This window comes from Leiobunum rupestre, chromosome 8 (genome assembly GCF_980474605.1).
Source record: "Leiobunum rupestre chromosome 8, qqLeiRupe1.1.hap1, whole genome shotgun sequence".
NCBI lineage: Eukaryota > Metazoa > Arthropoda > Arachnida > Opiliones > Sclerosomatidae > Leiobunum > Leiobunum rupestre.
Genome location: NC_143391.1, coordinates 53468577 through 53756934, shown reverse-complemented (window position 1 = coordinate 53756934; position 288358 = coordinate 53468577). Strand labels below are relative to the sequence as shown.

The 288358-nt window shown below is 35.2% G+C and overlaps 6 protein-coding genes across 7 annotated transcripts; all 6 read right to left on the bottom strand.

Moving 5' to 3' along the window:
* Positions 1–264: 264 nt before the first annotated feature.
* Positions 265–32497, bottom strand: LOC149933704 (alpha-1,4-N-acetylglucosaminyltransferase-like). Its single transcript, XM_090157390.1, has 6 exons — positions 32410–32497; positions 15221–15306; positions 7940–8020; positions 6315–6753; positions 4238–4502; positions 265–483 (listed from the first exon to the last, which is right to left on the bottom strand). Coding segments are annotated over exons 2-6 (1005 nt in total). The 5' UTR covers positions 15222–15306; positions 32410–32497.
* On the bottom strand, positions 19141–23413 carry LOC149933705 (uncharacterized). Its single transcript, XM_090157389.1, has 6 exons — positions 22597–23413; positions 21585–22486; positions 20928–21529; positions 20654–20879; positions 20111–20536; positions 19141–20013 (listed from the first exon to the last, which is right to left on the bottom strand). The coding sequence occupies exons 1-6, from the start codon at positions 23411–23413 to the stop codon at positions 19141–19143; spliced, it is 3846 nt and encodes a 1281-aa protein (XP_090013515.1).
* A 69500-nt stretch (positions 32498–101997) lies between the features above and the next one.
* LOC149933703 (uncharacterized) lies at positions 101998–222560 on the bottom strand. Of its 2 annotated transcripts, XM_090155865.1 has the most exons (6): positions 222511–222560; positions 111129–111206; positions 109022–109101; positions 106189–106308; positions 104806–104916; positions 101998–102086 (listed from the first exon to the last, which is right to left on the bottom strand). In XM_090155865.1, the coding sequence occupies exons 1-6, from the start codon at positions 222539–222541 to the stop codon at positions 102057–102059; spliced, it is 450 nt and encodes a 149-aa protein (XP_090011991.1). In that variant the 5' UTR covers positions 222542–222560; the 3' UTR covers positions 101998–102056. The 2 variants fall into 2 exon arrangements, with proteins under 2 accessions (XP_090011991.1, XP_090011990.1); XM_090155864.1 differs by lacking the exon at positions 222511–222560 and having other exon boundaries at positions 111129–111251.
* Positions 222561–222572: 12 nt separating this feature from the next.
* On the bottom strand, positions 222573–223893 carry LOC149933702 (uncharacterized). Its single transcript, XM_090155863.1, has 3 exons — positions 223763–223893; positions 223404–223684; positions 222573–222808 (listed from the first exon to the last, which is right to left on the bottom strand). The coding sequence occupies exons 1-3, from the start codon at positions 223841–223843 to the stop codon at positions 222643–222645; spliced, it is 528 nt and encodes a 175-aa protein (XP_090011989.1). The 5' UTR covers positions 223844–223893; the 3' UTR covers positions 222573–222642.
* A 23514-nt stretch (positions 223894–247407) lies between these two features.
* On the bottom strand, positions 247408–248460 carry LOC149933701 (uncharacterized). The gene has a single exon (XM_090157388.1). The coding sequence runs from the start codon at positions 248458–248460 to the stop codon at positions 247408–247410; it is 1053 nt and encodes a 350-aa protein (XP_090013514.1).
* Positions 248461–280921: 32461 nt separating this feature from the next.
* LOC149933700 (galactoside 2-alpha-L-fucosyltransferase SEC1-like) lies at positions 280922–281996 on the bottom strand. Its single transcript, XM_090157387.1, has 3 exons — positions 281870–281996; positions 281473–281770; positions 280922–281402 (listed from the first exon to the last, which is right to left on the bottom strand). The coding sequence occupies exons 1-3, from the start codon at positions 281994–281996 to the stop codon at positions 280922–280924; spliced, it is 906 nt and encodes a 301-aa protein (XP_090013513.1).
* Between the last annotated feature and the right edge of the window lie 6362 nt (positions 281997–288358).

Below are 288358 nucleotides of genomic sequence, written 5' to 3'. Positions count from 1 at the left end.
AGTTCAAAATTACCTTCAATATGAATAATTTTAACAATATTTAGATTGGAATCTGGCCAATAACATTATTATTTTAATACGGTAGTCTTTGTCTTAGCGTATTAGTGATTAAAAATTTTATATAAATAAAACTGAACATTAAAGTCAACGTTAGCGGCATAAATTAATTTTGAAAGAGGAAGTAGAGTCTAGTTTAATAACAAAAATATATAGTTAAGTTAATATTTTTATATTACTAGTTAACTAATAATAAACTTTATGACATTAAACAAATTGAATTTTTCTTTTTAAAATTTCCGAATATATTATGGGACAATTTTCTTTCATTAGTTTATCGACTAAAGAATTACCCCCAACTTTCGAATTCTTGATATTATAAGTTATGAAATTCCACAAATGGACGACTTGGGAAGAATTAATCCTCGCCAATGATGATTCATCGTAAGGAGGTTTAAATAGAGCGTCCACTTCGGTGTAAAATAACTAAAAAGAAATTGTCATCGAATAAAAATTCAATTAAAAAATACTTCTTAGTGTGTAGTTGTTTCTATGAACAGGCAAAAAACTGAAATAACTATATTCTATATACCTAACACATGGTTTCCTTTAAATATAATGGTTTCATAAATTCCGAAGGCCACACGAGCCCTTTATTCTTTATCAAATACATAGAAAGGAATTTGCCTTTGAGTACGTTCAAATGTAATTTGGGATTGAAACTTAAAATCTCCTCAGGATACAAATGTATTTTGTGGTCTTAAATTCTTAAGAATTTACATCGCAGCGCTATTTATTTCGTTGTGAATAGTAAGCTTAAAATGTGTTGTAGCTTTCCCTAGCGCCAGCAAATATAGAAGGATTCTCGTTTTCAAAGAAGGGAGGTGCATACAGTGGCCTCAAAGTGTTTTTGTATATGGCCTTTAAGTCAAAGGCATGATTTATAATTAATTACATTGCAATTGTCGGGTGTCCAAGTAAAATATATTTGTAACACTAAAACATACAAACATAAAATACTCAATACTGTTAACGTTCAAACAATACAAAACACGATAAACACGCAATACGCTACTAATATGTAAAATTCAATAATAAAGGATTATCATCCACAATTTCTTATTGACTAACACTCATACTAAATAGTAATAATCAATGGGGAAGGACGTGAACTTAAACTCTCTCTCTCTCTCTCATAAGAGTACTACTATAGTGGTTTAGTTTAGCCAATCTGGCTTTTAGCTCACAGAAGAAGTCTTTCGATGGAGTCTTGATGAATAGCTACGATAGCCATCGTCTACGCTGTTAGTGCTGGCTGCGGTTGAATTCTTTCCATGATATTTTTGGTCCCAAATCGTAACACCAACCCGGACTATGTCTCCAATATTTTCTAGTCCTACCGGACTCTATCTCTCTACCAGAGGAGATACTTCTTCTTTCTCCAACCAGAGATCTCTTACGAATTTGGCGCAACAGTCTAGTTTTGTTCATATGATTTTTAATTGGGAAAAGGCTGAACTCAAAAGCGATGGCTATTGATTGGTTCAGTTCAAAGGTTAAAGATATACTTCAAGAGGCGGAGCAGGGTAGAGCTTTTGGCTGTAGAATAATTGTAGAAACGAAACCGAAGAGATGAGATTTGGAATACGGTAAGAATACCAGGTAGTTGCAACTGGTTCCCGCGTAGTGACCAGGCTTTGGGCCAGATACCTTTAACGAAGCGACGAGAGGAGCGTCTTCCAATGATCTTTGTCAGTTTAACACAAAAGGAATTGACATATGCGCTATTGGCGATCGAGGGAGATGCATATATATTTCAAGCGGTAATGGGAAACACATTTCTACTCGCGCGAAACATAATCTTACAACCAAAATGAATACACTATTGTGCTTGGGCTCCCGATGCGAATTAAGAAAATGCGAATGGGTGTATAAATAACCTATAACAAAGGAACGAGAATGCTTTCCGTATTTCGCTGGCATTTGGCTACCTTTCAGTTGAGCTCAAAGTAAGGCCGAAGGGAAACAAAGAATACTGAGTTATATTTAAATATACAGGGTGTTTTTATGGGGCGAAAAAGTGTTTTTTTTCCTCCAAAAACTATGTTTTCTAGAAAGTTGAAATTTGTAGTGTACATTATACGTGCCGGGGGACACTTTCTACCAAAATTGCATCTAAGTCGAAAAATATTTTCACGTTTTTTGAAAATTTAATTTTTAACCGCTAGGTGCTATGAGAAAATTGTAGAGCGTCACCGAAAACGTACAAATAGCATGGGCGCGAAAACAATAGACGTATTTTTCACTGACAAAATACGACTTGAAAAAGTTCTAAGTTGGGCAAGCTAAAATAACTTTTTTTGAATTCCATTGAGGGAGTAGTGTAACTTTATGAAAGTCAGAAATTTGTTAATCTGGTGTTTAATGCAATAAACACCCCTGAAAAATCGAGGAGACAATGGCGAAGAAATTAAATTAATTAATTAATTAAATTATTAATGGCGATTTAAAGTACGTAAGATCTGGCGACCGTACTGGCCAATGTGCCGAACCGTTTCACCCTATTCTTCGTTTTGAAATACAGTATTTCACATTTCGGGGGTCATCAGGCGTGGCACTCTTTTTGAAACCACAATCTGGCTCATTAAGCTTTTAGTTTTTTTAATCTAATAGGCCTGTGTTTGTATCTAGTCGTTTTCGAAACCTATTTTAACCCTGATAGGCGAGAGGAAAAATAGACCATAGGTTTAAAGGTCAGTAAAAACCTTAAATTCATTTAGTATTTAAATAACTGTAACACAAACTGAGTAACATAATTGTCGTAATTAATCTTAACAATCATGTATCAATATTCCAGAGCTGAACGTACGGAACTAGTGGCTATTTACTATTCGGAAGGAGGAAGAAATCGACGACGAGTGAGTGAGATCTTTGAGCAACGACATCCAGATAGTAGACCATCCATAACTACTGTAAAGCGACCTGTAAATGACTTTCACCAGTATGGTAACGTACAACCTCGATTTTGTGGGCCTTGTCAGCGGGATTCGGACTTTGAAAACACCGTTTTAGCCTATTTGGCCGCATACCCACGTAGTAGTTGTGCCGCGGCGAGTAAGGATTTGGCTTGCAGTAAAACTCACATTTGGGAAATTTTACATAGGCATAAGTACCATCCTTACAGAGCAACGCTTCACCACGGTTTACGAGATGAAGACGCTCAACAACGGCTGGATTTTTGCAACTGGCTGCTTATTTCCGTGCACGACGACCCACAATTCCTCCGCAACATGCTATTCTCGGATGAATCCTCGTTTGCAAGAGACGGCCCTTAGAATCACCAAAATAATCAGGTTTGGGAAGACATAAATCCACACTGGGGATATGAACACCGTCACCAATATCAATTTCGGGTGCTTGAATGTTTGGATTGGTCTTGTAGGAAACTGGTTAATTGGTCCAGTATTCTTACCGCAAAATCTAAATGGCCAAAGTTATTTAGATTTCTTGAGAAATGGGCTCAAGGACAAGGTGTACGCCACTCCGGTTGAGACCCTTGAAGAGCTGCGTCAACGAATTGTAAGCGCTTGCCGCCGAATGTGGTATTTTCGAAACGTACTTATATTTTGTTTGTAAGTAGATAAATAAAATGTCTCTTTGTTTTTTCCAAAAATTCGCATTTTTCATCCTACGAAATTAAATTGTGTAATACCTTCTTCGCCATTGTCTCCTCGATTTTTCAGCGGTGTTTATTGCATTAAACACCAGATTAACAAATTTCTGACTTTCATAAAGTTACACTACTCTTCCAATGGAATTCAAAAAAGTTATTTTAGCTTGCCCAACTTGTCACTTTTACTCGCGCCTATGCTATTTGTACGTTTTCGGTGACGCTCTACAATTTTCTCATTGACAAGTTTGGTATAGCACCTAGCGGTTAAAATTTAAATTTTCAAAAAACGTGAAAATATTTTACGATTAAGATGCCATTTTGGTAGAAAGTGTCCCCCGGCACGTATAATCTACAGTACAACTTTCTAGAAAACATAGTTTTTGAAAAAAAATCACTTTTTCGAGCTAAATAAACACCCTGTATGCGAGAAAGATGGTTCTATAGAAAAATAATAATGGTTTGTGCGACTATATCCTAGAAAATTTATATCTATATATTTTTTTAAAAAATTAAATACTTTCAATAAAAATTAGCGTCACACTATTTAACCTTTGTACAGGAAATTACCTCAAAGGCGTATTTTCTTGGAAGACACGTTATTCCACAATTAGCGGAGACTAGTTTTGACAAATTCTGTTGGTGGCAAAGGTTTCTGGCGTTTCGGGTGAGCAACGCTGGTCCATTGGCTGCGAACAAACTTGGATTGTAGTTAGCGGAGAAATCCTTTAAACACGCTTCTAGAAATGGGTGGTGTTTTTTAAAACCGAAAATTCCATTTGCCAATGATTCAGCGTGCTCCATAACCGTAAAATTATTTTGTCCTACAAAGGATCTGCAAAAACAAATCATTTAATTGTTGCTTCCAGTCCATTCCTGTACAACAGTATGGTTATCTCACCGGAGTAAATAATTTATATAGTTTAAATATTTTACAATCTGCATTTATGCTATGATATTATCAGATCAATTGATACCAATCAAAATGCCAACCAGATAAATGAGACCCCAAACTTATCTAAATCATTGTAAACCGACAGAATGTAAGTTTTTAAATTTCTTCAAATTGGTTTGGAGTTTATCCCTTTTTGTAATGGACTAATCTACTTATTCGCTAATTTTTTCATCCTTTGCAATGCAGTCCATAGCCGTGCATGGTTCCTTTTAACTTAACACTTCGTATATACTATTCTCCACCAGTCTGCCCCTTCCTATACCTCTTTCCGTTGGTACGTATCACGTTTTGAAATTTTTAATGGTAAGGCTTAGTTCCTCTTTTCGGTGTAATAGTCGCAAGCCAGATTTCCCGTACGTTACTGATGAGTCCCAAATAGGACGAAAGCGGTCTACCGTTGAAATTTCTGGCTATTTTATTTAATTTAATTTAGTTTTTTCACTCGAAGATCTATTTGGTCCGAGTTTCGCGTCTTTTGGTTCGCTCGAAGACCCATCGGTACGAGCTAGTAGTAAGTTTTTAAATTTTTTCAAATTTGTTTAGAATTTAGCTTTTTTATCCCTTTTGATAAAGGACTTATCTACTTCTTCGCTAATTTTATCGACAGAATGTAAGTAGATACCTTAAAGATTTTAATCTTACATATCTCTCGATTAAATTGGTTTCAAAATTTAAATAAATTTGATTATACGAAAACTTCACGTTTAGGTATAGCCAGATAGCAAACTGGTTAGATTAATTGTAGAATTATAGCAGATTAGTTTAGATCCAGTACTTAGAATAATGAATCAGATAACTGTTGCCATCAGATTGCAAAGTGAGGGAAACTTAACCTGGTCCGAGCCGACCTGGTCTGATCTCGTCTTCAGATATCTTAGATATCGAACTCAATAGCCTCAACAGTTGTTTCAACAAACAATATTTTGGACAAATGGTTCTTCGGATAACTTCATTGGGTCTGAATTCTCCGGAGTAGGTCTTTTTCCCATAAATTGATTTGAACAAATTTAAGTGCTTTTAAATACGCGATTAACATTGATATCCAATTTATCCAAACTGCACATTTCTTCAATGATCTTTTTGGCTATGGCCAAGGAATATATTGAATTTCAGCTACATAACTCGTATTATAATGTCGCTAGTCACTTTTACATTGTTTGCAAGTTTTAGTTTTCATGGGTTAAGAGTTTTTCACAGAATATTTAAGATATTTAATTTAAAACAAGGGTTATTTTGATAGTATAGGGAGCTGTTGCATCGCGTGGCATGAAGGGCTTGCCACCACCCTCCTACGCATTGTAAAGAGGCCACTTGTTTAAAAGCATTTGCTTTATTATTAGCCAGAGATTTCAATAGACCGCTTCCCCCTTTTGGGGTTCATCAGTTCCGTGTACGATCTCTGGCTTTTCTCGGAAATCTGATGATATCAGCAAAACAAATATACATACAGGGTTACGAAGTCATCAAACGACTTTAAAAGCCATTAATTCAGGTGGCCGGGTTATAAAGCGTAGGAGGTATGTCGTAAGCCCTGCATGCCATGCGAGCCAACAGCTCCCAACACTAGCTATCTCAGTTAACCTCTACAAGTTTTTATGGAAAGAGAAAACCGACGAACTCGTGGAAAAACCTCTTTAACCAGTGCCGAGTGGTCATTTTTAAGTAAAAAAGAGTTAGATAATATTTGTGAACCTGAGAACGAAGCAGTCCAAATCTAAGTAGATTCCTCCATGAGACCAAATCAGTAGCAATCGCAACAAATCGCTTAAGTGATAAACCTTGTACGGACTTTTACTAAATTTTCCTTTTAAGAACAGGTGTTCGACCGGAGTTCCACGAGCCATTTCCGTGACGACCACAGGAACAATATTGATTTTATAAACGCTCTTCAGGACGTTCACAAAGGAATTATTATCAGAAGCGGTTCTAGAAACATTCATAAAGAGATGAACGGTGAAATTATCAGCGTTGTATTTGGCTGCCGTTTCCACCGAACAGGCCTGACGATGATTCAGGTCCAGGGCGCCGGACGTTTCCAGGAAAAAGATATTTCGACGCTGTTCCACTGAAGCAGTTCTCGAGTTATCCCCTTCGTTGGGGTTATGCCAGAATTCCGTAAAGAAAAATCCATCTATTTGAAAAGATAACGTGAAAACTCGAAATGATTTTGGGATTTGAAATTTTTTTTAATATGGGGCGATCACTAGATTACTGACCATGAAATCGAAACTATAATTCTCAACACGATACTACCTTTAAGAGATTGTTCTAAAATTCATCGATATACGTTCTAAGGCAAACACAGATTTTACGCCAATGTTTGATATTCCAATTTTACTTCATTCAATCCTTAATTGAACCGTCTTTAACTTTAGACTGTTTCACATCAAAACCTAACCAGTCTTTTTGAGCAAACCACAAACGGAAACTTTGAATGTGTTAAATCAAAGTTTAAAAATAATAATAATGAAATAATAATCAAGTTATCGATATTTTTAGTTAATTGATTTTTAAATTAGTAGGTATTAGTTACAAAGTTCAATGATCAGAATATCTTTTCAGATTGAACAGTAAATCAGCTAATTAGAAACGGAACCGTCAAGTTAAAACCATAAATTATGTTGAAATTAAACAGAAAACCGGTCAGGTATGATAATAAATCTTTTGTTAAACATAATATCGAATAAACATAGAATATGAACATTTTAGAACAGAAAGTTTGATAAAATTTTGCGGAAAATTGCCCAACATTAACTAAAAAATGTTTAAGCTTCAGCAGAAAGAATAATAAAACTGATTCTAAATATAAGAAATTATTCAAAAATTAAATCGCTTAAAACCCTTCAGCATTCTTTTGAGCTATGTGTTAAAATTGTTTTAAGTTTCTTTGTTAAAAATCCGTACATCATCGCAGCTTTCATATGCTCTGTTTAACTTCAATGAGTAGGGTTCACTAGTATTTATCGCCATCTACATGTAACTAGTAGTTATTGCGCCAGCAAAAAGGGATGCCACATAATGTCCAGTCTACGTATAAGAGGCTTCAAGCTCCTTCAACAGCGTCTGCTCAAAATGATTGCGCAAATGTGGAAATATTATAGGATGAAGCCTGTCCTATTCGAAATTTTATTACTATTCGGAGAACATACATGTATTTTAATGATATAGCAGCAAATAAAATTAATTTTAATAATTTCTAGAAACTCAATCATATATAGTTCTGAAATGTAGCCTTGTTGCACTTTCGATTTTAAAACAATCATTTTAAAGGAAGTGAATCGAAAAGCACGTTATGATAAAATTAAAATGGTACTAACGTAGTAGAAGTGATACGATCAATAAAGATGTTATCCACAATACGAATTTTGGACGACGAGCTCTATCACAATTGAATACCACTAAAATGTAATAAATAAGATTAATTTAAGAAATGAAAGGTAGCTTTTCCAATAGAATTATAACAAAATTGTTAGACTATTAAAAACTTCATTGGGTAGAAAGGGTGTTTCAGAGTTTGAGGACGACAAAAACCGAGCCCCAAAACAACGAAATAGCCAGTAATGTGAAGTTCAGTATTCTGTCTGGAACCCAATTATTTATATTTATTATTAATTTGTTTTTTTAACGTTGAGCGATAAACACAATAGAAAATGCCAAAAGTTCATTATTAAACAAGCAGAAGTGTGCTAAATCGTACAATGATTCAAATATTTAAAGAATCGAGTTTAATGGTCACCTTTAAACAAAGTCATGAATTTGGAAAAAAGCAACTTGTACGAGGCAAATGCCAATTCAAAGTATTTTCATCGATGGCTGATGGGATAGTGCTTCTTATTTTGGAAAACGTGCAAGGACGAAATACGAGTGTGAAGGTAACGGAATGGTACTTTTACTGTTGAAGACAAGGAATGGTACTTACAATTCTTACAATTGCTTCCAGTTAGTAATAATTGGTTTTTAATGGTTAAATTAAATAATGAACATAACTGATGTCATTAATACACTTGATAATTAAGTGTCATTAGTCCTACAATTGATTTAGTAGCACTTAGATAGTTTATTTGCTATTGGTTCAATATCAAAATCGACAATTAAATAATTTTTTCGCTATAAAAAATGTTCGCTCACACTCTATTACAAAGGTTTATTTATTACTAGTTGTACTGATAATAAGTTAACTTTTTTGGCTATTACGTATCAAATTAAAGAAGCTTTTTGAAAATTCTGTACAACTTTATTTACGTGGCAGAGCTAGCTTCCGTTTTAGAATAGCAAAAAAACAGCCGCCGGCAATAGGTAGTACACCATCAGATTAGTCAATTTGGACGTTTTCATTTTCTAAGGTACATTCAAACTCTCTGCACAGACGAAATAAGAGAGGAAAAATTCATTTTCGGCCTTGTTCAGGGTATTTCTTAAAAACGTGCAAATGCCACCGCAAAATTTTATCAAAAATTCCAAAACACTACCTCTAATTTTAAATCCATTTACTAAAATTTGTTGATCTCAAAAAGATTATTTGAAATTTAAAATGAATTAGTAAAAAATAACTCAAAGCCACACTTATTTGGCTAGAAAAGGTAGAAGAGAAATGTATATTTTAATTATATTTAATGGCAGTACTTTATTATTTATAAACATCATTCTTATAGAATCAAATTTTAATTTCACATACTGTTACAACAAATATCTGGAGATAATATTATTTTTTTTTAGTTCCGAATGAACTTCTTATCTTAAATTATTTAATATGGAGTTTTTTCCGTAGGGTACTATGGTTTTTGTCTGTCATCTTGAAGCGCATTATTTAAATCCGTTGGTGATTGGTTTTTACACTTTACGATGGTGATCAGTGACTTCGGCTGGATTTCTGTAACTGGCTTTGTACTGTGGCCGACGGAAACGAAGATTTCCTCCGTTTGATTTTTGTGTCCGACGAGTGCTCCTTTGGGAGAGACGGCCCGTTTAACAGCCAAAATAATCACATGTGGAGTGATGAAAATCCGCACTGGGGATTTCCTCACCACAATCAGGTACAATTCCGTTTAAACGTCTGGGCTGGTCTTTCGGGAGATCGCGTAATCGGGCCATTTTTTCTTCCGCGTCGACTTAATGGGCAGAACTACCTGGCCTTTCTACAAAATGAAGTCGCAGACGAGTTGGAAGATGTGCCATTAGTTGACGTCCCACGCCTTTGGTTCCAGTATGACGGTGCACCTGCCCACCAAGAAAGTCACTTCGTGCAGTACCTTAACGATGAGTTCCCTGGGCGATGGATAGGCAAGAACGGTCCAGTACGATGGCCTCCGAGGTCCAGATTTCGCACCGCCGGACTTTTTCCTGTAGGGATTCGTCAAGGAGGAAGTGTACAAAACGCCTGTCACCAACGAAGAAGATCTACGTCAGAGAATCATCGCAGCGTCCCAACTCGTAACTCCCGAGATGGTCCGTGCTAGTTTCAAAATATGCTTTATGGCGCACGGATTTGTATTGCAGAGGACCTCATTTAAAATAAGACGCGTGAATTCTGGAATTCTACTATGTGAATTGTATTTTCTCTAAAAAATTATTTAAAATGATTTGGCCCAAAAAAGTCCTTTTTTATCATTACAAACATACCAGGCGCGTCATTCTTCGTATCCCCAAGGGGGCCCTGAACATGGCTTTTTTCGCTCTGTCCTTTGTCATAAACAAGGTAGTCCGTCATAATTCTTTGGAGTCCTGGCAGGACTTATTCCGTTTCGCGACGGCTTGCCTCCAAGTCCCCTTTATGCCTGAGGGGAAGCCGTTTTCTCTCACTACCTCCGTCAAAGACAACATCAGGAAATTCCAGGAAGGTAAGCTCCTCCCGTCCAAAGCTCGTAAACCCACCAAAACAAAGTGCCAAGCATCAGAGCATCGGGAAAATTATTGAAGCTAAGATCGCCGATGCCAACATCACCAATGCCGTGCGCGTCGTTTTCTCCGAGGACTCTTTCGCGCCCAACGACGCTGCTACTTTATAGAATTACTCAAAAGCAAACCTCCCTCTGGTGACAATCACCGCATTTATTCTTACGAGCCCGAGGACCGGTCTACTCTAACTCGTCTTAACGTTTTGGAATCCAATGTCCGCGCCGCCATGATATCGTTCCCTTCTGGCTCGGTCAGCGGCTTGAACTGTTTGAGGCCACAGCACCTCAAGGACTTGATTGGATCAGGCGCAGGTGCTGCTGGGGATTGTCTGGTCAAATCTCTCACCAACCTTTGTAACCATATGCTCGCGGGTCATGTTCCTTCCGCTATCTGCGCTGTTTTATATGGCGCTTCCCTGTGCGCCCTCAGGAAGAAAGACGGTGGCGTTCGGCCAATAGCCGTGGGAAGTACCATTCGTCGTCTTGTTGCCAAACTCGCTTGCTCACACATTATGCCAACCCTTGGACCCCTTCTTCGTCCAACGCAGTTGGGTTTCGGCACACGCGGTGGGGCAGAAGCCGCAGCTCACGCTGCTCGGCTCTATGTCGCTCATCCACATCAAGATCTCAAGGTCATGCTCAAAATAGATTTCCTTAATGCCTTTAACATGATCCGGCGCGACCGTCTCCTTGAAAGCGTTTACAAGGAACTTCCTGATCTGTACCTGTTCTTGCGACAATGCTACAAGGAGCCGTCTCATCTCGTCTATGGGGAATCCCTTATATCCTCTGAGCGCGGCGTTCAACAGGGGGACCCATTAGACCCAGCTCTCTTCTGTCTCATTGTTCAAAAGGTGGCATCCCGGATGGTGTCAGAACTCAATATTTGGACGACAAGCCTTAGGTTGTCCTTCAAGATCTACTCCTCCTGCAGGAACTCTCCGCAGAAATCGGCCTAGAACTCAATCCAGCAAAGTGCGAGCTCCTCATTCTAAATCCGGGAGATTTCGATGACAGCTATTTCAAATCTATGTTCGACGTAGCATCCCTTGGGATCAAAATTGTTGAAAGATCTAACTACGTTGCGGCCCGGTATGGCGTGACGAAGAGGTCCTTACCTCATTTGATGATACTCTACGTGGGTCGTTTCAAGATGTAACCAACACGCTAATGGACGAGGGTCCATGGGTACAATCATCACTTCCCGTGGCCAAGGGTGGTCTCGGAGTCCGCCATGCCTCCAAACTGGCTCTTACGGCTTTTCAATCGTCGGTTTCTAGCGTAGCTAGCCTGGTCGGCGATATTCTACCCGACTACATACCCGTCTCCGAAGATCCGGTATTTCGAGAAGTCTCACATCAATGGGAGCTTCGCACGGAAGCGCCCCTACCGTCCCCGGACCATTGGAAACCTAGCACACGTGGGACGCCCCGATCATCGACAAATCTTTATTGCTTTTGTCAGTAGGCGCTACCAGCGATCGCGAAAAAGCCCGGCTTATATCCGTAATTACCAAAGAGTCTGGTGTATGGCTAGACGCCCTTCCATCGCCGTCCTTGGGCACCCATTTAGACGATGACTCTTTTCGTATTGCCATCGGCCTTCGGTTAGGCGCCCGCATCTGTGTTCCACACACTTGCAACTGCGGAATCATGGTGGATTCCTTAGGCACCCACGGCCTGAGTTGCGAGAAAAGCTCCGGCTGGCTCTCCCGACACGGTGCCGTCAACGACATCCTGCGACGCGCCTTAGTATCTGCAGGTGTACCTTCCGTTCTTGAGTTGTCCCGCGATGATGGAAAACGCCCAGACGGAATGTCCCTTGTCCCATGGTCCGGCGGAAAATCGTTGGTGTGGGATTTCACCTGCACAGACCCTCTAGCGCCTTCGTATATGTCCTCATCTTTATCATCCCCTCTCTGGGCCACTACCCAGGCTGAAAGGAAGAAGCGCGAAAAGAACTCAGGCCTAGAGAATCGTTTCGTGTTTAAGGCTGTAGCCATTGAGACTCTCGGGTCATTCGGGCGCGAATGTTTGTCCTTGGTCCATGCCATAGGCCGAAGGATTCGGGATGTAACGGGAGAACCGCGTTCGCCAGAATATCTGCTGCAACGCATCGCGATCGCGGTCCAACGAGGGAATGCAGCTTCGGTGCTGAACACTTTTCCACCAGGTTCTTCCTTAGAGGAATGCCTATTCTTCTCAAAAATAGTTGTAAATATTTGTTCATAGTTGTATATTCTTTTTGTAAATAAAACAAATAGATTAACATACGATCATTTCAAATTAGATATAATTCACTTTATTTTTCATGAGACGTAAACCTTTTTGGGTAGTACCCATTTTTTTGTCATGACGAATTATTTCAATGAAAAATTGTCCGTTTTTAACCAAACCAATTTCATTTAAGGTTTTCGAGTACGTTCTACAACTTGTTGATTGAAAATTTTCGTCTACCACCAATCGTTCAAAAAATAAAAATTTCAAAACGGTAAAAATTTCACGGTTTTTCTGAAAATTCCAAAAGAAAAGGGTCCTCCCCGAGAGAGTATATCCTGATAATTTCACATTTCTAGCAACTTTAGTTTTTGAGAAAAACGCCTGGGCCGATCAAATTAAGACACCCTGTATATCCCTTGTATCTTCAAAGGATACTGTGCAATCTCGATAGAGGTTTTTTTATCGTAATAACGAATAAAATAATTTATTGCTATGTAATAGGGAAGTATCAATTTTTCTTCCCCAGTTTCAAAAACAAAATTTAATAAAAAGAGTCCGGTATTTTCCACGGTAATCTTAAAAACCAGCGCCAGATAAGCCAACTAACGATTCTATAGTACCCACTAAAACCGTAAATTGAATATCAAAGTTGCGGAAAGAAGTAATTTAGTACTTGACATTTATTTTCTATTATTTTGCTATTACCTATGTCATCAAGGGAATTTTGAAGCCATTAATTCCGGTGGCCGGGATAAAATGGCCCTTCATGCCACGCGAGCCAACAGCTCCCTACACTAACTTTTACCGTTAACCTCAATGCCTTTTTTTCCTAAATATTTGTAGACTACGACTTATTTTGGTCCGGAATATAAACAAACGTAAAGACTTTAAGACTATGAATGTTTAGTACTGTAAAAACCTGCTAAATGGTGATAGCCTTTTTAACTAGAAAATAATTTTCCCTTAGCTTCACGCTGTACAGACTTTTCTGTGCCAATTTATAATTTTTCAATCCGAAGTTATTAATATCTTGAACAATACTAAACAGCATATCTACTTATTTCATATCTCTACCACAAGTAAATCCAATAAGTATTCAAAGCTCGAAGGGAGTGTAAGAACATAATTTTCAAAAGCGATATAAACATCGGGGAAACTGATTTTAATCCCCGATATAAATAAATTTTTCGAAAATAATTTAAAGTCTAAATTTAAAAAATAAACTTTGAACAGATTTTGATTTAAGGGCTATTTTACAAAAAAAACCTCGAAATTCTCATTTAAAATTGATTTAAAAATAGACCGAAAAAAAGTTTTTTGCTTGTTTGGAAAGTTAAAGATTTAAGAAAAAATATATCCAACTGTAAATCAAAAATTTACCCTGAACAGATTTGAGAATATAAATCATTATTTAAGTTAGAAATTAAAACTTTCCTTTCTCAACGCAAACGGCCGAAAAACTGATCCGATGATGAGAAAAAGCGTCACATTCGTAGCGTTTCCCCTTAATGTAGGATTGAAAGGAGCGATTATATACTCAAGGAAGTGATCGGAAACTTTCTTTCACGATAAGCTAATACCTAAGGCGACTTGCGAAGCCAATTATCAGTGGCCGGGTTAATTTGGGTAGCTCCCTTTGCTTTCTATCACCGTGAATTACCTCCTTCACCAGTGTGGAGAGAATTCGCAAACTCAACGCGGTACGAGTTGCTCCGAGAATTCCCCCTATGCCAAAGGCTGGGATTGAACCTGACTCGTTTGGCTGCTAACCACTTGGCCACCGCATATTAACTTGACAAGCATATTATAAGAACCTAAGATTAATTTCTACCCAAAATGAATATTCTGTCAAAAATCAATAAACAACATATTCATTGACTAAAGAGTCATTATTATAGCTACTTTAAAGAAATATGTTTCTCATAAACAGGTCCATTGCTAAATTGTACCAAATGTAACCCCTCAAGGAAGCTATCATTTTACAAACATTAGGCTCATATTGAGTAGCGGGGTTTAATCCTTTAAACGTCCAACAAATGTAGAATTTTTTTCGTCGGTTTAAAGACACATTTAACATTGTTATTACTAAAAGCGTTTCTAATAAGAACGCTAGTTTCACTAGAGAAGTGCAGGACAACAAAATTTCATTTTCTAGTGGCAAATTCAAAATTGGGGTTAGGTTTAATTTTATCTTGGTTTGTTATTACGATCAAAGCCTCTATTTGATGGCGCAATGGGAAACTCCCTGTCCTCCGCTATAGCTCTGATCTTGGTAATTTCTTTGTTGAGACTGAACAAATATTGATATCTCTGGTCATAAAAGTATAAAGCGCTGTTAGTTTTTGTTTAAGTGGATGGCACGATTTCCAGTGTGGAGAGAGGGAGACTGCAAAATACTTACTATTCACGAGTGTTAATTCGAATGCTATTTTGAATTTCAAATGTGAATTATATACTTAAAAACCATTTTGAAAAGGTAACTGACTTTGAAACAGCCACCAAAGATCGATGTCAGAGCTTTCTTTTTCGTCTGCTTGTAGTGAAATCCAAAGACGCTCCCAATAGTAAGGACTGCAAAAAATATAAAAAATATTTGGTCATTGGAATATTTTTCAAGACACACAAAGACGGACATTTAACGTGTATTTTTCTAGGCAAGACCTCTTTATTATTATTATTATTAAGATTAAGAAATACAAAGTGGAAATGTTTTAATATAATCAAATTCCATGTAATAAAAAGAAATTTGGAGAAACTATCATTAAATAGATTCGTATTTTATTCAAGTAAATCTAATGTAAATTAGAAAAACCAACAAAATACTTTAGTTTGTTTTGTTGTCTTATAAGTTCAAATGTTAAGGCAATCAAAAGACTTATCTTAATTAATATGCGAATCAGGGTTTTGTCAACATTTGACTTCTTCGTGAATATTGTCAAAGCACACTACATCAAGACATCAAAATGTTGCGTTTTTATCAATCTCAATATAGCAGCAACAATGTATTACTTAAAGCGTCTCAGAATTCTTATTTGTTTTATACTTAATAAAAATTGAAATCAAATCAAAGAAAGAAATGTATGCACCTATAAAACAGTATGTTTTGCCGAAAGAGGTGACTTTTTATTAAGATTTTTATTTAAAAAATAAGCTTTTTTATCATTTGTCTAAGATCAAAAGAGGTATCTTTTCGGATAAATTGTCCAATATTAAGTCTATTCTTTAAATTGTCCAATATTAAGTCTATTCTTTAAATTGTCCAATATTAAGTCTATTCTTTAAATTGCGTCGACTTGTACACTACCTTAAACTACCTTAACATAAAAATCATAATCATTGTTTACAAATTCTAAAACACTCCGAATATAGCGGTAAAACCGACTAAAGACTTCAATCCATGGGAACAGAGCTAAGGTTAAGACAAACAAAAAAAAATTGTTAGTTTTCAATGACTCTTTGGTAAAGGCATTTCATGCAAAATGTAATATTAAGAACGAGAATGAGTAAGCTAAGATAATTTTTGTCGTTGCCCCAAAACACGCTCACACTCTAGCAGTAAGCTCTTTCCCTGAAGAAATTCAAATCAGGCCGGTATCACATTGTTTCCCTAAACCTAATCTTTTCCGAAGCGATTGGAGCACACGGCGTGTTTTATTTCCACCCTCTCGTGCAGGATGAAAATTTGACCTTGATGCCGGTAAATCATCATTATTATAAATAAATCCATTCTTTGTAATCTAAAGAAAATAGTGGTTGTTCCTTTAGTAAAGTTAATTTGAATGCAAAAAGGATCTAAATACACTTTGTAGACGGTTTTACATTTGGGGAAAGACTAATATGCAGAAACATTAAAATTAGTATAAAGTAGGATGTTTTATGTTATTGTTGGATCAACAATAATCTGGTTTTTGGAACTAGGAGTGTAGTTGAATGTTGATTGAATTTAACGGTGAAAGTTCAGCGGCAGCTTCTATACATGTACCTACCACCTGGGCAAATTTCGAAAGCGTGCGCCTAGCCAAGATTAGTGTAAGATTATCTGTTCTATGAATATTCTGCTCAACAAATCACCTATCCTATTTGAAATTAAATTACACTTAAAATATGGCTCTAATTAAATAAGATATTTTGAAATTAGTTAATAATAAAAATTAATAAGGAATCGTAAAAATATTTTTTTAAGGAAAGAAAACAACGCTTTAGATATTACCATAAGCGTCAGAGTTAGCACAAATATTTACTGATAGCTTTGTATGGACTGACGTGGGGTTGACGTCTTTAACAAAATGAGTTCCTCTATCGAGGAAAAAACGCCACTTAAAACAAATTATCACACCATGACACGAGGCTGTGGGGTTTAGTGTATTATACGTTCACGGGGTCACTGAAATTATGTGAAACATAATTATAAACGTATGGTCTTACCTTTTTACAACCCCGTCATGTCCTACCTCATCGTCGTCTGAAGTGGAGCAGGCCGAATGGAGTAGAAATTGTTAACTGGTTTTAAGCATTCAATGAGATCGCTGCTTCGGCGTCGTTTTTCTAAATGCAACAGGTTAAGTCAGTGAAGACGTTGTCGTGAGACAGTTGTCGCGTCGTAGCCTCACGCTGTTCTCGATCCAATATGTCTGTCTTTAACGAGATGAGGACTTCAAAATCAACAGCAGTAATCCATATGAGGATGAATGCATTTGCCGTTAAGTATGCCAGTCTTTCCTGGCATGTTAGAAAATGAGTGCCGAAGCGTCAAGAGAACCAGGGTAGCTTTGGCAGTCGCAGGTTTACCGGAATACGATGAATTCATATTGCTTGATATAACAACCACTCAGTCTTGGACGTCACTGACAGCTTTAATGGCTTTACCGATTGAAATGTTCTTGCGACAGAGATTGTTGTTTTCAATATGCATTAAAAGAGAATTATCGCGATTAAAGCGCGTACCATTTTCAGCAGCTTAGTTTTCGACCGACTGTAAATTACTCAGTAGAGCTGCGACCGTTTTGATGGCTTTTCCCAACTTGTTATCATCAGTTAAAAGGCTGAGTAATGAATGGTGAATGGCATTTGGTAGACCATTAATGAAAATAATAAAAAGTGATAGACGAAGGACCAATCACTGAGCCACACCACTAGTTACAGGGAGACATTCTGAATATGCCCCTTTGAAGCAAACTCTGTTTCCTATCAGAGAGAAAAACAGCGATTCAAGGTTCAAGTGGATGAGGGAAGTCAAGCACGCGTATTTATGAAAGCAGAAGGCAATGCGGTACAATGTCGAACATTGATTCGTGAGAAAATATGACGCAGCTTACTTTTCCAAAAGAAAGTGTGGTAATCCGAGATTCAGTGATTGCCACGAAGGCAATTTTTGTCGTATATACAAGAGCTTTGAGCTCATCCACGGAAAGACGAGGTCACAGAATGACCAAATGAAAACGGTGAGTTTCGATAAAACTTCGGTTGGTTATCATTATGTAAAATATTTCCATTTGATCGTCATTCTGGTCTTCATTGCGTAGTTAAGGTCTGAGCTTTACTGTTTGACGAATAAGCTTCTGCAGATGCGCTGACTTTGGCTATGAATTATTTTTTTAGGTTTTTTTCGTTCTACCTGGAGAAATACGTACAATTTTAGGATGATGACTATCTGGAAATAAGTTGTTTGTGAGCGTTTTTGCTTTATTTTAATATATTTTAAGACTTGGTTATTGAAAAGTGTGTTATTGTGGATACCTAGTCAGTCTTCCAAGATTTGGCATCAGGCTATTATGACGTGCGTTGCTGGCAATCGCAAATTTTTAGATAATCTCTTTCTTTAAACGCGGTTTTTCTTTAACCTGTGTTATAAAATCAGTAAGTCATTTTTGGGCTACAACATCTTCTTCAGTAGATTTCTTAAAATCGGGAAATTTGTTCTTAACTCCTGTTTTTTCTTTATATTTCCGCTCTATAAAGAAAACTACAAGTGCAGTTTTGGCAGACGTTATTGCCTGTTCTAACCAGAACCGCTGGCAAAATACTTAACTGTGCTGTTCTTTAAAAAAGGGAGGCCCGGAATGCTAAACTGTGTTATTGTTCGTGTCTAGTTGCAGAATCCCAGACCCTGGATTTGTGTGAGTCTAGCGACTAAGCTAGGGGAAACGAAGTGGGAGTAAATGATTATAACGAGGTTTAGGTGAACACTGACTCGAAAAATGTTTATTTTCATCGTTATATAGTAGATATAAAAAATATTGCATAAGATGATTAAAATAAAAACAGGTATTAATTAAAATCATATGAACTTTTTAGATAAAACACAACTTTGAATTATTTTGTTATCTGAACATTCACCCGGCCTTGATACGACCGTATTAATCAAAAACCGGATGAATTTATTTTTTTTGAAACGTTAAATAATTATTAATGGGTATCGAAGGGCAACAGGCATAGCTTGACGATGGGCCTTTTGATTTCCCCTTTACTGGTTCGCAAGGTGACGACTCTGGTTAATCCATCTTGACCTGGATATATCTGAATCAATCGTGCTAATGGCCAACGGGAAGCAGGATCGACTTCCGATTTGACCAACACCATGTCTCCGACTTGAATATTGCGCTGTGGAGTAATCCATTTAGGTCGTTGTTGTAGCCACCGTTTATGGACATCCTGCTTGAGTTTCTGGAGAAGCTGCCATCTATTTATTCTGTTCATGGGGAGATGTGATATATCCGGATCTGGAATAGATTGCAATGATTCCCCAATTAGGAAGTGCGCTGGCGTTAAGATTTCGAAATTCGTTGGATCGGATAAGAGTGGCGTTAGAGGCCTCGAGTTTAGACATCCTTCTATTTGAGTTACGATGGTCGAAAACTCTTCGTACGTGAGTCTAGTTGGTCCAACAACTCGCTGCAGGTGGTACTTGACTGACTTGACAACCGCTTCCCATAATCCACCAAAATGGGGTGCGCCTGCAGGGTTAAAGTGCCATTTAATTCCTTGAGCGGATAAATGATCTGTGACAGCTACGTTGTGTGACTCAGACTCAGTCAATTTTAGAAACTCCTTGAATTCCCTGGCTGCTCCGACAAAGTTGGTACCGCAGTCGCTGTACATCTCGCTTGGTTTCCCTCGTCTTGACGTAAATCTTCGTAAGGCTGCAATGAAGGCATCTGTGGTCTGGGAGATACGATCTCCAAATGCAAGGCATGGGGAACAAAGCCAGATATGCTTTGAAAGTAGTCTTGCTTCTTTGTGGGATTGGACGTAAGAGAAACGGTCCGGCATAATCGACGCCTGTTTTAAGAAAAGCCCGCGTGTACTGGACTCTGGATTTTGGTAGATCACCCATTAATTGGGTTGCGGTTGCAGCTCTATATCTGGTACAAGTTACGCATTTTCGTAGTTGTAAACGTATGGCATCTCGGCTTCTCATGATCCAGTACTTTAAGGATAGAATTCCTTGGACCATTTGAGCTCCAGCGTGGAAATGTTGGATGTGAGCTTCTTGAATCATCATCTCTGTAAGTCGATGATGACGTGGTAAGAGAATTGGACGCTTCATATCAGGTGCTATATCGGCGTGCTTCAGTCTTCCGCCAACTCTCAGAATCCCGTTGGCGTCTAGTTCTGGTCGCAGACAAAGTAATTGGCTTTTTCTATGCAACGGTGTACGTTCCTCTAATGATTCTATTTCGTTAGAAAAAGCAGAGTCTTGAGCAATCTTGATCAAGGAGAGTAGAGCAGACTCTAATTCTTGTGATTCAAGTGGTCCAGTAAGCTTGGCAGTAGCTGATTGAGGAGATGTCTCTGCTTTATACTTGAAGAGGGCGTTATTTCGGAATCGTCGTATCCAGGCTATTATTTGACGTAGTCGAAGAAGCGTCGAATATCTTCAAAATGTGGTATTGTCGGCTTTCTGAGTCTTGGTGACTACGATCGTGGTTTTAGATTCTTCTTGGAGAATAGCTTTGCCACATTCTTCAAGGTTTGGAATCATTTGAGTAGAGTCGTTATCTTGCTCGGACAACCAAGCTGGTCCCTTCCACCAAAGCTTATGGTATATTAACTCTGCGACAGTAGTTCCTCTTGATGCAACATCCGCTGGATTCTCTGCTCCGGATATGTGACCCCATTGAGAAGTTGGGATAATTCCTTGGATTCTTGAGACTCAATTTGCGACGAAGGTTTTCCATCGACTGGGACAGGACTTGATCCAACATAGAACGAAAGTGGAATCTGTCCAGGCCTTTGTTTGGCAAAAGGATAATCCCAATGATTCCCGGACGGTTTCCATTAGCTCGGCAAGAAGAAGTGCACCGCAAAGTTCCAGACGTGGAATTGTCATCTGTTTGTCGATGGGAGCCACTTTGGTTTTGGAAGTTATGAGAGATACCTCTATATTCCCCGCAAGGTCCATTGATCTTATATACACCACTCCGGCGTATGCTTTCTCAGAGGCGTCCGAGAAACCATAAAGTTCAAGCTTGCAGTCGGTCGGAGTGGTGTGCATCCATTGATCAATGTTGATATTTTGAATGTCCATGATGGTTGCTTGGAATTCTTGCCATTGACGTTGAATGGACGAGGTTGGATAGTCGTCCCAATTTATCTTCTCTTTCCAGACTTGCTGCGTGAGTATCTTTGATCGAATTATAATTGGTGCAAGGCATCCCATTGGATCGAAGATCTTGGAGATTTCAGATAGCAGGTTTCTCTTTGTAATCCTTAGCTGGGATGCTGCAGCATTGACTTTAAATAAGAATTGATCAGTTGTTGTATTCCAAGTAGTGTAGACCAAGTGCTTGAACCACTGAATTGTCTTCCATTGACAGGACTTCTTTACTTTCTTATAGCTCATTCGGAACTTCTGTTAAGCATTCCGCATGATTCGAAGCAAATTTGCTCAGGGAAAACCCTGCGCTGGAGGTAAGTTGGCGAAGTTGAGAGATAGCATTCCTTGAAGCTTCCACGCTCTCTTTGCCGCTCATCACGTCATCCATGTAGAAATCTCCTTTCGTAATCTCGGATCCAATAGGATACCCAGTTGCACCCTGGTTGGCTAGTTCTTGTAATACTCTTGTCGCTAGAAATGGCGCAGAAGCGGATCCAAAAGTGACGGTGAGAAGTTGAAATTCTTGAACCACAGGACCAACTAGCTGAGCGTCGTTTAGCGAGAATCCGGAGCTGGTCTTGGCAGACGCATCGAAGACCACTCTAAATTTGTTAATCCTATTCCAGTCCTTCAGGATGTAATGATGTGGAATATAAACTCTTTCGGATGCCTCTTGATTTGATGCTATCTTGGTCATGTGTCCCAAGCTCTCGTAGTGTTCCATGAAACCTTTGTATAAGATCCCTATTTCGGGATGCGATGTCATTCTTTTTTCCACCTGTAGAAATCGTTTCATTGCTGTTGAGCGTGATGAACCGATTGGAACTTCTGGCTGTTTCATTGGCATTCGTACAACAAATCTTCCGGTTTTGTCTTTGTGATTGTTGCGCTGGAAATCCTTCTCGCAATCTCGTTCGTCTTTCGACATTGCCTGCTTTTTCGGGACCTGTTCCACCGCCCAAAATCTCTCGAGGTTTTCTTCCAGGCTCAGCGTATGATAGATATGAACGTTCGGTTGTTGAAGTTCGGTTGGTCCAGAAACAAGCCAGCCCAGCTTACAATTAATAGCGTCTGGGGATGTGGAACTGCCTGATCTCTTCCCGCTGAGTATTAACTTAAAAAATTTATCAGCACCCAAGAGGATATCAACTTCTGCTGGGATATTGAACGCAGGATCGGCCAATTGAAGGCTGGTAATATGACGCCAGCGACGGGTGTCATATTTCTTAGTCGCCAACGGTGAAGTTATTTTGGCTCGATTGTACAATTGTTTTCTTCTATGGCTGGTTGAACATTTGATTGCTGAGAAGTTGATGGTTGATGGACGTTCTCTGAATGAAGATGAGAATGGTGTTTTCGTCCACAGGTTTTACACCCTTTATCGAGTGGACAATTCTTGACTTGGTGACCCGTACGAAGGCAATTGAAGCAGGTTTTGAATTTTTCAACTTGAGCTTTTCTTTCGCTAATCTTTAGTGCGTAAAACTTCGGACAGCGACAATTGAAATGTGAGCCAGAACAGAAACTGCAGTTGCCTTTTGTGGGTGATGCTTCCGCTCTGGTCTGGAGGCTGATCCTTTTAGGGTGAGAATCTTTCACTTGATTGCTGGTGCCAGAAGACGATGCTGCCAATGAGCGTGCACTTTGCTTGATAAATTCTAAGAGGTCTTTGCAGGCAGGTATCTCTGTGTCTTTCAGGCTGAGCTCCCAATATTCCTTCGATGTAGGGTCCAGCTTTTGCGTAATGAGGTAGACGAGGAAAGCATCCCATTTGTCGCTTATCTTGAGATTGTCAATGGCTCGTTTGCATTCCATTGCGGAATCCACGATGGCTCGAAGAGAATTTGCGTTGCTTGCAGAAAGCGTTGGTAGCGACGTGAATCTTTTCATGACGCTGAAGTAAAGTTCTCGATTGTTCTCATACCTCTCTTTGATCGTGTCCCAGGCAATGGCGTAGTTGGCTGAAGACAGAGTCAACGACTTGATTAACTTGGCGGCGCTCCCAGTCAAACTTGATTGAAGGTATGCGAATTTCTGTACATCGGAAAAACTTTTCTCGTTGTGGATGGATGCGATGTACATATCTCGAAATGAGATTCATAAATCTCTCCCGAGAACGTTGGGAGATTGATCTTTGGTAGCTTTATTTCTTAATGCAAACCCGTAGAATGACCTGGCACCAGCTGGGGTGACACGGCTGCCCTGAGTCCCTTGAGATCGGATACCACATCGATGTAGATAGTAAATAATTGATCCAATAACTAGATATGGTCGCTGGCCTTCTCTGGTTCAGCGGCAATTATCTTCTGATGGGCATCGTCTATCGTGGTCCACGCACTCTGCGTTTCCAGAATGAACGTCTCAATTAGGTGGAGGCTTAGTGTCATCTTGCTGGCTTGAGTTCTCCTAGATATGTTGCCTAGAAGCATCTCGCCTTTACTCCTCTCCGCAATCGCTTTCTCCAAGGCTGTGGCAGGCATCTTGAATGATTGAATCCCACGTGAAAAATACCGGTAGAGATCCGGCTTGACGGACCAAAATGTTCGTGTCTAGTTGCAGAATCCCAGGCCCTGGATTTGTGTGAGTCTAGCGACTAAGCTAGGGAAACGAAGTGGGAGTAACTGATTATAACGAGGTTTAGGTGAACACTGACTCGAAAAATGTTTATTTTCATCGTTATATAGTAGATATAAAAAATATTGCATAAGATGATTAAAATAAAAACAGGTATTAATTAAAAATCATATGAAATTTTTAGATAAAACCCAACTTTGAATTATTTTGTTATCTGAACAGTTATTTTAAAACGGTAAAGGTTAGAAATGCTTAATTTGTTTTGTTTTTTGAAATGTAAGGGTTATAATCCTATGCTGTTAGACACTAAGATCTGCAAACTAAAATGTTGTTATTATAAAAGACAGCAACGTCAATGGAAATAATTTTAAAAGGGAGCCAGTTAGCCTTTGCAGTTAATCTGCTATGAAAAAGCTTTTTTATTTCTAAGCAGAAAATGTTTTCTTGGCAGACGATGTTTCGGCGAGTAGTTTAACTCCTATCATTAATTAAATTAATACAGTTATTTAATAGCCCATAGAAACAAGTTGGCAAGCTTGCTAAAATATACCTCTCCTCGGCAGAATTTGCAATTGGCCGTATTAACTACTGGACACGGCACTCAACGATATTTCACCATATTCAAAGCGTCCGCCAAAAAAAACGTAGTCCCGGTGCTATCACAACCAGTAGAATATTTTTTATAATAATTATAATAAATATTACAAATGTTATGCCTTAAACAAATTTCCAATATCAATAGTACAAAAACCAACTTTAGACCCAAAACGTTATTAAATTAACAAAGCAAAGAAATGAGAAATAGAAAATACAATTTTAAATTATTAGAACGCTCACGAAACGTAAAATATACGTGCGATAAATTATTTTATAGAGGAAAACCAACCCATTGTATTAAAAGTTAAAGCGAAAACCAGCAATATAAGTGAAAGCACTTATAAAAACTGCGTGGGCTCATGACGACAACCCAACGAAGCCGATAAAAATCAATACAAAGAAAAAATCATGAACAAGAATTTTCCCCCACATTATCAACACTTTCGATAGACGAAATAAAACAAAAAAACTAACCAATAGAAAAATATATAATAATAACCCAACCAAGTAACAAGTTAATTAAAATGCTTAGGAATCAAGAAAAATTCCATCTAAATACCCAAAATAATAAATAATTTATTAACAGAAATATGCAATAAAAATATATAATCATAACCCAATCAAACAACAAGGTAATTGGAATACTTAGAAATCCAGAAAATGTCAATCCATATACCCACGGTAAAGAAAATTGTAATAGAAAAAACCTAAAACACCTTACCGTTAACAATTCCCGGCTTATAACGCACACAAAAAACCCTTAACTGAATAGTGAGGGCTAAACAACAGCGCATATCTCAGAATATAAAACCAACGTAACCACATTAATGAAAATGTATCACACATTTAAAGCCGATAAGAAAACACGTAAAATAAATAACGAAGTTACGAGAAAAGTAAGCAAAACGAAAAAAGTGCGTTGTATACCACTTGAAACTTTTTTAATAAAGGCCCCTTAACGGTTCAAAAGTACCGATAGACAAAAAAACTAACTAAGTGGACCACCCTTTAACCCTCTTATCTCTTGGCTGCGCTAAAACAAGACTTGACTTTTATAAATTCATACGTAACAAGTCGGCTCAGGCCGTATTATTAGTTCCACATGGGTGTTTAGTAGACACAGGTAGGCAAACTAATATAAAAGCTGTTGAGGCTACGTGATTTCTTATCGATTGATATATAAATATGAGTACTTACATAGGTGTATGGTACTATGTTACTAATATTTAAAAAAACTCAATTACAAAGAAATATACATTAAAAAACGATCAATTTCGATAGGCCAATTTGTGGGAAAAGACGTCGTTGCTAAAAATTAAGCACCGATTATTTAAAATACAATAATTTGCTTAAAAAAATTATTATAATTATTAAAAAATTGAGACTTTATAGCTTTCGCATCCAATAAGCAGTTTCAGTGGGATCAGTTAATTATTAGTTGTACCACGGCCAACTTCGATCACGCACTGTTCGCGCTATAGCGGTCATATCATTCGTGTATTTTAAGTAAGCAAGGATTTTCCCGCTAGGGAAATTTTTAGCTGCACTCATACACATTTTCTACATTGGCATCTATATAAAAACTGGTGTCGAAATTACCAAAACAAGAATTAAAAACACGTTTTTGCTTATATTTTATTCAAACAAAGTAAATGTTAATTTTTATGTCGTTGAAATAGTTTTTATATTCCTTTAATTTTTTTGTTATATTTATAATTTTAAAACGTAAAACAAAAAGTCATGTGTCGACACGAGATGATGCTCTCCAAGTTTATTGCACAGTAACTTAAAGCATCTTAAGCCTTAAGCCACATGTTTTTCGAAATAAATAATAATGAAAATAACTTATTCAACTATTAAAAAAATAATTCAATTTATGAATTTTTCTTGAAAGAGGTTTGCATTTAACTTCCTTAACTTTTTCAAATCTCGCTGAAACTGTACGTGTGATTTTTTACAGGTTATTTTACCAATGGTTTTGGTATGGTTTTCGTGAATGGAAGTAAATGCAGGTCATATCTCTAGTTTGGGTAATACATGCGACTCGATTTGAGAGTACAGTCCTTAAGAATGTTTAATGAATGGAAATGCATGTTCAACAAGAGTAACAATTGTCGATATGACTGGGATATCGAAGGTTTCCTCTGTCTATATCATTGATTAAGTTGAGAAGAGCTACCACATGGTTGTGAAATGTTATCTATGCTAGAGCAACATAAATCCTTCTTCTCCAGTTATTTCAAAATGTATCCAGCTATGTAAGCTAAACTAGCTAATTTCAAGTAAAGCGTTGGTTTTCGGGGTACACTAAAAGGGTGTCTATAATATTTAGGCAATCTTCAGAAATCTGCCTTTTGGAATTTTCAAGTATCTTTGTTCAATTCTCGAATTCACGTAGTCATCTCTGTAGTCTTCAATTGCACAAAAACTATCAACTGCTACATTTGAAGAAATCTCTGATGACATAATGGTTCCCTGTTGAAGAATGTTTTATATGGAAAAAACGACTGCCCTAGCATGTAACATGTCGTTGGCTCCTGACATTTGTCTCAAAATACTAAAAAAATATCTCTACAGGGTCACTTGTTAGTTTCCGAGTCAACAAAAATTCAAATCCATGTTTCAGTAAATATTTTGTGCAGGCTACTGTAGACTCGGTTGCCAATTTATTTGCTTGAGAAGTTTAATTAGTTAATATTTGTTGCAGGTCAACGCATTTAACTTGATTTAAATACTGAAAAAAGGTTGTCTGAAGCCATGATTCTTTCATCATTGAGGGAGAAAAAAAATTATTTTTGTTGGGGTTCCTAGATTCAATGCCTATTACAAACGTTCTGGATATCAAACGATTTTTGAATTATTTCCATATACTCAATGGTAGGTCCTGCTGTTTTGAAATGTGTTGCTTTACGGTGATTGAAACTGTATTTGTCTAAGTATTTTAGAGCTGCAATGACTTCTGGTGAATAAATGACAAAAGCTACTCTTTTGTCATTCATTTTCTCGAAATTTGTTGGCTCTACGCATTTCCTCGTCAAATTCCTCACGGTTTTGATGTTCTCGTGTTTCTGCATTTCATAAAGTTCGTTGACATATTTCCCCGAAATTTCATTCGATCCTTCTTCTGATTCTGTGTCCATTAATTTGCATCTGCAGTTCTTTATAATGTGGCTGGGATCAAAGCTAAAGAAAAATGTGCGTTGATCGTCCAATGGGTGAGAAATTTCTGGTTTTAGATGTCTTGATCCTCCGAGCTTTCTCATCAAAGCTACATTTGACTTGTGATTGTCTGTGACAATTCGAATAATATAAAAGCCACAATTTTCTACTTCTCTAATCACAGAAAGAGTTAACAAATACAGGTCATGTCCGGTTAGTTGCTTCGAAAGAAAAATGCTGCTGGAATAGAGAAAGATGTTGCAAAACCATTTATTAAAAAGAGAAAGAGCTTATTTGCGACAGCAGGTTCTTTTTGCTGCTGAGTTTGACCTTCATCAGAGTTTTGAAAAGCAAATTTTTTTAGAGTCTTTTAATCCGAATATTTCATCTAATTTTTATCATAGATAATTTGAGACTTTATTGCCATTTCATCGATAATTAGGGATACAAAGAGCTCGTGTAGGTCTAACTTGCTTGCTTCAGATACTAGCCTCTCTTTTGTCGCTTTAGTAAAACCAATTTTACCAACATATCTTTGAAAGTTGCTTAGAAGGAAGTTTCAGAAATCCCAGTTTTCTAGTGTTTTATAACCTTTCGGCGATTCAATATTCCAGACAGCACATAGTCTCACGGTAGTTGTATTCCACGAAGGACGCTTAGCTTTGTAATTTTGAATTAGATCTAATAAAACTACCGCTTCGTCTTCCCCAGACTGCTAAGCATCTCCGATTATGTCTGATAGTTTCTGGTATGGCTTATTTTGAAATATTATAATTTTCTCTCTTAAGGTGTCAATCTGATCTTGTTGGTCTTGCAACCTTTTATTTTGACGCCATATTTTTGTTTGCAGATTAAGGATTGTAATTTTGAGTTTCTGCAGTCATGAATCTTCCTCAGCATCTAAATTTGGGTCTTTTAAATTGTTTGGAATGTCAGAAGAACTTGGCTCTGAGGAGGCTAAAGAAGGTTTTACTACATAGGCTTGTTTCTTTGGTATTGGATCCAAACCGCGATCTAACAATTTTCTCTTTTGGGAATCTTAGGCTGGAGATAAGAAGGATATCCCGGTACAATACTTGGAATACTCCCTTTGTTCAGTCTCCGTACTTTTAAACCTAAAACAAATACAATATTTATCGAAACAAATGTAAATATTTATATTAAAATTTTAAAATTATAAATTACTAAATGGTATAATAAAATGGTTCCGGTATAAAGGTTAACGGAGATAGGTAGGATAAAGCAATATCCACAAACCTTCAGTAGTCAGAAGGCAAGAAATGCAAGCTGTATACAACATCTGATGCGCCTTTATCATTTACTTGAAAGTATTTTCTTTTAATGTTGTTAAGCTACAATTTGCGAATATTTTCATCTGCGGGAATATCATGAAATGCTAAATGTTTGCTGTTTCGCGTGTTTGGTGTGCATTTTGACACACAAACCGATTGCGTTTTATCTAATGAGTTGGCAAAAAAACCCATTAAAACACATTATTAAAGTTTTTCAATTATTCAGCAAATAATCTTACCTCAATCACTACTTTGTGAACAAAAATCACGCTTTCGCGTCAAAACCAACCGCGAGAAGCTTCTCTATCGGCTTTTTTGTCACGAGAAGCAGATATCTAAATGGATTTGATATAGGCTTATTTTGAAATAAAAGCGCGTCAAAAAAGCAAATGCGAAAAGCCTAAACTTTATCGTAATTGAAAACGGGGCTTAACTGTGGACCAAAAAACCTTAAGATTTTATATAATTTATATTAAAGTTTGGTTAATAAAACACGCGTCTCCCATATACATGGTTAAAAAATAGCGCCAAGAACTCCGCCCAAAAAAAACCTCCCACTTGGCTTATCAACGCGTTTCTCTCACGGTATTTAAAATATTCGGTATATTTTGGCGTTAATATTTCGGTAGAATAGGTTAAATATGTTACTTTAATAATAATTAAATTTTTGTGATCCAAAGGACATCGCACTTCTTCTACGGGATTTGACTTTCGACAGATTTTTTTCAAATTGAAACATGTTGTTAAGCTTGATCAAAGGAGCAAAATTGTCCGTTGCCAATTTTCTCTAGCTCCTATAGTTTGTCCAGTATCAGCGGTCAAAAGTGGACAAAACTTAGTGTAGTCTATTTGTTAAAAGAAGTCAGCGCCCATCGGTTAGCGTTCTACGTTCGCGCGTCGCTAGTCCGGGATCACCATAAATAAATTTTTCTTGCCAAGATTTTTACACCTCTACTTCATTATTAAATATTTCATTTCTCGCAAATTATTATTCGATGAATTTTCGTACGTGGAATAATTTATTGTTCAATATTTTATGAGCAATAATAAAGAAAACATAACAAAAATAAATTCTTAAGAAATCAGAATATATATGATTAACCGTTTCGTTGAATCCCCCATTCAACACTCGCTGATAGGAAAGAAACAGTCACACCACAACATATCAAAAACTTATTTATCGATTTTAGTCACGCAGTCGTCTAAAGTCACGGTCAAACGACATTTAAAACTCAATATTTAATTATTTATTTACTGAGTTCGTTCATCGTGCGATCAGAAAGTAACCAAATCCGACGCTCTGTTTTGGGAAGCACGGCGAATCTTGGCAAGAAAACTCTATTGATAGTGAGCCCGGACTAGCGAAGGTAGAACGCTAACCGATCGGCCGTGACTTCTTTTAACAAATAGACTATACTATATTTTGTCCACTTTTGACCGCTGATACTGGACAAATTATAGGGAAAGAACAATTTTGCTCCTTTGATCAAGCTTAACAACATGTTTCAATTTCAGCAAAATCTGTCGAAAGCCAAATCCCATAGAAGAAGTGCGATGTCCTTTCGGTAAAAACTACTAAAGCACAGTTTTAATTCGAATATAAAAAATATATAATTTGTGTATGAGTTGAACGCCCTAGCGGGAGTTTTTCTGCTCACTCGATTACATTGGAACTTACGTGAATGAATAGCCGCTATAGCGCGAACAGCGCGTGATCAAAGTTGGCCGTGGTTGTACACTTACATTACAGCTACATTGCGTTAAATCGGGAACCCCGGGGTTAGTGTTCGTACGGGGTCAAAATAAAGTCGGGGTCGGGGTCGGGGTCGGGGTCGGGGTGGGTCTAACCCCGCGAAAAACAAGTTGGGGTCGGGGTCGGAGATGGAAAGTTCTTTGTATTTATTAAGAATAGAAAAATTAAAAAATACCCCAATTTTTCTGGTTAAGATTAGATAGTGTATCTTGTGTAAGCCAGCCTCTGAGCCTAGGGACTTTTAGTAATAGTCTTAGTCGATAGCTACGCCGCAAAATTTTCGTTTTGAAAACGAAAACATTTGAGAGAGTTGGCTGTTTCAATATATCCAAATCTGGCAACCTTGCCTGCCTTCCGGCCTGTATCTCCATACCCAAAATGGCTGACGATTACGCCGCGGAAAATATTTTACAAAACTGATCGGCGGCATTTTTGACCGTTATTTTGCATTGTCGACTAAGAAGACTATAGTAAAAATAGATAAGATAGGTAGATTTTAAAATAGAGGTCTAGAGCTTAGGCATTGTAATTGTTTAAATAAGTTGTTTTATAAAATTACAACTTATTTCCAAACGTTGTAACTCCACACTCCTTAGCTGAGACTGAGAGAGCCCGAAACAACGGCAAATATGAAACTAAAACTCAAGTGGGAGGCAAGCGTCAAGCCAGAGCTACGTCAGCGGCATCAGCCGAAGGTCATTCGGATCATTCTATTGTCGCCCACGAAAAAAGGGAGAGAAGGAACCTATCTATTTTATATTTTTAGGATTTTAGCGGGATGCGTCGGCGTGAAAATTTAAAATTACACAACGAAAACATAACCCCGAAAAATTGAAAACCCCGACTTGGTTTGCGACAGTCGGGATCGGGGTCGGGGTCCCCGTACGAACACTACCCGGGGTATTAACGGAATAATCTACGCAATATCATACATGTAAAACAAATTTAGTATTGCCCACCTTCGAAAAGTATGTACTTATCAGTCCTACTTCTCAGTACTTAAGAAAGCGAGGTACAACGGTAACAACTAACTGCTTTTTTTAAATGTTTGATACACGGTACTAATTACGACAAAAATGTTTAGAAAGACTTATTACAATTATGATCATTTTGTTTTATAAATTGTTGTTGTGATGTTTAAATACTTTAATTAATTTTTATCTTGGCCCTTCACCGGTCTTAAATAATAGGTGGGGTCAATGTGGTGCACACTTTTAATCTACATAATTTTCAAGGGCCAAGTGATGTTGTAATTAAAAGTAAAATAAGTTGACATTTAAACTAAATATTTTTACTGACAATCATAATATGAAATAATTTTATATTTCCACAAATAAAATTCATTTAAGTTGCTTTTATTCAAAGCATGAGATAATAAGCATGAGATAAATAAATTCCTACATCAAAAAGAACTTGTCAAAGGCTTATGTTTAAATTGTGATTTTCCCTTTGGAGAAGATTTTAGATTTATCTCTTTATTATTCGTGATTTTCTCCGTGGGATTAAAATCTTATATTATACTAATAATAACAATTATAATAATAATCAGCCAGGTTAATAAAAAGGCACCACCTTAGGCCTAAGTAATCAAGCTACTTTTAAAGTCATTATTTTGGTGGCTGGGTTAAAATGCGTAAGAGGGTGGTGGCAAGCTATTAAACAAATTTACTTCTGCACTTTTCATACTGATAAGTGTCACTTACCAGGAACTGAATTTCGACAGCGCAACTAGTCAGTTGTCACTCCCACAATCGAAGAAGAATTAAGACACCGGGAAAGTGGTTCTTCCGTAAGTTGACGATTTAATTTGTGTGGCTGGTACCACGAAGAACAATAACTACGAGCCAGTCTATGAACTAACTTCACCAAGGAGGGGAGAGGGAAAACACGCTGTCCCGCGAAATTTGTGCCAATTACTACAAAACATTTTGTAGGTGGCAAGGCTCTATTAATTGTAAAATCATTCGGAATAGAGTGTAAACCTAGCCTCGGAGGGCCCTTTCAAAACGTGAGGCCCTGTGCTGCAGCACACTTAGCACATACGTAAATTCGGCACTGGTTATAAATTTTAATTGGACTCATCCCTACAATCATTAATAAGGGTAATATTGGGAGCTCATAGAAAAACATAAAATATTTCTGTGTTCAAGGGGTTTCATCTTTCATACTAATCATCGGATCAATAAAATTAAAAATATATTTTTCTTATTCACCACTCAAAGGAACTGTCCCGCTACATTTTTGGATACCTACTCTTTTAGAGAGAGTAGATTGGCGAAACTTATTCATAATCCTAACATGACAAAAATGAACTCCATTGCTTTTAATTACTTTAATAGCAAGAAAATATATTCATTTTATATTGTATTATCCCTAGTTTTGGGGACCTTAAGTGGGTTTAATCTTTAAACAATAGAACTGTTAGTAAAAGAACTAATCCATTAATTAATTTACAATACACCTCTTTATATTCAGACATTTTACCACGATGACTATGTTCAACTAACCATAAAGTAATCGGAAAGCTTTACATAATTTTTGGGGTATGGGCAGCTATAAAAGGCTCAGCCGTAATAATCCTAATTCGGGTTGAATTAGGACAACCAGGAACAATAATAGAAAATGAACAAATTTATAACGTAATTTTCACCTCTCATGCTATTGTTTTAACTGTCTTTATAGTTATACCAATTATACTAGGTAGCTTTGGTAACTGCCTAGTTCCTTTAATACTAGGGGCACCAGATATAGCTTTCCCCGTTTAAACAATATAAGATTCTGGCTACAACCCCCTACCTTCCTTCTAACAAAACTGCACAGTTTACTCCCTTTGTCACGAAATGTAGCCCATAGAGGGCCGTCTGCTGATTTAACTATTTTCCCCCTGCATTAAGCAGGTTTTTCATCAATTTCTGGGGCTGTTAACTTCATTACAACCAATATACGAACTTCAGGGATTATATTTGAACGATTCCCTTTGTCTGATCAATTAAAATTACAACCATTCTACTTCTTACTTTGCCAGTCTTAGCAGGGGCCTTTACAATGCCAGTGGCGGGTACAAATAGGGGGCACGGGGGTCGCGTGCCCCCCCCTTGACGCTTAAACTTTGCATGTGACTACTTAATGATTTGTTATTACACCCATAGCTCAAGATGTCTTTTAGCGCCTTGAGATCTTTCTGAACCAACATCTATGTTACTGCTAGCGGTACGTCTTCAAGTAGATCTGGTAAAGTGTATTGTAGAATGCTTAAATACGACTCACAAGTAAGTCTTGGTGGTAGAAAATAGGGGCCAACAATTCCGAACCAGTCGTTGAGACTAAACTGCACTTGATGTGACTTAACGGTAAATGCGAGCGCATTTTCTTGCTGCCACTCATAACGATTACGTAAATTGAAGTTTCCGTCACAAGAAAAATTAACCTCGCCAGAAACTAGAAGCGTACTTATAATTGATATTGTTAGTCTGCTCCTGAAACCCTTAACAAAATTCGACTCGTCTTGGATAATCGGCCTCATTTAAAGATTGAACTTTTTGTAAACGAAATGGGTGTTACTGGTGTCCTCGACGGATACGCCAAACAAGTACATGGTCAACTCGCAATTAACGTCCAACGTGTCTCGTACTTGTTGTAGGATCGTCATCGAAGATAATAAGTACTTAGTCCTCCACGTCTTCTGGAGCGTCTCCTTCTGCAGTAGCAGTGCCCGTGAGTTGTATTTATCCAGTTTCTATTAAGCGTCGATTTGGAAGCTGTCTTTGAGGAAAGGGCTCCTGATACAACCGCCGCATTTCCCTTAGCGAGTCCATTTATAAGATGCATATCGGCACATTCTGGATTCGAGATGTGGCGCTATGGGCGGTCTTCGTATGCTAGTCGTCAATTTTTAATAGTGAATACCAGGTCCTTTTATTTTTTGTAATAGTATAAATTTATGAAATTGATACTAAAATTTGTGAATGAACCCCGTGATTTTCAGGTACTTCATTCGTTACTTTAAAAATTAATTGATTAAGACTTCCACGAGATATCGAGCTGAAACTTTCGAAACGAATTGACCAATTTCCGATTCAATTTTGTAAGCAATTTTAGCAACGCTTACGAGCGCAATTGTGAGATATTTTGGGTTAAAGTTGGCTGAAAGAGATGGACTATTTTCCTTAATATCTGAACTGCTGAATTGAATAGAAATATCCTCTTAAAACCTATCGCCTGAAATTTTGTGACTAATTGGCTGAATTTTGCATTTCTGAACGACCTTAACTTTTTCCAAGGAATGTTCCGACGATTTCCACACTTCAGCCCAGCAAACAAAAATCACCCCTAGGACGTCCCTGCATGGGCCACCCCGCTTCATTTTTTCCGTTTTCCCAGGGCGTGCCCTGCGTCTTTACTTCCGGCTTGCCAAAGCGCACCTTTCCTCTATTTCGTTAATCCTTGGCACTGCGACCTGCGTTTTAGTTCGTATAAATATTTTGTTTATTAACAAAATAGATTTTTAGTTCCTTTTATCCATTTACTAATTAATCTTCACGTGAACTTCTTTAGTGCCATCCTTCATATAACGACATCACTCTTAATGGGTTTAAGCACGGCCAGCTTTGATCTCGTGCTATAGTGGCGAACCCATTCGTTGAAGTTTCTATGTTAACCTACGAGAAAAAGATATCTATATCTATACTATAGTATAATGATTATACTATACTATAGTATAATCATTATACTATACTATAGTTTAGGATATGATAGTACTAACATTTTAAAGTAGGGTAAATATTTCTTAGAATTCATTCCTTTGGGTATTACTCATTACACGATTGGTATGAAAATAAATCTAGACGTGAGTTTCAATTTTCTTTGAGTGGATGGTGATCTAAATAATACCAAATTATAAATATTGAACTTATGAATTTCAATATAAAGGCATAAATTTCCATGTTCAGTTAATTTAAATTATTTTTCCCGAATATTATTAACTTTTAGGTATTGAAAAAATTAAAAGTCGACTTGTTTGTTAATTTAAAAACTTGATCAAAATCAAAAAAATTCAATTAAACCGCGGTTCATTTAATGAAATTGAAACGCATTTAAGTTCGCTGAAACGTCCCCTGGTCGACACGAGTGTTAATGAGAAAGCTCGAAACAAATGCGATTAAATTATTGGAATATCCGAGGCTCTAATAAGAAGATAAAGGTATTAGAATCGTTGAAAAACACCGTAGCAGTTGCAAGAACGCTTAAAGGAAAACAAAGAAGCTCAAAAAGTGGTTTCACAACCTTCCAAAACACGCAATCTTCCAATGAACCGAGAAACAAAAAGATCAATCAACATCTTAGATTTTATAGCAGAAAAATGCTAATAATGTATGTAAATATTACATTGCGATATTGCTCATGAGATCAGAGGAATTACACTTGTCCGTTGTAACATTTATGGAACTAAATGAAAAAAACCAACGTATTTTAAATTTTCAAATTGCTGGATTAAGTAGATCTTACGAAAAAGAGAACACAAACACGAGCTAATGTTTTATTAGTCAATAAGATACATATTGTGTTTTGATCTAAAAAGAAAAGTGAAAATCTAGTAATCTATCTATGGAAGTAACGTTCTTCATAGTCAAAGTTTTAAATTTTCTCAATGAAGATTTTATTAAAAATAAGGAAGAACGACACGCAATTGAAATTGCAATTCAATTTATTATTATTATAATGGAAAGATAAATATCGACAAAATTGAGATCGTAGTATATATTTATTTATATTTGATAAGTAAACGCCTATTATTTGGTAATAGATCAATACTCAACGTATAATATATTATAGTTAAGTATAATATATTAAAATATATTTTTACTTTGTAAAATAAAATTCCCAGGGTTGATTCCTATAAAACTGAACTAAATTTTAAGTTACATTTACCCTATTTTAAAATGTTATTCGTATAATAATATATAGTATAGAATAATAAATTATAATATATATACTTTGTATCATATAATTCCCAAGGTTGTTTTCTTTTAAAACTAAACTAAATTTAAGTTACATACTAAAATCCCAAGCTATGATTGTTTTTTTGAAAGCCTCCAGAAAGAGGTAAATTTGCGATCAGCAAAATCTTTAGCAGACGAACTAAAGTAGCCAATTAAAAAGTCAACAGGGTGCGAAATTTAGAGCCTCGTTCTGGTTACCGTAACAGTACCAGCTGCTGTTTCTAGTCCACTCGATGAGTTTTTTTTTATTTTTTTTTAAATAATATTAGCGAATGATGTCGTATTAAAAAAAAAACGATTATTGCTTTTGGTTATCTTAGTCTAGTCCACAATTTACGTTTAATGAATGTTAGAAAATTTACATTTTTATTTAAAAAAGTATACGTAGAGTTCGGTGACATAAGAATGCTGAGTATTACTATTAGCCTAGCCTCGCAGCCTCGAATGAAGGGTGAGTTATTATGAATTTTGCCCTTAGGAAAGTGCCATGACAATTTGAAATCATTACCTAGGTACGGCCAACTTCAATCACGATGAACATCGATGTTGGACGTACATTTCTAGTGGCCGGTTCAGCTAACTTCGATCACGCGCGAAGTCGAAGTTGGCCGTACCCAGGTAACACCCCGGTTCTTTAATTTTAAGGACTACACCACTGCCGATAATTCAATAGGAATTGATGAATCGAGTCTCCCCAGTGGGTTTGTTCGATAGAAGCTGTTTGCAAAGACTTCTTCAAAGTACGATTGGGGTGTTCCACGAGTCCATTAGCCTGTGGCTATGCGGTGTTACGTGGCAGTGGTAGAAAAGTTCGCAAACTCAAAGCCATGTAAAAGTGGCCCATTATCGCTTCGAACGGTGGTCGGGATGCCAAATGTGCAAAACAACCGTTTTAGTATGGGTATAAGTCTATCACCAGAAGTTGATCGTACGATTTCGACGAAAGGAAATCTGGAGAAGTCGTCAAACAAAACCAGCAAATATTCGCTGCTTGGAAGGGGACCAGCTAAATCGATAGATACACATTGCCATAGTCCGTTGGCCAATGGAGATGGAGTACTTGGGCCTCGTTCATTTGGTTGACTGCTGGCTTGGCAAGTGGGATAGTCGTTCACTTTTAACTCTTCTAAACTATCAATTCCCGGAAACCAAACCTTCTTTCTCAATAGTTGTTTAGTTTTTGTTGCACCTTGGTATCCATCGTTGGTCAGATCTACAGCGGTTTGGTGAAGTGATGATGGTAGAACGACTCTTGTACCACGCATGAGTATGCCGTTTACTACTGAGGGTTCCTGTTTGATAATTTCCATAGTTTCGAAAAAACAATGGGCAAACGCCTTTCAGGTAATTGTATAACTTTCTGTAAGGTGGGGGCTCTAGCGACTTGGGCGAGGGTCATGGCTAGTGGAACGAATCAGTATAAAACGTGGAAAGCGTAGACGTCTGCAAGATTTGATTCTCGACATGGTACTGAATCAGTTGGTGCTGAGCGAGATAGGATATCAGCTGGGTTATTAATCCCCTTTTCATATCGCGTGACGTAGTCATATCTTTGCAGTCTCAAACGCCAACGTTCAATCCGAGCTGGTGAGTGAGGCTTAGGGATATTAAATACGAACTCCAGAGGTTTGTGGTTGGTGATAATGGTAAATTGCTTATGGAACTTTTTTCAAGAGCATACAACTCCTTAAGCCTCCTTTTCGGTTTGTAAGTATTTCATCTCGGTTTGAGTTAGGGTGTGACTTGTGTAGCCGACAGCTCTGCGTTGGCCGTGGTGGTCCCCTTTACCAAAATAGCCCCCAACCCAACCGGACTGGCATCGTTGTATACTTCTGTTGCTTTGATTGGATCCAAGACAACAAGGGATCTGTCTGAAGCCAATTCTGCTTTGATTTTCTCAAAAGCGTTGATTTGGTCCTTTCCCCATTCAAAGATGGCATCTGTTTTGGTAAGCCGGCAAAGTGGTTCGGCGATCGTAAAGTAATTCGGAAGGAAACGCGACCAGAATGATACTATACCCAAAAACCTCTTATTTCTTCAGCTGATTTGGTGGCGAGGCGTTCTTCAGTGCCGATACCAGCGATTACTTCGCGGATTGCATTTTCAAAAACTTCTCCAGCCGATGAGATGCCGAAAATCAGCCGTTTGTACCGGTATACCCTTTGTGAAATGCGAATGTAGTGATAAAACGCGATGATTGTTCTAACTCCAGTTGGTGGAAGCCGCTGCGAAGATCAAGAATGGAAAACACTCTACAGCCACTAAGTGTCGCTACGATATCATCTATAGTTGGAGTCAGTTCTCTCGTTCGAGAACGAAACAACGGGTTGGAGGTGATAAAGATAAGTTGTATAAGGTAAAAACCTCACCGCGATTAAAGAAAAATCTCCGTCGCCATTATGTTCTGCCTTCAAGTTTGTTAATAAATACATATTAGATTAATAATGCACACCTTTATTATTTCTGATGATAACCCACGCGATACATAGATCCCTTCTCAAATATGACAATATTACATTAACGAAGAGACGATGGTTGATTACGTCATTGCCGGACTGAACGATGACCGTATCACTACCACCTTGGGTTTGCGAAATTTAAAATCCACGTACAAACTCCTCCAAAACATTATACAAATAAAAGAGTGTTGATTGTTCACTAAGAAAAAACAAACTCGGAACATCGGTCAGCAGGAGAAAGCGAAAAATCAACAGAAGCTGGAACGAAAAATCTACGGAAGCAAACGGAGATCACCAGAAGACAACCTACTAACCGAAACGAAACTCAAAGGGTGAAACTTTGTGTTTTAATTGTCTCGAATACGGACACATGTAACGGGATTGTCAAAAACCACCGGGAAAGCCAAGATGCCTGAAATGCCAGAGAACGGGGCAAAATTGTCAAAAGTAGGAGGGACCAGCGAGCGGTCACACCGAGAAACTTCATGTCGAAACTAGTAACGCGTCAGGACTCAGGAGAAACGTTTGCTAAATATTTCAAAGACGCGTGGCTATGTGGTAAGATGATTTAATCCTATGTCGATTAAGTAGGCAGATGCGTAACGTTACATAAGATAACAGCTGACAGGATGGAGGTTAAGTATGAGAAGCCACCAGTAGGCTAGGGGAGCGCATTCGCGTTTTTGCCCGGCGTTCCTTTTGAGAAATCTCGCTAGGTCTCTCTCTTTCTTTCGCATGAGTGACGTAGCTGGTTGACACGGAGAGTAGGGTGTCTTATAAGTACCGTGTAGTTTGTCTGTCATGGGTTAAAAAAATATCTACAAAAATGTGGTGAAATTGCATAATCTTGGGAGAATGTGAAAGAATATAAATACGTTGGAATTATTTTTGGGATTTTCAATTATTGTGGTCAGACGTGGTCAGAAGAAATAACTTTATTTTTTAATAAAACTTTAATTAAAATAAAAAATAGGAACATTTTAATATTAAAAAGGCACATTTTGAAATTCATTAATAAAGGGACATTTAAAAATTCATTAATAAAGGAAAATTTTGAATTCATTAATAAAGGAACATTTTGAAATTCATTAATAAAGGAACATTTTGAAATTCATTAATAAAGGAACATTTTGAAATTCATTAATAAATTAACATTTTAAATTCATTAATAAAGGAAAATTTTGAAATTCATTAATAAAGGAAAATTTTGAAATTCATTAATAAAGGGACATTTTGAAATTAATTAATAAAGGAACATTTTGTTCAGTTTAAAGCTGTCAACTGAACAAAAAGGCAGTTTATTTTAAACACTACTTATTTTTTTAGTTTTCTTATCTTTTTTCCTGTCTTGGGCCTCAGTAATAGTTTTTGAATTTAAATAGTTAATTCTAATTCGAGTTCTCATTTTTAAATAACAAAAACAATCTCTCTTGGATGTTTAGAAAATAATGGCATAAGTTCATTGATAACTCCTTTTTCACTACTTATTAATACTTTATCTGTTCCTTTATCTCCTTTTTGTGAAATTCATAAAAATGGTATTCAAATTTAATCGCGTCATTTTTAAAATCAAAACTTGGTACGGTTATGCCTCCGTAACTAAGATGCTCTACCCAAGATGGAATATTATAGTTATGGTCAAACTGACCATTATTGTTACATTTTAAACTAATATTTGGGTACTTATTGTAAAATTTATTGGCCACCCAGCCCGCAAGATAATCCACTCCACTCTTGTTCTGTAAATTCTATAACATTTTCTTTACCGCTAGTTTGGTAACTTTGAGGAGTGGAGAAGGTGTTTTTATCAATACGAAAATTCTCAAAATCGGCAACAGCCTTTGAATTGTGCATTTCGTTATTATAGTTACGTCTCCTACTTGGTGATAAAATCATATTAATTTTGGGACACTTTTTGACAGGAATTTGCTGAGGGTTCCAAGTTCATTTGTACCGCAATGTTCATTGGTTTCGGGTAAACTAAAACCATCATCAATAAATTCTGATATTTCGTTATCGTCCGGGGTCACTTCGGATTGTGTGAACATATTGGTAATAAAAACACTCGTAATTTGATTTACAGACTGTATTTGTGTTAATTTGTACTAAGGCAGGATTTTTCACCAAAATAATTATCTTAATTCTGTAAGGGAATTTAAAGGCGTTGGGTGGTCATCTAGCCCTCCTCTAGTTCGTTATTGGGATACAAAGTTTTCCAAGCAATCTTGGTTAAGTCTATGTGTTAAAATGTACTAAATGCCGTACTTATTATTCAAGTTATACCAAAGACTTCGCAAGGATTCGTTATTTATTATTACCCCTTTTGAAAAATTTGTAGCGATTGGTATGGCTCTGGGTTGGGTTTTTTGGCGGTTGGATTTTTAAACACCTAATATTTTTCATAAGATCTGCCATCTTATCTAAAATCTCATTTTGATCGTCAAAATTTGTACCATAACCACTTTTGGTTCCCCCATTTTTTACGTAACTATTGAATAAGTCAAACCACTGGTTTACTGTTTCAATGAATTCAGCCGTTACATTTGCAGTTTCGTCCCCTTTGCCATTTATTTTCACAGCAGTAGCTTTACTGTGTGACATGAGATCGGCGGCTAGGCGTACATTTCGCCTCTGAGTGTTAGCACAATCAAAGTGCAATGTTGTAAGCTTGTGGCAACTTTTTAATTATCCATTATCTTTTATAAAAAAATCCAAATCTGGTTCCTTGCTAATTTTACTTTCATCGAGAATGAAACCAGTATCTCTAAACCAATTTCTGATACATTTTAGAAGGTGGGGACATGCTAACACCCACTTCTCTCCAGATGCCTTGATTACTGTCACCCATGTCGTTCACACCAGCCACAACGGTAAAACCAGAATTATGTAACTTTAAAATCGCGGATGACAGAATTGATTTGATCATTTTTTGGTCAAATTCGAGATAAATCGGCTGCTTCCAATTAGTAATAAGACCTCTGGCCATTATAACTTGTAACTGACTATGTGGGCCTATTAACTGATCTCTTTTTACGTCATACTCCAGAGGAGATTTTATTTTAACCTCATCGAACGTTAACATGACTCGTTTATCAATTTGTCTCATATTTTGAGCATTCGCTTTCATAAGTGTCAATACGTCAAGCAATATTCCCTGAGTAAAATTAAGTCTAGAGGCATATCGTCTAAGAGAAGATAAATGGGGAAGTGGTATATTTCGTTTTTGTCTCTGTTACGTTTGTGTCTTATGATTATCAGACGCTAAGACCTGTCGAGAGCGGTGAGCGAGACTGCCTACACGAATCAATGTATTTCCTTATATACACTTAGTAAAATAGTTTTCTTATCTTTCGTCCAATCAGCGGGTTTGAACTCTGATCTACAAATAATATGGTGATGGAGATGGTTACGCCATCTATTCAATGTTTACAAACACAATATTACCTTCTTCCAATAATAGCAAAATTGTACTAATATTAAAATTATATTTTAAATACTTTTAACGATATTTTTCGGGTTTACCACAAGTTCTTTTAGGTCGAGTAGATTGCTCTGAAACTTCTTTTGTAGTTGTCTTTGGTTTTAGTTGTGGATGTGTTGTTGAAGGTTGCTGGTCTGCTGTTGGTATTATGACGGATATAAGCGGATTTAGATCAGGAAAAGTAATCCTTGTTGGCAATTCCTAACTGGTCGAGTAAAACTAGACCAAGCAACTGGCAATTTTGATATATCATTTTATGGAAGATCAAGCTCAAGCCATGCAACTAGTCGTAAGACAACCGCTCACGGAACAGCCACACTCCACCGTGGTTAAGAGACAAAACACGTTAAGAAGAAGACAATTAATTGACACAAATTCCAATTACCGCGTTACCAAGGTAGGGGATAAAGCTATAGTCGAAAGAAGGTATTGTTATTCCTTCATATTAAGTCGGCTACACAAATCTGGGGTCTCAAGATTCAGAAGCGATTGGTCGAGAATTATTCGTTGATGCTCAACTGGAAAAAAAACATGGTCTTCCACGAAGAATAATTGTTGTGGACCCCGAAGTAAACTTCCAAATACACGTAGCAAACGTATCTGAAAGGGAGTTGACAAATGAAAAGGGACATAAGTTGGTTATGGCTGAAGTCTGTCGACAAAACTTGAAGAAATACGTCATTTGGTTATGCACACGAAAGTAGTTAAACGGAAACCCTTGTAACGTATTTTACGCTCCCTTAACTATGACGTTACCTCGTGGGTTTTCCGTTGTCTACAACTTTCTCCGCCGGGAAGGAGGTTTCACCTGATTTCGCAATACCCTTCGTAGCGGTTAAAGCCTCCGACCCGAGCGAGGGAATTGAGAAAATCGCAAAACTGATAAGATGAGATGTCTTAGGAGCTTCAAGTAGTTTTTGTGCGCGTCGTAACGGCGGGGCCTTAGTGCCCGTAGTGTCTGCCGAGTTTTTCGGCCGGTGAACGTTGGGACGCCATGGACCATTATCGTTTGTAAATATATTCTTGTCATTGTAAATAATAATTTGTTTTTGTATATTTTTTAATTGTAGCCTGACCATCCTTGATATTTTTATTATAATTAATTAAATACTTCTATAACCATTTATTTTATATCTTTAATGTAATAATTTAAATTTAAACATTGTTATATAACTTCACCCCTAGACAACGAAACCAATAATTTAGCTTCCCTAATAACATTTAATTAAAATTCCACACATGTATAAAAATTGTTAAATTTTGGGGACCCGTCCGTGTATGAACCGATCGACAGGCTAAATATTATAATTTTCCTATCGCTTCCATTCTTATTGATTTTCCATGCTGGATAAATTTTCCGCTCGAAATTTTTGTATTAATTTTAACACAGTGCATAGGTTTTTTTCTTGTTCTCCAACTTTTGAACATTTATTATTCCTGGCACGTGCGGTTAGTTGTTTTTAACTTATTTTTAATTATGGTTACCCCATTTAATAACTTGCAGTTTTGGTATTAATTTATCCTTATTGGTAATATGTTCGCAATTTAGTTCTTCATTTACAGGGCTGGCTCAAGTAATTTTTTTCACCCGGGCAAGGGTGATTTTTGGCGCCCCTGTTATTTTGAAACTAATTTAAACTACCCCCGTAAAAAAATATTACCGTGTTATAAATTTACGGTTTTCATAACAAAACAATAAATAATCCCTTTAATCACTTACTAAATACTTTGTGTAAACATATTTAATACCTTCTTTATGGTACATAGCTATTTTACATGGAGCTTAAAGCACTAGGTAAGGTGGCAAGACTAGTATACCTTAATTACATTAATTATAATGTCCATACTGAATAGTATCAGTGCCAAAAACACTTCAAATTCAGCGACAGTGTTGGCCTGACCAAAGAATATAAAGCCCCCGCGAAAGCCCCAGGAATGGAAGGATTGATATTATTGGCCGCGTGTTTTGTTTGCGATAGAAACTTCCGGAAAAGCAAATCAGAGTAACCGGAAACGGTTAACGCAACCCGGTCTCTCCTTAAAAACGAGAGGCGCAAAAGTTCCCCTAGACGGAGCTACACCTTCCCTTCCTGGGGCTTTGTATTCTTTGGCCTGACCGTTCCGACGGTCTCAACGGACTCTCCTCAACGCCAACATGGAATCGCTCTGCAATAAAATCCCAGCCTTCTGAGGTTACCTCTCAACTCTCCGCCCTGCTATTGTCGCGTTAACTGAGACAAAACTGGACTCCTCGATAAATTCCTAGGAAAAATTTGACTCAGACTTTGCCGTATACCGTCCCGACCGAAATCGACACGGTGGCGGTGTCCTGATCGCGGTCGCCAATACCATAAAATCTTATCCAGTGCGCTCCGAGGATACCGTTGAGGCGGTTGTAGTGCGACTTACTATGGGCTCCAAATGTCTGAGGGTCGCTTGCGTCTATCGTCCCCCCTCGTCCAATAAGTCGTATTCTGCCCGGGTCAACGCCTTACTTGAAAAGCTGTCCCAGGGTGTCTCTGATATCCTAGTAGTTAGTGATTTCAACTATAAATCCATAGACTGGGATCTGTTACAAACCCCTTTAACTCTCGATTCGAAGTTCTTGTGCACTGTGGTCCCATGCAACTACACGCAGCACGTTCTAAGTGCTACCAGAACTACGTCTTCCTGTGAAAGCATTCTCGACTTAGCGCTTTCGTCTCCCGCAGGAGTTATTGGTGATACACCGCCCAGGTCTTGGGGACCACGACTTCCTTCAACTCACTCTGCCGGCTCTCCCCTTACCACCTAGACTGCCCCCCGCACCTGCCTAGCGATCTGCAAAGTGGATACTGAAGCTATCTCCACTGAACTCCAGTTACTGTGCCTCCCAAACCAGGATATGTGTGACAAGTGGGACACTTTTAAGGCTACCCTCTCTAAGGCGGTCTTACGTGTGCGAAATATTTGCAGAAAGCGGCCAAAAACTTTGAGCGTTATGGTAATGTGCCACCAAGTTTTCGTGGTTTACAACAACGTAATATTGACTTAGAGAACACTGTATTTGCATATTTTTCTACTTGCCCTCCCAGTAGCTGTTCCGCAGCAAGTGTTGATTTGGGTTATAGTAAATCTGGTATTTGGATAAAATACCGAAAAATCACTACCACCCCTACAGAGCTATGCTGCACGTAGGTTTAAAGGCCCAGTTTTTCTTCTGCCTGTCCGCCTTAAATTTTTCTTACCTGCAACACTCCCCTTGCTTTTGGCGAAGATTGAGCGTCGTGCCTGCTTCTGCGACCGGGACATTTTCTGCCTGCCTGTTGGCACCCCGCTGAATTTGAAACCCTTACACGAAACCAATATGATAGAATAGGTAATAATATAAAATGCGCCATTTGGCTAGCTCAACTTGTTTTTATGTTGCCTTTCACGTCACTGACTACGTCACGAGCCGGAAATTTTCAACCGCGCATGCGCGGCGACAGAATATTTTTATAATAATCAGCTAGGCTAATACCCAAGGCACCACCTTAGGCCTAAGTCATCAAGCGACTTTTGAAGCCTTTAATTCAGGTGGCCGGGTTACAATGCGTAGGAGGGTGGTGGCAAGCCCTGCATGCCACACGATCGAGCCAACAGCTCCCTACACTAACTATTACCGTTAACCTTGACAAGTTTTTATGGAAGGGGAAACCGAAGAGCTTATGGGTTGCTTGATTTGAATTTCGTCTGCTATTAGTATTTCTTCGAATCAGGGAAGTAACTTCTAAAAGGTACGTAAAGCTTTATTAAGTGCCTAAATATATTTCAATTTATTCTTATTCCTAAAATAAATTTTTCAGTACCAAAAATGAAAAAAAAAGCTCTAAACAAGAAGGTCAAACTTCCAATTGGTAATTGGACAAAACAACTAAAGATAGTTCCACTAATATTTAAAGAAAGCACAATCGTCAAACACCATTCTTCAACAAAGGCCAAAAACATCTTACTTTGGGCTATAGGATGATTAAATGCAATAAAGTATCTGAAGTTCTTTTAAGTCCAGGTCCTACAACAGCAGAGGAATCTGTAATATATATTAAAAGTAAAGTAGAGGGCTCCTTTACCCTTAATTCCAAATATGATTTTGCAATAAAAATGCGGGCTTCCGATAGTAATATCGAAACAGCTTGGTGCGGATGTAAGGCTGGCGAAGGAGGGGTGTGTAAGCACGTTGGGGCTGTACTGTGGTTCATTTTGGACTGTAAGAGAGAAGGGTTAACCTTCATACCGGATGATAAAGCCTGTACAGAAAAGGACAGGGCATGGAGTGCCCCATCGGGTAATAAGAAGTTATCAAGCCAAACCTTCAATGATTTAGATTTTGTGAGACACACCCCTGGAAAATCAAGCGAAGCGCTTCAAGTGAGACAGAAAAAACAGCAAGCCTATTGCAGCCTCCCTAACTTGGGAACGTCCTATGATGCAGGGTTGGCAAGTTTTAAACAAAATGTTTAAAACACGTTTAAAACAAATATTTTAAACAAACACCAATTTGTTTTAAACGTTTTAAACTATCTGTTTTAAACATGTTTTTTATAAGGTTAATTTTCATTGTTTTTTTGTAAGATTTTGGTTATTCAATATGAGGGAAAAGGGAGAAAAACCATTCCAAGGCTCTAAGAAAGGTTAATTGTATTGATAACGGGTAGTTGGATTTTAAGATCCTCTGAAAAGAGCGACTAAAAGGGCTCGATATGATTTCATAAATTTCGTACCAGTGTAAAAATCCTACGAATGCGTTAAATTTTATCTTTTTGTTTAAATAGAATGTATATAGCTGCCAATATACATCTATTTGGGACACTAACTATGCACGAGATAAAAGTTGGGTTGCTGTTTAGTCGGGCTGTGCCGGTACAAGAAACACGGCAGACAGATTGGGTTAAAACCAACTAGGTGGCACTCCTAGATAAAAATTAAGGGATTTAGGTCGATTTTTTAGAAATTTTATGATGTGATGGAAGTTTTAAGATTATAGAGGTATTTAAGTTCTTATTTTTTATAACATTGTTTATTTGTGATGATTTATGACTGCAGACGTGCACATTTCAATAAACCAAAACTTAAAACAATGTGTGGATAACTAGCAATTTTCCCTTTTCTTAGTACTATGCGACCGAAAATTCCAGGATGATAGCTATATTAAAAACCCTACTACAGGTTAGGTAGTATTTGAAGGGGCATCGAAAACCCTAAGGCCGTCAATGGTTGGTCAACAACGCTTAGCGAAATTCTAGGCTCGTTTAAATAAGCGTGTACTCTTTGGTTCTTCGCCCTGTGAGTTTATTTATAATACCATAAGTGGCATAATTACCCTAAGTGTGCCAATAGGAGCCTTTCCCACAGAAAATCTTCAATTATAGCTTGTTCTAAACAGACCAAAGAAACGTAGGACCCGCGAATTCCGTTGAAGTACCCTATATGGTATTTTTAATGCTCGCGCCTCAGACGCCGCTTCGCAAACACATTACGTAAATTTCGTCACTGGAAAAAATGACGTCATTTACGTCACTTTCGATAAACAAGGTATCATTACCAATTCATCTTATTGACACACTTAGGGTAATTATGCCACTTATGATAATACGTTTAATGATACGTAATATTTCTTTAAATGAGTTTACTCGTGAGTCTGATTCATAAGTATAATGAATAGTTTAAAACGTGTTTTAAACATAGTTTTTTATTGTTTATTATGTGTTTTTTATTGTTTGATTTAAAAACAGTTAAAAACAATGAATCTTGTTTAAAACAATAAAAAACATTGTTTTTGTTCTTTTTGAAAAAAACCAGGATTTTGTCAACCCTGCTATGATGATAAAGACTTAGAGGAGCGTATTCAAAAATTGAGTGCCCGTTTGTGTCTGAAAAAAAAAGAAGCTTTCTCTGCGCTATCCAAGCCGAAAACAACTACCATCCAACTGAAACAACTAAGCTTGCGTCTAATAATGAAATCATTGACATAGGTGCCGCACTGCCGCTGTCCATCCACAGAGTTAGATGGAAATGTCAAACCTCTACTTTACTTTTTTTTGCTTAAGACGCCTGATGTTTTAAAGCTAGTGTTGATTGACTCTATTAACTTAGAAATTAACACTCGGCAACAATCGAACTGTTTATTGTGGAGTTCCGAACGGAAGGTCAGAATTACTGCTTCAAAATTTGGGGCCATCTGCAAGCGACGTAAAGAAATAAATCAAGAATTTCTAAAATCCATCTTCAATGGGGCTGATCTTTCGAAAAACAAGTATGTACAAGAAGTATTGAAAAACGAAGAAATTGCAACCCAGAAATACCTAAGAATACATCCTAGTTCTACAACGTACGAAGTTGGACTCTGCGTCAATCCAACTCTTCCCATGTTTGGTGCCTCACCAGATCGTCTGGTACATCATCAAAATACAGGGTATGGACTTCTCGAAATTAAGACCTTGGCGAAATGTAAAGAAAAGAGGCTTAGTATAGAAGAAGCATTTTTAGCCAAAGATCCAACTACAAAGTTGCTAAAAAGAAACGATAATAATGATTTTGTTTTGGATAAAAAACATATTTTCTTTTTCCAAATCCAAGGTCAAAACAAATCTTGAAAGTTTAATGATATTTTGATAAATTTTTAATGACTATGAGAAATGTAACAAAGTTTATTGTGATAAAATACCATGATCTCATTTTTAAACAGAGTTGTTTTCCTTATTTACATTGGTAATGGTTCATTACAAAAATTAACCAGGAAACAACATACTTTCCATACCTTATTCAACTGATTATGCATACTCTTGGGGAAAACTGTATTTAATAAGTGGTATTTTTTTACGCTTCTAATTACTCTTTCGATAAGAATTCGTACACTCGCTATTTCTCTGGTATACTCTTCTTGATCCTCAGTTAGTTGAGCTTTGTCTCCTAAAAAGGGTGGCATATTAAGCTCCACTCCTTTTTCATGCAAACAGTCCTCGATCAAATACCTCTATCAGCCATCACATCATCGCAGCCTCAAATAAGTCTATAACACCACTGGCTACTGTTAAATCTCTGTCTGACATTCGACCTGGCACAAGGTCAGAGACGAAGCTAATGAATCCTTTTGGAGTACAGCCGATTAAACCTTTAGCCGTATTATGTGTTTTATATGAGGAGCAGGTATCGCTCTGTGTTTTGTAATCGTCCGGCTTTTGAATATAAAGCTCGGTAGCGTCTAATATAACAATAGTCTTGGGAAACCTCTCCTTAAATTCTTTCGGCATATATTCGTCTACAACCTTTCTAGAAGGCCAGATAACTAGTTTCGTTAATCTCTTTTCTAAAACATCAAATCAAGTTACACATATATTTGAAACCGTTGAAAGAGAGATGCAAAACCTATACGCAAGATCTTGTTCGAGAATTCCAACCTTTAAGCGACACAGAACTAAGAATAATTGTTCTTTAAATGATAAATCCATAGAACGGGCTTTTCCAGATTGCTGTGACCTTCCAAATTTTCTTTTATAGAACCTGGCTCCATTAAACAAGCTTATTGTATTTAAGTCTGGTTCGATAAATTCAAATAAATCGTTGAACTCTCCAATATTTTCACACCCCGTATAAAACTGCACCATATTGTTAGAAATAGATATATTTTTTAGAGATAACCGTCTCGTATCTTTAAGTTGAATTTGTAAATATAAAATTTTTCTCCGGCACTGTAATTGTTTTAGAGACTCATTTGCGAGGTTTAATTCCACATTTTCGGTTTTAAGTTCTTGGAATAATTTTAGTTTATCTGAGATTTCTAAATTTTCAGCTGTTAGTTTTTTATTCTCCTCAAGAAGACTTTCATTCAAAGATTTGATCTTGGACACATCCTCTGTCATCTTCTGTAATGTTAAGATTTCACCTTAAGTTTGGAAAGATGTTCCACGTTGTTGGGAAGACAATAATCATGATCTAGAATACACAATTTCATAACCGATAAGAGATAAATTTCCAATATTTAAAAACATTCAGTTTTGTTTACAAACCTTTATCTTTATTTGTTCCAGTATCAGCAGAGTTTTTTGTTCCAATATCAGCAGAGTTATTTCGCTCGGGAATATTAATCTCACTAAGCGAATCATATAATGGTTCTTGAAAAGTAAAAATAGTTGAAATACCATGTTAGAAAAATTTTGTTATCTCTAGTAAAGTTAAATACATTTATATACGTACACTGTTAAAAATTGCTGTTAAAATTTACAGGAATTTACCTGGCAGAAAATTACCAGGAAAATTCCTGTAAAATTACAGGTATTTTTTCCTGTAACCGTAGCAAGTAAAAACCTGTTCTAGACACGAGAAATATAAAGTACCATTAACAGTAAATTTTAAATTGCTGTTGTTCCAACATGAAATTTCCCATTACGTTTACGGTAATTTAACAATAGAACTTTATTATCCTGTTGTCGCAAAAATTATGCTGGGGCTATAGGCCTACCCAAAATTAATTCCAAATATTAATTACTACATGATAATTGTACATGAATGGCAATTTTAAATTTAAATAGATAAAACTAAATTATTGATGAACTTTTTTATTTGAAAAACATGATACAGCAATTGAATCAAATCAGGTTATGTGAACAAAATTTTTAAAGCATCAAAAAGTGCATAAACCTCACCAAGATTGTTTTTACTAAAAATACTTATACAATTTATAAAATTTAAAGTTCAAATTTTCAAATCAATTAATAAAATAAAATCTATCAACGTTCGTTAACACTTGTATTTCGGTGAAATTAAATTATAAACGTGAATTTTCTGCTATTTAATAATCTAAGAGTTAGGTTTTCTTCTTCCTGTCACCCTTTAAATTTACTTTCCTGCCACACAAATATACTGGTGGTAGGCCAACTGCAGAAAACGTTGGCCTACCACCAGGGTATTTGTGCGGCAGGTAAGTAAATTTAAAGGGTAAAGGCAGAAAAAAAGACCTTTAATTTAATTTAACAATTGATGTTTTTTGAAATTATCAGCTTCAGCTTTCTTGTTTGATTGCCATTGATGGAGATACTCGAGATGAAACTTTAGTCAAATCCTGGAATTCAGCTGTTTCCATTTCTCAATCTTGATTTTAATAAATTCAGCCAAAATATTTTTCAATTTGAATTAAACTCTTCATCAGTGTTCAATGTCTTCTATGAGTGTACTGCAGCTAAACAATATAATAATTTTAATAACTGGAAATTCTTCATACAAAATCACAATTATTGAACCAAAAACATATGCACATTAAGCATAGTCATTAAGATTTTAGGCAGGTTCTTTCAGCGGTAGTGATTAAAATACATTTACAATTATTTTTAGTAAAAAAGTTTAAATATATAACCAAATTTCAAACTCAATTTTAAAAAGGGAGCTAAATTGATTTTTTTTCACCTAGCTTACTCAATGGGTGACCACAGACTAAGATAGATAATTTTTGAAGATATTTAAAGGCAACTTCTCTTACATTTCACCCAGAATCACATTTATTGAATAAAGAAAATGTAATCCCCTACTTCAAGACTTGGGCAAGGTGGTTTTTTAGAGGTGTTAAAATAATAACTTAAATTTTAAAATAAGTGTAATTTTGGTGGTATACACGCTAGAGCTTTTTTTTTTCAATTTGATACCATCACTTAAAAACAACTTTGCCAAAGTCTGAATAACTATGTAAAGTAATAAAAGGGTGGTTAAATATTTTTGGATTCAATAATTGTGATTAAGGGCAAAACAAATTGAATATATTAAATTTATTGTAGTGAAATAAAATAGTTTCCTTTAAATGCAGCTGAAAAGAAACATCATTAGTTTGTGTTCACCCATTGAATACGGTAGCAGGTGTAAAATTTTCACTTCGCCAACTTTTTAAAATAAAAAAGTGGTTAAATATCTTTTGGTCCAATAATTGTGGTTCTGGGTTAAAAAAATCTTAGATAACAGTATTAAGTTGATTTAAAATAAATAAAATTTAACCACTATTGCACAGTAAAAACATATTTATTGCTATTACAGCTGTTTCGGCTACCTACCTGACGACGGCTCCGGTAAGGGAGCCGAAACAGCTGTAGTAACAATAAATATGTTTTTACTGTGCAATAGTGGTTAAATTTTACTGATCTTCCTTGGCGCTTCGAGTGTATATAGGGAACCATTCAATCAGCGGTTACCAATTCAAAAGGCCTTTCACTATGGACGCTAGAAAGTAACCCGGTGGTTAACTACAGCTAGGGATGGCTTATTTTCTGCCACACCCCGCAAGCCCTCACATATTTTATAACGTCCCGCTTTATCCCCGACCACGTGATTCAGATTTTTAAACATTTAAACGTCTTGCAAACTCCCTGGTGGCCGGCAAGCGCATCATCATGAAAATGGTTAATGAATGGTACTCTAAGTCTCTTTGGTACCACCACTTTCTAGGCATTTTCAAGCCAGTATTCATCTTCCTCGTCTCAAGAAGCGAAGTACCTATCTTTGTCCATTATACGCCGATCTAGTACTGTCCCGGCTTCCAATGCCTTACTCGGACCTACAGAGCTTTATAACCGCTCAGACCCTAGATCAGTAACTGGCGAATTTATTAGGGCTTTCCTGAAGCCCCCACTCCTTGGAACAGTTTTCTCCCTCCACGGACTTTCCCTCTGAAACCGATAAGGTCACCACCGCTTCTCCCTGATCATTATCGGTATCGAGAGGGGCCCTAGATTAAGCATCCGCTACAACGTTCAATTTATATGGAATATATCGAACCTCAAAATTATACGGCCCAGCGGAAAAATCTGCCCCCCCCCCCGGCTACTTAAGGTGTCGTAACCACTTAAACGCCTTTTGATCGGTTTTGATCACGAAGTTAGTACCCTCGTCGTACATTTGTAATTTCTTGAAGGCGTATACCACAGCAAGACACTCCAATTCCGTCGTCGAGTAGTTTCGCTCCGCCAGTGTGAGAACCCATCTTACAAAGGCTAAAGGGGTCATTCCCTTCTCGCCTTTCTGCTCTAACACAGTGCCTAAGCCCTTTAAAATCGCATTGCATTAAATAATAAAACTCCTATTTAAATCCGGGAGCACAAACTCCGCCGTGTTTTCCACCTGCCTACTTAGACCCCGCATAGCATTAGTATTGGTATCCTACCATTGCCATTTTGCATCGTTTTTCAGCAAATCAGTCAATGGCCTGGCAGTTCCCGTCATATTTGGGATGAACTTCCGATAATACTTGATCATTCCGAGGAATCGCTGCTACTCTGTTACATTCTGCACCTTATTTATCCGTATTTGGCTTGCAGTACTCCGGTCCAACCTTATAGCCCAGAAGCGACACCACGTCAGGGCAGAGTTGCACCTTGTCCGCGTAAACTGTTAATCCAGCTTCGGCTAAACGCTCTAGAACCCTTCGAATGTTAATAAAATGATCATCGAAATATACGACGAAATCGTCGTAAAATATTAAACAAATTTCCATTTGTAAGAAGCTAAAACGGTAATAATAATAATAATAATTATTATTAATTGCATGAACGTGCTCGGTGCGTTTTTAATTTCTTAATTTCGTTTTTTTTAAATTAAATAAGCCCCCGGTGACAGATGAAGGCAGTCTTCGATGTGTCACACTCGCTTAAGTTGACTTGATTAGCGCTTTTCGATAGATCAAACGTGTTGAAAATAATAAAAATAATAATAAACAGCTAGGCTAATACCCAAGGCGCTACCCTGATACGCCAAATATTTGGGATCGAAGCCATTGGGTAACAGTCAGTCTCAACTACCCCGTTTTTAAACTTTAAAGACGTTTGGTACCATCCGGCTTGCTCGCCAGTACAATTGGCACAGCCCAAGACGAATAACTGGGTTCAATCAAATCTAGATCCAACAACTCATCAAACGTCTTGTCGATATCCTTGAGATCGGGTATCCAACTCAGATTGGATACGCCTGCCGTAATCTGTGGCTAGAAATTCATGGCGAAAGGCTTGACGAAAAACGTTCAAGCAGGGAAATACTCCTTATCACGACAGCCAAAGTGCAACGGGTCCCTACCACGGTAATACTTGCAAGACGATATCCCCTTTACTGTACCCTATAACTGCCTAATACCGGTCGAGAGCCTCCAGGAATTCCAACGAATACTTCTTGGCCCCGAGGGGCTGATCACTCCGCGTAATCGGTGTACAGAGCCGTACCTTTGATTGTACCAATGAGATAACGCGTAATCTTTGAAGTCCCTGGCTTTGGCAGTGCTTATCTAAGCGTAATCCGGTGTACAGACTTTCTAAGAGTGGTTAGCCCCTCGTCTTGGCTTTACCAAACAAGCGCTGGCCCAAATCAACAAGATAACTCTGAAGTAAAGGGTAAGGCTGTTAGTGGCAAAGCCTACATTTGCAAATGCAAATACGGGCTTTACAAAGTATAATAAAGGAATTATCAGCAAAATAAAAAACTAAATTTTCAATTAAACGAATATTTTGTATAATTTTAGTTTGACTGTGCAACAGCCATAATTGGAGAATCATATATTAAATTTAGTTTAATTAAAACTTAATCTATGTTATTTCTTAAATGATGTTGAAAGGGGCTCTAAGAATCGTAGTGACATAGGTTTGGAAATTTTTCTGTACAGACTGTTGGTTATTTATGTTGTGAACTTTCGGAGCGCTTTGCTTACGGCAGTCATTTATTATACAGGGCGTTTTTCAAAACATGTTTCATATTTTACGACTTGTTTAGGTACATGGTGTTGGTTTTAATATTTTCGTACTTTTGAAGCAATCTGTTAAGCGATTATTTGTTATAACAGGTTAGATTCTATATTAAGTTTGCAAAACTTTCGGCACTAATGTTGTTTTATGTTTCGAACGCTGGTCTTTGTAGTGCTCTTATGAAGTTAATTTACTGAGTAATTAAAAATTTCTTAGAAATTAAAATTAAGTATTCAATATATTTAACCCATTAAGAGTATTGTGTGCACTCAAATGTCATTGCATCTTGATAGGATTTTTTTCTTTCGCTGTTTCAGAGTAATAAAGTAACTTTGCACTTGTTTTTCTCAGGGTACTCTCATCTAAAGGATCTGCTCACCTGCAGACCGATAGACTCCTCTCTTCTACTCACTTTGCCTTTGTAAAAGTTAAATTCTATTAACTCACCCATTAATAGCTAAAAAAGCCGCAGTTACGCTCTTCTCCTCCCGATACTGTGATAATTTCATGATCAGTCTTACTCCAAACTTTTCGACCCACTCTGAAATGACAGCAGCAGGAGACGGTAAATTGGCTGTCCATTAGTGTTATGACCTTAGATTAAAATTATCAACATTTTTATTAAACAAAGGCCGCGTTCAGTTATCTGCAGCAAGTGCAACATTTTAAAATTTATCAAGCGGTTTCTTTATGTACAATTTTTCAATTCGCGGTATGACGTTGCACTGTTCGATCGATTGAAAGCATTTCAATCTGCTGGTGGAGCTATTTCATTAATAGCGTGACGGCTTACAATAAATTTGATGTAAAAAAGGGGGAACGGGGAAAAACTGTAGAGGGAAGGCAAATACCAAAAAGGAGGAGGCAAAATAAAAACATCAAATGCTTCCCCACGCTGTTGGCCTTCGCGCCCTTCAGCATTTTTTGACCAGAGAACCGACAAATACCCTCCCACCGAAACTCTCGTTCGTCTAGCGGAGCTGGTGTTGACATTGGATGCTTTCTCTTTTGATGGGAAGTTCTACAGGCAGGTTAGCGGGGTTGCTATGGGAACTTATATGGGTCCTAGTTTTGCGAATTTATTTGTTGGTTGGGTCGAGCAGCGCTTCTTTTCAGATTATGCTGGTCCCATTCCGGAGTTTTAGGGTCGTTTCATCGATTAAGTCACCCAGTTTGCCTCTTGTAGTCGTCATGACCTTGACACGTTCCTTACTGCCTATTGTGCCATGCATACTGCTCTAAAATTAACTGTTGATATCTCTGAAACTACGATGGTCTTTTTGGTTTTAACTATTTCGGTTTCTGGTGATTCCGTTTCAACTACGTTGTATTGCAAACCAACTTATCGTTTGCCGAATTCATCCTATCCTCGCCATCAACCCAAAGAAGTCTACCAATGAGAGGCCATCTGAAATTCTAACGTACCATCCTCAGATGTGTCGGATCAAAACTGTCATTCGGAAACATTACCGCCTTCTTCAACTGGATCCCGACACGAGCAATATTTTTAATGAACCTCCAAAATTTAGCTACCGTCATGATAATAACACGCATTCTCTCCTTGTCTCTAGCTCGTTGCCGGGCCAAGATTCTCGCGTGACTGATGAGGGGACTAAAGAATGTAATCGTCCCCGGTGCAGCACTTGCGCGTTTGTGTCGTCTGACCTTATCTTCCGTGGTCCAAGGCGTGATTTCACCATCAAGGGGTCTTTCAGTTGCATGATTGCCAATCTAATCTACGCTCTCATCTGCAAGCTTTGTAATATTCTTTACATTGGTAGACTTAGAGGCGGCTTACTGATCGATTCAGAGAATATCTCAACGACAGTAGGAAGTCTGCAGCTAAGAACTACATTACTGATCACTTTAACAACACGCATACCCTCAACGACGTCTCCATTAGCGTCTTGCGTACAACTAATTTATCTACCAAGCATAGGTGGACTGGACATGCATCAGATTTATAGCCTGGTGTACCGGTAAGATTGAAACCACACCACCGGAGGTCCATAATCAAATGCCCTACGCCAGCGTCAACACGCCCGGACAGGTGACAAAACCAGCATGGGTAGTAGAACCCTACTACTGATGGTCGCACCTTCGACGCAAGCCGCTCAACCCAGCAGAAGGTGCAGCAATGGGTCGACCAGCCCCCACTTCGCACACAGCAGTGGGAATAAGAGCGGATGCTCTGGCAACGCCAGCCGACACCCTACCTAGAAAGGTAGAGAGCCAAGCCCTTTGGAAAGAGTGCCTAAAGGGGAACGGCGGGCACACGGCAGACCGCATAACCCGGCACAGCTGGCACCGGAAATCCCGGTGGAACCCCTAAAGGCCGGGAGATGGGCACCGTGCCCTCATACGGAGGCCCGCAGCCCCACAGCAGGCAACTCAACCCGCCGAGATGTGGCCAGTTTGCCTAGCCCCTCTCCGTTAGCCCGGGCCGAAGACCAGTTACCAGCCCACACCGGACCAAAGTCGGAGGTGGAGATAGGACCATTTGGACGGAGCTAACATCTCCCAGTGCGCCACCGCCCGTGCTGGGTTACAAGAGCCGGACCCCGACTCCCCGGTAAGGCCACCAGTTATTGCACACTCCGACCCCTCGTGGGCCAGCATAGGTGGACTGAATAAAATCGTCCAATTTTTAAATTTGGCACTGAGTTTCTCTCCGGGTGAAATGAAAAGTTGGTTTTTCCTGTTTGGTGTTTCGCGTGCGGTCATCCCGGTGGTGGCGTGTTTTTCCTGCTAGCGTACGACATTGTTACGTTTTCGTCTCTTTCGATAGGCAGTGGTTTTTTGGTCTCTGGTTTGGATTTTGTTTGCAAGCATTTGATGTTTTTTTTGCCTCCCCCTTTTTGGTATTTGCCTTCCCCCTTTCTTACATCAAACTTATTGTGAACATCCTCCTTTTTGACAGTCCTTTTTAGTAGGTTTATTTTTGGGTTTTTATTGTCACGTGTTTTTATTTTCTCGTGTCGCAGGTTTTTATTTTTATTTTCAAAACATTCCGTTAGTTAGTCTTAATTTGTACCTTTGGATTGAAGGCCTATCGGCGGAAGTACCGCATATTGGTTTAAATTAATAAATAAATATATTTTAGTTTCCACAAACGTTGTTGGTTTTTTTACCTCTTTAACCGAGTTCATTGGGTTATATAAGACATACGGTTGTGTTTTCCGCTTAAGATAATTTCGAATATGATTAAAACTATTTAATAGTCTTAGTCGAAACCCCCCCGTTTTGCGGTTTAAGAGCCACCGGGGCGTTTTCGAAACTTTTCGGTGGCGTAAACGCCCTCTTTTCAGGACCAAACAAAGACTAAAGAAAAATCATAGGACTGGTAACTTTAGTATTAATTTACTCCTTGCTTTACCGAGTTGCCAGATTTCGTAGTTTTCTCACTCCGCCATTTCATATTTGTTTTCGAAATGGCTCGGTATTATCTGAAAAGAGTTTAATTAGGATAAGCTGATAACATTAGCTTACGAGGGTGCCATTTCGGATAAGGAACTGTTTGTAGATCCTGGCTTCAAGAAGGTGACATCATGATGGTGGACAGAAGCTTTACCATTGCAGATTGTCTATTCGATAATAAGGTATCTTTTAATACTCCACCATTTTTACAGGGAAGATATAGATTTACACCTCAAGAAGAATTTCTTACAAAAGAAAAAGCAAAGTTAAGAATATTTGTGGAACATACTATTGGCCGCGATAAAAGATGACGTATTTTAAAGTGTTAAATGCCATTACCTAGGGCAGGAGTTTTTAGTGAACTTGTTTTTGTTGTGGGTTGCCTAGTAAACTTCCAAACACCGGTTTTAAATATTAACACATTTTATTTTGAAATCAGTCAAATAAAAAATACAAGTCGAGGAACATTTGCTGTATACATTTTTTTTTCTAAATATAACTTTGCTTTACTGACATAGAGTTAAACTTGTTTGAGGTATACAAAATAGTACTAAAATGGAACTTAGAAATACAACATGTGTAAAGTGTTTTTGTATTGGATTCTACGTTAAGCCTAAGATCAAAAGACATTAACTTCCTAAGAACTTTTCCTCAAAATACTCAGGAATTAAAATTCCCCGGTGAAATTTTATCAGTTGAGATACTTTCGCTGCCGGTGGGTTTTCATCAAAAGATATCCTTTCAATTGAAATACCCTTTGGGGTCCACACTACAAAATCACACTACTTTAGCGTTGTCATAATACATGCCTCTGTAAAGAAACCGGGGAAAAATATATATTTATTTGTTTAAATTATAATATTTATTTTCATATTACCTCTGAAATCAGGTTTCTCAATCCAATTAAGTATTCGTCTTACTGGCTCTGGAATAGCATTTACAATATCATCTTTAGAAAATGACCGATGCGTAGCTTGAGATTGCAGTTCATGTGTCAGTTCTTTTACGTTTACTTTGGGTAAATTTGAGCATTCTAGATTTCAGAGCATTTCCATACTTGGATGGCTTGATAATGACGATTTTTAGAGTAGACTCAATTTCATTTATGCAGCTTCTCACATCGTCCCGTTTGACGTAAATGACTAAAACACATTTCAATTCCATCGCTTGACGCTTTGCTTGTTAAAACATAATAGAAGCCAGAGTTAAGCAGATGATGAATAAGCAAGACTGTTGATTTGGTAGTAAAATATATCGCATCGTATGTTTCAAAAACCTTAGCTTCCCCATGTTATGAGTAGCATTTTCCTGAATCATTTGTAGAAATGGTAGAAAATCATCCATCAGCCAATCGAGCCTGTCATCCTTCATTTGAAAAAAATGGAAGTTTATTTTGATTTCATGTATGAATTGGGTACTTGGGTTGCTGATATCATGAATTTCATACCACTTGCGTACCATCTCTATAAAATAAATGGTAGCTTCTAGGTTATCCTTGTCTTCGGTATTACCCTTACAAAAAGATTCCATGGAAATTCAATAGAATTACATTCGGAATAGTTTATATAATTTCTATAGAAATTTGGGTCATTTTTCTATAGAGCTAGAATAATTACTATACTGAAAAAACCGGTGATTTTTATAGAAAGTGAGCGGAAACACCAGTTTTTTTACAGAAAGTACAGGGATGGTTTTATAGAAAACCTAGGATATTTTTATAGAAAAACTAGAATATTTTTATAGAAAACCTAGAATATTTTTATAGAAAACCTAGGATATTTTTATAGAAAACCTCGGATATTTTTTTAGAAAACCTAGGATATTTTTATAGAAAACCTAGGATATTTTTATAGAAAACCTAGGATATTTTTCAAATTTAAATATCTGTAGTACATCAAAGTTAGTCACTTAAATTAACCATAAAAATTTTGAGAGTTTTCACTCCCTGGTGCCAATTTATACTTCTATTTGGCAAATCTTAGCCCTTCGGGTGAATTCAAACCCATATTGGGGTGTTTTTCACACTGAAATAACTATAGTACACCCAAGTGAACCACTTCTATCATTCCCCATTTAGAGTTTTCACTAACTCGTTGAAAGGACATCGCACTTCTTCTATGGGATTTGGCTTTCGACAGATTTTTTTCAAAATGAAATATGTTGCTAAGCTTGATCAAAGGAGCAAAATTGTCTCGTGCCATTTTTCCCTAGCTCTTATAGTTTGTCCAGTATCAGCGGTCAAAAGTGGACAAAACTTAGTATAGTCTATTTGTTAAAAGGAGTCAAGGCCCATCGGTTAGCGCTCTACGCTCGCGCGTCGCTAGTCCGGGCTCACTATCAATAGAGTTTTCTTGCCAAGATTTTTACACCTCTACTTTATTATTTCCTTTATCGCAACTTATTATTCGATGAATTTTCGTACGTGGAATTATTTATTATTCAATATTTTATGAGCAATAATAAAATAAAATAAATACTAAAGAAATCAGAATATTTATGATTAACCGTTTCGTTGAATCCCACATTCAACACTTACTCATAGGTAAGAAACAGTCACTCAACAACAGATCAAACACCTATTTATCGATACAGCACATACTCGGTTAAAGTCACGGTCACATGACAGTTAAGACTCAATACTTAACTATTTATCTACTGAGTTCGTTCATCGTGCGATCAGTACGTTGTACGAACCGAACGAAACCAAGTACGACGCTCGGTTTTGGGAAGCACCTGGAATTTCGGCAAGAAACCTCTATTGATAGCGAGTCCGGACTAGCGACGCTCAAACATAGAGCGCTAAGCGATGGGCCAAGACTTCTTTTAACAAATAGACTACACTAACAAGGAGAGTACCCGAGGTGTTTATTGCCGATTTTGTTCAAAGTCGGGTGTAAAGTAGACCTACAGTATATGAGATACGAAATTTCCCAAAAGGAGACGTTGCACTACCCATTCGATTTGCCATGGCAACCGAAAATGTTTTTGACCACTTAAAACAAAAATAAGAATTTTTCCTTATTTTATCCAAACATTGTTACAATTATACCTAAAAAATGTTCCAATTTACCCAAACTTGAGGACATTTACCTGAATATGGTCCAAATTACCCATTTAGTGATTTTTCTTTTTTTTTAAATTTTCGTAAAACCGAGAAAATCCTATTCTTTTTTAAATGGAGATTATTTTGTTTTAAGTGGCCAAAAACATTTTCGGTTGCCATGGCAAATCCAATCGATAGTGCAACGTCTCCTTTTGGGAAATTTCATATCTCATATAGGTCTATATTACGACCGACTTTGAACAAAATAGGCAATAAACACCTCGGGTACTATCTCCTTGTAAGTTTCGTCCACTTTTGACCGCTGCTACTGGCCAAACTATAGGAACTAGGAAAAAAATGGCAATGGACAATTTTGCGCCTTTGATCAAGCCCAACAACATGTTTCAATTTGAAAACAATCGGTCGAAAGCCAAATCCCATAGAAGAAGTGCGATGTCCTTTATAAATCAATTTTGCAAATATAAACCCTTTGGGTGAACTCAAACAACATATTTGGGGTGTTTTTCAAATTAACCATAATAATTTTGAGCTTTCACTTTGGTGCCAATTTATAGTTCCATTTGGCAAATTAATCTGGATAATTCAAATAACCAACAATTTCTATAGAAATAACTGGTATATTTTGATATAACTATTGTAGAAAACACCATGGAAATCAATCCATATAATTTCTATAGAAATAACTGGTATAATTTGATATAATAAATGTAGAAAACACCATAGAAATCAATCCATATAATTTCTATAGAAATAACTGGTATATTTTGATAAAACTATTGTAGAAAACACCATAGAAATCAATCCATAAAATTTCTATAGAAATAGCTGGTATATTTTGATATAATTATTGTAGAAAACCCCATAGAAATCAATCCATATAATTTCTATAGAAATATTTATAGAGCACTATATAGGACATAGAAATCTATAGGCCCTCTATACGTTTCTATAAGATTTCATAGAAAACCTATAGAAATATTTTGTAAGGGTACAGTTCATTGGCGCCGATCCCATGAGGGCGGCGGAGCCGAAGCCCCCATTGGGAAAAATCCATGTAGGCTTTGCCCCCATTGGTAAAGCCGCCGATGTTAAAGGCCGTTTACTTTTAAGCATCCGTAGCAAGAAAGTGCTACCAGCATCCTCATTTCAAGTTTGTTAGTGAGCTTCGGCCCCCATTGGGAAAAAAGCGATCGGCGCCACTGTTACAGTTTCGTAATCTATCCAGGGTTTTTAGGGAATTTGATATTTCAGAAAAAAATAAGCTTACTGCATCTTCTCAACGTTGGTGGGATAAAGAAGTTTTCGACTAAGACAGCGAATAATTTTAAATATGCTTCCTCTTTGAATTAAGTATAGCCTTTTTATGAATTCCGAGGTTATCTTCAGCCCAATGAACATAAATTCCTTAACCCTCCTACGCATTGTAACCCGGCCACCGGAACTAATTTCTTTAAAAATCGCTTGATGACCTAGGAAAAAGGTGCTGCCTTGGGTATTAGCCTAGCTGATTATTATTACTATTATTATTTTTATTATAATTATTGGATTAAAAATAAGTGAAGGGTTCCTTATAAATGGTCGATACGAGTGCTTACCCTAACTGATTTCCCGAGTTATTTTCTCAACAAACCCTTGTTCACAGATAAATATAAATATCTTTATGACTGCGTAACTTTTTCATTTATAACAAACTCAACTTCTATTGGCTGGATAAAAGAAGAAAGCTGTGACGTCAGATCCCGTTGCCGAGAGCAGCGAATAAAAGTTTAGGGTAGTTGAAGTCCGTACCGAGCCACAAGTTCGTCCGAGCGTCAAGCGAAAGAGGAATGGTATGAACCACGGGTTGCGAGAGAGAGAGTGAGAGGTTAGGAGGGCGCTAGACGGGGATAGGAGCGAGTTGTACGGAAACGTTTTGTAGACCGATTCCTAGGGACCCCCCTGTGAAAAATTTCAACAAATTTCAAAATTTCGAAAATGCCAAAAAAAATAAATAAAAATTGACAATAAAACCATCAAAATTGATAAACTTTTGATCAATTTGAGGTCAAAATCCCGTGTTATTTTCAATGGGAAAATTTAATATTTTTTATTGTCAAAAACATTTTTCGTTGCCATGGCAAAACGGTTGCCCATTGAATAAATTCCCTTTGGGATTTTTCAAGTTACATGAACGTCTACCAAAACCCCGAGTTTGAACAAAACCGGTGGGTTACACTTCGAGATGTCTCCTTATGAGTAAGAAAGCGGTTTGATTTGGTGGTTGTAAGCGATCGTGCATCTTTAAATGTGTGTTCAATATTTGAATTATTTATTTTTTCGCTAGCTCGCTCCGCTCAGGTTTTTCTGAAACATTCCCGTTGGGTTTTTGTGACGCCCTAGTTAAATTAGGTATGAGAAAAATATTTAAGGCAATTACCCTCTCTTCTAAAATTCCTACCATTTAAAAATTATCGGAAATAAATTTTATAATTTAATATTTAGTGGAACCACCTGAATTAGAGTGAGCGTGGGTCTCATAAAGTCTTAGGAAACTAGCACATTTTTTAGCCTATTTCGTTATTAAAAACATCTTTGATATAAATTTGAATAGCTGTTTAGCTAACAGAAGCAATAGTCCTATTATAGGGTTTTCTTTTGCGTTTTTTAAAGTAACATGAGTACTAGGAAAAATGTGCAAACATAAGATTCTTAAAACACTGTCGAACGTATAGTGTTTTCGCTCGAAAGGGTAGTTTTGATAATTTTGCACACTATTTACTTAAAAACAAAAGAGTGGATTTCTAAATCTTATCGACCGTTTACTAGAGAGCAATGTTGTTAGTCCATTTCGTAATTACTGTTATTTAATCGTTGCAGCACTTGCACAAATGAGAACTTTTAAACCAGCTTTTTAAACATATTTAAAGTCTACCTGCAACCAGCTTTTTAAACATATTTAAAGTCTACCTGCACCCAAAAATTAAAGTTTAATATTTATAAGATTATGTATAGTTGTCAACACTGTCAAAATTTCATATTAAAATATTAATTATTTTAATTATTATTATTATTCCAAATATAAAATGTGAATTTTAGCAGACTTTCAAATGACACGAAAACACGAAATCTTGAATGAATGACGTAGAATATGCTAAACAAAATACATTTTACTCAAACCGCCAAATTCGCTAGATCATGATTATGTACATGGCAACGTTTGGCTACACACTAGAAATTAAAAAATTGGCAAGCCAAAATATACCTCTCCTCGGAAGAATGGTCCCTAGTGGTATTAATTTCTCAAGACGACCCTTAAAGATATCTCAGCAATTCAGAGTTATTTACTAGAAACGTAATCCTGGTTCAATCCCGCCCGGTATAAAATTTTAATTTTAATTAAAATAATTGAGACGAAACAACCAAGTTTAATTTATTCAGAATAATATAAATTAAGTAGTTACAACAGCGAGTTAGACATACTAAAACAATGCACAATTGAATTTAACCCTATTTACAGAACAAATTTATCAGTTAAATATAATACGAAGCAAATTTTACTGAAAGAAATATCTACAGAGGCTATTTGTATTTTATTCGCTTACGAAATAGTTTCCGCATTTTTAACGCTTATTTTATTTCAACACTCGCCCTTGATGAAGATACCGTAGAATAGCTATATTCGACATCTGGTAGTGGACGACTCGTAGACTTCCTGTTGGCGTTGTGACACATACCGCATGAAAAAGACCGATACCGTCCAATTTCCAATATCATATAATGAGTCGCACACCCAGGAAATCAATGACTGCATTAGGAATCGTAGATGTCCAAATATCCTCACCAATAAAAAAATTATTAACAAGAAGCGAAAATCTTACCATTCACAAAGCTCAGAAAGCCACTTGACTAAACGACAGCTCGTATATCAATAAATGACCGTAGACGGGAATAGTTAGGGCACTTAATAAATAAAACAAACGAACCCAATTGATGAACTGCATTAAACATCTTAATCAGTCGAGAAAACGTTTAAAATAAATTACGAAGTAATGACGACCCAGTTAAAAGCCATACCAACTCGATATTTACTTCATAAATGAACTATTAAGCTTGAAAACAAATACGCTAAAAACACGATAGATAAGAATATTCGACTGAAAATACGAAATAAATTACAAAAAACTAACGGGTTCTATCCTGTAACCATTTTATCTGCTGACTGCGCTAAAACAAGATTTGACCTTTAAATTTTCATACGTAAAAAATGTAGACTTTAAAAACAAAATAAACCTCTACGTAAGGTGTTTATAATCTTCCCACCCAAAATTATAAGAAATAGAGGGCTCTGATTACCGTATCATGGTTTTAAATACCAGTGGATGAAGCTACCTTTAGCCCAATTGTATGAAATAAACATTTCTACCAGGGAATAATTATTTCACGGGTGGCGCTGCTGTAGTCTTAATGAGTACATTAGCGGCAAGAATTAAATCTTATTTACATTCGAGCTCGCCAAACTAATGAGCATCTGTGACGTCAGTGATGCTATAAATTAAGTCAAGGACACTTTTAAAAACGGAAATTAATTTCTATAGAAGGTGCTATAAGGAGACGCACCAAGAAAATACGAGACAGTGCAGATGAACTTTAAGCCTTTCTAATTGTAGAAATGTAGTGCGCTTTTCTCTGAATCCCTTGGCAAATCGAAAGAATTTCTATTTTTAAAGTTCGTTTTTTGTACTCTTTGGACGAAAAAAAAACAATTTGCACTTTTTGATTTCAACCTTTGCAAACACAATTTTCATTAAAAATTTCAGAATAGTAATCTTTATCACAAATTTTATTTTCAATTTAAATTTTAATCGAATTTTAATTCAAATATGCTGAATTTTGACACTCTAAAGGCTGTCGCACACTATGTAGTTTCCCGTACCGGCAACAGTTGCTGGTACCAAATACGGCGCTGCTATCGGCGATCTATATCGCACACTATGCGAGTTAAATATGAGGCTGATACCGGCGATCACGCGCTCGGACGAAATCCGTCACCCGTACCGAGTTCAACTAGCCTCAACTTTTTGTCGCTCCTCTCGAATAACCACTCTGACGTGACGGCATTCTTTATCTCTTCAACCAATTGGGAGCCAGAAAATATTGAATAACCTTTGAAACACTGGCGTGTTGGGATATTTCTTTCTTTCAATCAGTAAAAAACATGGCAGAAAATTATATAATGTCCATTTTATTAGAAAACGGTACGGATGTGACCGATTCGACGTAATATTCTTATATCCATAGCAAATAATTCCGTATTTTTTCTTACCTTAGTAAATTCTAACGACGCAGCTTTATCACATAAGAATTTTTCACTAAATTATAAAACAGTTATACGTCTAGAAAATCCAATTACAACGTAATATCTACAATACGAAAAGATAACAAGTTGGCAAGCCAAAATATACCTCTCCTCGGAAGAATTGTCCCTAGTGGTATTAATTTCTCGAGATAACCCTTAAAGATATATCTCCGCAATTTAGAGTTATTTGTTAAAAATATTAACCCATTTCTATCCCGCCCGGTATAAAATTTTAATTATAATTAAAATAATTGAGACGAAACGACCAATTTTAATTTATTCAGAATATCATAAGTTAAGTAGTTACAACAGTAAGTTAGACGTACTATAACAATGCACAATTGAATTAAACCCTTTTACAGAACAAGTTTATCAGTTAAATATAATACGAAGCAAATTTTAATGAAAGAAATATCTACAGAGGCTTTTTGGAATTACTCGCTTACGAAATACTTGCCGCATCTTTAACGCTCATTTTATTTCAACACTCGCCCTTGATGAAGATACCGTAGATATCTGGTAGTGGACGACTCGTTCACTTCCTGTTGACGTTGTGACGCATACCACATGAAAAAGACCAATGCCGTCCAATTTCCAATATCATATAATGACTCGCACACCCAAGAAATCATTGACTGCGTTAGAAATCGTAGATATCCAAATATCCACACTAAATGTATTTACAAGAAGCAAAAACCTTACCATCAACAAAGCACAGAGAGCCACTTGACTAACCGCCAGCTCTTAAAGCAATTAACGTTAAATTATCTCCTTTGAATTAACAGAACTATATATAGGTCGTTAAGAAAGTGGACCACCCACAGGGTCTACCCTTTAACCCTCTAATCTCGGCTGACTGCGCTAAAACAAGATTTAACCTTTAAAAAATACCAGATTAGGCCTTCATAAATTCATTAATAAAAAAAGACTTTATTACCTATTATGCTTACGATGCCTGTCTTAATTTCAGTGAATCTAAGCAGCTATCGGTGGTTCTGTGGTAGAGCGCTCGACTGCCAAGCCGAATGGTCTGGGTTCGAAACCTGGGTGGCGCATTTGTTTTTAATCAATAGAGAAACGCTAAATTAGAATTTCTTCGATGCAATAATTTCAATTTCAATTCTATTTCAATTAAACCAAAATTTCCTACTCTATTAAATACGCTTCCGATAAAGCTGAAGGTCTAATTTTCAATAAGGCGTAACAAGTGTCGGTGGTTCTGTGGTAGAACGTCCGCCTGTCAATCAGGAGGTCTCGGGTTCAAATCCCGCCCGATGCGATCGCAAATTGATACTAAGACGAATACCGTGTACAACTGGTGGAAACCCTGCCATTGGACGTTGAGAGGTAGCATTACACTCAGCACTCGGTCCGTCCCAAAGTCATTAAGAAGAAGTTGGAGAGAAAACGCCCATATAAACACAACAGACTCAACATGCACAACCATCAGAACACAAACACAACAAATTCAACACTCACAACCTACGCATAAACATTACAAAAACGTAATACACCAAACCGTCACGACGGTGAGCGAAAAAACACCATCCAAACCAAACCGCAAATGCATTCGTTAACGCTCACCGTCACACGGTGGTTTTGCCAACCCTTTGAGAAACTGCGTACGCAGTGATTACACTTTGCACCGTGTGAAGTGGTTTAAAGAAGGTTTTCTGTGTTGTTATATCGTAAGCGATAAAAATACAAATACCCTCTGTAGATATTTCTTTTATTAGAGTTTGCTTCGTATTAAATTTAACTGATAAAATTATTCTGTAAATAGGGTTAAATTCAATTGTGCGTTGTTCTAGTTCGTCTAACTCACTGTTGTAACTACTTAATTTATAATATTCTGAACAAATTAATCTCGGTTGTTTCGTTTCAATTATTTTAATTCAAAATAAAATTTTATACCGGGCGGGATTGAACCGGGATTACGTTATTAGTAAATAACTCTGAATTGGGGAGATATAACTTAGAGGGTCATCTCGAGAAATTAATACCACTAGGGACAATGCTTCCGAGGAGAGGTATATTTTGGCTTGCCAACTTGTTAAAAATGTAATTGCTTGACTTAAATAAAGCGTGAAAATTATTAGTTTCAAATGATATTTACAAATCTTATCAACTCTAAAGTCCATTTTTCAGGTATTAGTAAGTATTTCACACAAACTAACTTCTAAAATATGGATTTAGTTCGTAAATAAAATCCTTTTAAAGTACTTTGAAGGACTCTTTATACGTTTTGAACTTGAATAAAATTAAAAACAATAATCTAAGATACCCTTTAAAGTTAAATTCCTTTAGAGTTTATCAGTAAAACCACTTACTTTAAGTATTTTTAATCCGTTCGGTCTAATAGTAGATTACGCACCTACAATCCATGATACTTTAAATTTTGAACTTCCAAAATAAATTAATGTATTACGTTACGTTTAAAAGAACCTTTTGTAACAATTCCAATATGTAAATATAGGTATAAGGATTGAAAAAATACTTAATTATCCACTCTAAAGTCCATTTTTCAGGTAATAGTAAGTATTTCATGCAAACTAACTTCTAAGTTTGAAAAAAAATATGGATTTAGTTCGTAAATAAAATCCTTTTAAAGTACTTTGAAGGACTCTTTATACGTTTTGAACTTTTATAGTATTTTTCTATGTATTTATTACTATAAATATCCCAATATTAAATGGGAACCATGTATGCGTAACAATTTCAATATGTAAATATAGGTATAAAAATATGATAATCAAATTTAAAACTTACGTGCTAATAATATTAAAATGAAGTTTAAAAATATTTCTATTCTACGTCATTTCAACAACGAATATTTCATGACGTGAAAACACTCAAATCCGTGTTTTAAATTCAAATTAACCGCGCACGCGTGCTCCGCGCCTCCCGGATAATCCACGCACGCACGCGTTATCTCTCACCCAGTGAAATACTCGTGAGATAGGTTCAAGTGCCAAGCGTACTACACTGCTATTAAAATGAAGTTAACTTTAACAACGAATATTCCATGACGTCAAAACACTCTTAAATTCAAATTAACCGCGTCTCCCGGGTAATCCGCGCGCGCGCCGCCTAGGTTATGACTTTTTACATCATTTCAACTTATTCCGCGATAAGATATACGTTCAAGTGTCTTTCGAGATAAGTGGAGATAAATAAACAAGTTGGGCCTGAACATAACATGTTGATATACGAAAAAACATATCGTCGCGAGAAATATCATAAATACATTGACTTTTCGACGTTTTTACCCCCATTTCACCCCATAAATCCCGGATCTCGATCCCGAACCCAAACCCGAACCCGGGTTCGGAGCCTCGCCCTTACTTTCCTTCTACTCACCTGGGAAGGGGCGCAATTTTCCTAGCTACGCCACTGATTACAAGTGGTTATTCATCCATCATATTTGTGCATGGTTTATACGACGTTTCCCCAAAATACGATTCACTGGTAGCATTGTGATATTTTTTACCACTAAAGTAACAATCAAATGATCAGCATGTACAGTTACAGGAAAGCGATCAACAAGTTCCTTACATTTAATAGATAGTGTTTTACATAATGTATCAAATCTTTTCTGTGTTATCACTTTAAAATTTAAAGCTTTCCTAGACAATAATTGGTAAATAATTTTTAATTCAATATATTTGGGGTTACATTAAGAAATAAATCTACCTGATCCATCTTCAAATTCATGTTTTAGCATTTTTTTGATACCAACAAAGTTTGCTGAACACTCTATGACAATTGTTTTTTTTTTCTTTTATATAGGAAAAATCTAAAAAACCCAAAGATTCATCTGAATTTCTCTTATTATGTAAAGTCATTTCTAAATACCAGGCTTCTCTAACACTTTAAATAGCTTTAGTTATAGGACACTAACCACACTCAATCGATAATTGATTTTCTAAAGTCAGTTTCCTTTTTTTAAGGGGTGGTAGGGTAATTTTTGTACGTTTTCTTTTATCTTGTTTAATTTGTTGCTGAACAAATTATCGGCCCTGGTTAATTGTATTACCACTAGAATTGCGAACAACTAGCCGTTCAAAATTCCCATTATTATTATTATCAGAATTTTAACTATAAAATTTCTCGTATGACTATCAATATTATTTATCTTACCACCAGCGTGGGTTTTTCTCTTACCACCAGTGTGGTTATTTATCATACCACCAGTGTGGTTGTTTATCGTACCACCAGTGTTATTTTCAAAGATATCATTTTCAAAAATATTTAAATCTAAATATTTAAAGAAACAAGTGGCGAATTATTGGGTGTAGGTTTTTAACGCCTTAAAAGATGTCGCTATACCGTAACTATTACTAAATTAAGCGGATCCTAAAAAAAACATTATATTTTCCATAGGGAATGTATCATATGTACAGGGATGTCATTCTGGTGGGGAAGGAGGGGATTGGTACCTCTGATTTATTCCAGTTAAAAAAGTTAATAAATATGCATTTAACAACATTAGAAACGTCTTGTTTCTAGTGCGAAAGGAAGATTAAATTAAACATGAACTTACATAGTAAGTGTTTGGTAATATTTTAAATACTTTTTCAGTATTTTGTACTTAATTTCAAATACTTTTTCAGTGTTTTGTATTTTATTTCAAATACTTAAAAAAATAGTCTCCATACAACACCATCAAGCGGAAGAAATACGTCTAATTCATACTCCCGCAGAAACTCGTGAAAAATTCCGTTTATCGGCCGTGGTGGTGTTTCAGTAGGGAGGACTCGAGTCTCGAGACTAACGAGACAATCTGCCTTTTAGATGGCGCACAAAAGTGGAATATTTTCAATCTTTCGAACAGTCTTTTATTTTTTTTTTTGGCTTTTCAAGAATTCACAGTATTTTGAGTATTTTAATATTTTAAAATACTAAAATGAAGTATTTTATTTATTTTAAATACTTTATGCTGTGGGTATTTAGTATTATATTTTAAATACTTTACCGTATTTGAGTATTCAGTATTATGATATGATTCCATTGTGAAAACAGGATATAAATTAATTTATATTATTAAATTAAAATCTTAAATATTTTTACTACCTTCTGATGAGATTCGAACTCGTCTTCCCCATAACCGCATATAGCGCAACTATCTCACATTTAACCATTCGACCACGCACGGTTATCAAAGAGGGAAGTTCTAAAAGTCTTAATAATCGAAGTGTAAGCCAACGCTTACTTAAAACACGAGCTAATGCATTGCGGCGATACGCCATTTTATTTTTTACAATGGAGTAGAGACATAATCAATAGAGGCTAGACAACTAAAGATAATCTAGACTACGTACCCTAGATTGCAAATGCGGCGAGATTCCTACGGGCTCCAGTCTAACCATGTAATTCCCTAGTTGCGGGGGGCAATGTAATAGCGTGTGGGTAAAAAGTATGAAAAATTCAGTTCGGTTCAGTTTTAAATCTCGTCTCCGCGGTCGGTGCTGGCTGCTGGCAGTCTAAACAAAAAAAAATCGGGACCGGAGGACGAAGCCCGAGGGTTCGACCAAGTTTGATTTGAAGCGTAAATTTTCTTTATTTTACTGATTGGATTTCAAAGGTATTTGTTTTAAGTTACTTTAACCAGATATAATATTAAACTAAGGTTTATTTTATTTTACCAAGGTGTAAACTAAATATGGGAAAATCTTGCCAATTCAAGAGTTGTAAGAGCTATCACAAATCATCTTTAATCATAAGTTGGGTTAAATTGAAAATGTAGCGATGTTTATTAATACGGTGGTGCCTTCAATTGTAAATATGGACAAGTAATGGAATACTTCATTTGTCATCATTTTTATTGGATTTGCCTTAATAAGAGATTGGCGTTTGAATAAGAAATTATCCAACTATTTATTTTTATTCATAACCGCAAATTATCCAAAAAATATACGAAAAAACCGATTATTTTTGTATGTTAAATCGTTGTTTATTCATATAAAATGTTCATAAAAACAGTTAACCAAACTTTTTATGGTTATTCGAAATTTTGCCGGTTAATTTATTCGTTCCGCCGACCTCTAGCCTTAATTTATTTCTAAGCAAAGCTGTTTAAAAAGAATAAAAATATAGGAAAACATTTGAAATTAAGCATTTAAAACTAATTTTAAAAAAGGTAAATCAGTAGATTCAATCTCTTCATTGAGCAAAGATATTAATTTTGAAGCGTTTTTTAAAGTCTACCCCTGAGATTATATTTAAAACAAACAATTTATGAGTACATCGATGATAATTAAAATTGTAATACTAACCATTCGGCTTTTTAGATATGGGTTGTTTCTTTTGACAATAAGCGTGATCCATTTTTAGTCCGAGGCCCGAACGAGGTCCAGATACCGAAGCAGACGAACCCGCTGAAACTTTTCAGACTAAACTTCCACCCTCACCTCTCCCACTAGGGAATCGCACGAGGCGACGCATTTCGCGTACGTTTCTACCCCATGAGACAACCAAGGTGAAAATATTTGGAACCGTAGTTGTATCGACATCTGGTGGTATTGATTGTTCTTAAATTAATTTTCAAAGACTTATGTGGTAATTAATTTAATAAAATATACAAAAGCACACAACCTACTCCTAAACGAAGATTCCTTTAAAAAAAAAATTTAACAATCGGATAAACCATTCTTAAGTTAAAAATGCGCAAAAAGTAGTTGATTTTGCCATAGCGTGAAGCCCATTAGAAAGTCCCGTAGCATTTGGTGGAAAAATGGGTTAATTTTTCCATAGCGTTACGGTGGGGGAAGGAAGAGGTTTTAATGTTCAAACTCGAGACTACCTATATATTCAGCTAATTAAAAATAATATTGAATATGTATTCAAATTATGCAGCTAATTAAAAATAATATTGAATATGTATTCAAATTATGCAGCTAATTAAAAATAATATTTAATATATATTCAAATTAACTATAATTAAAATCAATGACGGATACTTCATGGTTAAAACATTTTTATTTTTAAAAATTTGCTAGCTTTCGGGTATGACACCCCTTGTCAAGAGTGAGTCTTCAACTAATTTTACAATGAAACATTTTTCATTTTTAACATTTTTGATTTTTAAATACCCCCAGTTTTTAATACATATTTTACCTTATCTAATATGTATTCAAATTATTCAGCTAATTTAAAATAATATTGAATATGTATTCAAATTATTCAGCTAAATAAATATAGTGGGAGTTATGACAAGCTTTTTTTATTTTATGAGAATGTAAATTAAATAAAAAATCTTAAATACTATTTTAAATTCAAACTTGACGAAGCGTTCTATTAGGTCTAAATCGTTATGATAATATATTTGTAAAAGCGACTTTACCCTCTCTGATATAACGGAGACACGAAACCACGGAAACAAACAGGTTTTGTTTGAACGCAATTCAAAAATTTGATAAAATATTGTGGTGGTGCTAGCGTTTTTCCTCATCTACTTGACCACGGTTAGCCACTGAGACTTTTCCTTTGAAACTCCACAATGGGAAAGCAATTGGAAGGTGGTCACCAATTTGCACGCCAATCGAATAAGTAGTGTTTGCTCTAGAGCGATCTGCAAGAAGAAGAAAGATGAAGATGAAAGTTTATTTTTTGACAATTTGGCTATCTTGGAACTACGTCGCATTATTAGCATAACAGCCTGGAAGTCTCGCTACTCTGAGTAATTTAGGAGATACAAGGGGCTGAAATCAGCCGTTAGTTGCTTCGGGACAATACTAGCACGGTCTCGAAGAGCTAGTCACTTTCCCATTCCTTGCTGTTGGGACTACCGTTCCCTCTGATATAATAAGATGATAATAGAAATATATTATACAAAAACCAGTTCTAAAAACTGAAAAAACAGTGTTTATTCTTGTAAGTGTTACGGCTAAGAAGGGACAGACATTAAAATATATTTAGAATTAATGTTTTTACGAAACATCATAACAGAAAAATGTCCGCAAAGTTTATCCAGAATAAACTCCATAAACGTTAAGAGATTATATACAAAATTAAAGAGTGGAAAAATAATTATGAAGAGCGATTCGAATCACACGTCATAATTATATTTCCACTCTTTAATTTTGTATACAATCCCTTAACGTTTATAGAGTTTATTGAGTGGTTTTATTATAAGCTATAGTTTCTGAGATCATACAGCAAAATCTCGGGTAGTAAACGCTATTTACCCGGACCTGGCATGGAAACTACCGTCCCTTTTGATAACAAATGTTGTACGGTTATTTACATTTCTCAATATAATATATTTCCATAGAGCAATTGGTATATGATTTGTATCCAATGTATTAACTAATTGGTTAAATCAATAAAATGTTATATAATTTATATATGCAAACGTATACGTATATGTATATACAGGTGTTTTTTTGCTCGAAAAAGTGATGTTCTCTAGAAAGTTGAAATTTGTACTGTAGATTATACGTGCCGGGGGACACTTTCTACCAAAATGGCATCTTAATCGTAAAATATTTTCACGTTTTTTGAAACTAAAAATTTTAACCGCTAGGTGCTATAAGAAAATTGTCAATGAGAAAATTGTAGAGCGTCACCGAAAACGTAAAAATAGCTTTGGCGCGAAAAAAGCTAGACGTCTTTTCCACTGAAAAAATACGACTTGGAAAAAGTGACAAGTTGGGCAAGCTAAAATAACTTTTTTTGAATTCCATTGGGAGAGTAGTGTAACTTTATGAAAGTCGGAAATTTGTTAATCTGGTGTTTAATGCAATAAACAACGCTGAAAAATCGATGAAACAATGGCCAAAAAATTACATTAATTAATTCAATTATAAATGGCAATTTAAATTACGTAAGATCTGGTGACCTTGCTGGCCAATGTGCCGAACCGTTTCACCCTTTTCATCGTTTTGAATTCAGTATTTCACATTTCGGGGGTCATAAGGCGTGGCACTCTTTTTTCAAACCACAATCTGGCTCATTTAGCTATTGACTTTTCCTATTAGTATTTTAATCTAATAGGCCTCGGTTTGCATCTAGTCGTATTCGAAACCTATTTTAACCCTGATAGGCGAGAAGATAAATAGACCACAGGTTTAAAGGTCAGTAAAAACCTTAAATTTTTTCAGTATTTATATAACTGTAATACTTACTGTGTAATATTATTGTCGTAATCAATCTTAACAATCATGCCTCAATATTCCATAGCTTATTGCACGGAACTAGTGGCGGAAGGTGGAAGAAATCTACGACGAGTGAGTGAGATCTTTGAGAAAAATTAAATCGTGTAATACCTTCTTCGCCATTCAGCCGTATTCTGCATGACCCCCTAGGCAAGAGAGGAACCGCCCTCTTGCTTAAGAAGCTCCGGTTGGCTGAAATGTTTGGCGGGAATTCTCTTGCCTTTTCTTTTCTATTGGCTGTGGTTACGTCATGAGTGTTACGTAACATTTTGACTTCCGGCGCTTGTTCCGCCATTTTGTTATCATTTTTCACTATGGCGCTTCCCGGAGCTGTTGCTGCTGTCACCGCTCTAGCTGCGTTACAGCGTTAGGCTTAGAATAAAATGAAATTTATAGAAGAGACAACAGCTTGTAGACCTCTGTATCGCACACTAAAGGTATCGTCCAATTTTATTTAACTTTTTTATGAATAAAAACGCATGTGAGTTATTTCATTTCCACACAGCCCTGGAGGTAGAAATGATAGCGCGTTTTTTTACTGAAATTGGGTTTGGGTCTAAATCCTCGGGCATCATAACCGTAGAAATTAATTTAACAACTAATCTACCATAAATGGGGTTTTCCACCGAGATCTTCGGTTTCACCTTCCCATAAAAACTTGCTGAGGTTAACGGTAATAGTTAGTGTAGGGAGCTGTTGGCTCGCGTGGCATGAAGGGCTTGCCACCACCCTCCTACGCATTGTAACCCGGCCACCTGTTACTTTATCACGCACAAGCAATATTGCTTATGTGGTCGAAGGTGGTGCCTTGGGTATTAGCTCTATTTAAAAAAAAAACAGGTGGCTGCAATTTACCAGCAGTGACTGCTAGCAATAGCTGGCTTATTGCTTCCGTCTTTCGCTCTTCACAAGCCACCAGCTTTGGGCATCAGCGGGAAGCTTTTGCAACCATCGGCCGCTACTTCAAGAGCTGAAGCATTCCTATCCGAGGTATCAGCTACTCAAATCAAAGTGTCCCTTATTTCTTGCTGAGTTTCCTTCAACTCTGCAATTTCAACCGCAAGTTTTTTCCTCAGATGCGAAACCGTCCAGGGCATCACCAATTCTCTCCTTAAACGGGAGAGAACGTTTCCTTGAAGACGGAACTATAAGAAGAATAGGGTTGAGCTTCAAGTAGAAGTTTCCCTGCCTACGACTGATGACGGCCAAGCATCCAGAAACTAATTTGAGGAACGCATTCTCAAATCAGTCTCGTAGTGGATATTATAAAACCATCTCCCCACCAGGTATTGCCCTTTTTTTTGCCAATATTATTCATACTCATGTTATAAATTTTACCTGTAGATGTTTTTTGATACCCCTTCTGGCCGAGCACTCTGAACAGCTACAATTAGGGTGGTACTGGCTTCGTCGTGCTCTTGGAAGCTATGTGTAGAGCTTTGAACACTTTGACCATCATCGATACCCATAACAACATTCTTCTTACTATGAACAACAAGTCCAAATTGATAACAATTGGAAATTCTACTTGTGATGTCGTGCCACAGCATTAAATAGCATCTGAAAAGGATTGCTATCGCCGCCATTTTCTTTAGTTGAATAACCATCTCTAAAAATGTATAATAGCTAAGGTTTATACGAATAATTCCAATTTATTGGTAATTATTTATCAATTACAGGACTATTTCATCCACAAACTAGAAGGTCTCTGGAGCGTTCCTTAAAAAACATTTAAATTTGTAATTATTAGTGCTTTACACATATTTGCATGTTGTGCCTGTATTTAAAAAATTTGACTTTGCTTATTTTTGCATGTTAATGTTTGGGCTGTATAATAATAATAATAATCAGCTAGGCTAATACCCAAGGCACCACCTTAGGCCTAAGTCATCATGCGACTTTTGAAGCCCTTAATTCAGGTGGCCGGGTTACAATGCGTAGGAGGGTGGTGGCAAGCCCTGCATGCCATGAGATCTTTTCCTCATTTTCAATTATTCAGTTAACCATTTTATTCAGCTTTTACATTGTATTTAAATTGATATACTGTATAGTGGCTTTAATATTTGTAATGTAATACGCGTTTTTTTTTAGAAAGTACGTTACAAATATGAATGTTTACTCTGTACTTCCAGAAGCTGCTGGTATTCCGGAAAATGACACCTCTGCAATTAGAGTTTTACCTCTCTTCCAATGGGGTAAGTTCTGGCAAATCAAATGCCGATCCTCCGCCAGTTTGTTTGATTTTCGCATTGATTGATGCGGCTCTAGCCCGGACACTAGATTTTAAAGTATTAAACTTCTTGCGGATGTCAGAGAGATTCCTATCTTGAGAGCCAATGCATCGGTTATTTCGATCCATAATTTGTGCTGGGTGTTCAGAGCACCTTAATAAAATATATAACATAATTTTTATAGAGGTAACGAGAGAAGTTTCTAAATTCCTCCCAGCATGCTTTTATTAACCAGAGGTTTCTTAATTAAGATATGTAATACACCTATAATCCTATAATCCTATATGTTGTTGAAATTCTGAAAAGTTTGGTTCCTCCATCTTTTCACAAGAAAAGGCTCTGCCTTAACCTTCTCAGGTCCCATTACCTTAATTTTTTAGCTTGTTATACAAATAATCAAAACCAACAAAAGAGGATGTTTTTATTTTAACATATAGACAAAATTATGCCATTAATTGTTACAACATACTACAAATTGATTATGTGTATTGTAATGTTTTTTTTGTTTGTTAATTATTGTACTACCACGATTTAATTGGATTAAATAAATAGCAAATTGAAAATAGTAGCACCATTATTGCATGTTAATTCTACATTATTAAAAGAGGTTAAGTAATTCTTAAACCTTAAAAGAGGTTATGTTTTACGAACAATATTTGTTTAAATAATTTGTATGTTATAATTAATTCTAACAAAAAATAGTTATTTATAATTATTTAACTTTTTAATTATTTTTAACAATAACAAATAGATGGCGAATAAAATGATATTTATTTTTAAGGATTATAAATAGATGGCGAACTAAATGTAGATAATTTGTGAGGGTCACAAATAGATGGCGAATAAAATGATATTTATTTTTAAGGGTTACAAATAGATGGCGAACTGAATGTAGATAAATTATGAGGGTCACAAATAGATGGCAGGCCACTAAGCTGGGAGCTGAAAATAACCAGACTATTAAGTTATTGCTTAGTCCAGGCCATATTAAATAGTCTATGAGTGAACTGCCGTAAGCTGAACTGAACTATCTATATCATCTTTGCGTCATAGTAATGACGTGTGATAAGCCAATAGAAGGGCCAAAGCAAGAAGGCTTTAATGGGGGGGAGGGAGAACTGTTTCCTGTGTATTTCAGCCAACCGGAGCTTCTTAAGCAAGAGGGCGGTTCCTCTCTTGCCTAGGGGGTCATGCAGAATACGGCTGATCGTCTCCTTGATTTTTCAGCGGTGTTTATTGCATTAAACACCAGATTAACAAATTTCTGACTTTCATAAAGTTAGACTACTCTCCCAATGGAATTAAAAAAAGAGAAGTCTTTTTTTTCGCGCCAACGTTATTTGTACGTTTTCGGTGACGCTCTACAATTTTCTCATTGACAATTTTCTTATAGCACCTAGCGTTTAAAATTTAAATAAAAAAAAACGTGAAAATATTTCTCGATTTAGATGCAAAATCATGCAATTTTGGTAGAAAGTGTCCCACGGCACGTATAATGTATAGTACAAATTTCAACTTTCTAGTAAAACGTTTTTGAAAAAAAATCACTTTTTCGAGCAAAAAAAACACCCCGTTTATTATAATTTTTATTTCTAGTTATCAATATATCAGCGAGGAAATGTTAAAATCAAAGCTTAAAGATAAAACATCTAACAGAGTGTTTCGTCGAGGATTGATAAGTGATGTGAGCTGTTTTTAAAATATGTTATAAAATGAAAATGATCTTATGATCTCACAGAGAGACCGAGTTCAATTTCAAATGTTGCTTAACCCTGAACAGACCTAGCAACAATCCTCCTCTCTACTACCTTTTAAGCCTGTAGTTATATTTTCAACTAACAGCGCAATGTTGTAACGTTTCTTTTAAAATCATTCGGAGGTTTTACTCATATCACTTAATTTGCTTTGTAAAGTGATTGCGATATTATTATTTATTATTGAAAAAATTTATTTTAATTGAAGTTAGGGAGATTATGGGCTTTATTTCTATTTCGTTTAAAATAAGGCGAAAAGCCTTCAAACACATTTTAAAACCTCAAACTGACTCAATTAAATCCAACCATTTTGTATAGTTGGTTGATATTGGTGAGCGTTCTTTCCAACGGAGTGACACTCTTGGTCTTGTTCACCGCAGTTTGCCATTCCAAACTGGATGGTACGAGCTTGCCTCCACGGTCAAAGATCAAAATACTCGAGATAAAAATCAGTACTTGATAACGGGTCTGTCGATGGAAACGTGGTTGACGACGGCTTTGTTCTTAATCCTGATCTCAATGTTGCCTTTCCGAAGCAAGCGGAATTTGGTATCTGTGGGGATATATGTGCGGCAGATCCTCGACGACATCTGGTTCTATTTTTCGCACTTACTGCAAAATGGTAAATATACTCGTTTTAGCATTGAAATATTTTTAGTATCCGAAAATCGATCGGTCCAAATTTCCTTCCCCATATCTTTGGAAAACAAGAAAATTCTACGCCATAACTACATCTCAACTTTAAACAGCAGTAATATTAATAAAATTGGTATATATTTTTACAAAGCCTTGTGAAAGAATCCTTCGGCCTGCTATGGTGAACCTTTTTTAAGCTGACCTCATTATCTAAGTGATAAATTTTTCGTTTATGATCGAACCAATGTTATTTGTAGTTTTCAAGTATGCTCTACATACTTATGGTCAGTGCTGCATTAAGTATTGAAATCTACACTTATTCCAAGGGCAATCGTTTTATAAGTAATTAAAATCAAGTAGTTTAATTACTTAAACAGAACGAATTTATGCTAGATTTCTTTGGTTAAATATAAATGTAACGTTTCTTCAAGTTTTAACGACAGTTTGGTTCGATTGGTTCGTGACTTTAATATTTCTGAAAATTAAAATTCCTTCATTTGTCATATGAGCCATGATAGGCGCCCTTGATTGGCAAATAGCCCATTTCTAAAATATCCTAACAAACAACAGTGGGATTCCCACTGTGGGAATCCTCGTTTAGGCCCTTTATGGACAAATACTTTAAAAATTGCCAATTGTATGTTAAATTATAAATAAATGGCTCTTTAAAAATTATTTATAATTAAATGTTTTAGTTATTTCCAGTAAAAGAAAGAAATGAACGATAGTCTAAAGTTTTTGAAGATTATCAATAATTTGATATTGACCGATTTGACCCTTATATAACATATCATATTTTAAGTCTATTACATAATTTAATTTAGCATTATATAAAGAAATATAATATGATTATATTGAATTTTTAAACATTTTAAGGCTCAGACGTTTCTAGCAAAAGTCTTTCGTTTACGTTCGTTTTCTGTGGATGGATCATGGCTGCTTCTATTTTAATGAAAGCTTATTCCGGAAATTTGAAAGAAGCTTTGTTGATCGAAAAGGGGTTTTTCATCAATACAATCGAAGAGTTTCTCCACAGAAATGAATTAATTTTACATGTTCGTCCAGGTACGCGAATAGGATATTTAGTTATGGTAAGTTAGTTCATTTCGCTAGTGTCTTAGTCATTTTTAATATGTTTTTGGAAATTAACGGATACATAGTTGGTTACAGAGAATAAATACAAATCAAATAAAGAGTTAATGAATTCTTTTGACTTTTGATTTTAAAGGTTATACACTCTTTTTAGAAACGTTTACTGGGCGCCGCCATTATCGTACAGACAACCAAGAAGTAAGGTCTCTACCGCAGAAATTTCATCCCCTCGAAACCGGTTTTTTTCATCACCTTCCCCGTAGACTGTAAGGTAATGGCGTTTGATTGGGAAGGCGCTTTAAAAGTCTATAGCCTTGCCTAGACAAGCTGCGTGACTGAGTTTTCGTGTTCAATTTATATTTTCCATAAATTTAAATGTTATATATAAAAAGCTTCAATAATAGGTTTTTAATTATTTTGGGACAACCAGTGGAACTTGAAACCACGAACTCGAAAGATCCTACTTCACAGTCCTATGCTGACCCCACTCAGCTGCACAGTGCGTGCTGCGTTTTATTTTGATTCTGATTATTATCTGCCAGAATTCCTCTCACGGGTCGTTCCATGACAAATCGTCCAAAGGTATCCACCCTACCTTTTTAGAATTGGATAAAAATTTCTCTTAAGGGTTATTCTGGTCGAAAAAGCCGATTTCCCAATTATTTTTATTGAGCGATTTTTGAGATATTCGCTATAAAACTTTACCAACAAGTTGCCGAAAGGCAAAATACAAGTCCAGCGATGGTTATTTGTGGAATGTCAATGCAGCTTAGGCGGAAATATGTTTGATGTTTTGTGTATTGAACGGATTTTTACTACTAAATAGGTATCTTTAATTTCTAGTATCAGAATGATACAACATATCCCTTACGGGAAAAGTATTCATCTCTACAGGGTGTCTTAATTTGAGCGGCCCAGGCGTTTTTCTCAAAAACTGTAGTTGCTAGAAATGTGAAATTATCAGGATATACTCTCTCGGGGAGGACCCTTTTTTTTGGAATTTTCAGAAAAATCGTGAACTTTTTCACCATTTTGAATTTTTTATTTTTTGAACGATAGGTGGTAGATGAAAACGTTCAATCAACAAGTTGTATAGCGAACTCGAAAACCTTTAATGAAATTGTTTTTTTCAAAAACGGACAAATTGTCATTGAAATAATACGTCATGAAAAAAAAACAAGTTGATACTACCCAAAAAGGTTTACGTCTCATGAAAAAGAAAGAGAAACCTATCTAATTTGAAATGATCGTATGTTTGTAAAGATAAAAAAGGGCTGTTTTTTAAGCCAAATCATTTTAAATAATTTTTTTGAGAAAATACAATTTACATAATAGAATTCCAGAATTCACGCGTCTTATTTGGGGCAAGAATGTTGCAAGAAGTCCACGAAACCATCTAATTTATGCCAACTGAATTTCCATCGTGTTTTTTTATTTTGCACTACTCTGTGGCTCCATTTTAGTATTTAATGATACACAGCTTCGTTTTAAAGTCATTCTCTGAACGTACTCCAGTAAAATAAAAAGATGCCTCGTTATACCTGTGAACAGCAGTCCAGGACGTTCGAATTATACTACGGAGATGGTCAACGAAATGCTCGTGAAGTGAGTCGATTATTTCAAATTTTGTATCCTGACAGTCGTCCAAATCACTTCACTGCTCTCCGTGCTGTCCGTGACTTTGAAAACGAAGACAACGTGAAACGCAGATTCCACGGACCTGGCCATGACAACATCAACATGGAAGACACAGTCATCGCCTACTTTGTCGCCTACCCTCGAGCAAGCATAAGAATGGCCAGCTCTGATTTGGACTTGTCAAAGTACTACGTTTGGAGTGTCCTTGACCGTCATAACTATCACCCATTTCGTGCCACGCTCCACCAAGCACTTTACGATGGTGATCAGCGACTTCGGCTGGATTTCTGTAACTGGTTTTGTACTATGGCCGACGGAAACGAAGATTTCCTCCGTTTGATTCTTGCGTCTGACGAGTGCTCCTTTGGGAGAGACGGCCCGTTTAACAGCCAAATAACCACATGTGGAGTGATGAAAATCCGCACTGGGGATTTCCTCACCACAATCAGGTACAATTCCGCTTAAACGCCTGGGCTGGTCTTCTGGGAGCGTAGCTGCACGGGCTTGTCTCAATTTTGAGCCAATTTGTGAGTTTGAGACCAAGTCCTTAAATTTTCGAATTAATTTTTGAGCCCGAGACGAGTCCCTTCTAAATTTTATTAAATCTCGAGCCTCGGGTGAGACCATTCGAAAAAACGTATAACATTTTGAGCACGAGACGAGACCAAGAAATATATTGTCTAATTTAGGAGCTGAGACGAGACCCTTAATTGTTTTGAGTCTGATTCCCAAAAATAGTATAAAAAGAGCCCGAGCAGAGACTTATCGTAAGAGTGGTTACGAGCTCGAGTGAATAAATACGAGCTGAGACCGGTCACGGATTATTCCGCGTCTCAAAATGTTTCTAAATTATTTGTTCAGAGGACAAACTCATCAATAGTAGTCCACCCCTAAAAAATAATTGACTGAACCCAATTCTATAGGCTGTTAAGTCGATGATGCGAGTCATGGGACCTTTGTACCCACATGACCCCTGTGTATTTTTGAAAAGCTCGTTTTTAACTGCGCATTTCGCTTTCCCAATTATTCCACGCTTTCATTCGTTTGACGGTCAAAATTATAAACGCTTCGGCCGTGTTTATTTTGTAACCTAAGCGGCAGCAGAGGCCTGTGATTTTTGGAGGTACATTTATTTTTCTAAGCAAACTCTATAACGGTACTTTTTTATATTTTAACCTTATATTGTTATTTTATGTTGTAACGCATAAAGTAGATTTAGTTAGTCTCTTAATTTGGAGGAAAAGTGTTGGACATGGCAGTTTCATATGATCGGATTAAGTATTGGTATTTATTACATAAACCAGGGTACACAAAGGGGAACAAAAAGCGATTGGAGCAGCGGCGGCGATCGAAAAAATTATGGTGGGGGCTCGGCTGATTTTTTCATATAAAATTTATTTACATCAAACTAAAATAATATTATTATTTAATTTCTAAAAAAGTGTTTTTCTGATATCTGAAACGTCAATGAATTCATTTATAGTTAATTCAAAGTCGTGGTCTTCGGATAATTAAAATATTTTGATTAAAATTTATTTGTTACGTATATTGCTATATCTAAAAATCTTGTGAACTCCCCAGGGCCGTGCAGGAGGGGGCAAAATCCCCGGGGCAGTGCGGTAAATCCTCGGGTAAATCGCCCACGAAGGAGTGATAGGGGCCCATCAAAGAGACAACAGGGGGGGGGTTCAAATCGGAAAGATGGAAAACGCTCTAAAGGCTCGAGGGGGATAATCTGGACAATGTTTACAAGGCGTGGGGGTGCCAAATCAAGTTAACTCGGAAGCTGGAGGGGGAGGGGCGCTAACTAAAGGGCTCGCCTCAGATTACCTCTGCTTTTATCCGTTTTCTTTATTGATAAAAAAATATAATTTTTATCTCTAGATAAAAAAGTATGGTTTTCTATAAGTAAAGTATAGCTAAATTTGTGTTGAGCCGCGGACTCAAAACGAGTGAGACCTCTAATATTTATTCAGAAACCTAGTAAGAGACGAGTCCAAAACGAATTGTTTACGTGAGAAGAGCCCGAGACGAGTCCAAATTCGTTAACTTAAGAAAATTGAGCTCGAGACGAGATGAGCGAAAAAATTTAAAACAAATGAGACTGAGCTGAGGCCACAGAAAAAATAAAGCTTACACGAGTCCGAGACGAGCCGTTTCAAATATTGTTATTTTAACTGAGTCTGAGCTGATCCTCTACAATATTTTCCCTTAAATTGAGCCTGAGACGAGCACTTAAACATTTCTGTAAAAACTTTGAGACGAGCCCGAGTCCAACACGGGTCGTGCAGCTATGTCTGGGAGGTCGCGTTATTTATTTTCTTCCGCGTCGACTCAATGGGCAGAGCTACCTGGCCTTTCTACAAAATGAAGTCGCAAACGAGTTGGAAGATGTGCCATTAGTCGACGTCCCACGCCTTCGTTCCATCATGACGGTGCACCTGCCCACCAAGAAAGACACGTCGTGCAGTACCTTAACAACAAGTTCCCTGGGTAATGGATAGGCAAAAACGGTTCAGTACGATGGCCTCCGATGTCCCCAGATTTCACACCCCCGGAATTTTTCCATTGGGGATTCGTCAAGGAGGAAGTGTATCTAACGAAGATCTACGGCAGAGAATCATCGCAGCGTTCCGACGTAACTCTCGAGATGGTCCGTGCTTCGTTTCAAAATATGTTTCATCGCGCACCTCATTTAAAATAAGATGCGTGATTTCTGGAATTCTACTATGTAAATTGTATTTTCTCTAAATAATTATTTAAAATGATTTGGCTAAAAAAACAGCCCTTTTTTATCTTTACAAACATACGATCATTTCAAATTAGATAGGTTTCTCTTTCTTTTTCATGAGACGTAAACCTTTTTGGGTAGTACCAACTTGTTTTTTTTTTCACGACGTATTAGGTGGTTTTTTTTCGCTTGTCCGGGGACAAAAAGTGTAAACTTTTTACCCTAAAACGATTTATTCGCCTGTTCTCGGGGTAAGATTTACCCTGTCCCGAATTTTGTTCGCTTGTTCCGGAGTATTAGGGTTACACTTTTTACTCCTCCTCGAAAGGAGGTGTAGAGGAGTAATCTAGTTTTGTCGTCTGCTTAAATTTCGTTTCACGAAAATATGATGGGAAACTTTTTATTAATAACCTTTAACCTTTAAAAACTCTCTTTCTACTCCAACACGTTTTTTTCGTCAAGACAGAATTGTAGTAAAATGACGTCATATGGCTACACTTTTTAACCTGCTCAAAAAACCCAGAACAGGCGAAAAAAAAACCACCTTTTATTTCAATGAAACATTGTTCGTTTTTGACCAAAGCAATTTCATTATAGGTTTTCGAATACGCTCTACAACTTGTTGGTTGAAAACATTCGTCTACCACCTATCGTTCAAAAAATAAAAAATTCATAACAGTGAACAATTTCACGATTTTTCTGAAAATTCCAAAAGAAAATGGTCCTCCCCGAGAGAGTATATCCTGATAATTTCACATTTCTAGCAATTATAGTTTTTGAGAAAAACGCCTGGGCCGATCAAATTAAGACACCCTGTATAAACTGCTAATGGTATTTACTCAAGTGAAACAGTACTTATCCGAGCATGTTACGTATGCTGAAAAACAATATCAGGTACATTCGTATTCTGTTGTACAATGTATCTCAATTTACTAAAATTCAGATTTCCATTAGATACCGTACAAACTTAGTTACATACGTACGCTATGGTACCATATATCTTAATACTAAATTTCAGATTTCTATTTGATACGTGTACAAACGTACAGTTACATACATATGCTGTTGTACAATGTATCACAATACTTTATTTTAGATTTAGATTAGATGCTTTTCATATACATACCTGGTAGGTAAAAACGGTCCAGTTCATTTAATACAAACTCATTAATATTTTAAAATTAGTTTTGAGGATTTGCAGATCTAACATAAATCCTTTAAAAAAAATATTAATTTTATTAAAATTCTGACACTTCAAACTATCCAGTTCATTCAATAGTCATTAAGGACCACCTACTACAAATTAGATATTCTAATTTAAATCAGATATTCTAATTTAAATCAGATATTCTAATTTAAATCAGATATTCTAATTTAAATCAGATATTCTAATTTAAATCAGATATTCTAATTTAAATCAGATATTCTAATTTAAATCAGATATTCTAATTTAAATCAGATATTCTAATTTAAATCAGATATTCTAATTTAAATCAGATATTCTAATTTAAATCAGATATTCTAATTTAAATCAGATATTCTAATTTAAATCAGATATTCTAATTTAAATCAGATATTCTAATTTAAATCAGATATTCTAATTTAAATCAGATATTCTAATTTAAATCAGATATTCTAATTTAAATCAGATATTCTAATTTAAATCAGATATTCTAATTTAAATCAGATATTCTAATTTAAATCAGATATTCTAATTTAAATCAGATATTCTAATTTAAATCAGATATTCTAATTTAAATCAGATATTCTAATTTAAATCAGATATTCTAATTTAAATCAGATATTCTAATTTAAATCAGATATTCTAATTTAAATCAGATATTCTAATTTAAATCAGATATTCTAATTTAAATCAGATATTCTAATTTAAATCAGATATTCTAATTTAAATCAGATATTCTAATTTAAATCAGATATTCTAATTTAAATCAGATATTCTAATTTAAATCAGATATTCTAATTTAAATCAGATATTCTAATTTAAATCAGATATTCTAATTTAAATCAGATATTCTAATTTAAATCAGATATTCTAATTTAAATCAGATATTCTAATTTAAATCAGATATTCTAATTTAAATCAGATATTCTAATTTAAATCAGATATTCTAATTTAAATCAGATATTCTAATTTAAATCAGATATTCTAATTTAAATTAGATATTCTAATTTAAATCAGATATTCTAATTTAAATCAGATATTCTAATTTAAATCAGATATTCTAATTTAAATCAGATATTCTAATATTTACCAAATTAGTTTTGAGGTTTGCTGATCTAATATCCCTGTAAAAATAAATTATTAATTATAATTAGTTATTATTAATATTATTGAAATAAACGTACCACAGAACAAGGACGGAACTGGTTTGTAGTTTTCGAGACGAAAGGAATGTGCTTACTTCTCTTCCTAACCTCGTAGACATCCACATATAGCTAACGGCCGCGTTGTACCTCTGACAATGGTTTCAGGTAATCCATTTTTCACCCCATGCCAAATGGAATGTACCGGGTTCTCTTAATAAGCTGGGAGATATTCACGGCTAGCTAGAGCCACTTTGTAGCTTTGACAATGGTTTCAGGTAAAAAGTTTTTTCTCCGTTTTTACAATCTCTTTTTTTTAGATACTCACACATCGGTGTCGACCCTAGGCCTTAGACACCAGCACACATACAATAACTAAATTTCAGCCTTTTATCTCAAAACATTAAGTCAGGATAAATTTTTAAACTTTCCCTGACCGTATTTTTCCAAATCAAATCTGGCTTGACCACCTGTGACCACTTTTGACCACTTTCCCATTGTGGGATTCATGAAATTTTTTCAGGGGCGGTTCAGACCGATTTAAGGAACACATTGCTAAAGATAAATTTTCTTTTGAAATTTATCCTAGTTACACCCCTTTTTTAATTTTAATCGACTGGACTAACAAGTTAGGTATACAAAGTTCCATATCTCTAAAACTGCACGCGGGGTTGTACAAAATAATTTATTTCTAAAGAACTAAAAATTCTACTTTGGGATTTTGGTCTTTTCGACTAAATCATACACGGGGAATTCGAAAAAAATATTTATATTTCACTAAAATTGAGGTAACAGGTAAAGGTCAAGGGTCAAACAATATAAACTGTTTCAATATAGAATTTTTAAAAAACAATGTCTGGTTTTGATCACAAAATGCTTTAAAATAAGCTTTATCTCATTAAAATTGGACTTTTATTGACTGAGATATCAATTTCCAAGTTTTCGATGTCGAGGCCTTTTTGGCCTTTTTGGTAAAGTTCTATAGCGAATATCTCGAAAACTGCTAATCGCACATTAAAACTAATTTGGAAATTGGCCTTTCCGCCCAGAAAAACCCTTAAGGCAAATTTTTATCCAAATCTAAAAAGGCAGGGATGAAAATTTAAAAACATTTGGTCGATTTGTGGAATGACCCTCACGTTTCTTAAAAAGTAGTCCTTAATTTTTCTAGTGAACAGCAATGTCAATTCATTAAACGTATCTTTTTTTAGATCGGAATCTTCATTATTTAGGGTGATTTTTATTTTTAATTTGCTTTTACTGCTTGGTAAGTTAATGATAAACGACCGTCTAAGGTAATAATCTAGTTCCTTTCTGGTTTTACTTCGCAAAATCAAATATTTTAACCAGTTGTCTAGACGCTGAAAGAGAAATGTCTGAATGATGACCCTACTCCATCCATTTAAAATGAAGTGACGAATTGATTTCCAAATAGGGAATTTCAGAAATTTTTGATAAAAAACAAACCTTCTAAAGGAAATGACGACTAAGTACCGATGGACGCAATTAAACAAGTTTGCTACGTTCGTAGCCTCAAAAATTGTAAACGTTTCACTTTCACTTTCTGCGTGGAAACCCTTTTGTTAAGAGTTTTATTATATATTTCCGAAAAAAATACATTTTTAGAAAAGTAAACGCTATTGGACCGTAAGGAAGATAGCTGGAAAACGAATTGCCTCTTATATATTTAATGGAAATTTTTTTACCGAAATGCGGAACTCCTTCGCGAAAGGTCTTGGAGTCGGCTTCTCTTATTCACCGTATCGAAGTAATTTTGCATTTAAATATAAAAATGATATAAAAAATTTCGGAAGCTTAGCCTACTTTGGGGACACGCAATACGAATTCGACTACGAGTTTTTGTACTTCAACATCAGGCTGAGACAGGAAACATTGGAAAGATTGGATTTCTTGTAAGTAAATCGGAATTAGAGGTCGGGGATGGTTAATCATTATCCATGTTTAAATTGATTTTTTTCGGGGAAAAAATGTAAACAAAGAAATTTACCGGTTAATATTTCGGAAAATGATTAAAAAACATGTATTATTCGTAAAATATTAGCTATTTATCGGAAAAACGACGCTAATGCATTGTTTAGTTAAGATTGGTTTTTCAAACTGGTGCTAGTTAAACAATGTTACATACTTTATCGGCGCATAATTTTCCAAGGCCCATTGCTATAACCGGTGGTTGGTTATGCAACGTCTTTTACTGTCAGCCCTCATAATTTTCGTATATGTACGCGTTTTTAATACAGGTATTAGATGGTGCTTACTTTGAGGCGTTATTTTGACAGGCGATTTTTTTCATGGTTCTACACTCCTGTAAGATCTCGGCAGGAAACCTCATTGATTTATTTGAGATGTTTTGTTTAAAATTTACACACAATTTAAATTAACAAAAATTTGAATATTTTTAATAAATGTTAAAAAATTTGTTTTCCGTTAATTGAGAAGTCACCAATACTTTTCCTTAATTACCTTCCATATTTTTTAGATCAGTTCGATTCTTAGAATCGGCTCTTTTTCAGCCCATGAGAAACATGTATGCGTGGAAAACTAAGGATTTAATATTTTCGTCCAAAAGAAGAATCAGCGACTTTACGCCGATGGATTGCTGGTTTCTTCTTTCGGTTTTTAAAATCTGGTTGATTGGAAACATCATCTCAGTCTTATTCGCTGTTCATGAGATTGGCCTCCCTCGCTAACCTATACCCTTCCCATTCCGCTTCACCCCGGGCCATTGATGCCGACAAAAGTTTGCAATGACTCCAGGTGTTTGTTTTTCTTTTTAATTTTTGCGCAAAAGTTTGTAAAATGTATTGTAGTTTTTTGCCTAAAGGGATACTTTTTTTTAATTAAAAAATAATGAAGGCTAAGCACGCAAAATCGCAGCAAAGGGTTGTATTTACTTTGTGGTAACAGTTATTCCAGATCACGAAAATGAAATGATACAATTACAAAACGGGCCTTAAGAGAACCAACAATACCATTAAATAAGTATTGGAGGCAAACGGCTGCGGGCCCTCGACTTCATTCTCATAATTAATCTATGGGCCATCTGAAATCGTACCTCGTGACATTATAAATAGTGAAATCATACCATGTTACCCCAGCTCAATTTTTGACGTGTACTGCTGTCAGCAGCAGAAATTCAACGCTACCCGTGAGCCAAACAAAATTTGTATACGCAAACACGAATAAACAAACCTTTGTTCCGTAAATGGCACTGCTTTTCCAAAAATATTAATTTTTTTATTTACCAATAACCTACATACCACAAATGGCAAAAAAACTTACGTGTCCGAAAATTGGAGAATAGCGGGAGCTCATCGTAGATTTAATATTTTAACTTTGGTCGTTGGTGGCGCTAACGAACAAAAGAGGTATTTGAAGGTGCTGTGACATTATTTCATAAATGACGACTGTACAGTCAAAAATATAGCTTACTTCGAAAACAGGAAAAATAGATGTAGCCTAAAACAAACTTTGATCACAACAAACCCCAACGAAATACCGTGGTATTTGTTAAATGTTGTAAATTATTTTCTTTTAAATTTGGTATCGTGTCAGTGACGTATTGAAAAAAATTCGAAAGGAATGATCAAAAATGTTTTCACGAGATTTTGGTGCTTGTACGTGTTGAAGTAACTGCAAATTATAATTTTGGTGCTTGTACGTGTTGAAGTAACTGCAAATTATAATTTTGGTGCTTGTACGTGTTGAAGTAACTGCAAATTATAATTTTGGTGCTTGTACGTGTTGAAGTAACTGCAAATTATAATTTTGGTGCTTGTACGTGTTGAAGTAACTGCAAATTATAATTTTGGTGCTTGTACGTGTTGAAGTAACTGCAAATTATTAAACGATCTGGTCCTCATGTTGATTCTAGAATTTTCACTAACTCCTAGAAATTTGAGTGCTAACTAGTTTTGCCTGGCACACGAAATTAAAATTTATTGGAAAAGAAAATAATTTTTCAGAAGCAAATCACAGTAAACAATTCCTTAAAAAGAGATGTTCTATATACTTATGAGGAGTTCGTAAAATTTGTTGTGATTGTAGTCTTAGTAAATTGCTCATTTTGGGATTTGTAGGTACTATAGTTTCACGTATATCGTAGCCCCTAATGCCGCTGATCCTTGTGCCGAATCTTACATACGTAGAGGTCGGCGTTTGGATAACAATTAACCGTTTGTTTGGATAATATCCATAAACAAAAATTATCTAAAAAATAATCAGTTATTTTTGGCTTTTTCCCATATTAAATCGTTTTTGTCCATGGATAATATCTACGGATACACGGTTAACCGCAATTTTTATGATTAATTGAAATTTTGCCAGTTAATTTATCTGCTCCGCCGATCTCTATACATACGGTCCTAACAATTAGGTCTAGAAGGGTCAATGTTATATCAATCGTAAATTTAATTTGATTTCTTAGAAAATTGTTTTTCAATAAGTGCTACTCATTTCTGGAGTACGTTTATGGTTGAATAAATAAGTTTTGTTTCTTGGTGATATTTATCGATAATTCAAGGGACCCCACAACCCACCTACGCACTATTGTAATATAAGAATTCCGTACCAATTCATTATTCATAAAATCATAATATTGATTTCTGTTAGACAAGGTGTTTGCTATGCAATGTTATAATATATTGAGTATTGCTGTACTGGGTTTAAGCTATGCTACGCTGGTTACTTTTGGAGTTAATTTTTAATGACGGTAATTTTCTTATACAGAATGTTGGTTATTATAATAACTTCTTCTTTGATTATTATTTTTTTTGCTAGATTGATGGTAATGTTATTAGGATCGTTATCAACGCACTTGTTGAGAAAGTGCTTCTTTTGATATCAAATGATATCTACTGGGTGATTAATTATAATAATTCGAAAAATAGAAGGTTTTGCAGACGATAATAAACTGTTTAGATCTATTGAAAAGAGACTTAAAACGGTTTTAAAATGCCCAATTTATTTATTTAAAAAATCCAACGTTTCGGACGAACTCGTCCTAATTCTTGTAAAAACCCAGCTGAAGAAGGAGGAAGAGTTCCTCCGAAAAGTTGGATTTTGTAAATAAATATATTGTGAATTTTAAAACCGTTTTATGCCTCTTTTAATTTACTAGGACTAACATATTTAGAAATATCGCATGTTTTCTTTGAAAATTTTGAGATATGGGAACTTAGATATTATCATAAGTTAATGAAACCTCTAAGTAGACAAACGGCTATGCCGCCTATGGCGGATATGCTTGTCCAAATTGACAGAGAGAGAGAGACGAGATTTGACATCACATTTTCTGGACAAAGATTCCACCTTGAAAGGGCTTATGATATTATGTATTGTATTTAGTTTATGTTGTATGCGGTATTTTTATTTTATTTTTATCTCTTCTGTTCTTAAGCGATAGAAATATTAAGCTTAATAATATCGAGTGATTAGTGTTTTGTATTAATTTGATATTCTGTATTAATGTTTTGAATTAGTATAGTTATAATTTCATTTCTTTTTAATCTGTATCCTAAGACAAGAACAATATGTTCGTAAAAATGTTGAAATAAAAATACAAATTGGGATAAAAGAAAAGAAAAAAGAAAGAAAAAACAAATATATATAAACCATCCTGTATAATTATGAAAAGTAATTGTGTATGTTATTATGAAGGAATTAAACACCGTTTGTATTGTATTGTAGGGAGCTGTTGGCTTGCGTGGCGTGAAAGGCTGGCCACCACCCTCCTACGCACTGTAACCCGGCCACCTGAATTAATGGCTTTAAAAGTCGCTTGATGACTTAAGCGTAAGGTGGTGCCTTGGGTATTAGCCTAACTGATTATTATTATTATTTAATATTAATTTATTTTTAAATTTTATATTTATCTAATATTAATTTATTTTTGTTTTTATTAAATATTAATTTATTTTTGTTTTTATTAAATATTAATTTATTTTTGTTTTTATTAAATATTAATTTATTTTTGTTTTTATTAAATATTAATTTATTTTTGTTTTTATTAAATATTAATTTATTTTTGTTTTTATTAAGTATTAATTAATTTTTGGTTTTTATTAAATATTAATTTATTTCTTGTTTTTATTTAATATTAATTTTAGAAGTAGGGAATAGGTGAAAACGGGATATCAATTTCTTATAAAGGGTATTGATGGGGTACATGAAATCAACGGGGTAGTAATACCATCCTTGACACAGGAACCCTGTTTTAATCATCGATGCCCTCGGGCAAAGATTATTATTTTAGAAATTATTTAGATTATTTGATGATTCTTCTAAGAAATTATGTAAGGTATTCCTAGAAATTAATTTTTCGTAGAGATATTAGTAGATGATTATATCGATTTGTTAATTAAATGTAATGCTGGTAGTACATAAAATATTTATAAACAGTTGTATGTAATTTTTAAAACTAATAATAACACTTTTTCATTAATTCTCATTTGACATAGTTGTCAAGTCCTGTGTATGATAGATATCCATTAAATTTAGTTTGATGAAACGTGTCGGTGTTTTCTTTTTTGAAATTTTAATAGAGTATTCAAAAATATTTCCTAGATAATCTTTTAAATTGTTTGTAAGTGCCGAAACTTTTGCAATCAGACTTAAAATATCCAGACTCTGTGGATGTAACTTTTAAATAACCAAATGATGAAACCTTAAACAGCCACCTTCACATAAAAATATTGCATAAAAAACGGAGAAAAACGCTATCATCACTTTTTGAAAAATTCACTTCAAAAACAACAATAAAAATGGAAAGGAGCTTTCACCCATAATGTAACAATTTAATAAAATAAAAATATATTATTTCCTAAAATTACTCGTGTATAATTATTATTCTAAATAAATTGTCTTGAAACGTTTTTAGGAATACGATTATCATCTTAAATTAAAATTTTACATTAATTTGTTCGAACGACGTTTCAATCGCTGTTTAACCCGGCCTAATGTTTTCAAGGTGAATGTTTCACACATTTAATGGTAATGCGAATTTGGATGGCGATATTTAGAAAATCAACTAATTAGGTGAAATGTACCGTAGGAATGGAACGAATCTATGGAAACTACGAGCACCAGTAAATTTCCCAGTATTTCCTAGCTCTGGTAATGCACGTTGATGAGGTCTGTCACTGTTCATCTTTCGTTCAGCATTCGTTTCGAAAAGCAAAGTACATGGACAATAAAAATCCAAATTGAGGTGATTGTATTTATATTGAGCTGAGTGAGTTAATAATGATTTCATTTGATGATAACTTTAATGGCTACGTCCAGCAACGCTCAACGAGTGAAAAACTGTTCCCGGGAAAATGGTTTTCGTTGAGGCTTTTTCTCCAAGGGACGTAGGATCTTGTCGGACACTTCTTACGATTGCTATAAAATAAGTAAAATATCGAGTTCCGCGTCGTCCATAGTTAGCCGTCGCGCGAGTTGTAACGTCATTAAACGGAAGACCAACCAAAAATACGGCTCTTCAGGCCGATGACTTCGTTGACTTCCCGATAACCAACGTGACTTCAAAATAAAATAAATCGTTCATTGAAAATCATACTCCGTTGACCTCCGCGCTGAGTTAATTGAGGATTACTAAACGCAGCCATTATAGAAAAAACCATTTTTTTATAGAACCAAAAGTGTATTTGTTATTTTATATTAATTTAATACATAAATGTAAGCTTTTGATACTGGAACTTAAAGTGTACTTGATAATTTTGCGAGAAAATGTTTAAAACTATTATTGGTAAAACCTTTTATTGAAATTTTCTTATAAATAAGAGATTAAGATCCCTGCTTTGACCAACAGCTATGCAAGCACCATCCCGACTTTGCCGTAAGGAGTTAAAATAGTTCGTGTGTAATGCGTCAAATAAAATATGATTTCCTGTAGATCGTTCTAAGTACATACATTTAGAAGGTTTCTGATCGAAATAAACTTAAAATATATAATACTGCTTTCTAAAGAAACGTTGAGCCCGTTCAAATAAACAAATTTATCGGTGCGCGAACGCAGAATTCAATAAGCCAACGAAACAAAATTATAACTTATCACGTGATCGTATCTGTAAAAGTTGGCGTTGTTCTTTTTCCTAAAAACACGTTTGCTTTTACACCGGAATGGTGCTGCAAATTAGTAAATCGAAAGATTAAACAACAATAAATTCATCGTGATTTCGTCTTTCTTTCCGTCGATAAAGATGCTATACAATCATATCATAATAAAATATGCACCATACATTTTGAGGATTCTTGGTTTATGAAAAGGAAAACAAAAAACAGACCGACACCAAACGCTATTCCAACAACATTTTCGAATGAATTTAGGCCAACAAGTATAAATTGAGTTCTAAGTATTGTTTATTAATAAGTTAATTTAAATGAAGGGTATTTCCAAAGGGAATGATAATTTAGCTAGTTTGCTCAAACGTAATTTACGTAAAGGTTCCGTAGAACTTAGTAGAAAATGATATCAAGGACTGTCATAAAACAACTTGTACGATGAAATTTATATATTAGTAACGGCAGGAGCTGGTAACGGAGTCATAAGTTCAAATTCAAATTGCAAATAGAATCTAGTAAACGGTTTATAGAAATTGTGGAAGAGCGCACAATAGACCAAGAAAAACGAGCTGTGTTTCAGTTGCAGCAAGTTCAAAATATATCTACAGAACTTGATTGTAAGTTTCATTCGAAACCACTGTATTAAATTTTAACATGATTTTCTTTATCAATTGAAATTCCTACAATTGAAATTCAGCTGGCTTCTAAAGCTAATATCGAGACAAAGTTAAACAAAACAACGGCAAACAAAATGGTTCAAGTAGCGGATTTGAAACCATATACAAACAAAAATATTCAAGCAGAAGATAGCAAAACATACGAAAACAAACAGCCATTGGATTTAAGACAAAAAAAGGAAACATCATATTTAAGAACTATAAGCAAACAGAAATCTTAAATAAAAAGGTTGCAATTGAAAATTAATAAACTAAATGCAAAATTGGCAAGTAACGTACACAAAGGTAAGAGGATTACAAGAATTATTTCAATAACAAATGATCAATCTTGGTTTGTTTCAAAAGATGATATGCATCGGCATCTTTCATGTGTTGATTACTTGAAAGAAATATAATTATTTTGTACAACTTTCCATTCTTAATACACTGGAAAAACATAAAACACAAGAATTACAAACGGAAACGTCTAGATCGGAAATTACTTAAGGTTCAACATTAACAAATACTAACCAAACATTTTAGTCGTTAACCATTTGGTTAACATATTTACTTGGATTAATAATATTCCAATTATTTATCCTTGGATTAATTCTCATGAATTTAACCTCTGGCCCTCATTCAAATAACAAAAGGGATAAAATAACAAAAAAAGTTAATATATGAACTTTACTAAAATAAATCCTTAAATAATTTAATAAAAACTTCCTTTTTATCTTATCTCAAGCTGCACATCTGATTCATTGGATTTCATTCAAAACGTAAACGAACTAGTCGAAAAATAATCACGTGAAGAAAAAGCTTTCTTCCGGCGGATAGATGGCGCCGGCGTCAACGAAAATAAACGGGGTTTCCGCGATGTATAGGGAGTTTAATTTCTCTATATTGTCACTGTCTCTGGTTTTCAGTTCGCAGAATTATTTTTGTTTAATATTTGACCCTTAATAAGTTAATTTGTTTTAATTTTAAGCTAAGTTTGTCATGATAGTGGTGAACACATGGGGATTTAAAATGTTATTTTCAATTTTGGAAAGTGTATTTTATGTAACAACGAATGAGTTTAAATATAATTTGGGTACAGAGTCATTTGCTGATATCTTCAGGCTCTGGATCATTGGCTCTCACTTTAAGACTGCACCAGTTAACACTTTCCACACCCTTCACTGTGACACCCAGAATCCTTAGCTATGCCAATTCCAGAACCCTCACACGTGAAAATTATAATGTAAGACTTTCCAGATCCTTGGCAAAATCTTCCTCTGAAAATTCCTAAAAAAACATCACCCACAAATTGAACTTCTCTATAGTTTTTAAACTGCGTAAAAAGGTTATATTTAGTAAATAAATACCGAAAATCGATAAACAAAATTTAAAATGGAAAGCTCCGAAGCAGAGTTTTTTTTAATTTTCGGTGAGTTAGAAACAGGGGAAGTTAGTATAATCTTGCGAGGTCTTAGTTATAGGAAAATAGAATGCTAATGGTACGCTTCTGTTTAAAGACTTAGAGAACATGAGGATTGTGGGTAAGAGGTAATAAACAACAATTCAATGGGTATTATTAATTACAATTGGGTCTCATTAACTAGGATGATGAAATTGGCGAATAAGTAGATTAGTCCATTATGAAAATGGATAATAAAGCTAAACCCTAAACAAATTTGAAGAAATTTAAAAACCTACCAGAATTAGATTAGAGGAAGTTACTACAGAGCGCGAATTTCTGGAAGCGCAAATGCCTTACAAAAACGAGGGGGGTAAATTTCTTTCTCATTGAAAATTCTACCCCTCTCAGAAGGAGAGAAGATTCTCGAGGGACGCTGGGTAACGATACCGCCATCTAAGGTGATCTAACGAAATGAGAATATCGTCTGCTATATTGTACGTTTTACAAGGCTTAGATATTTAGTGTTGTTAGACATGGAAGAGTGGGACTGGGAAGACACCTATTTACTTAAGTTACTAATATATTTAAAAAAAGATGTAAGTTTATTTGTTCAGTCAAGAACCGCGTTATTTGAAGAGATTCTACTATGCAAAGAAGTTCAGCAATATTTTCAGTCGCTTTTGAAATTGTTTTTCAAGTTAAAAGTGCATTGTAAGCCAGAACAAAAAATTAAAAGGAAGCGTGTTAGGATTAAAAATGATTTAACAACCAAAGAAGACCATGATATGACAGAAGGACAAAAAGAAATTGAAGAAACTTCAAATAAAATCCGAACAAACAAATGCATGGCTATGTTAACTGTCAATTTTTTTGAGGAAGCTAAGAAATTAAAAACGGCCCTTGATTTCAAAGAATTGAATGATGTGGATATATTTCCTATTTTAACTTCATTAACATCCAAAGCCTTCACTTTCTTCAAAGCGATTGAAAAACATCCAGAACGATTTGAAAATGGAATACTCGATAAAACCTTACTATGAAATTGACGAGCCTAAATACATGATGAATTGGGAAAATGAAACAGATACTGGTCTTTATTTGCTAGGTGGAGGGACAATGGGAGAAATTTATAGTAGGACGCTAAGACAAGGAAAGAAAAATGGAAAAAAAACCAAAAATATCTTCCCAAAACAAATGTTAAAGGATCAAAAGCTATTAAAATGTATTAGTTTTTTGAAGATGAATGATGAGGAAAATGAGAGAGATTTGCCAGCAGAATTAAAAAACCGAGATAATGGAAAATTATGTTTTCCAAAGAAATGCTTTTTACCATTTATCAGAGAACTTATTAAGACAGTGTGCAAATTTGCTAATCAAAATAATCTGTCAAAATATGGAACCAAAATGATAAAGGTAAGAGCCTGTAACACCTAAGTAGTCAGATAAGTTTTATTTCAATCTTATTTCATTTTATAGAAATGTGAGAATGAAACATTCAAATTTATCCAAACTGAGGAACAGCGACAGTTGTTTTTCAGTGTTCTTCCGGAAATTAACTTTAATTTTGAACATTTTTATAAGGAGTGGACTCGTAAACTGGTTCATGCCGGAATTCAGGAGTTCTGAAACATATGCTTCAATATTATATACTAAATCCAAATGTACTTACTTCATAATTAAATTCTTCGTGATAATCAGAATTGATAATCTTTGAAATATCACTAACTAATGTGCCAACTACCACTGACTCTGTAATGGTGGATATACTCTTCGTTTGGATTTCAACATTGGTAGATTTGTTTGCTTTTGAATAGTTTGTATCTTTAATTTCCGTCTTCGTTTTTGGTGGTATTGTCACAACAGGAATTGTACAACACTGGGTGGAAACCGATTTAAAACTTGGCGAAGGCTTAGTATACTTTTCTGTTTTTGGGTTATTATTTGCCAATTTTTTATTTAAATTACACGCTACAGACTTTAGTTTTACATTTTCTAATTAAGTAATAGTTATATTGAGTTGATGCATCTTTCTCCCTTTCTAAACTGTTAATTTCCATAATAGATTGCCAAGACGTTTCAGCGGTTATGTTGGCTGCTATTTTCCCGTGTTTCAGTAAATTTCCACCAGGTACCAATCTCTGTCTTTCCCGTGATAGGGGGGCTAAAATTGTCAACCCACCTAGTCTTCCCCATCTCTCTCTCGTAAGTCAAATGCGACAACAGTGGGCTCTATAGCTTTATGATAACTTCCTCTAATCTAATTCTGAACTTACTAATAGCTCGTACCGATAGGTCTTCGAGCAAATAAAAAACGCGAAACTCAGACCAAATAGATCTTCGAGTGAAAAATTAAATTAAATATAATAGCCAGAAATTCCAACGGCAGACCGGTTGCGTCGTATTTGCGACTCGTCAGTACCGTGCGGGATGTCTGGCTTGCGACTATAACACCGAATAGAGAAACTAAACCAAAATATTTAAAATTTCAAAACAAGTTGCATAGCAACGGAAAGCCGAATAGGGGGAGAGTGAAGTCCATAGGTGGTTCCTTTTAACTTAACATTACGTATATACTAATATCCAACACCCTCTCCCTATTCGGCTTTCCGTTGCTATGCAACTCGATTTTAAATTTTTAATATTTAGGCTTAGTTTCTCTATTCGGTGTTACAGTCGCAAGATTTTCTGGCTATTATATTTAATTTAATTTTTCACTCGAAGATCTATTTGGTCAGAGTTTCGTGTCTTTTTGTTTGCTCTAAGACCTATCGGTACAAGCTATTTGTAAGTTTTTAAATTTCTTCAAATTTGTTTAGGGTTTAGCTTTATTATCCCTTTTCATAATGGACTAATCTACTTATTCGCCAATTTCATCATCCTTTACAATGAAGTCCATAGGTGGTTCCTTTCTCATTAACTAGAACTTTTCAAAATTTCAGTGACGTAATATTATCAAGTGAAATAGTGCTCCTGTAAGGGGGATTATGTTAAGATAAATGGTAAATAATATCAAATATTTTTTAAGGATTTAATTCAGATTAAATAACCATTCATTTTTAAATTGAATTTTATTTAAATTATGACAATATGGAATACATTTATTTTTAAATCTTTGGTTGTTTCCTTTGAATCATAAAATGCCATTCAGATTTCCAAATCGATCAATTGTTATTTCGGCGGAAAATAGTCAATACAAAACTGGAAAATAATTCAAAACATCAGATTATTGTTCGGATTGTTCTTATTTTGTTGAACAATTCTCACTGCACTCAAATTATTATTTAAATTTATTATGTAGTATACATTTTGAAATTTCGAGGACTTATCATCATATTTGTCAAGAATTATGAAATAAAAAAAGAGCTTAAAAACTTTGTAAGGGGCCATTAATTAAAAATATGTGGCCCTTAATTACTTAACCAATACCAAAAAAAAAATCATGGTGTCACTACTAAAATTACTAATAATCTAATAAATTTTCTTGTTGCTTAAATTTTGGTTAAAATAAAAACGAATTAATTAATTTTAAAACATTAGCTAGTCCAGAGAAAATCCTCGCTACACTGGTTGTACTAGTTGATTGAACTTAAATTGATGTTTTTGAGCATTACATATCTTATGTAAACAGCCTCGCTTACAAACTTTTCGTAAAAATGCATGTTTAGTTTTTTCACTCTATAAATAAGTTTTAAAAGTGGCAAACAGTTTCATAGTGTTTAAACTAAATGTAAATTAAAGATTAATTTGAATCTAGATTCTAGCTGTTATTTCCAGCTACAATTTTTCGAATAGCAAAAATTAAACATTTACAATAATTTATTTCAAGTAGATCTTATGTGAAACATTATTATTGTTTCCGGTTTTTTTTTTCAAATTAGTGAGATAAGCAAACTGTAAGGTCCAAATTCAATTTGACTCTCAACATTTCTATTTTACGGTATGATGTTCAAATATTTAGCTTTAATTAAGTATTCATTGAAATTGAAAAATTTGTTGTTGCCTTTTACGAAATATTACCTGTTCTTTGATTTTAAATGATCTTTAATACTGAAACTTTTAAATAGTTTTAGCGATAAAAGCTGGGAATAGGCAACGACGCTCGATCTAATACGTAGGTTTGATGAGGACCGGAAAATACAAACTCAATAGTCATATTTTCCCCTATTTTTCACGTTTCTTTCCGGAAACTTGAAGCAATGTCCATTGGTACACATGCAACAGGTGTAAATTCCACTCTTGCAATTATTTGCTATAATGGCAGTCTTTTGTTAGACCGTGTGGCGGTAACAGTTTATTCATAGGTGTACATTGTGTCAATTTTGACCCCTTTTTAGAATGTTAAAAAGGTTACCATTAACTTAATGGGACCCCTGAAGTCGGTTTATGAACCCTAAGGTGAAAAGAGAACAAGGCGGCCATCGGTGAAGGTCAACTGGGTAATAGATGTACAATTATACATTGAATCGAATCTTTATAGTTTCACATCGAAATTTATATATTGCGGTAAGCTATTGTTATAGCCGAACATTCGTTTGGTGTTGTAGACGTGGTTGACATCCTTTCAAAGCTCAAGTTAATTAGCGGAGCTGGTGCTATCTACGCCTACTCTAATGCATTTTAGTACGCTGGTATCGCGTCGTATTTGATGGTTCTTGAAAAATTACAAACATTTGTAGTACGTCGATTTTAAGTTTAAAATAAGTCACCTAAACGCAAATTTGACTCTTCAGATAAAATTACAAATACCTAAACTGACGTTGTTTTGTTCAATTACTAAGCATTAATAATAGACCAAATTAAGTTTAAACAAAGGAGGGTCATTCTTTGAATTTTCTGCTGGCTGCTCACTGCCTTTGTCTAGTTTACCCCCACGTTTAGTTGCATCTATTCTGGTTTAGAGATAATTTAACTCTAGATAAATCATATTTCATTTTCAACACACGTAATCATCTACTAATATTTTTTTATATTGCAGTCGAAAAAATACGTAACTGATGTAAGCAAATTGTGGAAACCTTATTATTACTGCTAACTAAATATAGATGGCTCACCAAACAACACCAACAGTAGGTCAACTTATATTCTATTTCCCCACTCAGAGGCTAAGAGGAAATTAGAAATTACGTTGGTGTCTTTTGATGTTTTCGTCTTAAAATTAACGGATAATCGCCTAATTTGTTGATCAGTCAAATGTTTGAATTGTCAGGAAGCCGAATGTGTTATTAGAATTTCCCTGTGGTGTGATCTTGGCTAGATCACTCGCAATGAGGTCCCAGTTACTGCTTTAAGCTAGAAGAGCAGGTTCTAGTTTTCTAATAAAATCTATTGAGGAAACGCAGTAAAATAGCTCACACTCACGCCAAACTAGACTATACGTAAGAAACCGAAAAGATATACGCAAAGGGCTAGGGACTTAAAGTAATAGTTTATACTCAGTAGGCGATAGCGATTAGGCTACCGCTCTGAAGTTGAAGTGAGGAAATCGTGTTTTTGAATCCAGCTGACTGTCCCAGAAACTAAAAACTTTCAAATCATTTTTAAATAAATGGATGTTATGGGACCCACCTTGCGCTGTTTGGTCATGGAAATTAGGAACACCGAAATTCCGTCAGCTAAGCCCCGCGAGGCTGTAACTTTCGATCACAAAGTAAAATATAATAACTACAGTTCCAAAAGATATGTCACCAACTACTTATAATGGCGTTGATGTCGATTTCTCGACGAACCCTATCAACATCGAATACTCGCCCTTTTCAATCCGGGTTACTCGAGCCTGATCAATGTAAAACTTATATTTCGGCTGTGCCGGCCGTTAAACTTTTGCAAAATCTAAAACAGCTCTGCCGTTTCAGGTATTAATATCTTAGATGGGGAATATGGAAGCCTGTAGTTAAAACTTTGTAAAGCAAAGACTTACTTTAAGGGCCTCGATGCTATTGTCAAGGGCTCCATTAGCCTCTCCATCGGTTTGCTTGTCGATTTCCTTGTACAAACAGTCAAAAAACGTCTTGGACGCGTCTTTCTCCATCTATAAATTGATTAGAACATTGGTTCGCTTGAAGTGAAGTTAAAATTGCTACACACTCTCGGTTTGCCTCAGAAATGATTCATTTTCTTCAAAACGTAGTCCTCGACGTAATTAACAATAAAAAACTAACATTGGTAAAGCAATGTTTAGTAAAATAACTTGTTAAAATAGATATATTTACCAAAGAATTAAGGTGAAATCAAACCGTACTATACAGGGTTGTAAGAGCCAGCCAGATTGGTTTAAACCACCCTGGTTAAAATCGGATTTACAAACCGAATAAAATCCAAGGTTAAAATTCATTTTTTTTATTAAAAAAATTGGGAAATGAATTAGAAATATTGAATAATCTAAAACTTAACCTTCACTTTTTGTCGAAGTAATGAAAGTTAGATATAAGCAATTGGGTGATCTTCAAATTAATTTTGCCCGTGAAAATACGCCGCCATGTTATTGTATAAAAGCGGCTAAATAAGTCTGCTATAGCCTTTACCTCACAATGTAAAGGTACTGTCAATCGCAAAAATGTAATTTTGAAACCGGCCAATTTGAGCAATGAGGGCTAGATATAGGCAAATTGAACATTTTCTATTAATGGTTTTAACTGGCTTAATCCACCGGTTACATGAAGTAAAAAACCCAGGAGGGAAAATAATTTTAAAAACTCAACTCGGCGTTTGATGGCGAACTCCCCCAAGTGGTCGGGTTGAAATGGAAGGAGCCGCATACCGCTTAAAAGGTTAGTAGTAAAAAATCGCACCTCGTCACGCGTAAGAGAAGGGTTATACGATCATTTCAAAAATTCGAGGATTGTTGAAATGCATAAAAGTAAGGGTCTGTAAAGTAAGCCCATGATTAAGTGCTTAGTAATTAAAAAATGGGTAAATATTGTTAAAAGTAGAATTAATAAAAGATATATCGTGCTCCAAACATGCAATACTACTCAGTACAAATACCCAAGAAAGATATTGAAAACATTTAAAATATTGTTTCAATTAATAGATAGGATCTATTATGACTTTATTTGATGTTAAATCACGGATATATTAGTGCCAATATCAATTCAATCCTTTTAAACAACTCAAAATTCAATCCTTTTAAAAATTCAATCCTATTAAACAACTCAAAATTTTACAACTCAAGTAACAATTTCCAAAGTCAATTGTTCTTCGTAATATATTCAACACTTTTTTGAGGAGATTTAGAGAGATAAATGTTGGTTTCTTTTAGGCAATTACCTTATTTTATAAATAACATGATAGATATACTTACTCTATTTTTGGAATTGCGATTTTTAACGTGCATGCAAACTAATTGAAATCCTTTGTAATTCATTTCCCCAATTGCGCCAAAAAAATTTTTGCTTCTGCATTGGTTTATAGCTTGAGACGTCTGTAGTGAAAGTAGATAATTTAAAACAGAAGTAAGAATAATTGAAAGATAAAATTAATACCTAAACCTTTATGAATATTCGAGTAAATAAATTAAAATGAATAAATTAAAATAAATAAATAAGAAATAAATTATAATAAATAAATAAGAAATAAATTATAATAAATAAATAAGAAATAAATTATAATAAATAAATAAGAAATAAATTATAATAAATAAATAAGAAATAAATTATAATAAATAAATATGAAATAATTTATTATAAATAAGATACAAATGTGAGTACCTAGGCAATATTGGAATATTTTAAGTAATTTTGGACAAACTAAGGTGAACCTAAAATAAGAGTAAATTTAAGAATTTTCGGTAAAATAAAGCCCTCTTAGGGTAATTCGAATAAATAAATTTAATAATTTAAGATAATTTTGAGAAACTTTTACTTTTTTTAATCAATTTTGTCAAGAAAAAGTAAATTTTGTCAATAAAGTAAATTTTGTCAAGAAAAGTAAATTTTGTCAAGAAAAGTTAAATTTGGTCAAGAAAAAGTAAATTTGGTCAAAAAAGGAAATTTTGTCAAGAAAAGGTAAATTTTGCCAAAAAAGTAAATTTTGTCCATGAAAAAGAAAATTTTGACATTGAAAATTTCAGTGAGTTTGAGTAAAATAAGTAACATTTGCTTTATCAGGTATAAATGATATTAAATATCTTTGGTTAAAATTAAATTATGTAAATTGGAATAAATTGTGTTATTACTAAAAATGGTGGGAAGTATAGGTGTATAGATATTTGATTTCCATGAAAACCACTATTTTGTATTTGGTCACTAGTTAGAAATTCAAGTTTTTACAGTTCGTTCGAATAAACCCTCACTAAAATGGGATTCCAAAATTTAATTTAATTATTATTTGATCCAAATTGGCACACACGAGAGTCGAATAATTTCTGGATACAATTTAGATATAAGCTATTTCAAAAATCAATTGTTCTTAATAATATATTCATCGCTTTTGTTGAGGAGATTAATCGAGTTAAATGTTGGTTTCTTTTAGGAAGTAATATAATTTTTAGTGTTAAATTGAAGTTTCGAACAATCTTTAACCGCTCCGCTCTTAAACCTTTGTCACGGGAAGGATTTAAAGAAAAAGGTTTCGAAAATAATTTTGGCGAAGTTAATGAAATTCCAATTTATGAAGGTTAACTACTTAACTAGTACTACTCAAATGAGAACTGACCTTTGATCCAATTTTGTTTAAATTATTGAAACACATAAGAGCAAATTCTTTTTTAACTAAAAAATTACTAATGTTCTTTAACATCGAGAAAGAGCGGGAGGATTTCGAGTTTTCGTTTAAAAATGACAATTTAACTATTAATTAAGAAATTTAAGTTTCATTTTGGTAGAAGCAACTGTTAATAAGCTAAATTATGACGAGTAGTGCACTTTCACTGGCTTCATGTGAAATTGAAAATTTAAATTTGTCCTTGAAATTTTTGATAGGGTTATGATTCAACAAGGACAACATATTCAAACTCTGATTAAAATTTAACTAGGACCAAAGTTTATAATAAAAATTAAGGACAATAAATTGGTTAAGATGCAGTTTCAATTGATACAAAATAATTGAATGTATTTACCCAATTTTTAGAAATATTACACAATTTAACGGAGCCCAATCACTGGAGTTTAAACAAATGAATTTGCAAGTAATTACATGTAGTTACATGAATTTATTTATTTATTGTAATTTTTTATATTCATTTAAAATTTTTCGGTTTTCTTTGATATTTATGCGTTTATCTGAAAACAATTGTCCAAAATGTTTGAATTTTTATAAATATAAATTTTTATATTTTGAATTGCAGTTACCACAAATTATAGGATTTTATCCAAGTTAATATAAATCTACCCAAAATGCTTAACCAAATTTGGTTACAAATAACCTAAATGATTCGAATATTTATGTTAATTTACTCTCTTAGAGAAAAAAACGGTTTCTTTCAACGTTTTGAGTTGCCATGGGAATAATAAAGCGAATAGTATAACTTTCCCCTTTAGAAAATTTAAGTTAGGAGTTTTATCTCCTGAGTTTGAACCAAATCGCCGATAAACCCACCCGCAGTCTCGTTATTAATAAAGAATTAAATTATTAAAACGCTTTCTTACTTTACTACTGTATGAACTACTATGTGACGTTTAGTTGAAAAGTAACGCGCAAATACGTTACCCTGGCCCGAGGGGCTAACCACTCTCTGAAAATTTGTACACCGATTACACACATATGAAAATGAGTACAGACTTTGGTAGTGCTAAATCTGTACTCACTTACGTAATCATTTTAGTGCAGTCAAAGCTACAGGCTTGTACACCGATTACGGGGAGTGATCAGCCCCTCGCCCTGGACAGATAAAGTCCAACTCCGAGACTTTTAATCTTGTATTAATAAATTTTATGTAATTTAATTCATCATAGACGTACTTGATAATTTTTTGAAGAATGATAATTACTGAATTGACATAATAAAATTCGGTATTAAGTGTTTAGTTGATTCGAAATTTACACTATTCCTCTTTACAATTTAACACTACTTAATTTATCCAATTCGGGCTTGCCAATCCCTCTAAATACACATGTTGTTCAATTTTATTTGTAAACATTCGTTTTTACAATGGCGTTACCCGAAAGAATAACAGAAAATAAAACAATGAAACTTACATTATACTTGAAATCTTTAATGACCTCGGATTTACACTCGAGAAATTGCGTGTTATTCTTTGACTTATCGTTTGTGTATTCTGTAATTACATTAATTTTATCATTAAAAAATATCCCATATTAAAAAAATGCTTAATTAGAATCATAGGCAGTTTTAAGAATATACTATTTTATTTTTTTTCTCGGAGTTTGTCCGTTATGATGAAATAATAATTGTTTCGCGTAACGCGCACCCAAAAATTGCTCATAAGATAGTTTTAAAAGTAAGATTTATCATATTGATATTTTGCAAATATATATTTTCTGATATTTCTTCTCGTGCAAATATCGTGTCATGTGTGATAATTTCTAGCTGATTGAAATAATAGTGTTTCGAAAAGATACCATGGAAATAAAATGATTCCACCTTCCTTTAAGTAATCTAATCAGATGAGATCAGCCTTATTTTGAAATTTTATTAATCAGTTTTTTTTTTATTTAGTAAGTCAAACAGGAATTTGCTACAGACTTTAGAAAAATGATGCGCGAACCTATTTGTAATTTTTAAATGCGTTATAAGTGTTACATTATTTTATGGAAAAAGGACTTTATAAAAATATTACCTAGCGTAACGTTACACTGAAATATGATAAGTTCGTACCCTGAATTAAGAAATCGAGAGCATTTATATTTTTATATTTTTCCAGATTATTGCGAGCCAGTCATATCTGCAGATAGTTAATAAAGCTGCTTCATCTCATTTTAATACAGTTTAAAAAAAATTAGTTTGTATTAGACTTGATTTCAGATATTAAATTCAAGGCGAAAAAGTAACAGGAGTCCAACATTCAGGGGAAACTAAGCTTTATTAAGGTAACCAACGTGGTACTTCGGCATATTGGCCTGAGGGGCGAAAACAAAACTTGACACGTATTACTTTATTTTTTAAAAACGGTTCACATTCTCGATTCGCTACCAAATTTCCGAAACAAAGTATCTTCAAACATTTGGTTGGGCAGCATTAATTAAAAATAATCAGCTATAGGCTAATACCCAAGGCACCACCTTAGGCCTAAGTCATCAAGCGACTTTTGAAGCCTAGTATCTCAATTTATGTGTGCCAATTTCCCATCTTGTCACAAAGCGACCCGTGCAAATAATACATCAATAGATTGGAATTTAAAATCTATCTAGGCATAGATCCAGTTTATACATTTGGGTCCATATCTTGGGACTGAGGTGACTAATTTAAACGAAACGTCTATGCATTGGGTACGAATATGTATCTCGCTTATGAAGGTTATCTATTTTTAATCTATTTTGTCAGAACCTGTTTTAATCAGAGAATGACGTAAGCCGACCAAATCAAATTCGGAAGCAAAAATAGGTCACATCATTCTTACCATGATATAATAAAAAGGCGTGCGAAGAACTCATGCACATTCAATTATCGGTTAAAAGATTTGGTTTATCCTACTAAAAGTAATACTACTAATTGCGAAGCTTTGTTCTTATTTCATTTGAAATAAATACTACATATAATTCCTCCTTTTATCCAAAATGGTCGCTGTATTAAGCCTTTAAAGGTGAACTGTAACGGTTTTTAACACTAGCTGGTGCTATTTTCAGGAAAACAATTATTCAATTTTTTGTAACGCGGTGTGAAAAATTTAAAAATCAAATACATTCTGAATTGTTTCCGCTAAAAACTCTCTGTACTATCGTAACCAATATTACTCTATTCTTGGTCGTATAACAATGACACCCGGTTATCTCACCGTCGCTAAACTATTCATTACAGTTGCCCGTATTTTCATAAATGATAACTTTACATGATGTTAATAGTTAAAGGAGCCACTGATTTCTACTATACAAAAGTAACGTTTAATACACCTCCTAAATTTTCTATCGGTAGTGATCTATGAATTCGTTATTAATTAATGAATAAATTAATTATTAATAAATATAAATAAATAAACTAATTATTAATAAATATAAATAAATAAACTAATTATTAATAAATATTAATAAATACAAATTATAAAACATTAAAAAATAATAATTTTCACTTGATGTGTTTCCAAATGGGTCTATGTTTTACTTAAACCAAATAATGCGAAACACTTACCGCAATTTGTTTCCTGCATATCTATGTACTGCTTTATGATGTCTTCTTCGTCGTTGCCGCTAACGTAAATAATCATAACTACGAAAGAAAGGAAGATAACGAAAGAACTAGCTGTAATCATCCTGAACGACGGAAGCGATTTCGACCAAACAATTGGCAGGAGCCAACTTTAAATAGTACTCGCTGCCAGGACAATGACCTCTGAGTGGAAATTACCGACATTTACTAACAATATGAAATAAATAACCCTTAAACACAATCTATTTATCTGCCGTTTACGACAACCAAAACAGACCAGCTTTCCGAATACACTATTGCTAATAAACAATAGGAGTTTTATTAAGATTTATTATATTTTGGTCTGCGTATCTGTGAACTAAATAGGAAGACATAATTTAATCCAGATGTTTTGTTGGAAAGGAAAAATTTTATAAAATCTGACAACACTAAATAATGGTATTGCCTTTTGCGAATATTGGGGCGAATATTTTGATAACAACTTATGGGGTCGGCCAAAGGCCTTATACACCCAGCACCAAATTAAAAGATAAAAAAGAACAAGTAAAAAGAACGACAACATGATTAGTAAAAACAAGCAACAAAAATAAGAGTTTAAAACTACAGCTAAACTAAAACCGGGTAACACTGCCAGAAGCGCCACCAAAAAACGAACATCTGCCGGCCAAGGACGTTCTTTGGGGGAAAACGAAAAAGCGAGTAAAGAAGACAATGTAGAGACAACATCAAGAGGCATACGGAGGGCTCTCGACGAATTGTGGAAACTGTAACGACAATGGCTCCAGGGCAAAACGGCAAATAATGTGACACGACACAGCGCACAATCAGAGGCAGAACGAAAGTGACCCATGCACCCGGGCCAAGGACAAAAGACGCTCCCTGAACCGCCCTAATTGACAGCCCCGCACCATTGAGTGAGCTGGTTGAGGTTGGATCGAAAACAAAAAACGACTAGTCGAAGAGGTGATCCAATCACGTGGCCACATTTTTAACAATGTGCCTAAACACCGGCAACAAATGTGTGACTTATCAGACAGCGGGGAATAAAGGGGAGCCGTTAGATCAGACAGGGTCACCCGAGCCTCTGCCTCAACAGCATCATTGTGGATGACACCAACATGGGAAAGGGTCCATAACAATTGAAAGCAAGAGGCAGGGTACTCAATAAGAAGGCAATGAAACCGCTGAATATGCTATTCAATCAATATTGTCAGTTTTGAGTAAATACTAAATTTTACACAGTCGGTTAACTATCACATTTATACTTAATATAGCGTCACTTTTTGAAATTAAGCCTTACTTCCCTAGAACATTTTGACTGTAAAACCGAAGCTTGTCTGGCCTTACAATTTGAGTGCTTGGGTCGACTTCATTTGAACTCCAATGTGACCTCTTGAACAGTTTCTGGGATAGTTTACCAAAACGTTAGCACATACATTTGTAAGGAATGGCTGCTGATCGGTATAAAAGTAAATATTAAAAAAGCAACGAAAAATTGTAGTAATTCTAGAAATAAACATAACACATTTAACTACTTTTCCTTTCCGGTTTTATATTGCAACACAGTCATCTGGACGTTTAAAGATAAATGACTGAATGCTTTGATGCCATCGGCGTGTGAACTTTTAATAAACTCGGGAATTTCCGGAAAAATCGCTAATTTCCGTGCTCAACTTATTTAAAATGAAGCACCGAAAGCGTATCTGAAGACAGTGGTACAATTTCCCTTTGATTGAATATTAATTTACTCCTTTCCCCAAAGTTTGAACTGTTCTTAGATTTCATCCGTCGAATTTTAACAATAAGCGACATCTGGATAACTTTTTGAAAGTTTCATCGAACGAATATCAGTTGGTCTACAGGGTTCTCAAAAGGTTATGCAACGATTTTAAAAAGTTGTAGGGGTGTAGAGGTTAACGGTAATAGTGAGTGTAGGGAGCTGTTGGCTCGCGTGGCATGAAGGGCTTGCCACCACCCTCCTACGCATTGTAACCCGGCCACCTGAATTAATGGCTTCAAAAGTCGCTTGATGACTTATGCCTAAGATGGTGCGTTGGGTATTAGCCTAGCTGATTATTATAGTTATTATTATAGTTATAGAAGTATGCCTTTTTTCCCCATTTTCCTACGATGTTCTAAAAGATCGCCAGAGATCTTCAAAGTGTGGCCTACTTGTAAGTAGGCTGCAACAAGTGGAAATACAAGCAGCAGTTAGATGCGATCATTAAGGTTTGGGTTCGTGGGATAGGTAAGAAAGGACTTTGAAAACAAGTCGAGGTAAAAAAGTAAACTTAAACAGTATTTAAAGTCGTGATGGACCGCGATTACTCATCACTTTCAAACTGCAACAATGGAGTTCACTTCGGAAGAACTGGCAGCTATTGATTTCGTGTATGGAGTAGCGGATGGCAATGCTTTGGCTGCTCAACGTCTCTACCAGAGAAGATACCCGAACCGGCGCATCCCCGTCTCACGGACTTTTATAAATGCCTACTTCCAGGGGCTAGTAGGCCACACTTTGAAGCTCTCTCGCGCTCTTTGAACTCATGGTAGGAAAATGGGGGAAATACAGGCATACTTCTCAATTCACCCCTACAGCTGCTCAAAATATTTGCCAAACCTTTTGAAAAACCCTGTATAGCTCAGACATTTTTGTTAAAGATCACAAATACTAAAACAAAATGATGACGAAGTACCGACGGACGTAATTTAGCAAATTTGTCCCTGAAACTGTTTATGTGACCAACTGTAGCCTCACTTCCCCACGTGGATCATACAATATATCTTTGGCTTTGTAAGCTACGTGGCTTGGGTTTACAGTAAAACATTAAAAAAAAACTTTAGTTTTTAAGAGCGATTGCTTTGGAATATATTGGGAAAATATTTCTTCAGATTTCTGAAGAAAATGAAATGGAAATTTTGAGAGACAGCTTTTAGGAAAATAGTGGAAAATCGGTCTGTGTGAAACGTAAGAAAAATGAAGGTAATTTAAGATAAAAATTTGGATTGACCTGTAATAGTAGTCTTAATAACTCCTAGCATAAATAGAGATACGTTTTGGAAGATTTTAAGTTTGATTATGTGACTATTTTGCTAAAGACAAGGGCCCAATATTAAATTTTCGAGACATACCATAAAAATTTCAACTTTCTAGAAAACATAATTTAAAAAAAAGTTTTTCGAGCGTTACATTGAATGGAATATTTCATCTGTCCCTCAGATATTGTTATTTAATTTTCCAACTTTTGTACATTTAAAAAGATTTACAATTAAAACTGATATGGTATTTTTGTCGTAATTAGGTGCAAATTAAATTATCTGTCTAGTATTGAACTACCACGATAAAGAGTTGGCCAACTCGTTTGGTTTTAAGTGATTTTCGGCAGATTTTCACGCGAATCCAAGTCTATTTGTTCACGGATATACATTTTATTATTTCTTGAATTGACAAAAAGTATTTATTTCCTACCAAAAGCTGGCTGCGACTTTGGCGTAATATTCGGCTCACAGTCATTAATTAAACCTTATAGTACAGCTGATATCAATTATACAATTCTTTTGGAAATGTGGCCTTTTGGTATTGTTTTGAACGTCAGTTAAATCAGTTGTCTTTATAGCGTGATTAATTTCTCATTGTTCAAACATTTGTCAACTCGAAACGTGCCTTTTGCCACTAGGTGCTTTCCCGGTAACGAGTAATATTTAAAGATAGTTCCAGCAAGGTTGCTTGTTGTAATCCTTATATCAAGCAGGATGTTAAGGATTGGTTTCATTGTGGTCGAAATAGGCTTCTTTGTTTTTATTAGAATTTACGCTAGTGGCAATCAAAAAGGAGATGTCTGAAAGAGGTCATGTACATAGAAATGCCGGTAAACAATTTCATTAAGTCCAATTGTTTCTCTTTTTGGTTAAAGCTATGTATTAAATTTGTGAAAATGCATACCGAGGAAAACATTTTTAGTAGATAATTTGTTTATTTTTTTATTAATTATAAATAATTAATTAACTTATTAGTAAAAATTGTTAATAATAAACTTTTAAATTACAATTATGAATTTTTAATTTTTTAATTACCGAGGGAAATGTTAAGGAGATGATTTATCGTTAGCTTTGTGGTACTCGAAATCAGATATATTATTTTTACTACGAAAACTTAAACATCAATTATTCTGTTAAATATAATATCATAAGACGTGTTCTATTAAAGAAGTGGCGCTGTTTATCTAGATTATCTTACCTAACCCCAGCCACTCCCGACGACTGCCACAGACACAGACTTAATCGCACTTATGATCGTTGAGAAACATTTACGTATTAATTTAAATAGAAACATTATATACATCACTGTGTTTTTTGGTAACTTAGTTTAAAAAACTTAAATATTAAACGTAGAAGTAGAAGTTTCTTCGAAAAAAGTAGGTCAACAAGATATAATGAACTTGTTGTCAGCTGACTTATATAATTTTATCCGTAATAGGAAGTCGACGTGGCTGTTGGAATGAAAGGCTTTCCACCACTTCCCTACGCATTGTAATCCGGCCACTTGAATAAGTGACATAAAAGGTCACGCGTTGACTTGGGCCTAAGGTAGAGGGTGCATTGGATATAAGCTTTGCTAGTTTTACGAGATAAGTATTTATAAAGCGCTGAAATGATAATAATACGAAAATATAAATGGTATCGTATCGTATGTTAAAGGTCCCAAAAAGTTGCCAGTGGGGCGCCCCCTCCCCCGCCCAATAAAATATTAATAACGATAAAAAAATAAAATGAAAATTCTTATTCTGATATTTTCCTAAATGATATTAAAATATTCAATTATAATTTCTCAAAATTTTTAAGATTACACAAATGAGAAGTCAACGGATAACTCGGAATACCTCAAGTGTCAATCCAATGCAATGCGAGAAATGCCTTCTGACGTATGTATGTGCATAACACTGTTAAACTGTACATGTGGATATTATTTGTGGTTATAAAACGATTTATTATGCAAAAAATAACTTTTCATTTAGATAATTTTTGGTTAGGGATACAAATAAATAAAACGGATATTTCTTATCCAAACCCCGAGCTCTGTGTAAAACTGTGATAGAGAATGGAATTTACCTTTAATGGGGAAAATTTGAGAAAAGAACTTACTGTGGCTGCCGATTTTGCCCTGTTTTCTCCATTTTTTAAGCTTTTCAATTTTAAAATTAAGCTCATTCTGTACCTTCTACGAAAGAACAAGTCGAACATTCGATATATTCAGTTCCACACTAGCAACGAGTCGTGAAGAGTGCTCGAATAATGTTGATATAATATCACGTGTCATACAATTCTTGTTATGACACTTATGCACAGACATGGTATTCAAATTACTGTTTTCACCACAGACGACTCATGCCACCACCCTCCTACGCATTGTAACCCGGCCACCTGAATTCGAGGCTTGAAAAGTCGCTGGATGACTTAGGTCTAAGGTGGTACCTTGGGTGATTAGCCTAGCTGATTATTAAAACGTAATTAATTTGATTTAATATTATTTTTCTTTATAAAATTTATAACCAATGAATGAATTTAGTTATTATAATAATATAATTATTTTTAAAAGTCCCATCTTTACTAAATTGCGCCATTGCCGTTATTTTTTGGTAGAAAAGAAATAATATTTAACCAAATTATTACCTAGAATTATTTATAACGTTATTTACAGATATGATTCCTGTAGAAAATATGAACTTAGGAAACATTTGGCATTAAAAGAAACTTCAAATTTTATTAATTGCTTTGGGTATTTTAATTGTTTTACTATTAAATATATTAGTGTCATCGGGTAGGACTTCATTTATTTAAAAATCAACTTTTCCAAGAAAAGAGTCACCTGTCAAATGCGAATCAAACTAAAACTATACTTTACTAAATAACTATAATTATACAATTATAATATTATTGTATAGATAAACTAAATTTTAATTAACTTCAATCTTAGTTTTGCTTAAGATTAATATTTAAAACTATGTGGTAGTCTTTCGATGTGGAATTACACTCTTAAAAAACGAATATTTTAACTTTCGTGTGGCCCTTTATATATTTATGTAATAAAAATCCGAAAAACACGTACTGCCAGCACCGAGATTCGATCTTGGGCCTGCCTGAGTGCCGGACATTGAGCGCAACAACTGTGCCCCAGACAACTAGGCATGTACAAAATTAAGCAAGTGGCGGCCAACTGTATATGTCATTATAGATGGCCATGTATTTATCCGACTCTATTAAAAACGCGAATTTACTGGAGAGCGTGGTGACATCTATTTATGGCAAAGGGAGGTAAAATTAAAAATATCCAAATGATAACGTCGTCGGTGAGCTATTGTAGAGTACTACAGTTAGACAACTTATAACATTAGAAGCGCAAATGCTAATTTCGCGAATTTATATGCTAATTGTTTAAGAAACTTAAATTAAGAAGTACACATTTTTGCATTAATTGAAACCTGGTTTAATGATGGGAGCTACGACTATCTCGACGTATATAAATTTTACGGTCAGGGTCGTACTACTCGAGGTGGCGGGGTAATTGGTTTCTATGTAAAAAATAATCTTAAATTAGCAAACAGTAACAGTGATATCGTTCAAATATATTCCATAAAAATCGAAGATTTTTATTTATGTGTTATATATAGATCCCCCGACACCTCAGTAAACGAATTTATGACAACTCTTGAAAAAACTATCACCGTACTGGGGAAGGTAGATAGCAAAAAAATTATGCTAGGAGATATAGACATAAATCTCTTAAAAAACCTCAATGAGGTTAAAAAACTTACTGATTTAACTAACTCATTTAACTTAACTCAACATGTGTGCCACGCAACTAGAATATCAGGCTCGCTGCTTGATGTTTGCTTCTCCAATATTCCCGACATTAGTGACATTAAAGTAATAAGCGATTGGGACATTACTGATCACTCGGTAATAAACTTTAATATCAAGACTCCGATTGCCGTCAAATCCAAATTCCAAACAAGGAGCTATACAAAAAATAACATCAATAGATTTAAAAACTTATTAAAAAATACAAGTTGGGACGAGTTATACCAACAGGTTGAACTGGACACTGCGTTTAACTATTTTTTGGCAAATTCATCGAACTATATAATATATGTTTTCCCACCATAAATGTCTTTTCAAAAGACTCACACTGCTGGTTCAATAAAGACATTAAGGAATCAATTAAATTAAAAAATAAATATTATAAAACCTTTAAAATATATCCCAATACTGAAAATGAGATACGATATAAAAATCATAGAAATAAGTTAAATAACCAGATTAGAAATGCTAGGAATTATTTCTATAAAACACAACTATTGGAATCTAAAAACACTAAAGTCCTTTGGAAAACTATTAATAAAATCCTAGGCCGAAATATAAAAAAAACTGATCAAAATACCTCTATTTCCCCGAACTGCTTCAATGACTTTTTTAGTGCACCCACTAATTTTAATAACGTAATTGACTATACTGGTTCATGCACACATGTAAAAAGGAACTTAAAATCGATGTTTCTTTTAGATATAAACGAAACAGAATTAATATCAATCATTAAAAACCTTAAAAACGACTCTGCTCCGGGGTTCGATGGTATATCACCCAAAATCATTAAACAAGTAGCTCACAATATTTTAGGCCCTCTATTATTCTTAATCAACTTATCTTTTAAAAATGGCCGGTACCCAAATATTCTAAAAAATGCCATAATTATCCCCATTTTTATAAAGGGTGATATTTCCGAACCCGCTAATTACCGACCTATCTCTCTGCTATCTATTTTTGCGAAGATCTTCGATAAAAGCTTTTACATACGATTAAATAGCTTTGTTAATAAATTTAATCTTATATCTGAAAAACAATACGGATTTCGGGACAACTGCGGGGTAGATTTTGCTTTGGGTAAGGTGTTTAGCGAAGTGGTTGAGGCAGTCGATGTGTGAAAATACGTATTAGCTGTTTTTATAGATCTCAAAAAAGCTTTCGATTATGTAAACCATGAACTATTACTTTATAAATTAAATCTGATGGGTGTACGTGGAGTAGCTCTAGAATGGATGAAATGCTACCTTACAAAGAGGACAACTCAAACTAAAGTTAAAGCAAATTATTCAGATAAAAATTATGTATCCTGTGGGCTACCTCAAGGTTCGATATTATCGCCGTTAATATTTAATCTCTTTTTGAACGACTTAGCATATCTTGACATTGATAACCATTTAACATTCTATGCAGACGACACCCTCCACATATACTCAAATAAAAATTTGGAAATGTTGCCTGAGGTGGTGCCTTGGGTATTAGCCTAGCTGATTATTATTATTATTAAAAACAAATATCAAAATGTTGCATATCAGTAATTGGTTTAACTCAAATCTATTGGTTATTAACAAAGAGAAAACTGTATATATGGTGATAACAACTAAAAATAAGCCATTAGACAAAAATATATATAATATTAATGTGGATGGAGCTAATTTAAAGGAAGTGAAAGAAGTTAGATACCTTGGCTTGTGGATAGACAAACATCTGACCTGGAATACACATATTAACTCAATAGCGAGAAAAATATCTTTTAGCATACATCTTCTAAGACGCAACCGAGAGATTTTTATTTTTAATATTATCCGTCAATTGTATTTTTCTTTTATTTATAGTCATCTCTCATATTGTATCTTTCTCTGGGGAAATACGTCTCACCAAAATATAAACCGGCTAATTCTACTCCAAAAAAGCAATTCGAATTCTAGATAATGCCCCATACCTAGCCGACACTGCAGTTATATTTCAAAAACTAAATCTCCTGAATGTCGATCAAATATATTCCTATAATATGTTATTATTTATATTCAAATCTATAATGCACCACCTCTTCAACGTATTCGAATATAATATGAACACTGACTATAGTTTTCGTAACCATAGATTATTAAATAACACCCAATGTCGTACAAATATAAAACTGGATATTTTTTTTATTGAGGTATTAATTTATTTAATTCAATGAATCTAGTGGAACTCCCAAATCTACACAAATTTAAAAAAATGGCACGGGACTTTGTAATAAAAAATCGAGAACCAAATATATTCTCAAAAATGTAAAAAGAGAAAATCAAATAATTCTCATGATCTCTTTTCTCTCTCCTTTTTTGGTTTCTCTAACACTATTACTTTTCTTTTTTTGTTTTTTGTTTGATATGTTTTTATTTTTATTTTTTTATTTTTTATTTTTTTATTACTTATTTAAACCAACAAATTGTACCGGTATACTGTCTGTGTTGTGGCTTAAAAGTCAAGCTCTGACTTAGCCTATGATCTCTTGTACCCACAATGTATGTATAACAATAAACTATAGATATATATTCTATTAAGTGGACTTTAGCCTAAATTATATATCCCATGTTAAAATATTGTTTATACTTATGGTAATCTATGCTATTGACCAATTAACAAAAGATTTAATCCACGCGAAGGGTATCTCTAAGTACCGTCTTTTTTATTTCGACACTAGCGACACTATTGAAACAAGACGTACGACGCTCAGAATACACACAATCCTCCTGATGTGTTAAGTTTGTTTGAGCTATTTACAGCAACCTGCAACGCCGGTGACATAACCAATATATATCCACGGTCATACTTATTTGCACTTTTACTTATTTGTTACTCCTGCGGTCACACTTATTTGTTAATTCTGGTCAGACGTTGAGTATCACATTTATTTGTTACTTATGGTTACACGTTGTGTGTCACACTTATTCTTACTTCTGGTCATACATTGTAAGCGCGGCGCGAACGGCCTTGAAAAATGCGAGAGGGAAACTAGCGGGTAGACTTCTATAAACCCGCCGATTTACAATGTCGGAAGTTTGCTGTCCAAAAAAACCTTACATAGAATTAAAATTAAGCAACTTAATTTCAAATCAAGGTTATATGGAAACCACAGCTATTCATTCGTAAGAAGTCTTATCAGACTTTTGTAGCTACCTAATTAAGGTAAATATAGCGAGAAACATGCATAATTCGAATACGGTTTAATAGTCAGGGTGTTTTCTTCCTCTTAAACGTTTCAAAACTCTTTTATGTTAATTAAATTCTGAAAATAATTTTATTGTTTGCTATTATTGATTAATATTATATATTTCCATTGTTAAATTTCATATTAAAAACCACATATATTTAAAAAGTTTCGTTTTCATTACCAGTTTATTTTACAATGTAAAAATGATAGTACAACTAATATTTATTCTAAAATACTTCGTGTGAGTTATTTCATAATTGTTATATTTTATTCGAGGAATTTACTTAAATTGCACAAAATTTATTAATAGAATATGATTGTAATATATGATAGTGTTAAACTTTAAATATCAGCTACGACTTCAAAATCGTTCAATACATCTGAAATATTCCAGAATTATTCCCATTGCTAAATAATATATCAATATTATTCGGAAAACTTCATTAGGCAGCGAAATCCCCCGCAATAGTTCTGAACGTTATTCTTTGACAGTTGTGTTTAAATTATTAAAATAAACAACTTATATTTCTACGTACTACAAAATAAACCAATAACTATTCATAAAATTATCTAAAAATGTAAAAAAACAGCCATGTAATTTTAATTTTTGTTATAAAACTTTTGAAAAATCTGGTTATATTTTAATTTTTATCGTTTCTGCCCAAAAATATTGGCAGACGCTGGCCGAATAATAATTGACCTTCCCACTAACCTCATCCCGCGACGTAACCTCGCCCATAGCACTAGCAAATATTAAATCCACTATAGCAACTGTTCCCAATAGAGTCCGATACCGATGTAAAAATGATCAGCGGCGGCGTGTCTCATTTGTCAAAGACTATATATACGCTTCGCTTTCTAGACAGGCAAGTTCCTAGGAAAAACCTGTTAACACCTCTGTAGCACTGTAAAAGCTGGGGTAATATTTTGACCCGCGGCTAGAGGCGCCACTAGTAACACAGCTCAAGCTAGGGGAAAATTCTGACCAGCGTCGAGATGGAGCCACAATCGGTATGCACGTCGAGCCTTAGAACACGCCTGTCTATTAAGCGAAGCGTATATATAGTCTTTGTCATTTGTAGAGCCATCGGCGGCGGCGCGCCGACAAATTTTCAACAGCCATGACCGTATTTATACTGAAATGATTAATTGATTGTAATTTTAGTTCAATTAATTAGTTTTATAGAATAAATGGATGTTAATACGGTGATCAAAGCGCAAAGTAAAACGGACTTTCGCCAAAGCTGTTTTTCTAAATATCATTGTAACGCAGTCTGTGTCGGTGGTTCTTTTGTAGAACACTCGCCTGCCAAGCCAGAGGGCCTTGGTTCAAATACCGGTTTTGTTTTTATTCAATAAACGAGCCACCACTTTTGAATTTCTTCTACGCAATAATTTAAATTGAACGTGAACTCTCTTTACATTTAAATAAGAACCCAAATGTAAAATTTTATAAACTATTAATATACGCTTCCGCTTAAGCTGAATTTCTTTCATTTTTTCAGTAATAATAAGCTAAGCGTAAGTCATCGAGCAACTTTTAAAGGTATTAATTCAGGTGGCCGGGTTACAATGCGTAGGAGGGTGGCCAGCCCAGCATGCCACGCGAGCGAACAGCTCTATACACTAACTATTACCGCAAACCTCAATAAGTTTTTACGGAAGGGGAAACCGAAGAGCTCAGGGGAAAACACCTAAACCCAATGAGGAGAGAACTTGCACCCTCAACGCGGAAGGAGTTTTTCCGAATTTTCAGCCAGTTACGCAAGCTGGGATCGAACCCGGCTCCTCTGGCTGTGAGGTGAAAGTGCTAACCACTCCGCGGACAAGGTCGTCAAACCCTCAACATGGAAGAAATCGTTCTAACCTACTTTGCCGCGTACCATCGAGCATGCGTCAGAGGTGGCTATCCTCCACTTATAGCTCTGCACGAAGCAGATATGGAACGATGATATTATTTCTGCTAATTAGCATGTCTGATGATGGCCCATATTTTATCACTCATCTTTTAGTAACAGACGAGTGATCCTTTAAAAGTAATGGACCTCTTAACCGCCAAAAATACCCCAATGATGAAAATCATCACTGGGGTTTCCTTTACCATCATCAGGAACAAATTCGACTGAAGGGTTGGGCGGGTTTCGTCGGAGATCGAGTTATCGGCCCATTTATCCTTTCCAGTCGTCTTAATGGACATAATTACTTGTCACTCTTGGAGAACGAAGTAGCGGACGCGTTCGACGAAATTCAGCTGGAAACTTACAGACAACTATGGAACCAACATGACGATGCACCACCCCATCAACCTCGATGCGTTCTGCATAATCTTAACAACGAGTTCCCTCAACTTTCGATTGGTAGTAAACGTCACGTTCGATGGCCTCCAGCTTCTCCAGACCTAACGCCGATGGACTTTCACTTATGGGGTTTCATCAAAGAAAGAGATTACGAGACGCCCGTTGCGAGCATAGATGATTAACAACAACGAATTATTGCAGCCTGCACACTTCTCACTTCTGATAAAATCATTGAACCTAACATTTAAATGTTATGATATTATTGTACGAATAAACTTAAAAATAAACCCTTGAGACTTTTTTTTAAATTTGCGCACAAAACTGGATATTGCCCCATATGGACATCTTGCTTTGTTTCATCACCTCGTATTTTCATGAACAATTGGTCTTTTACAATCAATTTTTTTTCTTTGTAGATTATCGACAGTGATCTACAACTTTCTCATTGGAATGTTTTGTCTAGCTTCTTCCCGCCAAAAAATAAATATTTCAAAAACCTAATGTTTTTCCCAATTTTTCGGGAAATTTTGATTTTACGCGTTCCCATACTAGACATCATACCCTAAAAATTTCGTAACTCTAATTCTTTTAGGTTTTGAGAAAAATTACCAGTCGGAGCAAAAATATATCCTGTAAATTATAGAAATACCTATAGAGATCGGCGGAACAAATAAATTAACCTGCAAAATTTCGATTAATAATAAAAACTTTGGTAAACAGTATTTACGAACATTTTATACGAATAAACAACGATATAACATGCAAAAAGCGTTTTTTTTCTGATATTTTTGGTTAATTGTCGGTTATGAATAAAAATAAGTAATTGGATAATTTCTTATTCAAACGCCGATCTCTATACCTATTGTATTTTAAGTAAGAAATATTTATCGATAAATTCATTATTTGTGGGAGGCTGATTCATTGTGACTGTAGTCTTTAGAATTTTTATTTTATTTGAGAATTTTTTTGAATTTCAAAGCATAATTTGATATTTTCCAACGTGTTTCAAAGCAGCTTGCCGAAAACTCCAGGGATGAGATTCATCTTTGTTTGTTTCTGCAGTGTACGAGGTCGTTACGTAGAATCATTAAAACTGGAATCAATGAAAATCAAACTCCTGTATGACTGCATTTTGTCGCTGAATGGACTATAAGTTCTTTGGTACTTGCTAAGGGCGTAAAGTGTGTCAGCTATTCGACTAAATAGCTAGTAGCGATGTTAAAAATTACGTACAATTAAAGTCAAACCCAAAAAGATGAGTTCCCAAGCGAAAAAAATAATAATCTTGAAATAAGTGATCAGGCACCGTTTGTACTCCTGAGCACGGCTTCCCGGGTCAATATGACGAGCAGTAAGAGAGCTCGTAAAGTCCCTTAGATGTGTGTGATCGGTCAACCAAAGGCTCCCACAAAAACCAGGAAAGTATTTGGGTTAACAGATAATATGTGATTAATTGTTTGCCATATCATTCTCGAAAGAAAAACCAAGCTGCTCTCGCTTTTCGGCGTGCTATTGTTTCCTTCTTTGTACCGGTGAATGGGCCGACACTGGTGTACGATCGCCAATTGTAAAGTTAATAATATTTTCAGGAAATCAATAATGTGATATAATTGCGCCCAAATGTTCTACGTTAACACGACTACACCCTTGATTAAAGCGTGAACTCACGGAAGAAAGGGAATTGAGTACTTTCGTGATAAAAATAAAGAAACCTCACAGTTAAAGGTAAAACTTCATTTATTGTTAACAATAGTGAAAATTTATTTCTAGGAACTAAGAAAGGTGTCCAAATCGTTCTTTGACTATTTGTTCAACTATATCGATTCGGAAACCATCTCATTTTAGTAATTGCTTTCCTTTCCAATAGCTAAAGAAATCGGAGATTTTGATTTGAAAAGAAACGAATGCAGCCAATTTTACTCTTTAGTTTGGAGCTCGCAGATTGACTATAGGGGTCACCTCACCTTTATTTGGAGTCCAAATTCGAAAATAGTGAGAGCGCATAGTGATAAATTGTTCAGAATTAGAATAGAGCTCTTAAAATTGAACAATACTCTCGACTACATAATTTTTATTTTTAAAAAATATTGGAAAAAGTGTATAAGCCAAAAACCCGCTTGAAGCCGAGGACGTGCGCATTTTCGTTTTGGTGTTTTTGAAATAAAATAGTCTAAGATGCACCGCATCTTCGCAACTTTAAGATATAAAATGGTAAATGGCGTGTAGCTTGGATGGTAAAATGGTAAAGTTATGAATTATATTATGGTGATACGGGTCATATTACTTCTTAAAACCTGATATGGAACCACATCGAGATATTTTTTTACTTGACGTTTTTTTTATAAATTTCTAGGTTTTTTAAATATGTGAGTATTACTTTTACGCAATTAATAACTAAAACTTCAAAACAACTGAAATTGTCTACGTTTATTACATTAAACAAAAGTAGCACAAGATTCAAAAGTGAGAGCTTGTCACACTATAACTACATAACCTATAAATAGAATAGTACTAGCAACATTATATTTGGTCTATAGTCTGGCGCGATTTTCTCTCTTCGAATTACTCGCCCGTAGACATACGTTCTAAAACGCCTCACTCGGCGGCGCTGGAGTACCTCGATTTTTAGGAAGTATTCCCCCCCTTCGTTTCCCTTTTTACTTTGCGACAAACTCTCATTAACTTCTATACCGTTCTGAAACACTTTTGGTTCTTATGCTACTTTTGATTAAAAGAAAACGTACGGTTTGTTTATTCTTACCCTCCACTCCTGCCTTCTACAAACCCCCTCTCCCTGCTTGACTGTTTATCCTACACTCTCTGTCTCTCTTGTGTAGCATTGGCCTAAAATGCTTTTTAAAGCCCGATTTTCGCTTCGAACTTGGGAAAAGATCGCATTTCGACCGTTTCTTATATACTTGGGTCTAGAGAAAAAACTACTCGTCGTAAGTGAAATCGGGCAACACCATTCAATTCCTGACATAATAATAAAAATAATAATTGAACTCTAATGCACAAACGACAACGTCGTACAAATGATTGACGAACGTTTTCCCAGATGTCTGGTGTGTTTCGAATTGTCTCACACGCATCGATAATACGCTGGCGCAAGTCGCCGACATCTCTGACCTCTGTTTTATAAACTACGTCTTTCAGATGTCCCCAAAGATAGAAGTCACAAGCGTTCAAATCGGGAGATCATGCTGGCCATGGAATAATTCCTCCTCGTCCTATCCACCTTAAAGGAAATGTCGCATCGAGGTGGTCTCTCACGGCACGGCTGAAATGTGGTGGCGCCCAATCGTGCAAGAACCACATCCACTGTCTAGTCGCTAACGGAACATCTTCCAGAAGCTCTGGTAGGGCTCGTTGCAGAAATTCCAGGTACGACTATCCATTCAATCTTGGCGGAAGGAAATAGGGTCCCACTGAGTTGTCTCCAACAATGCCACAGCAGGCGTTTATGCTGAATCTTTCTTGGTGAGCTGCGACCACAGTTCCGTGAGGGTGGTTTTGGCTCCATTGATGGGTATTGTCTAAGTTGATAATACCATCTCGCGAGAAATTGGCCTCATCGCATGCTAAGATGACAATTGGGAACTGCGGATCTTCTTGCACTCTGTCCACAATCCACTGACAGTAGTTGCGGCGGTGTGGATAGTCAGCTTCGCTTAAGGCTTGAACTTTCTGTAAGTGGTAAGGGTGACAACGATGACCATGAAGAATTCTCCAGACCATCACGTGATTTACACCCAGCTGTCGTCCAGCTTGACGGGTACTTCTGCTGGGGTCATCATCGAAAATTGTCAGTACCTGAAACATTCCCGATGGTTTTTTCAATGAAAACACTGTTATAAACTACATCGCGCAAACAGAGAATTCAAATAATTACCTGTTCTTCTACGTCGAGTGGAACGTCTCGCACTCCTTCTCGAGAGGGTTGAAGTTGACCAGTTTCTCGTAAACGCCGGTCCACACTTTCGAAGGTTCGTCTATTCGGTAGTCTTCTGTTAGGGAAAGTTTCTTGGTACAATCGTCGGGCTTCATCTCCTCTTCCTCGGCTCGTCCGTACATCAAGTGCATGTCGGCGTATTCCGCGTTGGTAAAATGCGCCATCATTATCGAAAGTTCGGTGTCGAAGTAAGTACATTTACAAATTAACACGTCGTTTAATACCGAAAATTGCAAGAGCAAAAAATTCGCAGTACCTGAAGCCAGAAATAACTCGGAAGGGTTATCAGTGGGATGGAAGGGGCGGGGGTGGAAAATTCGTACAGTCAAAGCTACGCCAAGAAAGAGGGTTTTGTGAATACATCTACAAATTATTTTTTAATCAACACGTTTAATCGTAATAGATGCTCTAGTGATTTTGCAATTTTCGGTATAAAACGACGTGTTAATTTGGAAATGTACTTATTTCGACACCAGACTAGACAGCGGATGTGGTTCTTGCACGATTGGGCGCCACCACATTTCAGCCGTGCCGTGAGAGACCACCTCGATGCGACATTTCCTTTTAGGTGGATAGGACGAGAAGGAACTATTCCATGGCCAGCATGATCTCCCGATTTGAACGCTTGTGACTTCTATCTTTGGGGACATCTGAAAGACGTAGTTTATTAAACAGAGGTCCGAGATGTCGACGACTTGCGCCACCTATTATCGATGCGTGTGAGACAATTCGAAACACACTAGACATCTGGGAAAACGTTCGTCAATCATTTGTACGACGTTGTCGTTTGTGCATTAGGGTTCAAGGTGGGCATTTCGAATAACTCTTGTAAATAATGTGAACGGTGCGTGTAACAATGTCAATAATTGTTCTGTTTTGATAAATAAAAACATACCATTAATTATGTGCTGCTGGTTTTTGTACTATCAAACACGACTAGGTTACAGTTAAACGTCGAAAATTATTACAAGTCTTGTTTTTAAAGCTTCTTCGTAAATTCACAATCTGGAGGTGCATACTTCCGTACGAAATTGTAATGATCTTTTGGTATTCGGCGATCCTTTTATCACTTTATCTCTGAAAAACAACCGATCATTTTAAGACAACAATTGTGATCAAGGCATAATAAGGATTTCACATTTGCGTGAATTTCGATGATTTTTAGGTCTAATTTCGAAAGCTTGTATCTCCTAAACGGTACATTTTAGGACCATGGTTCATCAGACATTTTCAACTCGTATTGACCCATAGAACACATTATAAAAGTGTTGGTACTCTTATCCGTAACACCCTGTCTTTCAAAACAATTCCAGTTTATTTTAATAAGTAAATCATCGATAACAAATTCTGTTAATATTTTATCCGCTGTAAAAACAACTGGCTGGATCGCATTTCGACACTTCTTTATACAATTGGGCCTAGAGAAAAACTATACATCGCAGGGGAAATCGGAAAATGCCCTTTGATTCCTGATATTTTAATTCTTATAGATCTTTTTCGTTTGAATCTCCTGGGAATTCGCTAGGTATTATGGGTATCAACATTTTTGCGATTTCCGTCTGCTTAGCTAAGACCGTATAAATCGTCTGCTACGTAAGTTATCGGAAAGGCTTAATCAGTTTAGGTGTAAAATACGATTTTCAAACGAGATGGAGAGACAAAACCCGTAATTAATAATAAATATTTTCGCTTATTTTACTGAATGTTAATTTTTTAATGATAGTATATTATTTTCAGTTCTTCAGAAACTCCCAAAAGGGGAGGAACAAGATATTGTGTTATCGGTTGTGGGAAAAACAGCTACAAGAGTAAAGCTAGCTTTCTCATTTGTTTCCAAGGGACAAGACTTTGAAAGAGGAATGAATTAGTAGGATTCAATCAGCTCGTCACGATTTCAAAACCATGCTCAAGTTCAAAAGCAAATTTTGAAACTGGATTCCTTCAGCAACTAACAAAATCTGCGGATACCATTTCAACCCAGCTGGAGTCCAACATTACAATGACTTTCTCCCTCGTTACTTTCCATGGAAATCATTTGAACATGTGGTTTTAAAGCCTTTCAAAGGTTGGAAATTAACTTATAATTCCGTTGTCATTTATAACATTTTTACCGTGTTTTTATTTACAGAACGGTTAGGTTATAACTAACTGGTCCTTCCTCCGGATGAAACATCGTCGCTAAGAGCAGATTTTGTTATTAACAACGAGGAAAGTACGTTACCAGTACCACAAATGAGCATGAAGAATGAGTTTACCATCAGCCACTGTGAACATTCGTATATAATAAAAGGCCATTACTCATCAATTATCAATGAAAAGGATGCTCTGATTAAACAGTTGATATTTGAAAATAAGGAGCTTAAAGAAAAGGTTTCAACCCTAGAATAAAATAACAAAGACACTTTAACGAATAATTGTAAACAATTCGTAAATCTTGAGAGGCAATTTGAGGTTTATTAAGCAACTAATAAGTCATTCAACGTAAGAAGAAGTTACAGTTTTCGAAAGCAAAAAAAGTTTATGGGATTTTATAAATTTGTAATGGCTGGTTATGCTGTAGCTCGTGAAAAATTAATTAAGGAGGCAAGATACAGGCGTATTAGCAGATGTAAAGAATACCAGAAGTGGAAAACAATTCTATATTCCTGAAATTGACCAGCTCTTCCTGGTACTGTGCAGGCTGCGTGTTGGTCTACGGGAAAGTGATCTTGCGTATCGATCCTAACTTTCTTTGATCTGGCCATTTTATATCCTTTCGTAAAATGTTTACCTGACTAATGATTGTTTTTATATTTTATTATTTCCTGTTCACTGAAGGTTTTAGGAAATTTTGCCAACTGTTTTGTCCAATTTCCAGTTGGTATGTTAGGTTGTCATATTAAAAACTACATAGCAATAGCAACGGCAACTATATTTACACCAGAGTCTATCCACTATAGACACTGTTTACACTGTAAATGCAACTTAGGCCTACTTGTTTTGGTTTTCCATGTTTGAAATTTGTATAAGAGATTTCTATTCCTCACATTACCACCTAGGCTTAGATACAAATTTCAACTTTATCTATAAAAATTTAATATTTTGTATAATTTTATGTACGAAAACTATAAAGAATATACAATGTGTAACTCCAAATTAGTGTAAGAGTTATGCGAAGGAATTAAAAAACTCAACGATTCAAAGTACACTATAAAGCAAATTTATTGTTTTCAAACGCAGTTACAAATCTAATGGATCTTAGATTTGTAACTGCGTTTGAAAACGGCGGCGTACTTGCCACAAGCCGAAATATGTCGCGCCTTTTTTTACCTCTCCGAGGGGACAAAGTCCCCTAGGAGGGGTTATACAACCACCGTGTCTGTCTGTGGGTCTGTGGGTCTGTCAGGCCTGCGAACGCGTTCGCATTTTCGGTGCAAAATGTAATCACTGCGTACGCAGTTACTCGAGATCTCTGCGTTCGCAGTTTCTCGAAGGGTTGGCAAAACCACCGTGTGACGGTGAGCGATAGCGGATTCATTTGCGTTTTGGTTTGGATGGTGTTTTTTCGCTCACCGTCGTGACGGTTTGGTGTTTTACGTTTTTGTAGTGTTTATACGTAGGTTGTGAGTGTTGAATTTGTTGTATTTGTGTTCCGATGGTTGTGCATGTTGAGTCTGTTGTGTTTATATAGGCGTTTTCTCTCCAACTTCTTCTTAATGACTTTGGGACGGACCGAGTGCTGAGTGTAATGCTACCTCTCAACGTGCAATGGCAGGGTTTCCACCAATTGCACACGGTATTCGTCTTAGTATCAATTTGCGATCGCATCGGGCGGGATTTGAACCCGGGACCTCCTGCTTGACAGGCGGACGTTCTACCACAGAACCACCGAAACTTGTTACGCCTTATTGAAAATTAGACCTTCAGCTTTATCCGAAGCGTATTTAATAGAGTACGAAATTTTGGTTTAATTGAAATAGAATTGAAATTGAAATTATTGCATCGAAGAAATTCTAATTTAGCGTTTCTCTATTGATTAAAAACAAATGCGCCACCCAGGTTTCGAACCCAGACCATTCGGCTTGGCAGGCGAGCGCTCTACCACAGAACCACCGATAGCTCCTTAGGTTCACTGAAATTAAGACACGCATCGTAAGCATAATAGGTAATAAAGTCTTTTTTTATTAATGAATTTATGAAGGCCTAATCTGGTTTTTTTAAAGGTTAAATCTTGTTTTAGCGCAGTCAGCCGAGATAAGAGGGTTAAAGGGTAGACCCTGTGGATGGTCCACTTTGTTAGTTTTTTTGTTATTTATTTACGTGTATTTTTAACGACCTATATATAGCTGTGTTAATTCAAAGGAGATAATTTAACGTTAATTGCTTTAAGAGCTGGCGGTTAGTCAAGTGGCTCTCTGTGCTTTGTTGATGGTAAGGTTTTTGCTTCTTGTAAATATATTTGGTGTGGATATTTGGATATCTACGATTTCTAACGCAGTCAATGATTTCCTGGGTGTGCGAGTCATTATATGATATTGGAAATTGGACGGCATTAGTCTTTTTCATGCGGTATGTGTCACAACGTCAACTGGAAGTCTACGAGCGTTGAAATAAAATGAGCGTTAAAGATGCGGCAAGTATTTCGTAAGCGAGAAAAATACAAATACCATCTGTAGATATTTCTCTCATTAAAATTTGCTTAGTATTATATTCAACTGATAAACATGTACTGTAAAAAGGGTTAAATTCAATTGTGCATTGTTTTAGTAAGTCTAACACGCTGTTGTAACTACTTAATTTATAATATTCTGAATAAATTAAACTCGATTGTTTCGTCTCAATTATTTAATTTAAAATTTAAATTTTATACCGGGCAGGGATTGAACCGAGATTACGTTTTTCGTAAATAACTCTGAATTGCGGAGATATCTTTGGGGGTCGTTTCGAGAAATTAATACCACTAGGGACCATTCTTCCGAGGAGAGGTATATTTTGGCTTGCCAACTTGTAGTTGAATTATTTTAATGGTTAAAATATTTTAACAATAAATTTGCTTTATAGTGTACTTTGAATCGTTGAGTTTTTTAATTCCTTCGCATATAAAGAATAGTTTAGGAATAAATTGCTTACCTGTTTAAAGTATTTAACTTTTTCAGTATCATAAAATTACCCTTTAAATAACTAAGATAATGCAGGAACAATTAAAAAAAACTATTCCTAAGCAGACGATATTTCTGGAAAAATTTCAAAGAACTCTTGGTAAAATGCGATTAACCATAAATCTCGGAATAGTTGTAATTTATTTCACCAGGTGTCGTATTCAAACGATAAAGAACTATTTGCCTTTTTAGTTTCACATCGAATATATATATTTGAAGGGACACTATTGCTATGGACGGAATGACGTTAAGTGTTGTTTGTTTGGCGTCTCCCAAACCGACGCCTTTAACAAGCAAGCCACGCCGTCCTCTTCGAGTTACGTGCTTGAACACTTTTATAGTTTGTATAGTTGTTCCAGATATTTTCCGCCCCTCCGCGTGCCGTTAATTTCCTTCCCCTTCCGACCCACCCCCTTAATGGGAGAGCGACCGAAAAAAACATGTTGGTCTCATTCGATAGAACTCTTTGACGAGCACGCAGTGCCGTTAATTTCCGCCCCCTCCAACCAACCCCCTTAAAGGGAGAGAGACCGATAAAAACAAGTTGATCTCATTCGATAGAACTCTTTGACGCGCACGCAGTGCCATTAATTTCCGCCCCCTAAGACCAATCCCCTTAAAGGGAGAGTGACCGAAAAAACAACGTGGTACATTCGATAGAACTCTTTGACGCGCACGCAGTGCCGTTAATTTCCGCCCCCTCCAACCAACCCTCTTAGAGGGAGAGCGACCGAAAAAAACTAGGTGGTCTCATTCGATAGAACTCTTTGACGCGTACGCAGTGCCGGTAATTTATGCCCTCTCCGACCAGCCCCCTTAAAGGGAGAGTGACCAAAAAACAAGTTGGTCTCATTCGATAGAACTCTTTGACGCGTACGCAGTGCCGGTAATTTATGCCCTCTCCGACCAGCCTCCATAAAGGGAGAGTGACTGAAAAAACAAGTTGGTCTCATTCGATAGAACACTTTGACGCGCACGCCGTGCCGTGAATTTCCGCCCCCTCCGACCAACTTCCTTAAAGGGAGAGTAGCCGGAACAAAAGTTGGTCTCATTCGATAGAACCATAAAAATAAAAGATTTGAATCGTATACGCTCGCGTCTAAGTAAAAGAGTGATACCAAAAAATCCAAAGCGGTCGAACTTAAAGCCTGCTATGATAGAATCACACATGGTTAATTCAATGGGCCAGCACTTTGGCTAGGGCTTTTGCAACAGGCGCTTAAGCTGCAAAGTATGCGACCATGGGGACAGAATATCCGTCTTGCCATTTTCTTAGAATATAAATACATTCTTGCAATAATAATATTTAAGCAATTGTTAATAATCCATATTAAATATCTGCTCTAAGAAAATACCAATTTAATCACCGATATAATATAAAATTCGAGAATAACATATTCTATTAATTTCTGTTCTGCAAAATTACATTCATCGGTATTTTTTTGATGCATTTGCAAATTTACATGACTTTTGGTGCCTAAACTACCCAAATGTTTGATATAAATTTCCTAAAATAAACACATTTGAATCCCAGTTTAAGAATTTCTTTAAATCATATTTCCACTAATTTCAATAATTTAAAAGAATTATGTTTGTCGTGTTGTGCTTACCTATTTCACCTTTGATACTTTCCGTTTATCTCACGATAGGAAATCACATGGCCTCAACAACTTTTGTAATGGTTTGCCCACCCGCGTATCATGAGGATGGGCGGTGCCCAATCTTTAACAAAGTATGGTAAATTATATCTCAAAAGATAAGAAATCACATAACCTTAACAGCTTTTGTATTGGTTTGCCCACCCGGGTACCCTGAGGGTGGTGCCCAAGTTTTATTCCTTCAACTTAGGATGGTATTTTATAAATCTAACGATAGTAAATCACATGGCCTCAACAGCTTTGGTATTAGTTTGCCTACCTGTGTCTACTAAGGGTGTATGGGTTTGCCCACCCGAATACGCCGATGTGGAACTAATATTACGGCCTGGGCCAACTTGTTCTAAGAACAATCGCCTGGAGAGAGACGGATCTTACTGGACGGGAAAAAGAAGAAGACGCTGGGGCAGAATACTTGTCTAAGAGATAAAAATATCAGCCGCTCGGCCGATGATTGGCGCTTACCTCTAGTCGGACCTTGAAGTTTGAGGAAACCGCAGCGGTTCATTTCCGTTTGTTCAATGGAGTTTATTTAAAAGAAAGGCAATGTACAAAAACTTCCTTACACAGCAACAGATTAAAACCAACTGCGTAAAACGTAAACAAGGAAAGGATTATTTCAGTTTGATATCTAGTAATGAAACGTTTCAGGTATTTAGTATTGATATTTATTTTGCAAAATAGATTTTGGATTGTTATGGTTGGTACACTTATTACATAATTAATAAAAAAAATTGATTACTTAAAACCAAGTTGAACTATGATTATTTCATTACTTAAACAAATAGTCATTACTCGACATCAATATAAAAAATGAAAAAGGGTCAAATATAGAACAAAAACCAGATCTTTGAACTGAAAAAACGGCATTTTTTCTTTAAAATATTACGGCTAAGAGGGGACAGATATCAACAATTTATATTGTATGAATATAAATATAATACGATTTCTTCAAATCTTTCTATGGGTATTTATGTGAAAATTCATTTATCATGCTAGCTGACACGTATCACCATAAAATAATTCGTAGCTTTACCACCTTTACTACCCGAGTTACACGCGATTTACCATTTTTAATTCGTTAAGTTACGGAGATGCGGTGCAACTTAGAAAATTTTATTTTAAAACACGAACCGCCCCGGACGCCCAGCCCTAGCTATGGCCCTGATTACTTTAAGAGAACCCTACATGTAGTTGTACATTTTGGTTGTTTGATAATTCATACGTATGCATGCCAACGAGATAACGCGATAAACTTATAGAAAGGACAATTGTGATTAGAAAGAGTTAATTATAAATGAAACCATTTAAAAATCATTCCTTAAGTTAGCTAAAATAAGCTTATTCATCATTTTATATGCAAATTATGTTGAAACCTATCGTACCACACATTTTCATTTTTCATTTTGAAAGTAAAGAAGCTACAATCTATATTTTTCAGAGGCTAAAATCAGTTTATGAGGGGTTAATTTGAAGGGCTTTTGGAAACATTTGATTGGGATTTTTTTTTAATTTGTAGGATCTTAAACTCCTTCTTTCCCCAAAAGGACTAACGACGCCACTACGCTCCAAGCACGATACTGTGAATCTTGGCTACACGAAGAAGCGGACCATTAAATGAACAGCATGGATATCAACTTTTAAAACTGTTTATATTCCAATTCGGTGTTGCCATTCCAGAAAGTATCACAATTAGAACAATCAAAAATGGTATCAAAAATAGCACGAATTTGGATTAACAGTAGCAAAGCGTTTTGAGATTACATTTGATATTTTCATTAAATTTAAAATAAAATAACGCTGCGAGCAGTTTTCAATAAAAATCGCACCCGGATATTTGGCCGTTCCCCGCGACTTCCTTCGGACATTCTTGACATCAGATTATATAAGATATTACAAGTTTGCGTTTTACCGTAACCTAAATTAATAGTTTATGTGGCATAGCGAATACAAGAGTATGTAGCAAAATAAACAAGACCAGTGTTCTCAATTTCCAAATCATGCAGACCGAAGGCTAGTTTGTACCTGCCATACCACTGAAAGCTACTGACAGCTTGGCTCACTGCATTAACCGTTTTCTATTCGGATGTCATTCTTGAAATAATTCCAGTTTCCTCTAATTCAAACCAATTTCTCCTTACTACTACTCCATATTACAATCTTAATAAGGATTAACACACGATGCCCAGGTAGCACCATCTCGTACATATTACATGTTTTATCGAGGTTTCTAAAACGAATACGGAACACGTTTGGTAACGATGATCATGTCACCAGTTAGCACGTGTTTCACCACCTAGTTTTTAAGTGTTAAATTAGATTAAAAAGCGTCTATTAAGTTCAAATAGCATTAAGTTTGAAAACAATAACCGTGTTTGTTATTTAAATTATACCGTATTAATCAGCGATTTTGCATGTATTAAGGAGTTATTTTTTGTATTTAGTGGTTAGTGTCCGTGAATTCAGGTATTATTTCACGTACATTAATTGCAAATTGTTGTGTATCAATCGTTTTTTTTCGTTGGTCAATCGGGTATTTTTGCGTGCATTAATTGTTTATTTTATGTACATTAATTAGTTATTTTGTGTGCATTCATTGGTTATTTAGTGATATATTTTGAAAATATATCCGGTATAGCAGGAGCACATGAAAATTAGGTATATATCTTCGTAAGCACAACGTAAAGCTTAACACTTTTCCAACCTAGTTATTTATCTACTATTTATATATAATACGTAGTGTAACACATGACTATATAAGTGTCGTATATACTAACTTAACACGTTGAAATGACCTATATATTTTACTCAACACGGAATATAAAGGATGAATACTAAATATCACCCTTGTGCTCATGATACTGGGTGCATTCCTTTTGATACAATGTAAATAAATGTGCTGATTTTAATCATGTCTATTTGAATATCGTCCTTCCATATTCTGATATTCTACTTAAATTTACATTTTCAATAAAAAAAATTGATGAACTCATCTGTAAACACGTATTTGAAAGCTTTGTATTAAATAATCCCGGAAAAACCAATACCTGAGAAATAACAAATGATTTTATGTAAAATATATATATTCGATTTTCCCTTTTATCCTAGTCTATTGCAATATTCAGCACTGTTGGAGGGTGCATATTAATATGGTAATATATATTTTCTGTTTTCTTTTAAATGTTTTAAACGAGGAAATCATAGATAACACTAGGAATTCCAATCTAAGCATATTTTTTTCGCAAATAGTCCTAGATACTTTTAATTATGGCATGTAGAGATATAAATAATTTCTTCATTTAAAAACCAGAGATAGTGCGAAAGCTCGACCCAATGCTCGACCTGCCTAACCGGTTTTCAAGTTAGACAGGGAGTAAAACTACTCTTAAGAATTCATGAAGAGTTCGAGGAGAGTTCGCCAGAAAAGGAAAGAATTCTGGGTAGTTCGAAAAGAGACCGAGGAGAGTTCGCCAGAAAAGGAAAGAATTCTGGGTAGTTCAAAAAGAGACCGAGGAGAGTTAGCCAGAAAAGGAAAGAATTCTGGGTAGTTCGAAAAGAGATCGAGGAGAGTTCGCCAGAAAAGGAAAGAATTCTGGGTAGTTCGAAAAGAGATCGAGGAGAGTTCGCCAGAAAAGGAAAGAATTCTGGGTAGTTCGAAAAGAGATCGAGGAGAGTTCGCCAGAAAAGGAAATAATTCTGGGTAGTTCGAAAAGAGATCGAGGAGAGTTCGCCAGAAAAGGAAAGAATTCTGGGTAGTTCGAAAAGAGATCGAGGAGAGTTCGCCAGAAAAGGAAAGAATTCTGGGTAGTTCGAAAAGAGATCGAGGAGAGTTCGCCAGAAAAGGAAAGAATTCTGGGTAGTTCGAAAAGAGATCGAGGAGAGTTCGCCAGAAAAGGAAAGAATTCTGGGTAGTTCTAAAAGAGATCGAGGAGAGTTCGCCAGAAAAGGAAAGAATTCTGGGTAGTTCGAAAAGAGATCGAGGAGAGTTCGCCAGAAAAGGAAAGAATTCTGGGTAGTTCGAAAAGAGATCGAGGAGAGTTCGCCAGAAAAGGAAAGAATTCTGGGTAGTTCGAAAAGAGATCGAGGAGAGTTCGCCAGAAAAGGAAAGAATTCTGGGTAGTTCGAAAAGAGATCGAGGAGAGTTCGCCAGAAAAGGAAAGATTTTTGGGTAGTTCGAAAAGAGATCGAGGAGAGTTCGCCAGAAAAGGAAAGAATTCTGGGTAGTTCGAAAAGAGATCGAGGAGAGTTCGCCAGAAAAGGAAAGAATTCTGGGTAGTTCGAAAAGAGATCGAGGAGAGTTCGCCAGAAAAGGAAAGAATTCTGGGTAGTTCGAAAAGAGATCGAGGAGAGTTCGCCAGAAAAGGAAATAATTCTGGGTAGTTCGAAAAGAGGTCGAGGAGAGTTCGCCAGAAAAGGAAATAATTCTGGGTAGTTCGAAAAGAGATCGAGGAGAGTTCGCCAGAAAAGGAAATAATTCTGGGTAGTTCGAAAAGAGATCGAGGAGAGTTCGCCAGAAAAGGAAAGAATTCTGGGTAGTTCGAAAAGAGATCGAGGAGAATTCGCCAGAAAAGGAAATAATTCTGGGTAGTTCGAAAAGAGATCGAGGAGAGTTCGCCAGAAAAGGAAATAATTCTGGGTAGTTCGAAAAGAGATCGAGGAGAGTTCGCCAGAAAAGGTAATAATTCTGGGTAGTTCGAAAAGAGATCGAGGAGAGTTCGCCAGAAAAGGAAAGAATTCTGGGTAGTTCGAAAAGAGATCGAGGAGAGTTCGCCAGAAAAGGAAAGAATTCTGGGTAGTTCGAAAAGAGATCGAGGAGAGTTCGCCAGAAAAGGAAATAATTCTGGGTAGTTCGAAAAGAGATCGAGGAGAATTCGCCAGAAAAGGAAATAATTCTGGGTAGTTCGAAAAGAGATCGAGGAGAGTTCGCCAGAAAAGGAAATAATTCTGGGTAGTTCGAAAAGAGATCGAGGAGAGTTCGCCAGAAAAGGAAATAATTCTGGGTAGTTCGAAAAGAGATCGAGGAGAGTTCGCCAGAAAAGGAAATAATTCTGGGTAGTTCGAAAAGAGATCGAGGAGAGTTCGCCAGAAAAGGAAAGAATTCTGGGTAGTTCGAAAAGAGATCGAGGAGAGTTCGCCAGAAAAGGAAAGAATTCTGGGTAGTTCGAAAAGAGATCGAGGAGAGTTCGCCAGAAAAGGAAAGAATTCTGGGTAGTTCAAAAAGAGATCGAGGAGAGTTCGCCAGAAAAGGAAAGAATTCTGGGTAGTTCGAAAAGAGATCGAGGAGAGTTCGCCAGAAAAGGAAATAATTCTGGGTAGTTCGAAAAGAGATCGAGGAGAGTTCGCGAGAGTTCGAGGTGAGTTCTCGGGAGTTCTTGGGAGTTCATAAGAGTTCCAATAGCAAATGTACACCTGAGTTCTTGAGTGCCTTACCCCTCGATAATTTATTAACAATTTCCGTTCCAAATTGCCTTTATTGGTTTTTCCCAAGATCCGAAATTCGGGGCTGGTTCCAACCAACTCAAATACTCCCCCCGGGTAGCAACGAAACGTTTCACGTTCGTGGATTTGTGGTTTTGTGGTCAAATTGACGTTTTCTCGTTTTTAATAACTTTATATTCTACGTTGAAAATAAGTGAATATTTCACAACTTATCCACTGCATAAATGTTAACGTCCATGTAACGTCATATTATCGTTTTACATAGATCGTAACGTTTTCGTTATTTCATATTAAAATCAAAACGTTTTGCTCACGTTTTTACTACAGACAATCGTAGGGGAGGCGAAAGGGTCTTCGTTAAAAAAATATACCATAACATTTAGCATAGCTCAAATGCTTGGGGGGCATAAATTTAGCCGCCTTATGAGCCGAACCTGCAGGCAACAACAATGCTACATTCTTTATCTCTTAGTGTAAATATGAACTATATTGATATTATTGTGACCGTACTTTTGACAAAAATTACCCACAAATTTACTTAATAGAGTTGCCAGCAGCCAACTGAACTTGCCTAAATGTCCACCTGAAAGTAGCAGATTATTCTGACAATAAAGTTTGGTTTAATTCAGGAAATTCTTGTTATTAAAATAAATCAAATATAATTTAATTAATTAGGTAGATTTAAATAAATTATTTACTTATTTAATAATAAATTTAATATTCCCACCATATTACGTAAGTACAGCCGACTTAACTGCCATCCAATAAAAATTGAGTTTTACGTATGACAACCCTGTTAACGGTTTTTTTCCGGAATTGAAATTTCTAACGGCGCAAAAAGCTTTCCTCAGTTCCTGGTATTCTCTAAATATTTTAATATGGTTTGCACGTAATAAGAAATTTGTTAGTACAAGAATTCAATTTTTTGGTATTTTAAGTTTATTTTCTGCCCGGTGATTCAGTTTCTTATTACCGAAAACCGGAAAGGTACTTAAAGGTAAGCTCAAGTTGCTCAACACTAATTAATATGCAAAGGCTTAATACGCAAAATTTTTGGTTTCATTGAAATTTGGCAAACAAAATGGTGAGTGGAAGATCTTTCTATCTATTTTAGAATTATTTGTATTATACTATCCCAGGTAGCAAAATCTCGTTGATAAACCGTTTGTGAATCGTGGAAACTATGTTGAGAGGTAAACGTTATGAAATGGTTGACGATGTCACCCAAATAGACGGTTTATAAAACGGTTTATAAAACGGTTGATATTAAGTCTTTTAATACTAACAGAAACCCAAGTATAAACGTTATTTGATTTACGTCTATTAAACGTCAATATGAAATGTTAATAAAACTATTAAACGATGCATATTGAACCTAATATGATCGTTTTAGGACTAAAGTTAATTAACCGTCAGTTTTGAACATTTTGTAAATTATTTAACTAGATAGGGTACCCGATATATCCCGGGAATATACAGCACAACAGCATTTTCTCCCTTAAGTATATACCGTTCACCAAATAGTGCAGGCAAGTACTTATTAAGTAGCGACACTGACAAACTGCGTCACAATCCATACGAATGTACAACGGTGGCCTAACTCTCTCCACGCATGGCACCGTACCCCATATAACCAACTGATTTATCCAAATTTAAACAATTATACGTTGATAACACAATAATTTCCTTTTAATCATAAGGCCTAGTGTCTATAGAAGAATGCTTTTAAAAAACATTACTTTACTTTAATCGTTTTCCGTGTGTAGGGCCAAAGAATGAAGAAACTCGGTCTTTTGGCTAAGACCAAAGTGTAGTATCTTGTGTATAGCGGATAAACCTAATTTTTAAATTAATCCAATTAATTAAAGATGTTTTGCCGACCGTAACCGTTGAAAACCACAGTCAGGGTATCATGAGATAGTATACCAAATTTGGTCGACCTAAGTTGAAAACTGTAGATTCCTATAGCGGACAAACAAACATATAAATACAGTTTATATTTAGTTAAATATTAACCACTTCTATAACATGTTTTAATTAGAATATTTTTATTAAAACATGTTTAAGAAGTGGTTAATATTTAACTAAATATAAACTTTTATTATTAGTTAGATTAAAAAATTAGTTGATAGCAAAAAACATAACGTCTCATGTTTGTCAAAAGACGTTTTTGATTGTGATAAATAACGTGGTTTTTTCAACCTAACTATTTTGATGAAAACATGAGTTCTTAAAGAGGTCAATATTTTACTAAATATAAACGTTTATAATTAGTGGGATAATAACCATTAAACGTTATTTTGACCAAAAACCAAATATTGACCATTTTACAAACGTTATTTTGCTACCTGGGATGAAAATCAACCGCTACTTTATTCTAGTGTCTAATTTTCATGAGCAAAATGTTTCCAATTGATATTTTAAAGTGAAATTTAAGTCTGCTAAGGGGTTGTATAATGAGGATAATTGGTGAAAATTATTAAAAAATATCAAATAAAATATATTATTACATGTTTGATGATTTTGATCCAAGGGGAAATTCCATGGAAAATTGTAAATTTTTAGGGACTGAAGAAAAATGAGATTTTAGACCAATGTGGCAAATAATTTATAATACTTTTTTTTACTAGAGAAACTCATGAAAATTGTAATTTTACCAGAGTATAAAGGTATTATTGGGCAAAAATTTTGTGTTACAACTAAGTAACATTAGAACATTACTGCACTAAAATATCGAGTTTTTAACTTGTAAAAATACTGATTTTTAGCTTTTTTTACATGCGATATTTCTTTATTAGCCATTTTTACCATATTTTGCACTATTTTTTTACTGGCCCAGACTTCTGTAGAAAAAACTAGCCTCTTGGTATCATTGGTTAAATTTATTATAAAATATGAGATGAATAGACCCATATTTGATGTTTTTGATTTGCTACATTCAAGTAATTTCTTTCAGAACAGCAGGGGTTAGTCAAATTTTCAAAAGTAGTTTTCCCAATTGATATTTTAAGGTGAAATTTAGAGCTTTGAAGGGGTTAGATAATGAGGTTGGTCAGTTAAATTTATTATAAAATAGTAGTTAAATGGATTAACCCATATTTTATGTTTTTGATTTGTGACATTCAAGTAATTTCTTTCAAAACAGAAGGGGCTAGTCTAGTTTTCAAAAGTATAGTTTTCCCAATTGATATTTTAAGGTGATATTTAAAGCTTTGAAGTGGTTAGATAATGAGGTTGGTCAGTTAAACTGGGCTGGTCATAACAAAATGGGTTTTATAACCCTACTTCTGAAAGATGTTGTTATTGGTAATTTTAATCAACTGTATTTCTTAGATTAAATATTTTTGAAAAAAGGTGGCAAGACCAAATAAACGGGATTAAATAAGAAAATAGTAAATAATATCAAATAATTTTTAAGTATTTAATTCAGATTAAAAACCATTCATTTTTAAATTGCATTTTATTTAAAGAATGCCAATATGGAATACATTTATTTTTAAATCTTTGGTGGTTTCTTTCGAATCATAAAATGCTATTCAGATTTCCAAATCGATTGTTATTTCGGCGGAAAATGATCAATACAAAACTGGAAAATAAATCAAAACATCAGATTATTGTTCGGATTGTTCTTAATTTGTTGAACAATTCTCAGAGCCGCAGCACTCAAATTATTATTTAAATTTATTATCTAGTATAAATGTTGAAATTTCAAGGACTTATCATCATATTTTGCTAGAATTATAAAATAAAATTGGAGTTTAAACACTTTTAAGGGGCCTTTAAATTAAAATATGTGGCCTTTAATTACTTGACCAATATAAAAAAAATGTGGTGCCACTACTAAAATTGCTTTTTTTAAATATTTACACAAAATAATCTAATAAATAAAACGAATGAATTAATTTAAAAACATTAGCTAGTCCAGGAAAAGTCATCGCTACACTGGTTGTCCTAATTGATCGAACTTAAATTGATGTTTTTAGCATTAAACAGCTTTGTTTACCTACTTTTCGTAACAATGCATGTTTAGTTATTTAACTCTATAAAAAGGTTTTAAATGTGGCAAACAAATTCATTGTGTTTTAACTACTTGTACATTTAGGATTAATTGGAATCGAGATTCTAGGGCAGCCTGTTATTTCCAGCAAAAATTCCACATTTACAATCATTTATAAGAGTTTATTTCGAGTAGATCTGATGTGAAACTTTATTATTGTTTCCGTTTTGTTTCAAATTAGTGAGATTAACAAACTGTAAGATCCAAATTTAAATGATGTATCTAATTTTTTATTTTAATGTCTGATGTTAAAATATCTGGCTTTAATTAAGTATTCATTGAAATTGAAAAATTTGTTGTTGCATTTTACGAAATATAACCTGTTCTTTGATTTTAATAGATCTTTATTACTGAAACTTTTAAATAGTTTCAGCGATAAAATCTGAAAACAGCAGTCCGCTTTTCCCCTATTTTTCGCGTTTCTTTCCGGAAACCTGAAGCAATGTCCATTGGTACACATGCAACAGGTGTAAATTCCACTCTTGCAATTATTTGCTATAATGGCAGTCTTTTGTTAGACCGTGTGGCGGTGACAGTTTATTCATAGGTGTACATTGTGTCAATTTTAACCCCTTTTTAGAATGTTAAAAAGGTCACCATTAACTTAATAGGACCCCTGAAGTCGGTATGTGAACCCTAAGGTGAAAAGAGAAGAAGGCGGCCATCGATGAAGGTCAATAGATGTACAATTAAACATTGAAATGCACCTTTATAGTTTCACATCGAAAGATATTTTTTGCTATGTATTTTTCGTTAAGCTATTGAAATGGCCGAACTTTCGTTTGGTGTTGTAGATGTTGTTGACATCCTTTCAAAACTCAAAGTAATTAGCGGAGCTGGCGCTATCTACGCCTACTCTAATGCATTTTAGTACGGTGGTATCGCGTCGTATTTGATGGTTCTTGAAAAATTACAAACATTTGTAGTACGTCGATTTTAAGTTAAGAAGTAAGTCACCGCAACACAAATTTGACTCTTCAGATAAAATGACAAATACCTAAACTGACGGTGTTTTTTTCCAATTACTAAGCAGATACAGCTATTTTAATCATTAATTATAGACCAAATTAAGTTTAAAAATGAGGATAATTCTATGAATTTACTGCTGGCTGCTCACTGCCTTTTCCTAGTTTCCCTCCACGCTTATATAGTTGCATCTATTCTTGTTTGGAGATAATTTAACTCTAGATAAAACATATTTCATTTTCCACACACGTAATCATCAACTCATAATTTTTTATAATGCAGTCGAAAAAACTACGTAACTGATGTAAACAAATTGGGACAACCTTATTATTACTGCTAACTAAATATAGATGGCTCACCAAACAACACCAACAGTAGGTCAACTTATATTCTATTTCCCCACTCAGAGGCTAAGAGGAAATTAGAAATTACGTTGGTGTCTTTTGATGTTTTTCGTCTTAAAATTAACGGATAATCGCCTAATTTGTTGATCAATCAAATGTTTGAATTGTCAGGAAGCCGAATGTGTTATTAGAATTTCCCTGTGGTGTGATCTTGGCTAGATCACTCGCAATGAGGTCCCAGTTACTGCTTTAAGCTAGAAGAGCAGGTCCTAGTTTTCTAAAAAAATCTATTGAGGAAACGCAGTAAACTAGCTCATACTCATCCAAACTAGACTATACGTAATGTGACGGTTTTACTTCCCGACTCCTACCTTACAGACTGCGAGAGTGTCCCAACCAAACAAACATACGGGGATTCTCTTTTGAGCCGACACTAAATATCATCTACAACAAGTTGACAAGCCAAAAATTCCTCTCCTTGGAAGAGTTTTTAATAAAAGCACATAAACTTTCACTTGGCGACCCGCGCCTTCGGATCGAACATCTGGAGCCCATTACCCGAAGTCTTGTTAACGAATATAAGCCTACCATAGATGTTTGGCTATATTTAAAATGGAAGAAAGCTCTCTTTGTCGTTAGGCCTATTTTTGGCACTACAGTAAGAAACCCAAAAGATATATGCAAAGTGCTAGGGACTAAAAGTAATCGTTTATACTCAGTAGGCGAGAGCGATCCATCTGACTGTCCCAGAAACTTAAAACTATCAAATCATTTTAAAATAAATGGATGTTATGGGACCCTACATTGCGCAGATTTCTCAGGGAAATTAGGAACACCGAAATTCCGTCAGCTAAGCCCCGCAAGGCTATAACTTTCAATCACAAAGTATAAAATAATAACTGCAGTTCCAAAAGATGTGTCACCAACTACTTATAATGGCGCTGATGTCGATTTCTCGACGAACCCTATCAACATCGAATACTCGCCCTTTTCAGTCTGGGTTATTCTAGCCTGTTCAATGTAAAATCGTATATTTCTGCTGTGCCGGCCTTGAACCTTTGCAAAATCAAAAACAGATCTGCCGTTTCAGATATTAATATCTTAGTTTGGGAATAGAGAAGCCTGTAGTTATAACTTTGTAAGGCAAAGACTTACGTAAATGGCCTCCATGCTAGTTAGAAGGGCTTCATTAGCCTTTCCACTGGTTTGCTTGTCGATATCCTTGTACAAACAGTCAAAAAACGTCTTGGCCGCGTCAGTCTTCATCTATAAATTGATTTGCACATTTGTTCGCTTGAAGTGAAGTTAAAATCGCTACACACTCTCGGTTTGCCTCAGAAATGATTCATTTTCTTCAAAATGTAGTCCTCGACGTAATTAAGCAATAAAAAACTAAACTTGGTAAAGCAATGTTTAATAAAATAACTGGTTAAAATAGAGATATTTACCAAAGGATTAAGGTGAAATCAACCCGTAATATTCCATTAACTCTCCTTTAAGTGAACACCTTGGTCTCTTTGGACAAAATTAAATATGGTACCATGGAGTACAAAACCCAGGAGATAAAATAACTTTCTTAACTCAACTCGGCTTTTGATGGCGAACTCCCCCAAGTGGTCGGGTTGAAATGGAAGGAGCCACATTCCGCTTAAAAGGTTAGTAGTAAAAAATCGTACCTCGTCACGCGTAAGAGAAGGGTTATACGATCATTACAATAATTCGAGGCTTGTTGAAATGCATTCAATTGAGGGTCTGTAACGTAAGCCTATGATTAAGTGCTTAGTAATTAAAAAATGGGTAAATATTGTTTTTACCGTAATTGTGAATAGTACAATTAATCAAAGAAAGATCGTGCTCCAAACATGCAATACTACTCAGTACCAATACCCAAGAAAGATATTGAAAAACATTTAAAATTATTGCTTCAATTAATAGATACGATCTATAATGACCTAATTTTATGTTTAATCAATGATATATTAGTGCCGATAACACGAAAATCCTTTATAACAACTCAAAATTTTAAAACTAAAGTAACAATTTCAAAAATCAATTGTTCTTCATAATATATTCAACACTTTTTTGATAAGATTTATCGAGCTAAATATTTGTTTCTATAAGGCAATAACCTTATTTTATAAATAACATGATAGATATACTTACATGGAAATTGGAATGATGGTATTCAACGTGCAGGCAAACTAATTGAAATCCTTTGTGATTCATTTCACCGAGCATGGTTAACACATTTTCGTTTTTGCATTGTTGTATAGCTTGGGACGTCTGAAAGAAGAAGTTCGGTGTTTTTATTTCCTCAGTTTGAACAAAATCCCTGATTAACCCACGCGTTGTTAATAGAGAATTAAATGATTAAAACGCGTTTTTACTTTACCAACGATGGGACGTTTAGTCGAAAAGTAATGGCCAAATACGTGGCCCTAGTGGGATAAAGTCAAACTCCGTGAAATCTCTCTTTCGGGATCTCTAGAGGGGCTGATCACTTGCCGTAATCTCGGACTTAAAGATTTCAGATATTGTCCTTTTCATAACGTCATTATTAGTAAATCGATGGGAAATCTCTCAGTAATCATTTTAACGACAGTACAGACAATAGGAAGTCGTTCCCGCTTCACGGCATTTTTAAAGTGCCATACCCATCAGTGGTTCCTAGTTAGTGGCTGGATTCAAACGGTTCATTTTATGAAGGGAATGAACGATGAATAATCAGGGGGCGAAGTGGTTAGCACTATCGCCTCGCAGCGAGAGAGCCGTTTTCGATCCTCGTTGAGATTGCAAGTTCTCTCCTTACTGGTTAGAGAGGTTTCCCCCTGATTTCTTCGGTTTCTCCTTTATATAAAAACTTGTGGGTCTTAACGGTAAAATAATCGTCGGGAGCTGTACACTGGCGTGGTATGAAGGGCTTAACCCCATCCATTTACCGGCATTAAATTAATCGATGACTTGGAACTAGGGTTGCGCATTACCTTAGCTTAGCTGATTGCATCGTAAGCCGGCCACCTGAATTAATGGCTTTAAAAGTAATTTGATGACTTAGGCTTAAGGTGGCGCCTTAGGTATTAGCGTAGCTATTCATAATTATGATTATTATTTACCATTTTATAATTATTATGTCTTAAAAATAATACACCAGTATACTCTAAGACATTATTAAAGACGATAATTTTTTGAAGAATGATAATTACTGAATTGACATAATAACATTCGGTATTTAGGGTTTAGTTGATTCGAAATTTGCACTTTTCCTCTTTGCAATTAAAAGCTTCTTAATTTATCCAATTCGGGCTTGCCAACCTCTAAATACACATGTTGTTAAATTTTATTTGTAAACATTCGTTTTTACAATGGCGATTCTCGAAAGAATAACAGAAAATAAAACAATGAAACTTACATTATAAGGGATTGCTTTTATGGCCTTGGAATTACACTTGAGATATTCTGTGTTATTCTTTGACTTATCGTTTGTGAAATCTGTAAAAACATAAAATTTATCATTTCCTATGCCTAAAAATATTCCATATTTTAAAAAATTCTTATTTAAAATCATAGGAGATTTAAAGAATATGCAACTTTATTTTTTTATCGGAATTTATCCGTTATGATGAAATAATAATTGTTTTGCGCACCCAAAAAATGCTCATAAGATAGTTAAGTTAGAATTAAAAACTTGAAATTTATTATTTTATTCTTAAAAACGGTTCACATTCTCGATTCGCTAGCTAATTTTTAAAACACGGTATGTCCAAACATTTGGTTTGAAGAGAAAGCAATTTAAAATAACGCGTTAGCTTAGGCAACATTATTTTCAAGGCCTAGTATCTCAATTTCTGTATGCCATTTTGCCCATCTTGTCACAAAGCGACCCGTGCACATAATGCATCAATAGATAGGAATTTCAAATCTATCTAGATCAAGTTTATACATTTGGGTCCATATCTTTAATTAATATTAATAAATAAATTAATTATTAATAAATATTAATAAATAAAATAAGTATTAATAAATATTAATAAATAAAGTAATTACCAATAAATATTAATAAATAAATTAATTACCAATAAATATTAATAAATAAATTAATTACCAATAAATATTAATAAATAAATTAATTACCAATAAATATTAATAAATAAATTAATTACCAATAAATATTAATAAATAAATTAATTACCAATAAATATTAATAAATAGTTTATATAAAATATTAAGAAATAATATTTTTCACTTGATGTGTTTCCGAATGGGTCTATGTTTTACTTAAACCAAATAATGCGAAACACTTACTGCAATTTCTTTCCTGTATATTTATGTACTGCTGTATGATGTCTTCGTTGTCATTGCCGCTAATGTAAATAATCATAACTACGAAAGAAAGGAAGAAAACGAAAGAACTAGCTGTAATCATCCTGAACGACGGAAGCGATTTCGACCAAACAATTGGCAGGAACCAAATTTAAATAGTACTCGCTGCCAGGACAATAACCTCTGAGTGGAAATTACTGACATTTACTAACAATATAAAATAAATAACCCTTAAACACAATCTATTTATATGCCGTTTACGACAACCAAAACAGACCAGCTTTCCGAATACACTATTGCTAATAAACAATAGGAGTTCTATTAAGACTTATATTATTTTGGCCTATGTATCTGTGAACTAAATAGGAAGACATAACTAAATACAGATTCTGACAATACTAAATTAGGGTATTGCCTTTTGCGAATATTTTGGTAACAACTTATGGGGTCGGCCAAAGGCCTCATACACCAAAGACCAAATTAAAAAAAAATTAAAAAAAATAAAACGAACAACAACATGATTAGTAAAAACAAGCAACAAAGATAAGAGTTTAAAACAACAGCTAAACTAAAACCGGGTAACACTGCCAGAAGCGCCACCAAAAAACGAACATCTGCCGGACAAGAACGTGCTTTGGGGGAAAATGAAAAAGCGAGTAAAGAAGACAATGTAGAGACAACATCAAGAGGCATACGGAGGGCTCTCGACGAATTGTGGAAAATGTAACGACAATGGTTCCAGGGCAAAACAGCAAATAATGTCACACGACCCACTGGGGCCAAGGACAGCCTAATTGACAGCCCCGCACCATTGAGCGAGCTGGCTGAGGTTGGATCGAAAACAAACAAGTCGGCCCAGGCCATAATATTAGTTCCACATCAGTGTTTTCGAGTGGGCAAAGCCATACACCCTTAGTAGACACAGGTAGGCAAACTAGTACAAAGCTTTTGAGGCTTTGTGATTTCTTATCGTTGGATATATAAATTGCCACCCTAAGTGAAAGGGTGGATGCCGCCCACCATCAGGAGACCCGGGTGGGCAAACTAATATAAAAACTGTTGAGCCCATGTGATTTCCTATAGTTAGATATACTATTTACCATCCTATGTTAAAGAGTGGCAAACCAATTCATAAGCTGTTGAGGTCATTTGATTTCCTATCGTTAGATAGACGTAAAGTATCAAAGGTGAAATAGGTAAGAAAAACATGACAAACATAATTTTTTTTAAATTATTGAAATTAGTGGAAAAATGATTTTAAGAAATTCTTAAACTGGGATACAAATATATTTATTTTAGGAAATTTATATCAAACATTTGGGTATGGTTCAAACACCAAAATTCCTATTATTGCACAAATTCAAAAAAAGATACCCTTGAATGTAATTAAGCTTAAGTCCGACTGCTTTGGATTTTTTGGTCTCCCATATTCTAAGTACATTGACTCATTCTTGATTAATGCATATTGGTTTTGACTTAACTTGCAAGGTAATTTGACAAAAAGCTATATTTTAAATTTCGATCTATTTGTGGTAGAGCTATAAACGGGTAGTCTTTACGTGAACTTGTAAGTTAATATACCTAAGTTTTGCGAATGGTATACGGCAAAGATTATCGTAATAAAAATTTACATTCATAGATATAAAACTACATATGCCCGAATGCCCCTAGTTTTTGGATGAGTATGGGAGTCCAATAATTAATAATGGCGGTACGTAAGTGTGTGAAGGGAAATAGAGTCTTCAATGCTTTAACTGTTTAAGCGTACGCGTGTTCTTAATAATATAATACCTTCTCCCGAAAGTGACTTCAATTTATTATTGTTTCTTTATGGTTCCATTATTGCTTATTACAAAAAGGAAGTTCGTCAGGTGTGGATTTTACTCGTAGTTTGTCTTTGAACCTTTTGTGTGTTGTAACGAGTGATGAAGGTTTTTAATGTCTCTTGTTGATTTATTTAAATAAGAAAATAAGTATCTCATTGTGGGGCTTTTAGAGCATTTATAAGTACATATGGGGAAGAGGGCATTTAAAATTTTCGAGCTCGTTTATTCGAGTACTCACTTATGAGCGAGGCATCTTAAGCGAGTGTGCCCACCTACCACTGCTCACCACCCGAACATTTAAAATTTTCAAGCTCGTTTATTCGAGTACTCACTTTCGAGCGAGGCATCTTAAGCGAGTGTACCCACCTACCACTGCTAACCACCCGAACATTTAAAATTTTCGAGCTCGTTTATTCGAGTACTCACTTTCGAGCGAGGCATCTTAAGCGAGTGTGCCCAACCTACCACTGCTCACCACCCGAACATTTAAAATTTTCGAGCTCGTTTATTCGAGTACTCACTTTCGAGCGAGGCATCTTAAGCGAGTGTGCCCACCACCCACCACCCGACGCGAAGTTTGAGGTGACCTTAAACTCCGAAAATATACGTAAAATAAGGCGGAAAAAGGGGCAAGAATTTCGACAACTTAACTAGCCAACTACCCCCGCGTCGCTAAAATTGACGAGAATACAGTAGAAGTTCCAAACTATTTACGGTAAGCTTTCAGTAGCCGAGAGCGTAAAGGCGTCAACATTTGGAATTTTTGACTGGCCGTTTGTGAGTTCGAATCCCGGTATCGCCAAAACTGCAAATTATTTTCGCAGCGCCATCTGCCGTGTCGTTGCTTTCCACACCAAACAAACAAACAAACAAACACACAACACTTAACGACAATCCATCCATACTTCGATATATATATATATATATATATATATCTCGATGTGGAACTAAAAACGACCAGTCGAAGAGGTGATCCAATCACGTGGCCAAATTTTCAACAATGTGCCTAAACACCGGCAACAAATGTGTGACTTATCAGACAGCGGGGAATAAAGGGGAGCCGTTAGATCAGACAGGGTCACCCGAGCCTCTGCCTCAACAGCATCATTATGGACGACACCAACATGGGAAAGGGTCCATAACAATCGAAAGCAAGAGGCAGCCCAGATAGCACCATCACGTACATATTACGAGTTTTATCGAGGTTTCTAAAACGAATACGAAACACGTTTGGTAAACGTTGATCATGTCACCAGTTGGCACGTGTTTCATCACGTAGTTTTTAAGTGTTAAATTATGCGTACATTTAGATTAAAAAGCGCCTATTAAGTTGAAATAGCATTAAGTTTGAAAACAATAACCGTGTATTTTAATTAAATTATACCGTTTTAATCAGTGATTTTGCGTGAATTAAGGAGTTTTTTTTTTGTATTTAGCGGTTAGTGTCCGTGAATTCAGGTATTATATCGCGTAATTGCATATTTTTTGTGTGTCAATCGGGTATTTTGGGTGCATTAATTGGTTATTTTGTGTGCATTAATTGATTATTTTGTGTGCAGACATTGGTTATTCTGGGTGCACACATTATTTATTTTGCGTACATTAATTATTTAGTTTTTGTGCAATAGTTTTCTATTTTAAATGCATTAATTGTCTATTTTGCGTGCATTAATTATTTAGTTTTTGTACAACAGATGGTTTTTTTGGGTTCATTAATTGCCTATTTTGGGTCCATTAACTGGTTATTTTGGATGCATTTTTTGATTATTTTGCGTGTATTAATTGTTTATGTTTTAATTATATGATTTAACGATGAGTTTTCGCCTAATACTAGATAGAATAAAGTTTTTGGGTTTCAATACATTTATTGATTATGTTTTATATTGATAAATAATTTTTTCGATAGTGCATATCTTACCCTTCATTGTCTTTAGGACTAGAATACGTAAGACGTTAAAAGATAGTTTAATGAATATCAAAAACATATGATTATGAAACTACTATTACCTCTTCAATGCAGTATTTCTTCAATAGATCTCAATTCACTATAATTCTGCATAATTATCTTACAAAATGTATCTGAAGGACTACGTCACGAAATTGTATATTAAAATGTAATATATATTTATATTTTATTTCTTTAATTTAATGAATAGACCCCAGAAAAGAAGTTTTCAATTATATATTTATAAATAGCTTTTGAAATCTTGAAATGGAGACCTTTACCTTTTCAGCGTTTGAAAGTCAAACAATCCTTCGGAAAACAATACGTCATAAATAAAAAACCGCTTTATACACGAAAAAAAAGCTTAATACATGCAAGAATGTATTTATTTATACTCAGGGAGAATGAATATGTCGAGACTATCGACGGACACGTTGAGCACCTAACCCCGTCGCGCTAAGGGGCGGGGGAGGGATAAAGGAGGCGGTCTTATTTTTTGCGTCCTCGCTGCAGCGTTAATCGCGTCGAAAAACGTAATTTTTAAGAGCCAATGAGATTGCAGTATTATTTGATTTTATTAAAGCGGAGGAGCATACCGGGGGGCCCAACGGGTGGAATTGGAGAAACGTTAAAAATAATCTCGACATATTCATCCTCCCTGAGTATAAATTAATACATTCTTGATACATGCAAAAAATTTATTATGTATTTGAAATATCCTTTTCGTGCAATTAAAATAAGAGTCTATTATTCGAAAAATAACCTCTTATTGTATGTCAAATATCCGCTTAATACACGAAAACTAACAGTATAATTTACGCCAAATAACCTATTAATACACGGAAAATATCGCTTAATACAAGGAAAATAATCAATAAGTTCACGCAAAATAACGAATTAATGCACGACAGTAACTTATTTAGGCACGGCAAATATCCCTTCAACTACATGAAAAATAACCAATTAATGCACGCAAAATAACAAATCAGTGCACGCAAAATAACCAAATGGTGCATGAAAAAGAAGCGTTTAACACACGAAAAATAAGAAATTTATGTACTCGATATTATCTCTTAATGCATGAAATTTTGCCGCTAAATACACGAAAAATAACTCCTTACTACACGCCAAATACCAGCTTAATACCGTATGATTTAATATAATTTAAACTTAATAAGCGCATTGTATATCGGTAAGTACGCATAATTTAACACTTAAAAACACCTGGTGAGAGTTAAGGAAATTGATCAAAAAAAATTGAAACCTTAATTATCAATTTACTGATATATTTTTGCGAATATATCCGGTATAGCAGGAAGTGAAAAGAAGCACATTGTGAAAACCTAATTGAAAAGAAACTTAAAACGGTTTTAAAATTCAAAATTTATTTATTTAAAAAAGCCAACGTTTCGGAGGAACTCTTCCTCCTTCTTCAGGGATTTTTACAACCCACCCATCGACGTGTCAACTTTTAATAAACTCGGGAATTTCCGGAAAAATCGCTAATTTCCGTGCTCAACTTATTTAAAATGAAGCACCGAAAGCGTATCTGAAGACAGTGGCACAATTTCCCTTTGATTGAATATTCATTTACTCCTTTCCCCCAAGTTTGAACGGTTCTTAGATTTCATCCGTCGACTTTTAACAATAAGCGACATCTGGCTAACTTTTTGAAAGTTTCAGTCTACAGGGTTCTCAAAAGGTTATGCAACAATTTTAAAAAGTTGTAGGGGTGTAGAGGTTAACGGTAATTGTGAGTGTAGGGAGCTGTTGGCTCGCGTGGCATGAAGGGCTTGCCACCACCCTCCTACGCATTGTCACCCGGCCACCTGAATTAATGGTTTCAAAAGTCGCTTGATGACTTATGCCTAAGATGGTGCGTTGGGTATTAGCCTAGCTGATTATTATAGTTATTATTATAGTTATAGAAGTATGCCTTTTTTCCCCATTTTCCTACGATGTTCTAAAAGATCGCCAGAGATCTTCAAAGTGTGGCCTACTTGCCCCTGTAAGTAGGCTGCAACAAGTGCAAATATAAGCAGCAGTTAGATGCGATCATTAAGGTTTGGGTTCGTGGGATAGGTAAGAAAGGACTTTGAAAACAACTCGAGGTAAAAAAGTAAACCAGATCTTATTATATAAATAATAAAACATTTTATTGTACATAAACGTTTAATTACAATTTAAATTTTAAAAAATTAACCAAAATAACATTTGATATAAACCAATTACCAGTTGATTGATTTTTATTATTTAAAATTAAATCTAAATTTAATATGATTAAAAAACCCCAAATAGAAATAGATCGCTATTCAGTATCAATCATTTCTGGCTAAAATTATTTGGGAAATGTTAGAGAATTTTATGGTATTCATTAGGGTTTCTTAACAATTAATTTTAACCCTTTCTTAAGAAACTCGTAAGAACGCTGTTTTGAAACTGGAACCAATTTTTCACATATTTCTCAAGGGAATTAATTATTACCTAAGATTATCGTTAAAAATTTCTTAAGATTTCTTGAGACATTTCTTATAAGGAAATAGTAATGCAGGGGGGGGGGGGTTTTGCTCGAAAAAGTTATTTTTTTTAAAAACTAGGTTTTCTAGAAAGTTGAAATTTTGCATGCCGAGGGACACTCGCAAAATTTCATCGATTTCGGTAATTATTTTCACGTTTTTCACGCTAGGAGCTAAAATTAATTGGTCAATGGTAAACGTCTAGAGCGTCATCGAAAACATACTGATATCGTTGGTTCGAAAAAATTAAATGAATTTTTCACTGAAAAACACGACTTGAAAAAGGAACAAGTTGGGGGGGAGGTAAAAATGTATTCGCATAGTGTCATAACTTAAATTTACGGTTGTTGGAAAAAGTCGGATAATTGTTAAAGTTAAAGGTTGGGAAGAGACAATAATTAAAGAAGATATCGTTTTTCCAAATACCCACAATAAATAATTTCCAAAAGAATAAGAAAAATCAATTTATTTAACAATATACCACGAAAATTATAAGAATGGTTCAAATATTCCACCATCAGCTGCGATACAAGCTTGAGCGCGAAAATTCAAGTTGTCAAAAGCATGTTGAATCATTTCTGGGGTGATTTCCCGGCAGGCGCTTATAATTCGTAGACGAAGATCTTCTTGCGTTTCAACGGGAGTGGCGTGGACCTTATCCTTAATGTAGCTCCAAAAAAAGAAATCCAACGGCCTAAGGTCTGGTGACCTTGGTGGACAAAGTATCGGTCCGTTTCTCCCTATCCACCGTTGCTGAAATTCGCTGTCGAGAAACGCACTCACGTCTCTGTGCTAATGAGATTGGGATCCGTCTTGTAGAAACCACAACCTGACTCGTTGGGCTAATGGAAGTTCGTCGAGCTGCTCTGCTAGTTCGTTTTGTAGGAAATGTAAATAATTCTGCCAATTTAAAATATGTGGTAGAAATACACGACCATTAAGACGGTTTCCTACTAAACCAACCTTAACGTTCAAGCGTCCAAACTGAAATTTATGACGGTGTTGAAACCCCCAATGTGGATTTTCGTCTTGCCAAAAGTGATGATTCCGGTGATTGTACCCGTAAAAAAACTTTATATCAAATCTCTAAAAAATCGTTTAGAGCTCTATAGAGTGTTAATGGGGTTCTATAGCCTATAGAATATTCTATAGAAAAACCATTAGAAATTCAAAATATCGTGTCTACTAAGTATCCCATAGAATGTCTTTAAAAAAATATTATACAACTCTTTTTATAATTCTAAAAAGTGTATTTTAAATTTTCGTATAATACAATAGCGAATAATACTAAAAAAATTTGTAGCATTTCTATAAATCTATAATATATTATCCCCAAGTTATCCTATAGCTTATATAATGATGTTTCTACTAAGTATATTATAGAATGTCTTTAAAATAATATTTGAATATGTTTAGAATTCTATAATTTTTTCCATATATTTAAAACAATACCGACTAATGCTCAAGAATTTTTGTGTAATTTCTATAAGACCATTCTACATCCCCGAGCTATTTAAAATGCTTTATTCAATATTTTCAATTACAACGTTTGCTTAAATAATTCGTTTTCGGTATTTAAAATAATGAAATGAAATGAAATGAAAAAGGTGGTTTATTGTGTAACAAAACAATACACAAGGTATCAGCAAGTTGGTACACAGGATTTTTCTTTTCTTGTATGCTCATGGCAAGTAACATTTTGGTTTAAATATTTTTATAAAATACCAGAAAGTTTAATTTAGAACGAAATGGCAATGGGTTATTTATCACATGTTATATAGATTTAAAAAAATACAGAAAAAAATTGGTACACGGTAATAATCTGAAATTACATTGATTTGGAAAGTGGATGTGTACAATATAATTAATTGTCAAGAAATTATGATATACTGAAATAAAGAGAAAGAGAAAAAATATTAAAGGGGATATTCAGTTTGCTTTAAATACTAATTTGGCAATTGTGAAGATCAATTGTATCACTGAATTTATTGGCGGTAATTTGGACCCTATTAATGGGATTTAACCTATTACCACCAGTTTTAAAAATATCCATAGATCTGGTACTATAATTTGGGACAAAGTGGTTTATATGCGGAGTTAAGTTAGAGCTATCAAGAAGGTTATTTCACAATTTGTACAAAAAAATTAATTCAGTTTGTTCGCGAACCGTAAAAAGAGAATATAATCCGATGTCTTTAAGGATATTTTCGTAGTTATATTTACAATTTTTTTTAAGAAATAAAAATACAGGTGGTCTACAAAATGCCGTTGGATTTTTTCGATGTTTAATAGCAGATAACTAGAGCATCCTCCCCAGACAAGAGAACCGTACAGTCCCGGACAAAAGTTTCTGGACACTTTGTTTTTCAAATATTTTTAAGACTGCTTATAGTAGAAAGTCGAATGATACCTTTTTATAAAAGTTAAAATACGGAGAAAAATGTAGCTATTTTCGTTTTTTAAAATGGGAAGAAATATTTGACCAAGGCTTAAAAAACTAAAACATCGCCTTTTCAACCAATAGAAATTGGAGATATTCGTACACGTGACCAACACCAATCGCCTAGCGGAATTGTTCCCTTTCCATAACCGGTTTCGGTTTCAAAATCGGACAAGTGGTTCCGGATATATTGAAGAAAAACGAAACCAAAAATCAAGTTTTTTAAGCTTAATCGAAATTAATTTCAAATAAAATCGATTTTAGTTGGCAGCGAGGAATCATACGATTTGTTTGAGTTTTTGACGGTATTTTACGATATTTCTTAGTAGTTTTTTCGGAAAAAACTACGAAGAAATATCGTAAAAAACCGTCAAAAACTAAAACAAATCGTATAACCGGGGCGTCGTGCGATTCCTCGCTGCCAACTAAAACTGAATTTAATTTGAAATTAATTTCGACTTAATTTTTGGTTTCGTTTTTCTTCAATATTTCCGGAACCACTTGTCCGATTTTGAAACCGAAACCGGTTATGGAAAGGGAAGAATTCCGCGCGTCGATTGGTGTTTGTCACGTGCACGAATATCTCGAATTTCTATTGGTTGAAAAGGCGATGTTTTAGTTTTTTAAGCCTTGGTCAAATATTTCTTCCCATTTTAAAAAACGAAAATAGCTACATTTTTCTCCGTATTTTATCTTTTATAAAAAGGTATCATTCGACTCTCTACTATAAGCAGTCTTAAAAATATTTGAAAAACAAAGTGTCCAGAAACTTTTGTCCGGGACTGTACATAGCTTTGGACCGAATCAGGCTTATATATAATAAAATAAAATGTTTACTCGAATTTAAATTTCTGCTAAGTTTTAGTGTAACTCCTAATAAGCGTTTGCAGGCGCTTACTGTTTTATTAATTTGTTCCCGAAAATATAATTAATGATCGAATAATAATAATAATCATAATACAGTGGCGGCTTAAGAAGGCTGGGTCCCCGGGGCGGAAATGTTTCGAGACACCCCCATAGAGACGTGCAGAGGTTCTCACGGGCCCTTCGATTTGTCCCCCTCCCCTTGAGCCCAAAATCATTTTTCAAGTTCCAACGTTTTGATTTGCACCCCTTTCCCCTCGAGCTTCTCTTCTCCGATGACACCCCTAGCTACCCTGGTACCCGGGGCAGACCGCTCCCTCGCCTCCCCCCTTACGCCACCACTGTAATAATAATCCCCAACAGCGTAGTCAATAATTCGGAAAGCCAGTGAAGTAATTAAGGCCTTTCTACTCACGAGGAAACATTATTTCGTTATCTTTTGGGGCCTTCCTGCTCCGCGGTTCAGTTATATTCGCCTCTGAAATTGTTTCAGTCAAAGCTATGCCCAATTCAAATGTCAGTTATTTCAGGAAAAATATTTCAATACATTTAATTGAAAAACAAAATAGTTTTAATACTTGTTATTTTTTTAATTTTTATTGCATACTTGACAATTTTGTAATTTTATTCACATACTGGACAATTTTATAATTTTAATCACACACTTCATAATTGTATAACTTTAATCACATTAATATAAATTTGGCATTTCAAGAATATAAATGTAACCATCAAATTTTTAATTATTTGTACCTAACACCATAACCTTGACTTCTACATCTGATACAGGGTATGCCAAAATTTTATTATTAAATTTGCACTTGGAAAATATTTGGTTTTTAATGCCTGATTGGTGGTATAATCTTACTTCTTTGATTATTGCAAAATAACTATAACTACAGGGGCAGTTAGTAGAAATGCAATTGCAAATATGATCTTTTATCCTATACAGTTTATGCACAATACCTGAGGATCCGTCTTTTAACGTTTGCTACATCGTGACAACATATAGTAAAGCCAGAAATAGTAATTTTTTTGAAATTCGAATACTCTTTTTAAAAGTGATATATTTTCTTCTCTGAAATATGGTTCCAAGGCTAACTTTTCCTCATTAGTATGCACATTTTTTTGGTAGACGATGAGCAAAACATTTACCGTTGATTCTAAGCAAATTAGAGAAAAAACCTTGGATATCTTCGGAGGAACTTGAAAATGTTTTATTAGCTATCAGAGGGTCATTCCATGTCAAATGTCCCGTTTTTGAAAAAAATGCCCCACGGCACCATGCGCGATTTCGACGAAAATTTACACGTTAGTAATTTAGATAATTTTGGAGGGAAATCCAAATTGTTAGCCCTATATTCATCGTAGTTTTTAAAATATGATTTTTTAAAAACATTATGTATAAAGTGTTCATTTTCAAAACGCCGAAAGACCCGGTATTTTCGTTCAAATAATTCTAAAAGTATTAAAGGTAGCCCTATCAAACTTTTTACACTATAAATATGGGTAGTAGAGAGTAACTAGATTAAATTTTATACAATTTGTTTTATTAGGTTTTAAATTATAAATTGTTGAAAACGACGATTTTTACTCGAATGTCGCTAACTGAGGTAAACTAAAAAGGTTTCTGTCGCGAAGTTATTAAATCTGAAATAAATATTGAAGTTTATAATAAGTAAAATGGACCCAATTAACACGGAAATGGCGTTGAAAAAATTCTAGGAAATTTAGTTTCTGAAATATAGCTACTTGAACCGATCCATTTTTTTAAAAACTGCAAAACATGGTAGTGCTTTAGGGGAAATTACGGTATGAAGGACAAAAATATACAGAAAAATAATAAAACCGTTAGAAAGCTGAGATTATAAGCTACAAAATGACCAAATAAAAAAGATGTATATGAGAGACCTAAAAAAGAAATACAAATTTTATCTGCGAAATTATTTGATCTAATTTGCTAAGAACATACGTTTTACCATCAGAACGTATTTCAGGTTTAACTACTGATATTATATTTTGAAACGGCACCCAACATACGTCTTCTCTCCTTGGCCAATAAAGCTTAAGATCTTTTCTCCGAAAGAAACTAACAGATACGTCTTTTTCTTCTTCGCAGCATTTTACAATGTTCCCAATGTAACAATCTTCGTCATATGTACATGCAATAAATGTTCCTGGTACGCATTCTTCCCAAGTTAAAACATCCGCACGATTCGTTTGGAACAGGACAACTCTTGTCGCAAATTCATCCTCAGATATCCGTTTGATCTGAAGTTCATTTTCATTTATCGGAAGAAAAGCATGGTGCGATCGAGTGCCGGGAATTGTTTTTACTCCGATATATCTTTCGTTGAGGCAAAATTTTTCCACTTGTTTATCAACGTCTTTTTTAGAAACGTAACCAAATTGAACATTAGTCACATTTTGAACGCACCAGGCATATATCTCTTCTGGTTTTTGAATTTGGTTTGTTTTGGTCGACTGTAAACTGGCCTTAGCCACAAGTCTTTTCACTGTCCCACCAATTCCATCACATGGACTCTTGCCATGAGAGGTGGCGAAAAAGTGCCATTCAGCTTTCATTTGAAAATCATTTTCATGGGAGCACAAATTGGCAAGGTTCTTAAAGTTCTTGTACTGGCTTCCAGCTCCATCGCTAAAGTGGATAAGTTGGTTAATCGTTTGGGGAAGATTTGCTTTAATATGTTCAATCATTTTAGACAAAAAGGCATGGACAGTGTTGGCGTTATGTGCGAGACAATCTGAAATTACGCAGTAGCTGTAATTTTGAACTTCTTCACCCGAGAATGGTTTTTTTTAGTACAAAACAAATGGATGCAGTGTCGCTTGCGTATTTGTCCTGTGATGGCCTTGAATAGTATCTTGTACAATAAAACTGAAATTTTCTGCAAAATCTAATAAAACGATGGCTTCGTTCGCCTTTAGTAATTCTTTCTTCCTCCTTAGAAAACTTGATTGTGATTTAGCTACGTAATGATGAGGCGCTAATACTTCGAGCATTTTCGTTAATTTCTCCGTGAAATCAGTTGACGTCATTTGAAAACTTTCAAGTTGGGCATGTGTTTGATGAACCCATTGCTTGAGTTCTATTATGTCATCGTCGTCAATGTTTTGATCAGAAAAATGGTTTTCTAGGTGTCTTCGTAAAGCTACAGATCCCGGACAATCGTCACATTGGTGAAGCATACAATTGCGGTTATCAATGTCGCATACGATCAAGGCTAGCAAGTCTTTATAGTCTTCAGGATTGTTGGGTATGGAAAACAGGGCTAATTTTACATTCTGATGGTATTCACAAACACATACCGTGTGTGTACCAGTCCTTCCCGCTATTATACAGTTCTTGGGTCGCAATTCACAAAACTTTGACAGTCCTACTTTCATATTTGATTGCTTAATAAATTCAGTATGAAGTTCTCTCAAATTTGCTAGCAGAAGTTTTTTCTGAACTAGTTGCCTTTGTCCGTCAATTTTGACAGACACGCACTCTTTTTTTCCTGGGCACATACGGGAATATTCGTCACTTTCGTAAAACTTAACCACTTCGTTTTTCACTTCCTCAGTCAAAAATCTTCCTTGTTTAGTGTGACACCCAGGAAGTATGCCTTTCTCTTGTTTTAGTTTTCTGCTTGCTCTGACCATGTATTCGTTAACACCAAATTCCTTTATGATTTCCGCTTTAGTATAAAATTCTGGTACTAAAGTTAAAAGATTTATTTTCTCTTGTTTAGTTGAAGCTTTGATTTTTTCCTGTAGTTGGTCCAGAATTTTTCCATATCCTTCGCATTTTTTACAGTGTAAAGGTATTTCATCTTCATAACTTAAAACGGAATCATCTGAGCCTGCACCTACACATTTATCGAGCGCTGCTTCGTACGAAATTTAAAGTTTGCTGACTTTCCGTTTGATGTAACCAGGTTTATCCCGTTTTCTAACTCTTTTAATTGGGGATTGACCAAAAGCTTTGATAGCGTCGTTTAACTCGTCCCTTACTTCTTGGCTTGGAATAAAGCCTGGGCTTAATAAACTGTTTTGAGATTCAGAGTTGTCCAAGATTTTTTTACAGTAACTCATGCAATTAACACAAAGCTTCTGACCAGGAATTAGGGTTTCCAAGACTCCAGTATCATTTAAGGAACTATCTACAGCGGCGGAAATAGTTCTTAGATTTGTGGTTATTTTCTTCTTGTGTTTGTCAAATGGATTAATGCATAGTTTTTGTAAACTTTCAAACCTTGATCCATATTTTTTTTTCGTGATGGAAACATACGTTAACTACATCCGTCGTCGCGTTCAATTTGGTGCGTAGTAATAACAGTTTCTTATCATCCTCCTCTAGCAAATTAAAGTCAGTCAAACCAACTTTCTTTCCGAACTCTAAGCTATGGCAATCTTCATTTAAAACATTACCAAAAGAACATTTATCAAAAACCTTTTCCGTTGTTTAATTTAAACAGGAAGTAAATCTAGATTCACAAAACGATATCCAGCAGCAGACGTAAAATTTAGTTCGACTGCCTACTCACTCTCCCAAATAAGCCTCGGAAATAATCCCGGACATTTGACATGGAATGACCCCAGAGAAATTTAAAATGGAAAAAATTTCAGCTATTTGGTGGGGCACTTTCTGAGTTCCATTAAAAAGTTTCAAAAGTTTACCATTCATGTTTTCAGTTTGAAAACATGATACGGCCCATAAAGGTCCCCAATTAATTACAGTTTCATGCAAATGAAGGAGCAAATGGACATTATATGCCATAGTATCATTTCCATAGAACTCGGAATATTGTTCAACGAATATTCTCAGATAGTTAGCTGCCTCAACAACCATTTCCGGTGAAACATTTGAGGATAGTAAAATTTTAACACCCAATACCAAATGAAACCAGTGTTTATAAAACCTGTCTGGTATGTACTTGATAAGTATTACTGGTGAACAAAATAGAAGCCAAGAACGCCATTCGTTAGCTTTCCATTGTTTCCTATCTTTTATTGTTCGTGGTGTTCTTGTTACCGCATCTACAGGTTTCAGAGCAAGTAAAAGGTCGTCTATCTCGTCAATTTTCCTTCCAAGGTAATAATCTTGTTTGTGGCTAGTTTAGTCAAACCACATACCAGAGGTGGCTTTTACCACACCTTGGCACACACAGTGTATGTAATCAACTACAAATCCTTCCACTACGTCGAAGCAATTAAGGAGCATTAAAATCGAAAATCCTTTAACTCCATTGACTGGCTTTTTAAGTTGTACTGCTCATTTTTGCATCTCTTTTCATTTGAGCTACAGTCCTTTTTTCAAATTGTCCCGCTCTATAAATTCTTGTACGGCCTTCACCTCTCAACACCATTTCCCCTTCATTTAGACACCAATTGCACCCATTTGCTCCATTAAATTGATTTATCTTTTGCAATTCACAACGAGCTATCGAATCAGAAGTTAATGGTCCTGGAAATACTTTTACAGTTCTCACGTTATTTGACCCTGTGTGATTGTACTTAAAACCCTCTGATGAGAGTTTATTTAACTGGTCTATAAATGGTCTCAAGAAAGTGTTCATATCTGGTTTGCCATTGCCAACCACAGAGCACCTAACTGAACATCCTTTCGCTGTGAAATTTCCAATTCATTTTCTATATAAAGTAAAAGCCAGATACTGAAGTCAGATGAGTGGAATACAGGAACCCCATCTGTATTCCATGTAACTGAAAGGTAATTTTCCTTCATAGGAAGCTTTTGGTATAAATATCCTTCTTTCAAAGGATGTAGTTTTGTTTAAGTAAAAGATTCTTAACTTGATCGTCAATATCAAAAACCAGGAAATAGTTTCCCTTCTCAAGGGCTTGTTCATAAGAGACAAAACCGTGGCAAAATTGGCATGGTTTTGACGTTACCCCAATATAACCACTACATTTAGCACAGTACATGAGAAAATTATATTGAGCCTTGGCATGCTCGAAGTGTTTGTAGAATAGAAATAATGATCGTGGTAATTTATTACTGCAAGGCATATGAAACCCTAGAAGCTTCAGTAGCGAAGCCGTGGCTTCCTTGCTTTCTTGATAACGTATAATATGTGCCATAATCAGTAACAGGCTTTGTTTCAGCGTGATTGATGAACCAGCATAAAGTTCGTTATCCGAAGAGAATAAATAAGTTTAATGACAATTCTAGAAATCAACTATCAAAATTATGATATTTAAGCTAATATACAATTTTAAACATGCATGAACTGGTCAAACGGCGTAGTTCTTTGCAGGGCCAGCGTTGGGGGCGGGGGGTAAGCGGGTAAAAATATCCCAGCCCGGGTGCTTTACTAAATTTTGGCGTAAAAACATTTTTGGGAAGGGGGGGGGGAGCAGGAACCTGAGAACGCGTACACTAGAGTGCTTTGTTCTGCACTTAACCTTGATTATGCAATAACTCTCAAAATCAGTTCAGTGAAAAAATTTGCCAATTTTCTTACTTATTTGTGCTACGTTACTTATGACAATAGTCAAAATGTTAGTAAAAAAGTAATTTTATTTAGATTTAGAAATAACAAGGATACTATTTGAGTAAACATTATCATATCATTAACATAATTACTCATAAGTATGCCATTAGTGTATTTTCTTGGCGTACTATAAAATCAATAATTCTTTATTACAACTGTGAGTAATTTTTATTTAATATCTAGCCTAAACTAATATAAATCTAGTCTAAAAAGTTACTGATAAAAATAAATACTTTTAAGTATTTCTGTGTTTTTTAGTCTAAAATGATATTATTTAGTCGGTTACGCTCGGTTTTATAATTCAAAATCGAATTTCCCACTGTACGTTTTGGGTACTATAATTTGGACTGAGAATCTATTATTTTTATTCTTTGGAACGCTAATTTTATTTTGGCAATCTGGCAACGCTGCAATCAACCTTATTCCCAATACACTTGACAAGGCTTATGATTCCTATAACGTAAAACTATTCAGTTACAGATTCAGCTGCAGACAAAATCCTTTTTTCACGGAAGTGTCCCCCTTTATTGAACTAATTAAGCCTTGCCGCGTATAACGGGAATAAGATCCATTGAGCCCCTGCAATTGAAAAACATTTAGTCTACTTACTAGCTCATCCGGATCATCTTCACTAACTGACACACCACAGACCTGTTCGGACTCAGTAGAGCTTGCTGCAACCTATTATCATACATTTTGAAAACTCTCTTTTAAAGAAACTTACATTTCTTTCCTATTTCACTATCATTATAGACTTACATATATTTCAAGTGGTGAATCAATTGGTTCTTCAATGTTATCATAAACCACTGTTCTCAAGTCACTTAACTGCAATTGATCATTAAATGACAAACTTGAAGAATCAGACACTTCAGAGGCACTATCGGATCTATTACTGATACCTAAATACAAATAACAACTTTTAAAAGTCGGAAATTTGGTAGTAAAGGTTATGTCATTTATACCTTCGGTTGAGTTCAATGATGATATTGTCGGTCCTGAACTATTACTTGTACACGGTGTTGACCTGTTTTCACAATATTTAATTGCTCCAATGGTTGTAGATTGTTCTTGATTTCGAACGTTTGGATCAGACTCAAATATGATATTGCTTTTCTTGTTTTTGGCATTCCTAATTCTATATTCAGTCTTTCTAGGAATACGAATGACACCTTTATAAGAAGCTTGTTTCCAAAGGCCTTTTTTCGCATTTACTTTTCCCATTTCAATCAGGGTATAATTTGGAATACACTTGTAAAGGCTTAGTTTGTTTCAATAATCTCTCAACTTAAAAGTAATTTGTTTTCAATATTTACAAATTTTATTAGGTTGGTAATTTCTTACTCAAAATATCATTAATTCGTACCACGAATCGTTACACTTAATTAACGTCTAATTAAATAATCTGTAATACGTTTATCGAAACCGCAAAGGCCCTATAGGGTGTTAGCAGTTGATGCGTTTTTAAAAGTTAGTGACGTCACAGCTGTAGCTTCCGTAGTGGTTGTCATGAAAACTCGCGTTTTTTCTCAATAGACGTTTAACATTGGTGACGTCGCAGGGTTTCAAGCTGCTGGCACCCTATACCACCACCAACTTGGATCTGCTCGTACCATCAAGTAGTTAATATTCTTCTAGAGCCTCAATTGATATCTGCGGTGATTGGGGCATCGCGAAACATTATTTTAAATCATGCATGGAATCATACTTTTATCATTAGTCGGTGGCGTCATCTATCTTTTACAACATAACTATTTATTTATTTGGCAGTCTCGAATACGAACGGCTTATTATCACTAGCGGTAGAAGACGCCACCGACGATTCACGACGAATGAGAAATGTTTCAATCCGTACATGATCTGTATTTTTTCCCTGGCGCGCTTGTTGTAAGGGCTCTATGCTATATGCACAAATTCCTCACTCTATATTTTTTTTGGCTGTGCAGTGCCACGATTAAAAGAAAGTCGTTTATATTATTAATATTACATAACATATTTTATAATCATAATACGTTCATAGCAAACTTTTTTATTTTATTTTCGACCAAATAAACAACTTCTAACTGCTCAGTGACGGAAAAAGCAAATCTAAGTTGGCCGTAGTCGAACGATAGCCAATCGAACCGCGACTCTAAACTGCCACATTTGAAAGTTGTTTTAATGCCTGGCAAATTGTCACGTGGTGGATATTTTACTAAAGAGTAACCGCTGCGACTAGAGGGTCTCCTACTTTGTTTGAAGAAGAAACAAAGAAAATCAAGTCTTTGTAAATAGGTTAACTTTTGTTCGCCATTTAACATTTGCAAGTTAGTTATGAATTAAAAAGTTAACTAAAAGGTGACGAGAAAATTCTTGAACATTTTTTAGACCTTTAATTTGGTAAGTTGAGTTTGTTTTTACCTGTTAATTTAAAAGTGCAATGAACAATTGTTTTAAAAATAATCTATTTTTAGATTGTAATATGTCGAAAGCAAAAAGGTTGTTCTTTGTGTTGAAATGGAGTGGCACTGATATGTGGGATGTTTTAAGCCTAGAGGACATAATGAAGCATATTCCAGAGCAAAAGAAAGTATGCTAGAAAATCCTGATAAATACAGGTCAGGAATTAGATTTTCATTGGAAAAACGGAGAACCTTTACCTCCAGGACTCTTGCTCGCCCATGGTAAAATATTACAATTTTTAAAAAAATTATATCCTACAATCCATTTTTGGGCCTAAATTGGTATAGGGAAATGGAAGTCCTGGGTTTGGCATAAGTAACATATTCTTAATCCAACAGTGTTGCTTTTAGGTTGACTGGGGTTTTGATAAAATCTTATCTGTCAGTGCCGGATTAAGAATTAGGCACACTAGGCACTTGCCTAGGGGCCCCCGAGGGTCAGGGGGCCCCGAAAGATCCCACGTCAATACGCTAGTTCAAAGAATAAATTATTTGAAAAAAAAACATTAAGCTTATTTTAAATTTAATAACAGTTTTACGGCATGTTTTTTCAAAATGAAAACAATCAATAACTTTGAATCTATATTGATTCTTTTTTTAATATTTATAATATAATTGAAATATGAAATACTCTTCCGAAAAACACTAAAAAACGAATTCGAGTAAGTCGAGATAAGGTACCGCGTAGCAGTGACGGACTGGCCATAGTCTGGGCCTGCCCGATGGCAGGTGGGCCCCATTATAAATTTGGTCAGTGGGACACCTTAAACCTTCAACAATATGTCAACATTATAGTAGCTTCAAAGTATAATAGAAGTTCCAAAACTTTCAATATTAAATTATATTTTTACTGAATAAAACTAAAACTTAATATTTTATTTAAAAAAAGTTCCAATGACATCGTCGGGGTGCCGAGGCGCTGGCGGTTCAGCGTGGATTCAGTTTCAAAACAATTTTAACCATTTTTAACACATTTTTAAAAGTTTGTTAGATGAATTGGATGTAAAAGCAATTATGGACAGATTCGCACAGTCATCTAGTGTATTCAACGATTACTCAAAATATAGGGGAACATGAAACATGCTTTTAAACAACCGGTTAATAAGTAAAATTTCGGCACCGTATACCTATTTAAAAAGCTAGCATTTGTCTAAAATATAAACTAATAATAACAATCTGTATAATTATGATTACATTTAGTATCGACTGTATATTGCCTTTAATATGTTATCTGTATTTATTAAAAACATTATATCGCTATAAATGGCGACGAACCAGAGACCTATTCAAAGAGTATTCCAATTGAAAGGAACTGTTACTACTAGGTGATTAATAAAATGCTATGGCTTAATAAAAAATCGGGATATATTTTACGCGAAACAAGGGAACACCTTTATTGTGGGCTTAGGTAGTCCAAATGGAAGACGCGTTGGGACCGCAACCCACAGGTCGCTGGTTTGATTCCAGCCTGAGGCATGCCCAGTGGTGATTTAATTAAAAATATTTCAGCATTTATCCTTCTAGTTTTCGGCAGTAGCGTAGTTCGCACACAATTGAGTAAAAATAATTAAAGCGAAAAATTATTAACAATATTTCAGGGGGGAATGTTCCTTTTTCGGAGGGTGTCTCCCCCTGTCTACGCCTCTGGTTTTGGGTGGGCCCCCTTTGACCCCTGGCAGTCCACATTTTTAGACCCAGTCCGCCACTGCCGCGTAGCCTCTATTTCGTTTTACGGTGATCTATAGAGGTAGAACCGTACCAATTGCATAACCAATCTCTTGTCCACTCTGTGACTCCGTGTCAGACCGCTCAGCAGAGAGGGGGTTGCCCCACCTATGTTCATTTTGTTTGGCCCCAACATAGTCTTTCATATAAACATCGTTAGTATTTGAATTGACAACATTTTCCCAGCATTAAACAAATTTGAATAGTCGAACTATAATTTGGATAATCATGGTCCAGTTATTACTTCCTTTAAGTGGGTGCTATGGCATTTTTATTTATTTTTTGGTTTAAGTTACGTTGTGAATTGTCACATATGGAATTCAGGAACGTATGTAATTAAGTGCTTGTTCTGAGAGTGGTAGGGCGAAAAGTTAGGTTTTTGCCTAGTCAAATAGAAAAAGGTTGGTTTTTGGGTTCAAACAGAGTTCAAATAGAGAGGAGCATGCAGTGGCATAGCAAGATGGGTGGACCAAGGGGAAAGTCCACCCCATAAGCTACTGAGAGCATGGACGCCGGCAGAAATAATTTCAAGTCATATAGCGAACTCGCCCGATGGAATATACAACATTTACACATTTAGCTATAGCTAAAGCTCAGTAGGAATAGGGATATAAGTTTCCCGAAATTGATGTAACACACATTTCAAGTAACTTGATCACTCTTCTTCGTCACTGCACTCCACAAAAAGTTCGACAGAAAAAACAACAGGACAAGGCCCGATTCGGGGGGGGGGGAGTAGAGTAAAGAGGTATGGCTAAAGAAAGGGGGGTGGAGCAATTTCCCCGTTTGCACACCTCTGCGGGCGCCCATGGAAAAAAACCATTTCCCATTTTCAAAATGGTCATTGTGTCAACTCTAGAAAAAGTTGGTTTGCTTAGCTACCCTCTTACTCCATCCTTGAGTCCTCTACTTGTATTAAAGGGGCCCCCGCTAGCCTAGTGCCTAGAGACCCCCAATGGTCTTAATCCGGCACTGTTATCTGTGGACAGGGCCGGATTAAGGCGACTTTCGCCCGGGGGCAATTTCCGAGTGGGCGCCCACTGGAGCCCGAGGAGCGAAGGAGGGCCCACTTGGCAAAACGGCGAGGACCTCCGTCCGCACCCCCCCCCCCCCCTATTTGGATTTCGCCCGGGGGGAATTGCCCCCTCTGAACCCCCCTACTCCGGCCCGGTCGGTGGTGGGCTCACCAGTGGACCCCCCCCCCCCCCCCCCCCCCCGTGGTGAAAGTTTCTAAAAGAAACGTTGATCGATTAGTGTTTCCACATTGCGGGGAAAACTGACTAAGAGCCCTGCAAAATATTCGAAAGCGGGAAAAAGGGAATAATGCGGGGAAAATCACTCAGAACGGGAAAATTCGCGGGAAAAGTTAATGATAGAGAAAACTATATATTGCATGCATTTCTAGACCTTTTTGTTTATCGTACTTATTTCTAGACCTTTTCTGAACTCGCTAGATTCACTGCGCAAGGTTGCTCACTGCGTACTCGAATCAGCTCTTGTTCTAATTAGAATCGTCTGCTACGGCCCGGCTGGGTCATTACCGGGTCGGTACCCCAACGATCCTATCCTTGGTTACCCGTATCCTTGCCGTTACGAACTTACGGGCCATATCATTTATTCATTTCGAAGCAGGGCTGCCAGTTTGGCGGTTTTCCAGCCCAATTGGGCTATTTCGAAAAAATACAATGAACCAATGTTCACTCAGCTTCCAAAACTAGTGAGGTTCTTTTAGTGCTTGCCTTATTCTAATGCAGGGAATTATACCATTTGTGGCCTCTTTAAACTTAAATATGGAATGAAAATCATCATCGTTTAGTCCACATTTGGGAAAAAATAATAATTTCTGCGGCGCACGCGATTTTAACATAAGTGCCGTCGGTTAGAATTTAGCGGGAAAAATTGCGGGTAAAACGCTTTTCGAAAACGGGAAAAATAAAGTCGCCCATGTGGAAACACTACCTAGCAAGGGCGTATTTAAGGGGGTTTTGGGGTTCACCCTCCCAAATGTTGATGAGGGGGAGTTAAACCTAAAACTCAGAGAACCTCAGTCACCACCCCCTTAAAATGTTGACCTCAAATCCCCCCCCCCTTGCAAGCTGGTATACCTTATAGGGAACTATCACTCCATAGCTTTGTCCATGGTGGGTGGAATGCAAACTGCATGGGTTTCCTTATAACTGTTATAAGAGGAAGCATGGTTGATGTAACACTGCCAGTCCCTATTTGATGCAATATAATTTCTACATTTTATACTGATTTGTTGGTTAATTAAAAACGTTTTAGTTATATGGAAACATTTTAATGACTACAAATCCTAATTAAATTTTGAAATTTAGGAAAGCAGGCCGAGATGGAAATCAAAAGAACTGATATTTCAAACAACAATTTGAGTAGGCTAACAACTTTAACCGGAAATGAATGTCGTGTAGTAACTACCAACAACTCTGAGGTGATATTTGTTGGAAATTGGCAGTAGACGTTTGTTTAAATAATTTTTTTATAAAGAAAAAGCGACTTAAGGAGGATCAACAGATTATGTTGATGCGGGATGTAATGGCTAATGATTCTGTTCCTAAATCAAATCCTTGCAAATGTGAAAAATATAGTGCCTTACAAGAGAAATACAAGCTATTGAAGAGGGATAATGTGAAGATTTTAGATGAACTAGAAAAGCAAAAAGGTATTACCCCTTAAAATATATGGTGATCAGGTTTCTTATATTTTCAATGCCTTCCTAAAAATTCCTTTAATTTTACCTCATTTCCTACATTTTATTATAATTTCGCCATTTTTCACTCATTTTTATTTTGAATTTTATCTTGATTGTTTTCTTCAATTATCGGAATAACCATATTCTTGATTCTCATAACAAAATAACTTTTGGTTTTCCCATGTAGTATAACCAAGAACTAATTGACGTAATAAGAACTTGGAACCGACTTATTCTCAAAACACGTCCTTCTACCAACTTTTTTTTTGTGGGCGGAATTTTTGTTTTTCGCCACTCAGCTGGCGCCACCTCTCGAATGGCATCCGCCAAAAAAAACTCGTAACAAACAAATCGCGTAAAAAAATTAAAATTAATATAAATCTATTAGAAAGTTCGATTAAAGACGAGGTCCTTTTACACTTAAAAATTCTTAAAACACGAAAAAACATTATTTTCTTTCGCCGAAATATTTATGAATTCGTATTTCGTTCAATAGATGGCTCTAGCCTCGCCAATTTTCGAGTTACTTCCTTGAAAAACTTAAGGAGAAGCATTTTAGACTATTAGTACCAATGAAAATCGACAGATGGCGCTGACCGTTACACCTTTCTTACTACCAATCTTACTACGCCATCTACAAAACCGATATATTTAAATTTATAAAATGACGAAAAAATACACAGAATTCTTTAATTCTTCCTTTGATTCGTATTTATAAAAATAAATTAACTTAATAATAAAATAATACTTTTGTTTTATTATTATAATATTTTCAACTTTTAGTCGCATTTAATATAACCAGATAGAATGATTGTGAAAAACGTTTTCCTCCTATAGAAACTCTATGGGATGAGGTCTGGCCGTGGGTCACCTGGTAAGGGGTGAAAACGCACGAGGAAGGTTATACGACATAGCCGTATATTGCATAGACCTAGACTATCGCTCCGGGGTGACCCGTTGCTCTTCTTTACATTATTTTAGGCCTAAAGTTCTCCCTCTCTTGGACAAACAAGTCGGCCCAGGCAGGGCCGTCTTTACATATTGTGAGGCCCTGGCACTTTTTATTTTGGGGGCCCCCTATGGTGGCGTACGAATGGTGGCACCAAAGTGGCGACGAGATAGCAAGTGAGCGAAGCGAGTGAGGTCGCTATATCATGGCACTCCCTTAGAATGTCTGCTGGCGCCCATGTTGGCTATTTGTCAAAAACTAAATATTTCGGTTTTTAGAAATCATTTGTCAAATTTGATTTCGAAAATGAGCGGAAGTATTCGAACAAATACCGCCAGGTTTGAAAATTTTAAGGGGGAAGTCCGAGGTAAGTTCAGAAAAACATGGTTTTTTCTTGAACTAGTTACAGAACAATTAAAACTGATAAAAATAAACGGTTTGCGGCGTTTTGAAGTAAAAGGTTTGAAGTATTTCAGGAATCAATTTCATAAAGCTAATACCAAAAATGAATTAATTACAAATGACTAAACGTAACTTTCTTTTTGTCACAATAACTCAAATACTGCTGGTCGGATTACTATGGTTGAACCTTCGAAAAGAAGAGAAACCAACAGGGTATTTACTGAATCTTTATCAAAGTTGTCATATAAATTTTACTTTTAAAAAAGTTATGTTTTTCCGTAACCCCACCGCTTTTTCGTGGTTTATATCGAAAGATCAAAGATGTCGCTACCGTTAAATATTCCGAAAATATAGGTCTTTCGAAGACTTCGAAGTTCATGTCGTCAATCACCTTGGCGACAAAAGAAAGTACGATTTTCCCGAAATCTGAAAATTGGAGGGGGTACGCGCTAGGATTTGTTTTCCACAACTCCGTGGCCACAGCAGAAGTAACTAGGCGCCAAGCTTCGCTAAATGGCTGTTGGACTAAACAATCGATGGGTATAGCTAAACAAATTGAAACGAGATATTTTGGCGCGTGATATCACACCAAAACTTATTCTGTAGAGAAAAGTAGATTTTTTGTCATTCTTGATCCGTTATTGTTTAAAAAAAATTGAGATAGAATATTTTGTCTTTGGACTAAATTATAGCTATTGGTATCAACGGACTAGGTTTGTTTTCATTATATTTATATTTCTGGTTTACTTGATATATCGTGGTCACTTTTGTGTATTTCAAACAATATTGGTAAAAATATGTGGATTTAAAATTTGAACGATTTCAGTAAAATATGAAGCAACCGTTTTTTAATATACCTTTTTGTTAAAATATATTTATACCCTAATTCGGGTGTAAAATGAACCATAATTTAAAACCTGGTCTAATATTTAAATTAAGATTAAGATTACAAATTATTCGGCCAAGTTTAATTCTTAAATAATTAGCTTGGAATTGTGTTTTTTTAGAAATAGTGATAGAAAGTTGTTTATTTAATCTGCATTAATTATATTAAAACTTTATTTATATGGTTTCAATAACATTAACAGCCCCTTGAGACGTAGAATAAAATCATAATCTTAAATATTTTCTATATTTTAGTTATTTTATTAATTTCAGTTTTATTTAAAATGTCATTTTTTTAAAACTTGACCCGTGTCGAGAATAAACACTGAGGGCCCGTGTAGAAACGGCTTATACTACAATATAATATGCGAGAAGGCTCCCATGAAAGTTCCTTGAGAAGTATCTTTTGTCTACTTACAACAAAGAATATAAAGCTTACAATCCCCAAACTCCACATGCGGTCTTTCTCCCTTCCACGCTAAAAGCCTCTACGTCGCTCTGGCTAGTCGATAAAGATCGACTATATTGTCACCCACCTGTCAATCAATATTTCAAGTTGTAAATTCCAAATTTTCGCGCGTAAAATTTGACCTAAAATATATTTCGGCAACACTGCCAAGAGACGAGTTTTAACGCCATCTAGTATTTTTTTCTCGAAACCCAAAACCTCTTACTTCCCCCTTAACTAAAGGGAACTTTTTATCATATACCAAATATCAACGTTTTAGCTTCAGGAGTAAATTTCCATCGATTATGAAAGCGTGGTATTTAATAGATGGTAAATAACATGATATAAAATGGGAAAAGTTGTTTAATAATGGTAAATAACACTACAGCATAAAATGGGAAAAGATAACGTTATGGAATAGCTTTAACATCTTGGCCCCATCAATCGTAGGATGATATTAAAAACTTAAATGCGTTTACGATAGTTACTATCGCCATCAAACTAACCTGCTATTTACTGGCGAAGAGTTTAGGACGGGAAGAGTCTCCCCTTCCAAAACTTTCGATTACGCAATCACTGTCACAGATTTTCCTTCGCAGAAATCTTTCAGTGTCATACTTATTCGTACTATGCGATTTATGCTATAAGTAATATCGCGAGCTAAAGAAATTTCACACAAAACAAAGGCAAAGATACAGAAGCTAAAAGTTTTTTGTTAGGATACAGTATATTTTATTTTTGCTATAATTATTTCATACACATTCCTTCAAGATAATGCTTCATGAAACATTTTGGCGCCTTCTCTCAAACACTGCAAAAGTTTCAGGGCTTACGGGCGAAAACTTTATGGCAATGCCAAATAATTTTGTAAATTTGACAAAATCAAATAGTAAAAATGTTTAAATCAAATACACTGTTTTCTGAAATTCATTATTTGGTATTTCAGAAAATAAATAACAAAACTTCGATCCGCCGTTGGGAATAGTAAACCCGCAATTTATCGTCATAATTTAGTCGTATCAAATAGTGGCAATATCTTATATGGACCCACTTCAAGGCGAACGAGGCGACCGCCTAGGGTCCCGCGGTAAGCGCTGCTTTCAGGGGCCCTGAGACGATTCAATGATTCGAATTTGATTCCGGGGGGGCTTTTATGATTCGAACTCAATTCCAGATTCGAAGATGATTCTTTGATTCCGAAAAAATTAAGATTCTCGGTCAGATTCCTGTGATTTGGAAAATGGGAATCAGGTGTATAGCAATTTTATGAATTTGTTCAACGAGCGAGCGAACCCTATTTGTTTCGAACATTTCCTCGGCAAATTTGTTGTGGGGGAAAGGGGCCCCGCACGCCCTAACGCCGGCCCTGGTAAGAGAAAACAATTTATCGAAGATAGAAATCAGCTCCGACTAAATATGCCCGCTGATTGCAATAAAATGTGTCAGTGAAATAAAAAAATTGTTACCAAGATAAACCTTTCCTTCGCTTAGCCAGTATTGCAAATATTAAATTTTAATGTTGAATGGTTTTGTTTAGAGCCTGAGGGGGCCCTTTTCGAACTCGGGGCCCTGGGCTCCGGCCCAACGGGCCCAATGGGAAAGACGGCACTGGGCGCTGCCTGCGTTTCTGTAATTCACAATTTTAATCACTGTAATACGATTTCGCGGTGCTTTTTCAACATTACCGTGTCGATATTGGTTTTTTAGAACTTACTAGGATTTATTACCTTTGATCATATTACAATTTGTGAATTAAATAGTTGATTTTATAAAGAGGGGGGAATCTAGCTTGAAAATGTTGCCACCTACGTCAGTGTCTATCTTTATCAAGTCTACGGGCGCGAGATAGAATCGTGAGACGTCGCTTTTATTCTTTCGCCCGTGCGAAGAATATTATATCTCGTGATGTATAGAGAGCAACATTTTAACAAGTTGGCTAAGACCACAAGTTATTTTTAAAATTAACTACTCAAATTAGGCATTTGAAAAAGTATTGATTTCGGATTTTATAAATAAATTAAAAACACCATTCGTATCGAGATAATGTATATACACCAACTTTATTCTGACAAGGCTCAATCGAACATTTGGTTTGGAAATCAAATGGGTTGGTCACGTGTTTTAACTATCAGCGCTTTAATCCTTATCCTAATATCCTCGTCCCTTTCGTGAAATACCCCAAAATCCCTGACACCTTCCATCAGAATGTTGGAGTTTAAAAATAATGGGTTACCACTTTTTGGCCACCCCAATCGCTCCGAACACTATAAAAGCTGCGGGCCAATACCAAATATTTACATTCCTGCCCGTAAAAGCTTAGGAAGGCCTAACAATAGGCTAAAGACATGGACGAAAGCAAGCTATTGTTCCACACCGTTCGTTTCCACAACTCGTTGACGTACAAAAATACAATTAAAAAAACGTTTTTAAAGATATCATAAACTTCAGTTTACAATTTAAAAATATAAAATTAGTAATTATTAATTATATGTGTGAACTGAGGGTAAGATTTAATTGAAATTAAAATAAGCATTAAAAATTGTTTTTCGTTTAATAATCTACACCAGAATGCGGTTCTCGGCAAAGCTTTGCTAGTCCTCAGAATACACTAAACTAAATTAAATTTTTCAATTTTGACTTCGAAGTCAAATCGCGTAATTTGATCAAAGGGGAATGATATAATATAACCACTAGTCTATAGGTGGTATTCACGAGAAGATGGCGTCCATTGCTCTAAGGTAGATAGTTATGGGGGAAAGGGGGATGACACTAGCCTTTCATTACAGCGATGATGACGTCATGAGAATACACCCTATATAAATAAATATACAATCAAATAAATTATCAAAAAAAATAATAATTATAATGAAATTTCGACTTCGAAATTTAAAGCGCGTAATTTTTCATCCTTTTATCAAAAGTTGATGATTTAGGATGTATAGCTATATAGTAAGAGATATACTGTACATACGTCTCGTACTAATTATTGTAAAATAAAATTTAAATAGAATTTGAAATTTCCATTTGATTTGAAAGAAAAATAAGCTTATATTATATATCATAGAAAATTTACCACTAAGACTTTCGAATTGAAATTCTAATAATTTTAGATAAGTAATATAATCCAACCGGCGGCCCCAAAATTAGTCGGACCACTCGACATTACCATTCCAAATATTCTTCAGTAATAAAAATTATGTATCAAATTCGCAACCAATAGTGTCTAGAAATATGCGTGTATAAGGATACTAGGATAAATTTAACAATTTATTGGAGTTTTATAGGGTTAAATTATTGAAATACACCAGTTTTCGATTACACATTGAAGGGGGAATAATGATCAAACAGATCAAAAAAGCACTTTTATCCCTATTAGATTAGTTTATGAAAAGTAGCCTCTTTCAACAATGGAACACTGGCTGAAATAGCAACGTTTTGCGTGAGTAGTACGAATGCCTTAGAGCTCACTGAAAAGGTGGGCTGAAAGGGATAGCTATTCCCTATATTAAATACCGCAAACGAGAGTCAGGGACGATAAGCTAAGCGGAGAGGAGAGTAGTTTTGACGGACAAGCGCGGCTAATCGGGTCCCGCGAAAAAGGGGTCCTAGTTTTAGGGGGAGGAAAAAAGATTTTTCCGGCCTACTAACTTTACTACCAAAACCTCCGTGAGGCTTCTATAGTAGTACTATTCACCACGCGAAATAAAAATCCCCCTTCGGAAACCTTCAACCTGCCATCTAAACATTTTTTTTTCTTATTTTATCTTTAGTTTGGGAAACTACCACATAGCCCACATTTCGTCCACCATCTTGGAAAATGGCGGACTACAATGCTGAATTTGGCCTTCAAAATTGAATGATATAGTCCGATTAATTTAAAATTTGGTATATGTTTTGTTTATGACGCTGAGAACACTATTACCAAATCTTAAAGGTATCTGACGGTTACTCCGTCCGCCATCTTGGAAAATGGCCGTCTGGAAAATATTCACCTTTTTGATAGCATTCTTATAACTATTTCGAATCACTTTAGGGTTAGTTTGTTAGCTTTTAAAATCTGGAAAATGAAAGTCGGTGATACACATATAACACATTTATTTGTAGAAAAAAATTATTAGTAAATGTCCAAAACTGTTTAATTAACTATATAATAAGCACATGATGTTTTCTTTGGTTCGTAGGTGCCATTTGGCGATGTATCGTTTTTCATAATTTTGGATTCGAAATGTCGATGGGCTCAGGGAGCTTCTGATGGGCTTTACTTTCTCTATACAGGTCACGTGTTTTCGTTTACTAGAGAACGGTCTATATCCCCGTTTCCTGGCAGTAAAGGGCCCATGAGGTACTGATTGGGGCCCCTAGGTCATGGAAAACGTTAGTGGTGCCCAGGGTCTAAAATATTTGCCCGGGCCCAAAAAACGTAGCAAGGCTCTGGCGGTAGATTATAGAGGTTCATGGGGCTCCTTATAGGAGTCCACCGATTTTTAGAGGTACACGGTACACGACGTTAAAGGGGTCAGCTAGGTTACTGATATGAGTACGAGTTCTAAAGCAGTGTAAAAGGTTTCTTGGAGCAGTCTATAGGAGTACTTCGAAATTTTAGAGTAAAGGCGTTATACAATCTAATAAACCGGTTCTAAAGGATCAACTGTTTCTTATAGTGGTACACGGTTATTTTTGGAGATACGAAATCTTTAATATATCAGTGATTAAATTTATAGCTTTACTAATTATACGATCAATGCAACTTTATATGTGGGACCCGGTCGGTAGTCGGGCTCCCCAGCTACTTAATAATATTTACAATTCGAAAATTATAAAACTCGTCGTCTTCTTCAATCAAATATTTTTAAGGGTTACTTCAGATCATACCACACATTGCGGAGCAAACGAGACCAGATCTTTTGCAATCGCAGTTTTTAAGGCAAGTCGTTCTACAGTTACACGAAATGAGTGTGAATATGTGTGTACGTGTTTTAAAGGCAAACGCTCATTCGTAAAGTGGTAATTTCAAAGTATTTTAAGTTCACAAAAATTGATATTAATCGTTAGAGGTATATTTAAAACCATATCTTTTGTTTCCATTCTGTAACCGTAAAGAAGCAACTCGCAACTCTTTCCTTACTCTCTATGAACTACTGAAATCAGAAAACTGTTACTTCCACCAGAATGGTTAGTTAGCAAAGTATTAATCATGTAACGACTGTAAAGCCTACATTTGCAATTTCTTGGCAGGCTTTTTCCTCTAGCCAATCCGGTTAGAGGACGGCTGCGTCATCCGAAAAATAAATATGGGTGCCGCGGCACAAGAGGGCATCTTTTTTTTCTGGAGCCAACAACGGAAGGACTCGCTATTTTTCTTCCTCTCTTAAAGGGGCTTTAGTTCATTTTATTTCTTTATCGTATTCTCTTCCAAACATGCCTAACTGGTAAATATAGATATTGTATATAAATAAAGTGTTTGGTTTATATTTTACTTAGTCTCTCGTACATGGGTTAACTATAAGCCGACAAATTGTGGGCTTCACACGACTAATAGATTTTAAATTTTAATATCTTCATAAATAGACCGGTGTGTTTTAATTTCGAAATGCCTTGATAGATAGATGGCAAGCGACCTTTATTATTATTTGGGATTAGGACTGTTTTATTGGTACGAGCTGCACAAACGGATCAATATTTCATTGAATATTTTAAGAATATTTAAATAGTTTTGGGCATTTCCTAACTAAATGTGTTATATTATTTTAACATTTTTATCACTGATTTTCATTTTCCAGATTTTAAAAGCTAACAAACTAACCCTAAAGTGATACGAAATAGTTATAAGAATGCTATCAACAAGGTGAATATTTTCCAGACGGCCATTTTCCAAGATGGCGAACGCAGTAACCGTCAGATACCTTTCAGATTTGGTAAAAGTGTTCTCAGCGTCATAAACAAAACATATACCAAATTTTAAATTAATCGGACTATATCACTCAATTTTGAAGGCCAAATTCAGCATTGTAGTCCGCCATTTTCCAAGATGGTGGACGAAATAACGGTCGCAGATCCACACGATTTTGTAATTATGTTCACACAGCCGTAATGAAAGTATATACCAATTTTCAATCATATTGAAACATATAGTGGAAAGGTACGTGGAAAACCTTTTTGGCTGCCTTTTTCCAAGATGGCGGCAAAAGTAACAGTTGTCCACTAAAAAAAAATTACAATACTATTCAGAAAGTCCTAAAGGTATAATGTATCAATTTATAACATTTTTGGACACTTTCATTAAATATATGACGTCAGGCGTGCTTGGCGGCCATTTTCCAAGATGGCGTCGGAAGCTCACGCTCTAGAGGTGGGGACTTTTAGTATATTTTTTTTGGGATCCAAAACTACCTATGTACCAATTTTCATCTCTATGGGAAAATGTTCCGGGTCAAGCCGTATCTGTCCTGGGCTACACAAGGTAGCGACCGCGTGCAGATGGCAGTAAAGGAAAACGTACCAAATTCGAATAATTTAAAAAATTAGTTTAGTTACCAAAATATAATATATTTTTTAAATTTTTGTTTTGCATTCGATTAAATAAGGTTAAACTTACGAAGCGTATGAATCTAAAAGATTTTCGTTGTACCGAAGTATATTAAAAATGATGACGAGATATGTTACATATTAGTAGTTTACCCCCGTCTTTCTGGATACGCGAGGGGGGCGCAGCGTGCTTTCCCCCACGCGTCCCCAGCTGCGCGCGGGGGGGAATGAAGCGGGGAATCGCGATTCCGCCCCCCCTCGGGCGCGTGTCACGCGCGCGTGACCTGAATAATTAATGAGATTAACAGGTGTTTTGAATAATTAATTAGTTGACCTGTCAATCAAGTTCACTAGAGTGCAGGTGTTCAAGGTCAATTAAAAAAGGGTGAATATTAATGAGCATGCCAAGTATTGTTTTACCGTTATGGGTCATTGACCTGTTATATGGATAGTATAGTAACATGTGTTTAGGATCACAAGTAGTTATGTTATATGTTTGAATATTAATTTTTGGCGGGAAAGTGTAAGCGTCGCGTGTATAAAAATCAACAAGTGGTTAAACTCTTTAGGTTTATTAATATACACTTGACATGATTTTGGCGGGGAAACGGGTATAGTTTGTACTCTATAGGTCTATTACATGTTTGTATCTTTATAATTAACCGTTAGGGGTAATTGACCTGGTAGCTATATGGTTGAACTGTTAAAGTTTTGGCGGGGATTTAACATGCGTTTATGATGATGTAAGCGCGAAAAGGATCAATGAACAAGTGGAGGGGGGTAAAGTTTTTATTTAATAGTATAAAAGTTTGCATGGTTTAATTACCTGACAACGGTTAGGAAGCGTCTTTGGGATTATGGACCCGAACAAGTGATCTCTTTTAGTGGATGTTATATGGTTGAACTCTTAGCCATTTGGCGGCTAAATCAGTATATTTGTTTATAACCGTTAGGTAACGTCTTGGGGTTAATCAACAAGTGGTCCTAATTTTGGCCGACATCTTTAATGTTTCATATTCAAACGGGTCTGTAGGGTGTATTGAAATAGAGGTCACGTGGCTGAACTCTTAGCCATTTGGCGGGTAAATCAGTATATTTGTTTATAACAGTTAGGCAACGGCTTGGGGGTTAATCAACAAGTGGTCTTAAGTAGTAAATATTAAAGAGTTTTATAAGCTGTGTTTTAACGTTAGGAAGCGCGGTAAAAAAGACTTAACAGAACGGGGTAAAGTTTGGAGGCTGGTCTCTCTTTTAACGGTTGTTATATGAACTCTTAGTAATTTTGGTTGGAAATTCACGTGTTTTGGCAGCCATCTTTAATGATTCATATTTAAACGGGTTCTGTGTATTGAAAAGGGTGTCCATGTCTGTTATTTTTAGGAAATTTGCCATATATACTTTAGATCAAGTTTGTGTTTAACAAGTTGTTGCTAACAATTTTTTATATATATTAACCTAAAACGTCGAATTTAAAGTCGCTAGGCCTAAGGTAGTGCCTTGGGTGTAAGCTGATAAATATTATGACAATGCATCATGTGTTAATTTTATATTACCGTTAATGAGGACGCGCGAGAAACATTGTGCATTACGTGGTAAAGTTTTATTGTTAAGCCTGGCCATCGTAAATAATAAGCCTAAAATTTATGAAATGTAAACTGTGTATTCAAGGTTATTTTGGGGTGAAGAAATTAGGGAGTTTTTTATTGGATATTTCAAGTTTTTAACATAGTCAATACGATAATAACGGGGTAAAGATAGTATATCCCGTCGTCCGTTAGGAAGGGTCTTTGGGGTCATCTCACGTAAACATGTGTTGAAAATGGGGAATTACATAATGCCAAAAGACATTTCAAGAACACGTTTTCCCTAGATAGTTCGATCAAAAAGCCGCGTCACGTGATCATCTGATTTACGGTTATTGAAAGGGGTCTTCCATAAATTAAATTATTATAATCATGCAATGCTGCCATTTTTCGCCACTAGGCTGGTATATATGGATTCGGGTACATGTTTTCAAATATAAGTCACCCCTAATAGGGGTCCCTTTTAAAGATTTTATAGGTTATTAATCTAACATTGTCTTTAAGCACATAATTCGTTTTGTCTTACACAGTGTATTCAAGGGTATTTTTGGGGTGAAGAAATTAACTAGGGAGTTAAAGTTTTTAGTGGCCATCTTGGATATTTCAAGTTTTTAACATAGTCAATGCGTTAATGGCGTCTTACATAACGGGGTAAAATTTGTATTACTTGTCGAGCGTGGTCATCGTGAATAATATTTTTAATAAGCCTTAGAAAACTAAGTTCAATGTTAAATTCGTTAACCTCGCAGTTTGAAACAAGTTGTCCCTATATTAAGAATAAGCTTGGTCTTATTAACAACATCCGCAGCTCTGGCCTTATAAATGTTTCATTGTATACAATGTCTTTACGCACATCGTGTACATTTCCTTCAAAAATATTAGTTTACGTATATCCGTAACATATACCCTTTTAGTTTTACCAATCGGACATGTTTTAGTTATGGGACAATGATAGGAAACTATCGTCTTTAATCATATAATAAACTAAGTATTTACTCGTAGGATTAGCGCGGGTTGAAGTACCAGACTTTTGTTATTATCTGGATATGTTACTATTGAAACATTAACGATTCTTCTAAATATAATGCATTTATAAGTTCGCGTATTGAATACATAATAGTATTAAGAACTTATGAATACGTGGCCACTATACGAAATATTTACATAACAAGGTCGGTTCGCACTCACAATAAACGTTAAAAAATCCTCTAATCTATCGTATATTATTATTCCGTGTTAACCAAGCGGCGCGAGTAATGTTTCCGCAGCGGTTTAATAGACTTTAACATGTACGGTTCGTTAATTTTCGTAAGTGGCAGCCATATTTAGAACCTTATTGTATTTAATGGCCATTTTTCACCACTAGGAGATTCATCCTTTTAATAGCATTAACATAATTTCTAAATGCAGAGCTATTTAGAGGGTGATTTGTTATCTTTTTAAACTTATAGGTGTTGTGGTCAGTTATTGAGATTTTCACTCCTATACGGTTCAATGCGAATTATTATTAATCGATATTGTCAATTATATTAAGATTTCAAATAGAGTTGCAATTTATTCCGAGAGGGGGTAATGTAGTTTTAAATTATGACATACTTTATATAGTATATCAACTTATATATTATACGAACAATAAAAAGTACAGCTAGATAAATGGCCAAAGACTATTTTCTTACATAAGAGCTTCTTTAAAAAATTTACATAACAGAAATACTACACAGACATTTAATAACTATTTTATTTAGATTATAATATAACACTCAGTTAATCAAGTTAATTTTTAACGAAATTTGCAAAAAACGTAGCAGCCTATCGATTTGATATTTTAGTTAATATTGCTGGCAATTAAACTTTAGGTTCATTTCACAGAAAATCATGTGTAGTTATACAACAACTTAAACACAAGTTTTTTGTTTGATACCTGCTTAATGTAAAAGTCGCTTCACGATTTGGTGGCGCTTTGGGTTTTAGCCTGGCTATTATTTAATAGACTAGTTTCTTAATCTTTCAGGACTTTTTTGTTAGGAGATTTCAATATCGCGGCAAAGAATACGTTTCTTAGTATAAAAAGCGAATAAGATAAAAAAAATCGTTGTGTTTTACAACTACCTAATTTTTTAATCTATGTGTCTGTAATCAAATTATTACAACGAAATTTAATAGCACATTGAATATTTTTGCAATGGAAATAAAATCTAAAAGTACATGGTTGATATAGAACACTACGTGACGTTTTTCAACTTTAAGACAGGTTACTATCTAGCTTTGAAGTTTTTGAAACTTGAGATATAAAATATGAATTCAATCCAATCTCAATAACTGACCAAAATAGCTCTCATTAATTGTTTTTGAAAGTTCATATTCTACCAGAAATATTAATAAAATATTTTATTAGAAATTTAGGTAGTTTACGGTGATCAGATATTTACAAAGTTTTAAATCTGTTTAGGTCTACGATTTGTATTACTTTTTGTTGTACGAGTTGATAATCGGCTATTTTGTATACTAAACCAATCGCGATTTTTTATTACCAACACCTACTAAGTTTTATTTATAAAAAGAATAAAAATCCGAAATGAGATATTCAGATCACGTTTTTCATGAGCTGTTATTCCTCCGGATGTCATGGACATTTAAGTACAATCCCCCCGATGTTAAAACCAATGCTCTAATTGTATTAGAGTTTATATAACGGTTGTGAGATATTTTAATAAAAACGTTTTTTTTTCCCGTAGAATGAGGAATGTGTGTTTTGAATAACTTCACCGCGTGCGTAACGCCTCCCTCTGTCTTCCCTCTCGCCAAACCGCCAGCGCCGAGATATCCTGCGGGCTTAGACAGGGCGGATGGAGAGCGTTCGTTTAACGTATAGAGCTAGAACGGCAACAACTTTCGCTTTTTACACGCCAGCTTGTCCCAGCCTTTTGATCAGTGTCTTTTTAAGAGAAACTAATCATTTTCGACACTATTCAGCGGCCCCATTTTTCGAAATGAATCAATTTTTATAGGTACATTTTAATTTATTAAAAAACACAAATAATTTATACAATTAAAATATTTTTAATTACATTCAAATTTATTGAAGGCATCGTCATTTTAAGTTCAATGTTAAATTCGTTAACCTCGCAGTTTAAAACAAGTTGTCCTTATATTAAGAATAAGCTTGGTACGTCAGGTATTAGTAACAACGTTTGCAGCTCTAGCCTTATAAATGTTTCACAGATGGTTGTTAGTAAAAACCACTTATGGACTATAATACAGTGAAATGACCGAAAAGGTAGAAACGGTCATAATAAAAAGGGGCAAAATGCTAACAAATTTAAAGATAATACACTTCAAGAATATAACTCGGACCAAAGAGTCAAAAAGCTATAACTATTATTGAAAACATTAACAGTTACTCTTTGTTATAATTAGAGTATTATAATTCACCCATTTAACGCATACTATTATTATTTTATCGTCACAAGATTGACTTAGTTAAATATAAAATGGTCGTTGGTATTTCATAACGTCATTCTTCATGGAATAATTTACTGGCAGGTGTTTCAATTTTTAAAAAGCGTCGTTTTTATCCGAGAGGTAATGGAAATGGTTGAAGGGAAATATTTAAGTTGCGGAAAGTCGATAAGTATGACCAAAGTCAAAAAGCTCTAACTACTATAATCATTAACAGTTACACTTTCTGTTATAATTAGAGTTTACAAAAATCTTAAAGTATAATTGTTAGTTTATCTCCCGTGTTTTTAATGTAAACATTCTATATAAAAAATAATTGCTTGACAAAGTCTTCGGATAATTTAGAAGGGTAGGTGTAAAAAAACCGTTACAAATTATTACACATGTTTTATAGAAGTTCCTAAGCGTCCCGCTAGGGGATTTTAGTTTTTTACGAAAACTTACGCATGTTTTAATAAAAAGCGTTAGATAAATTAGCATGTGTTATAGAGTTTCCATAGCGTCCCGCTAGGGGATTTTAGTTTTTTACGAAAACTTACGCATGTTTTAATAAAAAGCGTTAGATAAATTAGCATGTGTTATAGAGTTTCCATAGCGTCCCGCTAGGGGATTTTAGTTTTTTACGAAAACTTACGCATGTTTTAATAAAAAGCGTTAGATAAATTAGCATGTGTTATAGAGTTTCCATAGCGTCCCGCTAGGGGGTTTTGCGACTATAAATAGAGGCGCGCGTTGATTTGTATTTATTTCTCAACTTGCATTCGACGCGAAGAAATTGTAAGTACATTTTAAAATTTGGGGAATTACATTTTTTAAATGACCGTTTATTGTTATTATTTTGGCACGATGGAAGTTGACCGAAGAGTAATTGATTATTCAGTCTGTTTTTATTGAATTTTAGAAAAAGTTCGTGCATTGCACCGAAACACCCAACTGTTCACCAATAAGGTCAAACGTGGTCTCGAATATAAAGGCGAAAAGCTTTTCTACAAGAAGACTTATTATGCCACGAGGTTCTCGACAACCCATCTAAACAATCGCCATTCAAACCAGTTGATGCGCCACCCAAAAGCACCCCATCCAAGCCAGGTCCATCTAAGCAAGTAGACGACTGCTGGAAGGATATAGTCGGGATAAAAATTGCCAGTATAACAAGTTGGCAAGCCAAAATAGAACTCTCCTCGGAAGAGTTCACTGAAGCGTAACTGTATCCGTGGTTCTGCGGTAGAACGCTCACCTGTCGTGCAAGAGACGTCTATAAAAATCGTGGACTTACGAAAAACTATTAAACTTGCAGAATTCCTGTGAAGTTTACGACAACGATTCAAACCGTATTAAATATTTACGCAGGACTTTAAAAACACCATGGCCCTCGATCTTAGCACCCGTTTCAACCCTAAAAACTTTTACTCAATAGATAAAATCATTGCCAGTTCTTCTCGAAAGTATAGGTGTAAATCTATGCTATTCGAGTGTAATTTTAAAAATTTAGACCAATTAAACCACGCGGATATCAGTAACCAACTGACCCGTATTTTCCAATCAATATTAGATAGAATTACGGCCGATAATTTAGGCTACACGCGCGTCAGGGTGGTGGTAATTTCCGATGAGCTGCAAGATCCGATAAATTTCCAATTAATGAATATTAATGAGTTGACAGCTGAGAGAATTTTAACGGGGATTGAAAAGGTAGCGCAGTCCGTAAAAACCATTTATCTAGAGTCACCCCTCCGATTTGACCTAATATTTCTTCAAGATACCCCTATGAGAGGTCCGCCTCGCAGTGTTAGAAGCAGAAGTTATGAATGTTTAGATCAGTATATCAACCAAGGTAACATATTTATTCCCATTAGAAATACGGACAATTTATGTTTTACGAGAGCCCTGGCGGTGGGAAGAGTTTTGGCCGACTATCAGCATTTAAAAAGTTTAGGACAGGGTGCTAATTTTAACGAATACCAATTAAAGACAATTAGAAACGGGTCAAAACCCGAACAAGAAATTGAAGCCAAAAAATTACACGCCCAAGCGGTGGTTCCCGAAGGCCCCGTAGAAATAATAGACATTAACCGATTCCAAAATATATTACCCGACTACCAAATTATTTTAATCTCGGCGGACGATAATTTCGATAAAGTGTTTATTGGGCCCTTCAAAGAAAAACAAATTTTCCTCTTAAAAATTAAAGACCACACCCACGTCGTACGATCTTATTCGGCGATGTTTGGGGCAAAATATTATTGTAAATTTTGTCTTACCCTGTTACATAGTATCAAACAGAAAAAAAGTCACGACTGCGGACCCGAGCTTAAATGCCGCCGATGTCGCGGCCCCGAATTCCACCCCAGTATAGAACAGGTTACCCGCTGTAATGACTGTAATAGGTATTTTGCCGGACCAAATTGTTTCTCCCAACACGTAGAACTAGGAACCTGTCAGGTTTTAAGGCGCTGTTTAAATTGCGGGAAAGACTATGAAGGCAATCATAATTGCGACAACAAATGCGCTTTTTGCAAAATTGAGCATCCCAAAAACGAGTGTCACGTCCGCCCATTAGAAATAAAATCAAATGAGAAACGACTATGTTATTTTGATTTTGAAACCATAACGACTAACACTGCAATTAGACCAATTTTAATCATTTCCGCAAGAAGCGCCATTTTCGACCAATTATGATTACCGAAAATTTCACGGCTTTGATTGCGTTCAAAATTTCCTAGATTATTTATTAGCATGCCAGGTGACAGTTAATGGTCGGAAAAGAGATACGGTTACGAGGCCGGTCTTTGAAAACGTCATATTAATTAGCCATTTCGGGAGTGGTTTCGATACGTTGCTTATTCTTAACGGTCTATTAAAACGAAAAATAAAACCCGAGATAATTTATACCGGTTCCAAAGCCCTGGGTATGTTTCTCGCCCAATTTAAAATAGCCTTTATCGATAGTTTCATGTTCCTACCTACAGCCCTTCGAAATTTCTCGAAAACTTTTAAGATTGTCCAAAAGAAAGGTTATTTTTGTTATTCATTCGCTACGGAAAACAATTTAGATTACATCGGCGCCCTCCCCGAGAAAGAATATTTTGGTATCGACAAATTTACGGACGAGGAAATCGTAGAATTTAATCAATGGTACGACTCCCAACGTTACGTCGTTTTTGATCTAAATAAAGTTTTAACCGAATACGCGATCGATGACGTTAAACTTTTACAGAAAGGATTCGATAGTTTTAGAAATTTATTTTTAAAAACAGTCGATTTTGATTTGTTAGGGTCAAACGCCATAACGTTGCCGGGAGCCGTCACAAATTTATTCCTTAGTAGATTTGTCGAACCAAACACTATCGCGATTGTTCCGGGGACGGGTTATAGGAAACGCCATAGTGTCAAGGCCCTAAAATGGTTAGCTTATTTGGGGAAAAAACTCAACGTGAAATTTCAAACGGCGCGATCGCTAGGTGGAGAACATGTCATTTATCCCTATCGATTAGACGGTTATTGTTCCTCGCCCGAAATAATTGCCGAATTTTACGGCTGCCATTACCATAAATGCCCACTGCACACTGACCACCAGGCTTACGATAAACAGTTAAAAGATTATAATTTAAATATTTATCTCAAAACCCTCGACCGCGAAAATTTTTTAAAAAAGGAAAGGCCTAATGCACAATTTATTAGTATATGGGAACACGAGTATGATCAGTTAGTAAAAGACCCAGCAATTGCGAGTTTTTGCGAATCCCTACCCTTTACCAAACCGATAGGAGCGAGAGACGCCATTCGCGGGGGGAGGGTCGAAAACTTTGTAATTTACGCCGAAGCCACTCCCGATCGACCAATCAAAGTCGTGGATTTCAATAGTATGTACCCATCGGTCCAGATGAGTTCCTATAAATATCCCAAATCAAGCCCCGAAATTATAACTTGTAACTTTAATTTTTCCGTTAACGCTTATTTTGGTCTTATTAAAGCTACGGTGCTGCCACCTACCAATTTAAACCTCCCAATTCTCTCAGCTAAAATTAATAGTAAAATTTATTATACTCTCTGCTACAAATGTGCAGCTGAACAATGTTTCGAATGTACCCATACTGATCGAGAGCGTACCATAACCGACGTGTGGACGACCCCCGAGTTTTATCTAGCGATAGAGTACGGTTACAAAATTATTACAATTCACGAAGTACATCATTACCGAGAGACATTCGATAAAGATTGTCCGCTATTCGATGACTATATTCGGCTTTTTTACAAAATCAAAGTTCAAAATTCGTCGTATCCAAAAGACATAATTACATTAGAACAAAAACTTAATTATTTACGAGACTTTAATGAAATTGACGGGTTAGATTTAAATTTAGACGATATAACCGATAATCCCGCTTTAAAAGCTATTGGCAAACTTAGTCTAAACAGTCTGTGGGGCAAAAATTCCATTAATTTAAATCGAGGCCAAAGTGTTTTTATTAATTCTTATAAGGAATTAGTCGAAATTTTGGCCGATAAAACCAAAGAATTGACGGATTTTAAACTACTAGACGATGATATAGCCTTAGTCACCACTCGTTTTCGGGAAGACTACGTTCCAACTTATCGGAAAGGGTCACCAACGATAGGCGCGTTTGTAGCCAGTTACGGCCGTATTAAATTATACAAATTAATGGCTCAAATTGGTTCTAATTTAAATTACGTCGATACTGATTCTGCTTTTCTTTATATGAGTAAAGACTTAAATATTCCGCTAGGGACTACCCTAGGTACATTAGCTGACCAGTATCCCAATTAAAATATAAAAGCCTTTGTTTCCTTGGGATGTAAAGCTTATTCAATTTTATTCGAATCTGGAAAGATTGTCACTAAACTTAAGGGCATTACATTGACTAAAAAAAATCAGTCAATTGTCAACTTTCAAGCTTTAAAAGACCTCGCTACACGCAACCAACAATTGAAATACAGCGTCGAAGTCCCATTTAACGTGAAACGTTTAAAAACGGGGCAGCTATTCCAAAAACCTGCTGAAAAACTCGTTGGATTTACGTCTAACAAGCGAATCTTCAAGAGCGACGGTACCAGTATCCCTTTTGGCTACAAAAATATCATTTAAAATTAATTGTATCTATAAAAATATGCATTGAGTTTTTCAATAAATTTGAATGTAATTAAAAATATTTTAATTGTATAAATTATTTGTGTTTTTTAATAAATTAAAATGTACCTATAAAAATTGATTCATTTCGAAAAATGGGGCCGCTGAATAGTGTCGAAAATGATTAGTTTCTCTTAAAAAGACACTGATCAAAAGGCTGGGACAAGCTGGCGTGTAAAAAGCGAAAGTTGTTGCCGTTCTAGCTCTATACGTTAAACGAACGCTCTCCATCCGCCCTGTCTAAGCCCGCAGGATATCTCGGCGCTGGCGGTTTGGCGAGAGGGAAGACAGAGGGAGGCGTTACGCACGCGGTGAAGTTATTCAAAACACACATTCCTCATTCTACGGGAAAAAAAAAACGTTTTTATTAAAATATCTCACAACCGTTATATAAACTCTAATACAATTAGAGCATTGGTTTTAACATCGGGGGGATTGTACTTAAATGTCCATGACATCCGGAGGAATAACAGCTCATGAAAAACGTGATCTGAATATCTCATTTCGGATTTTTATTCTTTTTATAAATAAAACTTAGTAGGTGTTGGTAATAAAAAATCGCGATTGGTTTAGTATACAAAATAGCCGATTATCAACTCGTACAACAAAAAGTAATACAAATCGTAGACCTAAACAGATTTAAAACTTTGTAAATATCTGATCACCGTAAACTACCTAAATTTCTAATAAAATATTTTATTAATATTTCTGGTAGAATATGAACTTTCAAAAACAATTAATGAGAGCTATTTTGGTCAGTTATTGAGATTGGATTGAATTCATATTTTATATCTCAAGTTTCAAAAACTTCAAAGCTAGATAGTAACCTGTCTTAAAGTTGAAAAACGTCACGTAGTGTTCTATATCAACCATGTACTTTTAGATTTTATTTCCATTGCAAAAATATTCAATGTGCTATTAAATTTCGTTGTAATAATTTGATTACAGACACATAGATTAAAAAATTAGGTAGTTGTAAAACACAACGATTTTTTTTATCTTATTCGCTTTTTATACTAAGAAACGTATTCTTTGCCGCGATATTGAAATCTCCTAACAAAAAAGTCCTGAAAGATTAAGAAACTAGTCTATTAAATAATAGCCAGGCTAAAACCCAAAGCGCCACCAAATCGTGAAGCGACTTTTACATTAAGCAGGTATCAAACAAAAAACTTGTGTTTAAGTTGTTGTATAACTACACATGATTTTCTGTGAAATGAACCTAAAGTTTAATTGCCAGCAATATTAACTAAAATATCAAATCGATAGGCTGCTACGTTTTTTGCAAATTTCGTTAAAAATTAACTTGATTAACTGAGTGTTATATTATAATCTAAATAAAATAGTTATTAAATGTCTGTGTAGTATTTCTGTTATGTAAATTTTTAAAGAAGCTCTTATGTAAGAAAATAGTCTTTGGCCATTTATCTAGCTGTACTTTTTATTGTTCGTATAATATATAAGTTGATATACTATATAAAGTATGTCATAATTTAAAACTACATTACCCCCTCTCGGAATAAATTGCAACTCTATTTGAAATCTTAATATAATTGACAATATCGATTAATAATAATTCGCATTGAACCGTATAGGAGTGAAAATCTCAATAACTGACCACAACACCTATAAGTTTAAAAAGATAACAAATCACCCTCTAAATAGCTCTGCATTTAGAAATTATGTTAATGCTATTAAAAGGATGAATCTCCTAGTGGTGAAAAATGGCCATTAAATACAATAAGGTTCTAAATATGGCTGCCACTTACGAAAATTAACGAACCGTACATGTTAAAGTCTATTAAACCGCTGCGGAAACATTACTCGCGCCGCTTGGTTAACACGGAATAATAATATACGATAGATTAGAGGATTTTTTAACGTTTATTGTGAGTGCGAACCGACCTTGTTATGTAAATATTTCGTATAGTGGCCACGTATTCATAAGTTCTTAATACTATTATGTATTCAATACGCGAACTTATAAATGCATTATATTTAGAAGAATCGTTAATGTTTCAATAGTAACATATCCAGATAATAACAAAAGTCTGGTACTTCAACCCGCGCTAATCCTAAGAGTAAATACTTAGTTTATTATATGATTAAAGACGATAGTTTCCTATCATTGTCCCATAACTAAAACATGTCCGATTGGTAAAACTAAAAGGGTATATGTTACGGATATACGTAAACTAATATTTTTGAAGGAAATGTACACGATGTGCGTAAAGACATTGTATACAATGAAACATTTATAAGGCCAGAGCTGCGGATGTTGTTAATAAGACCAAGCTTATTCTTAATATAGGGACAACTTGTTTCAAACTGCGAGGTTAACGAATTTAACATTGAACTTAGTTTTCTAAGGCTTATTAAAAATATTATTCACGATGACCACGCTCGACAAGTAATACAAATTTTACCCCGTTATGTAAGACGCCATTAACGCATTGACTATGTTAAAAACTTGAAATATCCAAGATGGCCACTAAAAACTTTAACTCCCTAGTTAATTTCTTCACCCCAAAAATACCCTTGAATACACTGTGTAAGACAAAACGAATTATGTGCTTAAAGACAATGTTAGATTAATAACCTATAAAATCTTTAAAAGGGACCCCTATTAGGGGTGACTTATATTTGAAAACATGTACCCGAATCCATATATACCAGCCTAGTGGCGAAAAATGGCAGCATTGCATGATTATAATAATTTAATTTATGGAAGACCCCTTTCAATAACCGTAAATCAGATGATCACGTGACGCGGCTTTTTGATCGAACTATCTAGGGAAAACGTGTTCTTGAAATGTCTTTTGGCATTATGTAATTCCCCATTTTCAACACATGTTTACGTGAGATGACCCCAAAGACCCTTCCTAACGGACGACGGGATATACTATCTTTACCCCGTTATTATCGTATTGACTATGTTAAAAACTTGAAATATCCAATAAAAAACTCCCTAATTTCTTCACCCCAAAATAACCTTGAATACACAGTTTACATTTCATAAATTTTAGGCTTATTATTTACGATGGCCAGGCTTAACAATAAAACTTTACCACGTAATGCACAATGTTTCTCGCGCGTCCTCATTAACGGTAATATAAAATTAACACATGATGCATTGTCATAATATTTATCAGCTTACACCCAAGGCACTACCTTAGGCCTAGCGACTTTAAATTCGACGTTTTAGGTTAATATATATAAAAAATTGTTAGCAACAACTTGTTAAACACAAACTTGATCTAAAGTATATATGGCAAATTTCCTAAAAATAACAGACATGGACACCCTTTTCAATACACAGAACCCGTTTAAATATGAATCATTAAAAATGGCTGCCAAAACACGTGAATTTCCAACCAAAATTACTAAGAGTTCATATAACAACCGTTAAAAGAGAGACCAGCCTCCAAACTTTACCCCGTTCTGTTAAGTCTTTTTTACCGCGCTTCCTAACGTTAAAACACAGCTTATAAAACTCTTTAATATTTACTACTTAAGACCACTTGTTGATTAACCCCCAAGCCGTTGCCTAACTGTTATAAACAAATATACTGATTTACCCGCCAAATGGCTAAGAGTTCAGCCACGTGACCTCTATTTCAATACACCCTACAGACCCGTTTGAATATGAAACATTAAAGATGTCGGCCAAAATTAGGACCACTTGTTGATTAACCCCAAGACGTTACCTAACGGTTATAAACAAATATACTGATTTAGCCGCCAAATGGCTAAGAGTTCAACCATATAACATCCACTAAAAGAGATCACTTGTTCGGGTCCATAATCCCAAAGACGCTTCCTAACCGTTGTCAGGTAATTAAACCATGCAAACTTTTATACTATTAAATAAAAACTTTACCCCCCTCCACTTGTTCATTGATCCTTTTCGCGCTTACATCATCATAAACGCATGTTAAATCCCCGCCAAAACTTTAACAGTTCAACCATATAGCTACCAGGTCAATTACCCCTAACGGTTAATTATAAAGATACAAACATGTAATAGACCTATAGAGTACAAACTATACCCGTTTCCCCGCCAAAATCATGTCAAGTGTATATTAATAAACCTAAAGAGTTTAACCACTTGTTGATTTTTATACACGCGACGCTTACACTTTCCCGCCAAAAATTAATATTCAAACATATAACATAACTACTTGTGATCCTAAACACATGTTACTATACTATCCATATAACAGGTCAATGACCCATAACGGTAAAACAATACTTGGCATGCTCATTAATATTCACCCTTTTTTAATTGACCTTGAACACCTGCACTCTAGTGAACTTGATTGACAGGTCAACTAATTAATTATTCAAAACACCTGTTAATCTCATTAATTATTCAGGTCACGCGCGCGTGACACGCGCCCGAGGGGGGGCGGAATCGCGATTCCCCGCTTCATTCCCCCCCGCGCGCAGCTGGGGACGCGTGGGGGAAAGCACGCTGCGCCCCCCTCGCGTATCCAGAAAGACGGGGGTAAACTACTCATATTGCTGAATTTTGTAACCATATAAAAAATTAAATAAGCCCTCGATTAAAATTCGCTTCGCACAAATTTTAAAACGAAACTTCCAGAGCAACTAAAAACTTTTCACAAAGCCATACGGTGAACGGTTTTCTAGAATAACAGGCGCAAAATTGATATATATCAGCATTATCATTGAAGTTTAATGCTCATTATTTTAATGTATATTTAAGATAGCTGATTATTTCTTTTAACATTTCAGAGAAAACATGTTTGTCAAATTGTACCATAAATTTGAGAGTGATATCTATTTTTAAAGTATTTAAATAGTTTACCTAAATACTTATCATTTTAGGTACTTTTTCAAGGTGAATTAAAAATTAACTAAGCGATGAAATAAAATTTCCTTCGCACACTTTATAGTTTTAACTTTGCTAAAAACGATACAAGAAACCGCGTGAAGTACGATTTAACCATTTACGAGATAAACGGTGTTTTGTGTGAGCGTGTATGGGCATTTCAGTCATATTTAAGTACCATTATCTTACTAACTATTAATTATATAAAAATTTTGTTCGCAGGTTTTTTAGAACAAAACCTCGTTATTACAAAACCGAAGAGTGCTTAATAATTAGACCTATAGAACTCTAGATAAACAGGCGCAAACAAGTCGCGTTTTTTAAAATTTCACAATGCTTCCCCTTAAGAGAATGATGGCGGTCCATAACAAAAACTAATATGGCGCCTAAAAAGAGGCGGAGGCTAGGTATAAGGATTAAGGACGTTCCACCGGAGCTCAAAGCTACAGTTCCAAGTTCTTATTACGTCAATAAGTTCTTGGTGGAACATTTTATAATTTTGTACTATTCATCTAATATTCAACTTTATTTTTCCTATTTTTTTCTATATTTTCCATTTTACCAACTTTTTTCTTCCATATTTTTCTTTACTTTACCAACTTTTTTCGATATTTTACAATAGTTCGGCCCAAAATGTCTTAATTTCGGTATGACATTTTTGAGCCATTTCACTCCAAATATGTATTTGTTTTATTTTGCCTTTAAAATGTAGAGACAAACTCATTGCTATCTGAGTTGAGAACATTGGTTGAATCGGCGAGGCAAAGTAATTTCAACCAGAGTGGTAGTTCAGATGCCGTGGCTTCGTTTGGAAGCTCTGGTTTTTCGGATAATATTGAAAAATCATCTCAAACGAGAGCTATTGATGACTTCCAAAATGTAAGATATTTCATTATATTTTACCATTTTTGGTTTTAAGCCTTTTATTGAAATTTAACTTCAACTAATAATATGTTCTTCCAGCAGACTATGGTGGTAATTGGACCCAGTGTAAGTGTGGAAAAAAATGTCTTAACCATGATGTTAAGGTCATCAACTCTACCAACAGTCCTAGCTAGATCGCTATTGGTCCACTTATTGCCCATGGAAGATATAATTGGAAATCTCTCACTGGTCGCGGAAGTAATGCCCACAAATGGATGACACCGAAGCCTGGCTTGGACAAGGCAAAACTAGAAGCAACTGTTGCTTTGTATAATTAGGTGAATTTTATACTATATGAAGTTAATAAACCAAAGTGATCAGCAGGGTCTTGCAGAGGTTTTCTGATGCTTGGGGCAAAAGATACTCGCCGGCCCTTGGATAAGCTGCCCCCCCCCCCCTCCCCCTTCACACTCTGAAAACATATTTCAACTTCTCAATGGACCCCTACCCCTACAACAACGGGACCCCCCATCAGTCCTTGGTGGGCCCTGGGGATTTTGGTCCCCCCCCCCACCCCATCTGCCCTGGTTAACAGATAGATGTTTTAGTTGTGGAAATGTGACTTTGAAAATTTAAATGTTCTTAATATCATTTTTTGAATAGTTATCTCTAATTTTCATATATATTTTTAGGATATACTCTGAAAAGGTATCCAAATGCTCGAAAAATGGACATAATGGACTCATTGTCCAACAAAGTAAAAGAATGCAATTCATGATATGTAAAAAATTTCAAATAAAAATATTTTTATAATATTCGAACATTGTGGGATAATTTGTTTTATTAAAAATACAAAATGTTTTTTCATCTACCATTAGCTCTACGTAACGATAGGGTCAGATAAAATTGTATTTATAACAAAATAATTCTGTTAAAATTCCTTTTAAATTCTATAAAAATTCAGATTAAATTCTAATGCAATTCTTTTAAAATTCTGATGAAAATCTTTAAAAATTCTGATGAAAATCTTTAAACATTCTGATGAAAATCTTTAAACATTCTGATGAAAATCTTTAAAAAGTTTGATGTAATTCTATATAACTTCTAAAGAAACTGTAAGAAAAAAATATAGAAAGTTTAAAGATAACTTCATTAAACCAATCTAAAGAAACCTTTCAAATTTTTACAGAAATGTTTCTATACACTATAAAGAAACATTTTTATAAGACATTATTCAAAATAATAATAATAATAATAATAATCAGCTAGGCTAATACCCAAGGCACCACCCTAGGCCTAAGTCATCGAGCGACTTTTAAAGCCTTTTTAATTCAGGTGGCCGGGTTATAATGCGTAGGAGGGTGGTGGCAAGCCCTGCAAGCCACGCGAGCCAACAGCTCCCTACACTAACTATTACCGTTAGCCTCAACAAGTTTTTATGGAAGGGGAAACCGAAGATCTCGGGGGAAAACCCCTTAAATCTATTAACTTTCTATGAAACCGTTCTATTGAATTTTGTAACGAAACGTTTTTTACGGGTAAGGCCCATCTCTCGAAAACGAAGCTTCACCAGATAATAAAACGTTACGGATAATTTGAGGGTCGTTATCGACAGAATTCAGAAGCCAGTTGCGGAAGTCCAGCCGTTTTTGAGCGTCTCCATCTACTAAAACTTGGTGGAGGGTAGCTCTGTAAGGATGGTACTTGTGTGCACGTCATATTTTCCATACACGTGTTTTACTACCCCCAATTAAGCACTTGCCGCTGAACAACTTTTACGCGGTTACGCGACAAAGTACGCCAACACCGTGTTCTCCAAGTCGTAATTACGCTAACCAACACCCCGAAATCTAAGTTCTACATTACCATACTGCAGAAAGTCATTGACAGCTCGCCTCACTGAAGATACGGACGGTCTTCTATCCGGGTGAGGTTGTTGGAAAATATCACTCACTCTTCTTAAATTTCAACCAATTTCCGTACGATTCGCTTTAGAATATTCAGGCATTAATACCACGAGTAAATCTCACAATGATGTAAAAAACATCATGCATTACATTTTAAACAAAATGAACGAGCGGTTTTCACTGACCTTCAGGCATTATTTTCGTTTAATTAGATACCAACGTGTCCATGTAGTTTTTTGTTCTAGTCCTACAGTTAGTCATATTCTCCACCCATTTCATAGTTTTATTTTTTAAATGCTTAAAGTGACAAAGGTCTAACCCCTGAATAAAAAGTGCTCATGGGATAATTTCCAATTTTAATACATATTGTAGAAATGGAAAATTATCGAGAAAAAATTACCATAGTACAATTACAACAAAAATAATAAAAATTAGAAGAATAAACATTTAGCTAGCCCAACTTGTCACTTTTTCAAGTCGTGTTTTTCAGTGAAAAATTCGTTTTTTTTTTTTCAAACCAATGATATTCTTATGTTTTCGATGACGCTCTACAAGTTTCCCATTGACAAATGCACCTAGTGGTGAAACATTACGTTTTGATAAAACGTAAATAAATTTCCGATATCGATGAAATTTTGTCAGCGAGTGTCACCCGGTATGTTTAACGTACCATAAAAATTTCAACTTTCTAGAAAACATAGTTTAAAAATAAATAACTTTTTCGAGCGTTAAAATAAATGGAACATTTAATCTGTCCCTCAGTTATTGTGATTCCATTTTCCAACTTTTGTACATTTAAAAAGATTTGCAATTAAAACCGATATGGTGTTTTTGTCGTAACCAATGACGTAGAATAAATAGAGATCCAAATCCGCCTTCCAGGACCTACCGTTTCGCGGGACAGTGTTTGTTGAGTTGGAGAGTTAGGCCTAATAAATGAACCTAATCAAATCGTGTTGGCGCCATCTATCGTGTTATTGGAAAACTAAAACTTACTATATTTTTTAAAAGTGTCTGCTTATAGAAACAGAAGGCGCCAACATGATTCGATGGAGTTGAAATTTAAGCCTAATTATCCTACTCAAATAAAACGTGTCCCGCGAATCCCAGATTTGCTTGGATCTCTATTTATTCTACCTCATTAGTCGTAACTGGGTGCACATTAAATTATCTGTCGAGTAATGAACTACCACTATAAAGTGTTGGCCAGCTCATTTGGTTTAAGTGATTTTCGGCAGATTTTCACGCTTATCAAAGTCCATTTATTCACGGATATACATTTTATTTTTTCTTGAATTGACAAAAAGTATTTATTTCCTACCAAAAGCTGTCTGCGATTATGGCGTAATATTCGGCTCACAGTCATTAATTAAACCTTTTAGTACAGCTGATATCAATTATACAATTCATTTGGAAATATGGCTTTTTAGTATTGTTTTGAACGTCATTTAAAGCAGTTGCCTTTATAGCGTGATTAATTTCTCATTGGTCAAACATTTGTCAACTCGAAACGTGCCTTTTGCCACTAGGTGCTTTCCCGGTAACGAGTAATATTTAAAGATAGTTCCAGCAAGGTTGCTTGTTGTAATCCTTATATCAAGCAGGATGTTAAGGATTGGTTTCATTGTGGTCGAAATAGGCTTCTTGGTTTTTATTAGAATTTACGCTAGTGGCAATCAAAAAGGAGATGTCTGAAAGAGGTCATGTACATAGAAATGCCGGTAAACAATTTCATTAAGTCCAATTGTTTATCTTTTTGGTTTAAGCTATGCATTAAATTTGTGAAAATGCATACCGAGGAAAACATTTTTAGTAGATAATTTGTAAATTATAATTAATTAGAAATAATTAATTAACTTATTAGTAAAAATTGTTAATAATAAACTTTTAAATTACAATTATGAATTTTTGATTTTTTAATTACCGAGGGAAATGTTAAGGAGATGATTTATCGTTAGCTTTGTGGTACTCGAAATCAGATATATTATTTTTACTACGAAAACTTAAACATCAATTATTCTGTTAAATATAATATCATAAGACGTGTTCTATTAAAGAAGTGGCGCTGTTTATCTAGATTATCTTACCTAACCCCAGCCACTCCCGACGACTGCCACAGACACAGACTTAATCGCACTTATGATCGTTGAGAAACATTTACGTATTAATTTAAATAGAAACATTATATACATCACTGTGTTTTTTGGTAACTTAGTTTAAAAAACTTAAATATTAAACGTAGAAGTAGAAGTTTCTTCGAAAAAAGTAGGTCAACAAGATATAATGAACTTGTTGTCAGCTGACTTATATAATTTTATCCGTAATAGGAAGTCGACGTGGCTGTTGGAATGAAAGGCTTTCCACCACTTCCCTACGCATTGTAATCCGGCCACTTGACTAAGTGACATAAAAGGTCACGCGATGATTTGGACCTAAGGAAGTGGGTGCATTGGATACAGGTTTTGCGGGTTTTACGAGAGAAGTATTTATAAAACACAGAAATGATAATAATACGAAAATATAAAAAGTATCGTATTGTATGTTAAAGGTCCCAAAAAGTTGCCAGTTCCCCCCCCCCCCCGCCCAATAAATTAAATTACGATAAAAAATAAAATGAAAATTATTTTTCTGATATTTTCCTAAATGATTTTAAAATATTCAATTATAATTTCTCAAAACCTTGAAGATTACACAAATGAGAAGTCAACGGATAACTCGGAATACCTCAAGTGTCAATCCAATGCAATGCGAGAAATGCTTTATGACGTATGTATATGCATTACACTGTTAAACTGTAAATATCCAAATTTAAATGTATAAATATCATTGTTAAACTAGAGCTCGTCGTAACAGATACTTTAACCGACCGAATTTCGATTATTTAGATAAAGTGCTTATTTATGGATATTATTTGTGGTTATAAAACGATTTATTATGCAAAAAATAACTTTTTATTTAGATAATTTTTGGTTAGGGATAAAAATAAATAAAATGGATATTTCTTATCCAAACCCCGAGCTCTGTGTAAAACTGTGATTTTAAAACCTAAGAAGAACGTGATGGTGGCATATCGAAAAACAAATTATGTAAAGAGAGTGGAATTTGCCTTTAATGGGAAAAAAATTTAGAAAATAACTTCAAAAGGTTATTGGCCCCTTACTGTGTGTGGCTGCCGATTTTGCTCTGTTTTCCCATTTATTTTAAGCTTTTAAATTTTGAATTTAAGCTCATTATGTACCTTCTACGAAAGAACAAGTCGAACATTCGATATCTTCAGTTCCACACTAGTAACGAATCGTGAAGAGCACTCGAATAATGTTGAAAGAATATAACGTGTCATACAATTCTTATTATGACACTTATGGACAGACATGGTATTCAAATTACTGTTTTCACCACAGACGACTCATGCCACCACCATCCTACGCATTGTAACCCGGCCACCTGAATTAGTGGCTTTAAAAGTCGCTTGATGACTTAGGCCTAAGGTGGTACCTTGGGTGATTAGCCTAGCTGATTATTTAAACATAATTAATTTAATTTAATATTATTTTTCTTTATAAAATTTATAACCAATGAATGAATTTAGTTATTATAATAATATAATTATTTTTAAATGTTCCATCTTTACTAAATTGCGCCATTGCCGTAATGTTTTGGTAGAAAAGAAATAATATTTAACCAAATTATAACCAAGAATTACTTATAATGTTAGTTAAAGATATAATTCATGTAGAAAACATAAACTGAAGTTAAACTTAGGAAAAATTTGGCATTAAAAAGAAACTTCAAATTTTATTCCTTGCTTTGGGTATTTTAAATGTTTTACTAATAAATATATATTTATATATATAAGTGTTCATTTAATTAAAAATCCACTTTTAATTTTAGTTTTCCAGTTAAAGAGTCACTTGTCAAATGCGAATCAAACTAAAACTATACTTTACTAAATAACTATAATTATACAAGAAACCCTTATAATTTCATTGTATAGATAAACTAAATTTTAATTAACTTCAATCTTAGATGAACACATACCGTTGAAAAAACTTAGTTTTGCTTAAGATTAATATTTAAAACTATATGGTAGTCTTTCGATGTGGAATTACACTCTTAAGAAACGAATATTTTAACTTTCGTGTGGTCCTTTATATATTTATGTAATAAAAATCCGAAAAACACGTACTGCCAGCACCGAGATTCGATCTTAGGCCTGCCTGAGTGCCAGACATTGAGCGCAACAACTGTGCCCCAGACAACTAGGCATGTAAAAAATTAAGCAAGTGGCGGCCAACTGTATATGTCATTATAGATGGCCATATATTCAATTAAAAACGCGACTTTACTGGAGAGCGTGGTGACATCTATTTATAGCAAAGGAAGGTAAAATTAAAATTATCCAAATGATAACGTCGTCGGTGAGCCATTGTAAAGAACTACAGTTAGACAACTTATATTCTATTTAGTGGACTTTAGCCTAAATTATATATCCCATGTAAAAATATTGTTTATAATTATGGTAATTTATGCTATTGACCAAATTACAAAAGATATAATCAACGCGGAGGGTACCTCTAAGTCCCGTCTTTTTATTTCGACACTAGCGATACTATTGAAACAAGACGTACGACGGTCAGAATACACACAATCCTCCTGATGTGTTAAGTTTGTTTGAGCTATTTACAGCAACCTGCAACGCCGGTGACATAACCAATATATATCCAAGGCCATACTTATTTGCACTTTTACTTATTTGTTACTCCTGCGGTCACACTTATTTGTTAATTCTGGTCAGACGTTGAGTATCACATTTATTTGTTACTTATGGTCACACGTTGTGTGTCCCTCTTATTTGTTACTTCTGCGCAAACGTTGTGTGTCACACTTATTCTTACTTCTGGTCATACATTGTAAGCGGCGCGAACGGCCTTGAAAAATGCGAGAGGGAAACTCGCGGGTAGACTTCTATAAACCCGCCGATTTACAATGTCGGAAGTTTGCTGTCCAAAAAAACCTTACATAGAATTAAAATTAAGCAACTTAATTTCAAATCAAGGTTATATGGAAACCACAGCTATTCATTCGTAAGAAGTCTTATCAGACTTTTGTAGCTACCTAATTAAGGTAAATATAGCGAGAAACATGCATAATTCGAATACGGTTTAATAGTCAGGGTGTTTTCTTCCTCTTAAACGTTTCAAAACTCTTTTATGTTAATTAAATTCTGAAAATAATTTTATTGTTTGCTATTATTGATTTATATTATATATTTCCATTGTAGACCTGTTAAATTTCATATTAAAAACCACATAAATTTAAACAGTTTTGTTTTCATTACCAGTTTATTTTACAATTTAAAAATGATAGTACAACTAATTTTTATTCTAAAATACTTCATGTGAGTTATTTCATAATTGTTATATTTTATTCGAGGAACTTATTTAAATTGCACAAAATTTTATTAATAGAAAATGATTGTAATATATGATATTGTTATACCTTAGATATTAGCTACGTTTTCAAAATCGTTCATGACATCTGAAATATATCCAGAACTATTCCCATTGCTAAATAATATTTCAATATTATTCGAAAAACTTCATTAGACAGCAAAATCCCCCGCAATAGTTCTGAACGTTATTCTTTGACCGTTATGTTTAGATTATTAAAATAAACACCTTATATTTTTACGTACTACAAAATAAACCTATTATCTAAAAATGTAAAAAAACAGCCATGTAATTTTAATTTTTGTTATAAAACTTTTGAAAAATCCGGTTATATTTTAATTTTTATCGTTTCTGCCCAAAAATATTGGCAGACGCTGGCCGAGTAATAATTGACCTTCCCACTAGCCTCATCCCGCGACGTAACCTCGCCCATAGCACTAGCAAATATTAAATCCACTATAGCCGCTGTTCCCAATAGGGTCATTCCATGACAAATCGTCCAAAGGTATCCACCCTACCTTTTTAGAATTGGATACAAATTTGCCTTAAGGATTATTCTGGTCGATATTATTATTAAATTAATTATTTTTAATGTGAGATAAGCGGGTTTTGAGATATTCGCTATAGAACTTTAGCTAAAAAGCCCAAAAAGGCTTCGATACCGAAAACTTGGAAATTGATATGTCCGTCAATAAAAGTTCGATTTTAAGGGGATAAAGCTTATTTTAAAGCAGTGTTGTTATAAAATCCAGAATAAAATTTTAAAAATTCTATATTGAATTTCTCAGTTTCAAAAAACAGTTTAAATTGTTTGACCTTTGACCTTTACCTGTTACCCCAATTTTGGTGAAATAGAAATATTTTTTTCGAATTCCCCGTCTATGATTTAGTCGAAAAGTTCAAAATCCCAAAGTACTATTTTTAGTTCTTTAGAAATAAATTATTTTGTACAACCCCTCGTGCAGTTTTAGATATATATTGTAGTAAATATACATATTTCATTTTAAGTCAAACACTTTCGCAACAAAATATAAGTCCTCGAATCTAACACTGTTAGTATTGTATAAAAAATACAAATTATCTTACGTGAGTTCAACCTCATAATAGTAGAGTATTGTCATTTTTCTAAAATACATTAAAAAAACCTGTAAAATGGTTCAGAAGAGAGTCGTATGTTCTTTTATTTATTTAAAATATTTCAAGATTTATAGTCCACTCACCTTAATCATGAAATCTTTAGCAAATATATGAATTAATTAATGTATTAATAAAATCTTTAGAATTTTAATAGAACAGGGTACACGACGCCTAATGTTTATAGAGCAATATTTCATACCATGATACATTTAAATTAATAAAAGATCTGTAATTTAGGTTCAAGTATGCATTAAATACTTCTTAACGTGGAAACATTACCAATATAAAATTTAATGCTTCTACTTGTTATCCATATACAATATGTCTTTTTTCTAGGGTTGTTTATTTTCCGGATAAATAAAATGTGGAAAATTATCCAGAAAAGTTTCCGGAAAATTTTCCGAATTTAGACTAAAATGATTAATTAATTGTAATTTTAGTTCAATTAATTAATTTTATGGAATAAATGGACGTTAATACGTTTATAAAAGCGTAAAGGAAAACGGACTTTCGCCAAAGCTGTTTTTCTAAATATCATTGTATCGCAATATGTGTCGGTGGTTCTTTTGTAGAACACTCGCCTGCCAAGCCAGAGGGCCTTGGTTCAAAAACTGGTTTTGTTATATTCAATAGACGAGCCACAACTTTTGAATTTCTTCTACGCAATAATTTAAATTGAACGTGAAATCTCTTTATATTTAAATAAGAACCCAAATGTAAAATTTTATAAACTATTAATATACGCTTCCGCTTAAGCTGAATATTTTTACAGTAATAATCAGCTAGGCTATTTCCCAAGGCACCACCTTAGGCCTAAGTCATCGAGCAACAATGCGTAGGAGGGTGGTGGCAAGCCCAGCATGCAACGCGAGCGAACAGCTATATACACTAATTATTATCGTTAACCGCAACAAGAGCTCAGGGGAAAACACCTAAACCCAGTGCGGAGATAATTTGCAAACTCAACGCTGGAGGGGTAATTCCGAGTTTTCACCCAGTTACACAAGCTGGGATCGAACCCGGCTCCTCTTGCTGCGAGGTGAAAGTGCTAACCACTCCGCTAGTTTGTACTTGCCATACCGCTGAAAGCTACTGACAGCTTGTCTCACTGCATTAACGAACCGTTTTCGATTCGGATGTCGTTCTTTAAAAAATTACGTTTTCCTTTTATTCAAATCAATTTCTCCATACTACTGAAAGAGCTACATCCCTATTATCTTAATAATGATTATACACGATGCGTTCCTTTTGATACATAGTAAATAAATGTACTGTTTTTAATAATGTTTATTTAAATATCGCCCTTCCATATTCCGATATTCTAGTTCAATTTCCATTTTCAATAAAAAAATAAAATTGATGAATTCATCTGTAACACCTAATCGATAGCTTTGTATTAAAAAACCCGGAAAAACCAATACTTTACAAATTACAAATGATTTTGCAAAATATATTTCAACAAGATGGAAGCCCGAGTAGTATAATATTCAGCACTGTTTGAGCTAGGAGCAACAAACACAACACCCTACACAAGAAGAACGCAACCCGTCAAAAGTCGTGGATTTTCTTGTGTACGTTTTTCATTGGCTAGACGCCAAGGGGAAAATTCGGAAATTGTCTTCCCCCCCACCAGTAAAAAGTTCATCGTAAAGGCTCGCTAGCTGCGTTCTCTTTGTGTTTGTTGTTCCTAGGTTTGAGGGTGCATTGTAATATGGTAATATATCTTTTCTGTTTTCTTTTAAATGTTTTAAACGAGGAAATCGTAGATACCACTAGGAATTCCAATCTTACCATATGAATTTTTCTCGCAAATAGTCCTAGATACTTTTAGCTTCGGTTAAACCTGGAAACAGAAATGTTAAATTTGTAATTGACAAAAATATTTCAATTTTCAACTCCGTTCCCAGTTGGGCATTAAAGATCACGCCTGATAACTAAATCGCTTGCTTCGTCATTTGTTTCCTTAACCAAAGTACAGATTACAAAAGATCTGAGACTGAAAACGTGTCCAACAACGTTCTGCCAGTTTGGTAAAGAAAACTCAAAAAACATTTTATGATAAATACAAGATAAAACAAATAAGTATTTCAAAATTCAGGTGCGTGTTCTATGGGTACCAATTAGTAAAAATTTCTAATAACATGGGTTCTAAAGTGCTTTTTTCAGAGATATGGGCTTCCAAAAACTACACGAAAACCCCTACACAATGAAAATTATTTTCATAAAAGATAATTTTTTGTATCAGTGAATCGATTAAATTCTTAAACAAGTGTCAAAAGTTTAAAAGTGTGTTTTTTGAAATAAGTTAATTCCGGGATACAAGCTATTTTAAAGTATTGATATGGTTACAAATAAAGTTAAAATTAAATTTTGTAATCATAAATGCTAATCATTATCCAAACTTTAAGCTCCAAGCTCCGACAATTGGGCACAAGAAAATGTTTTAAAAACTCGAATTTTATACCCGGAACACATTCCTCGAAGACTGGAGGATGTAAATAGACCCCTAAAAGATACCGGACAAGTGCCACCAGGAAAGAGCGTAAGAAATAGTATTTTTTACGTAAAGCTACCAGGTAAGTTGGGTGGCAATTAGATGTTAATCACACAATGTTAAGGTGAGTTTTACATGTGTTTTTACATGAATTTTGGTTGGTTAACAGAGTAGGCGTTCGCCCTCTGAAGTGAAGGGGTTTTGCCCTTCTCCTATTTTTTGATTTGGGATAGCTTGATTTGGTTCAGTATATACATTAGCCCGGAGGCCGGACTGAAAACAAACTAACGTACTTTATAAATTTTAGGGTATCTTACTAGACCTAAGTTTTAGGTCCTAATAAAGACAAAGTTTTTTGTTGTTGAAAAGAAAGATATATTTTTCACCTTCCTCGTTGAGAGTTGGTTTTGTTCCGCTGCTCTTCGCTCTCTGGACCCCGAGGTGTAAGTGGCGCCAATAAGGAATGCAGGTGGTTGCATCGACGGACTGGCCTACGCGCGTCACTAGGATTTTCCCAGCAGTGGAAAATTTTGGGGTTTGGTCCAGAGCGCAAAGAAGAGATTAAGTTGCACAAAGAAATACAAGAAACAAATAAACTATGAAACACAATTCGTTTGGTTTACAATATTTGAGATATTTAGCTAAGATACAATTTTTAGGTTTATTATTATTATTTTAACAGTTGAATTAGTTTTAAATTTACCATGTTTAATATCGCGTAATCATTTATTCAACACTCCCGCCGTAATACTGTAAAGTATTACCACAGTTATTGCGCGTCACTAATTTATAAATTGCACAAGCGCTGTATCGAGCGCTTTATGCTGGCTCCGTTTGTGGTTCGAACCACATAAGATAGAATTTTTGGATCGCGAGCTCCGATAATGATATCGGTGATTAAAGCGAGTTTCCACATGTGACGGGGAAGCCTGTCCTCTTGTATTAAAACAACGTCACCGATTTTAAGAACGGTCGCGTTTTTCACAGTTTTTGAGTGATGGGCCGATCTGAGTTCTTTGATGTAGTCCCCACACCATCGATTCCAAAATCTATTTAACACTTGTTCGCGATGTTTCAACCGTTTACATAGTTCGCGTCGCGACATTGGTGCGTGTTTGATTTCGTTTTTATTAAACCTAAGTGGGGGAAGACTGGTTAACCGTCGACCAGTGAAGAATTCAGCCGTGGAAAGTGGAGTCGGTTCATTCGCGTCATTGTAACAATAAGTAATTGGCCTTGAGTTTATGATAGCCTCGGCTTCGGTCAAAGTTGTCAATAATTCCATAAACATTAGCGACGCCATACTCAAATTCTTTTTTAAACAATTTTTCGTAGATTTGACCAGAACCTCCCACCAACCTCCGTACCAGGCTGATCTTTCGATAATATACTTCCATTTAATCCCCCGAGTTCCGCCGAAGAACTCTTTAATTCGCTCCTCATTGAGGTTTTGCCAGATTTGTTTTAAATCTTTCTCAGCCCTTTTAAATGCGCGCTCGTTAACTGTCCAAACGGTTTCTGGAACTCCGCGCCTAGCTACTATCGTTCTAAAGGCTAAAAGGAACTCTTCCGTTCTTAAATTTGGTATTAATTCTAGGTGTATAGCCCTAGTTACGGCGCGAGTCGTTAAACATATGTACGCTTTGTTCGATTTTGAATGACCTTTTACCAGCAGAGGGCCGGCAAAATCTATTCCTACTACGGAAAAGGGTTCCGACTGTTTGATTCGATCTTTGGGAAGGGGCGCAGTCGGCATATCGCCCGTCTTGGCTTTTTGTCGTTTGCAGATTACGCAGGCTTTTACGACGGTGCGAGCGAGTTGCCTGGCTGCGGGCACCCAATACCTCTCTCTTAATTGAACTAAGGTATCATTTATACCTCCGTGATCAACCTGTTTATGACCGCGCACGGTTAATAATTTTGCTAATCTTTGATTTTTTGTTAAGATTATGGGGTGTTGTTCTTTATACGTAAAATCAGATTCTTGTATTCGTCCCCCGACACAAATTAAGCCTTAGGCGTTTAGAATGGGGTTTAACGTGGCAATTTTCAAGTTTGTTTTTATTTCTTTCCCCTCTCGCAACGCATTTAATTCTTCCCCGAACTCTTCAGCTTATAGGTCCGTTTTCGTAGGGTAATTTTTTAGCTCTATTTGCTAGTCTAAAAATGCGAGTTTTTATACGTAGGACTAGGAGGGGTTATACAATCACCGTGTCTGTCTGTCTGTCAGGCCTGCGAACGCGTTCGCATTTGTGTAACAAAGTGTAATCATTGCGTACGCATTATCTCGAAATCCGCGTTCGCAATTGCTTGGAATTAGGGATCGAAGTCGAAAAATTGGCAAAACCACCGTGTGACATTAACGGGTATATTTGCGGTTGGGTTGGGTTGTTGCTTTTCGTTAACGCAGTTTTAACTCAGTTTAATTGTATATTTTTTGAAATGTCTATGTGTTGGGTGGGAATGTTGAGTTTGTGTTATGACGGTTGTGTTTGATGTGTTTGTGATGTTTGTGTTTTGTATGTATGCGCGTTTTTTCTCCAACTTCTCCTTATTCTTGACTTTTGGGACGGATCGAGTGCTGAGTGTTATGGCAACCTCACAACATCCACTGGCAGGGTTTCCACCATTTGCTCACGATATTTGTCTTAGTGTCAACTTGTGATCGTATCGAGCGGGGTTTGAACCCGAGACCTCTTACTTGACAGGCGGACGTTCTACCACAGAACCACCGACACTTTTTACGCTTCATTGAAAATTAGACCTTCAGCTTTATCGGAAATTTTGGTTTAATTGAAATAGATTTGAAATTGAAATTATTGCATTGAAGAAATCTAATTTAGCGTTTTCTCTATTGATTAAAAACAACTGCGCCTCGCAGGTTTCGAACCCAGGTCATTCGGCTTGGAAGTCGAGCGCTCTACCACAGAACCACCGATAGCTAGTTAGCTTCACTGAAAATAAGACACTCATCGTAAGCATAATAGCTAATAAAGTCTTGAATTTTTTTAGGAATGAATTTATGAAGGCCTAATCTGGTTTTTTTTTTCGAATGAAATTATGTTGATTTAATCTTGTTAAAGTCTACATTTTTTACGTATGAAATTTTAAAGGTCAAATCTTGTTTTAAAATATAAAACGTATCTGGGTTTCGGGCAAAGTAAGGGTTTTATGTTATCTTTACTGATCGAGATAACGTTGTTTTTTTGTCTATTCTTGGGTATTGTTGGTTTTTTAGGCTTATTTTTCGAAATCGTTCAGTTTTAGTGGAACCTTTCAAGTGGTTACATCGTGGCTTAAAGTTAATCCAGTTTCATTATAATAACGTCGAAAATTCATATTTGTGAATGGTATGGTGTTGCGCTTCTTGATTTTCTATTGCTTAGTTTTGAATTAATTTATTACTTGACTGCGTAATAATATTTTTCTATGAGCTATTTTGATCCTGAAGTCTGATTGATTGGGATATTATTATAAATTTTTTCTATTCGTTATTTTTGCTCTGAAACCTAATAATTTGGGTTATTATTTAATATTTTTCTATGCGTTATTTTTGCTCTGAGCCTGATCGATTGGGTTGTATCACAACCCGTTAACTTTCGGGAGTGCTCATCTTGTTATTTTTCTACTTTTTATCGTTTTTTCCGCAGTATAGCCATCTATGGACCACTCATATATTGGTTTTTGTTTCATTTCGTTTCTCTGGCCTATTCTGGCAGCCCCGTAGCTTTTTTATTTATTTACACACCCCGATAAGATAAGGGGTCATCTATTTATCTAGTATATAAAGCCAAGTCAGCTTTGGACAAGAAGTCAGTTTTTCTTTAAATTAGTTTCAATCGTGTCTTCAAGGTTTTAATGATCAGGATGTGGTATACAGCATCCGGTGACGCGGTTCGACGTGAAGGTTAAAATGCACGGTATTTGTGCGGGTATTTCGCGTCGGATTCGTGGTTGTTCGTGATAATTCTTGGTGAAGAGAATTATGTGCGGTTCGTTCCTTGGGTTTAAGGACGGTTACTTGAAGAACGATAAGTACTTTTAAACTATATTGTTTCATTCTTTTGTTATTTATTTTGAAGTGTATTTTGTATAACTTTAACTTAAAAGATTCGGCCAACCATAGCCAATCTATTTAATTACTTACCCAACCGAAGCTACCCCTGCTATAGTCATTATACACCCCAAAGAGCCCACCATAGCCATTAAGCATTAATCATCTCCAAATAATTACCAATGTTTATATAATTACCATAATTGAATCTGTTGTTACCTAGACCAATAATAAACGAAGACTTACATTTTTGCATAACTACTATGGGTGTCATTTACCTACTCTGTGACAATACCGACTCTAAGGATCCCGAACAAATAAATTCGATACATACGGCCCGGGGAAATAAGTATTTAAATTTCCCTCGAGTTTAGTGCGTGGGTCAGATTCTCAAGGTTACAATTGGAACTTTTTGATCTTCCATCCCTTCCAATCTCCACGACTCCCCTAACCCCCCCCCCCTGAAAGTTATAGTGTCGTAATAGTTGTTATTATATATTTTTCTATTAATTATTTTTGCCCTGCCCTGGTCTGATTGATTGGGTTTTTATTATATATTTTTCTATTGGTCGTTTTGGCTCCAAAGTTTGGTCGATTGGGTTTTTGTATTTTAATTTTTGATTGTGTTGAGCTTTTGGGCGGTATTGTTGGCTTTTAATTATTTTTTCGTGTGAAGTGGTTTAAAGAAGGTTTTTTGTGTTATTTCTTAAGCGAGAAAAATATATATTTACAGAGGGTATTTGTATTTCATTAAAATTTGCTTCGTATCACATTTAACTGATGAACTTGTTCTGTAAATAGGGTTAAATTCAATTATTTTGCATTGTTTTAGTACGTCTAATTCACTGTTGTAACTACTTAATTTATAATATTCAGAATAAATTAAACTCGGTTGTTTCGTCTCAATTATTTAAATTATAATTAAATTGTATACCGTGCGGGATTGGACCGGGATCACGTTTTTAGTAAATAACTTTTGACTTGTGGAGATATATCTTTAAGGGTTATCTCGAGAGATTAATACCACTTGAAACAATGCTTCCGAGAAAAGGTATATTTTGGCTTACCAACTTGTTTATTTTGGTTAAGCGCTAAATTTCAGCGGCGCGATTTGCTACAATCGGCCGTCAATTTTTCGCTGGTTCCTTCAACCACCCTAAAGCTATCGTAGAGTCGGACCATAGGTAGGCCTATGCCAATTTTTCCTTAAAAGTGTCAGTTACGTAATTTATCAGACGAGTGCCTAATAGGCAACCCATCAGCTCTAATTTTGGGATAGTTAAATCAGGGTCGGATACTTCAATTTTCAGAGGTGCGACTCTACTTTTAGCAGTTACTAGATCAACTCCTACCCTACCCTCTTTGGTTTTGTGCCTAACATATACCGCGGTAGCGTAGGCTTTAAAACTAGCATCGCAAAAGGCGTGAAGTTCTACGCTTTCTATTTCGTCATCTGAGCAGGAAAAATAGTGCCGGCTAATTTTGATCGAATTTAAAATTGCCAATTCTTAGCACCAGGTTTCGAATACCTTGCCGTTTTCTTCGGGAAGTTGGGCGTCCCAATATATTTTGGCCTCCCACAGAGTTTGAAGGAGCATCTTCGCTCTTATCGTGAAAGGGGCTAGTAAGCCTAAAGGGGCAAAAATTTGTGACACGTAACTCACACCTGTCTTTTAGATCCTTTAAGCGTACTTAAAATTTCAATTAGATTTGTTAAGTCAAATGAGAACTCATCAATTAATGGGTCCCACTTTAAACCTAAAATTTTGGTGCCTGACGTTTCGGCCATATCAAAGTTAATATTTTTATCGTCCTTCCAAAGCTGTCTAAGTTTTTCAAAGTTGGTGCCCCATTTCCGAAATTTCATTCCCGCCCTTTGCATTAGGTTCGCCGCGCCCACTGACAAGTCGTTAGCCTTCTCAACGTTTTTTTCTCCACTGCAGAAGTCATCTACGTAGATATCGTCGACCCCTCCGTGGTTTGAGCGTGATATCGAATAGTCCCGGCTAGCAATAAGGGGGATGCAGAAACCCCAAAGGGCACCCTAGTCATTCGTAGATGAACAAATTCTGTGGGATTAATTTGCCCATCTAGCTCTTCCCGTACCCAAAGAAACCGAACCGCGTCCTTGTCCTCGTCATCTAAAGCTACTTGCGAAAAAGCCTTTTCGATATCGGCCACTACCGCGATTTTATTTCTTCTAAAACGGATGATTAGGGTCAATAAGTCTTGATTCAAATTGTACCCGGGAGACAAACAATGGTTCAGTGAGGGGACGCCGTTCGCGTGACAGGAGACGTCTAGCACTACTCTCAATTTTTTTGTGGCGGAGTTGATCCTGACCACCCCCTGGTGCGGAATGTAGTAAGTTCCTGGTTTGGACTCACTCGATTCGTTTTTCGGAACCTCCTCGGCTATACCTAACTCTAATTGTTCAGTTATGACTTTTTTGTATTGTAGGTAAAAGGAAGGGTTCTTTGGAATTTTTTTTACTTAACCTCGCATTCGTTTTATAGCGACCGCTTGATTATTGGCGAAGTTCTCTCTATCAACTAGCCATTAGAATTTGACGCGATACCTCTCACCGTTGTGTTTAATAGTTTTATTAAAACTAGCTAGGGTTTTATCGTGTGGGGTTTCTTTTAATTCGCTACTGTCTATCTCAATGCTTTCTAACTCCCAAACGTTTTTAAGGGTGTCGTTGAATTGTTTTTGACCCAATGTTATTAATATAATCGTGACGGCATTGACTGACGCTTCGTTAGTTGCCCAATTAGTTTCCTGGGCTACTCAAGCGGGTCCCAATCGCATTGTTCTATTTATGATAACTTCCCAGTAGTAGTCACGGGCGTTTTTATCGTCCGCTAGTTGTAAGTTTTGGGGTAACATTAAATGATTTAAATTGACGTTACTGAAATTTTAAAAGGCGTGGCATACAAAGGGAGTTTCAACTGCCTTGACAACGACCGTTAGATTGGGATTTTCCCTGTTTACGAGAGTTAACTTGACTTTTCTGCTACTTTTCTGTGGTGGTTGGGTTTTCCCAAAGCTATAAACAACTAAATTTTGATACCTAACCACTGGCAGGTCTAGATTTCTCGAAAGCTCCTCTTTTATGAAACTAATCTGGCTCCCACCATCTAGGAGAATTTGCGCCATTCTTTTGTTTTAAGTTTGATAGGAGTTTTCTACTACAGCTACCGCAGTTTGCAATAATACCGAATTTTCTAGATAGTTTTAACCAGCGCTACCGCGGTGGTTATTGGGATTTCGTTAGTTCTAGTTTCTTTTAAACGCGACGGGTTTTGTTCGCACACGGCGTAGTTATGGGTTTTCTGACACCGCTTGCAGGTTCGAAATTTCGTCCAACAATCTTTTTCTTCGTGAGTTCTAAGGCAAATAGAGCATTTCTTATTATCCCTAATTAACGCTTTCTTTTGAGCTAAGGTAAATGTTTTACAGTTAATAGTTTTATGGACATCTAAATTACAGAAAACGCAAAAAATACTTCCCGTAGCGAGAGCGGCGGCTGAAGGATTCGAGTGTTTTTCATTTCTATTTTTATTTCTACTCCTATCTTGAGAATACCGATCGTTTGGGTAGGAATCCTTTTTCCCGAATAATCTGACCTAGAGCTTAACATGTTGGCCATTTCGCGGCACTCTGCCTGTTCTCTTATAAAACTAACTAACGCCTCAGCGTCCCAATCGGTCGCGTTACCCGAAGGTTTATATTTTACAAAAAACCCCGTTCTCATATCATTGGCAAACACCTCAATAGGGCGGGGCAAACAAATGACGCTTTTTCTTTGGTATTTACTCCTAGGGCTTTCAGGCTTCTAATACTAATTTCTACAGGATCTAATAATTCTCCAAGGGCTTTTACATTGTTTGAATAGCGGACCGGCTGTATTTATTCGAGCTTTTTCATATATTTATGGACCGCGAGGTGGAATTTATCGTAATTAAGTTTAAGTAAAACTAAGGCTTGATCGTACGATTCGTCCGATATAACTAAACCTTTGATACGAACTTAAATAGTAAAATTTTTCTACCTTAGATAAATTTTCCTTATAGAGTAGTATCACCTCGTAGCTTTGGCCCTGGCCGCCATTTTAGGCGTGTTTTTTTCTCTATAGGAAAAAGCATGGGTGACGTTGCGTGATGTAGCACTGACACTACTCTATTGCCGACTGTGGCTTTAAAACGTCCCCAGAAAATGTTCCATTTTTCGTAGTCGCCGTGGAACTTGATGATCGGAAGCGGCGGTAATTTTACCTCCGCGCTCTCTTTGGTGATGATGACCGTTTGTTGACATTGGCTGCCGGACTGCGAGACGGCCGAATGGGCAGAGTTCGATATTTTCGATCCCTCCCTCTGGATGATGCGGTTGATTTTCGTCTTGAGGAAGGTGATATCTTCACGATATCCGATGGCTTCATCCACGTGCGTCTCCATCTCAGTTTCGTCGGTGATCAGCGACTCCATCTTAAGCGTCGATCTGCACCAGCTCCTCTTAATTTTGAAGTAGCAGCGCCAGTTCATCTTCTAACTCGTCGATGGTGTAATTTTTACCAGCCAAGAGCTTGTCGAGGGCGTTGATCCGCTTCGTTGTTGCTGTTCTGGTGCTTTTCCTCACCGCTTTGGCTGCCAGTAATTGTTGTTTCAAAGTTCCCGAAGATTTAGATGATTTCGAAGTTCTTGGAGATTTATCTGAAGTTTTGTCCGATGCGTTCCCCGTTCTTTTCGTCGCTGCGATTTCAGCGTCCGATTCCTCGGTTCCCGAAGATGACTGCACCGTTTCTGACGGTGGCGGAATTTGTTGATTTTGGGGGGCTTTTGTTTTAAAAACCGCGTGTTTCGTTGCCAGGATAAAATCCCGGGTTTTGGCACTATGGTGTGAAGGCACTGAAGGGGTTTTGCCGTTCTCCTATTTTTTTATTTGGGAGAGCTAGTTTTGGCTCAGTACATTAGCCCAGACTGAAAACAAACTAACGTACTTTATAAATTTTAGGGTATCTTACTAGACCTAAGTTTTAGGTCCTTATAAAGACAAAGTTTTTTGTTGTTGAAATGAAAAATGTATGTTTCACCTTCCTCGTTGAGAGTTGGTTTTGTTCCGCTGCTCTTCGCTCTCTGGACCCCGAGGTGAAAGTGGCGCCAATAAGGAATGCAGGTGGTTGCATCGACGGACTGGCCTACACGCGTCACCAGGAATTTCCCAACAGTGGAAAATTTTGGGGTTTTGTCCAGAGCGCGAAGAAGAGATTAAGTTGCACAAAAAAATACAAGAAACAAATATACAATGAAATACAATTCGTTTGGTTTACAATATTTGAGATATTTAGCTAAGATACAATTTTTAGGTTTATTATTATTATTTTAACAGTTTAATTAGTTTTAAATTTACATTGTTTAATATCGCGTAATCATTTATTCAACACCCTCTGTTCCCCAGTATTCCAATTTTCCTCGTGTTGGAAATCTGAATATACTTACACCCAAAGTAACCTTTAGGCCACAAGTGTGAGGTCTGGTATTGTTGGCGATCATTTAGTCAGATCTTATTTTCTAGCACACATGAAATGTTGCGGCATACCAACGTGTTTTGCAAGATACTTTACCCATTAGAAACGAGACGTCGCACGTGGTTCTTGCACGACGGAGGTAAAGCTTATTTCAATTCTAAAGTTTGAGCTCATCTGGAAGAGATGTTTCTTTTGACGTGGATAGGTCGGATTGAATGGATGGCTTGATCTCTTGTTTGGTCCATCGCCACCGAATATTACAAAAAGGGTCAACCATAATGTTTAGAAGGGTCATTATAATCAATCGATAGAAAAAGTCCGATTCTCAATAGCACATAATTTATTTTGTCTCTAGGAGCCTCACAAGTTAGTAATTTGCCCTTTAAATATTTTAAGTAGATTTTCCAAAAAATGTAAATAACTTTTTAAATAAAAACCGACTTGTTTGAAAATTATATTTTAAGTTAGTATGATTTCTGGCAAATTCGCACTATTATGATATCTGAATTTCGTACCAATTGACACAGGGGCCATCTAACTCCAAAAACCGTTTGCGTTCGCTAACTTATTTCCAAAACCAGATAACTGGAAAAATTCGATTCGTCTAAAAATTAATTTAAATTAACGCGTTCATGTTTCCCTACCTTATTTCCCAAACCAGGTAACTTGAAAATTTCAATTTCGATAAAATTCTTCTTACAATTCAAGATGATTGAAAATTAGTTCAAAATCAAATTTAAAATACATTTAATAAATCGGGGTATAGTGTGTATTTAAATGTCCGTGACATCTTGTTTTATTTGGAATAGTCTCAATAATTTAAAATAGCTTGTATCTTTTGTCAGGTTTATTTTACTTCTTAAGGTACACTCACGAACTAATAAAAAACTTATCATTTTATGAAAATAATTTTACTCCGGGAAGATTAAAGTTCGTCGGTCTTAAAGCTGTGGAAACGTTTTCGGAGAAAATTTTAAAAGCCTATTTCTTTGAACCGAACCCATAGAGGATGCATGTTCAATGGACATGTTTTACTTATTGGCACCCATAGAACACGCTTCTTTAATTGTATCATACTTATCCGTAACATCCTGTTTATCAGAATCCGTATTTATTTTAGCATAACAGTTATCAAGAAAGTCGTCGATTAACGATCTATCATTATTCCTGCTCAAATGAAGCAAACTATATAAATTAATTAACGTGCCTTAAACGTTTTCTTTAAGCTTGCCTATAAAATAAATTAAGATTCTCAATCCCTCAGTCGCTGATTAAAATTTAATGTAAATTTTCAGGGTGGGTCCATAGAGGGTAGAAGGGGAGGAGTAGAAGGCTCCCCCGAAGGGTTCTCGCTTTAAAATTTCCCCCGGAACTTCCGGAATATGACCGCGGCTTTTTTCCTTATAGAATAGACCAATAGTAGGAAACCGGATGTTAAGAGGAAAAAATTTCGATTCAAAATCCGAGAATTCCAAAAATGCCTTGCTAAAGGTATAAGCTTCTACTCCTCCCCTTCTACCCTCTATGGTGGGTCTTTCGATTCCGTTAATATACGACATGGCATTTCAAGAACTCTTGTTGTTCAAGATAATTATTGAAGCTTCGATTCGGAAAACAAACTTTTAAACCTCTCGAAAATATTCACAATCACGAAACAACATTTACGTTTCAAATTTTAGTTTTCACTGAATTGCAAAAAAGGGTCCACAATAATTTGTCACAATAATAACGACTTTAACTTATAGTTCGGTTGTGTAGGTGTACCTACCTTAAAAATTATATTGATATCAATCAATTATTTTATTTGGTGTTCTTATTCATAATTTTTCCAAAATAGTACTTGACGTTGATTTTTTGTAATAAATGTTTATTTCCTTCGTACTCTATTGTTTTATTTGGCGCCATCTAGAATAAATAAAAGATTTAATATCGAACCTTTTAAGTCTCAGCTCTAAATGGTTATTTCCCTGTAAGCAAATTGCAAATCTGTCTAAACTCTATAGGACGTCTTTAATATACAGTGTAATCGTAATTTTAAACAAATAATTTATTTAAAAGATAACTTTAAAAGCAGAATATTAAATGACGAGTTTGATTTGATACTATTCCACTTTCACTTACAAGGAGACGACCCGAGGCGTAACACACCGATTTTGTTTAAACTCGGGTGTATGGTAGACCTCCATGTAACTTGAAAAACCCCAAAGGGAAATGTCTCCATAGGCAACCGTTTTGCCATGGCAACCAATAATGTTTTGTACAACACAAAATGGAATTTTTCCTATGGAAAATAACATGGGAAACTGATAGATTTTAAAGGTATCCCCCCCTGGAAAAATGTTATTTTATTTTTAAATTAACAATTCTAAAAACAAAAAATTAATTATAAAGTTCGAAATTGATCAAAATTTGATAAATTTTTATCGATGTGATCAATACGGGTGAAAATGAACGAAAATGGCTAAGGTTTTAAAAATGTAAGAGAAAATGAATAAAATTGCAAAAAAAGACGAAATATATGTGTGAATTTCTTTCAAAAGTAATAAATTTGAATACAATTGACCAATTTTGATCAAAATTATTAATTTTGATTAAAAAGGATAATTTTTATACAAAATTATGAAACTTGATTTACTGTGTGAAATCGGGGTAATGTCTAAAAAAAATATTCGATAATTTTTGATTAATTTTGATCAATTATCAACTTGATAAAATTAGAAAAAGATGATCAAAATGAACAAAATTTTAAAAATTTTAGAGAAAATTTACTAAGATAACTAAAATTGTCAAAATATCTCGAAAAAGATAGTTCCTTTTTCAAATTTGATAAAACTGATTAAATTTTATCAACTTTGATCAAAAGCAGGGATTTTTCTATAAAACATGTTATATAAAATTAAATTAATCTTTATTAATTTTGTAATATTGGTATAATATATTTGATTATATTCTGATTAATTTTAGTCAATTACATGAACTTGATGAAATAAGAAAAAATAATAATTTCAATACATTTGCCATTTTATAGGAAATAAAGCTAATGTCACTTTAATAATACTTATACGGGAATGTTACTTATGGTTTATTCATAATATTTTAATTTCCGTATTATCACTGTATTTTTTGTTTCGTCTGTGGTACTAAAACTACTATGTCAATCGGTCATATTTTGACGCAAACGTTTATTAATTAGATTTTTTTAAATAAAACCATCGTGATCTCGGTGTTATAACAAATCAAACAATATACTTTCGTTTTTACAACTTGCACAACACGATGGAAATTAAGTGTTAATTAACCCGGTTAATGTTGCACTATGTTTTAAAGAATTAGTAGAAATTGAATTTCCTTCATATGTTGCAACTTCAACTACTTCTTATACCCAAAATGAAAAATTATTTGCAAGTGAAATTTTTATGTACCATATTAACCGAATTGGTTTTAACAGAAGAGGATTAATTAGTAGGTAAGTTTTGAAATTAAGGGATACAGCAAGTGTAGGGCTCTCACGATACAATACATTATGTGATAAACGTTACTAAACATATATCGAATTAGGAACATTAATATTAATTAATATTATTTTTCGATATAATGAACCAATATTTCACAATTAATAAAGACTAATTAAGTTTTATAGAAATTTAATGATTTTTATCAGACTCCCTGCTTTTGATCAAACTTGATAAAATTTTATCAAATTTTAAAAAAGTAGTTTTATTTTTAACGTTTTTCAGCTATTTTGACAATTTTAGTCATCTTCGTACATTCTCCTAAATTTTTAAATTTTTGTTCATTTTGATAATCTTTTTCTAATTTGATCAAGTTGATAATTGATCATAATTAATCGAATTTTATCGAATATGTTTTCTAGACATTACACCGATTTCACACAGTAAATCAAATTTAATAAATTTTTATAAAAATGTATCATTATTAATAATTTTGATCAAAATTGGTCCAATGTATTCAAATTTATTACTTATGAAAAAAATTCGCACATTTAGAGATATTATTCATTTTCTCTTACATTTTTTAAACCTTAGCCATTTTCGTTCATTTTCACCCATATTGATCACTTCGATCAAATTTATCAAATTTTTATCCATTTCGAAATTCTTAATTATTTTTTAATTATTGTTTTGTTTTTAGAATTTTAAATTTTCTTTAAATTTTTTAACATTTTTACAGGCGGGTGGGGGGACCATTAAAATCTATCAGCTTTCCCTTTGCGGGTTTTCAAGTTACATGCAAGTCTACCCGAGTGTAAACAAAACTACCTCGGGTAGTCTCCTGGTTAGTGGTTGTTAAAATTGTCGTTACCAGAGCCACTGATGTGTTAATTTTAAATTTCCCAGCCCCAGATGCTAAACTACTGTCAGCCATTTAAGTTCATAATTGCCACGCGCAAAAAGTATCAAAATTATTCAATTTGTTTTTTAGTGTTCTTTCAAGAAACTACTTACCTGTCTCGTAGATTAAATTAAAAACTAGCATTGAACTTCAAGATTTAAAAGATAAAATTTATTTTCTACTATATTGCAATATTAATTAATAAAATAAATTTACAAATATATTAATTAGGACCGGAGCCATTATTAAGGGAAGCCACTGTGTTGTTGTCCTTTAGCGACTGTTTGGATTTCGGAATCGGTCAGCTGGCACGAGGGATACTGAGTGGCGCAGTTCCAAACGAAATAACTCATCGAAGCCACGTTCTTGTAATAATTTCCCGCGATGTTAGTGGCATCTGGCGTGTACAAACTGGAAACAAACAAAAGAAAATTTGTTTATATAAGCACTGCTGAAAAACCCTATTCTAAAAGAAAGACATTACTATTATACTTCAGCTTAATCTGCAAGAATATTTATAAAAGGTAAATAATGTCTCCGAAAATTTGACACTCCAAATAACGAATATTTTTTTCCAGTAGATTAAACTTAAAAGGTCGAAGTGGCCATTTTATAGTTTAAGAGAAATATTGACCAAAATTGACTTAAAATATCTGCTAATTTTACGTAAAGGCTTTATAAATAAAAGACTCTTGGCAACGGTATCTTATTTCTACCTTGATTTACTTATCTATTGGTAAACTTAGTACTTCTGTAAAATGTTACTTTACCAATTAAAAAAATTCTAAGACCTAAATGCCATTTTTAAATTAAATAAAGAGCGCTTTTCTAAACAGTCGGTGATAGATAAGCAGCTGGACACCTATAGCACTTCGGGAACGACCTCTTAAGAAGGTGAAATAGTTTTAGCATAATTCATTAAATTATTCTTATCGAAGATTGTTAAAAAATAAATTGGGTTGGCGAGATAACCTTAAGAACCTACATAAATGACGTGTTTACTCACAAGAAGAAGCGTTGAACTTTATATCCATAATCTCCGAAATTCCAAGGCCTCGAAATAGCTTCGCAGATAAATCGTGAAAGACAAGAATCACTGTCTTTGGAGCGCAAGTACTGGAAGTAGCCGATCCAATCGTCACTCTTCTTCGCGACAACTGGTTGAAAATTCCCGAAACCAAAAGGAGAAGGTATAGCACCGTCACTATTACTCAAACTGCTCGTTGTAGAAGGCGATGCTATTGAGGTCGGGATCGCCGTCTGGTTCGTGGTTGACGTTTCATTAACCTGTATTTAATAACACTTACTTACTACACATATAATACAAGTATTTGCCGGAATCAATTATTATTTTGATATAATTACCATATTAGATAAAACATCGCAACGCGTATCAGCGAACCATGACACCACGACGATAAAGATTAAAAATATGTTAAAAAACATCTCAACGCAGCAAAACCGGACAATATTTTACAAGTGCCTTCTCACAAACGTGTAGAAAGAAAATGAGCTCAATCAATATCAAATAGAGAACAAGTTGGTCGTGACTATTTATAAACCGACAGTTAAATCGTAGTTTTGACCCTTGACCGATGATAACAAATTGAACTCCGACTCGTGACGCTTTCAATAAACTCTAGCGGTCGATTCCAAAAGTTAGTGGGTTAGTTTTTTGTTTTCCACATCTTGTGACGACAGAATTTATCTATATGGTATCGTTTTATATTCTGTCGCCTTCCCTTGAGCTAGGTATAGTTGGTGAAAGAGCAGACGACGGGTTGACGTAGGAGAAGTGAGTCTTCGAAAGATGAGGAAAACAAAATTTTAAATTTGATCTATTATTAAAGCAAGTTTACATTGTGTGCATTCCGCAACCCAAAAAAAGCCTCAGCGCTGAGCATCGGACTTTAAAAAAGTTGTTGTACGGGGTTTTCCATTTTCTGGTTTTGACGTCACGCTTCCAATCGGATTGCCATCGGCAGATGGATCCCATGCTCTTCGGAGAAAGTGCATTACGCCATCTTCAAATCTATCGCTGAAATAACAATCGCGAAAATAAAACCGTACAAATATAGGACGTCACGATTGCAATCGCTGCAAACGAAAACAGAAAAAATAAACCGTACAACAACCTCTTACGTCACGATGGGAATCGATAAAAAATATTCTTTTTAAATGTCGTACAACAACCTTTGACGTCACGCTGCTCGGCGCTTAATCATCGCTGCGATTGTAATCGGTTTTCCGAAAAAGCGTATTTTGGTTGTTGAACGCACCCATGGTAATTTGTTACCAGAGCATTTAAAGGTGGCCCAGTTAATGTTACAACGCATACTTCTACGAATAACGCCAGCTCGTAAAATGTGTCAGCTGCGGATAAGATGATATCTCGATCCAAGTTAGCGACCAGGTAAATAGTTTGTTTTTGGCCAATACCACGAAAATAAATCATTAAATTTTCGCTGCTTATTGAATGCGCGGAACTACGTCACAAAAAATTATACGATATAATTATTTTGCGTAGTTCAAAAGGGCAAACTGAAGGAGCAAAGCCGCTTATTTTTTTATTCGATTGTAACGTGTGGGACAGTTCAGTCCTCTCGTCCATCTGATTAATCAGGGCGAAATATGTGTAACAGCCATGCCAACGAAGGGATACGTGGAGACAGGGGTGGGGACACCCGTGGCGGAAGTATTCCAACCGCCCGTTGGGGAATTGGTGGTCGTCCTCACACGGCCAACGACAAACTCTGCCTCCCAGACGCGTGGGATTACAGGAGTGAGCCACTACTCCGGGCGCAAAGCCGATTAATGTCCAAAGATTTGCTTGAGTGTGGTGTCCATAAAGAATGAACAGCGATCGATGTTGGACGAGTTATTAACTTAACTTCAATCCAACCATAGGAAGTCCTAGTTTACTTTTATTCCGGCGCAACAGAGATGCCCTCTGTCTAGTGATGCAAGAATTGCTATTTTAAAAATAGTCATAATATTTTTAATTTCAAATTAAAATTAATCAAACAACGTAGAATTAAATAAAATATGGCTAACCTGTTATAAATTATTAAACCTATATTAAATAAGAAATTAGTAGTAAGAAAAATAAAATGTTACCTCGAAGTATCGAATTCTCACAGATTGCCTCTGCGAATAAGGTAGCGGGGTATCGACGTCGTTAAGAATGGTTAAAGATTTTATATATACAATCTACGGGATATCAATACCATCGTTGACACAATGATCCGGTATAAATCATCGATACTCTCGGGGTAATGAAGGTATCGAATAAGTTTGGGGAAGGCGATTTGGACGTACGGAGTCTACAGGTCTGGATTCTTCGTAAGATTTTTGTTGTGGACTGAAGTAAACACAATTGTGCCATCATGAATATGAATGAGAAAAGTTCCCATAAAAAGTATAATAATTCCAAGATCCGGCATCAAAGTCATCAATTTGCTTTGGGAATCCAACAAATTCGAAAATACCCCAGAAATGGAAGTTAAACTTCATTCAAATATGTATGAAAAAGTATATATTTGAACATCGTTAATTTGAATAGGTCGTGTATCCTAGAAATCAGCTTTTTATTAGCAAATAATAATTATGGAGCCGATGCCAAAAAGCGATTCCTCTCTACATTAACTGAAAACTTCGCGGCAAATCGGTGTGCAGAGACATCTCGATCGCAATAATAACAGAAAAATGTTGTGTTCGTTTTGCGAGTGGCTTAGGGTAGTCGCTAGCTCGCAAAAATTGCGGATTATTTCCTGTTAGGTGGTACGCAAAGAGCTCCGGAAATAAATTGAGAAGTAAACGCTTTTTACTAACTTAAAAAGATAAATAGGTCATATTCTTTTAAGTTTTTGAAATGTGAGTTTTTATTTCGGATAAATTATAATTCTTGGTTTTTTAATAGATAGTTATTTGCTATTGTATACAGTGGGCTATGACTAAAAACCTGGTAAATTGATTCAGTGCATCAAAGATGGTGAGCTGAGCTACTAAATCTATCAACCAGCATTTACAGCGATTGGAACAGTTTCTGAGAAGAAACCATTCTTAAGGTAGACTAGGAGTTACGATGAAAGATGTAACGGAGAATTTAATGTATTGGTCATGAATCAAGTGTTTACCGAGCCAATTTGTTGTATAACCCTAAAAATGGTTGTCAATTGTACACACTTTTATGATATTTTAAAATCTCTGCCTTGACTAGGCTGTTTAAATGCCTACTGTAGAAGACGAGCAACGTATATCAAATAGCTGATCACAGGACCATTGTTTTTCATAATCGAGATCGGAGTTTTATTGATTAATTTGATTCCTTGTAAATTTCAATTAGCAAAATTTTCGAATAACTTTTTTCTCTAGAAACAAAATGATATGGTACATTTTCTAACCAAGAAATCTTTTCAGAAGATTTTTGCTTATAATATGAATTAACCTAATAATCATGGACTATTTTATTTCCTGATTTACTTTACTATATTTTAAAAAATATTTTATTAAAAAAAATGATTGAACTATAAAAATGCTACATCTAATGTATTTTTTTTAAATTAAAACCGGAAGAAACGCGAGCAGACAATAACCACGTGATAGCTTTTCGCGTCAAAAATCGAGATCTCCCATTGGTCCGAGACTTGGGGATAAAAGTTTGATATAATAATAGCGTCAACTATTAACCGGAATCGCAAAACGTCTCGGCACCGTGCCCTACGTTGTTAAACAATTGGCATTTTTCGTCATGGAAACGGGTGAAAACGATGTATTTACGATTAAGCCACCATCTCCCTATAACGAACTAAGCGTAAAGGACAAGAGGCTCAACTTGTATATTTCCCGCACTATTTGCGGAATTCATTGGAACGAAGGAGGTTACGAAATCGAAGCTTTGCACGATATATTTTCAGGCATAGCGAGAAAAGCGGTTTTATTTTATTCCAAAGGACTGAAGAAATCGAAAATTATCTTTGAATTTAAGCATTTCAAGAAAATCTTCGATTGAAATTAAGTTTCCTTTAGGTATAATAACCATTTTTGGTTTTATGAAATCCTTTGACTTGATGTCATCGGTCCACACTCGTACTACCTGTCTTCTTTAATATTGCTCCACGTAATAGGATAACATATTTCGGTTAATCGTATAAATTCTCAATAGACGCGGCTGAAAAAGCACCACGGTCCGAAAGCTACCAAGGATTTTATAAAATTTTAAAAATAAAAGACATAGCATGAAGTATCAGAACATCTTCGTAAAACTTTAATTAATTATTTCCGTTAATCCTACTTCAAAAGGGCCATTCAGCTGAACAAAACGGCCAGGTTAGCTCTGAATTTACTAAGGGTATAACCCAACTGTCAAATTGCCATCCGTATCCCTTTCAACGCGCAAATAATTATGTAGTATTGTCCGATTTCTTTCACCTTTTTAGCCTTTTCAATTTCGGAAGAGCCAATCTCCAAATCGTTTCACAATTTTTGTACTTTTTTCATAAAAAAAGGGATCAGAAATTAAATCATTAAGTTTATTTACAGGAGGTTGTCGCTGTTTCCACTTAATTTACTCGAAGCAATTCTTCCGGAAAATTTGGAAATCATATGCCACTGGCGTGCTATAGTCAATATCAGCTAGGCTATATATCCTGAAGCACATCAAGGTATATCATTGTTTTTTCCCGGATAAATTGAACGATCAAATAAATCGTTCTACTGTGCTCGCTTTACCTTCAGAGTGCGTTGTGAAAAATTACATCCCTCGTGATTTTAATTTGGCTTGAACGGCTTAACACTAATTTCCACATCTAACTAAGATCCGTGGTCACTCTGCACTCGTTTTGGTTTTCATTCTTTACCTTTAATCTTTTTCAGGGCATTAACTATAGTTAATAGTGATTAATATCCGGGTTATTGAGAATCGACTGTATTGTTTCATCCAAATTTGGTACTTCAACGTGTTTCTCTTCGGTCTTTCCGCTTTTCAACCTTCTGTGGGGGGTGTCTTCGCAAACTAAAATCAATTTGTGAGCCATTTACTTATTGATGACTCGACTTATCACAGCCCCGGATACTAAATTGGGGACCGAAAGTATCAGTGCAAATTAAAAAGGGAGGAAAGCCCCTTTTTGAAGTAATTTATCTCTTCTTTTAAAGAAAGGTATTTTCCCATAAATGCTCGATGCTTTCTCAAGCGTCACTTTTGACTATCTGTTAATTTGACATTCTCACGGAGTTCACAATTGCCGCTTTGCGTTGTTTGGGCTTACAGGTACAGAAATAGTTATAACAAAGGTCTTTTTTTTTCAAACTCTATTTGGGACTAAAATGACAGATTCTTCTCCGGGTATTATTCCTGTTCGCAGCCGAAATTCATCTGCCCTATTTGTTTTAAATTGATAAACAAATAGCCATACGGCTTCTACGCAGCTTGAGGAAAATCACGAGTTTGGTGTTAATTGGATAATTTGGTTTATCTATGTTTAATAAGCTAGAGACGTCTCTAGCAGAATGAAATATTCAAATTGAGAGTACGAACTTCTTTTCGTCTATAAAACAGATTTTGCATTAAAATTAGAACTGATGTGTTCCTAGGATGCAAACCTCGAACGAACAAATGGGTCACAACTTAATTGTTTGCAATTTCACAAAGTGAATCGTCACGAATTATAAAATTTCTAATATTAGGATTCAAATGACCAGGGTCCAGCAATCCATCGTGAAATTCAACTGTTGGATTATTTTCCAAAACGGAATCAAATAATTTTAGTTTAGACCCGTTTCACTAAATCGTTAAGCCACTACTACGTCATATTTCTCCAAACAAAGTTCCTCTCGGTTGATTAGTGAAGCGGTTGCTTGAATTCGTCTTCCGCCCTATATAAAAAATGTCTCAAGAAATCTTTAAAAAAATTATCGGTAATCTTTGGAATTGCTTAAGGAATTTCCCTGGGAAATATAGGGAACAATGGCCTTTCTCCCCAAGAGCTTTGTTAAGATTTTGTTAAGAAATGTTTAAAATTAATTCTTAAGAAACCTGAAAGAATGTGTTTTTCTAAAAACATATATTCCAAACAAAACCATTAAATTCTCAAAACATTTCCTTAAAATTCCCTAAACACTTCCCATATAATTCCCTAAACATGTCCCTAAGAATTCCCTAAACACTTCCCATAGAATTCTATAAACCTTTCCCAAAGAATTCCCTAATCACTTCCCATCGAATTCTCTAAACCTTTCCCAAAGAATTCCCTAATCACTTCCCATTGAATTCTCTAAGCATTTCCCAAAAGAATTACATAAACATATCCCAAAGAATTCCCTACACATATCCCAAAGAATTAACTACATATATCCCAAAGAATTCCCTACACATATCCCAAAGAATTCCCAAAATATTTCCCAAATAATTCCCTAAACATGTTCCAAAGAATATCTTAAACATTTACCAAAGAGTTCCATAAACATTTCCCAAAGAATTCCCTAAACATGTCCCAAAGAATTTCTTAAACATTTACCGAAGAGTTCCATAAACATTTCCCAAAGAATTGATACTGAACAATGATAATTATTTTGAATTTTTTCAAGGAATGTTAAAACATTTGTTAGTCTATTTCGATTTGACATTTTTTAATCATGTTAATTTTAGATATAATTTTAGAGATATTTTATTAAATATTTAGACTCAATAAAATATTTTATTCGTATAACAAGATCTGATAATATTTGCGCAGGTAATATTTTCCTATGTCTCAAATAGTTTAATATTGGGCCCTTGCTTTCGAAAAATCGTAATATATTCAAACTTTACTTCTTTCAAAACTTTGTTTTTTTCTTAGAGTTCTTAAGTCTACTATTCCAAGTAAATCCAAATTTTTATCTAAAATTCCCTTCTTTTTTCTTACGCTTTCCGCAGACAGATTTTCTCAATATTTCATAAAAATTGTCTCTCAAATTTTCGATTTGATTTTCTTCAGAAATCTTAATAAATATTTTCCCAATATATTCTCTCCAACCTTCCCTGTAACTTTCCAAAGAGTTCTGAAGTTAATATTTCCAAACTTTCATACCCCCATAGACTACTAACGAGGAGACTGACTACCCGAGGTGATAATCACCGATTATGTTGAAACTAGGTGGGTATGTAGACCTTATGGTAACATGAAATTTCACCAGGGGAAAAAATGCAATGGGCATTAGTTTTGCCATGGCAACCGAAAATGTTTTTGACAACCCAGTACGTTTATTTTCTCATTGAAAATAACAATTGATCAATTTTTACATATATTGATCAAATTGACCAAAATTCATCAAAATATCATAAAATTCATTTCATTTGTCAATTTTGATCAATTTTTTTTGTTTTGAAATTTGAATACATACTGTGTTTTCAAAAACTTTTTCGGTTGCCATGGCAAAACTAATGCCCATTGCAGCTCCCTAAGATTTTCATAAGATTTCTTGAGACCTTTTTTTGTAAGTGGGCCATGTAATACGGATACTTTCGTCTAATCTACCCAGTGGGATGCAGCACAATTGGAAACGCGCTGATGGTGTTCCTTGATCTGATGCCTGTTACATTTGTTAGAATACGCCAAAAACAAATAAGGTGATGAAAAAAATTTTATTACATTGCTGAGGGTTTTTTTTCGAATTGGTTTGATTTTCAAAGCGAAGTGATGAATTTGATGCCGGATCTACGACTTTTTTTTACATTTTTTGGCACTTTGCTCGATCATTTTCATTATGGCCCAAATCTCACGAAGAATCCAGACCTGTAGATTTCGCAGGTCCAAATCTCCTTGCCCGAGGGTATCGATGATTTATACCGGGTTCCTGTGTCAACGATGGTATTGATATACCCCGTTGATTGTATGTAAAAAACCGTAAAGCATTCTTTACGATGTTGATACCCGGCGCCCTTATTCGCATAGAAAATCTAAATCTCGTCGATACCCCGTCAATACCCCATATGATAAATCGATACCCCGTGGTCACATATTCTCAATTTTTTTAATACTGAAATAAATATTAAATAAAAAATTAAAAACTAAATTATTATTAAATTAAAATTAAAATAAATTACTGTCATATTAGTTTAATAAATTTCATTGAATATTAAATTAAAATAAGTAAATTTAATTAAGTTGATTTCATTGATCATTAAATTAAAATAATTAAATAAAATTAAGTTAATTTCATAGAACAATTAATTAAAAAAATTAAATTTAATTAATTTCATTTCATTGAACATTAAATTAAATTAAATTAAGTTAATTTCATTGAAAATTAAATTAAGTTAATTTCGTTAATTTTTAAATGCAATTAAATTAACTTCATTTCATTAAATATTAAATTAAATAATTTAATTTCATTGAATATTAAATTAAATTAATTTAATTTCATTAAATATTAAAATAAATTAAATTAGTTGGATTTATTGAATATTAAAATTTTATTAATGTGCTTTTCTCATTTAATGTTCGATATCACGAATGTAGATGGCCACTTAATCGCGGGACTATATTTTGCCTTTCCCTAGTAAAAATAAATAATATTTAAAGCGCTTTGATTAATGATAACGAAAGAGTTAAATTTTAATTAACCTGAAATTTAAAAACAAATATTTTGCCATGGGAAAATCCATTAGTTTTCCTATTTTCGGAGGACAAAGTCATAAAACCAATTTCGTTTAATATTACTATATTTAGAAATCAAAAATCATTCAGTTGATTTATGGGAAATGAACACGGGCTTCACGCTACGCATAAACAGCTACTCACTTAAAAACCCTTTCTTCGATCAGATCTGAATGTTTCATGGACTTCCGTTTAGGAACTGTCAAGCTTCATTTTATAATAATCATTTAAATGAAAATTTAGGTTTAGGAAATTAGTTTAAAATGTTGTACCAAATCAGAACCAGATGGAAAAAGCGCTACTGCTTCCAACTACGTTATCATTATTCGGTGAATCTGTTGTTGCTTATGAACTTGGGGCATCGTTAGAAAAAACGCGGTCGTATACTAGTGTAACTAAGGCCTTTAAATGTCAATGGAAATAAAGGCAGTTATGTTGAACACACCGTTGAGCTCGTGGGGCTGCAAAGTGGAAGTACTAACTTTTAATTTCAAAAACCCTAAATTATCGTTAGAAAAATTGGAAAAATGATTTTTCAATGTATAAAAGTAACAAATTCGTTTATGTCAAAATGAATGTGTGAGTTTTTTCATCAGTAAAGAAGTTGAAATGAACATTTGTCGACTGCAAAAGCTGAAGGGTAAGAAAAATTACAAAAAATCAATAATTCGATGATATCAAGCTATTTTATTTTTTAAATAACTCAAAACCATTTCGCTGTTTTAATAAGATGCTTCTTCTATAACCTAACTTTGAGCTTTCTAGAAATAGGTCTAGCCTATAGTAAATCCTATTTTGCCCACAATATTCATTCGTTTTAAATCTATGGTACTCAGAAACCCTTGAAGGAAATTAGTACAGAGTAATTGCCGAGGTTTTATCTCGACGGTTTTGATATTTTTAGAAGCCAGTGCCCTTGAGATTTTTAAGACGCTTCTCTCTACTTGAAAGACTTGGGAAGATGCCAGAAAAATGCGTTGAATAATGTTCCGCCGATGTTCGGATAAGCAGTCTTGAATAAAAGAAAGTTCTGCCAATTAAAATTTTAATAACTGATGGCTACTAATAATAAGGGACTCTTAAACTTATCCTTACAGGATATTGGCTTTGAAAATTTTATCATGTAAGTACCGTTCTACTATTATTTATGTGTAAATTTAAGTAAAATAATTTGGTTTATGACGTGTGATAATTTTATGTCTATTAATGAACTAAATTAGAGGTTATAAAATTGATGGAAATATTTCAAAAATCTTATTTATCTTTGAAACCTCTAGTTACCTCAAATATCTCTAAAATTGTAAATTTTAAAAAATTGGTATCACACAATTAAGCTAACACATGTTTATATGTACCGAAATTAAACTCGATGAAACCTAATCGTATACTACATTTTATTAATTGTTGACATTTCAAGCTGTGGGACGTTTGAAATCTATTATTTTAAGCTTAAAAAAATGGATTGAAAAAAGGCCATGGCTCGAAACGTCTCAAATTAATGAAATATATAAAACAATGATTTTTTCTTCACTTTAATTCAAATCAAATCAAATAATTTTATTTCAATTTCTTACATTTTATTTTGTGTCAAGAGGGCCAAGTCAGCATGTGACTTATAGCCTTTTGGTACTTAAAAACATTTATGACAATCTAAAACTTAAATATCATTAGTTAGGGTAATTGTTAATGAAACGAGATTTTTAATTTCCTTCTCCAGTTTTTAAATATTGTTAAACAAATTATCGCTATAAATATTTGAAGTTCTGTAGCTTCATACTTGAAACGGTTTAAAGTATGTTGCACTACAAAATAACAAAAACAATTAATGAATTAATTCAGCTTGAAATGTTATTAAAATTTTGGATGCTTTATGTTTGTGTGATCTATTTTAAACTATCTTATATTTTTAAAACAAGAAACGAATATTTTCAGGGGTTTTGATGTTAATAAGTCGTCATATTTCACTGGTCAAATTACATTTCATGATATTTCAATATTTAAAAATTGGAATGACACCACAAACAAATCTTTTATCTACGAAGATTTCGATCTCATTGGTACTTATCGCGAGGTGATTTACGAAGATTTGGATATCATTGGAATTGGCGTACCTCCATTCGTATTTGGCGTACTGGTCGTGCTTGGAACTACATTGAACATTTGCAACATATGCGTTTTTACAAGACCCCACATGAAGTCAACCTTAAGCTTCCTACTAGCGGCTCTAGAATCCGTAAACATTGTCGTATTTTTTTCCTTCGTACCGGAAATCGTATGGAGTTATTTCCCCCAATTTCTCTTAACCTATTACTGGGCCGTGATTCGCCGGATTTTCGCTTGCGTTATTCCATATACAGTGAACATATCGAATTGGTTAACATTAACCGTTTCCATTTGGCGATATATGGCGATCACCTGGCCACTGACTTCGGCAAAAAGATGCTCTCAACGCAGAGCAAATATCGTATTAACATTTATATTTTTATTTTCGATTATTATAATCGTGATATTTTATTTTGGGTCTGAAATGGTAACTTTCGAATACTTATTTGTAAAAATTAAAAAGGATCGATTCTATAACGTTAAAACTACGAAATTTGGATACAAAACTATTCCATTAACGATATTCGCTATAACGTTTGTTCCTTGTGTTTTAACAACATTTTCGACTATATTACTCGTGATCAGTTTATGGAGGGCTAGTTTAAAGAGAAGGTCTTTGACGGTGGATACACGCAACAAGAGTTTAGCGCGTTCATTGTCTTCTAGTAAGAGGCAAAGAGCGGAAGAGCGAATAACAATTACTTTACTCGGAGTGTGCGTTCTGAATACCTTGGCGTACACCCCAGACTGCATAGTAAACGGGATGTTCGTGTTTAATGTGGAGAACCTTGGTCATGTTGAATTTCTAAAGAAATTAGCCCATTCACGCATTGGCGTTTTGATTTCAAATTGTTTCACTTTCCTGGTTTACTATACCATGAGCGAGCGATTTAGATTAACTTTATCAGAGCTCTTAGGTTTTTCGATCTGCGCTAGATCCAAAACTATTAAAAGCATTTCGCAACTAAAAGGATTTCGATTAAAATTTACACGAAATGTTTCGTAGAAATTGTTTCATCTTATACTGAAATCTTACTCGTTATTTCGTAATTTCATAGCCTGCAGATGTAGAAATATATTAAGATTCGTTCTTGAACGAAACTTTATTTGTGAACCGTAGATTGTTAAACGAGCAATAGTAGGTAAATGTACATTTTTGGCCCAAGAATAGCTTACTTACCAACCCCTGATAATTATTATGGACTAATTACTTTTCTTTCTTGTTGGGCAGTTCTTTTTACAAGTTTTGTTAAATAATTAGCTTTGATTAAAGATAAAGATTGAGATACATTGCACTAAAATAAATAATGGTTTTATTTATCTTAGATGGCGTCAGATATGAGATAGGGCGATCAGGCAGTGTAGGACGTAAGCAAAGACCGTAGAAGGTCGCGAGTTCTAGTTTCGGCCTAACACCGCTTTCTTCATTGAAAAAGTGTGTATAATATTTTTTTTAATATAATATTTAATATTTTATTTGTTGTATATAAAAATATTTGGACTGATTCTCTTTATCTGGCGCTATACCAAATCACCAAATGAAGAAACCTTTTTCTTAGTGTAAACATATCATTATCGATCCATTAAATAATTATGGTCATTTACTTGAAATATAATTTGATCATTCCCGAAATAAACAAAATATATAAAAAATTGTATTTTAGATTTAATAAATATAATGTATATGATTTATATGAATCTGTTATCCAACAACAAATCTGACCTCTTATCCTTTTTTAATTTGAACGGCTACAATCTAACATGTCAGCTCATTAACTTTAAGTCACAGTTTAAAAGTCGCTTGACGACTTATGCCTAAGGTGGTGCCTTGGGTATTAGCCTAGCTGATTATTATTAATATTAATGCTGGCGAAATTTATTTTTAAATAGTCGAATGCTTAGTACATCAGCGATATCAGCGGCAACTGAACGCACTAGAAACAGAGTCCAATTTGTATGTACAATTTCACCTGGATTATCGGAAGTCTCATAAGCAGGGGCCTTGGAACGTTCTAGAAGTTAGAGGGGGCAAATAGAAACGAAAAGGGGTCTGGAGGATGGTTTTGAATTTTTAATGGAGTGTAGCTTCTCCGAATGCATGGGTACATTTTATTTCTATGTAAAACACTGAAATTTAAACACGTTTGAGGTTCTTTAAGCTTTATATGCATTTAAAATGAGAATTTGAGCCTTTCGAAGATTTCAACTGACCAAAACGTTGGAGGGGGCAATAACATTATTTGCCCCTCCAAGCAAAATTCTAGGGAGGGGCAGTGCCCCTGCCACCCCCCTGGTTCTTACGCCCCTGCTCATAAGTTATGTGCAACAAGAGAACCGCACTGCCGATGCAAGGCATCCAACCGTCTGAAAGGTGCAAGAAAGGGATGACCACAAAAAGCCGTGGGAATGCAGAAAGGTCTGTAGCACCATCGACAGATACCAAGACCACAAGAGAATCAGAGCTAACGCGGAGGCACTAAAAGGTGGACAACGGGAACACTGCGTCTCAGCGCCTCCAGCACAGCTTGATCCCAAGCAGAAGGGGAGCAAGTGCCGAACTCTGACACCGTGATAAAGTCACCAGATATTGCACCTTTTGGCTCGTGAAGGTCTTATCTCTTGGTCAACGTTGAAAATATGGACACTGTAATTTAAATTTGACGATAATTTAATTTCTTGAATTATATTTTTTTAAATAAACATTTACAGGGTGTCGTTCATTTGACTGGCCGAGGCATTTTTCTCAAAACCTATACCTTCTAGAAATGTGAAATTTTCAGTATGTACTCACTCGGTGGAGATCGTTGTTATTTGTGAATTTAAGAAAAATCTTGAAATATTTAATGGTTTTAGAATTTTTAGGTTTTGAACGCTAGGTGGTAGACGAAAAGTTTCAATGAGTACCTTGTAGAGCATACTCGAAAACCTTTAATGGAGTTAGTATGGTCAAAATCGTACATTTTGTCACTGAAATAATAGGTCATGAAAAATAACAAGTTGGTACTACCCAAATGTTTTTACGCCTCAGGTTATTGTGATGATTGTCTGTGAAAATGAACATGTTTTGAGCCCAATCAAAGTGCAATTTTATAAGGAATTACAGTAGGACCCCGCACACGTTGTTTTTCTGTGAACAAAAAGTTGTTGTTTTTTATTAAACAATAAAAAGTAGGTTTTAGGGTCTACAAAATGTCTAATTTATGCCAACTGAATTTCCGAAAGCTTTTTTTTTCACTTTAAGTGCCACCGCTTTGTTTGAAAAACATAATCTTTACGTTGTCCGGTAAAAAAGCCCTTACAAAAACTGTCTTAAAACCTCTTGAGAAAAATTGTAAATAAAATTAATAGGAATTTCTTAAAGGAAGTCTTAGAACCTTCTTAAGAAATTTGGCCCTTTTTCATAAAGAATTTCCAAAGAATTTACTTAACATTGTATTGTAATCTTCCCTCAAATTTTCTTAAATGATTCCCAAGATTTTCCTTAAAAATCTCTACGGAGGGCTCTTAAGTTTTTCGTTAGAAATATTAAAAAAATTCCTTAAATTATCGTTAACAAGTTATATATATTTTCCAAATATCCTCTTTAGACATCCCAAAGAAAAGCCATACAAATTCCATACACTTTCATTTAACATTCTCTAAGCTATATATATATATATATATATATATATATATATATATATATATATATATATATATATATATATATCCTCCCCTCCCTTACTGAGGGAGCGCTACTTTCAAACATCCTTGTTAAAAGTTGGTTCCCAATTAAATGTTTTTCGAAGCGAGCTCGGCTTTTAAAGTCCTTAAAACGATAGCAACGCCACTCTTAATTGATATAATAAACGGTCACTTACCAGAATATTTGTGTACAGTAAAATTGTTTGTTATTATAGAATAATTTTTAAAAATAAAAGTAAAATTCATCAATACTATATTTCTGCCGTATATTAATTGTTATTAACTTTCGCATAAAGTAATTCTTTGGGAAATACTAACAATCACCAAAGAAATTATTTCACACATTTATCTGAAAATCTCAAGGAATTTCTCCCAAGTCATTCCGTAAACGTTCTGTAGTATCGTTTACGAAAACTATAACCATATTCCTTAGAAAACCTTAAGGTATGCCTCCAAACCAATTCTTAAGACACTCTTAATAAAATAGTTGGTTCATTGTTACCTTAAAAACATAAAAGAATTGCTGTTTAAGGAAGCTGAAGAATTGCTTAAGAAACTCTCACGACCATATTCCCTCCAAAAACTTAGGGGGTGCGTCTTAAAAATATCTTAAGAATATCTTAGAATACCATACTGGGTATTTTTCCTTAAATATTTTAGAGGATTTATCTGTATAGTTTCTGAAGGATTCTTTCAGAAAATGTATGTGAATATTCTCTTTAAAAATTCAAATAATTGAATTTATAATTATTTAAACTTACTTAAGAATATATTAAAGATTTCTTTAGAATATTTTCCTTTGATTAAGGTTCCTTAGACCCCTAAATCTCCATACGGTTTTCTTAAGAGGTCTTAAGAAAGTTTTTGTAAGGGAGTATGAATCGTTATACTCGTGAACAGCGGTCCAGGATGGTTGAGTTATACTACGGTGATGGTCATCGAAACGCACGTTTAAGAAGTCGGTTGTTTCAAATGTTATATCCTGACAGTCAACCAAATCACCACACTATTCTCCGAGCTGTTGCTGACTTCGAACGAGACGGCAATATGAATCCCAGATTCCGTGGACCTGGACGTCATAACACTAATATGGATGACAGAGTCATCGCCTACTTTGTCGCTTACCCTCGAGCAAGTATAAGAATGGCAAGCTCCGATTTGGACTTGTCAAAATATTATGTCTGGAGTGTCCTTAACCACCATTCATTTCACCCACTTCGTGCCACGCTCCACCAAGCACTTCACGATTGTGATCAGCACCTTAGGTTGGATTTCGGTAACTGGTCTAGTACCATGGCGGATGCCAACGAAGATTTCCTCCGTTTGATCCCGGCGGTTGACGAGTGTTCCTTTGGAAGGGACTGCCCATTTAACCGCCAGAATAACCATATGTGGAGCTATGTAAATCCGCACTGGGGATTTCCACATCTTAATCAAGTACAATTCGGTTCAGACGTCAGGGCAGGTCTACTAGGAGATCGCGTCATTGGGCCATTTTTTCTTCCGAATCGGCTTAATGGGGATGAGCTAGTTGGCGTTTCTACGAAAAAAAAGTAGCAGAAGCATTGGAAGATGTCCCTTCAGTCAACAGTAGTGGCGCCAGGATTTTTGGGGAGGTAGGCCAACAATTTGGAGGCCCCACCAAAATTATGGAGGCCCCCCCCCCCACCACAATATTTTCAAATCCCTCCACGTGGATTATTTAATTTTTTTGAAACAAGTGGTGAAATGTTTGGGTAAAATGGGTACGCGACGAACAATTAGAGTTAATTATGAATTTAAACATTACTAAAACCTGAGTGTGTGTAGATCCTTTTTTGTGTACCGATAACACTTAACAAATGTGTGGTTATTTACTTATTTCTACCACTGAATTCCAGTCTATCAATTTACATTCATTCCTTCGGTACTTCGCATGTACATCCCATACATCAGAACTTACAACTTTACGAAAATGAATGTACGTAGGTACACTAACAAGGAGACGACCCGAGGTGTTACACACCGATTTCGTTCAAACTCGAGGGATTGGTAGACCTTCATGTAACTTGAAAAATCCTAAAGGGAATTTATTCAATGGGCAACGGTTTTGCCATGGCAACGAAAAATGTTTTTGACAACATAAAATGGAAATTTTTCCTATTTAAGCCATATCGGTTCATTTTCACTCATTTGGTTCAAATTGATCAAAATGTGATCAATTTTGATTTTTTTCGTCAATTTTTTACAATTTTTTTTATAAATTTGGTATTTTAAATTTTTTTCAATTTTTCACAGGGGGACCCTTGGAATCGGTCCAATTCCCATGTTATTTTCAATCGGAAAATTTCCAATTTATGTTGTCAAAAACATTTTTCGTTGCCATGGCAAAACCGTTGCCCATTGAATAAATTCCCTTTAGGATTTTTCAAGTTACATGAAGGTCTACCAATCCCCCGAGTTTGAACAAAATCGGTGTGTAACACCTCGGGTCGTCTCCTTGTAAGTTAAATAAGTTTAAGAACCATTAATTTGTAAATTAAAACTAAAAAATAAACTACTGTCAAAGAAAAGTTACTCGTACCTTTGAAAGGAATAAAAACAGCAGTGTCGTTAAGCCAATCACCCGCGTTGAATATTCAAAAATTAATAAATAAATAAATAAATTATTTCGCAAACAAATTACAGAATTTTTTTATATTAAATAATTTGGAGGCCCATATATTAAATTTTTGAGGCCCCTTAAGACGACCTTTGGAGGCCCCTACCAAAATTTCAAGTAGGCCCAGGCCTACCCCGGCCTATTGCTGGCGCCGCTATTGTTAGTCAACCTGCCTAGAGAAAGTGATGTAAAATACCCGGGTATTTATAACGCAGGGTAAATACCTTGGGTACTTACCCGGGTAAATACCCAAAATACATAAATACCCAGGTGTTTATAAACACCTTTAATTTCTTTGTTAAATATTTTTAATTTATTCAATTAAGAATACGGTAATTGAAAACCCACAAACACATCAAGTTATTCTCATATTAAATATTAATTATTGTTTTTTTACTTTTTTTGCAAATTTTACATAGTAACATTACATATGAGATAACTATTAAATATTATTTATTCATTATCTGGATGATCACTTGAAAGTTCAGTCTCTGCTGCCCCTGGCTCTCCTCAGACTCCTCATCATGGTTATTTTATTACCAGGCTTAACACTAACAGTAACATGAGCAATTAAGGATTTTGTTCATTTCATGTGGGCCATTAAAACATTTCCTGATATACTTTGTAATTTTGTTGACATTAGAATGTTTGTATTCCTTACAGCAATATATATGAAAGCAACACCTTTATTTTTATCTTTGAATAACTCCCAGGCTAGAAATAAAATTGACTAATATAAAACTGCTTTTTAAAATGTAGTTTGCCCAAATTGCCCTACCTAATAAGTCCAAACCAAGCAAAAGATGTAGACAAGGAGGATAACAGATAGTTCCACTCGACCCGATACTAACTAACGCCCTAATCATAAAAACCCTAGTTTTGGGTATTTACCCGTGCATGGGGTAAATACCCGGGTAAATACCTATTTAAAAATACCCTACTCACTGGGTATTTACCCGACATCACAACTATAGATACGAATCGGTAATTTACCCTGGTAATTTACGCGGTAAATTACCCTGATAACAGTAATTTACAATTTTCACAGGTAAATTACGAAAATGGTAATTACCAGGGTAATTTACTCAATCTTTCGGGCTAAAATGTACCTAAAATACGTGGCACAAGATTACAAAACACAAAACCTAACGTTATTCGCGTTTTAGTGTATTTTTGCATCGTTTAATAATGTAATTTAACTCCAGCAAACACTAGGTCATAGGCGTAACGCACTAACTCGAAGAGCTAGGCACTGCTGCGCCACCTAGATTCGTTTTGGTTGCGAATTTCTAAGGAGTCGAAGGCCGTGTTAGAATAGTTTGATACGTTTAATAGGAAGAATACTTATGTCTAGCCCTGTTTTAAAAAAAATCACATTCGTGATTCATCTCTCGTCTGCTAAAATGTTAGTTTTATTTTCACTTGGTTATTCCGAGCATCTGCGTTGGTTTAGCGTTACTTCGAAGTAGTCCAGTGAAAGAATATAGTATTCTTTCTATAATTTCATATCATTTAAATACGTTTATTTGGTAAATATGGGTAAAAAAAAGAAAGTAGACCTAGTTATTCAGAAATATTTTGAGCAACAAACGGTTTCTTCTTTTTATTCCTTGTTTTAATTATTAAAAAACCTATTTAAAAAAAAAAAACAAACGGTTTCTTCTTTTTATTCCTTGTTTTAATTGTAAAAAAAACCTTTTTTAAAAAAACAAACGGTTTCTTCTTTTTATTCCTTGTTTTAATTGTAAAAAAACCTTTTTTTTAAAAACAAACTGTTTCTTCTTTTTATTCCTTGTTTTAATTGTAAAAAAACCTTTAAAAAAACAAACGGTTTCTTCTTTTTATTCCTTGTTTTAATTGTAAAAAAAAACCTTTTTTTAAAAATAAACAAACGGTTTCTTCTTTTTATTCCTTGTTTTAATTGTAAAAAACCTTTTTTTTTAAATAAACGGTTTCTTCTTTTTATTGCTTGTTTTAATTGTAAAAAAAAAACCTTTTTAAAAAAACAAACGGTTTCTTCTTTTTATTCCTTGTTTTAATTGTAAAAAAAACTTTTTTTAAAAAAACAAACGGTTTCTTCTTTTTATTCCTTGTTTTAATTGTAAAAAAACCTTTTTAAAAAAACAAACGGATTCTTCTTTTTATTCCTTGTTTTAATTGTAAAAAAACCTTTTTAAAAAAAAGGTTTCTTCTTTTTATTCCTTGTTTTAATTGTAAAAAAAACCTTTTTTTAAAAAAAACAAACGGTTTCTTCTTTTTATTCCTTGTTTTAATTGTAAAAAAAACCTTTAAAAAAAAACAAATGGTTTCTTTTTATTCCTTGTTTTAATTGTAAAAAAACATTTTAAAAAAAAGGTTTCTTCTTTTTATTCCTTGTTTTAATTGTAAGAAAAACATTTAAAAAAAAAACAAACGGTTTCTTCTTTTTATTCCTTGTTTTAATTGTAAAAAAACTTTTTTTTTAAAACAAACGGTTTCTTCTTTTTATTCCTTGTTTTAATTGTAAAAAAAACCTTTTTTTTTTTAAAAAAAAACAATTGTTTCTTCTTTTTATTCCTTGTTTTAATTGTAAAAAAAACCAAACGGTTTCTTCTTTTTATTCCTTGTTTTAATTGAAAAAACCTTTTTAAAAAAAAATTACGGTAATTTACCGCAACACGGTAACTTACCGCGTAATTTAAGAACTCTAAACCTGCCACGCCTTTGGTTCTTGCACCAGGAACGACATGTCGTGCAATACCCCAACACCGAGTTGCCTGAGCGTTGGATTGGGAAGAATGGTCCAGTGCGATGGCCTCCTAGGTCCCCAGCTTTGACACCGCTCGACTTTTACCCGTGGGGATTCGTCCAGGAGGAAGTTAATAAGACGCCAGTCACTAACGAAGACGACTTGCGCCAAAGAATCATTGCAGCGTTCCAACTCGTTACTCCAGATATGGTCCGTGGTTCTTTCCAGAATATGCATCATCGCGTACGGATTTGTATAGCAGCGGACGGTGGCATTAAGAACGATCTCCACCGAGAGAGTACATACTGAAAATTTCACATTTCTAGAAAATAAAGTTTTTGAGAAAAATGCCTGAGCTGATCAAATGAAGACACCCTGTTGAAAATATCGGCCTGAACTAAAATTTTCTAAATTAAGTTTTCTCGTGAGCTTATCAAAGGGGACGATGGTCTCCATAGCAAGGTCGGAGAATCTGACCGAACTTGTTTTATATTGTTAACTCCTGAACCACTCATAATAGCGTCATCTTCTTCTTTGGCAGACCACTCTAGAGGAAAAACTACCAATCGAATTTGAATGTACGTTTTTCATTAGCCTAAGTATCTTATCGTCATTGAGTTATTGAAGAAACGCATAAGTCTCACCACGAAAATTTATTAAAACTTAGAAATATAATAGCATAAAAGCTATTTGTAAGTTTTTAAATTTCTTCAAATTTGTTTAGGGCTTAGCTTTTAAATCCATTTTCATAATGGACTAATCTACTTATTTGCTAATTTTGTCATCAAGAGCAACATTGAAACCAGAAAGCCAGGTTACTTCATAGAAATAACTATTGCATTTTGTCGTAGCATTTCATTGGCATCGGGTTAGTACATTTTCCTCTAGAGCGGTCTGCAAGTCGAGGAAAATGAAATTTTTTCGCTATTTTCAACTTCCTACTACAATTAAACGAAGCATCTTAGGGTAATGGTTTTCATACATCTTTGCAATATTGGTGTGGCATTTTGAAATTGATATATCACGTGGTTCACTACCATAAGTGGTCAAATAGGCCATTAGTTGCTTCGGGATCACGGAGATCTGTTAGGTAGTTCTCTACCCAGACCTTGCTATGAGGAATATTAATAACGTTGTAATCTAAACAAGCGATGTAAAGAAAAACTGTGACCGTGCTGCATAATTGACGCCTTCATTTTCTAACGCCGAAGGGGAAAATCGTTGCAAGAATCCTTTTATTAACTAGTGATTGTATGTGATTGTGTGTCCGTGTGTGCGCACGTGCCAGCGATTAAATTCACCCTAAACGTTATTTTAGATATCCAGGGGTCTATTACGTTGCCCCCCACACAACCCTACTAGACAAAAACTAATGATTGGATACGATTGCGCTAGTCATGGGCTGTCATGCGCCATCACTTTCAAATACACCACCGCTATAGTTTAGACCAAAAACTGGAGAAACAATGGGGGGGGGGCAGGTTAGCGACCAGCCCCACCACTTCAACCTATAAACCCGTTAGTACCAATAGTCGATTGCGTTCTCATGCGTCACCACCCATTTCCTTTGCGCCACCTTAGTTATCAAAATAAACCCAAAAACTAAGTGGGGGATATCAATGTGACTAGTGCCAATCGGTTGTGCCACCCCTATTTCCTGAAAAACCGAAATAACAGAAAGTTTGTTTTAATTATTATTTGAAAATTTACATGAAGTTAAAGAATGTTTAGAATATATTTTCTAGCAAATTTAAAGGTGATTTTTAATTGGTTTTGATGGAATAAATGTTTACTTAAAAATAGCTTTGTTTAATTTATTTCATTTTTAATTTTAGTATATGAATATATTATATAGTAAACTAATTTATATATTTCAAAGAAATTTTAGTATTTTGTTTGAATGAAAATTTAATTATGACCACATTAAAATCTATACTTCATTTAGACAATTTCCGTTTTGTATAAATATATCATGTACAAGTTTTATTAAAATTATATTCATTGACAAAAGTTGATTAACTTAACATTTAACTTAATATTTAAAAAAAAACAAAACCGATTTCCCTTTAATAGACTACTATTAAACGACTATATTCGAAATGAAAAACCAAGTGCTTAACATAACTATTTTGCAGTCCTGCATTCGACCCTTTACTTCACGGGAAAGCAGGTAATAGGAAGAAAAACCACCGATGGACTCTATTGAAGTTAAAATAAACGAAAAGGTAGAAACATCCATAGTTAAAGGGGACAAAAAAGCTATACCTTCACAAATTTAAAGTAATGATAGAACTTACGAAATACTCGAACCAATAGGTCTTCGAGGATAAAATTAAAACGCCAAACTCGGACTAAATAGATCTTCTTATCAAAAACCTATTAAAATGGAAAAATAGCCCCACCACTCCCTTTGCTCCCCTTTCTCGACCACCCTAAAATTACTTTTTAAGGAGATTCCAATGGTGCCAAAATTATTCCCCGCAAAGCATTATTTAAAAAGTTAATTAAAAATTGCCAGAAGATTATATACTTTTATACGCGCCTCCCAAATCGATCGCCATTACATTACAGTCTACGGGGAGGGTGATGAAAAAACCTGTTTTGGGGGGATGAAATTTCTGCGGTAGAGCATTTGCTCGTCGGTTGCCTGTACGATAATGGCGGCACCCAGTAAACGTTTCTAAAAAGGGTGTATACATTGGCGCCTGACGGCGCCGTGCACTCACTTTGTTCGAGCACTGGGGGCCGGACCGGCACCCACCACCCCCATTCTTATAATCATCATGGGTGCATATATAAACCTTAAAATAAAATAAATAAGAACAACGAAATTATTGCGCAAGTATATCTTTTAATAATAAAAGCCGACTAGTTTCGGCACAACATTGTGCCGAAACTAGTCGGCTTTGATTAACAAAATTTTTACTTGCGCAATAATTTCGTTGTTCTTATTTATTTTATTTTTAATAATTGTTACTTGCCAGCAATTTTTACCACGGAAAATATGACATATTTCGGAATTTTTGTACGTGTAAATTGAAAGGAAAACTGGACTCGTAATCAAAGTATTGGAGCCTCGCGGTGCCACGCACTCACTTCGCTCGATCGCTGGGGGCGCGTGGCCCCACCCTAGCCCCATTATTGCTAATTAGTCTGTGCCATCTATAACTCGACCCAGAGGACAGTACCTAGTATAGTCTCTTGTGGTGCGAATTACACAAGGGAGAGCGACTGAGAGATGAATCGATCCTACACGAAAGAGTTTTCCATCCTCCTGGGTGCATATATTAACCCCACCTACGGACATCGTATCCAGTGTCAGCGTACCTAGCATCTAGCGAATTGAGTTCGCTGTAAGAAAACCCCCAATTTTCGGTTTCAACACTTTTTAAAAGTTTAGTAATATCTTGCCGTTAAATGTAATTCGCCATCAGTTCTACCTTATCCAACACGTACAAAAATATCAGATTCCCCGAGAAAATCTCGAAATATGTCGTATTTTAAACGAGCGGATAGCGACCCGACAAAGTCCTGAATGACGTCAATACTTTTAGGATAACGTAAGACGGATGACGAAAAGAAAAAGGTTGAAATGCAAAACAGTACTAGCTTTTTAAAATGAAATAACGGTTTAGAGACATGTAAACTAAGTTTTTACACACTCTAAATGAAGCTTCGTTATTTTATGGCACAACTTCAGTTCCCCTTGGTCTTGGTCAAAAAGACATAATACTGGTTCTTTACGAACTTTGGTGTAATTTAAAAGAAATCCTGTATCTAAGAACCAGTTTCTTACAAGCTTTAAAGCATGGGGGGAATCAGCTAAGCAATACCCTACTTAATCAGGTAACGAAGGGTTAGGAAACCATGTTTTGCTTAAACTGACTCCAAGTTCACGCCAAAGACCCATATTTCCCCCCCCCCCAGTGCCGGATTAAGCCCTAAGGGGGCCCCTAGGCTATCATAATCTTGGGGCAACTGTCGACCACTCTCACCTTAATTCTATTCCTTTTCGATTTTCTATAGGGACAATTTTAATAAAAACATGAACAATTATTAAAGCAATTAATCCAATTAACCAATTAACATACTTTAATATTAAAGAGAAAAATTTAAACTTTAATAAATAGTATTTCTAAATTTTAGTAAAATAAATTCAGTAATTTTTACAAAACATCACTATTTCAGATATTAACTTTCCCATAAGTGGTATCTTCTAGTCTACCTTTTGTAAGACGTCGTATTCAGTTGCCATAATGGCAAGTGAGTTAAGTCGTTCTTGCGTCATTGAAGATCGATGACAATTTTTCAGAAGTTTTAGCTTTGAAAAGGTTCGTTCACCAGTAAAGTTTGTGATCATGAGACACCTATAAATTCTTAACGCTGTCATAACATTTGGGAAAGTGGATTTTAACATACTTTGAGAAATGAGTTTGTATGATCGTGGTGCTAGTATATTTTCGTCAGCTTTGAAATCATCTAATTGAGATACAAAATACTTAAAATTAACCATTTCTTCTGCGAACTCCAACTCGATATCCTCAGGATAAGTATCTCTAAATCTTTGAGCAGCTTCTTTAACTATGGTATCTGTCTTCGTAGGGAACTCAACGAGGAATCCAAATAAAGAATAAACTTCTTTATATGATTGGATACGACGAGTAAGCTGTGCACATAACTTATCCAATATAGGTAGGTAGGTTTCAATCCTGAACTTTTCTCTTCCTCGAAGTACAACCTCCTCCGCGTCACCATCCTCGTAATGTCTTTTTCTTGTGCGCGCACGCTTGCTTTCATCAGTGTATTTTACATCGATCAACTCATTTACCTTCCTCTCGTATTCATCAAACATTTCCCTTTGTGATGTTAAAAAATTGACCAATGATTTCAGAAGATCAATGGCCGTTTGAAGTTCTGTTGTTTCCAGTTGTAGGGATTTGCTGACCCCGTTTATTCGTTCTAGGATTACAGCCCAGAAGCCTGCCATTAAGGCATTTTCCTTCTTTGGCAGGTCATTTAACAGACATTTGGCCCCGTGAATTGTGTCTGTCTTCTGATTTACATCTTCGGCAATGACACGCAAAGCTTTTTCAAAGCTGGTGTATCCTTTAGATAAGGCCTTGGTTGCATCGGCCCTTGCACACCACCTTGTGTCAGTGGATCTTTTTAGAATTAGTGCAGTGCCTTGCTGACGTTCGCCATTTTTGTCCTCAAGATATTCGAGCATAACCGCCCAACGGTGGAAGGATGCCGAAAAGAAGTTGAACATTGCTTGTACAAACCCGAAGAATGAGATTGCGCCAACACAGCTTTCTACAGCACATACACCAACCAAATTAAGCGAGTGAGCCGCGCAAGGAATGTAGTGTGCGAGTTTATTTACCTTGACAATACGCGGTTGAAGACCATTCTAGCACCCTGACATGTTTGCTGCATTGTCGTAAGACTGCCCTCTCAAGTTTTTAATGTCAATGCCGCATTTGTGTAAGAAAGCTAAAACAGTTTCGGCAAGCGCTTTTCCAGTGTGGCTGGTTATGGGGATAAATGTGAGAAAACGTTCTACCACTTCACCATCTGACAATCCAACATATCTAAGAACAACAGTCAGTTGGTCAATGTGTGATGCGTCAGGTGTCGAATCAACACCAAGAGAAAAGTACTTAGATTCTTGGATATCGTTAACAATGATTTTCAGAACCTTATTCCCCATTATTTCGATAAGTTCTTATAGACTATTTTAAAGACCTTTTTCAAAATTAATCTACTTACAATCTATAAAACTGTTCTATAGAAATGTCTATAAAAACGATTATTAGTAACAACCTATCTATTGAAAAAAATTAACGAAATTCGGATACCAAATCAGCTAGCTTAGGGACCACTTGTAAGGTCGGACTAGTCAAATAGAATTCGGTATGGCAAATACCAATTTGATAGATTCAGTGAAAAGGAATATAACCTGCAAAGCAATCTTTATGGAAGACCCTTTAAATTTTTCAAATATCCTTGTACAGTGGCGCCAAACATTTTTAAAGCCAAAGGCAAGAGCGGCCAGAGCTGCAAACGTTGGTGTTCCACACCAAATACCTGAGGTTATTTTCCCTCTACAGTTGTGAAATATTTTTAAATTATTTACACCTGGAACTAGCTTTTTGCAAACATATTTTCCTTTAAAAGAAGCTGGTTTCGGGGCCACGTAACTTGATAGTGTGCCTTTAAGAGCTCACTTCTAGAGGGGGGCAAGGGTCGGATGGGCCTAAAGGTATTTAATTTTAGTTTGATACTAACATATTATTTGAAATTTTTTTAAAGTTGCACTGGTATACCTGTAGATGTCGCGGCGCTCAGTGTTTCGTGAGCTTGCAGGAGCAGACTGAGAGCATTATTTTATGATTAGAGGTCGGCATTTGGATAAGAATTAATCACTTTATCTTTTTTTATCCACAACCGACGATTATCCGAAAAATAAAATAATTGTTTGCATGTTAAATCTCTTTCTATCCGTGGATAATATCTATAAATAAACAGTTAACCACAACTTTTATGGTTAATCAATATTTTGGCAGTTAATTTATCTGTTTTTCCCACCTCTCGTTATGATAGTCTGGAACCGGAGTAAGGGTGGCTGGTGCACATTTCCTCGAAGCACTTCGTCTTTTTTCCCCACAACAACAAAGTATTTAAATGAACCGAGGACAGGAAACGGTTCATACTAAACAGTATCATCGAGATTTTCCGTTTCCTAAATTTAGGTTATACACGGCTCTATGCTGCCAGTTTTAAAAAATACATCAAGAGGTAAACGAAATAATATTATCGCGTCGGCGGACTTTTTTCACCACGCCAAGGCCTGGACACGAAAATACGCAAGAACCCGGACTGCCGGGGAATGTGCGCGGACCTTAATACGCTGGAGCTGACGTTGTAAATTTTAAAATTGCGGATGCATATAACACGTAGCAATGAGCTATAAGATTATTAATGGAATATTTTTCATTGAAACGTCAACATGTATTATATCCTCCAAAAATTTGTGAACGAAACGTCTAACGGTATTTTTGCTCTCAGTAATATCAACTTCTGCAAAATGTTAAGCTTGAAGAATTTCTCTTAAACGATAAAAAATATTATTCTATTTTTAAGTGTGCTAAATGTGATATTAATAAGATTAAGTATACTTTTAAAAACTGAGCAATTTTGCGCAAATGATACCCCTGAGGCAACTTAGCTTTTACATCTACTCTGCGCAATAGCTAGCATGATCCTAACGATACCGATAAACAACTTTGATTAGAAAGCATCGTTAGGCAGTGTTTCTGTATGCTTAAATTTATAACTATTAAAGACTCATGTTTTTTACCATGGTTAAAATCTAATTATTAAATAAAGTCACGACTGGTACTTCATGATTTCAAGACTTTATATAATTAATAAAGACTCTAGTCAAACAAATGACATAACATTATTGGGGGGGGCGAGTAAACGAACAAGTTTATGTATAAAGTCTATTTCTACGGGAGGTATTGCCATCTTGATACAAAAAATCCCCTTTACAAACCAAAGAAAGTAAAATAACTAAAATATCACTATATCTAGTCTTTAAATTTTGAGGGCGGTGGTTTTTGGCGACCACGACTTGTCCGGTGAGTGTCAGATGAGAAAGAGACAATTGTCTTCTCTGACAAACGACTAGTTACTGGTGTTGTAGACCAGCGGTTACTAAAAGGTGCTCCGCGGAAGGGTCACATACATTAGAGTATTTATATACCCTTGCATCGTAATCTAGTAAATAACAAAGGTAGATATTAGCAGAATAAATTTTTAAAGAACTAGACTAAGGGAATAAAAACCGCTTAAGGACACATGGAGGAAAGGTGGAATTCTAACGAAACCAAAACCAGAGAAAGACCTAGCAAAAAACGCCGGAGAAAGACAAGAGAGGCATAACATATGCGAGTCGCCCACGACCGCAGGTCAATAAAATTTCTCGTTATAATTTATTACAATTGATGTTGATAAGTATAATGTATGTGTACACTTTTTCATATTTTAATAATTTATGTTAAATTACGGAAATAAATTTGACCCTAACCTTGATTACAAGACGACGAATGCGTTAAATAAGATAGATTATGATTTGATTAGGACATTGAAACGATGCCGCATGCTCTGCTGCAAATATTTAGTTATCATACAAAATCGGACTTATTTAACTAGGTTTTACGTGCTTGTGACAACGACATCTATCGCACCATAAATTTACTACACTAGAACTGCCGATTGCTTTAAAGAAGGCATAGCTGCTGTTCATAGTCAAAACGACTGTACTCATTTATCCTAAAACGTAAACAATTATATTCATTTACTGCTTACTGCAGGCCGTTATGAATGTTAATGTGAAATTGCATATTTTCGTTCGAAAACAGCTATTGGAACCAAGGTAAATTACGAATTCTTGGTTATAATTACACGAAAATTTTAAAAAATACTACTCTTTGCAATATTAAGGTGTACTTCTCCAAAAGCACACTTGAAAACGTGAACTTGATTTTCCGATACTTGAGCTGAGTGTAGCTAAATACTTTCCAATAATAAGAAGAAAATGTAAAACAGCTTTTAACAAAAAATAAAAGGCTTGCTTGGACATTTATCAGGAAGCTTTACGGAAAACTAAGCCGATGCAACCCCAAGGATAATAGTTCGAAATATTAGTGAACCATCTCAAAGGCGTAGTGACTGAAAATCAAACGCAGTTTAGACCAGACCTGGGCAAAACTCCGAGTGATATTTCGCGAGTGCTGCCGTCCTCCAAATTTTTTACTCCACTCTTTGAAAATTAACTCTTATTCTAATAGTGAATTTTCCGCTTTACCGTCACTCCCCGAATTAGAGCTAGCGTAAGAGAGTGAGAATGAAAGAAATAAAATATTTTGACTCTCACTCTAGAAAGAAATAAAATATTTTCGCTCTCACTCTAGAGTGAGAGAGAGAAAATTCACTATTATCGTAAAGTACTCTCTTCCCAGAGTGAATTTCTTTGGGGTCACTCTTTCCACTCCCAAATTCAGTCGGAAATTTGAATTTGATATTTTTATTTCCAATTATATTTAACAATATTTATTCACGGGTGTTTTTATTGGCCTTCAAATTTTGAATTATATTGTTAATATAGGGAACTGGTGTTATAGATTTATATTTAACTTGCTGTGGCCTTTTAGTCTTTTTGAGATAATTACGTATGCCCAAGGGCAAACGTTTCTCAGCTTTTCTTTATATTGTCTCGAGAATGTTTAAAGCATGGATGATAATTTTCACCCTCCTTGCTATATTTTGAATTAAAAGATAACCATTTCCACCTTCTGCTAAGGATATTCTGATTCACCAATTTAAAAATTCGAATTTACGTCGTTCGTAGGTACTAGGTACAATTGGATTATGCTTTCCCCAATCCTGGACCATACCACATTGCGGTGGTCATGAATAAGCCCTGCCAAAATTCATTTGGTCCAATTATGCCCTCTAAAACCCTGAAATACAGTGAGATTAGAGACTGCTCACTTCAGTGGCGCCAATAACCCCCGTCGACTAGCAAGCGAACGTAGAAATTAGCATATGCAACGATAATATAAGCTTAGTTCAAATAGGCTTGAAATAGGCCAAAAAATTTCGATTAAATAAGCTTGTACACCCTCTTCGTGTTTAAGTTTTATTAAAAAATAAATAACCGGTTAAACAGTAGTCGTATCGACAAATTTGTATTAACACAGACCAGAAAACTGAATTGAAAATGGCATAAAGCGTCACATTTGACAGGTTTCCGTTTAAATGAATTCAACTAATTAACTGAGCTTTAGAAATAATTAGAACAATGTAAATCTTCTTTCGCCACCCGTACACTCGGCGAGTGGGAAAAGGGCAAAATCTCCACTCTTGGGAGTGGAGTGCGTTCGGTAAAAGTGAAATCGGGGAAGAGTAAAAATCACAATTTTTTCCAATCTCATTCTCTAGTGAGAGTGAAGCTATTTAATTTTATTCACTCTCATTCTAGAGTGAGAGTGATTTTTTTTATATTTTTCACTCTCATTCTAGAGTGAGAGTGAATTTATTTAATATTTTTCACTCTTATTCTAGAGTGACAGTGAAGATATTTAGTTTTTTAACTCTCATTCTAGAGTGAGAGTGGATTGTTGAAATTCACTCGCAATTTTGCGCAGGTCTGGTTTAGACTCTTGAAAATATCCATACTTGTTCATAAGACAATATTTAATTTCTTAAATGGTTATAGACACGTATGAAGTAAACCAAGCTATTTGACAATCGTTTGGAACAGTGGACGCTTAGGAAACCAAATGTCAAGTTACGCCGTCCTCTTTGGTTTAGCTCGGCTGAACGAACGAAAAGCGGCAATTAAACTATGTCATGCCGAAAAACTAAAAACTGTTTTTGACATTAAACTACCTGTGATTAGAAATATAGTATATGAAAATACCAAAATACATAATATTGGATATTCGTTGCAAGAGCAGGATGTTCGGATTGTAAAAAGCTCCGAAATTCTTTCAGGAAACATTTACCCCGACTCGTACACGTACGTCACTGTCTTCGATAAAGAAGTTCGAAAACCGTTCAAGTTCAAAAAACATTTGGACGACTTCACGAAGTCGGTTTTAATCGCAATTAGAAGAAGTAAAGAAACTATATTCGTCGGAGTTCATGCGCGAAGAGGTGGTTTTCTGAGTCAACGTCGTCAAATGAACAGGAGAGAAGCGACTGTCGGCTACTTCCTGAAAGCTTTCAATATTTCCGGGACATATTTTCGGATTTAGTTTTTGTGGTGACCAGCGACGGCATCGAATGGTGCCGAGTTTGATCTCGCTTTGTTGCCACATTGCAACCATTCCATCACCACGTTCGGGACTTTCGGGTTTTGGTCGGCCTATTTGGCCGGTGGTCAGACGGTGTATTTGTCTGGTGGAAACGCGCCGGGTTCGTGGTACGATAAAGTTCACTCCGACAATAGGACATTTCCACCCAACTGGATTGGAATCAGCGAAATTGATCCCGATTATTGGAAGACTTTTAATGTTATTCCTAAATTAAATAAATTTAAATTTTATTCTTTAGCCTTATTTATCCTTACAATGTACTGTATAAGCTTCGTGCGTAGTTTACAATTTGTTCAGAAGCTTGAATATATGAAAGCTGTCTGCTCGTTAAAAACTGTCTTAGCACAACAGCTGAAAATTTAAACCAAAAAACATTGAAATTCAAAGGTCGTCTGCTATTTCTGCACATTTTAGTTCACGGATATTAATGCAGATGGCTCGCGTAGCCTTTATTTTGATTGATAAAGTATTACAGTAGGTAGAGTTTTTACTTGGATATTTAGTGAAAAATAGAACTTCTTGAATGCATTCCATTTCATAGCTCCTACATCAGTTTTCTGTTCGAAACAATCTTCGACAGCCACCTGGTTTTAGAAAGAAAGGAATTAATAAGTTAAATTTTCTCAGTTATGGTGTTGTCCAATATGTTTATTCAAAAGCATATACTTTCCCTTTCAAATTAAATTCACAAAATAATAAAAAAGAACGATTTTGGAGCGTGAATTGAGTGTCATCTCCGTTGTAGTGTTATTAGTAAAGGTATGAGCAACACGGTTTGAAAATTCATTTCTTAATCCCATGCCTTGATCAAAACTAGTGCCAAGTCCCGAAGTCAAATCCAAAAGTGGGTTTGCTTTTATTAATTTATGAGTACAACAAGATATAGTGCAGGTTTATTATCATTATTAGAGTGCAGGTTTTTCAGACGTCAGATATAAGATCAGGCAGCCCAGTCAGTTATAAATAATCGTTTTAGGCTCAGTATAAACTAAAAGCCCCGTGCAGAGACGTTTTATAAATTATCATAACTATCCGCGTAAAGTTACGAGAGCGGATTTACGATACACTGTTAAAAAAGTCTTTCTGAAGATGTTCAACTTAGAACAGTCTGTTCAAAAATGAATAATAGCGTTCTAAAGGTATGTAACAGAGAACGGTGTGTTCAAGATATTTAATTTCGTTAAAATAAGAACGAATGCTCTTTCACGTTCTGGAGGAAGGCTTGTAAACTACACAATAGAATAGACTCGTTCCCCTTAGAACAGGTTTTACACAATCCTATACGCATTTCTTTGTATTGGTTACATGTACTAACATATAAGTTTGACACTTTCAACGTATGACCAAAAGCAAAAAGTAAGTGTTGCACTATTTTACGGAAAAAGTCGTATGGCCAAAAGTTTCAAATAAAAGTGACACTATTTTACAGAAAACGTCGTACGGCTAAAAGTAACAAATAAGTGTGACACAATTTTGCGGAAAACGTCGTATGGCCAAAAATAACAAATACATGTGACACTATTTTGCGGCAAACGTCGTATGGCCAAAAGTAACAAATAATTATTATATACATTAAGTAATAAATGAGTGGTTTAGAGTGCGCTTTGTTATAGGTATTCTTTACGTACATTGTTGTGTTGTTTTAAGTTAGTGTACTGGTTGATTAAACTATTACTCGTAGTTAATGTATAGGATGAAAAAAATGTGCTTCTTAATTTATTTATAGGGTTAGTTAGAACATGTGGTAATGAAGTTGTTTTGGCAGTTGTACAGTGTGGTTGGAAATTTACCGAAGATTCAATTTCATTCTTGGAGCGTAGCTCCTTCACTAGTGACTCAAATGGCGTTATGTCTCAGAAACTACCCCACCTATCGAAAAGAAACTTCACACACATAACGATATAAATAACCTCCATGTCCTAACGAAGCGGAAAACGAAAAAAGGTGAAAGTTCCGAAATTATAGAACACGCACCATTTTTCTTAAGTATATTTTTATTTGATTGTAAAGGTAGACGAAATTCGTTCGGAAATGAAAATTACAGAAAATATTTCGTAATATACTGCAATTTGGTTTGACGTTTTCAGCATAGAAATAAATTATAAAATCATTAGTTACTAGATCCCGGCCCATAGGCTGAGAATAGGATAAAATATCTTTTGCACTATGAAAATGTGTATTTATTTTTACGCATATCACGTTCGTGGTAGATGTTATGAGCTTAATAAGATTGTTGTAGTTGAGGTTGGAACTAAATTCAAATAATCTAGTTATAAGCCTGGTTTTCCTTTTCGGTGGGCAATTATGGGATAGGTTAGGTTACTTTTATTAATTTATCATTATGAACCGCCGGCAGCAGACATGAGGTATAATTTTTGAAAGCAATATTTGTATGTACTCTTTGTATTGGATAACGAAAAAGCATTCCACGGTGAACGAGAAACATTCTAATTTGAACAAAGAAGTTTGTTCAATATATAACATCTAAGTTCAATATTGAGCCATCAACCATCGTTCTTTATCGAACGAATATGTTTTGTTCATATTAGAACAAAATGGCGTTCTGTTACAGGGACAACGGTGATTTGTTCAAACTAGAACCATTTTGTTTAACAGTGTATCATAAATTTACGATTTCCTAAATCAGAATCGTAAATGACGAGTCAGGTATAATAGAATTGGTTTTTGTGTAAGCTCCGTCCACCTATTAGCCAATATGAAAGAACGATTTTTTTTATTTTGCCTGAAGAGTGTGATATCTGTTCGATTACTTCTATGCTATTTTGAAAACTTAGCCTTTAATTACATGATTTTTTAAAAGAAAAAACCAGGAGAGGAGAGGCAACCGAATTTTGGAACCATGGAGCTAAAAGCCTTTATCGATGGTTGGAAGCTAGCCCTGGTTTGGTAAATTGAGAAATGGGCCAAAAGTTTAAAAGTAGCGAAGACGTGGAGCAAGCCTATTCCGAATCCACTTCCGAAATTAAGTGAAATGGAGTTGGTAGTTTTCTGTTTTAATGGAGAAACTGCTTGGTACAGAGCCAAAGGAGGTATTGATATCACACAAATCGGGAACCAGGTTTGTAGTTCTCCCAAGCTTATTAATTTTTATTGTTCATGTAAGGTAAGCCAATTGTTCTCCAGTGAAAACATTTCCCACAAACCACCACCAATCAACAGAGACCTTAGAATTAATGGCACCTCAAATTCCGGGCTATTAAAGGTCACAGCAACGAATACCCCACCTGCTGGTGATCCTATTGATTTTACATTGAAGTGACGTGGCAAAATGCATTTAGAAGTAGAATTAAGGTTTATTTTTTTTACAAAATCTTGTTTAGCTTCCTCGATTGATGAGCCCGCGGTAGGAAAGAATTACAGAAGGAAGCAAGAGTTAATCTTGGACATGGATATATTTGAATAAGGTCACGTTAGATACGTTCAAAGACTTATCTCAGTTGTGCTTTCATTCACAGATGCAAAAGAGACTGGTTATGAAAACCTACTGGGTCATTCCACGACAAATGGTCACAGGTTGTCATCCATACCCCCTCAGATTTCTTGTGAAATTCGTTCTTGGGTTTTGTTTTGCGAAAAAGCCGATTTCGAAAATTATTTTTGTATCCGATGGGTAGTTTTTGAGATATAAGACATTGAAAAATTGCAAAAAAATGGGAAAAAGGGCATTGACCCCTAAACTAGGCAATTAAATAACCTATTGAAAGAAAACAATTTTCATGAAACCAATCTTGGTTGTAAGACATTATCCTGCACATTCCATAAATAATTTTATAAATTTGGTACATTTAACCCTTGACCTCTTTATTGTACCTTATAGTATTTGACCTTTGACCTTTGTTCTTAACTGAAGTTATTTTTTAATTTAATTATTTATATTGATTTCCCTGGATGTATTTCAGTAGAAAAAGCTGAAATCCCAATATCATATTTTTAGTTGTCGAGAAATGTAATAATTTATATATTGAAGCAAAAAACACGTTGTTCTTTAAAATCTGAGAATGAAAACGTTTTTGATAGGCTCACTACAGAATACTTTTCTCCTCCAAAATTTTATTTTAAATACTGTCATTTTAGCATTACATTGTTAAAAACACCCAAGGAAATCAAAAACAAGGGTGGAAATATTTTTGAGTTCAAATATACGGGTAAGAGGCCAAACATTTGAAACTGCATTTTAAGGGTCAACGGTTAGGGAAAATTAATTTTAAAAATTTTTATCTGGAAACACAAGAAACAAGGTTTAAAATGAGCTTAGTCACAATTAAAATGGGTAATTATTGAACAATTTATGATCTGACAGTTTTGAAAAATAACGAAAAATCAAATAATTTTATCGATATGGGGTTATATACGTTTCTATATTTCTCGAGAACTAAATATATTGTATTGGGATTTTAGCATTTTCTACTGAAATACATCCAGGTAATTCGAAATAAATAATTAAAATAAAATCAAAGGTCAAATATTATAACCTACATTTAAGAGGTTAAGGGTCTAATTTAAAAAAATTCCTAAATTATTAATGGAACAAGCACGAAAATGTCTTTCAATCAGAGCCCCGGGACCTACTCCAACTCTAACATCCGCTGCCACATTAGATCACGCGGCTTAGTCGGTCGTTAACAATCAGGAATGCCTAAAATAAAATTTTGGGCTCAATACTAACTGAAATGGTGGCCCAATGGTCTCAAAATGCCGAACTTGTCGTTGAATTTTGTAATCATTTGGAAAATACTTGTAATATTATATTGGAATTAACAACGCTCTGGTAGCTCTGGAGTGCAGTTCCCACTTCAACTGAAGCTCCAGTTCCTAACCCTTAGGCATAAGAACAATGTTAGTAGTGTGTCTAATCTTAAAAAATTTAATGCCTGCAAATTTCTAAATAATTATATTTAGCTTTCAGGTGGATGTTTTCTCCTATTTCATCATCCTTTCATATTCATTTTTATATTTAACTAAGTCCTTTTCTCAGTTTTTAATACGTTTTAAGCAATTCCAAAAAAATGCATAACTGCCCCTAGCTCTCATCAGCTGTTTATTTTCTTTTTAAAAGCATTTTTTTTTACTTTTTTGGCCAAAACAATTGCAATTAATCGAGGAATAACAATTTCATTGAACCAGTAGTAAAATAACAGAATAACACGAGCGATGGATTATTAGAGTTTTTAGATGAAACAGAGCTTTTGCTAATAATGAACTTCCAAAAAGAGTCCTTGACCATGAAACATAAGTCCCGTTATTACATAGTAGACAATTTTGTCCTTAAGGTTAAAGATAATTATGGGAGAGGTAGTTTTAATTTTAAAAATACAGACTGAGAAAAGGTTCTTTTCAGTATGCCTGCATAAATTCATTTATTATAACCACCAATGAGAATAGTTAACAAGGCCCACAGGTATGAAATAATATCAAAAACGTGTAGTTCTATAACCAGTAAAAGATCACATAAATAAAAACATTGAGACAATTTGAAACAAAATGTCACGGACAATTAAGTACACATAATCTCTTATGGTATTAACTGTATATTAAATATGAAATTTAAATTTAAACAAATTTCCAATCACATTAATTTTATCGAAAAATAATTTTACGAGTTACCTGGTTTTGGAAATGACGTAACGACATGTGATAGATTTTTATTAAGTTAGATGGCGCCTGTATAAATTAGTACGGAATTCAAATATCACAATAGCGCGTACGCTGGTCGATTGGGTCCCGCGAATTGACCAGAAATCTCACTTAAAATTAAAATTTGTTAACGCAAACGAAAACGTAGTTCACAAATAATCAGTTCTAACTAAAATATAATTTACAACAAAGTCGGTCATAATTTAAATACGTTATGTGCATTTGAAGTCGAATATCGCTAGAAATTAAATCGCCAACAATTACTAAAAAGGGCAAATGTGGCAATGCCTGCGAGGACATGATATTAGCAATTGATTTACCTCTAACGTACCGCAAGAAATCGTGTGAACATCCTCTAAGATTGTGTGTAAGAACGTGTGATTCCTACCTAGGAAGCTACTGATACTGGCCGGCCTCTCAACGTTTCATGGCCAAGGTTGGGCCTTAGCTCTTCCAAAAGTTTTATGAATACATTTTTGGAAGTCGATAATTTGCAAAAAACTCTGTCTGATAACTCCAAAGGGTCTGGTCTCTCGTGATAAATTCCCTCATTTCCAACTGGTTCAACAACGTTTATTCATCGATTAATTTTATCAGCTCTTCGCAAAACGACCAACTCCGCCATTGTTGTTTTGAATATTTCGCGCCGTGTACGTTTGTACGACATTTCCAAAGCAATCGTAACTTTACGAGCAAAAGTCCTTCGTAATGAACATTACGAGCCAATTGTTTGTGCACACCGTTATCGCGAAAACAATCTTAAGTTCATTGAACACGCCCATTTCCTCGTAATTAAACGAGGATTGTAAAGTTACGAGAGTGAGAAAACGTCTCTGTATGGGGCCCTAAAACGGTTTGCGAAAGATTACAAAATCCCAAATTGTCTTAGCATTTGGCAATCATTTTAATAAGGGAAATAGCGTTCGTTTGGAAATTCGCAATACTCTTATTCCGGCTAAGAAGATAATTGATTCTATGAATCGTAAACCTGGATCTAATCTAATCTTGAAACAAAGATCTGTTCTTGAAAATTATTAATTATACAAATTACTAAATAGCTTTATTAGATTAAATGTTTCTTTTTCCAAAGCTATTATTCTTAATTTTTTAACCAAGATTAGAATAACAAAAAATAACATCCAGAGAAAATAATATAATTTTAATTTATTAGAATATTGGTGGATTTTAGGTAATTACGACCGGTAAACTTCACAACGAATCAATTGACCCGTGATTATATTAGTGTTATATAATTATGTAAGATGTGTTTTTTATAAAAAAATACCTTTCGGACAAATAATATTTTAGGTCAATTGGATGTAAACCAAGAATTGTTTATGGAGATGGGGGTCTCACATAGGGAACCGGGTCGCTTCTTCCATCTTATTCTCCTACCACTAGCTAGGCCATTTCCACACGATCTGAGCTGGATTAAGGGGGGGGGGGGAGAGGACAATTGATAGATCCATATCAAGTCATGAAATCTAAAATACTTTTTCCAAAAATATGAATTGAAGCAGTAGCTAGCAGCGGTTTGAATCGGAACATAAACGGGATTTTACGTTTTCCACAATCCAACAATTTATTAATTTCTCGCTTTGGCTCATTGTAAACTGAAAAGACATATTGCCCTGGTAATCACTGAGCTAAAATGACGTAGGCATGAAGAGGCCAGTAAACCTTTCGATAAAACTCTTTGTCTAACTGAAGTGATTCGTTGAATCTCGCTCGAGATTGACCTTCTGGATTGGGGGACATTACGTTTTAGTTAACTTTGCGAATCCAAGATGTTTCTTAAATTTCTTCCTGGGTGTTTTTGCTTTTTAAAGGAATCTGTAACACGTCCTGGCCGATCGATCTCTGGCCGCGACCTGTTGGCTTCTTACAGTTGACGTCAGGGTTCTGGAAAAAATATTAGGAGGACAAATTACGGTTCCAGATTTTTAATCTTATTTATTCTCCATCTCACGCTTTAGATCCCGGAAACTGCGACCAATATCTTCAACCATAATGCATTTTATCTCTATTTTCGATTAACCTTGGAGGAGAGAAGTATTCTGGAGTGGAAAATCCCATAGCGGTAATAAGAACGTCCTTTCCCGCCTATTGATGTTAGAATTACCCAGACTACCCCGGTTTTTGGTCGGACGTCAGCTTTATCTGCCATCATTCTAGCTTGATGACGTCCGACCAAAAAGTGCATGATGGGAATTTTACAAAGCCGCAGGTGGCGCCCGACTTTTCCACTCCAGAATACTTCTCTCCGCCAAGGATTAACAATTCCTCACAAAATCTCGTCCATAGCAATAATGCTGTTTCACAGCCGGTACCCGACCGCTTGAAAGAAGATAAAATATTATTTAATAATAGCTCAAATGAAAGAGTAGAACGCCAAAATGTAGTTCACAAGGTCAACGTGTACATGTACAAACACATATCGAAAAGGTTTTGCTTTAGAACATTTTATTTTTTTATTCATTAAACCATTTATGCAACATGTTCCTGGAGGCTGCAGATACGTATATTTTCTGGACCTGAACAAAATAATCTCATCGTTGGACCTTTTAATTAACAAGTCTAGGTACTTTAATAAGCTTGCTTCTCAGCCAGATTTAGGATATTTTGCATAACAGGCCGAATTCTTTCATAGTCAATGTCAATCCTTATTTCATCCAAAGGTTCGATGGATAATCTAATAAGTTGTTTAAACCTCTGTCTGATAACTCGAATGGATCTAATCTCTCAAGCTCTCTCTTCAACTTCAATATTTTTTCAATAAAGCAGATCATTTTATCGCAAAAAAAGTGAAAAACTTGGTCATTCTTGTGGTTTGAAATGTTTTAAAAATTAAACGCCATAGAAGTGAAGGTAATGTTCGGATTTTATTTCAACACAAAAAGTAAATATTGGTTTGATTATAAATTAATTGGAAAATCAACAAAATGCGAATAAACAAAAATAACCCACGCGTTTCATTGCTACCTGACCCAGGGACCAGAAAAGATTTGCATTTCGCTTAAATTTAAAAGTAAAGGCTGGATGGTACATGAAGAACCCAGATGTCTGAACAATGAATAATTTTAAATTATTTGTGGACGTTATACGTTATTTCACATTAAGCTAAATACCTTTGTGTAGTTCTCTAGAATGTAGAAGTAAAAATTTATCCTTCGAATGTTAAACCTCGGAAATAAAAGTTATTATTAGACCCTACTAAAATTGATTCACGTGACTAGTAATGTTTACTGGGCGACACTACCACTACAAGATTGGCTCTAGTAAGTCAGCAAAGGATGCGAGGGTTCTGGATAGTTCCGAAATCTTATGTACAAATAGCGATAAGTCCAAAAAATATTTCCTGAAATCAAGAAATACAAAAAATATATACAGGTTGGTTTTTTGCTCGAAAAAGTGATTTTTTTTCAAAAACTATGTTTTCTAGAAATTTGAAATTTGTATTGTACATTATACGTGCCGGGGGATACTTTCTACCAAAATTGCATCTAAATCGAAAAATATTTTCACGTTTTTTGAAAATTTAAATTTTAACCGCTAGGTGCTATAAGATAATTGTCAATGAGAAAATTGTAGAGCGTCACCGAAAACGTACAAATAGCGTTGGCGCGGAAAAAAATAGACGTATTTTTCACTGACAAATTACGACTTGGTTGGGCAAGCTAAAATAACTTTTTTTGAATTCCATTGGGAGAGTAGTGTATCTTTATGAAATACAGAAATTTATTAATCTGGTGTTTAATGCAATAAACACCGCGGAAAAATCGAGGAGACAATGGCGAAGAAATTAAACTAATTAATTAAATTATTAATGGCAATTTAAATTACGTAAGATCTGGCGACCTTGCTGGCCATTGTGTCGAACCGTTTCACCCTATTCATCGTTTTAAAATACAGTATATCACATTTCGGGGGTCATCAGGCGTGGCACTCTTTTTGAAACCACAATCTGGCTCATTAAGCTTTTAGTTTTTTTAATCTAATAGGCCTGTGTTTGTATCTAGTCGTTTTCGAAACCTATTTTAACCCTGATAGGCGAGAAGATAAAGAGGCCACAGGTTTAAAGGTCAGTAAAAACCTTAAATTCATTTATTATTTAAACAAACTGAGTAACATAATTGTCGTAATCAATCTTAACAATCATGCCTCAATATTCTAGAGTTGATCGTACGGAACTAGTGGCCATTTACTACGCGGAAGGTGGAAGAAATCTACAACGAGTTAGTGAGATCTTTGAGCAACGACATCCAGATCGAACACTGAGAGAAAAAAAGTAGTTTCAACAGCAAATCAATAATGTAAAATATACAAATCCTTTCGTATTATATAGTTTACTCCACATTACTGGGGTTTTTACAAGTCCATCCCTTACTTCTAAAAACAAGCAGTTGTAATTGTTTTTAACTTTTACTAACTGTAAATAGAAAACGAGCATTCGTATTTTTTTCATGTAATTACTTGTAATTTTTACATGGGCATGGTTAGTAAGTTAACACAACCAAAGACTAAATCTTACAACTTTCATTTTGATTTTACATAAGATCTGTAATACATTATTACAGATTATTACTGTTGTTTTCAACGACTAATTCTGGTTTTTGTAACTGGGCTAGCATTATTTAGATATTAAAGTATATTCACAATAAATATTACCTCATAGTACGTATTTTATACTAACTGAATACTAGTAAAATGGGTACAATATTTTTTTTAAAACAAACCAAAAACTATTTTTAAACTTTGACACGGTAGAGCTCATTTTACATTTAGGCTGTAGACAGTGGTGTAACTAAGGACCCGCAGAGCCCGCGACCGCCCGGGGGCCCATGACAAATAGGAGGCCCTTTCGTTTTAAGGGCCCACCGAAGAAGGTCAAGGGGGGGGGGGGCGTGCAAATCTAAACGATTGAAAACGCTTTTAATAGGCTCGAGGGGAAGGGGGTGCAAATGTTTCATAACAAAAAAGGGCCCTGAATGAATGAATGAATGAATGAATATTTATGAACTCTTTGCAAGAAACTAATCCCTTTTGTAACAGGGAAGAATTCACATTACAATGAATCCGCAAGTTTTAGACCACAAATCATCAAAATAAAAAGGAAGTAATCTTATGTTTAGAATGAAAATAGACATAATAATACACAGAATATATCTTGATATCTTGTGGGGGGGGGGCAAAAATTTTCGTTACGCCACGGTCTGTAGACCTCAAATTGCGTGTAGTTTCATGGTATTACGTATTATTTAATATTCATATTATTTTTAAAATAGTGATAATAAGATTATATTATTATTTTAATAAAAACACATTGCCTTGTTTATATTATTGCACAATATTATTTATTTAAACCGATTTCAAGCAAATAAACTAATTAAATTTAAATGGTAATATTGAGGTATATTTAATCTTAATTCTAATTAAGATAAAATATACTTCATTAGTTTATTTGCTTAAAATCGGTTTAAATAAATAATATTGTGTAAGAGCAAGAGTCAAGTAAGTCGAGATACGTAACTTTTGACAGGGTTTGTGGAGAGATGGTTGATAGACTCCGATTTTTTTCCATAGTATAGCTTTGATAACGCCATTGGAAAATATAGATGGCACTGTCATCGCTATGTAGCCCCTTTGAAATGTCGACCACTTCTCTGCAGCACATAGAAGTATAGCGGTGAAGCTCATTCGCTATTTTATTCCCAAAACCACGTATCTTTGCAGAAATTGTTTTAAAAGATACGTGGTTTTGGAAATAAAGTAGCGCACTGAGGTTTTGTAGCTATAATTGCGAGTTTACAGATTAGATTTTTAAAGTTAAATTAGAAAATTGATTTGAATTTATGGAAAAATGTTATGTAAGAAAACTTTAAAAAAAACTTATTTTGGAATTTCCGATGTCATTTTACCACTATTTAAAGACAACTAAATTAAAAAACGAAAGCACAGCACCGATAAAATTCATTGTTCATAAAACAATATTTACCGCCCGCAAATTCGTAAAATGTATAAAAAGTATCACCTACTGATAAAATGGAGTAGAGTCGAAGACGCAAAAAATCTTTCTTGATATGACGAAAGCAGAGAGCTGATGACGAGCCCCTAAACATAGCGCTCGCTGCGCCTTCTGGCGCAGACTAAGAATATTAAAGAGTACCAAAATCGGAGTCTATCAACCATCTCTGCACAAACCCTGCTTTTGATAACATTTCAAAATAAGAATCGTCGAGGGTTTTCAAATTAAGGTGACTTAGTACAAAATTTTCAATATATATTTTCACTTTATTTTAATTAATTTTAATTATTATATTATGCTAGATTTCGAACTTAAAACTGGTTTTTCTCAAATAGGGGTTTTCAGACTTGATTTAAAAGATACGTTTTGTACTTCCTTATACAATTTTCAGAAAACCTTATGATATAAAATTTCAGTGTAAATTTTACGCGAGGAAACGTAAAAATCATTTTCTTTCAACATTATTTTTACTGATCCTCTTGTACAAATTACTTCAAGATAATTAAAAATTTTAATAAATGGTATTTGATAAATTTTACCGAAAACCAGTATATTTTACATTTTATGGATTGTTATATTAACAGGGTTTGTATTTAAAAGTACAAGCAAGTTCTTGTTAAATCGACAAAATGCACTGAGGAAAAAAAATAGTTTAAACCGTTATCATTAATGTCAAATATAGGCTACATATCCTTTGATATTATATATTTTACTCTACATTATTGTGGTTTTAACAAGTCCATCCCTTACTTTTTAAAAAAGCTGTTGAAATTGGTTTTTAACTTTTACTAACTGTAAATAAAAAATGAGCATTCGTTTTTTTAATTAATTACTAGTAATGTTAACATCAGTATGGTTAGTAAGTTAACACAGCAAAATACTAAATTTTACAACTTAAATTTTTATTATACATAAGTTCTGTAATGCATATTATTACAGATTATTACTTTTTTCAACGATTAATTATCTTTTATGGAAATGGGCTAGCATTATATATAAAAGATACTACACTTTGGTCTTAGCCAAAAGACCGAGTTTCTTCATTCTTTGGAAATACACACGAAAAACGCTTAAATTATAGCAATTTTTTAAAAGCCTTCTTCTATAGACACTAAGTCGTATAATAAAAGACAAATTATTATGTAAGCAACGTATAATTGGTTAAAATTGTCATTATTCAGTTGGTTATATAGGGTACGCTGCCATGCGCAGAGAGAGTTATCACACCGTTCTAGAATTGTGTAACACGTATCGTGGGTTCAACACTGGCGGTTATTCCAGAATTCGCCTGCATGTATAATTCTTTGAAGAACTGCATTTATATTAACAGGTATTTTCTTGGGAAATATATGAACATTTCAGTAATATACATACTTTCCTCTGAAAACCTGCCCTTACCTGAAATAGGCGGATTTCCTCGGGAAATCAATGTTTTTTTCGGTAATAGGCTTATCTCCCCGTGAAATACCGGGTACCCCGGCAAGTTAAGCCCAAATGTTATTAATATATGTTCTCGGTGTAAATTTTAAGCGAGGAACCATATAATTACTTTCTTTCAACATTAGTTGTACTGATCAAAGACTATATAATGCTTCGCATATAGACAGGCGTCTCCTGGTAAAAAAAAATGTTAGTGATTTTGAGTGTGGCGCCATCTCATAGCTGGTCAAAATGGTTTTTGCAATAGCTTTTGGGGCCTTAACAAAGACTATATAGCTAGGTTTGTGGTCTTTGGTAAGCGGGAATTTTCGAATTTGCAAGTTGTTTCAAAGGTTATCTTTCTTATGAATATAGGTAGGCCCTTGCAATAACATATTATTAGCAGAGAGTGTAAAGATTATGAGAGGCGTTTCTTCCTATTCCCGTAACGTTAAAATTTCGTACAAGATTTTGAGAGCGCGCGCCCATAGGAGAGGTTACGATACTATCCGACACACGATGTCGCTACTGGAAAATTTTTAAATTTTGTAAACATCCGGAAAGTTTTTCATCAGTCATGGCTGTTAAACATAGTTGAATTATGCTAATTTAAAATTAATAAAATTCAATTCCATGAAAAATAAAGAAACGTAAGTACAAGAAAGCGGACTATTTATAATATTTTGATACTAAAAGAATTATTTGTTTGATTAACCAAGGAAATTCATTGGAAATTTTATGAAATGGCCGAGGCTTAACGAGAACAGAGCGTTATAAATTAAAAAATACGAGGAAACATTGAAGTTGGTAAAATGAGATTAATGTTGTATTTTTAACAGTTTCCTATCTAATCTTTTCTGGGTTTTCGTGTATTCATGGTTGAGATCTTGTTTTTTAAGGGAACTATGTATGCAGAATTCTATGAAAAAAGATATCATGTTTTGGTATGTAGTTGCACATGGAGAATCTTCATTAGCTTTAAAATATGTCTTGTCAATTCTTTGAATGATGAATCTCTCCAAACGTCCTTTAATATTTGTCATGTGCGATAAAAGTTTAAAACTGGTGTCAAATACTTAATTCATTTGTCTTCGTTACAAATTTGAAGAAACTATCAGTTGGTACGATGAGGCTGCTGAGCAGCTGATAGAAGAATTCTTTGCTGTTTTGAAAGCTTTAAAGTAAAAGAGCAGATTTGTTGGGTCAACAATTGGATTGTCTTTTTTGAGTTGACTTATGCAAGAAGAGCATTGAAGGTTTGAGTAGCAGCGGTGAATTAGATATCCTGAAATGTAACTAAGCACATTTTGTTTTAGCAGGTTTGGACTTCCAATAGAATTACAAAATTCTAAGTCTTCATCGGAACATTGCCCCTGGCTTTGCGAGACTACAAGATTTTCAAATTTAGAATCCGTTGGTTTCAAGAGATTATTCACAGAGGCCGCCCTGTATGCAGCTCGAAATTGTTGTGGATTGGGATGATCACGGACTCGCGGTTGCCTCCTTTCTGTCTTATAGATCCAAGAAAATTATCTACAAAACCTTGGCTAATCCTGTCCGTTAATAAAATCTTAATTTTGGTTTTATCCTTTAGATCTTCCCAGAGGAGTAGCAAGGCTTGAATTGAAATTACCATTTTCTGAAATTTCCAATGGTGTAGAGTCATTAAGACTGAAAATTGTTGGCACAGCGGATGGTGTGAGCCTATTTTTAGTTCTAATATTCATGAAACTGGCATCAATGAAATTATTCGCGCAAATTATATTGTTAACGTGTAAATATTCCGTAGTTTTATTTGTAAGCCCATCATTATTTACATTTTTCAGCCACAAAATAGAACTAAACTTTATATTAAGTTAATATGCCAATAAGCCTATCTAATGAAAATGCGAATTTACCAGTCTTTTTCCTTTTGAAACTTAAAAAAAGATGAACAAGGATTTCTTGTTTTCAATATTTTACAATTTAAAACAAAAGAATATACCCCAGACCCACTAAATTATTTAAAAACCTTGTAAAACTAGCATTAAAAATCTGGAAAGTTTTTGCGTCTCTTTTAAACCTAACATCGAAACGCACGCGCTGTGAGAACGGCGCCACTGGTGGCGCCATCGCTCTAACGGTAGTAGTGGACATTTTTGGGAAAAAAAAGTTAGTACGCTTTTTTGAAAGAGAGACGCCTCTCATAATCTTTACACTCTCTGTTATTAGATCCTAATTTAACTAAAAGAGACTCTTACGACAGAAAATATGTTCGAAAAATGATAAGACATTTATATCTAATGAATATTTAATTCATATCAAAATTTAAAATCATTTTACAAATCCATTTGTAGAAAAGTTGTTTCAGTTTTAGGAATTAACTACCATTTTACGCTGTCTTCAAGGTTAGATTTCTTCTTTGGTATTATTAGAATTTTATCTTGCTCTTTGGCTTTTAAATAATTTAATTTTTTAGGAAATACTGTCTAAAACACTATCAATGTTTAGGAACTAAAGGCCATTTTTCAAGTGATTTTAACAAATTTAGACTGGTTCACTATGTCATTTTAGGAACTTAAGGACTAAAGGTCGCAAAGTAAAAAGTAGTAGGCAAGATTTCTTCACGACTAAATTAGGCTGACATGTTTATTCTTTTCCATAGCATGTTAAAGAGTAATAGTAACTTTCATTGAAAAGTTAAAACATTTACAAAATGGATCTTTGTATCAACAACCTAAGTGTTGTATTCTTAATAATTTTTTTGTTATAGCTGGTTTTGACTTGGTTTGAGTTTGGCTTGTTTGCGCTATGCTCGAGTTTACTGAAGAAGTACTATTTGCGGAGTTTTTATTTAGAGTGGCTAACCTCTTTGCTGTGGCTTCGCGTGCTTTCTTATCTCTTTCATCAATAACTCCTGTATTTATAAATTTTACAGCATAATACAAACGCATACGGCAGTACAGTTTTAAGAGTTTTTTTTTTAAAAATCCTTCACATATATCATGATTTTGGATTTTTTCCTTGGCTTTTGTTATACAATTTTGCATTATGTGGGGTTGGTGCATATTTTCATTAAATTCACAAAGAAAAACTTCTTCACAATGAAGCATTAAACTTAATACCGCATCAGAAGGGGAAGTTAAACCGCCAAAGCTGCCTTTTTCATAACTGTATGCTTTCAAGTGGGTGAATATTTGTGTATCGCTTTCTAACGTTTCAGATTCAGTTAGAAATTGACAAATTTCTTTTGAAGAGCCGCATTCATGCTGGCCTTTAACTTTGAGAATTGAGCTACCTATCACATAGGATAAACAATTCAGATCTATTTTTGATCCAAAGTCTTGGACAGTTTTTTTTGTTTCGAGCAGCTTGGAAATAGTTTTTTTGGGATCTTTAACATCAACACTGGATGCACTTGATTTATCAGCTGCTGAAAATGACTTAAACGAAAACTAAGTCTCGTTCGAGTCCTTTTCACAATTTTCAGTGCCGCTAGTTGACTGCAACGTCATCATGAGTACTTGCTTGAAAGCATATTTAAATTGTGTTGGGCTAGGGCTGGTGTTATTGCCCCTCCTTTGCCTGATGAAAAGATTTTCTAAAGGATCTTGTGTTAAACGTCTTGTGAAAAAATATTTTAAGCCTTCGGTTTTCAAATCTTCCCACAATGAAAGTATCGCAGTTATTGACTGAATCCATCCGTCAACGCAATATATTTTAACATTGCTGGGAACCAAAAATTTAAGATCTTCAAACATTTTCTTTGCCTTTAAAAGTACTTCCTTGTGAAACGAGGTTTCTGTAAATGGTCGCAGAAGAGGTTTGGTACTCTTAAATTTACTGCAATTCACTGCATCAAAAACTTCATCCATAAGTCCAATAAACTCGGCTGTGGGTGCAGCTTGAGCATCTAACATGCCTATGAGAAAGAAAACATGTTACGAGACATATTATAACTAAGAGTGTGTGAATTTTTTACCTAAGGAAATATAGGTTGACATGCCCACGGAGACTGAATGACTCAGCAGGTTAGCTGCCCATTTTACTCTCATCTTTCCAAAGTTGTTGGGGTTCATAATCCTTCCTGTAAGCTTTGGGGCAAGGCGCTCAGGTCGTGCATTGTCCATTTTGAAAAATTCATCTACGTAATGAAATAATATTCGGTTTCCCATATTAAAACGTATTTTCGAAAATTATTTCGGAAACACTTAAAGAGATGGGGACAATCAAATAAACAGTAGATTTTTTTCTCATTCACGTAAACAAATGGATTTGTTTTTGAGACATTCATTTTGTTGTACACGCTTCGATTCGTTCCACTTTGGTCACAAATGAGGGCTCGAATGTTGAGGCCAATTGATTGCAGCTTCTCAATACATTGAAATAAGAAAGATTTCAGAAATGCAGGGCTAGTGGTTCCTCTTGCAAAAAAAAAGCCAGTGGCTATTTGTATTGTTTAAACAATCCATGGATCATTACTACCAGAGCTTCATTGGCAAGGATTCGCTCTTTTTCTTGGTGACCATAATCCACAAATCCTTCAATAATATCTTGGGCAGGATCAAAGGAGAGAAGTTCCAATAACGCCATTTCATCTACAGTTACAACGCAGTTGCGATCTTTTACTGTCATTTTTTTAACTTTCTTTTCTAGTGCTTCCAAAATGAAATTATTTATTCCTGGCTGAATATTTATATCAGAAAGCCAATCTCTGAGTGTTCTGGGATGTGGTAGACCAAATATTTTTCGAAGGACTTTATAGCATTTGGGACTTTGATAGTTGATTGATAGTGCAATCTTTTTGTCAGTTTCAGACCACCTTCTTCCTTTTGGTTTAACGGTAGAAAGTCTCAATTGAGTCGCGAAAAATGATTGTTGCTCTTCGGATAACAGATCTTGGCTATATTCTAAAATTTTTTCAATTCTTTTCATTTTAGATCTGACTGCTTTGACTTTAAGAGCAGATATCGTTTTCTTATAACGATAAATTTGGGATGTTTTCTATCGCAACCTTTTTTTGAGTTTTTTTCTTCGTGGAGTATCAGGTGTCTTGAAATTACGTGACATCGCTTTCAAGAGATTACCTAGGTTTCGTAGATGAAAATTGATATAGAAATATTCTTTAACAACTTGATAGTATTTCATTTACCTGGAGTTGAGCCAATTCGTGGACGTTCTTCAAGTTTTTTGTTGCTTGAAGTTAGACATCTAACTATTTGCATCAACGAAGGATAGTTGCAGAGTTCTAATGATTCCTTAAAGAAAAATAAAATGTTACTATTCATTATAAAAAGGAATAGATTTCAGGTTTCCTTACGAGTTTGTGAGGAATCTTTTCTAGCAATAACTGAGAAGCCTCGCCATAATTGTTATCAATCAAATGTTTTATAATTAGAGAGTTCAAAATAAGGTGATCTTCGTCATCCAGTATCTGCAGTATTTCAGGTTGTTTCAGAGAGACTCTTTTCCTGATAAGTAGCTCAGGTTCTTCAATGTTAGTTACTTGCAATGGTGATAAAACTGTTGATTTCAAATTAAATTGATGTAAATGCATGAAATGAATGTTGAAATTCATATTAAAGTTATTGTTTATTTATGCCTTTTTTGGGAGTGTCATGGGCTTCAGTGTAAGAACATTCCATCTTCTTCTTCTTCGGGGTTATTAAATCTCTATTTGACAAGCTTGTTGTTTCCGGGGGCTTTGGGCAGACTGTATTACAAGCCGCCAAAACATTACATCTGGGGCTCAGGACTTGAAATGGTGAACCAACTGTAATATTAAACAAGTTGGCAAGCCAAAATATACCTCTCCTCGGAAGCATTGTCCCTAGTGGTATTATTTCCTGAGATGACCCTTTAAGTTATATCTCCCCAATTCAGAGTTATTTACTAATAACGTAATCCCCGTTCAATCCCGCCCGGTATAAAATTTTAATTTGAATTAAAATAATTGAGACGAAACAACCGAGATTAATTTATTCCGAATATTATAAATTAAGTAGTTACAACAGTGAGTTAGACGTACTAAAACAATGCACAATTGACTTTAACCCTATTTACGGTACAAGTTTAGCAGTTAAATATAATACGAAGCCAATTTTAATGAAAGAAATATCTACAGAGGGTATTTGTATTTTTGTCGCTTACGAAATACTTGCCGCATAGTTAACGCTCATTTTATTTCAACGTTCGCCCGATCAAGATACCGTAGATATCTGGTAGTGGACGACTCGTAGACTGTCGGAACCTGTTGACGTTGTGACACATACCGCATGAAAAAGACCAAAACCGTCCAATTTCCAATATCATATAATGACTCGCACACCCAGGATATCAATGACTGCATTAGGAATCGTAGATATCCAAATATCCACACCAACAAAAAACTTATTAACAAGAAGCGAAAAACTTACCATTCACAAAGCACAGAAAGCCACTTGACTAAACGTATATCAATAAATGACCGTAGAGGGAATAGTTAGGGTTCTTTATAAATAAACACAAACGAACCCAATTGATGAACTGCATTAAACATCTTAATCAGCCGAGAAAACGTTTAAAATAAATTACGACCGAGCTGAAAACCAGACCAACTCGATATGTTGTTAATAAATGAATTATTAAGCTTGAAAACCAATAAGCTAAACCTAATAGATAAGAATATACGACTGAAAAAACTAAATAAATTACAAAAAACTAACGGGTTCTACCCTTTATCTTATCTGCTGACTGCGCTAAAACAAGATTTGACCATTAAATTTTTTGAAAATGCGACGTATACACTTTGAAGGTTCCGTCAAAAATTATCCTTTCCCAAACGTAAAGGTTCTCAAAACATTAATACACAAAAAATAAGTAAAAAGGTTCCTCCAAAAAATGAACCATTTTGCGGAAGAAGTAAATAATTTTAAAAGAATAAAAGATAAAACAAATATACAACCGCAAAAATAAAACGTCAAATAATAGAAGAATAGAGCAACTTATTATATTAAACAAGATTAAGTCTTTATAATATTTTCGTAAAAAAATCACATTAGGCCTTCACAATTTCATTCGTAAAAAAATTCAAGACTTTGTTAACTATTATGCTTACAATGAGTGTCTTATTTGCAGTATAGCTTGAAGTTATCGTTGGTTCTGTGGTAGAGCGCTCGACTGCCTAACTGAACGGCCCGGGTTCGAAACCTGGATGACGCATTTGTTTTTAATCAAATGAGAAATCGCTAAATTAGAATTTCTTCGATGCAATAATTTAAATCTTTCACGAAATCTTGCTCTATTTCAATTAAACCAAAATTTCATGCTCTATTAAATACGCTTTCGATAAAGCTGAAGGTCTAATTTTCAATGAAACGTAATAAATGTCGGTGGTTCTGTGGTAGAACGTCCGCCTGTCAAACAGGCGGTCTCGGGTTCGAAACCCGCCCGATGCGATCGCAAATTGATACTAAGACGAATACCGTGAACAATTGGTGGAAACCCTGCCATTGGATGTTGAGAGGTAGCAATACACTCAGCACTCGGTCCGTCCCAAAAGTCAATATGAAAGAGTTGGAGAGTTACCACCCGTACATACACACCACAAACTCAACACCAACAAACGTCATAACAATAACACAACATTACCACCCTACACATAAACATTACAATAGCGAAATATCCAAACCACTGAATTAAACCTGTCGTGACGGCGAGCGTTGACGAAAAAAAAAACCACCAAACCAACCCCGACTGCAAATTAATCCGTTAACGCTCACCGTCCCACGGTGGTTTTGCAAACACGGTTTTTCGACTTTGTTCCCTAATTACTAGCAACTGCGAACGCAGAGATCTCGAGAAACTGCGTACGCAGTGATTACACTTTGCACCGAAAATGCGAACGCGTTCGCAGGCCTGACAGACCCACAGACCCACAGACCCACAGACAGACCCACCCACAGACCCACAGACAGACACGGTCGTTGTATAACCCCTCCTAGGGGACTTTGTCCCCTCGGAGAGGTAAAAACATAATTTACATAAATGCTGAAAATTAATGTTAAACTTCATATTAAAGTAATTGATTATTTATGCCTTTTTTGGGAGTGTCATCGACTTCAGTGGAATACCCTTTCCTTTTATTTGGGGATATTACATCTTCTTCTGACAAGCTTGTTGCGTTACTTGTTATTTCCAGGGGTCTTGGAAGGATTGTCTTATGGGACGCTATAAATCTGGGGCTTCTTCGCAAAATTATGTTAGGAATTACCCTTTTTGGGGTACTTTGAGGAGATGGCAAATTTTCCTCATTCAAGTCTTCTTCAGTCTTAAAAACCATAGGAGTGGCATTTTTGATTAACTTATTTTTTTTAACATTCATGAATTTTGATAATTCAAAATGTACAGCACAGATACGGTGATTGTTTTACAGCTTCGTGGAATTTAAACTGTATAAATCTGGGTTGCCACAGTTTAAAACCCATTCTTGACAACTGTATGTTACAGGAAAAGTAATTATAAAATTTATAATTACCTAATTGAAAATAGATAACCCAAAAACTATCACCAAGTTCTATATCATTTTGTAGTGTGAACCAGTTGGATTACGAAATGAAGCTTAAACATGCATCGAAAAGTCGGTTGAGATTCCCCAGACATCTACTGAGGCTTATAATAATATAATAACGCCTGGTAAATTCTGTGATGTTGAGTTAAAAACTCATAGAAACATTGATTCTGGGTGACCAAAGGCGGCTGCCACTGCGGCCTACAATAAGGCAGAGTGAGCATCTAGCGATTTATCATGAAACACTTAAGGCTTAAGCAATTAGACATACCATTCTTCATTTTTTGGGAACCTAAAGAATGACAAGTTGCATCCACATACTCCCTGTTTGTTGGTGCAATTTGCATACGAACAATTCTTTTTCCCATATACTTGCCAAAAACTCATTTTTGATTCTTTGGAAAACCTACTCAAAGAAAAAAAATTTCAGAATAATACCTACAATATTATGTTAAACAAACAAGAAACTTACCAAGCAGTCGTGAAAAAGTATTACTACATAATAGAATTGAATAAAAATTTAATTAAGAGAGAGAGAGACTTAATAAAATAAAAATACGATTATGTTCAAAGCGCTTTGACTAGAATTTTGAGCCGTTAAAAGTTGGTTATCTTGAAAATTCAAATCCCACAATTTCGACCAATCAGAGCTTGCGGCCTTGCCAATGTTTCTCTGACCAGCCGACAGAGTGTGCTAAAGTTGTGTATGCAAGGGCCGCGGTTCAACACGCCTGTCTATATGCGAAGCATTATATAGTCTTTGGTACTGATCCTCTCGTAAAAAGTACTTGCATATAGTTCTTAATTATAATAAATGGTATTTGATAAATTTTACAGCCTACCAGTATATTTTACATTATCGAGATTGTTAAATTAACAGGATTTATATTTAAAAATACAAGCAAGGTCTTGTTAAATCGACAAATATATTGTCAGTAAAATTTACTTTTCCAACGATAATTTAAATAGTTTCGCAAGACCTATTTTATAAAGCGTAAATGTCAATAATATAATTTTACCGTGTAAATTTGACAATAATACCTAATGTACATTTTACATGGGTAACCGTAAAAATTAGTTTCTGTTCACATTAGTATTACTGATCCTCTTGTAATAAATTTTACCGCCAACCTGTATATTTGACATTATCTAGTCCAGTCAACGAATGCTCAAAAAGTGTTATAGAGGGAAATGTTGGGAACACAATTTTGGACTTCGTAACTTTGTTTGGATTAGTTAGGAGGGGAACATATCAAAAGTCCCCGTCCGTAGCCCTTAAGCCGGGTAGGGGGGAGGAGGGGGTTTGAAGGTCCCATTTTTCGTCCTAGCGACATGGTCACTCTACTCTATACACAATGAAAGCTGATTAAATTAGCAACAGGTTTTACTCAGTCACGTTTTTTGATATATTGTATACTTTTAGAGATATCCGTTCTTTAAAGTCTGTAATTTTGAAAAAAACAACATTTTTGCCTCACATTTTTTGCTCTTTTTGACCGGATAACCCTTCAACGATGCACCCAAAAAATAAATGCCGGGTTGTAGAGCATTAAATTCACTTCAATAATATACATATTACTTTACTATTTTATCTATTTTCCTTAGCATTTTTGTTAGACATCCCGTTTTCAAATCGTTAGCGCCCAAAAATGTTGGTAGGACAGGAAAATCACCATCTTTTTTTGTTATGTTTTGACGCCATATAATCTTCTAGCCGAGAAGTCCACCCTACGGGCGGGCCCTCATTAGTTGTGTGTTTCGAGGTACTCCACCCCAGTAAGCCCCCATACCCCTTTTCCCCAAGCCAGAATTACCGGGGTACCCTTTCCCCCGCAAAAATAACTTAAAGACTCGTCTTTCTCTCTCGTCCCAACCCCCCCCCCCTGTTAGGCACCCCCTTCCCCCTTTTTCTTATGCAAGAATTTCCGTGGTACCATTTTCCACATAGTCTAACCACCCCAGTAAGGCACCCCTCCACCTTTTCCCCATGCCAGAATTACCGGGGTACACTTAAAACTTGCCTTTCTCTCTCGTCCCAACCCAACCCCTCAGTAAGGCACCCCTTCCCCTTTTTCCCATGCGAGTATTACTCAAAAAGTCATCTTTCTCTCTCGTCCCAAACCCCCAGATAACGTGTCTCATAGTTTTAATAGATTTGGAGCGTTTCGGCTAGCATTTTGTGACATGGTTAGGTTATTTTTACACAAAAAATAAATTGTTTTTGTGCTTTACTTCTAGTTATAACCTAATTCGGCACTCATTTGTTTGTTTTTGTCATAGTTTGTTTTGTTTGTTTCAGTGATATGTTATGGCGTAACATTTAACGATGCCGGGAGTAGTGGCGTACTCCTGTAATCCCAAGCGTCTGGGAGGCAGAGTTGTGGATGGCCGTGTGAGTACGACCACCAATTCCCCAACAGGTGGTCGGAACACTTCCGCCTCGGGTGTCCCCACCCCCGTCCCCACGTATCCCCCTTTTGACGTGGCTGTTACACATATCTCCCCCTGATTAATCAGGTGGACGAGCTGACTGAATTTGTCCCACAAGTCACACTCACGCCTCAATCAGTCGTAGTTTCTTCCTTCTTTGAATAAAAAAACACATTTAACTATGTCGTGAGTGTTGTGTCGTCAAAATGAGCAGCAAGTGTTTTGTTTGTGTTGAGGAAGTGACTGCATCGAGTCCTGATGTTTCTAAAGTGGGTGAAAAAGGGTTAGTTTTCCTTAAAAAAGCTAGTAAAGAGAGGGGTGACGGCCAAATCAGCCAACTAGCCAATGTGACTTCACTTCTCGTCACTATCCCAATGCCTTATAGGCACTCATATTATACAGTATATTACCCCATTAAAATGGTCTAGATCTTCTTAAATTAAGTGTGAGGAACTTGGTCAGCGGGCCCACAAGTGTATAATTCTAAAATGAGTATCTGTGTTATTTAGAGGTCCAGTACTCACTATAAATACATAATGGTGCATATTTCGGCCAATACGTTGACTGGGAATGGTGAGAAATTGAAAGATTCTTAAGTCGACAGTTGTCGCAAAACTTCAGATTTCACGCTCAACACTGAAATTGCTTTAACATTGGAAGGAAAATAGATAAAATAGTAAAGTAATATATATTATTGAAGTGAATTTAATGCTCTACAACCCTATGGCTTGCATTTATTTTTGGGTGCATCGTTGAAGGGTTATCCGGTCAAAAAGAGCAAAAAATGTGAGGCATTTTTTTCTTCAAAATTACAGACTTTCAAGAGCGGATATCTCGAAAAGTATACAAGATATCAAAACACGTGACTCGGTAAAACCTGTAGCAAAGTTAATCAACTTTCATTTTGTATGAGTGGCCATGTCGCTAGGACGCATAGTTACCGAGATATAAGCGAAAAACCGAAAACTGGGACCTTCAAACCCCCTCCTCCCCCCTACCCTGCTTAAGGACTACGGACGGGAACTTTTGATATGTTCCCCTCCTAACTAGTCCAAACAAAGTTACGAAGTCAAAAATTGTGTCCCCAACATTTCCCTCTATACCTTTTCGTTGCCGGGACTAAGATTGTTATATTAACAGGATTTATAATTAAAAATACAAGCAAGGTCTTGTTAAATTGACAAATATATTGTCAGTAAAATTTACACCTACGAATTTGGATTATCAGATAACATCATAACTTGTAAAATTTACGGGACCCTCTTGGCTTCACCGGAGTCCAAGAGTTTCCTGTAAATTTAACAAGATTTATTTTTCTCAGTGAAGACCATCCATAACTACTGTAAGGTGAGCTGTAAATGACTTTCACCAGTATGGTAACGTACAACCTCGATTTCGTGGGGCTGGTCAGCGGGATTAGGGCTTTGAAAACACCGTTTAAGCCTATTTTGCCGCAAACCCACGTAGTAGTTGTGCCGTGGCGTGTAAGGATTTGGCTTGCAGTAAAACTCGCATTTGGGAAATTTTGCAAAGGCATAACTACCATCCTTACAGAGCAAAGCTTCACCATGGCTTATGAGATGGAGAAGCTCAACAATGGCTGAATTTTTGCAATTGGCTGCTTATTTCCGTGCACGACGACCCACAATTCCTCCGCAACATGCTATTCTCGAATTAATCCTCGTTTGCCAGAGACGGCCCTTACAATCACCAAAATAATCATGTTTGGGAAGACACAAATCCACACTGGGGATATGAACACCGTCACCAGTTTCAATTTGGGCGCTTGAATGTTTGAATTAGTCTTGTTGGAAACCGGTCAATTGGTCCAGTATTCTTACCGCAAAATCTAAATGGCCAGAGTTATTTAAATTTCTTGAGAAATGAGCTAGAACAACAACTTGACGAACTACCGTTGGCGCAACGAGCAAGACTGTGGTTTCAGCAAGACGATGCCCCGCCTCATTACCCCAGAGCCGTGAGAGATTACCTAAACAACGAATTTCCACAACGATGGATAAGGAGAAACGGTCCCGTACACTGGCCAGCTAGGTCGCCCGATCTGACTCCGTTGGATTTATTTCTTTGGGGCTTCGTCAAGGACAAGGTGTACGCCACTCCGGTTGAGACCATTGAAGAGCTGCGTCAACGAATTGTAAGCGCTTGCCGGGAAGTAGCCCCGGAAATGATTCAAGCCACCTTCGACAATATGATTGTTTGCGCCCAAGCCTGCATTGCAGCCGAAGGTGGTATTTTTGAAACGTACTTAAATATTTTGTTTGTAAGTAGATAAATAAAATGTCTCTTTGTTTTTTAAAAAAAATTCGCATTTTTCATCCTACGAAATTAAATCGTGTAATACCTTCTTCGCCATTGTCTCCTCAATTTTTCAGCGGTGTTTATTGCATTAAACACCAGATTAACAAATTTCTGACTTTCATAAAGTTACACTACTCTCCTAATGGAATTCAAAAAAAGTTATTTTAGCTTGCCCAACTTGTCACTTTTTCAAGTCGTATTTTTTCAGTGAAAAAGACGTACTTTATTTGTACGTTTTCGGTGACGCTCTACAATTTTCTCATTGACAATTTTCTTATAGCACCTAGCGGTTAAAATTAAAATTTTCAAAAACCGTGTAAATATTTTTCGATTTAGATGATATTTTGGTGGAAAGTGTCCCCCGGCACGTTTTATGTTCAGTACAAATTTGAAATTTCTATAAAACATAGTTTTTGAAAAAAAATCATTTTTTCGAGCAAAAAAAACACCCTGTATAACCACAACTATTTTAATATAGTTGTCCAGTTTTCTCAATTTTATCACTGATTCCGACCCACTCCGGCAGGAATGTCTTATTTTCGGGATGAGTATTATCGTACCACGAACCCGGCGCGTTTCCACCAGACAAATACACCGTCTGACCACCGGACAAATAGGCCGACCAAAACCCGAAAGTTCCGTACGTGATGATGGAATGGTTGCAGTGCGCCAACAAAGCGAGATCGAACTCGGCAGCGACCCGGCTCTCTTGCAAGTACACGTCCTTATTATGGGCTAGATTATTTCGGCACCATTCGATGTCATCACTGGTCACCATAAACGCCAAATCCGAAAACCTTTCCCGGAAGTATTGGAAGGTTTTACGGTAATAGCCGACAGTCACTTCCTTCCGTTTCTGTAAACGAAGATGTCTCAAGTAGTCGTCTCTACGCACGTGCACTCCGACGAACGTCGTTTCTCTACTTCTTCTAACTGTACTAAAAACTGAACTTTACCAAATGTAGTTTGAACTGAAACTGTTTTTGAACTTCCCTTCTATTGATATTGAAAAACGTGTACGATTTCGGGTGTGGGGTCCGGGACACAATGTTCACGTCATTTGGAATGCGCGAGTCTCGATCTCGAAACGTATATCCAATCTGATGGTGTGTTAAAATATCTTTTGATGAAATTATAAATACGGGTAATTTAATGTTAAATACATTAATTAGTTTATTGGCTTGACATAGTTGAATAGCGGGTTTTCGGTGGTTTAGCTTAGCTAAGCCGTAGAGCACGGCGACACTGCTTATCTGGTTTCCCAAACGTCCTTTATTGCAATGGATGGTCAAATAGCCGTCGTTTTCTTGATTATTGACTAGAACGACATAAAAAACCCGTTAATATTTGAATTCCACATTTTGTTTATCAATATTAATAGTATTATCTATAGATAATAATATAATCTAATTTTTACCACTCTCAGAAGAATTACAGGAATCCAAATATCTATGGTAAATCCAGAAAGTTACAAAGCCTAATCCAAATACGGCGCTGAAAATTGCCGCCTTTTTACAGATGGCGAAGGGTGGGATACAGGTCATCTTACCAATGCTCGTTAAATGAAACTCCTGGGAAGGAACATGGATGAAATTTTTATTATCGGACCAACTTCGATTTAACATTCATACGCAAAAACTGGTATTATTATGCACCGATCGATCAAACGGTCCTTTATAGTGCTTCCAACCGATTCATATCAATTGCGATATTTGAACCGATAAAATAATTAAGATACTTTAGATATTAAATTATCTGAATTTACGTTTGGATATTTCAGTTGATTTTGGTCAAAATGCAAACTAGATAGTTTAAACTCGAAACTAATTAGAATTTTTTTTGTAAATCGACACAGAACATATTTAAGATACATTAGAGTTATCGATTTTACATATCTCTTATCAAATGCATTCCGAAATTTAAATAACTTCTTCTTTTTATTTGCCACCATAAGATAATATATCTATGAAACGCATAAGTCAGAGCAGTTGCGATCAGATACTTGGGATAACGTATCAGATACAGTGAGATAAGATTGCTTAGTATTGGGAATATTACAGATAAAACTGATCTGAATAACTCATTATCTTCAGATATTTCCAAGTTATGACCTGTTGAAAACACTATTACCAATATTTTCAATACATCATTGCTTTTAGATTATTGAATTTAAAATTGCAAATCTATTTTGAACGCAATAGAGGAAAGGTTAATCTTTACGTGAAAATTAGTGTTTTGACTGTCAATACAACAATTACTTTATATTTCTATTTGATCAAGTGATTAACACATTGCGAAATGGAACAAAGTTAATTAGGAGATTCACAAAGGGTTAAATTTACAACATCACTTTCTTGAAATCCAATTTTTTTCTGGAACTGTTCCTCCTAAAGTAACACATTTAATATTAAAATCGATAAGATAAATACAACTGCACATGATAGATAAAATGAGTGATCATCGTTCACGCCGAGTTCAATCAGTCTGCGGTGAGGAAAACTAACTCCTTCGGGGATTTTAATACGTCTGCCGCTTTATTGGTAAAGACAATTCGAAGAATCCCTTAAAGATTCCATATACAATATTTTGTACAATATGTGTTATTTCTTTCGCAATCGGTTCTTTTTCAATAATTATAATAGAGAGCATAGAAATTGAAATATATAGATCACCATATTTTGCTAAGTTTAGGAAATAAAAGGGCAACGAAATCCTCTACACTTGACCTTCCTAGTCCCAACTCTCTGGCACCACTACTTAAAATCGTTCAAAAAGTAAAAAAAAAAAGAAATATTAAGAGTACCGTTAGTGGTAGATTTTCGTACCGCGTAGCGATATGAAGATGAGAGTTATGGTTCCTTAAGTTATTATCAAGTGAACTCCATTACCGAAGGTCAAACGTAAAGTTTTTCTTTCGTCAGGCTAGGACCAGATTGTTCCAGAGAAGATAAAGCGAAAATGACACTAAATTGTTCGCAATGACGTTTTGAAATTTTGAATTTTTAAATATCTTCTCTAAATAAAATTAGTACGTTGGGATTGGAATTTTATAGAACCATTGAATAATGTTGTAAGTCGTAATAAGTGAACATAAGATTGTCTCTTAGCGGTGGCAGATTAACCCATAGGCTGATTACATTCAGCCTAGGTACCCGGGACTCGCCAAAAGGTAAAGGCCCCCGAAACGAAGCTAGAACGAGCAAGGTCAGAGGAGTCCTAATGAAGGTCAAGCCTAGGGGCCTGATTGGTAGTTAGTCCCTAACACAGAAACCTTCACAATTTTATTTTCCTGTTGTGTGACTAGAAAAACTGCGAAAACGCTGCCGATAATTGTCTGAGTCCCACTTATTGGTCATGACCGTCTGCTGCGGTTTGGATCTTGCGGTAAAGTAGAAAACATCAACCGGACCTAAAGTAAGACGATCCTACCTTTTTTATGTTTATCTTCTAAGACTTTATTTAATTCATGAACGGCAGATGAAATTTATTAAAACATTAATTACTTCGGCGCTATTTCATCGGTATCTGAATTTAATGTAAATTGAGCGTACGGCAATGAATATCGAAATAACGCAGACAGAGGAATAGTACGCCTACATTAGCTTTCTTCTACCAGCCGCAACTGGAAAACAAGGTTAAAACGCAGCTCATGTACTTGTTGATAAAACATGATCCCGATACTTCGTCGTTCCAAGTACATCGTTTGATTTCGCGCAACAGTTGCCTTTTACACTATAAGGGCGTATTTTAACTCAAAATGAAACATAAAAAACACCCTAAAGAATAGTAGATATTAATAACTTCGTTTTTCCTCATGCCAAAGCAACCTAACTGACCTTACACGATCGGATATTTCACTTTAGGAGTGTGGCCTGGTTTACTACTCAAGTGATGGTTCTCAGATTGTGGTACCAATTTTTCATCATGGGCCCTGGGTTAGAATTCACATCTGTGTAAGTAGATCTTATTATCCAAAGTGTGTTTGTTGCTAGTAGTAACGACTGTGCACGCCACTATACTCGAGGGAGTTATAGCCGTGCAAGGTTATTATATCCGCGTACTGCGCGTTGTCTCGTCATTAAACATTGGCATTAGTGCGTTTTTCATACGTTTGAAATTGACTATTATAATATTAATTGTTTAAAATTAAAATCGTTGATGTGGTAATGAAAACTTTTCACTTCCGTTCTAAGTTATTTTTATTATTCCTTATCTTAGGTAAGTAAATTTACGTTCTATTTTCATTTCTCCCATTTAACAATCATTAAATTCCAAATAATTTTTTGCTTAAAATATTAAATATTAATATTTTAAATTAATTTTTACATTTTTCGAATAGAGTCTATAAATTATTGAGATTTTTTAATCAAACAATAAATTTGAGTGCATTAATTTCTCCCCATTATAAATTAGCGGTCGGTATCGAGGCTAGGGTAACGGTAATAGTTAGTGTAGGTAGCTGTCGGCTCGCATTGTAACCCGGCCACCTGTTTAAAGGCATTATAAGTCGCTAGATGACTTGGGCCTAAGGTGGTGCCTTGGGTATTAGCCTAGCTGATAAACAAAGACGTTTAATAAAATAGAATTTGAAAAATATTGTAAATATAGTAAGCCTTTATTATTTATTTTACGAAATATTATGAATAATTATATTTATAAAGCACGTTAGTTGAAATTATCGGACAGCTGAATGGAACCGTTGAAGTAATGCGACGAACATTTATTATTGCGACTTGACGATTCTCATTAAATGTAAGTGCTCTGACGTGTGAGTTACAATGGTATAGATCCTGTCAAATTCGATTGCTTGTGTAAGCTTTGCGGTGGATAATTGAGGCTTATTAATCAGTGAAAAAAGCATTATATCAAAATATTTCAGACTTTCGATCCCAGCTTGTGGCACTGGGTGAAAACTCGGAACAACTCCTTCTGCGTTGAGTTTGCATGTTCTCTCCCCACTGGTTTAAGGGGTTTTCCCCCGAGTTCTTCGGGCTCCCCTTCTAGGTTAACGGTACTAGTTAGTGTAGGGAGCTGTTGGCTCGATCTCGTGGCATGCAGGGCTTGCCACCACCCTCCTACGCATTGTAACCCGGCCACCTGAATTAAGGGCTTCAAAAGTCGCATGATGACTTAGGCCTAAGGTGGTGCCTTGGGTATTAGCCTAGCTGATTATCTTTTAAATTTAGAAAAATTTCTCGGCGTTCAGTGTGTTCATAGAAATAGAAATTAGACTAGAAGCACGATTGGATTGGGTGGGGACGTACCAGCTAGAAGGCTGCCATCAGAGTGGAATCGCGATAGTCGCGCCATCTCATAGCAACAATTTAAACTAAATAAGTCAATATGGTCACGTGGAATAACATAAAACAGATCGTAGGCAACGTATTAAAAACTTTTTTTTATTTATTTGACATTATATTAAGTTATTTAAACAGCTTTAGGAAAATCATAAAAATCTCAAGAATCTACTATATCTACCGTGTCACCCTTAAAGTCACACGTTAACTTTGCGCAATCATTGTAAGTCTGAAATACCACAAATCATCACAGTTTAACTAAATCTTAATTATTTCAGTGTGGTTTAAAATATGCCTACATGAGATTCCAAAATCTTGGTTTCAGTGTCTTTTAAACTATCATCAGTATTAGTCAAGTCAAATTGAGTGGTTTCCGGTAGTTCACTTTTTCCGTAAGTTTTCTGAAATAACCTCTGATAAATAGGGAAACTAAATAACAATTACTAAAATCAATAAATTGGCATACTCTAAATTCTAGAAGATGTAAATATGCTTTGTTCTGGAATAGATATTTTTGGAGCTCTTTCAAATTCTTGTTTTAATAAAGAAATTATTCATATTTCAGTTACTTTTTTATTTCAGAATGTATAGGGTAATTTTTACTTGTGTAGGTACAGCATTTGCTTTCAAATGGTGCGTTCCATTTTGAAAGTAAATTTCATTCGGCAGAAATGTTTACTACACAGTCATATGAAGTAATTGAAGATGGAGTCCAATTTTCGCGATTTACCGCTAAAACCCATTTTCCTAGTAATTCAGCATTTCTAGAGGAAATCTTAGTGTAAAAAAATCTCTTATTCTGAGATTATTATAAAATATTTACTATAATATTACATACTTATGAAATGAGAATTTTATTTATTTCTCAGATCTCTCTTTACAATGTGAAAAAGCGCAGTTTTTAACCATTTTTGCGGATATGCTTTTAGACGCAAAAATTTAAACACAAAAAGACCACCGCTGCGCACGACGTGAAGCGCAGTGGATCGCCTTTTTTCCCCTCTTCGAAATTCGCGTCGTAGCCATGGCGACAATGTTTAATGCGTTTGTCAGATGGCGCGTACATCGCGATTCCAACCTAATGTCAGCCTTCTAGCTCGCCTGTTTCCCTTGGGATTGGCGGAAAGGGCAGTGCTTCTAGTCTAATTTCTATTTCTATGAGTGTGTTAGTCACTTAAAAGACTTAGACCCGTCGTTCCCTACCCTTTGAGTGAAAAGGTTTTCGTATATCTAATAGGATAAGCAAATGTCGATTTATATTAAAATCAATATTTTGAATTGTACAGTATTTGAAAAAGCACTTACACGTTAAAATATTTGCAAATATAATAATGATTTGTCAATGACTTTGAAATACGCATATAGAACTGCTAATACAGTTCTTTTAGAGTTACATAAAAATTACATACCGACGAAAATTACTATTTTCAACAGGCAAATTAGTTGGTCTAATAAAAAGTGAATTTTTTAATTTTTTAGCACGTAACCCTTGTGAAGTATCAAAATTTAGATGAAACCCGAATCAAGACGCATCGAGACACATTCAGCTGGAAAGGAAATCGGCTGTCCCAAGGCAAAACATAGTAGACGCGTTTTCAAAAATTAAGAAATTATTTCTTAATCTTGATTAATATTATTTATTATGGTAAAGTAAGTGGTATCTGCTATTTTATATCATACAGGAGATTCTTTTGGTACATGGACAATTAGGATATTGACTAAAATTTCCTATTAAATCAAAATTTTCCCAAACTGGCGTTTACTAGATGTTGTCTTGAGACCGTTGAATTCTCTTTCGTTAAAATAATTTTGATCAAATCGTACTAAAGTTGATTTTCATACGTATGTAATTATGCCCAATTTTGGATACTATTTTCGAAAGAAATTTGATTCGCCTTTATCGAAAGGAAACCATATTTTAGATTCCGGATTTTGGCCGGCATCTAATGTAATCCTCGAATATGTCTAAGCCCCTGAATTGCTTGGGGCGTTTTATTTCATGCCAAATTTCATACACTTAATTTCTAGCAGGTATATAAATGCCAAAACGTTATTAAAACATTAAAATTGTAATTAATCCCATACACTAAATTGCCAGTATATTTCCTTTAAAAATTAATTTATAATCGAGAAATGTATACAATTATGTCTTGAGTTACCCGAAAGCTAGGTAGAATTATAAATGAAGGAATGACTGAATATTTATATTTGAGAAAGAAGGAAACGATGTGGTAAGTGTAGTTGACTTTATGAAAATTACAACGCTAGAGAAAACTTTGAAAGGACATATAATTAAGCTAGTTCTTGTTACAAGGTTCAAACTTGGATTTGAACTACTTCATTTTACTTTAAAACAAGCAGCCATTTATTTTAAATTGAAACCCTACAGAAGCTGGATTAAGAGGTTTGACTCTTAGTAAATTTCGGGCATTGTATAGCTATAATGGTTCTTTGGTAAGTACTTACTGACCTTTATTTACCTTAATTGAGCTATTTCAAAAATACATAGTGCGCTGTAATAAACGGGTAAGTGAGCGAGACGTCAATATGAATTGTTATAATGAGACCCACTACACAGGGGCGGCTTAAGGGCTGGCCAACCCGGGTGA

Excerpts from the sequence above, each read along its gene's own strand:
- LOC149933704 (XM_090157390.1), bottom strand. Across the intron at positions 4,503-6,314 it reads TTGGACTGCTTCGTTCTCAG|ATCCTTTGTAGGACAAAATA; the intron begins GTTCACAAATAT and ends TTGTTTTTGCAG. Across the intron at positions 484-4,237 it reads CAAGAAAATACGCCTTTGAG|TTATTTTACACCGAAGTGGA; the intron begins GTAATTTCCTGT and ends ATTTCTTTTTAG.
- LOC149933705 (XM_090157389.1), bottom strand. The coding sequence starts at position 23,413 with ATGTACATCGCATCCATCCACAACGAGAAAAGTTTTTCCGATGTACAG. Across the intron at positions 22,487-22,596 it reads AGCCATAGAAGAAAACAATT|CAGAAGTTGATATCCTCTTG; the intron begins GTACAATCGAGC and ends TCAATATCCCAG. Across the intron at positions 20,537-20,653 it reads AAGAATCTAAAACCACGATC|TATAAAGCAGAGACATCTCC; the intron begins GTAGTCACCAAG and ends GCCCTCTTCAAG.
- LOC149933703 (XM_090155864.1), bottom strand. The coding sequence starts at position 111,249 with ATGATTACAGCTAGTTCTTTCGTTATCTTCCTTTCTTTCGTAGTTATG. Across the intron at positions 109,102-111,128 it reads TATGCAGGAAACAAATTGCG|AATACACAAACGATAAGTCA; the intron begins GTAAGTGTTTCG and ends ATGTAATTACAG. Across the intron at positions 106,309-109,021 it reads TTAAAGATTTCAAGTATAAT|ACGTCTCAAGCTATAAACCA; the intron begins GTAAGTTTCATT and ends CTTTCACTACAG.
- LOC149933702 (XM_090155863.1), bottom strand. The coding sequence starts at position 223,843 with ATGTTTTTTAACATATTTTTAATCTTTATCGTCGTGGTGTCATGGTTC. Across the intron at positions 223,685-223,762 it reads GCGATGTTTTATCTAATATG|GTTAATGAAACGTCAACCAC; the intron begins GTAATTATATCA and ends TATTAAATACAG. Across the intron at positions 222,809-223,403 it reads AAAGTTCAACGCTTCTTCTT|TTTGTACACGCCAGATGCCA; the intron begins GTGAGTAAACAC and ends GTTTGTTTCCAG.
- LOC149933701 (XM_090157388.1), bottom strand. The coding sequence starts at position 248,460 with ATGTTCAACTTCTTTTCGGCATCCTTCCACCGTTGGGCGGTTATGCTC.
- LOC149933700 (XM_090157387.1), bottom strand. The coding sequence starts at position 281,996 with ATGACCTGTATCCCACCCTTCGCCATCTGTAAAAAGGCGGCAATTTTC. Across the intron at positions 281,771-281,869 it reads CTGTAATTCTTCTGAGAGTG|TCAATAATCAAGAAAACGAC; the intron begins GTAAAAATTAGA and ends ATGTCGTTCTAG. Across the intron at positions 281,403-281,472 it reads CGGACCCCACACCCGAAATC|TTCAGTTTTTAGTACAGTTA; the intron begins GTACACGTTTTT and ends CATTTGGTAAAG.